The sequence below is a fragment of the Lepidochelys olivacea genome (genome assembly GCF_965140295.1).
Source record: "Lepidochelys olivacea isolate rLepOli2 genome assembly, chromosome: 5".
Classification (NCBI taxonomy): domain Eukaryota; kingdom Metazoa; phylum Chordata; order Testudines; family Cheloniidae; genus Lepidochelys; species Lepidochelys olivacea.
The window spans coordinates 19,160,675-19,449,032 of record NC_140415.1 but is presented as its reverse complement, the minus strand read 5'-3'; the positions used below and the strand labels follow the sequence as shown (position 1 = coordinate 19,449,032).

General features: G+C 42.4%; 2 protein-coding genes across 7 annotated transcripts; one reads left to right on the top strand and one right to left on the bottom strand.

Annotated features, from left to right (window-relative positions):
- Window positions 1-16,928: 16,928 nt before the first annotated feature.
- Window positions 16,929-43,230, top strand: CCDC68 (coiled-coil domain containing 68). Of its 3 annotated transcripts, none has more exons than XM_084629114.1 (11): window positions 16,929-17,032; window positions 26,464-26,606; window positions 27,333-27,365; window positions 31,052-31,195; window positions 31,819-31,944; window positions 32,603-32,731; window positions 35,204-35,277; window positions 37,081-37,186; window positions 38,444-38,527; window positions 41,601-41,677; window positions 42,679-43,230. In XM_084629114.1, exons 2-11 carry the CDS (start codon window positions 26,484-26,486, stop codon window positions 42,743-42,745), a joined length of 963 nt encoding a protein of 320 aa, XP_084485240.1. In that variant the 5' UTR covers window positions 16,929-17,032; window positions 26,464-26,483; the 3' UTR covers window positions 42,746-43,230. The 3 variants fall into 3 exon arrangements, with proteins under 3 accessions (XP_084485240.1, XP_084485242.1, XP_084485241.1); XM_084629115.1 differs by lacking the exon at window positions 16,929-17,032 and adding an exon at window positions 18,432-18,453; XM_084629116.1 differs by lacking the exon at window positions 27,333-27,365.
- Window positions 43,231-46,893: 3,663 nt separating this feature from the next.
- RAB27B (RAB27B, member RAS oncogene family) lies at window positions 46,894-285,757 on the bottom strand. 4 transcript variants are annotated; one of them, XM_084629474.1, is made up of 7 exons: window positions 99,629-99,730; window positions 65,961-66,132; window positions 64,146-64,231; window positions 62,010-62,113; window positions 59,739-59,862; window positions 55,143-55,348; window positions 46,894-50,621 (listed from the first exon to the last, which is right to left on the bottom strand). In XM_084629474.1, exons 2-6 carry the CDS (start codon window positions 66,111-66,113, stop codon window positions 55,159-55,161), a joined length of 657 nt encoding a protein of 218 aa, XP_084485600.1. In that variant the 5' UTR covers window positions 66,114-66,132; window positions 99,629-99,730; the 3' UTR covers window positions 46,894-50,621; window positions 55,143-55,158. The 4 variants fall into 4 exon arrangements, with proteins under 4 accessions (XP_084485600.1, XP_084485601.1, XP_084485599.1 ...); XM_084629475.1 differs by lacking the exons at window positions 46,894-50,621; window positions 99,629-99,730 and adding exons at window positions 285,465-285,551; window positions 285,681-285,757 and having other exon boundaries at window positions 53,880-55,348; XM_084629473.1 differs by lacking the exons at window positions 46,894-50,621; window positions 99,629-99,730 and adding an exon at window positions 285,469-285,553 and having other exon boundaries at window positions 53,880-55,348.
- Window positions 285,758-288,358: the final 2,601 nt, after the last annotated feature.

Here is a 288,358-nt window from a genome sequence, read left to right as displayed (position 1 = left end):
AAAAATCATGGAGCAGGTCCTCAAAGAATCAATCCTGAAGCACTTACATGAGAGGAAAGTGATCAGGAACAGTCAGCATGGATTCACCAAGGGAAGGTCATGCCTGACTAATCTAATCGCCTTCTATGATGAGATTACTGGTTCTGTGGATGAAGGGAAAGCAGTGGATGTATTGTTTCTTGACTTTAGCAAAGCTTTTGACACGGTCTCCCACAGTATTCTTGTCAGCAAGTTAAAGAAGTATGGGCTGGATGAATGCACTATAAGGTGGGTAGAAAGTTGGTTAGATTGTCGGGCTCAACGGGTAGTGATCAATGGCTCCATGTCTAGTTGGCAGCCGGTGTCAAGTGGAGTGCCCCAGGGGTCGGTCCTGGGGCCGGTTTTGTTCAATATCTTCATAAATGATCTGGAGGATGGTGTGGATTGCACTCTCAGCAAATTTGCGGATGATACTAAACTGGGAGGAGTGGTAGATACGCTGGAGGGCAGGGATACGATATAGAAGGACCTAGACAAATTGGAGGATTGGGCCAAAAGAAATCTGATGAGGTTCAATAAGGATAAGTGCAGGGTCCTAAACTTAGGACGGAAGAACCCAATGCACAGCTGCAGACTAGGGACCGAATGGCTAGGCAGCAGTTCTGTGGAAAAGGACCTAGGGGTGACAGTGGACGAGAAGCTGGATATGAGTCAGCAGTGTGCCCTTGTTGCCAAGAAGGCCAATGGCATTTTGGGATGTATAAGTAGGGACACAGCGAGCAGATCGAGGGACGTGATCGTCCCCCTCTATTCGACATTGGTGAGGCCTCATCTGGAGTACTGTGTCCAGTTTTGGGCCCCACACTACAAGAAGGATGTGGATAAATTGGAGAGAGTCCAGCGAAGGGCAACAAAAATGATTAGGGGTCTGGAACACATGACTTATGAGGAGAGGCTGAGGGAACTGGGATTGTTTAGTCTGCAGAAGAGAAGAATGAGGGGGGATTTGATAGCTGCTTTCAACTACCTGAGAGGTGGTTCCAGAGAGGATGGTTCTAGACTATTCTCAGTGGTAGAAGAGGACAGGACAAGGAGTAATGGTCTCAAGTTGCAGTGGGGGAGGTTTAGGTTGGATATTAGGAAAAACTTTTTCACTAGGAGGGTGGTGAAACACTGGAATGCGTTACCTAGGGAGGTGGTAGAATCTCCTTCCTTAGAAGTTTTTAAGGTCAGGCTTGACAAAGCCCTGGCTGGGATGACTTAATTGGGGATTGGTCCTGCTTTGAGCAGGGGGTTGGACTAGATGACCTCCTGAGGTCCCTTCCAACCCTAATATTCTATGATTCAGGAAGTTCAAGTTTCACTGATGTCATTACTAAATTTCAGGCAGTTCTATGCAGAGCTAGGTGATCAGGCTGATATTTCGATATGTTGTATTGAGACAGTACTAATGTAATGCAAGAACTGTGGGAAATGTTTGGTAAATGGTAAGTAGTATTATATGAATATTCTGAAATCCTGACTAGACATTTCCAAAAGTAGCATGTTGCAAATGACATTATTACACAAACTTTCTGGTTATTGAATGATAATTGAGAAGGTCAAATCTTTCCTTATATTCAGTTAAAACATTTTGAAAGAAATGAGAGGCATTTTTGTTGAAAAAAATTTTCAATGAAAAATTTCACATTTTAGGTCTAATAGTTTGGAACAGAGCTGGCTGACGACCCTGCATATACTGATGCAATTATCTTCCAAAGAATGAAGTAAACATCAGTAATGAAGTAACTAACATAGGCCATGACCCTACAAACACTTAAGCATGTCTTATTTTTATTACCATTTAATCAATGGGAATATTCATGGTAGTAAAGTTAATCACATATGTAAGTGTTTGCAGCTATGGAACCACTCAGAAAACCAACAGGGAAAAAAACGTTTAAAGAAAACAGAACCAGTTAAAGCTGTTTCTCCCCAGCTCTTCCTATTTCACATCTTTGTTTCTTAGCAAAGCCCACATTCAGTTTAAAGGAAAAATGATTTCCTTCACTAGAACTCTGGGTAGGCAGAAGAGTTTCAGAAATATTGCACTTGCGCAGACTCAAGATTTGGCATATTTATATGGAAAATGAATCCTAGCAAAAGTTGGAGACGACAAATGGTCTTGCTTAAAATGTTGGGGGAAGGAGGAACATAACACCCTTCTTGTGATTGTACCTATATCAGTGCCAGGTGGTATGGACTGACACTTCGGCCACCTGACCAGGAGTAACATTGTAAGACATCCATAACACAGTGGATTTGATGTATTGTAGGTGGGGTAAATGCACAGAAGCAAATTCACTGGAGACAGAAGTGCACATGATTCTATTAGTCTTTAATGGACTTGGCCTTGCTTATCTCATCAATGAATTTGCCCTCCTGGAGCAAAGAGTCTTCCTGGACAGTGTTCTACAGCTACTTTTCTGAGTAGCAGCCATGTTAGTCTGTATTCGCAAAAAGAAAAGGAGTACGTGTGGCACCTTAGAGACTAACCAATTTATTTGAGCATAAGCTATCATGAGCTACAGCTCACTTCATCGGATGCATTCAGTGGAAAATAGAGTGAGGAGATTTATATACACACAGAACATGAAAAAATGGGTGTTATCATACACATTGTAAGGAGAGTGATCACTTAAGATGAGCTATTACCAGCAGGAGAGCGGGGAGGGGCCGGGAAGGGCGGGAAGAAAACCTTTTGTAGTGATAATCAAGGTGGGCCATTGCCATCAGTTAACAGGAACGTCTGAGGAGTGGGGGGGGGGGGGAAGGGGAGGAAATAAACATGGTGAAATAGTATTACTTTGTGTAATGACACATCCACTCCCAGGCTCTATTCAAGCCTAAGTTAATTGTATCCAGTTTGCAAATTAATTCCAATTCAGCAGTCTCTCGTTGGAGTCTGTTTTTGAAGTCTTTTTGTTGTAATATTACAACCTTTAGGTCTGTAATGAAGTGACCAGAAAGATTGAAGAGTTCTCTGACTGGTTTATGAATGTTATAATTCTTGACATCTGATTTGTGCCCATTTATTCTTTTACGTAGGGACTGTTCAGTTTGCCCAATGTACATGGCAGAGGGGCATTGCTGGCACATGATGGAATATATCACATTGGTGGATGTGTAGGTGAACGAGCCTCTGATAGTGTGGCTGATGGTATTAGGCCCTATGATGGTGTCCCCTGAATAGATATGTGGACACAGTTGGCAACAGGCTTTGTTGTAAGGATAGGTTCCTGGGTTAGTGCTTCTGTTGTGTGGTGTGTGTGGTTGCTGGTGAGTATTTGCTTCAGGTTGGAGGGCTGTCTGTAGGCAAGGACTGGCCTGTCTCCCAAGATTTGTGAGAGTGATGGGTCGTCCTTCAGGATAGGTTGTAGATCTTTGATGATGCGTTGGAGAGGTTTTAGTTGGGGGCTGAAGGTGATGGCTAGTGGCATTCTGTTATTATCTTTGTTGGGCCTGTCCTGTAGTAGGTGACTTCTGGGTACTCTTCTGGTTCTGTCAATTTGTTTCTTTACTTCAGCAGGTTGATATTGTGGTTGTAAGAATGCTTGATAGAGATCTTGTAGGTGTTTGTCTCTGTCTGAGGGGTTGGAGCAAATGCGGTTGTATCGTAGAGCTTGGCTGTAGATGATGGATTGTGTGGTGTGATCTGGGTGAAAGCTGGAGGCATGTAGGTAGGAATAGCGGTCAGTAGGTTTCCAGTATATAGGGTGGTGTTTATGTGACCATCGCTTATTAGCACTGTAGTGTCCAGGAAGTGGATCTCTTGTGTGGACTGGTCCAGGCTGAGGTTGATGGTGGGATGGAAATTGTTGAAATCATGGTGGAATTCCTCAAGGGCTTCTTTTCCATGGGTCCAGATGATGAAGATGTCATCAATATAGCGCAAGTAGAGTAGGGGCATTAGGGGACAAGAGCTGAGGAAGCGTTGTTCTAAGTCAGCCATAAAAATGTTGGCATACTGTGGGGCCAGGTGGGTACCCATAGCAGTGCTGCTGATTTGAAGGTATACATTGTCCCCAAATGTGAAATAGTTATGGGTGAGGACAAATGTTAGGATATAGATATTCAGGCCTGTCTGTAAAGGCCTATACTCTAAGAATTTAGGTGTATTCTTATCACTTGGCTAGTGATAGAGGTATAAAAGAAAGAATCAAAATCACTGTCTGCTGGTGTAAGGGCCTTCTCTTACTGTGACAGTCTGAGGCCCTGTTCTTAGGCTAAGGCCTTTGGCTAAGCAGCAGAGGCAGCCATAAGCTGGGAAGCGAACGGTCACATCCTCCCATTCCAAACTAGTCACATTGAAAGAAGGTGCTATTGGGCTGTTAGGCACTATCAGGACAGGATTGTATTCCTATCACCTCCAGAGAAAGGGAAGTGCCTAGAAAATGTAAAAGGAAACTTAGTTTGATAGCATCCTGTCTGGCAAGAACTCACTTATCAATAGCTGGGATGTGAAATCCTCACTTCTGTATTGTTTTGTCATTATAGTTCCCACTTTGCTGTTGTTTGTCTGTATAATCTCTGTCTGGTTCTGTGATTGTTCCTGTCTGCTGTATAATTAATTTTGCTGAGTGTAAACTAATTGAGGTGGTGGGATATAATTGGTTACATAATCATGTTACAATATGTTAGGATTGGTTAGTTAAATTTCAGGAAAATGATTGGTTAAGGTATAGCTAAGCAGAACTCAAGTTTTACTATATAATCTGTAGTCAATGAGGAAGTGATGGGGGTGTGGGTGGGGGTGGGCATGTGGGTGTGTGAGATGGGAACAGGGAATGGGGGTAAGAAAATTGGAATCATGTTTTGCTAAAGGGGGAAATGGGAACAGGGAATGGGAGTAAGGAAGTTGGAATCATGCTTGGCTAAGGGCAGGAATTGGAACAGGGACATAGGTGTAAGGCTCTGTGGTGTCAGAGCTGGGAAGGAGGATACTAAGGAAGGAAACTGGAATCATGCTTGCTGGAAGTTCACCCCAATAAACATCGAATTGTTTGCACCTTTGGACTTCGGGTATTGTTGCTCTCTGTTCATGTGAGAAGGACCAGGGAAGTAAGTGGGTGAAGGAATAAGCCCCCTAACAACAAAGTCACAATGTTCAGCCACCAGGTTAGCCGTGACATTACCGGGGATACTGTTCCTGACGGCTTGTAGTCCATCTTTGTGTGGAATGTTGGTGTAGAGGGCTTCTACATCCATCTACCTTTTTTCTGTGACTCAAACATTCTATCTAATGATGTATCTCCTTGCCTTTTGTAGAAACAACACTAGGTGGCAGTATATTATCAGATTACTGGCACATTACTATCTCCAAATGCAGCTCATGCAGCTATCATTAAGGACTATCTGACTAAAAGCGAGGGCTGCACTGATTCTTACATATGGTATTTAAAGCAAGGGGGACCATATTATGCTGGAAAGCCTCTTTACATGTGAAAGGGCCCTTCCAGCTGTCCCACCAAGATAAAATACTTAGTTTTAGCTATCTGTGAGCATTCATTTCATGTTACCTTTTCATATTTGGGGCCTATTTCTCTCTAGGTAAATACCACATACCACAGCTATGCAAGGTCACTGCAGAAAGAGATCCTCGGTTTAAAAAATGGTCTGAATCACTAACATGGCTTCTCACCCCTCAAGCCACTGATTTCAATGAGCTTTTAATTAAGCCTCAAGAAACCACCCAGATTATATATCTAAATCTATTAAGTGAAATTGTAGCACCATTAAACTCAATGGCATAACTCCCATTCATGACAATGGGCCCAGGATTTCACCCAGAGAGCACTATTCTGTTCTTATTAGAAGCAGAACTGATCTTTGTTGGACCCTGGAGTGGTCACATACACGGCATGCCATTTATTTCAGTTCACTTTCCGTTACAATGAATTACATGGTGGCACATTGGGAGGTAACAACATAATTGGCTTTGACTGCCTCCCACTAAAACTACATATAAATTCAAGGTAACTGTCAGTTTTACTGGATTGAGTTCAACCTCTGGAAACAAGGACTTTAACTGAACACTGATCATCAGCTAAAAATGAAGAATCCTTTCAGAAATCATTTCAGACCACAAGCCATATAACAGTGTTTAGCAGCTGCTCTTTGTCTTACTGGAGCCTAGAGATAAATTGCATAGAGACTGAATCAGTTTTCTAAGCCAAAATTAGTTGGTCCTTTTGAGTCCTATGATCAATGATCCTATGATCGTATGATCAATTTTATATTGCCCAACTATAGTTATGGTCTTTGGAATTCTGGTACTAATATTTCTTTCTCATGCTCTGTATTTGCCTTACTATCCTAGCTTCTGATATGTTGGTGCTCAGTACTGTGTTCTGCCCTCGCTATGATCCTGCAATTGTGTCCATACTCTTCAGAAGAATAGCTGAATAGCAAAATATTGACTCTGAATAGAGTGATCTCATCTTTAATTAGAAAAACAGTTATTTTACCTGAAAATATTCATTTGGGGCAAGTATGACACTTGCCCAATGTGATTGACCGGTTCGGTTACAGTTTAAAAAAAATATTAACTTACGCTGCACATATCAATATGGAATAATGAAATCAATACAGCCACATTTTCTTCTAAATTAACATATCATTACACTGTGCCAAAAAGATGTAGGGCCTGATCCAAAGCCCTTTGAAGTTAATCAGGCCCTTAACTTTGCCAGTGATTATTCAGGGATCTAGTATTTGATTTCATAGTCTGGTTACAGAAAGGGCACAGGGCAAGGTACACAATAGGATCATGAAGTCCATGGAGAAAAGAACATACTCTCTCTGCCAATAGAGAAAATATGATTAAACTGAACCTCAGGTTATTTCGTTCAATTTTTGCGCTGACGTGTGCTATTGCACAAAAAGAAAAGCTCCACCTGTGTTATGCTAATGGTATGCATCATGCTGCCACCTCCATCTTATCCATGGGCGAATTACAACTGTGTCATGTCCCATAGGTCCTCCTTTCTAATTACACAAAGAGCCATCCTTCTACTGTGCATCTGTTTGCTGAAAATGTTGGGAAAGGAACAATTCCCCACAGTGCCATGTGCAACACTCTTATAATACTGTAACTGTGTATTTGCCATAAGAACTGGAAAATGCACATATTCTATATACTTGGAAATGCATCACATTTTATATTTTAAAAATATAAGTGGTAGCACAGCCGTTTAAAATATATTTACCAACACCTTTCAAATGAAAGAGTAGGGTTCTGTTTTTAGCACAAGTGTCATCATTCACATGAACCATTACAATTATTACACTGCTAAAAGGTGAAAAATGACCATCTATTTATGGATCAGTAACTTTATTTCTCAAAGATGATGGTGTGGTGGCCTCAGGGGTTCCCAGCCAGGAACAGTCAAAGAAGAAACTGCTCCAGGTTTCATGAGCCCAGTGATTTTGGGAGCATAGTCAGCACAGTGTATCACCACTGCTATATCAACACACCGGGTTCAATAGCATTTTCTGATACAAGGACAAAAAAGAAAAAAGCAAGAGTTACCACATTTAGATTTAAATGTTTCATTATGTGTCCAATATGCTGTATTTAACGCCAAGTGACAAGACTGTAGACCATGAGTGAAACCATCAAAAGCCAGAGGTATAAATGTCCATTACTTGGCAAAAGCGGCAAGTCTAAATGCTATAGAAACTGAGCAGAGAACTTTCACCTCCAGAATCAGACATAAGGGCTAATGGCAAACTTTTCAAAACTGATAACAATTTTAGGATGCTTTGAGTTTTGGGGCCCAACATAAGACACCTTGGACTTGATCTGCAGAGCTGCTGAGCACCCACAATTCCAAATGACTTCAAGAGGAGCTGCAGGAGCTCATCTCCTCTAAAAAGGAGGTCCAAGATACTTCAAGTTGGGCACCCAAAGATGGAGGCACTCAAAGTTAGTGACTCAAGTTAGGCACTCAAAGTTTCCCAAACTCAGCCATGGTGTGGATGCTACTCTGCTGATGCCACACTAAGACTGTTTTTTTTTTTTTTTACCCTTAGAACCTGATTCTAATTTCAATGACAGCTGTGTATTTCAAGAGTAATTGGATTGAAGTCAATGGAAATACAGTATAAAACTGATGTAACTGAGATCAGAATGGGGCCCTTAGACTCTCCAGAAGCTGATCCATGAAATTTGGAAATCTGACATCTTGCCTGGCTAGCATTTCAGTCCTAAGCAAAGTTTTGTGGTAGAGTTTTATTTTTTTTTCTGAATTGATGAACCCATCTCAAGTCATAATCCTATAGTTTTGTTCCAACTTTTACTAAGAATATTGTAAATATCAATCCGGTGGGGCCAAAATACAATGTTGTGTTAGGGCAACTCAGGGCAGAGTTCAAACAAACATGACCCTTTGGCTCAAGTGCTAAGCCAGAATTTAAGGCTACCCTGGTAGGGCAGTTTCTGTTATGAGGAGAAATTAGTTATGTGACAGATATATTCTTGGTGTAATCTTGTTTATTTACAGAAATGTACACAGGACCCCATTTATCTGAGCACAGCAGAAACAAATCATAGCAGGCGGTTTTCTTGCTCAGAAATTCCCAAGTCTGCCATTCGTGTGAGCTGCGTGGCCAAGAAGAAGCTCTGTTTCTTTGCTTCCTCTCACAGTCATGATTAAAACTCCTTCTCTAGGCTTTTCTGCTTCCAGCACACACAGGCTACAGACAAATATCCTAGCCCTTGTGTTTGCAACCAGGGAAACCTCTCAGGCCACATAGCTTATCTCAGGCTTGTCATGTGACCTAGTGCTTTGGGTGGTAGCCTCCATTGTATGCAGCTTTCTTTACTACATAGAGGGTCTTCATTGCATCTTCTGTTGAGGCTGAAGGAGGGTGCTGGGTGCAGCCATTGGCTTTATCAAGGTCTATGATTGTCTTCAGAAGCAAAACTCCACTGATGGCAGCCATTAGCACCTTTCAGAATAGCAATTATTTTAGGATTCATCCTAATGTAGATCAATCTAGGAAGTTTCTGAAAGTTCAAAAACCAAAAATCGCTTGTTATTTTTTCATGTGTTTTGTCCCTTTATTAGTACTCTTTCTCCCCCAGACCAACAGTTAAAGACCATTCTAGGAGCCTTATGCATACATGACGTGAGTAGTTCCATTGCCTTCATGGGGTCAACCCACGTAAGGGCCACCACTGTGAATAAGGGTTTGCAGAACTGGGTCCTTTAAGGCTTTCTCTAAACTGCAAGTCATTCAAATAAATGTAAATACAATAAAAAATATTCTGAGAAAATTACATATTTACAAAATGCTTCATCATGTTTTTGCACATTCTTGAGTAGTTTTATCATTTCTCATTGGACACTATTGGCAAAATATTTCCTGGCACGAGCACACATTGAAAACAATGACAAGATGTGATAGGCACATTAGATCAAAGATGGAAGCATCTGCAGAAACAAAGGATAGTCAGTCCTACACATATGTGAAAAGTGTTTCAGTGCTGGTTCAGATATGTAAATTCAACCATCCAACCAGTTGGCTACGGGTTGGTTGCAAAAATGGAAGTAAAATACCATGACTTATAGATAAAGGGACAGTAGGTGAATCAGCTGTTTCCTTCTAGCTCAAGCTCTTTCAATGGCCTCTGAGGAATAATACAAGACTTTGCTGCAGATTTATAGACACCTGAATTCCTAAAAAGGATTCTGACAATACCCTTCCCTAAATGTAGACAAGTACTTGTGAGTTTTGGAATTATCTCATATTTTCCAAACTAGTTTTAGCATATCTAACTTCATAACATTCATCTAGCCCATATAACTCTTCATAAATTTTTGGCAGCTCAGCACAGTGACTTTGGCCCCAATATAGTAAAGCACTTATGGTCATGCTTACCTTTAAGCATGTGAGTAATCCTAGAGAAATAAGTGAAACTACTCATATGCTTAAAGCTAAGCATGAGGTTTGCTGGACTGATGCCTTTCTTGCTTAGAAAATCAGGGTTGGAAGGGACTTCAGGAGGTCATCTAGTCCAACCCTCTGCTCTAAGCAGGACCTATCTCCAAGTTTTGCCCCAGATCCCTAAATGGCCCCCTCAAGGATTGAACTCACAACCCTGCGTTTAGCAGGCCAACATTCAAACCACTGAGCTATCCCTCCCCCTCCTTTATTCAGCCATAAGGAAGACATTTAAACAACAACAACAATGAAAAGAACAAAAGGCAGATTTAAGAAGAGTATAAAATCAGTAAAAAAAAGAGTATAAAATGCTGCAGGGTTTGATGCAAGCTAATTCATAGATTATTTCTGTATTTGTCTATTCCAAAATGTTCTAGAAGCTGAAGAAATATAAAGTCTAAGAACCACCTAACCAGACAATACAGGAAACAAACTTTACTTGGTAGCAGGTGAGGAGAATGTGTTCAAAACGGTTGTTAGCTTACCAGGTCTTCTCCTTGGCCAAAAAGGATTTGTTTTGGACATTCTTCTTCAGCATTAGGCCCTGAGAATTATTTTAATTTCCAAAATAAGAACTGCATTTGGTATGAAGAAATTCAGCAACTATTATGACTGAAATTTTCAAAAGTGCCGTGATTTTGGGTGTCTCCATTTTTGGGTGTCTAATTTGAGACACCATAAAGGGGCCTGATTTTAGAACAGTACCCTTTAAGGCGCCTTAAATTTGGCATCCAAAAACAGAGGGCACCCAAAAACACTAGTCAATTGTGAATATTATTTAAGCCCTTATATTTTCCTACATAGTTTGTTGATTGAGTGCTTTCAACAAGGTGCATATGGGGAATAGCTGCCATATTCTTCACTATGCATGCACATCAGCCCTGGGGTGACTCATATTTGTCACTTCTTTGGTTTTGCACCATGATCTGCTACAAATTAATGTGTACTTGAAATCCCCTTAAGTTTTTCTTTTCCCTCACAGTACTGTGAATTCTCTTTGTTTCATTATATTTACAGCTGTTTTATATAAATAGTTTAAATTATATTATGAGACAATTACATAATTGTTTTGATTAGATAAGTTGTTGCAAACATTTTTCATTGAGTTCTAACATTCAGTACTTAACACGTCTGATACTCCATCACATTTAGATAGCTCTTTTTAAAGGGCAAATGAGTGGGAGAAGTGGTCTCTAAAAGGTAATGTCCAATGCCAGGAGCCAATCCTGCATGAGGGAGCATGTTGCTTCAGCTATTCTCCACTGGTGAATGGGCCATAACTGGTGGGTATATTTTAGAGAGCCCCTAGATTACTTTGAAGTACCTCAGGCCTGGCATGGGAAGGGTTCCAGAATCAGAGAGCTGCAGCATCTACTTCCCATTGCCCAGCAGATATAGGGCACAGCAGAAAACCTGGCCCTATGACTCTTAGAAGGCCAGGCATGCTAGGGAGGAAAGGAAGTCCACGTCTTCATCCAAAATCAAAGGTTACACTCATATTGGCAAAAACAGATGGGAAAATGTCCACCTGGCCCTGACTGCCACTCCACATCTAGCACCAGTGTTGGGTCTGTACACTGAGATTACGATACAATGGACATAAGCCATCAACTGAGGGTGCCTGATTTTGATCGAGCTTCACCCAGCTAGCTCTCATGCAAATCCCTATGTCCTGTAGGTGATTGGTCATCCCCATGAAAGACAATTGGAAAGGACAGGAGCCCTAATCAATAGGGTAATGTGTCTTAGATGTTAACTCTTTGGATTGCATTTGCCTAGACAAGGAAGCAGATAGACAATTTCAATATTTCAAAGAGCCATCGGTGTAATAGGAAGGGAATATTTAAAAAAAAAGTAAATTTTTGTGGGATTGTCTGTTTAATAACAATGGGCTAAATTCATCCCTGTTGTAATCCTCTGACTTAATCTCAGTTTAATTAACTGAAGTTATCAGTCACTTAGACAAAGCACAAATATTTGCCCCATTTACCAATAAGAAACATCCAGAGAGGTGCCCACTTAGTCAGGAGTAAGCAGACTTTTTCTAACAATGGTTAATGGTTTTTTTAATTGGGATGCCTTTTATACAGTATAGGAAGAATCAGGACTTCATTCTTCTGTTAGCATTATGTTTTCTGTGTGGGCAGGATCAGAAGAACTCAGCAGCCTTTTCAGTCTCACCCAAGTTACCCCTGCAACAAAATTCTTATCTTAAAAAAGACATTGACAGGAACAGTACTGTATAATTAAAGCAAAACATTAATTACCAGGCTTCCCTGATGACTATTAAACACTTGAAGCAAAATTGCTGTCTCTTACTCCTTGTTGAAGAATTGTTACTATTTAGTTTCAACACCCGGCTTTAACAATTTAGGTTACTTCCTTTGGGGCAAATGGGCAGTCACAAAACAATATTTATGTGTGTGTAAGAGCAATTGCCACAATACATTTTCCTTCCAGTAGCTCTGACACCATTTGACACACACTAACATTTGAGTGTCTGGATGTTTTTTGGAGGCTGGCAAAATCCCACAGAGGTGGACACATTCATCAGCTATAGATGTAGCAGAATGGCTGAATTGTGCCTTTAAACTGTAACTTGGTATAATGCTGAACTGGGAACTTCAGGCACAATCCGAGGTGAGTCAGCTAGAATCCTTCATGGCATGCACGATGAAGCCGGGAATCTCCACCCTTAGGAAGAGGGCAACAGGTGATCCTCTTTACACCCAGCCTGCTGTATCATGGCTCCTTTTGGGAGGCTAGCACTGAAACTATCAAGGAGGATGCCAGAATCTGGCCCTTAATGCATGATTCTGTTCCGCTTGGGAGCAGTCCTGCACAGAGGTAACTCCTGCCAGGAGCATGAATAAACTCAATGGTGTGTGTGTGTTCTGCATGCAGCTCTGAGTACTATTTATTAAATTATTTTTTTACCACAGTGGAATTTATTCTGTAGTGCTCCTTACTCCTCTTTTTCCTGAAGGATTTAATTAGGTGGAAGAGTGGTTATACAGGGGGCCACGGCCATACAATATATTTGCTCTCTCTCATGCCTTTTCTTGCCCTTTGGATTGAGGTCCAGTGAACTATTTCATGTGAGGGCAGTCCATGTACGGTTTCTGTTAAACCAGTCTGATGCCAAAATGTCGGCTGCCTGTTATCGAAGTCATTCTAACATGAATCCTTTAGCTAAAGAACATTTTTCTGTGGATGTGTGGGTAAATAAAAACAGCTATTTAACTGCTGTGCAGAGAACTCTGCTGGAAGGAACTGCCCTTTTAAGGGTCTTCAGAAAGATTGGCTTCAGCTCTGTTATTTGGAGTATAGTTATGGTTAAATGATGCCATTATCTGTGATATTTGAAGGATAAAACAAGTAGTAGGTATGCATTCGATGGGATCCATTAAGAAGTGGGCATTCCAGAATAATACAGACTGATATTCATGTTATGTACTAGGACCGGAAGAAACATGAGTCAGCCAAAACTGGTTTTCAAAAAGGAATGTATTTTGTTTTAACAGCTGTACTTCTCACCAAAGAAATTACTACCTTGGTCTGACCTACAAAGTGATGTAATACCAAATGCTAATTAAGATTTAAATCTGAACTTCAAAAACCAATAGATTATACCTAGAGGGCCTCCAGTTAAACCCAGAAGACAGATGCACATGGTCATGTGATCAGATTTAGCTAACAGGCAGAAACAGATAGCTTTTGACTATGCAAGGAAAGGAAATGTTTGTGTATCATAGATATTTCAATATTCTTCTGAAATTTACACTCAATGCCAAGGCTATAGTCTTCACCCCTTCTTCTCCAAAACATGCCTCTGTATTTGTCATAATCCTTTACCCCAGAAGTTTTGACTAAAAGAACATTTTGTCCACCTCCATTTATGTTCCTCTGGTGATTAATCCGTATAATCCTATCATAAAAGAACTTTCCTCCTCTATTTCAAAGGGCTTTCCTGTGCAATAAATAAGTTCACCTGTAGTTCACTTGCATTTCAATAAATTGTTCTTGTAACTTGTATAAGAATGATTTTTTTAAAGAGGATAGTTCCTAATTGTGACAGATATGGTAATTTCCTTGAAAAATCTTACTGAATGAAGTTGAAGTATCTCTGGAGTCCATTATACTAAATGCAAAATGTTTGGATTATTATGGGCCAGAATTGTATGCAACCTCTCTGGGAGGGAGATATGATGTACGACCTGGGCAATCAAAGGACAATGTGACAGACAAGAATGGACTTTTAGGACAATCTGTGTGAAGTGGATTTCCTGGAAAATACCTTAAGGGGAGGTTAATGCAAATTCTCCACCTATGCAAAAACTTAGCCTTTTGAAGCTATGTCTGCTGATCACGTGTTATATGAAATCAAGCTCAAAGGCCCAAGTTGTATAAAGGAAAGACTGAAGCAGAACAGTTTTGAACTTGAAACCATTGGAAAAACCCAGCTGTAGGTTTTGAAGGATTGACAGCTACCAGAGCCCAGAGTTGGAATTGGTGAGCTTATTAGCATGTGTGTAAGTTCTTTTATTGTTCTTATGTTTTTGCTGTAATGCTTTCACCTTAAAAATAAATGTGCTTGCTTATAACGATCTCTGTGGTAACTTGTGACTGCTGGCAATTATAGCTGTTCATAGCCTTCAGAAAGAAAGCAAAATGCAGACACTGGCTTGCTGGGGATATCACAGTGTAGTCAGCGAAGTGTGCAGCCTGAAAAAAACCCAGTCAGGAGGGAGAGAGACGTGAGTCTTTATCCAAAAGAGGTGATGTTTGAGGAGTCAGTGCCTTGGCAGACCATCAAGGGGTATACAGGTTCATTTCCCCTGCATTTTGACACTAATATGTGTGTGGGGGGTTTTCTAATATTTTAAACTCTTTCCTAGTGATTTTCCATTTGACACACTCCTGCAAATTTAGAGCTAAATCAGCTAAATCAGATTTTACACAGAGTGTGCTCTATATTATACATTCCGTGGTCTCAGTCCAGTTCTTAATGATTTGTGGAGTTGACTCTGACATTTTATAGCTTACTTAGATGGAAATGGAGCCTTTGGACAGCAAGATTTAGAACTAAATCCATTGAAAAGCAATACAAGGGTTGAAACCTTAGAGGTTTAGAAAACGAGCCTTATAGTGACAGACTCAAGGATCTCAATCTATTTACCTTAACAAACAGAAAGTTAAGGGGTGACTTGATTTCAGTCTATAAGTATCTACCTGGGGAAGAAATATTTAATAATGGGTTTTCCAATCTAAAAGAGAAAAGTATAACACAATCCAATGGATGGAAGTTGAAGCTAGACAAATTGAGGCTAGAATTTGGAATTTCATATATTTTTAATGGTTAGAGTAATTAGCCATTGGAACGATTTACCAAGGGTCATGGTGGATTCTACATCACTGACCATTTTTAAATCAAGATTGGATGTTTTTTCTAAAAGATCTGCTCTACAAATTATTTTGGGGAAGTTCTATGGCCTGTGTTATACAGGAGATCAGACTAGATGAGCACAATGATCCCTTCTGGCCTTGGAATCTATGAATCTGACTTTTTATACATAAGCTTATATCACTGTATATCTTAGAAAACCAGCTTCACTGTAGCTGATTCAATCCAGTATGTGATGAAAAAGACTAATGAACCCAGCACTAAGCTTGAGCCCTTAACCTTACTTAGGGTATTTCACAGCCCTCCTGTGCCTCTTGTTTGTTATGAGGGCTCTACAGTTATTATAAGAACCCATTCCGGTCTCTGCTGAAATACCTGTTCCTGTGTAACTGCACATTGGGCACTCAAGATTGCTTATTTTGCTGGAAAGAGGCATTTGGATTCTGGATATTTTTGTGTTTAAAGGAGCTGTCTTTTAAGAAGAGTCATGTTCAAAAACTGTGTGGGAGTCAGTAAGTCTTAAAAATGTTGATTCTTTAGATGATTCTACAGCAGTCCTCCAATTCTAGTCTGATCCACTTACACCTAAGATAGGTATCCTCACAGACTATTTCAAGTACTACTATGTTAGGGCCTCATTGCTGTTTGGTCAGATGGCCCATTCTTAGTTAAATGGAGTGTGGAAAGATGACTGAAGCCATCTGACTGGCTGATGTGCAGGGCATTAAATCCTACAATTTCAAGAGAAGTGTACATATTCATGTACACTTTGGGCTTCAGGACAGCTCTTTGAAAGCTAAAACCTCAAATCCTAATGCTGCAATGAGACCTGTGTGGGTAGAGTCTTATGCTGGATGGAACACATTGCAGGTTTGGGGCCCAGGTAATAGAAAATCCCTGTACAGATCAATTGAAACCGCCCCTCCCTTTAAAAGAGATTCATACTCCTTCCCCTGTCCCAGAGCTCAGCAACAACAAGATACATAACACTAATCTCAAATCCCTGCCGAGTGTTCCTTGCCATGGAATGCAACTGAGCCCTCAGATAGTCTTAAATGCAACTTCAAAGGGCTGTGGGATTGCATTTTGCCCCAACTCCCTGACACATTAGGCAGCCATGAAGTAGTTAGTGACGACTGGAGTTAATGATTTTGGCTTTCGCACACCTGGAGCTGTGGCTTTCATCCAAGATGGTTCTTAACCCTCTGGAAATGCACTGCACCGTCATCATTGGTGTGTAGTGATTTATATATGCTTGACAAAGCCACGTTAACAAAATAAGACTATTTGTCACTCCAGAGCTGTAGGGAGGCTGTTAGTGAAAAAGAAATGGCCCTGCCTCGCAGTACCTTTGCCAAGAGAGATTGTTAATCTTACAAAGGGGCAGCGTTGAATATTTTTAAAAACCAATGGCTTCACTTGCTGCTCTGACACTCTCACCTGGTTAACTCATTGGCAATAGACTTTGAAAGTGCCCTGCCTTTCCTGTGTTTACAAATCAACCACAGAGGGAAACTGGGCCGAGTTCCTCTCTCCCATGGGCTGCAGCCTCTGCTGCTAGGAGGAGAGAGGGGTGGGGCGGGGCCAGGTCCGGACTGCACCGTCCCCGGACGTGAGTGCCCGGGAGAGGAGCAAGGGAGTGGAGAGAGCTGAGGAGAGCAGGTAAGGAGGCCAGCGAGCTGGGGAGGAGAAAGGGGCATTTCAGGGCCCCTACAGAGCGCCCAGGGGCTGGCCGCCCCTCCTTCCCCGGGTCCGTGAGAACAAGGGAAAGGGCTGCCCGCCACTTCCCGTCCCTAGAGATTCAGGGGCTTGATCATTTGAGGCTGGAAATGCGCAGGTGTGGAAGCTGGGTAGAGAGGACTCAGCTGATTTTTATCACTCATGATCTGCTTTTTATGCCAGCTCTCTAGGTTGGGGGCTGGATGGAAAACACTGGGCACGGCTTGGATGCCACTGCATAACACAAGACTTAGCAATAGGGTTTCCTCTCTGTCAGGTTTCAGAGTAGCCGCCCTGTTAGTCTGTATTCGCAAAAAAGAAAAGGAGGACTTGTGGCACCTTGGAGACTAACCAATTTATTTGAGCGTGAGCTACAGCTCACTTGAAACCCTTTGGGGTTTTGCACGCTCTCCCTGGGCAGGAATGCTGTGGCTGTCTAAATGTGTGACATGCAGGAGATTAGAAATGTGACCAAAGTGAGGGTGGTGGTGTGTGTTAAATTTAGCAGAGCTTGTTGGTGGAGAATGAGAGTGCTTGACTATCATTTAGGGACCCATCCTCCCAACCCTTTACTTGTTCAGACCCTCCTGTGAGTAACACTAATACTAGTAACTAACGTGAGAAAGGGACAGGGTGAGTGAGGATATATCTTCTTATTGCATGCCAGCTTCTGTTGAGGGGAGAGACACGCTTTCGAGCTACACAGCGCTCTTCTAGCTTTAAGCTTGTCTCTCACTCCAGCAGAAATTGGTTCAATAAAAGATATGACCTTATTCACCTTGACTTTCTAATATCTGAGGCCCAACATGGTGACAGCAACACTGTCTACGTGAGAAAGGGATCGGCATTGCAGACCCCTTAATGTTTGCTGTGTGTCTCTGGTAATGGAAAAGTAAATATTTGCATGGTTTTTTTTTTAAGTTGAAAAATCCAGGCGTGTCTTGTCCCCCGTGCCCCTGCCCACTCACACCCCCGTGCACATGTGCTTTTAGTAAAGAGTAAAATAAATAGCTGATTATATTTTCATGGGGAAAATACTCTAGTATGATAGTTGCCTGAACTATTTATTGTAAATAAATTATCCAGTGAATCTAGCTCATTTAGCAGTACACATATTCTTCATAAACTTATCCTGAGTTCTATAAATATATTTGCCAAACAACTCAGATGAACAATTTTTCAGTTTATGGGTTGTTTGCGAATTGTTCCCTTTGACTATTTGCAGTTATATTTGTGCTGTATGATTGACAACCAGCATCATCTGATACTGTTTCTGTACTGTGATTGGATGAGAGAACCCTTTTATATTGGAGAATAATGAACAGTAAACATTCCTCCCTGAGCACAAATAGCCACGTTCACATGTAAGTACAGGTATTCATACAAACTATTGCTCAAACGTTCATGAGAACAAAATACCTCAAGAAACTTTCCAAAGATATTCATGAATAGCAAATTAAAAGGTGAATACATTTTTACTGAATATTGTTGAATCAAATAGCTACTCATCATTGAAATTAATGTATGCAAACACTGCATTGCAGTCATCCAATTCTAACTTGTAGCATTCAAATCTATTCTGTACTGAGAAGAGTTTACAACCAAGTGGAAAATATGTGTCTGCTTCATGCTGGTTGTCTGAAGATTAACTTTGAATAATCCAATTTGGATACTCAAATTCATTGCTGCCCTTTAAAATAACTACGAACCAGCCAACCCATAGACCAGGGGTGGGCCAACTTTTTGGCCTGAGGGCCACATCAGGGTTCTGAAACATTATGGAGGGCCAGGTAGGGAAGGCTGTGCCCCCCAAAACATCCTGGCCCCTGCCCCTGATCTGCCCCTTCCCGCTCCCTGACTGCCCCCCTCGGAACCTCTGACCCATCCACCACCTCCCCACTCCTTGTCCCCTGACCGCCCCCTCCCGGTACCCCCTGCCCTTAACCACTCCCCCAGGACCCCACCCCATTTCCAACCCCCCCTGCTCCCTGTCCCCTGACTGCTCCGACCCCTATCCATACCCCTGCCCCCTGACAGGCCCCCTTGAGACTCCCATGCCTATCCAACCCCCGTTTCCCGTCTCCTGACTGCCCCCCCCCACAGAACTTCCACCCCATCCAACTGCCCCCTGACGGCTGCCCGGGATCCCTTGCCCCTTATCCAACCCCCTGCCCCCTTACCATGCCGCTCAGAGCACCAGGGCAGGCTGGCGGCTCTCACAGCCTCACTGTCCAGCAGGAGTTTGCAGCCCCGCTGCCCAGAGTGCTGGTGGTACGGAGAGCTGAGGCTGCGGGGGAGGGGCTGGGGGCTAGCCTCCCCGGCCGGGAGCTCAAGAGCCGGGCAGGAGGGTCCTGCGGGCCGGATGTGGCCCATGAGCCGCAGTTTGCCCACCTCTGCCCTAGACCCTAAAGCTAATCATGTAAAAGAGATTTTCATAGCAGGTAATAGCAGAGTGTGAAAAGAAGAATCAAACTATGACACAGAATAGATATTTCTACTTTTATAGGACCTATTCTGAAAAGATGTTTATAGTAAAGGAGCTAGTTGTCACGCTTCTATGGCGAACAGTGCTTTGGACCCTTTTAGTCCTTCTCAAGTGGACCTTTAAGTGACAGGCTGGGCTTGCTGCCCCTCCAACTGGGCGGAACTGCGTGGTTCATCCATTCTGGGACTGCCTCTCTGCGTGTCAGCTCCCTATTTTACCAACTGTGTTAACTCAACAGGCCCAGCTGCGTTTGGCTCTTGTAAACCCTTTCACTTCAGGGACATGTGATGGTTTAGTGTCCCATTGAGCTCTCTTCTCAGTTGTGGCAAAACAGATCTGTCGCCAGGATTGGGGCTGTGGAGTTGCCTCATCATGCTGTAATTAAACCTGGCTGTTGAGTCTGAGTGTTGGGATGCTCCTTATCTGGGCCATTTTATTGCCTTTCTGTTTGGTTCCCATAGCAAGCTCTTTGGATCTAATTCATAGCAAGTAACCCATCATAAACACAGAAAGCATGCACCTTATTCACAAACTATAATACAGATGTTTCCTCGCTTGTTACACCTGGCAGCTGCAAAGCTGACAGAGAAAATGTAACTTACTTCACAAGTGGCAATTTTAGAATATTGCAGTAGAACACCCATGTCAGACACAAGTTGGCATCTACCCAGTGTGCCAAAGGATTTCTTCACGAATGTCATGCCCTTTAGACTCTGCTTTCTGAGTGTAAGACAAGTGAATTTCTTTCTACTCCCAAGCTCTGAGCTGCATAAAGTGTGTGTGGGGGGGGGAGAAATCAAGTTCCCTGTATCATTTAATTCTGTTAACATGCTTTAAAACGTAATAGAATGTCACTTCAAAAATGATATTTAACAAACTAGTGGTGCCATGTTAATTGTTGGCATTACAAGGTCAGTACAGTTCTATTAAGGATCTTATGCTGTGTCCTTTACCGTGGTATCGGAATGACCGTACAGAAATTCTTGTGTAGTGTGAAGATTTCTTAGATGTGTAAAGAACCTATGACCTGCTTTTCAGAGGTGCAGCTCTGTGTATCTAGATGATTTAGCTCTCCTCCTGGACTCTGTCAAACTGAATACCTTCCATGGTGTGACATACCAGGGTACAATCCAGACCAATGAGTAGCTGTGTCACCCCTCCCTGTAACCTGGTGTGCTTTTTACAATGCCTTGCTGCTGCAGCCTCCAACGTGGACTGCTCACAAACGGCCTCCAACATGTAAGTCGCCCCCAGCTATGTCTTTGTGTGTTTTGCAGCCAGCAAGCCACACCCTGGCTCTTATCAGCCTTAAAGATTACCACAGGGTGACCCAAGCACACCCCTAGTCTGAGATTTCCCCTCAGAAATTTATGTCCTGTACTGCCCAGCCCTCTCCTAGACAGTACAAATATATTAAGTCTGTTTATTCCTTTAAGGGAATAATCTGTTACCCCCAAATGGAGTTATGCAGATACTTCAACTAGAACACACTGTATTAGATAAAACAGTAAAATTAGTTTATGAACTACAGAAGAGACCTAAGTGAATATAAGCAATGAGGCATAAATGTCAGAAATCGTTAGAAGAAAAATAAAGATAAAATGCCTGCAAAGTTTTCTCACCACATGCTTCCAGCAGTCTTACTGACCAAACTCTTAGGTCAGGACTCCTCCTCCAGAGTCCAATGGCTGCTTCCTTTATTTTTGAAGGTGCAGAGAATGTGATGGGCAGAGAGAAGGGGTGTCTTGGGGTATTTGCCCCTGCTTTTTATAATTTCAGTCCCCCTCTTGAAAAATATTTCCAGCTGGGAGCAAGGTGGCAGACAGTCTGTGTGGAAGGACATTCCATTCTGTTTGTTTGCTAAGATGTAGATTTTTTTTTTTTTTTGTTCCTACCCCATTTCCTACCAAAGAACGGTCACTTAGCAGGTAATGGTCCATCAGGCTTTTTTACACCTGGCAGAGGCGTCATCTTGCTCTTTGTCTCTGAGGAACTAGTTTGGCCACTCCCCAGATTTATCTGGAAAACATGCTTTTGGTCAAGATCTCAGCTTTTTTTTATAACTTCACATATAACACTGCTATGTGCATTTTCCATGATATTATTGATCAGCAAATTGTGAGGTGTCATTCAAAAACTCATAAGGTGCACCTTGGACAAACACTATTACAATCGAACACATCACCGGCCACCGACAGTACCAGGAGGTGTGAGCCGGTACGACATTGTGCATCCACTATGGGAAAGAGACCGAGAGGCTTTTTCCATTGGACCATATGAACTGGAACCATAAACTCACTGAACATTAAATCCCACCAAATGAGGGTAGATCCATCCACATCATCATATCCACTCATTATACTCCATACCTGAACATAGCCATTATGTGGACAACATACCCCCATATCTCAATGTCTGTACTTTGACCGGTTAAACTTTTACCCCAATCGGGGAGATTGCAGATTATGTATTCCTTATGCCACCCGTTCCTAAAGCAAATTTCACACCCCTTGATAATCTGTACCTTATTCCCTGATAACCAGAAAGGTGGGGGGAGCAATAGCTCAGTGGCTTGAGCATTGGCCTGCTAAACCCAGGATTGTGAGTTCAATCCTTGAGGGGGCCATTTAGGGATCTGGGGCAACTATGGGGATTGGTCCTGCTTTGAGCAGGGGGTTGGACTAGATGACCTCCTGAGGTCCCTTCCAACCCTGATATTTTATGATTCTAATAGCATGTAGGGTGTGAACATAGGTATATATTCTCAAAAAGAAAAGGAGTACTTGTGGCACCTTAGAGACTAACCAATTTATTTGAGCATGAGCTTTCGTGAGCTACAGCTCACTTCATCAGATGCATGCCGTGGAAACTGCAGCAGACTTTATATATACACAGAGAATATGAAAAAATACCTCCTCCCACCCCATTGTCCAGCTGGTAATAGCTTATCTAAAGTGATCATCAGGATTACCAGCTGGACAATGGGGTGGGAGGAGGTATTTTTTCATATTCTCTGTGTATATATAAAGTCTGCTGCAGTTTCCACGGCATGCATCTGATGAAGTGAGCTGTAGCTCACGAAAGCTCATGCTCAAATAAATTGGTTAGTCTCTAAGGTGCCACAAGTACTCCTTTTCTTTTTGCGAATACAGACTAACACGGCTGTTACTCTGAAACTAGGTATATATTCTGTCACATATTTAATGACTTGGAGACCAGGCTGGTTGCATTGGTAGATGGTCTCCTGCTTGCTATGTATGAAGTGGCAGTGTCCAAGCTGGCATTATTTAATCTATCAGCGCCTTGAGTACTGTTGATTGCAAGGTGGTGTTGAACACACCTCTGGACCACAGTAGGAATGGAGGAAGCTATTTTTTGGGGTTGCTCCATTCATGATGATCATTCACAATTAATTTTTGAGGACAAGTTTTCCTCCTCTCTGATGGTGTTCGTATAAGGGGTTCCATAAGGTTCTGTCTTGTGTTCCCTGTGGAATGTGTACATGGGACCCTTAGAAGGGTTAGTAAGGAGACATGAGTCTTCAGTATATTGGTGATATGCAGATGTCTCTCACCATTCTGTCCAACCCAGGCAAGCTGTGCTTTCCCAGTATTTTGTTAAGATTGGGGTATACATGAGGGCTAACCTGGGAAGACTCAATCTGGATAAAACTAAGGTAATGTTGACTGGGGAAGCAGCTACAAGACATGGCTGGGATTATTTTAGTCTCTTAGACTGTGGTATGTGTCTGTCCTCCTCTTGTTTGTGTTCACAAAAATCTAGGGATATGGTTAGATTTCCAGCTACTCTTAGGTGGCAGTAGTGGTCAGGATGATACTCATCTTCATGTGATTCTAGCCAGAAGGTTGTGAATTTTGTTGCTGGATGCAAGCCTCAGTGCTACTGGTCATTGTTTTGTCACCTTGAGGTTAGACATCGGCTGTGAGATCCACATGAGGCTATGCCTGTTCAAGACCATTGTGAACTAAAGCAGGTATTGAATTTGGCAGTCCACTGATTGTGTTTTCTCTTGCCATGATCTTCACTGACTGCTTGGTAGTCTCCTGGAGAAGTTTAAGATCTTGTTCTATGGGTCAAAAACAATCAAGTGTTTATAACCCATCTGTTTGAGTAAACATCTTTCACCATCAGTACTGGTGCAGCTGTGATCAGCGGAGCTTCCTTGGTTTATAAGAAAGGGGCTGCTGGTGAGTCTTTTTCAACTTTGGACCCCTCATGTTTGGGACTCACTCCCAGACTCCTGTCTAAAATAGTCCAAATCCCTTGACATTCAGGACACTCTGAAATGTCTGTCTATGATCCCAACTTTTGGGTGAGTGGGGAAAAATTGTGAGGTGGTAATGGTGAGTTCTTTGTTCACTTTCCTTGATTGTTGGCAAGGGAGTGACTTGAAATTGCTGGATTTGTAATTTTGTAAACTTTACAAAAATTTAAGACTCCAGTTTTTAAAAAGAGCACCCAAAGCTCATATGTTAAAGAAATTACAGTTTCTCTATTTTTGTTTTCTGCCTGAGATGTGTACTTGAAGTATATGAAAGTTAAAACTTCTGTAGCCTGGATTAGTTGCCGATGATTCTTTTAGCAAAATGTGCAAGCCAGGTCCATGTGCTCATGGTGGTGGTGACATTCCTAATTTATTACAGCGTTAAGAGTTTCAAATGGCCTAATTGGGTTTTATGAGAAAATGCCTTAATTAATTAAATGTGCTGACTTGATGGTACTTCCTGTTAGTAAGGCAATAATTTTAGTCTGGGATGAATAAACAAGGGCTGATGCTGTAGGCCAAAGCCTCGTGTAGCACAGGAATCAGATTGTTGTTGCTGAGTTAAATGGAAGCAACCATAAGTTCTTATTAAATTGACATTTTGTGTTTTTAAAATCTCATTTAAAATGTGATTATTTAAAGTACAAAACCCAAAAATAAGCTGTAAACTTTGGAAAAACCTCACTCTGTCTACTGCTTCCTCTTCCTCCGCTAATGTTTTAAACCTTAATAAAACATTGCACAGATCAATTGGATTTTATTGTTGCAGGAACAATTGTTAATTAATTTCAGATACTCCAAACATAGACATTTGACAACCTGACTTTTAAAAAAATATATACATTAATCTGATTCTATATATGGCAAATGGAGTGCAATATATGCATATCGTCTGAGATATGCTGTTTATATACATGTTCACTTGAGATTAATCCAACTGACACTGGATGTCACCATTGTACCACAGAAACATAACTGCAAGCAGGTTGGGACCTCATTCTTGGTGTGTAAATCCAGTTTTCCCGTGCTTAAGAAAAAAGCGTTTTGATTTGTGACTCTCCCACTGCCATGAAAAAACTCATATTGTGGAATGCTACAACGCTGAGTCCAGTCTTGCCACTTACTCAAAGTGAGCCTGTCAAGGTTCCTCCCCGACTCTGAACTCTAGGGTACAGATGTGGGGACCTGCATGAAAAACCTCCTAAGCTTATCTTTACCAGCTTAGGTCAAAACTTCCCCAAGGTACAAAATATTCCACCCATTGTCCTTGGACTGGCTGCTACCACCACCAAACTAATACTGGTTACGGGGAAGAGCTGTTTGGACGCGTCCTTCCCCCCAAAATACTTCCCAAAACCTTGCACCCCACTTCCTGGACAAGGTTTGGTAAAAAGCCTCACCAATTTGCCTAGGTGACTACAGACCCAGACCCTTGGATCTTAAGAACAATGAACAATCCTCCCAACACTTGCACCCCCCCTTTCCTGGGAAATGTTGGATAAAAAGCCTCACCAATTTGCATAGGTGACCACAGACCCAAACCCTGAACAATGAAAAAGCATTCAGTTTTCTTACAAGAAGACTTTTAATAGAAATAGAAGTAAATAGAAGTAAAGAAATCCCCCCTGTAAAATCAGGATGGTAGATACCTTAGAGGGTAATTAGATTCAAAACATAGAGAACCCCTCTAGGCAAAACCTTAAGTTACAAAAAAAGATACACAGAAAGAAATAGTTATTCTATTCAGCACAGTTCTTTTCTCAGCCATTTAAAGAAATCATAATCTAACACGTACCTAGCTAGATTACTTACTAAAAGTTCTAAGACTCCATTCCTGGTCTATCCCCGGCAAAGACAGACTATAGACAGACACACAGACCCTTTGTTTCTCTCCCTCCTCCCAGCTTTTGAAAGTATCTTGTCTCCTCATTGGTCATTTTGGTCAGGTGCCAGCGAGGTTACCTTTAGCTTCTTAACCCTTTACAGGTGAGAGGAGCTTTCCCCTGGCCAGGAGGGAGTTCAAAGGGGTTTACCCTTCAGTGTGAGTAGTCCCATGGATTTCTGTGGAACTGACTCTGCCACTCTTACATTGCATAGTCTTGGTGAAATCAATGCAACTACTTGTGGAGTACAGCGTTACTCAGTCTGAGTAAGATGGCAGAGACAGGAACTCCTATAACATTGAATATGACCAGTTCTGGGGTGTGGAATGAAGTGACAGGTGAAACAATACTTTTGAATAAGCAAATACTTACACTGAAATTATTTGGATTGCCAATAAAAAAATTATTGATATCTTATATGCTGTAGCATATTTGAATGTACATTCAGATGCAACAATTGGATGGGGGACTGCTTTAAGTCAATTGGGGGGTGGGGAAGTAACACATCTTGAAGACTTGCGAGGTCCTTTAAAATACGGAAATTATGCACAAGGTCATATTTGCAGCTGTCTGAAAGGCATTTAATTGTCTAATATGAGCCTTACTGTATATGTTGTTAATGATGCAATGGACATGTAGATGCATTTACGAAATTAAGTTCATTCTCTATGGATATTTGTATAAATAAAAGACAAAATCCACTTCTCTCCCAACTATACAGAGCAGTGAAATGCACGCATAATGAGTGCCACAGTGAGGCTCACAGAACATGTAACAAGAGATGACCAAGGGATGGAAGGAAACTATGTCCTTTATGGATCTTCTTCTGTCCAAATCACTGACGAAACAGAATACATAAAAAAGGTACAATTTTTTCATTATTCTTATTGTGCTGTCTTGTCCTCTGATTCGGAGGAGAACAATGAATACAACCCATTGCAAGTAAGAAAATAAAAAATTTGAATCCTTCTACACTGTCTAAATTTTCCAAGCTAAACAAGTGTGTGTTGACTTACTGAGGAAATTCACATTTCACTGTCCCTTAAACTCTATCCGGCCTAATACCATTATAATGGAGTCTAACACAAAACCTCAAGGAACACTGATCAGTTTGAGACAAGGATTTAATTGGGGTATGCACATCTGTCTTTATAATGAGTCATATGAGGGAGCAGACCAAATGCTTGTCAGAACGCCACTATGAGAATTTTGTACCAATTACAAAATTATGATCCTAAGTCATATTCATGATGCAATGTCTGAGGAAGAAATGAATTTTTGAAACAAGTGTGAGACTTAGGCCCTCTTTTGAGTCAATGAAAAGTATGTTGATCCTGTCACTAAAATATTTAAATTCCGTGCATCCATTTCTGCATTAGAGATCTCTTGGACAATACGATTTGGCTTGTTGAGGACAGATGCTTTATTTCTAGTATCCAAGCAAAAGAGCACAATGGTGATCATGCCCAAAGGCAACTTTTCTACATTGCTGCTGTCCTAAGGAGAATGTCCTGGAATAACTAGCCTGGCAGATTAACAAGAAAAAATCATCTTTCTTTTTGTGACCTATTTCTAATCTCTTCCCTGCAGATCAGATCCACACTAGCAAAGATTCAAAATCAGGTATGCAAACCATAAAATTGCAAATGACAAATCAAATGCAAAGGCTTCCCTTCCCCTGCAGCTCCCAGTCCCAACCTCTCTGCACAATGCCTCACATCTCCCCTCTGGCTCTTAGTACCACTCCCACTTTCATCCCTAGTCACAGTTGCTCTCTTCACGCTCTGTACCCCTTCAGTCTGTCTCGAGAGCATGCTCAGGGGATGGCACATACAGAGCCTTGTCAGCGCTAGGAGCTGTGAGGGGCTGGAGCATGCTCAGTGATGATGGAATTTGGGAGATTTTAGCCAGATCTAAGATCTATACAGAGGATGAGAAAATGAAGATTATTCAAAGGCTTAGCGATTGACCAAACTTTGGTGGATATGAAGAATATCAAAAGGCACAGCACTGACACAAAGGCCACCCTCTAGTCTATGCTCCAAAGCAGGGACTTTCTCTAGCATCATTCTGAAATGGCTGAACCATTTTGGCAGAAACATTCCAAAAATACTCATCCTGAAGGAGACACCTGGCATGAAAAATGTTAGCCCAAATAAATAAAGTCTGGCAAATATAAGCAACTAAAAGAGGGTCTTATAATGGGTAGTGTCAGGCAACCTTCATAACTGGCGACACTGCTGGTCCCAATACTATAATACGCCATATGCTGCAATATTCTAAACATTAATTAACCTCATGTACGAAGTTACACTCTGGAGAACCAAAAGCAGTTATGTATTGGTAATGATGTGTTTCAAATGTAAAACCCTGGAGAGCTGCACAAATAGAACACTGTTTTATTTAATATTGAAGGTGGGGAATTAGTCAGTACCTAGAAACTGTGGTGATTGTTGCTCTGTAATTACTCTAGACCATGATCCTGCAATGAGCACCATGCAGACCTGGGTGCCTGGAGCTCATTGCAGGGTGGGGACCTGAGATAGGAAGGTAGATTCATAGATTCATAGATATTTAGGTCAGAAGGGACCATTATGATCATCTAGTCTGACCTCCTGCACAATGCAGGCCACAGAATTTCACCCACCACTCCTAAAAAAGACCTCACACCTATATCTGTGCTATTGAAGTCCTCAAATTGTAGTTTGAAGACCTCAAGGAGCAGAGAATCCTCCAGCAAGTGACCCGTGCCCCATGCTACAGAGGAAGGCGAAAAACCTCCAGGGCCTTCCAATCTGCCCTGGAGGAAAATTCCTTCCCGACCCCAAATATGGCGATCAGCTAAACCCTGAGCATATGGGCAAGATTCATCAGCCAGATACTACAGAAAATTCTTTCCCGGGTAACTTGGATCTTACCCCATCTAAAAACCCATCACAGGCCATTGGGCCTATTTACCATGAATATTTAATTACCAAAACCATGTTATCCCATCATACCATCTCCTCCATAAACTTATCGAGTTTAATCTTAAAGCAAGATAGATCTTTTGCCCCCACTACTTCCCTCGGAAGGCTATTCCAAAACTTCACTCCTCTGATGGTTAGAAACCTTCGTCTAATTTCTAATCTAAATTTCCTAGTGGCCAGTTTATATCCATTTGTTCTTGTGTCCACATTGGTATTGAGTTTAAATAATTCCTCTCCCTCTCTGGTATTTATCCCTCTGATATATTTATAGAGAGCAATCATATCTCCCCTCAACCTTCTTTTAGTTAGGCTAAACAAGCCAAGCTCCCTGAGTCTCCTTTCATAAGACAAATTTTCCATTCCTCGGATCATCCTAGTAGCCCTTCTCTGTACCTGTTCCAGTTTGAATTCATCCTTCTTAAACATGGGAGACCAGAACTGCACACAGTATTCCAGGTGAGGTCTCACCAGTGCCTTATATAACGGTACTAAAACCTCCTTATCCCTACTGGAAATACCTCTCCTGATGCATCCCAAGACGACATTAGCTTTTTTCACAGCCATATCACATTGGCAGCTCATAGTCAACCTATGATCAACCAATACTCCAAGGTCCTTTTCCTCCTCCGTTACTTCTAGTTGATGCGTCCCTAGCTTATAACTAAAATTCTTGTTATTAATCCCTAAATGCATGACCTTACACTTCTCACTATTAAATTTCATCCTATTCCTATTACTCCAGTTTACAAGGTCATCCAGATCCTCCTGTAGGGTATCCCTGTCCTTCTCTAAATTAGCAATACCTCCCAGCTTTGTATCATCTGCAAACTTTATTAGCACACTCCCACTTTTTGTGCCCAGGTCAGTAATAAAAAGATTAAATAAGATTGGTCCCAAAACTGATCCTTGAGGAACTCCACTGGTAACCTCCCTCCAACTTGACAGTTCACCTTTCAGTAGAACCCGTTGTAGTCTCCCCTTTAACCAATTCCCTATCCACCTTTCAATTTTCCTATTGATGCCCATCTTATCCAATTTAACTAATAATTCCCCATGTGGCACAGTATCAAACGCCTTACTAAAATCTAAATAAATTAGATCCACTGCGTTTCCTTTATCTAAAAAATCTGTTACTCTCTCAAAGAAGGAAATCAGGTTGGTTTGGCACGATCTACCTTTTGTAAAACCATGTTGTATTTTGTCCCATTTACCATTGACTTCAATGTCCTTAACTACCTTCTCCTTCAAAATTTTTTCCAAGACCTTGCATACTACAGATGTCAAACTAACAGGCCTATAATTACTTGGATCACTTTTTTTCCCTTTCTTAAAAATAGGAACTATGTTAGCAATTCTCCAATCATATGGTACAACCCCTGAATTTACAGATTCATTAAAAATTCTTGCTAATGGGCTTGCAATTTCTTGTGCCAATTCTTTTAATATTCTTGGATGAAGATTATCTGGGCCCCCCGATTTAGCCCCATTAAGCTGTTTGAGTTTCGCTTCTACCTCAGATATGGTGATGTCTACCTCCATATCCTCATTCCCATTTATCATGCTACCATTATCCCTAAGATCCTCTTTAGTCTTATTAAAGACTGAGGCAAAGTATTTGTTTAGATATTGGGCCATGCCTAGATTATCCTTGACCTCCACTCCATCCTCAGTTTTTAGCGGTCCCACTTCTTCTTTCTTTGTTTTCTTCCTATTTATATGACTATAGAACCTTTTACTATTGGTTTTAATTCCCTTTGCAAGGTCCAACTCTACTTGACTTTTAGCCTGTCTCACTTTATCCCTACATATTCTGACCTCAATAAGGTAGCTTTCCTTACTGATCCCTCCCTTCTTCCACTCCCTATATGCTTTCTGCTTTTTCTTAATTACCTCTCTAAGATGCTTGCTCATCCAGCTTGGTCTACAACTCCTGCCTATGAATTTTTTCCCCTTTCTTGGGATGCAGGCTTCCGATAGCTTCTGCAGCTTTAATTTAAAATAATCCCAGGCCTCCTCTACCTTTAAACCCATAAATTCTTCAGTCCAATCCACTTCCCTAACTAATTTCCTTAATTTTTGAAAGTCAGCCCTTTTGAAATCAAAAACCCTAGTTGCAGATTTATTTTTGTTAATCCTTCCATTCAGTTTGAACTGAATTAGCTCATGATCACTTGAGCCAAGATTATCCCCTACAACCATTTCCTCTATGAGATCCTCATTACTCGCCAAGACCAAATGATGAGTAGATGAGTGCAGGTAGATGAGTGCAGCTTTACCTTCATGAACTCAGTCTGCTAAAGCTGTCGTTTACAAATTATTTTCATGTTTGTTCATTTTTAGCAGCCTTTCCGGGTGCCCAGAAATGAGCTGGAGGCTGAGAAGGACATGCTTAACTCCAGCTACAATCTAACCATGGAAAAGCTGAAAGAGACTGACCAGCAGCTCTTGCTTGTGAACAGGGAGAATGAAATACTAAAGATCAAGGTGCATTCCATTTTAGCAGTCTCTAATGCATATTTCAGCTTGTCAGCCTGAAGAGAAGATCCAGTTTTGCCTGGATTAAAGTTCCATTACAGCAGTGGCAGGAAAGCAATCGTTCATTGTGGCTTTGCCCTCTCCATGAAGTGCAGTAACCCTGCAGAGTCTCATCAGATTTTCTCATTAGGATGAAATAGATTTTTAACTAGCTGATGGTGGAATTTAACTAGCTGATTGTTGGGAACTACAGCTTGTTGGGCTGTGCTCTGGGCTTGGATTTTCTTGCAGTGGTTCCTGGCATGAAGTCTGCTCAGCCAGTGGTCTAGAGCAGGTGTGCTTGTAACCAGTCAGAAATGTATCAGTCATTTTAAACCCACAACCTTCATCTCCAGTCAGGAGGGGCTGTTGTATCACATGGCAAATCTGCATCCTTTATTCAAAAATTAGAATTTAAATTTTATTTGCCATATATTTTAATGGGTTTGTGGGGGGGGGGGTTCTGCAAGAATTGGTGCTAACAGTTGTTCAAACAGGATAGCAACTGCATTATTTGTATGCTACCTGATTTCCACACCAAACTTCTAAAGTGTGACATACGCTATTAATCCTATTGCAATGGCTTTTTCCAGCTGGATGCGACAAGAGAAGCAGGTGCACAGTCTCTAAGACATGCCTCGAAAAGTCTATATGAGAATTACTACAGTCGGTCTGAAGAACTTAAGAAAAAACATGAAGATGATAAACTGCTGATGCAGGTACAGCACTCTCCTATGTGTGGAAAAGGCAAACACTGGAGCATGCAGGGATACAAGTGTTCCTTCTCTCCAGTATGCTGGCAACTCCATATGTCAACATGACAAATCAGTACCTTGGATGTATAAATAGAGACCTAACTCTTTCAAACACAACTTTGTGGGCTCAACTGATGATTCCTTAAAGGAGCCTTATTTTCAGAGGATGCTCAGCACATTCGGAAAACCAGGTCCCTTTAAGGTGGACACCCAATGTGGAGGGATCCAAAATCACGAGTCACTCTTGAAAATGTAGGTCAGGGCTTCTAATGCAGACTTCCATTGTCTTATAGGCTTAACTTTAACTACAGTACAATATAAAAAAGGAAAGCTTAATTTTTCCTGACTTCAAGTGTTCAGTCTCAGATTTGATGGGTACAGTGCTCAAAATAAGGCAGGAATAAAGGTGTAGAATTTGCCCTATTCTCTCACTGCTCACTCTTGGGGAAAGAAGCATGGATCTTTCTTGACTACAAGTGGTCAGGATTTTCACGGGGGGGCGGGGGTGTGTGTGTGGGACTGGCAACATATTGAAGAATAGCAGCAAAATGGTTTTGCTGAAAATGGAAATCATCTTCATTCATTGGTTTGGGCTTTTTTTTTCATTTTTCTCTAAACACAGGCCTCCAAACTTGAGCAAGAACAAAAACTCAAACAAAATCTAGAAAATGTCAATTGTGTAACTGAAAGACTCGAAGAAAAGTACAGCCAGATTACAGACATGGAGAAACTGGTGCAACGAATGGAAGAGGTATGCTCATAGAGCCCAGCCATGCAGTTCCTGGATAGGCAATAGGAGTCTTCTCTATGCAAGGATCATGGCCACTGTCTCTTAGGCCATTATGTGGCTTTTGTTAGTATCTGCTGCACAATACCGAGGCCTGACCTTGCAGTCTGTTAGCCATGTGACCAGTCCTTGCTCATTTGCATATTGCTCTTGATCTGGAGCAAGTGCTATGAGTAAAGATATCAAGCTCTGTGGAACTACAGTAAATCTCAGTTTCAATTGTATTGGCTCCTACCTCTTAAGTAATAGAACTACAGTGTAAAGAGTGTCCTAAGCACTCTTTATTGTCAGTCTCAGGCTGAAATCTAATTATAAAGAAGAGTTCAATTACTTTAAAAAGTTTTTGGACCAGATCCTCAACTGGTATAAAAGCCCCCTGGATTTCAATGATGCTACCTCAATTTGCATCAGCTGAGCATCAGGCCTTTTAAATGACATGAGAGGTCAGGTTTTTATTTTTCCTTTCAGTTGTTTAGACACTAGATTTTTAAATCAATTAACTTACTTAACCTAGCTGCCATACATTAATCCTAATTTATGAGACTTGAAATGTCCTGGTTGCTAAGAGGAAACACCTTCAACTCCTATTCTTGCATTGTCAAAGTACAGTATATTGCAATATGCTATTAATCTCCTCCCCTTTGTAGTGAATTTCTTTCCAAAATCCTTCCCAAGTTCTCAGCTGATGCAGAAGCAGTGAGTGTTTACAGAGAACAACTTTCCAGTTGTAGTAAATAATTGTTAGCCAGTGAAAGGTATTGTAATGACCATATCACATAAAATTTAACTTTCACCATCTGTTCTGGAGTAATTAAGAATGCAGCAAGATTACACATCACTAATACAGTTCTGTCAAAAAGTCAGATTAAAAACATTTAAATGCAATGTGCTTTCAGGCCATTTTTGTCACTTGTCGTGCCAAGGTGTGGTTTGCTCCTGCCACAACTAAGCGGCAGCCTGTGATTGGGAAGTAGAAGAGTTTGGTAGCTGTGGGAGTTCCCCCAGCAATTATGAGTGACTAGAGATAAGTGGGTGGGGGAAGCTCATTCTGAGTGGCTGCTGTGATGTCATTTAACAGGGGCACATGTGCACTCTCCCACCCCCATGCCAGATCAGCACCAGTACAGGAGCTGGAAAGTGGGCCATGTCTCCACCCTAACCCCCATTCATCACTCCATCAGTGCTGCTAGATTCTCTCCTTGTTCTCATGGTTGGTTAGTTTCAGGAGGACTGGAAATGTGGTTGGCTTATGCTCCTGCAGCCAAGTGGCGGGACAGCTCCTTGTGCCCTCTCCTCATTTTCCCTGATCCCTATCTTTTTGCACACCTGAGTAGAGTCAGTCACAATAACTCATCTTCCAATATTTTTAATACACCTTTGAACATCTTTCTCCCTGAATATACTGTCCCGTACTGTGTTCCCCTGAAGCATTTCTCAGTGGTGTTCCCAAGCCCTTCCCTCTGGTACACTCAGGGAGTCCTCATGCACATCAATAGGTTTCTTAGCCCAGGGCTTTCTTACCCCACTCCAGTTGCTTACCCCATGCACTGAAACTTGCAAAGGTGCCTACTATACCTCACATCCGACTGACCAGGCTGATAGCAGATATGGTTTAGCACTGTGTAGTTTGGCATTACAAATCTGCACACAATCTGTTGCACTGTGGAGCTGGCTGAGGAAAGGGGCTGTGGGTAGAATACACAAAGCTTCATTTTCACGGCTACATGCTAGGATCTTTTCCAGGCAGCTCCATAGATAGACAAGGTTTATATGTTGATGTGTTTGTCTCATATCTTTTGCGCCTAAAATTCTTTGCCATATTGAAGTCAGTTGTAAAACTTTTTTTGACTTCATTAGAGTCAGGGTTTCACCCTGACAGGCTAAGAAGATACATCCTGGGGTGGCTGTATGTATTAGTGTACTCTTTAAATTTACAACTAGGAATTATTGTACTTAGGTCACTAAACAGTTAGATGTGGATTACCAAAATTTGTCACTTAAAAAGAAGTTTTCTAGTTGAATCAATTTTAATCTCTTGACCCTCAAATCCATCTTTGCAATGCAAAGTACCACTGCCCTTTTAGTATAGTTCCTGGAGCAGAAAGTGTCTTTGAACACATATCAGTCAAAAAGCTAATCATCTTTACTGACAGGCTTTCCTTTTAAAAAAAAAAAAATATATATCCAATTGAAATAATTTTTTTCCTCTGTAAATCAATACACAGCTGCTCCCTGGTAACCTTGCCTTTTCTGACCCAATTCTCGTTGATGACAGATGCTTCTGATCCTCGCAAGAGGGTGAGGGTATATCTGTAAATTGACAGCTGACATATCTCTGGTGGTTTTGTATGTTTTCAGAAAGTAATTGAAAAATTAGTTAATCACTTCCATATAAGTTTTGTATGTGCACATTATTACTTCTTCATTGTTCCCTAGGAAAAGAAAACATTAATAGAAAAAAAGCAGTCATTTGAAGAGAAGCTTCTATCAAACTCTGAAGATACGAAGAGGTGAGCAAATAGTGCATGAAGAAATGCTTTTTCTGTTCAGAAGGATTATTTCAAGTGAAATACCTAACAATAACTTGGCTAAGTTCTCCCGCGTAGTGGATATATACATGGTGTTAGGCCTAATGCCTTCACTGTCTTTACTTTTTAAAGAAGAATATAAATTCTCCTGTGACATGTGCAGTAGGGTTTCTAGACCTGGGTTTATTTACACCAGAGGTAGGACAAACCTTTTGGCCTGAGGGCCACATCGGGGTTCCAAAACTGTATGGAGGGCCAGGTAGGGAAGGCTGTGTCTTCCCAAACAGCCTGGCCCCTCCCCTATCTGCCCCTCCCACTTCCACTTCCCGTCCCCTGACTGCCCCCCCAGAACCCCCAATCCATCCAATCCCCCCTGGTCCCTGTCCCCTAACCACCCCCCCGGGACCCCACCCCCTATTCAACCCGCCCTGCTCCCTATCTCCTGACTGCCCTGACCCCTATTCGCACCCCCGCCCCCTGACATGCCCCCTGGGACTCCCATGCCTATCCAACCGCTCCCTGTCCTCTGACTGCTGCCTGGGACCCCCTCCCCCTTATCCAACCCCCCCGCTCCCTGCCCCCTTACCATGCCGCTCAGAGCACCAGGACTGGCAGCCGTGTCACCTGGCTGGAGCCAGCCACGCTGCTGCGCAGTCTAGAGCACCAGGGCAGGCCGGCGGCTCTCACAGCCACACTGCCTGGCAGGAGCTCTCCGCCCAAAGCGCTGGCGGCATGGCGAGGTGAGGCTGCAGGGAAGGGGGGACAGCAATGGAGGGGCCGGGGGCTATCCTCCCAGGCGGGGAGCTCAAGGGCCGGGCAGGATGGTCCCACAGGCCACTGCAGTTTGCCCACCTCTGATTTAGAGAATAAGTAATTGTTCTCTACTACTCTGACATGTGAAGGCACAAGATCAAATCATGCTGTCCTCACTCTGGCAAAACTCTTGGTTCAATTAACAGGAATTCTGAGTAGAGGATAATTACGGATTGCAGGATTTGGCCTGCTTGAGGAAACCGTTCAACCCACCTCAACCCCCATCCTGTTAACCAGAATTAATATCTTAATGGCTTTTGGGGCCTCTTCCAAACAATACATTTTAATAATTTCTATCTTCTATTCAGTTCAACTTCCTCTAAAGCCCACCTCTCTCCCTAGGCTTCAGAGCCTGAGCTCCAGCCCAAGCCACAACCTAAAAGCACTTTCAATGTAGTTAGCACAAGCCCAAGTCTGTTAACCTGGGTTTGGAGGCTTACTGCCACAGGCTCTGTAGACGTACCCAACTTACTATGTAGTACACTATTAATTTGGCAGTGTGTGCCATGAGGAACTGTTGAAGAATTGCTCCAATATATTGTGCCGAAACTTTATTCTTCCGATATGAAGTATGACTGGTGCTGTTTTTCCTGTAATTGAATATAGTAGTTAAATATAATGTAAGAAATAAACTACAATTTTTCCTTCTTTTATATCAGACTACGCTTATTACCCATGAATTAAATTAGTTCACGTACAGCTAATATGAGTCAAGGCCAATACAGTGAGTTGGAATCCCATATGGAATGCAAATTATTGGATCTGGTCACTAAAGGAATCTTAATGCCTATATTTATAATTCATATGTAAATGTAACTTTGGCCAAACCCAAAAGTTTGGTGCTCAGATGGCTAGTTTGTATATTCTTGGTCAGAAAGCATACATCAGGTCACTCATTAGATCTTTTGTGAATAATAAATCCCCTTAATATCAACTGAAAAAGTTATTGGTAATCTGTCTTTTCCCCACCAGCTGTCGTGATCTTCAAGTGGAGATTTTCACTGTACAAGAACAGATTTCTCACTTGCAGCATGTGATCCAGACCCAGCATCAAAGCCTACGCAGTGTGATAGAAGAGGTCCGGTTAACCAAGCACGTTTAGTGTATGGGGAACAAAAATTAGAGACTTGTTTTAGTGCTTCCTTCACTTTGTGAAGTTTATTATTGATGATGTGATGATCTCCATCACAGGACATGCAAAACCAGTTAGCAATAGATGTTACATAATATTTTATATATAATTTAAAAAAAAGAAAGTGGCATCACTTTAAAAAATGGGGGTGGTTCTACCTCCCATCGTGACAGCGATTGAAATAGAATGTTGCAAGGAAGGAAGAAAGGAAGGTTTTTGTTTCCTGCAAGTGGGATGGAAGGGCTGAGATAGCTACCTAAGGAGCATAGGAGAACAGGCCCATACCATAGGGCTACATCAGGAAATACCGAGTCCCCAGCCAGTTTAAGGTAGATTGGGAATATCCCTAAAATGTGGCAGACCATGGATATTCACTCACTCACCAGGGGAAGACTTAGTGTAGCTTCTGAAATAGTGTTTGGTTAGCTACTTCTGCAGAGGAAGCAATGAATACAAGAGCTGCAAACCTCTTACGTATGTTCCACAAAATGAACTGCCTTTTTATGGGGAACATTGAGTCTCTAATGATGCTTGACTGCTGCAGTTACAGGCACTGTGTAAGACCATCAATAAAATAAACAGGTGTCTGGAAATCTATAGGCTGTTCCTCACTAGAGGCTCAAATCCTGCTTCCCTGATGCACACAAGCAGTCCTAGTGAAGTCCGTGACCAAAGCATAAAGGATTTGGTCCCAGATAAAGCTGGAACAAAACTTGAAGCCATTTTAATATTTATTACTTGACATCCCGTTTAAAGAGGGTACTAATATGAGCTACTGTCACAAAGAGTATTAATTTTTGCTCAGCTAAACTACCTATACAAAATTTAATTCACATTTTGTGAATCGTCAAAGGGTAGGAACTTCTCTCATCAGCCTTAGCTTGCTTAGGCTAAGAAAGCTGCATTTGCGGAACAAGTGTGTGGTTGGGCACAGAGGCCAAGAATTAAAAAGGCAGACATGTTACCTTTAGTGGAAGTGTGACTTATGATCTGTTTAAAAAGAAAAATAAGTCAGCCAGCCAATCATGTCATTACACTTTCTCTAGAGCATTTTTTTTATCATGTAGATTTCAGACTATATTGACTTTCTTGATCCTCATGCTCTAATAGTGTATCCCTCTACTTAAAGGATGGTTATTGAAAGTGTATCTAATATATTACAAAGTTTGAAAACTATTTCTAACTTTACTTTCTAACTCTTAGATTGAAGAACTGAACATCGGACTACAAAACCAAGATAAAAAAATTAAGACTATGAAAGAAAAGATAAATATGCTTGAAGCTCAGGTAAAGGGAAAGATTGTATCACACCAAACTCTACAATTGTGAGCCTAAAACTATTTCAACTCTGCATCTTTTTGAGTCTCTTTTTTTCTTCCCCCAAGTAGTCATCAAGAGATTTATACCATCATCTTCGGCCAACTGTATGGTACAATAAGATTCTTTAAGTATTTTTCTGAGGACAGAGAAGTGGGAGTGGTTGGTACAATTGCAGGTGGGGTTTTTAAAAGCACTCAGCAAGGGTCTAACTCTGCTCTTATTGAAAACAATGGTAAGTTTGGTCAAAGTTAGAACAAAGCAAAGTGCTTTTGGAAATCTCTCACCGTACATGTCCCTATGTCCCTCGAGCTATTTCTATTCAATATACAGTACTGGTGAGTTTGGGAGGAAGAATATCAAAATTGCTAATTTCTATTTAACAATTATTATTTGCACTATGGTAGCACCCACTACTTGCCAAGCACATATTTGGAAAGTGCCAAGACACTCTGCCTGTCCCAAAGAGCTCAACCCGAGCACACACACACACACACACAACATATGAAGACCTAAAGGTGAGGGATGAAAGAATAATTGCTTTTTTTTGTATCCACTTTCCCCAATCAGCCTTCTGCCTAATCATAATTCTTTAGTAATTTCTTGTAGGCCACAGGCTGGAAGTGGGAGTTAGGGAGGAGAGGGAGTGCTTTTTGAATTTCATAGGGACTGGAGGGAAGCAGTGTGCATTTTGGAATGGCTAGAGAGGAGGTTGTTGCAGTAATGCAGATATGAAATGAGTGTCTGGATGAGAATTTTAGCCATGACGATATAATTTAGACTCTGATCCTGCAAACACTTACCCACATGGTGAACTTTACACTACACAAATGCTTCACTTTATTTGTGGTAATATTCTCAGCTTAGGGCTTATAATATATATATATATGTTGGGCATCATTAAGAGAGAGATAATAAGACTGAAAATATCATATTGCCTCTATATAAATCCATGGTATGTCCACATTTTGAATACTGCGTGCAACTGTGATTCCCCCATCTCAAAAAAGATATATTGGGACTGGAAAAGGTTAAGAAAATGATTAGGGGTATGGAATGGCTTCAGCATGAGGAGAGATTAATAAGACTTTTCAACTTGGAAAAGAGATGACTAAGGGGGGGATATGATTGAGATCTCTAAAATCATGACTGGTGTGGACAAAGTAAATAAGGAAGTGTTATTTACACCTTCTCCTAACACAAGAACTAGGGGTCCCCAAATGAAATTAACAGGCAGCAGGTTTAAAACAGCAAAAAAAGGAAGTATTTCTTCAAGCAACACATAGTCAACCTGTGGAACTCCTTGCCAGAGGATGTTGTGAAGGCCAAGACTATAACAGGGTTCAAAAAAGAACTAGGTAAATTCATGGAGGATAGGTCCATCAACAGCTATTAGCCAGGATGGGCAGGGATGGTGTCCCTAACCTCTGTTTGCCAGAAGCTGGGAATTGAGCGACAGGGAATGGCTCACTTGAGGATTACCTGTTCTGTTCATTCCCTCTGGGGTACCTGGCATTGGCCACTGTCGGAAGACAGGATACTGGGCTAGATGGACCTTTGGTCTGACCCAGTATGGCCATTCTTGTATTCTTAAAATGTGTGTGTGTTTGGATTTTTTAATAATGGCCCTTGCTCGCTCACTTTCCGCTTCTGAGGAAATATTACATGTTAGTATTTTGGAAAGCATTAGCCTACAGTGAAGAACTGTGCATTCTGTCAAAATAATTACCCCATATTTTCAGCATTGCATAAAAACTAGCCTCTTGCAATTTTACATAATCTTCAGTAGCAATACTGTTATTGTTTTGTGTGGTTTTTGGCAACATTTTACAGTTTGTAGCAATCTTTTGTGTAATGACGCATTGCAGCAATATAGTTCTTGACATCCCGTTGTAAACACTAGTCTATAATCCTGGAATTTACATTGGTACAGACATTAAATATATTACAAATAAAATGCTTTTCTGCCATTCAGAATCTTAATTTCAGTCATAGCAGATCCACTAAATTGATTCTAATTCCAGTATGTGTGGGGGATTAAATATAATCCACATACATATCATTAACATATCATATGTATTTATTATATTTATATAACACTAATTATATAGTTCTAGACATTTTCAAAGTGACCTGTACTAGCTAATTAGTGTTACAGCATCCCATCCAGGCACGGTTTGTAAGGCCATCCCTACCCCCAAGTATCTCAGTCTAAATAAACAGGACAGATCAAAGGATAATTGTTGCCATTTTTCAGACAGACCAGAGTGGGGAGACTAATGCATCATGCAAGATGTTGTCCAGGCCATTGAGGAGAATGGGAGCATGAGGCATCGCAGCAGAATACCCAAATCAAAATATTTTGGGGGCATTGTTTTTTTGATGGAAGAATATATAAATATATACAAAAATGAGTGGAGTCAAAACCTCCTATTTCTATTGGAAAAACGAAAAGGAGTACTTGTGGCACCTTAGAGACTAACCAATTTATTTATTAACCAAATAAATTGGTTAGTCTCTAAGGTGCCACAAGTACTCCTTTTCTTTTTGTGAATACAGATTAACATGGCTGCTACTCTGAAACCTGTCATATTGGAAAAACGGATTTGATGGAAAATTTTCAACCATCAAAAATGCTTTTCAACTAACAAAAATACTCCTACACTTCAAAAGAGCTGTGCGGGATTTTCTTACCAACAGAGCAAAATCCAAACAGTGACAATAATGCTGGGCACAGGAACTTGATGTTTCTTCAGGTTTTGAGGCTCGACCAGCATGCCAAGATTTTCAAAAGTGACTGCATTGTATCCCTCAGTGCCTGTAAACTGTATTGACATTCTGGATGACCCAAAGGGCCAAATGCTAAACTGGTGTAAACTGGAATAGCTCTATCGAAGTCAACGTACTAATTGGACTTGTTTCAATTTATCTGTGTTGTTGATCTATACCAGCTGAGGATCGCACCCACGAACTGTATCTTTGACTTTCTTAAATGCTATAATATACTGGTGGAAATGCAATTAATTTAATGTCTCAATTTCAGAATAAAGAACTTAAATACAAGGTGGAATTCTGGTCTGCCCAACCCAAGATTAAAGTTTCAAAAGGTGTCTCAACAACGTAAGATTCTTTTGACGTTATTACCATGTATCTGAAATCTCTCTTCCTACGCTGTCTGCAAATGTTGTTAATCGTAAAAAATTGTGTCAAATGATTAATAAGTGCTATTTGCGTGTTAATGTCACATTTATTCCAAACTGCTTGAATTATTCTATTTTGGTCTTGTTAGAAATAGTCATAACATTTTCATGCTGTAGTTTCTTTATAAAGAAAGAAAACAAAAGCCTCAGTGTGAGAGAGAAGTTAAGTAATTGACATTCTACATAACAAGGGTCTTAATTGTGCAACTGGCAATAAGTCCATCAATGGTGCATCCTTCTGCCTGTCTCATGTTGCATTCTGACTTGCAAATGGCAGTGCCCTCAGTCTTGAAAGAGATGTGATGTCTGTCTTACTTACTGAGACACTGATGCAGTCAAAATCATACAACTACACCAACTAGTGAGCATCTGCACAAAATGTTGTCAGATCAACACTAAATTTGAAAAGTAGCTTTTAATAACTGATGAAGATGCTGAACACTGTGATTAGTATCAGACTGGGCTTAGAGGCTTACAGTTTCAACTGTAAAAACATTTTACAGTAGAGGAATGCCATCTCCATTAATGTCACTTTAACAATGTGTGAAATTACTTAGGAGAGAAAATTACACTTTCACCAAAACCAATGTCTGGAAGGAAAAAACATTAAGACCCTTTCAGAATACCCTCCGGTCTTGTGTGGGATCAACCTTAATTGCATTAGAGGAAGTGAATTGTTCACCCGAGGACCAGCACTGATGGGCTCTGGAGAGGGGCGAGAGTCATTACTACAGAAGGAAGGCAGCCATGATTCAGGACTCTGATGAGAGACTGTAAGGGGGGGAAGAATGGAGGTGGAAAAGACAGAGTGCATTTCACACCAATATCTGGGTACAGTAGAAATGTCTGGATGTCTGTACTAAGTTTGTTTCGTATTGGTGTGCTTCATTCTCTGAGTAATAGTTATCTTCTCTTTTTTAGTTCTTCCAGGATTGATGGGGTATCCCCCTATTCATTGCTAGCTAGGCTACGGAAGCAAAATGGTTAGATGAGTCCATCGGTGGTGTCTGTTCCAGCTTCCTCCATAAGGAGCTCTGTGTATCTACGTTAATGACCCTTCATTCAGTCCTTTTATATATTTTGTTATAATACAGCAACTTGACATGCTTGGCCACCAGGAATAGCACTTGTACAGAAGAAGATTCATTAAATGCATAAACAAATTAGGATTTAAGGCAAGAACTGAAGAGACATTGTGTTCTTTAACATACAGTGTAATCAAATGACAGCAGCATCCTATGGACATTGCTGATGGGGAAATATATGCCATTGTAACAGCTTCTTATGTATCAAAGAGCCCATCTTCAACAAGCATTTTATGGGCCAGAGGTACATCAAACAGTTAAGAGGATATTCAGGATTAACGAATTAAAACTTTCCTAATTGTATACAAAAAAGATTGGTGTTTATCAAGTTTTAACACAATACTGTAATGTAACTAAGAACTTTTTTAAATTTGAGAAATTAATTGTAAAGGGCTATTTAATAAATTATATTTAATCTTTTCAGTCTTTCTGTGTTAGCATCTTAAACTTGTCATTTCTAATCTATAGTGTGTGTCAATGGGTTTTTTTTTTAGCTATCAGAACATGACATACTAATAGGTTATTTTAGTTTTTATATAGGCATTGGGTAGCTTCACCTAATGGTTGCACAAGTGACAACATGTGCTATGCATGTTGATTGCAGCATTTTCAGACTTTGGAAAAAGTCTAAAATAACAGTTTTAGGCAAAGCAAAAGCTTACCCTCTATGGCACTTAACTGAATTTATTGATCTTCTGAGACAGATAATATTAAACTGTTTGTTTTGCAATAACCATATGTAGCTGAAAATGGTCATCTAACTGAAGTGGGAATGTTGTAGTCTGGCTATTTATAAGGTAAGCTTTCTTCCCAGAGCCTTCAAATAAGTCATAGAATACCAGGGTTGGAAGGGACCTCAGGTCATCTAGTCCAACCCCCTGCTCAAAGCAGGACCAATCCCCAACTAAATCATCCCAGCCAGGGCTTTGACAAGCCTGACCTTAAAAACATCCTAATGGAGGAGATTCCACCACCTCCCTAGGTAACACATTCCAGTATTTCACCACCCTCCTAGTGAAAAAGTTTTTCCTAATATCCAACCTAAACCTCCCCCACTGCAACTTGAGACCATTACTCCTCATTCTGTCATCTGCTACCACTGAGAACAGTCTAGATCCATCCTCTTTGGAACCCCCTTTCAGGTAGTTGAAAGCAGCTATCAAATCCCCCCCCCCCCATTCTTCTCTTCTGCAGACTAAATAATCCCAGTTCCCTTGGCCTCTCCTCATAAGTCATGTGTTCCAGTCCCCTAATTATTTTTGTTGCCCTTTGCTGAATGTTTTCCAATTTTTCCACATCCTTCTTGTAGGGTGGGGCCCAAAATTGGACACAATACTCCAGATGAGGCCTCACCAATGTCGAATAGAGGGGAACAATCACATCCTTCGATCTGCTGGCAATGCCCCTACTTATACATCCCCAAATGCCATTGGACTTCTTGGCAACAACGGCACACTGTTGGCTCATATCCAGCTTCTCGTCCACTGTCACCCCTAGGTCCTTTTCTGCAGAACTGCTGCCTAGCCATTCGGTCCCTAGTCTGTAGCGATGCATGGGGTTCTTCTGTCCTGAGTGCATTAACTGAGCTACTGCTACCATCTTCAAGGAGACAGAGTAATTGTTTCTGTACCTTTTCACTGCTGAGACGGTCTCCCTGGTTGCTGTTTGTGAGGAAATAAACATTCTAGGCCTTGCAGTGGAACTGAGCTACTTTCAGATTGGTTCTATTAGCTGGCCGTGATTAGAATCCAGTGCTAAATTGACTAGATTCAAACTACTGGTCTAGATTTTGTGGTGCATTGCACCTGTCTGCACCTTCACACTTAATAATTTTCTAATTGGAAGTACTGTAGTAGTGTTTGACAGCCCTGCTGGTCACTTTGTTTCCTTTTCAGAGGGAGGAAGTTGCTTATACTAGTGATGGATGCAGTATATAAACTTACAGAACATTATTACAAACCCATAAATTTAAATGAAGGGGACAGTGAAATATCACTTTACTATAATCAATGCAAGGCTTACAAAAATTATCGTGATTAACGTTTAGGTGTTTTTTTTTAAAAAAAAAACTAACATGCTGATACACTAGTTTTATGCACTGGTAGAAATGTAGACCATAGGGCCACCCTAGCAGAAAACAGCAAAGAGACTAACTTATACCCTGAAGACATTTGACCCTTGACTAAGCTGATCTCATGCTGACATGTTATGAATTCTGGCAAATTCATGTTTAGAACAAATATGACAAGTGGAGGGCTTCGTTTGAGTTATCCGATGCGTGAGCTTTAAGGGTTATTCTTTTCACCCCAAGTTTACAAGGCAGTAGCATCTCAGCAGGAAACACCTGCAGAGGAGCTGAAGGTGTGCATTACATACAGGACACAAATATAAGCCACTGATACATGGTATTCTGCTGCAGGATTGTTGGGTAGCTGACAGTCTCCACTCTCAGCTGTTAGAGGGTTGTAGTTTTAACAGAAATGAGCAAACTGAGGACTTGTCTACCCTAGAAATGTTACAGCAGCATTCTCCTACTGCCATAACAAAACCACCTCTTCGAGAGGTTGGCAGGAGCCACTCTCCTGCTGCCCTACTGCTGTCCACACCTGCTCTTAGGTCAGTGTAACTCATGGTGCTCAGGGGGGTAGCTTATTCACATCCCCAAGCAACATAAGTTATGCCAACATAACCTGTAATGCGGACAAGCCCTCAGGAACACACGGGGACTCTGCTGCAGCGTAACCTTCAATGTTTAATGCCAAGATGCAGACAAGCTCATTTCCCAGGCTAGATACATGTGAAACAGCTGTTTAATGGGAAAGGTTGTTGCAGAGCTCAAAAGATTACCCTCATTTGTAGAAGGCAGGGCTGTGCCTGTTCAGTAACACTGGCAGTTGTAGGCTATAAAACATTTTTCCTACTCTAGCTAGATGTTATACTACAGAACATGAGGTGTCCAGTACATGCTGTCCTTATTTCAGTATTTATAGTCTCCTCATGGATGTGGTGGAGGGAAAAATACACTATATGTAGCTATTTGAGTGGAATGCCTCAATCACTTTTGGAAAAACTACAACTCCATTTAGTCATGTCTTAAAATGAATCTAATTTCAACAAGTTCTTAGTCCTGCATGACTTAATGGACTTGTATTCATGCAGCTTGTCACTTCAGGCTTAGCACACTGTAAGGTGCAAATGATGTTTACCTTCCAGCTAGTCTGGCAGTTGATTCAGATGATATGCTGTGCATGATTAAGCCTTTGAACAGGCTTAGGTTAGAAAAAAATACTTGACTGTCTTGCATAATTACTAGACAATTGTAGAGTGCTAGCTTTGTAAGCCATATCACAGCAATTGCTCTGCCCAATGCATGTCAATCAGGTACAATTCAGTCTCATCAAGCCCATCTCTTTCATTTCTTCTGAAAGTGAGATTGTGATTTCCTCAGTTAAGCGTATACCTCTGCACCTGCTAAACAGATGTATTCACATAAGGCTTCAAGCAGCATCCCCTACATTTCTATCCCTATAATTACTGGGCCAAATTCTGAACGAGTTTCCATCCCAGTAGAGGACTCAGCCTTTGGCTCTCTCTGTTTAACAAGCTGCTACTCCACTCAAAAGGGAGATTTTTGCTAGAAATTTGAACTGGCCCAGAAAAGGAGTTGGCAATCAGATCACCCCTCTCTACAAATGTAGAGCATGGCATACGATTAGTAGACATACCTTCAATGGCATAATGCTCGGTTTCAAAATGGGGCAGGCTATATAGTGACTGTCATTTTCAGTGATCCTACCACTGTACTGATCTAGAGGAACTTGATCTGGTCTAACTCTTTGAGACAAATTAGGACCTGATATATGGAAACAGTCAGTTTTGGGGAGGTGGGGGAGGAGAGAGAATTGTTCCTTTCTCTCCCCCCTTGGTCAGTCAGTCATTCTAAACCTGGAATTGTTCTGCTACAAACACTAGACAGCTGGGTCATTTTGTTTATGGAGGAGCTTTATTTTTCTCCCCTCCCCACCCCATCCCACACAGCCAATACAACAGATATAAAATGCATTTTTATTTTGAAAAGAACAATGCAGAAACTGAATCACAGGATTACATTCCTTGACCATATCATACAAACCCAGACACCAGAGAATCATTGGACAATATATTTTGAAGCCACCAGTAAGTTGGTACAACAAAATAATGTTAACAGTGATATGCAGGCACCACAGTCTATCAAGGGGCATATATAATAAAAATACTATGTTCAAGAGTTTAAAATCACATTCATATCACTAGGCATAACGTTTACAGATCTGTTGCAAAGACAAACATAAAACATGCTTAAGGTGACATAACGGAACATTTAAAGGTAACAATAAACATTGTTAGCATTTGTTGGCTGGTTACCTTTAACAAAAAATCAAAAGAACAATTTAACTTCCATAAATAAGGTCCAGTAAGATACAATTGGTATCAGAGTATACAGTATGTACATTAAAAGCCCTATTGAGCAATGAGGCTTGACCCCTTTAGGGTATGCTTTCTAAAGAATATTTTCCATTTTTAAATTACCATACAAAAAAAAGCACACAATGAAGAGTTACCATCTGTATTTCCCTGAACTAGAGAATATAGACCTAAAAGAAAAAGAAAAGAAAAAAAAAATCTAAAAAACAGATCTGTCCACCAGCCAGAGGGATGGTTCTCAGCTGACTACCTTGTCTCTGGTTCAAAAATTGTCCTATCGGCAGTGATGGGAGGGGTGTAGAGCAGATGGCTTACATGTTATGAAAACAGTTTCCTGTTGAAAATACACCCCAAAAGATATTGCAAGCCTGGTCTTACTTGATTCGCATGGACATCTTTGGAGTTACACCAGTGTAAAAATGCGGTTTTGAGCAAAATCAGAATGAGGCCTGAAATCTCTATATAGTGTTTTGTACCTGTACTAGAGTAGCAGTTGCTAATTTCTGTTTCCTGTCTAATTACCAGGATCCTTCAGCCACCAATACAGGTGGCTCCATTAAAGAAAAGTAGAATTCTTTAAGTGTCCAAGACAGTTCACAGCTAGGTTTGATTACTATTGGAAGTACAGTTCTAACTGGATATTTTGGTTCTATGTCTCTAGAGGCTGGATGTTGATCAAGGGATCTATTTGTAAGCCTTACAGTATTAATTTTAGGAGATGAACTCTCCACTTTGAGTGAAACAGGTTTTGAAATATTTGCTGTCAAGCAGGTATCAAAATATCTCTATTATATCTCTTTTCTATAGTTAGTCATATGGCCCAGTTTTATCTAAAGTCTAAACAAGTGTTTGATAATTCTTTACATATTCAAAGTTTTAATGAAGATTTAGCCTTCACAAAATATTTCTAAGGCAACAGATTTTACAAAATTAGCAGTATAGCTAATGGCAGTGTCTCTCAACTACATGTTGAGAGACAAGTGATTTATTTGTGGATTTTTGGTACAGCATATCCATCATCAGTCTCATCTACATAGACGTGGAAATATGGGAGTAACAGTTGAAGAGGCACCTGTGACCCACCACAAGAAAAATGGAATATCTACATTCCTTTTCACATCTTTTAAAGAGAGACAGTCTATTTCAAGCTCCAGAAAAGTGCTTTCTTGCCTTCAATGGCTATGGTACCATACATGAGGAATTTTATATATTTATGTAGGCAAATTTTAGTTAAAGACATGTTCAGGCTATTAGCAACCCAAGTGTATCTTTGGAGACCCAATATATTTTCAGAGATAACAGTATCTTTTTAAACATAAAAGGGTATGCTCTAAAGAGCAAAACATGGGATTCATAGTCCTCAAAGGAAGATAGCATTTGGGGCTTCCATAAATTGACAGTGGCAATTGCAGTAAATTCTCCACCCTGTGCATTTTAAGGTTTTTTTTGTTTCACATTCTAATTTTGGGGGAAAAAAAAGGTCAAAATTAGAACAAGAGAATTAGCATAAAAAGTTAGACAGATGGATGTATTTTACAGAAAAAGGGGAGGCTAACACTAGGTTTCATAATGATGTAAAGTAAGTAAGTTACAAAATGCAGAAGAGCATTTTAAGTTCAAACTTCTTTTTGCTGTCACCTTGAGTAGGAGTCTAATCCTGGAACAGTTCAGCACAGGTAGTGCTGTTACCAGGCAAACAGGTGAGTGGTATACTCTTTACATTATATCAGTAGAAATCATATGCTTAAGGCTGCAAGCAATCTTTGAGGCAAGTTAATGAAAAACACTTAACATTTTCCCCAGTGCTGATTTAATAGTTTTTCAAATAACTGGATGGTAAATAAAGAAAAATCAAAACAACCCTGTTCACAAGCTTACATACTTTTTTTTAAACTAAGTCTTTTCTACACAGTTGCATTTTTAAGGATTATTTGAACTATGGTTATTCTACTCTGGCAGTTCTACTTCTCTCCATAAAGGTTCCCCCGCTCCTGATTCAGCAAAGCGCTTTGGCATATTCTTAACCACTTGGCTGAGTTGGAGACCTGGTGAACATTTTATGCCAGGTCTATAATCTAGGGGTAATCTTAGAGACAGACTCAACCCCCATGAAGATGTCACTATGGAAAACCCTGTGCACTACGTGCACCCTTCTTATGCCCTTAAACTTTGAGATTTAAGTGGTGCACTGGTCCATGTTTGTCCTCAGTACAGGAGCCCAATGTCACCCATAGAGGATGTAACATGCAGATTACATAGGTGACAATGAAGGATTTAAGAAGCTTTTGGTCATAGAAGCAGCTGAGACATCATTTTAGAGCAATGAAAACATGACCAGTGTAAACTCACTGCAGAAAAGGTTTCTATATTTGCAAAGAAGTTTTTGATTCGAGTGCCACCAGATCAATATTCCTTTGTTTTTCCACAGATGCATTGGAAGACCCTTAAAATTCAGGCTAGAGGTAGAAAATAAGACTAATTTAGAACAAATAAAGGATGGGGAGATTGAGAACCAGGATTAAATGGGTAATTTTGGCTAAGAGGATTTTCAGCTTTGGGGCATGGCTGAGAAGGAAGGCTTGTCTAAAATATTTCCTACATGAGTTTTACGGACTCTCAAAATGGCAGTTTCCATGCAGCAGAGCACCACCTATTTCAGAAGCTTAAAACAATGACTTTAAGACAAGTGTATTTACCCATCTGCACTGGTATTTTTCTAACCCATTGTTCCACCTCAACAGCTGAAACTGAAGGCTGGGGTGAAGGTTACAGGAAATAAAGATTTTTATAATGTATAATAAATACATTCTCGTTTTTTGACTATTCTACGAGAAGTCTTCATACAATGCTGTGGTTGCTTAGTGTATTAAGTAGTGTCACATTTTTACATTCATGCTTGAGATTAGGAGGACAAAATACTTGTAGATCGGGAAGAAATAATGGACTACTACCTGGAGTTAAGAAATTATTTCTGACCCTACAGTAGATCAAAAAGTTAATTGAGCATGGATGGAAATGAACAAGAAAACAGAGGAGACAAAGATCTGATGACCTCTGATTTGTACAGAGCCTGGAGGCTACCTATGAAGAGAGGCGATGACCCTAAGACATACCTGATTCAAATCAAAGAAAGAAAGAAAAAGAAATCAGCACATTGTTGCTGGGTTTAGAGTCCTTGAAAATCAGATCTACATAGGTTTGGCAGTATTGTCATCTTGGATGCTGCATGTCATTCCTTGATTAAGTAATTACCATGCTCAGGGTTGGCTCACGCATAGCACCATGTATTACTGCAAACTCAGAAATGAGCACTACCTAGAAGAGAGTGTTACAAAAAGGGTATTAAGGAGGGAGGCACACATTTCTAGGGGAGAAGACAGAGAAACCAGCAGGACACAGGGATCAATATGTGAATTAAATTTAGAAACAAAGGTTAGCAGGAGCAGAAGGCTTATACTGATATTAAGTACTTGTGTATACACATGTACAACTGCAGGAGTCGTCGTTCCAATGCCTTTGGGATAGTTAGAAGGCTTGCAGCTAGGTTGTGTTTGTACATAAAGCAGATGTTGAGCTTCTGATCCAACTGTGTACCACATAATTTATGCAATAGCAAAATTGAAATACCGAGTCTAGATTACTTGAAAATGAGAGAGTGGTTACTTCTTGATGGAAATGGTACATAAAAGTGAATTCATTTTAGAGCCATGTGGTTGTAGGGGTATTTGAAGGAAGGATTATGCTCAAGTGCAGTGCTCCAAAGAATACTGGTGTAAAAACAGGTTTTGCAGCTGCTACACTCTGTAGCAGTTCAGAATGAAAACTTGAGAGTTTGAACTGGTAAATAGGAGTGTCATGGCAAGGGACTGAGTTCTCTACTTCAGCGCCACATCTGTGTAGAAATTGAACTATGCTATTAATGTCTCAGCTGCAACGTGGAGATTGGAAACTAATTGGTGCACAAACAATGAGTCACAACCAGTCATGTGTCACTCGGTATTGTCAACTCAGTACGTTATCAGTTATGGAAAAATTACATAGTGGGATTGGTGCATAGTGACCCTCCAGATAGTGAAAAATTGAAAAGGCTTCAAAATGGCAACTGCAGCCATGTCCCCTCTTTTCTTATAGGAAGTGGTTAAGGGAGGGAGCTGGGGCAGTAGGGTAAGACTTCACTACATTAGAGTTCCACTCGATACAGGCACTTTAAGAGCTTAAGACCCATTGCTCTCAAGATAAGCATTTCAGGGTAGCTTACAGTAAAAGGACACTAACATGGAAACTTTCTCACTTCCAGTGCATGCAGCAATGGAGACATCTTCACTGACACAAAGGAGTGAGCCCAATGAGAATCTCAGCATCTCAATCACCCATTGAAGTGAATGGGGATTGCACCTGCTCAGTAGTTTGAATCAGGCCCAAAAGGCTATTACACAAATATAGCAGCCTTCTCTCCACTAGAATGTGACCCTAAAAACAGTAGTTAGGAGGAACAAGAAGGGTGTGGGGAAATGGAAGCAAGCTGGGGAGACTGTTAAGAAATAAGCAAGTTATCCAGTTTCTTGTGGAAAAAAATGAATCTGGGAGTTCTCCAATCAGCTACTAATGGCTTTGTAGTTTATTTTTAATAGTAGCTGAATGCTACTCTTCCAGTGTATCTAAGGGGTAAGGTATAGATTTACTTTTCTTCCTCTCCCTCCACACTGTGGTTTGGTGGCTACCAGCCCATCCACATTAATATTTGAAAATAATTTATGATGGCAGCAAGACTGTGATAATTAAAAATTGATAAGAGCTTTTTCAATGAGCTAGTACATTAAGGCAATAGAGACTATACCATACTCAACTGCCTACCGGTCTCAACTACAGTATGCAAGCAATGTCACTGGCTAAGGTCTGCCTGGGCCTCCTGCTGCTGCTGCTCAACATTCGAGGAAGGCAGGACAGGGCCAAGTCCAAGTTTGAGTGACTGGAATGAAATGGTGGGGGGGGGGGGGGGTGCTGGATTGGCAGGAAATGCTGTCATCCCCCCAACAAAGTGCTGCAATGACATGGCTTCCTGCCAATGAACTGACCACTCACCTGCAGTACAAACTCTAAAGCTCCTGGGGAGGGACCAGTAGGCCCTGCTGGAAGAACTGGGGCACCTGCTGCAGTTGTGTGCAGAGCATGGGGAGGAGCTGCCTGGATGGAAGCTTTGCACAGAGGCTGGGAAGTTTCTGCCCTGGCTTTGAGATCAGCCCATCCTGACCTGCCAGGTGGGGCAGGGTAATTGGAGCTGGGTCATTGGAGCTGGGTCATGGTGCATTGTGCTGTGACCTCATGGGGGGAGCTGTGGAGTGTGCCCCAAATGGGTAACAGCCATGTGAGGTCCCACAATGGGTCACCCTCCAGCGTGACCTGGGGTGAGTCAGTGGTGGAGGTGGGGGCGGGGGGTCAAGCTCCCATGGCCTAGGGAGCCCTTCAAGTTGTGATTGTTACACATTTCACCCTCAAGCAGTGGAATGTCTCAGAACACTTTCCCTTGGGAGTTGTCAGGCAATGGAGTTTAATGGGGAGGATTACAGAGTTCTCCTGTAGAGCAGTCTGCTTTGGATAACAGGAGGGCAAGTGTCATGTTTTCAAGAGGGCTAGCCGCCTCACCCTGTTTGAATGGGCAAAACCAAACGCTGTAAATTAAGTACTGATTCTACCTGGCTGAGGATTTAGGGAAAAAAAAATAAAAATAATGAGGCAGGAAATCCCAGGTTACAACCATTCCTACTGTTATCACAGACTTTGGAGGACTTAACTGAACAAAGCTCTGGTACGGTTTAGTATTTAAAGGAAGAGAAACTCCACTAACTCAATTTATTTTGTGGGACCGTACTTGAAATTTAAACAGCCTACTTCAACATTTATAGTCTTTGCCTAGGCAATAGCTACCAATTATAACAGTGTCTGTCTTGCAGCCACTGGAGTTGATGCATAACATGAGCTTTTTATGGGTTACAAAAGGGCAGCAGGTATTTCAGAACTTGCTGCATAGGGTGTGTCTTCATTTAGACACTTAGCAAACTGATTTGCTCTCTCCAATTTGTTTATAGGGGCTATTTGGTTACTCACCCTACAAAAATGGCTACCCTTATTGTCAGACCATCTGCCCTGTCTACATGCCAAATCTTTCAGTAAATATCATTGGGAGGGATGGGCAGGAAATGCGCTGCCCAGTCACCAAAGCAGCTGGTAAACCCTCAATATTTTTCAAAAAAAGGCATTGAATCAGATAGTTTGTGGACTGCCACCTGGAAAGCTTAATTGGTTCAGAATCACAGTGCTTCAAAAACAAACTGAAAACCTCACATTTGCTTTAAGTTTAAAGTGGAGGAAGTCTGCCTCCCTTCCACCATCTCCCCCAACCCAACCAATTTAGTTTTGCTCTTTGGCAGAGCTCTTCTGTGAAACATTTTTCCCTGGAGCGATTTTTAAAAATTAGTCTGGAAGTACAAATTCATGGAGTCCTTTGAATACGTTGTTAGATCCTTACCTATTTAATAGAAGCAAACCCTAAATATTTTCTTGTATTCTTTGCTTTTAAATGAGAAGCCAGTGATGAGAGACATTGTTGTAATAGAACTCTCTCATTCCTTCGCTCATCCATACTCAGAGATACTAAGACAATACAAAAAGTTACTCACATTTTACCTTCCTGCTTTACTTTTTAGTGCAACTAGCAGCCTTCTAATTACCTGCCATACCACCCCATTTCTATAGACTCTACACAATACATTTTATCTAGTGTTAGATCACATTTAATATGTTGGCATTCCAAATCTCCACTTAGAAGTATTTTACAAGGAGTGTCACTTTCTAGTTTATTTTGTATACGAGAATGTTGTGCTCATTTGAAAACAAAGCATACTGGCAACATCAGAAAATCATGGCAGGTGGTGAGTTCCCAGTCAACTGAATAACCTTTTAGAGAATCAGTAAGTGCGATACATTTTTTGCAACTCTTTTAGACAGTGACCCCATTTTCACAATTCCCCTTGCATGCCCTACGTGATGCACACAGCCTGTTTTCTGGTGTTGAACACAGAATTTTTCTGATTAGCAAAGACTGCTTTTGCTTATGGTGAAATCTGCAAGACACTCCACGAAATGCATCTTGCTGTCCTCAAACAGTAAGTGTTGCCACTTTCCCTGTAGTGCTGGAATTTGAGCATCTTCTCCCTATCCCCTCATCCTCCAAACCCTGCTTGATTATTTACTAGCAACACAAATAAATGTTGCAGGTTTCCCTGGTTTTATTTTAAAAAATAGCATCCACCCCTTTCTCCTCACACACCAACTTATCAGCCAGTCAGTCACACCATTGCTTGCCTTGTGCAAGTAATAAGGTCATTCCTAATATACCACATAAAAGTCTCTTTACTCATATCTCCACTTGAGCAAATGCCTGGTCTCTGATGTAAATACAAAGTAGTATAAAGAAGCAAGATTCATTTAAGACAGAGACCTACAAAGTACCCCCTTTTTAGTTTATCACGATATCCAATTTAATTATTTCTCCCCCACCCCATAGAAACAATAGTTTTTTCTCCTTCCAAGGAAGAAGGGAACAGCTCTCCTACATTTTCTAGCCTGATTGTGTAAGATAAAGATGAGGGCTCTTTTAGATCTTCCATGGCGCCATATCAGGAATATTTGTTCCAGCACAGAAGCCTCTCTGAAAACTTAGTTCTCTGGAGAAAAGCAAAAACCCAAACAAGACAAACTTTGTTTCTGTGCATGGCCAGGTTTGAATTTAGTGGTAAAGCAACCATTTTCAGATCAAATATTCTCATTGGTTCTCACAGTTTAGAGGTGAGGTCTAGCAGGCACACTTTTTCTCCTCTGGCTTTGTTGAATCTAGCTTCCCCGAGCTTCCTCCATTGGCTGTGTCAGACACTTGTGTCTTGTCAACACATTGTTCCATGCGCTTCATTATCAAGTCCAGGAGCATTTCCACAGCTTTATCCACGTTTTGCCCAGTAGCTGCACTTGTTTCAAAGTATGGTATGCTAATAGATAGGATATGAAAAAAATTAAAAAGCTCATTAGAAAGGGCTTAAACAGAGAGAGGCCCCAGAGCCAAACTCTTGATCCAAAACACCCCTGAACAAATTTTCTTGGTGGGGGATAGGGAATTTCGGAATTGGAATCGGGCTGTCCTTCATTGCATTAAGCGGGCTGAACAAAATCCCAGCTCTTTAAACGTAGAGGGTTAGGGGAATGGGTATTAAAATCAAGGTAAGTTTTGCATCTTGAACCAACTGCCAGTTTTAACTAACTTGGAGGTTCTGGCTTCAAACCAGAATGGCAGCATTTGCCCAGACTACAGCTGGGAGAAACAGGCCTTCATAACAGTTTACAGAGTAACAGCCGTGTTAGTCTGTATTGGCAAAAAGAACAGGAGGACTTGTGGCATCTTAGAGACTAACCAATTTATTTGAGCATGAGCTTTCGTGAGCTACAGCTCACTTCATCGGATGCATCTACAGTAGCTCACGAAAGCTCACGCTCAAATAAATTGGTGAGTCTCTAAGGTGCCACAAGTCCTCCTGTTCTTTTTGCATAACAGTTTAGTTTTTCCAAGGTTCTGTAAGGAGGAGCTGCAGTGCCTGTTCAGAGAGAGGGAACAGGAAGCAGAGATGTATTAACAATCATGGTTGTTTAGTGCATCCAGGAGCATTTCCAGTTAAATTTCTATAGTCACTCCCCCTCACTATTTGGTAACATGGACTTGCAGATACTTCAGCTTGGAAGGATTTCAGACGTTTATGCACAGGCAGTCCATTTTAGGTCGCCAGAAATTTCCCGGGTGGAAAGTAAAGACTGTCTGCATCTACAGTAACTCTCAAGGAACATGGAAAATGCCATATCGGTCTAGACCGGTGGTCTATCTTCAATAGAAGCATTTATCAGAATGCTTCAGGTAAAAGGTGCAATAACTATCTACTAGACAGTTATGGAGAAGCCTACCCATAGTGGGATAGGATTAATTTTTTCCTGTGGGGAGCAGAAGGGTTTTAAAATTTCTATTTGACGGTTTTGTTTTGGGATACTATTTAATGTAGCTGTGGACAGTATGATCTTTGCTTCTGATCTCCTGTGTCAGTGAGTTCCACAGGTTGATTCCGGCTTTACAGATTTTAAAATTGTTGCCTTTTGATTTTAATGGAAAGCATAATGAGAACAAGTAAGGAGGAGTGGTCATAAGAGTTTTTAAAATATATGTACCCTGTTATCCAATCTTTTCAGAGAGGAGTTTGGACTCTTCATAGGGAAGTTTTCCCATGTTTCTGATCATTGTTGTCATCTACTTCACAGATCCCTCTATTTCTTCTGAATTCTTTTTGAGACAAATGACCAGAATTGAACCCAGCACTCTGGGGCGGGGCCAGTGGTGAGCAGGAGCTGGTTCACTGGAACTGATTGTTAAAGTTAGAAGCCCTTTTAGAACTGGTTGTCCCGTGAGGACTTCTAACTTTAACAACCGGCCAAAAGTGGTGCCTTAGGCGCCGACTCCATGGGTGCTCTGGGGCTGGAGCACCCATGGGGAAAATTTGGTGGATGCAGAGCACCCACCGGCAGCTCCCTGCCCCTACCCATGCCCAGCCCCCGCTCACCTCCACTCCGCCTCCTCCCCTGAATCATAGAATCATAGAATATCAGGGTTGGAAGGGACCCCAGAAGGTCATCTAGTCCAACCCCCTGCTCAAAGCAGGACCAATTCCCAGTTAAATCATCCCAGCCAGGGCTTTGTCAAGCCTGACCTTAAAAACCTCTAAGGAAGGAGATTCTACCACCTCCAATGCGCCGCCCCACTCTGCTTCTCCACCCCCTGGTTTCCCCACGAATCAGCTGTTCGCAGGGGAAGCCTGGGAGGGCTGAGAAGCACGTGGCAGCTTCGCGCTCAGGCCCAGGGAGGCAGAGGTGAGCTGGGGGGGGCGAGGAGGGCCGCCCATGCCACAGCAGGTAACCGGGGGGGGGGGGGGAGAGGGGGAAGCGCACAGGGGAACTGCTCCCCACCCCAGCTCACCTCCACCTCCCTGGGCCTGACCGTGAAGCCGCTGCTTGCTTCTCAGCCCTCCCACGCGAAAGGCTGATTTGTGGGGAAACGGGGGGGGGAGGGGGGGGGAGAAGCAGAGCGGGGTGGCACGTTCAGTGGAGGAGGTGGAGGTGAGGTGGGGCCAGGCACGGGGCGAGGAGCTGCCAAGCACCCACAAAAAATTCCCTGTGGTGCTTAAGGCACCACTTTCGATGTGATCAGTGGGGGGAGCAGCCGCTCCCCCTCCCCAAGCTACTACTGCGCGCCTAGGAGCCAGAGGGATCTGCCGGATGCTTCCTGGGAACTGCCCCACCTCGCCCCCTGGCAGGTCCCTCTGGCTCTTAGGGGTGGGGTGGGCACCCACTACGGTGGCCCACGAGACCCTCCTGCCCGGTTCTGGGGCCAGTCAGGGGACAGGGGTGGATGGGGCAGGAGTCCCAGGGGGTGGGGGTGGGCCACGACCCCCTCATGGGGTGAGGAGGGAACCGGTTAAGATTTTGGCAGCTCACTGGGTGGGGCACACGACTAGTCTATGTAACAGCAGTATATTTTCAGTATTGCTTTCATTTCCCTCTCTATGCATTCTAATATTGTGCATCAGCTGTCAAACAGCAACCGCAAGCAGCAGTTCCCATTGAGCGGTCTCCCCTGATTACCGGGTCACTTTTGAGTGGAGTTGTTACATTCCATTTGGAGAGCAGCAGTATGTACGAGCAGCTCAAATGATCCCTTTCAATGTGACTGAACTTGCATTTCATCACACTGATAATTCAGTGACACCTCCCTATGATGGAATATTGAGTTACACGACTCTTCACATTTTGCTATAATTAAAGTATACTATTTACTCTTACTCCATTTTCTGTCTGAGATCCAGGATTGTCACAAGTAACAAACTGTCACTCTGACCACTTAGTTTCCTTAATAACCTTTGCGGGATTTTTTTTCAAAATACCTTTGACAAAAGTGTTAGGGCAACTGGTTCTCCATGGTTTTGTAGACAAGCATGGAATCCTTAGAGATGAGGCATAGTATAATGCAGTTTTCCTTTACCAGGCCATCCTGTTCTAGGGGTTTTACAACTCAACTGCTTTTGATTAGAATTTCAGCCAGTTTACCTGATCGTGAAGTGAGCAATACTGATCTAAAATATGAACAATGCTTTTACAAAAAAAACCCCCAAGATAGGTACAACATTTGCTACTCCCCAGTTCTTTGAATTAGTGGCTATTTTCAAAGAGATTGTCTATTTACGTGCACAGCTTAGCTTCTTCATTCTTAAATCTCAACGTGGAATTCAGAAGAATGCCCTCTAGTTCTGTTGCTTTTTCTAACAAGCAAAAAGATCAGTTTGCTCCACTGCCTCCTCTTTTGACCCCACAAATCTTTGTTAATATCTCATTGATCCCCCCAAATACTCCTATGCAAGTTGATGCAGCCCTTTCACTTCTCTGCAGTGTCCTTACTCAATTGACTAAGGACAATTCTTAGACTTTCTACTTCTGATGTATCAAAATAAGAATTTGTTGTAGTCCCTCAGCTTGCCTCATCTGTTTTTTTTTTTTTTGGCTCAAATTCTCTGTGAATAGCCACATTAAGCCCTAGTGAATCAAATCATGGAAAAAAGGATGCTTTTTGTTTTTTATTAATGAGACACACTCAGTGCTATTTTCTGAGTTTAGCAGGCAGTTCAAACAATGTAAGAGTTAGTTTTATTAAATGTTCATACTATGAATCCCCAAAATTCTAACCAAATTTTCTGTAATTAGAAGAGGGCATTTCTTGTATTAAGCATTGCTCATTTAAAAAAAAAAAGTGCAGGGCATGATCATGCAAAATATGACAGTTCAGAATTGTCCAATAGAAAAGGAGCTGAGGACATCAGTGTGTTACACTCTCCACTTGTAAGATCCTGGGGTCACTAGGTGCAATCATGACAGCTAGAGCGTATTACCAGTCTCTTTAGCCATGCAGCCCTTCTCACAGTGAGTTTTAGGGCGTATGCTTTAGACATTTTTTGTCCTAGTTCTTAGGGCTAACCAGATGAATTAGAATGTAGCTCTGTAGTAATTATATTTTGCTTAAGCATCAATATGCTGTAACACCATCTTCTACGGTGTTATCTAGCTTGTCAAACTTTGAAACATGTGGACCACTAATTTCAAAGCGTAACAGGGTGGGCAGCGCTGTAGAAGATTTTGCACATCAGACTAATTTCTATAGCATATCAACATCTGTAAATCTAACCAATCTAACTGGTTTCCCAAATTTCAAAGCTGCATGGTGGCAATTTAGGTTTTAAAAACATTACACTGATGTAGAGATCAGCTGAAGTGATTTTCCAATCACAATTTACTTACCCATATTTATCTGCAAGGTCTCTTGCTTGTCTCTCATTGACTTCCCTCTGATCTGATAAGTCAGCCTTGTTACCAAGTAATACTATATCGGGATTCTCACAATACGCATTGGCTTGCAGTTGACCTAAAAAAAAACAAACCTAGAGTAAAAAAGTATTGAAATGCCACTATGGCTCAAGATTTAAAAAAGAATTCTTGTATCATATGGATATTTTAGAATACATTGGCTCATTAAAGTAAATTTTCTACAGAGGAAAATGGAACAGATGTGATTAGGAATTTATTTCCAGTGAACTATTCATTTCACCTCCGTACAGCCTAGAAAGAGGAGAATCAAATGCAAAGATGTATTCTACATAAAGTACTTCATAAGTAAGTATTACTTTATAAGTAATAGACATCAGTACATTTTGGTTAGGTTTTCTCTAGTACAGACATTTTCCTAGTCAAAGAAACCCATTAGGAGAATCACAGAAACAAAGATCATTCCAAACGCTTTTCACAAGCAGTTATTTAGAAATTTGAGGCCAAATCTTCAGTTGGGATAAAAGTATGTAGATCCACTGGTTTCCCTGGAGCTAGATAGAGAGTGTGAGTGTGAACAAAAATATTTAAGTAATTTCCTTACACTTATCTTTTCTTACCTCAAAAATTGGGGTAAGAAAAGATGAACAGCTGCAGTATAATTGAATATGTGGAAGAAATTTAGAGGAGCAGTGTGGCAAAGGAACCACTGAAGCAGATAGAGTCCAATGCATTAATTTTTCAGTAGCCAAATAGTGGACTGAAGTGGGAGTATGGCTATTGTTATATTTGTATTCCCATATTGCCTTTCACGGTGTTCTTGTACACACAGGCCAGAATACTCCCAACTAGCACGCAGAAGTTAGTTTGCTAACAAATGGCAAATTTGAGTTATACAGAACCTGAAATTAAGTCTGGTCATCTTTTGCATGTTGTTTTTTCCTCCAGTATAATAGCTTAACCAGTACTGGACAAGAATACACACACCCCACCCCTTTTAAACATTTTTATTTTAAATAAGGATGATCCATGCTCTCTAGCAATTTTGTTTTAACCCTTGCTTCAGGTTACTTCACATATTTCTGCATCAGATATTCCTGCCTTGCAAAACAAAACAAAAACACCCCCAACAAAAATACCACACACTATAAATCCCTCAGTTTCTTCTCAACTCTTCATTTTTTTAAATACGTTGGGTCCAAATCCTGGTCCTGCTCAAGTCAGTGGGCAACAGGCACAAGAGGCAAGAAGTAACCATATTTTTCAAAATGTAGAATTATTTAAAAGTGGCATGTTTCTTGTTAAGATTCAGAGTAAGTATGGTCAGTTGTTAGGAGTTATGACTGCACTGCACTAACACTGCTTTTCAGAAGCCTTGAAGCTCAACAGTAATAAAACCTCCTAGATAGGCAGGAAAGGATTATCCTATTTTAGGGATAGGAACAATGAGGCACAAAAGTTCAGTGACATGACCATGGTCACAAGTAAATCAGTACCAGAACTAGGAGTAGAAGTGTGAACTCCTTTAGTGTCACCTCACCCAACTGTATTCTAGACAGCATACAATGCTGCCTCTTGGATGTTTCTAGAACTAGGATTTCTTAATAGGTTAAACCAAATGCAAAGCAAGAAGCTATTGAAATATACCTAAAATACACATTTCTCATTTTTGTTTGGTAGGCTGTGTTTAAAATCTGATGAAACATCTAACCAAACCTTAGGCACTGTATCGTATTAAAGACCAATAAACATCCTTTATACAAATAAAAAATACATGTAGAAAAAATCAGGACAATACCACACAGCCCAAACAGTGATAATACAAAATGTAACAGTCCATAACATCATACTAAGCACATATATGGTATGATTAATTTTATTTTACAAGTCCCAAAAACTGACCACCACAAACTCGTCTCAACCTCCAACCCATCCCAGAAAAGGCCAGAGGAACAGATATGCTTTGCAGAATGCTCTGAAGGTTAACAAGTTTGTGTAAATTTTCCAGAGCTGGGTCTTCAGACCCCACCTACTCAAGCCATAGGTTTATGGCCACTTGAAAAATACTGGACCATGCTTTGAAATTAACATCACATAAATGAAGACCTTCAATATACAGTAACCTAAAAAAAAAAAAAAAAAAAAACACACAACAACACACACACAAAAAAAAAAAAACACACCACCCCCAAACACAAAAACAAGCTGCTAGCTATCGGATGCATGCAAGCTGTTTGTTTTACTTACTCATCCAGTTTCTGACATTTAAGAAGCTCTGTTGACTGGTGAGATCAAACATTAATAAAAAGCCCATGGCATCTCTGAAAAATGCTGTGGTGAGACTTCGAAATCTGAAGGAAGGAACAAGCAAGCAGCTCTATTAACACAGACAGACCTCTAAAATCAATAGGTAATGATTTTTAGTGCAGGACTTACGGAGGGGGGTGTGTGTGAAACAAACAAAAAACCAAAAACCACCAACCAACCATCAAAAGGGGAGATACAAAAAAAGCTTTACTGAATCTCTTTTGCAACAGGCAGTTTTAAAAAAAATCCAAACCCAGAGAAGTTGCACAATCAGCCAAGTGTTCTCATAATAGTCAAAAGCCCCTGGCCTTTCTTTTGGCTACATTTATCATAGCTATCAGCAAGCGTGTAATTTACCAGAGGATGCTTAGATGTGTGAGAATGTTACATTGTCAATGACCACCCTGCTAGTTCAAATTCTCTATCCTTTGGACTAGTCTAAAAATTAACATATTGCTTGTTTAATCACAATGATACAGATGCACTGAGTTCATCCCTAATCACTGGGACACAAATCGGTTCAGCTGATGAATACAAGAAGAGTATTGTGAGGAAACTTTTCCTTGATGGATAACCACCACCTAATATGGCAGATATGGAAGAAGTATCTGGCCATTTAATCATAGTTTAGAATAAAAACAGTTTACTGGGAAGCTCATCTACAGAGGCCCTGATTTACCTGTAGTTGACAATCTGAGCTCAATGAAACTTGTTTGGTCTTTGTGCATTCAGAGATAACACATTTTGCAGATTTTCCACAAAGCCATGGACCCAGCATCCAAAATATAGCCCCAGTTTGCTGCCACAGGACCACAAGCCAGAGTCTCAAAATAAATTAGGAAACCAAACACATTAAGAAAACAGAAAATGGAATATGGTGCTCTGTCTTATGTACAGGAAGGTTTACCACATCACAAAAGCCACCACATAATCTGGTACATCTGTCAGTAGCAGATGTGGTAGATAAGATATCCCAGGGCACATATATCAAAATTAAAAAACAAACTACTGCTGCAAAAGAGCCACACACTCGTTAGGTTTCCCATGACAAGCTAGCTGCAAGAGTGCTACCATATGATCTCTTTTGTAGAAGTGATCCTGTATAAAAGCATGGCTAAATGTGGTTGTCAAACAGACAATGGAACAGATTCAAACCAGAAAAATGGGTGTGTCTTAATAGAGGCCAATTTTAATATAGCACCACAGTAAGTATGTTCGCTATCTACAAAGATTAAGATGACAAGGTCCCTACCTTAAGGAATTTATAATTTAGACAGACAACACAGACTATGGACACAGGGATAAGTGTTTTAGCTGTGACATTTAGCATGTGTCCAGTTCCTCGTTTGCCAGTCATTTACTTTGTGACCTCTCTTAGGTTCTGTACCCTAGACCTCCCCTATGTGCTTTAGGAGGACTTGAAAGAAAAACATGGAAACATGTTGGTTCAAACCAAAATTAGTCTTTCTAAGTGTAGATGCCACACAAAAAGGTGCCAAAAGGCACAAACAAACAATGTAGTTGCACTTGTTTTCCTCAGGTCTGATTTTGTTCTCCTATCCACTGAATTTTGCTGTAAGCAATTTTCCTTCAGTGCTTTCAGGTTCCCTTTAGAAGTATGATGACAGCTTGTACTCATGGTTTCCCCTTCTCCATTTAATGAGCTGTTTTAGGCTGCCCTTTCCCGCCTCAGTACTGTTTCCTGCTACCTCACTGATTTCCCCTGCCCCCTTTCCTGTCTCTAGGCACAGCCAATATTTAATCATCAAGAGTAGGCCAAGCTATATACTGTGTGCTAACAAATCACCATGAACTTTACTGCTCCTCCAGAGTAGCTAGGGGAGCTTACAAAAGAAGTGAACACAGTATTTCAGTATAATCACAGCAAAGCAGCAACAGTTTAAAATGATCCTTTGGGAACAAGTGGTGGATTTTCATTTGTTGTCAAAACCAAAATCTGAGACAGAAGACCAGTGTTTTTTCTGACTCACCTGAATAGGATACCTGTCTACATTTTAGAAAACATGCATAGGATTCTGATTAACTGGACATGAGATGCCAAACTCCGTGCATTACCTTTCCTGCCCAGCGGTGTCCCAAAGCTGTAGATGAACCTTAAAGGCTTTTCCTGGAGATCCATTTGGTCCTCTGCTATTGTATATCTGACAAACACACAGAGTAGAATCAGCTTATTCTATAGTCAATAAAGAAGTCTTTTGCTTAATTTATGAATGTCTTTCCCATTACTAAAATTTCACCCTTAGCACATAGTGCTGTACTGAAACAAAAACAAATGGAGAATAAGTTGGTTTATTAAATATAGCTTAAACTTGCTACAGAAATTCACATTCACTAATATTCCACTTCAAAAGGGCCTCTTACAAAACAATATTTCAAAACCAGAAAACCAATACTGTCTTCTGAAGATGAATGGGGTATATTCAATATGGTCATTTAGACCCTGATTCTCCTCACCTCAGGATACAAATGTGTTGAAATCACCTCCTAGATTTCTTTAATATGGCCTGCTGTGCATTAAAGACCTGCTTTTTGCAAATGCTCCATTCTCATTATGGTTAATGCTTCCAAAACACTTTGCAATGCTATGCAAGCACTTTACATACACTAGTGAATTTAGGCACTTCCCTTTGAGTTTGGCAAGTATTAACATCCAAGGTTCAAGAACTAGGAACAGAGCCCACATTTCCTAATTTCCGATCCTGCGATTTATGATGATTGCTATTGTGCTTCAAGCAAGCCAAGAGCATTCTTATCTGAAGACAGAAATTTGTGTGTGCAATAAAAAAAATACTATCCATTTTTGTCAAGGTCTGTGGATATGCACAATAGTTGTGGTCTATAAAAACAGTGGCAATGAATGTTAGTACACACGAAAGGAGTCAGGTTGACAGCACAGAAGATGGTTATCTTCCATTTAATATTAAGGAACAAATGCACCACAGTACAAGCTAGCCCACACTGTTCTACAAGTGTGGAATTGTAGCCTGAAAGGGCCACCTATAGAGGCATGAGGATAGTTCAATCTACAGCCACATTACCAAAGTGAGAGTCAAAGAAGTCAATCTTTTGTGCTATAGACACCTTGGGAGACAGTATTTAGTTTGGAGTCGGCAACCTTTGGCACGTGGCCCATCAGGAAAGTCTGCTGGTGGGTCACAAGACATTTTGTTTACGTTGACCATCTGCAGGCATGGCCCCCCGCAACTCCCAGTGGCTGCAGTTCACCACTCCCGGCCAATGGGAGCTGCAGGAACATGCTGGCCACCACTTCCCGCAGCTCCCATTGGCTGGGAATGGCGAACCGTGGCCACCAGAAACTGTGGGGGCGGAGGGGAGTCATGCCTCTGGACGGTCAACATAAACAAAAAGCGGATTTCCCTGATGGGTTGCGTGCTGAAGGTTGCTGACCTCTGATCTAGTTGACTGAGCATTGGGAAGGAGCATGAAGACATGGGTTCTACTTCCAGTTCAACCATTTACCTGGCGTGTGATCTTGGGCAAGACACTCGCTGTGCCTCTTTCTGTCATGTTATCTCTTCAGGCCGCAAACTAATTTGTGGCGGAGGCTGTCTCTGTAATGAGTCTGTACATCAGCTAGCACCATGGGCCCCGCTGGAGGCCTTTGGTGCTAATGGAATGTAAATACATAATACCCCACTAGGACACCAGGCAGCCATCTGAGGGCAACAACTTCTACCCCACCCCCTTCTATTTTTGACTGGATGCAAGTCAGAAACTAAAGTAGAAAAGGCATTCTCAACACACCTTAAACCTTTCAGTAAGAGGAACTGTATATATTTACGTAAAGCATGTTCTCAACACTATTGGAAACTGGAAGAAGTGAAGACATTGATGACTTGAGAAACTTACCACACGTTTTTCTCGAAAGTCTATTCCTACTGTTGTGATGAATTTTGGGTTGAATTTGTTGTCTGTGTATCTGTAAAGAAATGTTGTCTTCCCAACCCCAGAATCCCCCAGGGCCAGGAGTTTGATCAGATAGTCATAGTCCCCATCAGTCATAGTGCTGATTTTTATGAACCTGCGGAGAGAGGAAGAACTGGTTTTAAAACAAACGGTGATAAACATAAGAACAGCCAGACTGAGTCTGACCAATGGTCCAACTACCCCAGTATCTTATCTCTGACAGTGGCCAATGCCAGATGCTTCAGAGGGAAAAGAACAGAACAAGGCAATTTTGAGTGATCCATCCCCTTTGTCTAGTCCCAGCTTCTAACAGTCAGAAAATTAGGGACTCCCAGAACTTGGGGTTGCATCCCTGACCATCTTGGCTAATAGCCACCGATGGATCTATCCTCTATGAAGTTGTCTAATTCTCTAAAGCCAAAAGTATAACTGGGTTCAACAATGAATTCTTAGTATGCTTAATTTTAAAACAACTTTTGTTCATTTGACTGAATTAAATTGCTATTGTCTGTATTCAAGACTGTCTGCTAAAAATGTTTACATAGGAAGAGAGTAGAGGAAGGAAGGAAGGAAGCCTATAGTTTTAGATTTTAGCCCATGTAACACGAGAACTCAAATATGCTAGTTTGAAAGTTTTAGGGCATGGCCAAGCCTAGTCTAAATTTCAATCTTGTGAGTTGGTGGAGGCTCCGACAAAATTTCAATTACACTTTCAAATGCCTCAATAGAGAGTCAGAATTTAAAGGCCAAAAAGGACCACCGCATCATCTGCTCGAACCTCCTATATGTCACAGGCCACCACCCCCACACAGCACCCGCACATTAAACCCAATCAACCAAAATTATACCAGCCCACAAGAGACTAAACCAGCAGTTCTCAAACAATGCGTCGGGAACCCAAAGTGGGTTGCGACCCCATTTTAATGGGGTCACCGGGGTTGGCTTGCTGAGCAGCAAGGCTCAGGTTACAGGCCCCCTGCCTCAGGCTGAAGCCCTTGGGCTTTGGCCCCTCCCCTCCACGCCCCCCCCCACACACACACCCAGGGTGGTGGGGCTCAGGCTCTGGTCCCCCTCTGCACGCGGGGCTGTGTGGTAATTTTTGTCGTCAGAAGGGGGTCGCAGTGCAAGGAAGTCTAAGAACCACTGGACTAGATGATCATGTGCCACAGACACATGAATAGGAGGTACCTTTCTGGTACCCACAGGATAACACCAAAACTCAGGGATACAACCTTCTCGTCAATCCATTATTTTACTGTAAATTAAAAGAAAAAAGGTAATGCGGATGTAGTTGCATGTTCTTTAAATTCCTCTAATCTGATAGACAATAATAATCCTATTAATTGTTCAACGGATACACCATCTGTACTCAATTTTTACACTGAAGAAGCTACCACCCACTAAGGTTTACATGGTTTAAAAATCACCAATGCTGTAGGAAAGTCACAGATGACACAAACTATAAGTCTTCTTCACATGACTTAGAATATAATTGTTTAACAGAGGACAACAGAATTGTCTTCTCTTGATGATTTGGTATGTAATAGGCCTTCCAGGCTAAAATCAAAACATTCTGGATTGTTATATTATTCCTACAAATGGCTTTGTAAACTCCTCTGTATTGTACAAGTTGTGTGGCCTGTTCTACAGATGCTTCACGGGAGGGGGTGTGTGTGAGTGAAAATCCATCTTAAAAGTAAATTGGTTTTTAAGCTGTGTTCCAAAATGGGGGGGGGGGGGGGAAGAGTTTTGTTTTCCAACTACAAGAAATGTGTATCTTCAAGATCAAAGGAGACCGTCAATAGGGAAAAAAGACTCCATCTCAGAGCTCAACTGCTGTACGTGATCAGACGGCACTATCAGTGCTTGATTTACGTACATTAGGTAGGAGGTGGTCTATTTTGCTACTCCATGGATTTAAGTTGAAGTTTCAGTAAGCAATTGTCCAAAAGGTCACTACTAAATGTAAGAACATGTCTAAAGCCAAGTTTACTCTTTGGCATGGTTATATGGACAGAATGTGTCTGTCATGTAGATTTTAAAGTGGTGTATACTAGAAATGGGTGAAATTTTTAGGATGAAGTTTTTTTTAAACTTTAAAAAAAAAAATACAGATTTGGGTAAACCAAAGTATTTCTTGGATTTGTGTTGAATTCACCAAACAGTTTTGGCTGATTAAAAAAAAAAAGGGGGGGGGGGAGATTCCAAAATGGAATGTCATTTTGAAATGAAATATTTTTGACATTTTTGAATTTGGCCAGTATAAAAGCCAAGCAGCACCCTAAAATGACCAAATCAAAATGCAACACCTGAACAGTTTCACTTCATTCAAAATGAATTTTTTCCCCTCAAGTTTTTAAACTTGAGCAGAAAAAAAAAAAGATTTTGATTTAAAGTGAATCAAATGTTTTTAGGATATTTTTGGTTCAATCCCTGTGACCGAGTCCCAGGGAGCCTCAATGAGGCTACTCAGTTAGGGTGAACTGCGAAGAATGGGGCAGATATTCACCAGCGTTGGGGATTATTACAATACTTAGATTTGCCAAGCCAGCACACAACGGCTTCTATACCACCTTACTGGTTACCCAGAAGCCACCAACACAGTTCCGTTAAAGTATCCCAGCCTTAGGCCTCCACTCAGACACCCAAGTCAAATGAGGAGGATTACTGAAAAATCTTATTCATTAACCTGGGAGGTTAATGGGATTGGTAGAACTTTTTTATATGATGAATATTTCAGATCTTACCCAAATACACACTTACAGCCAATTCTTATGAACTAAACTAAAATGTATTAAAAAAAGGAGAGAGAGAGAGAGAGAGAGAGAGAGAGAATTGGTTAAAAGATCAATATACAGACATGAGTACAGTTCTGAGATCATATTCAAAGTAGAGATGGTGAGCTTTGTAGTTGCAAAAATTTTTCAGAATTAGTCCATAGGTTATAGTCCAATGTCCATATCCAGGGTGATCCAGTTAGGACTGGAGATCTCAGTCTTGTGACTTAAGCTTCCCCTGCATGAAACATCAAGCAGATCTGCGATAAAAAGGATCAGGACCCAAAAGGTTTTTAATACAGTTCCAGGCCTTCTCTTGACAGGTCGGAGTCCTTAGGCGAACAATAGGCAATCACGGAGACTTTGAAGTAGATCTGTTTCCGAAGCACCACTGGTAATTAGCTATATGGATTAACATAACGCAATTGCCTGTTTTTCCACCATTCACAGGTGATTTGCTATACATTTCAAAAGAGCTGAATACTCTGTTTACAGTGCATTTAAAACGTCTTTCTGATCTCTGAATTAACAGAATACAGCACAGACAGGGACTGTTTGATTACACTGTTAACCTCTAACAATATATATGTAAACACACAAAAACAAAAAAATCATCTAACAAGATGTCCCTAAGGGTTGAATCCGGGTCAATTAGCCTGCAAAGCTGCTTAACCCTTTCTGGCCATGCATCACACTTTGTGCAAGATTCACTGCAATTATATAACAGTGGTAGCAACAATGATTTGCAGGGTCATACTCTAATCAAATAACATCACTGTACCCAAACAGAAATATTTCACTCAGCTTGACTCCCTACCTTCCCTCTTCTCCCTCTATGTTCCCCTGCCAAAAAACAAAACAAAAAAATAATGATTAAACCCAGTTCAGTATCAATAAGGTTTTAGTTTAATCGTAGTTGGGAATGGGATGAGGAAGGTCATAGGTTACAATATGTTCAGGTACTTACTCGCTTAGGGTGCGTGTACATCCTGATGCCTCCACGGAGTAGTTTTTTTTTTTTAAAATATGGTAAGTTATTCGTATATTGAAGGTAAGTAAGAATTTTGCATAGACTCCAAATACGTAATATTAACACAAAACCAACTACCATTTACAACATTAAATTCTGAGCATTTAAATGGTTTCTATGTCTAAAGAGAACAATGGACCAGATCTATGGAAGCAGCAGCATCATACACCTCTGCTACAAATATTTAAATCATTAAGTTATAGAGGATAGCACAGATTCATGCAAGAGTGAGAAACACTGAACATGATCTACCAGGCCTGTTTGGCTTGTACTGAGCATATGCTCTTAGAACTAAATAGCTGCAATAGTAACACTTCTGAGAGACTTCCTTTGCCCCACACAACAGCTGTCTAATCTTATTACTTACACAGCAGGGCCTTTGCAGGTTGTCAGTTTATTTGGGGAACTTAAATACAGCTTCAGCAGAGAGGAAAGGATGGTTGCCAAGCCGCATCCATTTGTGACGAGGCATATTTTATTTCACTTCTGTCCCTTCATTATCGTCCAAACCAGGACAGGAATTACAGTATGCCAGGAATCATCATCATGAAAAGTAGTACAGTAAAGCTCTTAAGCATTATGTGTACTAGCTTTATACATCTTTAGTTATAGCATTTGAGGTCAATATCAAAAATATTGATTGAGCTGACTGATTCTCCTCTTCTTTTCATAGATTCTATGTCCAGAAGGGACCTCTGTGATTGTCTAGTCCAACTTTCTGTATAACAGGTCATAGAACTTTCCCCAAAACAATTCCTAGAACATCTCTTTCCAAAAAAGATCCAAATCTTGATTTAAGAAATTGCCATGATGGAGAATCCACCCTGATCCTTGGAAAATTGTTCCAAAGGTTAATTTCTTATCCATCAAGGGCAGAAACTGCCCTTTTGCTTTCTTTGCAGTAACTGGAGTTGCTGGCCTGGTTGACCAGAACTTGGAGGTATGTTACTTCATCATACTTCTCCCTGCCACTTTTATTTATTCAGTTACTCCCTCTCCTTATGCTGATGGCGACCTCAATACCAGGAACTCTCCCCCCAAGCAATAGGGAAAGATGCAGCACCTGGTGGCATTGGTTCCCGCCTAAACAATTCAGGTACACACTACAAGGTTGAACATCTTTCTGTACTGATGGATAACCACAGCAGGTCCTGGGCAGCAGGACACTGTGTGGTGAAAGCATGAGAGTGGTATGCAAAGATCAAGTGCCATTTATTAGTAACCACGGCTCTTACTGGTTTGGAAAAAAAGATAATCATGGTTCCTAACAGTAGTTCTAACCAACCGGGGTCCCAGCTAGCCCTCTGTTGTGGATAATTTGCAGGATGCAAGCCCAGAGAGTCCTCCAACCAGACAGGGAACTCTTAATTGGTCAATATTACTCTAGTGTATGTGCCCGACAGCTAAAAAACTGCATTTTTGCAAGATGGGGAACATGTTCACCATCTGTTTTTGCAAAGAAGCACTCATGAAATTTAGACATTGGCTATTATCCCAAATCTGAACAAAAATAATAAATAATAATACATTTAAATTAGGATCAACTTCAAATTTGAGGCACCATAGTTTAGCAGTGAAAACGGGCAAATTGAGATTCAGTGGACCTGGATTTCATTCCAAGTTCTGCTGAGGACCGGTTGCATTATCTTGGGTATTTAAAACAGGGAAGCTATCCATAACAATGTTCCTCAGCTCAAAGGTTATGACCCCCAGGGGTCCCAAAAGGCAAGCGGGGAGCAGGGATCACGAGGCACTGAAAATTCTATTACAATCTAAAGCAGAGAAAATCTTGTTCTGCATTCCCTGTGGTATGCGCCATCAACCTCTCAAACACACACATGAATTATATGGTTTTATTTTACTTTTATAGTAAATGCAATGTGGTCATGTTTTGTTTTTGTTTTTTTTTTACTTTAAATCAGGTTGGCAATCCCTTAAGAGGCTGAAACACTGATCAATAAAAAAAAAAAAAAGAGATAACAATACTTACCTACTTTTGTAAAATGCCTTGAGATCATGAGATGAATGAGACTATGTATGTGCAAGCCATTTTACACTGCCTCTCAATCTTACTACTCCTCATAAGCAAAAAAGTGTTTGCTTCCTTATGAATAGGGTCTAATGAATCCTTAGTGTAGAAGAGGTTCTATTCTATTCAAATTCTTGTATTGTGTGCATCACCAAGGCATCTGAACCGGATTCCCTGGGTCAAATTCTGCTCTCAGATACTCCTATTTGCACCAGTGTAATTCCAGTAGTTTCAATAAGAACAGAATCTATCCCCCTTGGTGCATGAATAAAGAAGTGCCAGCTTGCTTTAACTAACAAATTTTGATTAACCTGAAATTTGTTTTCATTTGTTATCTGTATCGCCGAGAGAGCTTCCCAAATACAGTTTCACCTACATACGTGCTCTTTGACAAATACGAAGCAGCCCAGCAACTGCAAGAGGCTATTTGGCATCTTCTGACTTGGGAAAGATCAAAAGAATTTAAAAAAAAAAAAAAAAGAAAGTCTAGCAGCATCAGCTTTTGTGACAGTCTATTCACAGACAGCTTGGTGTCTCCTTTGCTCTGTACACGGCACAGAGAGGACAGAAAATTCACTGGATCATTCTAGTTCAACAAGCCAATTGCATGACAAGAGATTCCACATAGAGTTTCTCTCATCCAGCATGTATGTCAAAATATGGAGCAAAATTACATGGCCTGAAGTATTGTTCTTTACAGCCATAATCTCATGTGACCCATTAGATAAAGCAAAGGAAGACAGGCATCTTGGGAGTAGCCATTATTTGTTCACAATCTCAAGCAGAGATTGCGTGTGCTCTACACCTACTGCGGTGCTTGTCCTCCGCTATTCTGAGCCTCTTATTAGAGTCTCATAAGCCCACTTTGGCCTTGGCTAACAGAGCTGAATCTTAGATCAGGCAGAATAGAGCACTGAAAACCATCTATCTATAAACTCAGCATTAGTCCCGACCTTCACGTTGCTTGAAAGCTGTGTTTTAAATTTCGCTATCAAATAAAAAGGTTTCAGTGTACAAAGTGAATGGTCAAATGTACACAGATGGAACTTACTACTCCGGGTTCGCAAAACAAACAGGAGGACTTGTGGCACCTTAGAGACTAACAAATTTATTAGAGCATGAGCTTTTGTGGGCTACAGCCCATTTCATCGGATGCATAGAATGGAACATATGGTAAGAAGATTTTATACACAAGTTGGAAGTTACCATACAAACTGTGAGAGGCTAATTAGTTAAGATGAGCTCGTTTGTCAGAATGCATTGGATCTACAGGTGTTGGACAAAAGAAAGATACTACCAGATTAGTAAAGTGGGTGTGAAAACTAAATTTATGGTCTGACATGAGTGCATATGGGAGACCACTACCAATGGCATCAGGTCATCTCCACTCGGGAAATCTACTGATAAGCACACTAGAGGTTGTGTTGATTGAGGGCACAGGTGCTATAAAAGCCAGAGGAAAAAAATCCTCAGTAGCTCTCATCCTAACAATAAGAAAACTGAGCAGCCACCATTCAGTCACATGAAGGAAAGGGACTGGCTGAGTGCAGAGTTAAATAGCCAAAGAGGCAACATGATCATTTGTCCAATATATTACTGTTTTGCTTTTTTCACATTTTAAAACAGGAGCCACTGGGCTAAATTCATCCCTGCTACAGGTAGAAATTTCCTCCTGAAGTTAATGTATCTTAAATCAGGCAGCTTGATTAGCTGTTTGATGGGGAGTTTTACACCTTCTTCTGAAGCATGGATTATCCAGTCTCCAATGACTCACAGGCTAGATTGCCCTACTTCTATCACATGTCCAAAGACTATTTTAAACACACCACCAACACTTGTATTGCTTGCCGTGCTAATTAAAATCTTATGGCATTGAAGTTCTCCATATCCCAGACCAATAGCAGTCCTTGCATTCCTTGATTAGAAGTATTCAAGATTTGTCCTGAATAATGGTGCATTTTTTAAAAGTTGCTTTAAACCTGTCAACTCAGTCCCTACACCACCAACTTTAAAGTACTTAAATGTATCCAATTTAGCCCACTATATTTTACAAATCCACTTTGGTTTGCCTCTACAATTGCACTATTACAGTGTATTTATGTTTAGTGCACTCAGAACAAGGAATGTTTTCCTTTGGTTTACCTGCATGGTTTGTGTTTTGATATTACAGAGTATAAACAACCTAATGGATTGTCTCTTATGAGAAGAGACTTCTCTAAGAGTTGCCAGCCAATAATTTTATAACTTCAACAGCAGTGCTAGACGACACCGAAGGTCACGCATATTCAACGGGTGCACTTGGATGATTATTTTTTTCCTAAACTAAAAACATCAGAAAAAGTGAGTTTTTTAAGCTGACCAGTGTTTAGAGAGAAGTGATAAATAGTAGGTCTCCACTGGTCATTCGTGAGTAACTTGGCCTTATGTCCAAATCGTGATTCCTGAATCATGTCTCCCGGACCTGTGATAAAGGAGTGCGGTACACATGGGATAGTACAACTCTATTGTATAAATGGAACTTTGTCTATTGCAGAGACCAAATACAAGAACCACAGCATTTTAACCTCACTGAGCTCATTCTAGTACCTCCAGCAGCAGTGTTCTCGTGTTAGAGCTGTGCAGCACTTAAAACCCATGGCTACGAGAGCCACGTCACGAACGCACCCATATTTCCACTTATTCCCTTGTGGATTCCCTCCTCAACCCTTCTCTCATTCATTCACACAAGAGAAGGTCAACAAGATCCACTGTAACTTCCTCCAGCTCCTTCCCGGACACTGACAGGGTTCTTGGGTGCCCTATTCCACTACTGCAGCATTTCTCAGACCAGCCTCTCTGGTTTTCCTAACATCTCTCTAATTGCTCCTTCATCATCTCCTTCCCTACTCCATTCAGTGAGACCTTGCCTGCCCTTCCTCCCTCAAAAAAACTTTAACACTTCCCTTACTTCCTGTCTAGCTATCATTTGCTCACACAGCTTCCAAGAAGCACCTAAATACAAATGACTCACAACTCCACTTTTTACTCCTCACCAGTGCAGATTTGATTTAAAAATCAAATTGATGTAAATCATTATTTAAATCACTAGTCAGGAAGACTCTATTTAATCATGGTTTTCTACATAAAAGTGCATTCTTGGTGGTTGTTATAACCTTAATACATATTCTTCACAACTCAGAGATAGATGTAGGTTTCATTTTTAGAAGGTACACACTATACATTTTTAAAGCGATTTTGAAAACTTCAGATTAGTTTTACAGCTATATCAGAAAATGAATGATTGGTTATTTCATTTACCTTTTGGTAAATGAAATAGATATTTATGAAGTCATTGGGAGGTGAACTATCTCCAGTTCAACAGGTTAATCATTAACATTTGGAGGATTTTCTTGCCATGCTGTATTAGAAAGAGAATATCACCAGACAGATGTTGTTTTAGATAAATAAAACAATGTTAAATATTCTGGATTTTTTTCTACAACAGCAAACATATAATATTTTAACAAAATAAGCATATGTCCCTTGCTTCTCACATTTATCTCCAGACTTATTTTCCTTGTCCAGATCTATTCCACCCTCAACAATCTTCATTGAACTTTTTGAAACTTTTCACTTTGAGAGAGGAGTAAGGGATTGACACCATGTACACAAATTTGCAGAGGGTCAATAGAGTTGAGGTCTGTTATTTTGCATCTCTATACATTATTTAAAAACATTTTTGCTGTTAACAAGCATGCTACCTCTGGAGACACAAACCTACAGTTTGAGAACGGCAAAACTAAGCATCTGTGATGGTATCTTCTAGACTGAGCACTGAGTCCCATTGACTAGATAGAAAGATTGACCTAAATAAACTATACCGAAGCCTGTGGAATCCCATAAGATTGAGTTTCAATAGTTCATGGATTAGGGACCCATTTACAAAGTGTTTCTTAAACATTACATGAATATATTGTCTCATACTATAGGATTAATAATCCCTATTCCATGATAAGATACATAATAGCTCAAAGATATCTAAATTAAAACTATATTTAGATACTTTTTTTTGAGAGAGAAAAAAAACTTTGATTTTAAATATCATTGATTTTTATCCACCTTGCTCCTCACCAAGCAACCTCTCCTTCTAGCCAATTCCATCTCTCAGCCTGTCACCCTGACATCTCCTCCCAGATGGCATACTGTCAATTAAAAAAATTTAACATGCCTCAAACTGACCCCCTTACCTTTCCTTCAAAGCCCTCCTGTCAACCAGGCCAATAACCAGGGAAGGGTGCATGTGTCATTTTTGACACTCTTCTTTTAATCTTCTCCCCTTCCCCTTCCCCCCCTCCACCACACTCAGACTAAGTCTAATTCAAAGTGGGGGGGGGGTGTCAGGGATATCAGATCTTTTCTTTCTGTACAGACAGCTAAGGCTCTCATCCAGCCCATCATCTTCTCCTGACTTGATTACTGATTATTTTTCTCTAATATTCTCTCACTGTAGTGTGGCAGATAATTGAAAATCTGCCATTTGTCATCAGATATTCTAGAGTATCTGCATTTGATTAGGATTACATATGGTGCATAGATGTCAATTGAATATTTTGGAGGTTGGGCTATGAAAATTGTAAGTGGGAGGGTATTTTCTCCTTTTATGGACAGATGCGTAGTAGAAGCAGAGTGCCTTTTCAGAGATCTGTTTCAATGCATGGTTAACATGCCCTGTGGTACTTTTGCCACATTGAAGAAATTGGAGTCTTGATTAATTTGTGTATGCCAGTCTGTCAAAGTGCTTTCTGATCCCAATGCTCCACAGAAAGTTTGAAACAAAGACGAATCAAACCATAGAGTTTAAGTGAAAGGAGTCTGAGTCTGCTCTAACCCCTTTCACCTAAAGGGGGGGGAAGGGGTGTCACAAGGTTATTGTAGGGGGGTTGTGGTACTACTATTCTTATTTCTGCGCTGCTGCTGGCAGAGACTCTGCCTTCAGAGCTGGGCTCCCGGCCAGCCGCTGCCACTCTCCAGCTGCCCAGCTCTGAAGGGGCACCACCAGTAAGAGTAGCAGTACCACAACCCCCCTACAATAGGGGGGCACGCTATGGTATGCCACCCAGCTCTGAAGTCAGCACAAAATGGCAACACTGTGACCCCCCAAAAATAAGCTTGTGACCCTCCCCCGCAACTCCTTTTTGGGTCAGGACCCCCAATTTGAGAAATGCTGGTCTCCCCCCATGAAATCCGTCTAGTATAGGGTAAAAGCAAACAAAAAAAGACCAGATTTCACAGTCCACGACACGTTTTTCCATGGCCGTGAATTTGGTAGGGCCCTATACATGCTCCTCATTACCTTTTCCACCCTCCTCTCCTTTTTGCATCGCTTCCATGACTTAGCCTGTATACAGCAGCAATTTTCCCCTTCCCCCAAATCCTAGAACAAACATGATCTCTGCCAACCATCACTCTTCTTGCATGTTGCATCCTTTCCTCCCACCCTTTTTCAGTCTTATCTACTCAGATTAAGCTATTCAGCTAAGGAACGGTCTTACATGCATTTGTACAGCAAGTAGCCCGAATCCTGCTGGGCACTCTAGGTACTACTGTCATGAAAATACAACATGCAATTTCAGGGCACTGAATCTGAAACACTTCCTAGAATAAAACTGCCCTGTTTAAACAACATAACTTGGTGCCATGCTGAGGTGAAAAAAACATAACAGGACAAGTACTACCAACTGTCAGCAAACTCATTAATGGTTCTAGTGTTCCTTGAAGTAACCCTATCCTTTGCCTTAACCTTAATTATAGCAAAGATTTTGTCTTAACAGGTATTTTCAGTAAAAGTCAGGGACGGTCACAGGCAACAAAAATAAATTCATGGAAGCCAGCGACCTGTCCCTGACTTTTATTAAAAATACCCCAGGATAAGCGGGGGTGGGGAAGACACTAATAGTTATGGGTTCACTCCCTGCCCCAGCCCCATCACTCGGGTGGGGGCTGAAGCCAAAGTAGTCACAGAATCTGTGACCTCCATGACAATATCATATCTTTAGCTACAACCATAAGGCTCCTCTCTCTGTAGAGAGAGAAGGCAGCCTTCAATCAACTATATTTTCTGGATGAACCAGACTGTGCCCTAGTGCACTACACAGGATTAAGGCAGGTGCCCCATATTGCTGCTTTTCTATACAAGGAGGGAATGAGGTGCGGGGAGGAAGACTTACCAGTTTGTTTTCTTCTTTAATATATATGTACAGCCTTAATTGGATTACTCCTACCCTCATCCCAGAAGCTGCCAAGAACCGAATAGTAAACAAACGCCTGGTATCTCAGAGACTTTGAAAACAAATTTTTATGTAAGAAATAAAATGTATTTATCAGATTTTCTGTTGGTTGCTTTTTCCCCGTTAACGGGGATGTGTGTGAAGACAGGATCTCTTAATGTTCAACCTCTGCAGTAATTATTTGTGATGTCACTTAGCAGAGAGTATCCGTAGAACAGCAAGAAAAAATGAGCTCTTTAAAAACAAGAGATCTTGTGTTTGTCATTAGTGGGAGATCGGGGAAGAGCCGCACAACAAGAATCTTCTGCATAAACACGATTGGCTCTTAAGAGAGCAGGATAAATTCCCACAGACATATGGGTACAGGGCACTAAGTGTGCTAGTGGGAGACTATCCCTTGTGGGGGAGTGACATTGGTAACACCGCTGGGGTTCTATCAAGGATGGCAGCCTTAAGCTCCAGCAAAGGCACCAGGGGAAACAATGCATGAAAGACTGCCCTGGAGATGCATGTCTCTATGGTTTTCCTATAGTATCCATCACTTCAGTATCCAAAGTTAGTACTTCCTGGTCATACTAAGCTGGCCTACTCTGGGAACTACACTGGCCAGCTCTACACTCTGCTGGAGTGGGGCTTGTGGAAATTTGCACTGCTGTGCCCCCATTCCCAGTGGACTTTCTTCTGCCTTGGGCCCATAGCCTGGCCTCCTCTAACACCACCAGGACTTCACCCCTGCCCCCTCTTTTTTAGAATCTCTGTAGCACGTACAATAGCAGCAGCTGAAACAAATTTGATGCACAAAGAAAACAGTGAAAATACAAGTGTTCCAGGTGCCCTGACAATTACTCCCACAAAAGCACAGTGCATGTAGCAGCATTAAGGAAGGTCAAACCAACAAATTATATCAACTCAACCATCCTGTGAGAGTCAGCCACATACCTATCCTCAACCTTTCGTTTATCTGCGCAGGCTCTTGGCGTTTTTGGGAGGGTTCCCCTTTAAAAAGACATCTCCAAAATTTTACCCTGCTCTCTTGCCTTCAGTCATCAGCTTTACCATGACCTGCATGTTTCAGAGATGAAATGTGTAGTTGCACGACATGTAGGTCTGGAAATCCCAGCCAACGGTAATTTTGGAAATTACTTGTAGCTCCACCTAGCAATTGAAATAAACAGGACCTGGGAGAGGTTAGATTTAGAAGGATTAGAGACTGTTTATGCAAACATCCTCCCTAGAGCAAGTCTCTCAGAGGACTGGTCTTGGATTCCCCTTGCCAAACAAACGGATAGAAAACAAAAGTATTATTGAGAACTCTCCTCCACTCCTCCCATTCAGAAGCAGGAGAATTAACTCCTAAAAAGAAAAAAAAAAAATCAATCATGGAAGGCTATTGCTGGAGTTGTAATTTCAGAAGCAAATACGATTATCATCAAATTATTTCTTCCTCCCCACCACAAGTTAAATTTAAAACTCTGCAAAATACAGAGAATTGGAAAATTCCATATAGCATGCCCCATAGTTATTCTTTATGCTCCACTCAATGAGACAACAAGCCAACTTTCCAGATTCTATACCAGTCTTCCTCTAAGTCAGAGATGGGCAAACTGCGGCCCGCGGGATCATCCTGCCTGGCCCTTGAGCTCCCAGCTGGGGAAGCTAGCCTCTGCCCCTCCCCTGCTGTTCCCCCTCCCCCACAGCCTCAGCTCGCTGTACTGCTCCTGCAGGGCAGCGTGATGGTGAGCTCCTGCCCCTCTGAGCAGCATGGTAAGGGGGCAGGGAGTTCCGGGGTGGGCAGTCAGGGAACAGAGGGAAGTTGGACGGGGTGGAGGTTCAGTTGGGGCGGGGGGGAAAGAGTGGGTGGTGTCAGGCTGTTCAGGTAGGCACAGCCTTCCCTACCCGGCCCCCCATACAGTTTCACAACCCCAGTGTGGCCCTGAGGCCAAAACGTTTGCCCACCCCTGCTATAAGTGAAGCTTTAGGCATGGATTTCAGTTTTCAGATACCTTGTCAAAGGGATTACCCTACCTTTCTATCACTGAAGTACATATGTACATACGTACGTACCTTACCACAAACCAGATCCTAGAAAATGAGTGTAACCAACTGCCACTAGGATTGTCCCATAAGAGACCTTTGATCATCATTCAAAAAAAGTCTTGGTGCCCAGTCTAGGACTGAGTCTCAAGATGGAGTTCTGAGTAGCATATGTAAGAACCTGGACTTTAGATGTAGCCCAAACTTCATTCTTAGTTCAGAATGAAAATACTTTTAAAAAAAAAAGAAAGAAAGAAAGAAAAAGAGCACTGACCCCCACCCCCAAGAGAGTTTTCTCTTCCTCATTTGGGGCATGTTTCCCCAAGAAAAGATAGAGGGTGAGATCACGGTTGCAAAACAGGATGAGGGTGCAGAAGCCAGATTTTAAGAGTTTGAGTTGTGCATGGATGGCCTCAGGGCTGCTTCCTGAAAAGGGGAATAAGCAATAGACGCTCAAGACAAAACCTTTTCCACCAATCATACCAAGTTCACACTGCTTCATCTGGAATTGTGTGGCAAACCCCACAAAATAAAATTGAAAACTTTTGCAATGAATCAACATCTTCATCCTTTCTGAAGGAATATCAGCCTGCTGGAACTGAACCAGCATCAAATTAGTGTGGGAATCACAATCATGGTCCCTTCTCCCACATAAAGAAAACCAAAACCACACACACACACACACACACACACACACACACACACACACTCTCCCCCCCTACACTAGGGCACTCTCAATCCAATTATGTCATTCTGGTGCCTGTCAATCTGAAAGTGAAATGAATCTCTTGTCATTTTTCAAGCTCAGAGAAGACAAAAATAAGTCCTAACAGTACCAAGCAGTAAGTTTGGTTCACTGGGCAGCACTGGGAACCTTGGAGGGCAGAAATTCAGTATATGTATGCACCACTGAAATCAAACAGGCTTCCGCACGTGAAAAGCTTTTTACAAACAAAAGTATAGACTTATCACTCCTTCTGGGTTAATAAGCCAAGATGTTATTTGTAATACAGATGTATATACAGTCAATTGAATGTATCCCTTTAACACAACATACCATCAACATTTAGAAGTTTGAATGCACTTTGACAGCTCATCAACAACAAAAAAGATAAACACTCTAAAGTATACCTTGTATTCAATTTCTTTCAACACATGCCAATATTTACAAGGGTCTGTTTATTAATTTAGAATGCATACTATAATACACAGACTTGCAAAGAAGCCAGCAGATCTTAAGATTCAAATCCTGCTCACATTACTCATGCAAGTAGCCCCACAATGAGTCTATTCATGCTAGTAAGACAAGCAGGATTTGGCTCTAAATTCAGACATTAGCAAACATAACTACAAACACCACTTTTAAATGTGGTGGTTAAACAGAAAGAAAAATGCAACAATTACCCATTCAAATTCACTTTTATTCTAAGGGTCATTCATAACATACTATAAAACACGTTCTGAGTCACCCAAGGACATCAATATTTCCTAATCACACACCTGCAGCTTCTTGGTCTCTTGCTTTTAAACAGTCTTCTTTACAACCTCAGGCCGTACTTAAATAGGGCTGAAGCAACATTGAATTCCTTCCCTAATTCCCTAAACAAAGGTTCCATGTAGCACTGGTTCCTTCATCATATGTACACACAATAAAGTCATAGTTGCACTTTTCTCATGCAAAGAGAGTCTGATTGTCTAATGCAATGCAGTTATCATTTTTCAGTACCAAACAATATGAAACATAATTGAAATAAAGAAAATAGTTGATTCTTAAAGTTATCATTTAGAAATACATTTGGCATTTTTTGTTCCATGCTTAGTGCATGGTCAGGAATTAGTTATACCACAAAGGACCATATAAATTCTTCTCTGTTTCAAAAACCTGTTCAATAAGTATCTGATTCAGATTCGCGGTTGACTAGTCTAGGGTATGCCTGACTCTAATATGCAATCCATTTGTTCATATTTGAGTGACTGAATAGCATAACTGTGATTACTGACAAAAATACACTGGACCCTCACTAGAATGCGGGATTTGGGATCCATGCCAAGTACCGCATTATAGTGGGGACCATATTAAAATGACTGTATACAGTAAAATGTCAATCCATAAAGTATAGAAAACCTTAGAAAATAAACTCCTACTTGAAGGAAACAATAAAGGAGAAAAAAAGTGTTGCTTTATTAGAGATTTAAAGTAGACATTACAATGAACTAGTCTAGTTTTTCTTTAAAAAGTCAGTGAGTTGCCTTTGCTTCATGCTGCTGTGCTGCTTCTGCTTAGCAAACTGCAAAAGACTTTGGAGCTGCATAATTTTTATAGGCTCAGCATCACACTACTTCATCTAGAATCCCGTGGCCAAAAAGGAAATCAAACCCCCCAAAATAAAGTTGAAAACCTATGCGATAAGCCAACACCTTCATCCTTTCTGAAGGAATACTCAACCAGCTGGAACTGAACCAGCATCAAATGAGTGTGGGATCACAATCATGGTCCCTTCTCCCACATAAAGAAGAAAACCAAAATCACACACTCTCTCTCTCTCTCACTCTACACTGGAGCACTCTCAGTCCAAATATGTCATTCTGGTGCCTGTCAATCTGAAAGTGAAATGGATCTCTTGTCATTTTCCAAGCTCAGAGAAGACAAAAATAAGTCCTGAAAGTACCAAGCAGTAAGTTTGGTTCCCTGGGCAGCACTGGCGACCTAGTGACTTGAGGAGTCAATCTCATCCTTTCCTTCCATCCCTGTTCACCCCAGTAGTCAATGCCGGATCACATGTGCATTCTCTAGCTCCCTGCACCTCTCCACCCCATTATAGGTTTCCTGGTTTGGTATTTAGATTTTTCCTCTCTCTTTTTTAAAGTCACCCTTTACCACCACTTCTGGGGCTGTGCAGTTTTCTGAGGCTCCATTATTTCTACTGAGACAGCATAAGCTGCTAGATGCATCCTCTGTGTCTAGCAAACCCCCACCAAGAGTACAGGAAAATGGTGGGCCAGATTTGGATACCACCAATTGACCTTGAACAGACCCATTCAATGGGGCAACTGTCTGAGTAAGGGGTATCAGAATCTGGCCCTTAGTAATCAAAGAAAGGAAGGACAGAAAAAGCACATACAATCAATAAAATGGAAAATTAGTGGGCCTGATATTTTCAGAAACTGCCGGTGGGACCCCTTGAAAGATTTATTTTACTTTATTTGTAGTCATTTTAATTTTAAGGATATTGGAGTAATTTTTGAAATGTGGATCTCAGTTAAACACATCTTAGATTTCATTCCTATATTGCTCCAGTGTGGTTCTGTTCTGGTTCTCTGTGGACAAACTTTGATAATTTTCTATGTGATGTATTTCTGTAGCTGAGTGTTTTGAAGTCCTCAAATTTTCTGCCTATACTGTAAGTAAAAGAAAAGGGCAAGTCCCACAGATTATCAACTGTTTGTTGGATCAGGGGAATAAGAAAGGGAAAGCACCTGAAAGCTAAATTCTACCTTCAGATACACACAGACATCTTCCATTGGGTTTAAAAGAGGAATTGTTTAGGAGTACCTGAGCACAGAATTTGGCCTCTGGTGACAAAGCTGCCTTGACATTTGCCAAATGCAATGTTGCGCTTCAGACTACAAAAGCCTGGCACCGCTAACCACAGCGTCTTCTTTGACAGAGGTTAAAACTAAATTCTCCTCTTGCTCCCACAGTGTTACCCTTAGAGCTGGCTGGGTCTCTGCTGGAAAATGCCAGTTCGCCAAATTTGAAATTTCTTGTGAAAGCAAGATGGATCCAATGAACTTTTACTGAATCACAGGCCGGTTTCACTTCTTTCAAATTGCAGCAGTGACACTGACAAGAATGTCAAGTTCATGCCACAGCTGGGAGCAAATTTTGTTTCAGAAACACCAAGTGTCAGTGTTTCCAAAACAAAAGTTGTTGGGGAAGGGGTGGTGGGGGTGGGGAATTCCAGGTTTGGGGGAAAAGTGTCTGAATAACAAAAGCTCCCATGATCTGGAAATCCCACATTTCAGGCACATCTGGTTACTGACTACAATGTGCTTAACCAAAGGAAATGAGGAAACATTTTGACCTCTGTTTCATATCTAGGACTACATATTGTATTCTATACACCAGAATCTGGATTTAGAATTCTGGTATAAAGAATTTAGAATCACTCCACATTAGCCTTTTAGACAAAGTCATACCACATTGCGCTATCCATCCAGTGGCCAGAAGAACAGATACATGGCCAAAAATCTATTCTTGCACATATACAGTATTTTTGCACAGTTCCCTTTGGCTTCAACAGGAATTGCTCCTATCTATAGGAGGCCCATTATATTTTTATTGGCAGATAAAAATATGTTCCTACTTTTAGGAAAAGGAAGTGAGGAATAGAACAGTCTCTGCTCACAGGATAGAGATGAAGCAGGGAAGAAAGACCTTAACTGGAAACAGGAATCTGACAGATCAAGGCCTTTCTGTGTTCCTAGGGAGGAAAACAGAATGGGGGTATCAGAGCTACGAAAAGATTGAGTAGCATTAAAATGACTGGCTTGGTAGGAAATATTCCAAGATTTAGTGAAAGAATTGGGAGTAGGGAGGCAGAACTGATTGGGAGAGAGATTTAATTAGACTAGAAATAGACAGAATTGACTGGGACTGAATGGGTTTATTTGGCGAGCACAATAGCGAGTGGGGAGTGAAGATCCAGTAATGAAAATTAAACATCCACAGATGCAGAGTTAGTGTGGCTTTGGGGGTGCTATTTTTCACCCACTTAGTAAGCTTGGATGAGAAGGTGTTGGTGAAAATTTTCCAGTCCTGTTTACCTTAATTACTGCCTAGTCCGACAAAATGGGTGGGAGAATCAGAATGCCTATTGTCATTTAGCTTTGGGAATATTAAGGATAACTGAATAATTCCTAAACACTTTTTAAAAACTTGAAGAACCCACTATACTGCTGAACCACATTTCTTAGACCTGGTTCTAATCTCACTCATACTGGTTTTGCACTGGTGTAATTCCATTGATTTTCAGGGAGTTAAATTGACACTTGCTCAAATAAATTTGCTAGTCTCTAAGGTGCCACAAGTACTGCTGTTCTTTTTGCGGATATAGACTAACACGGCTGCTACTCCGACTCCTGTAAATAAGATCAGGCCCCATTATGCATTTGCAGCAATTTATTTCCAGACACTGTGGTACACTCCAAGCTGTCACAGATACCAAGGTTTATTTGTCTGAGTGATAAAAATTGTATCTTTCCTAAAAAAAAAATCAGTCATCTCAAAAATTGTCTGACTTTCCAGCGCAGATGCAAGTGAATTCTTGGAAATACTGTTGTGTAAATAACAGAATAGGAGAGAAGCTGAGCCCTGATTAGGGGGCAGGGCTTCTCTGACTAGGGGTCATAAAAGGTAGCCAGCCAGCGGCACAGATGGCTGCAATGGCACAGGAGCCAGCAAACAGAAGAGTCTGTCTTGTGGTGCTTGTTTGGGATTTGGTTTTGCTGTGGGCAGTGGTGTTTGGGTGGGGTTTGTGTTTCCCAGATTAACAGGATTGAGGTGGGAAGGCAATGACAGATACAGAGGCAGCAGTGGGAGTGACCCATGTAGCAGAAGACACAATGAAGATGACTGGATGTGGAAGCTGAGGTATGTGCATGATCCTGGAGGGGGCACCTGGTAAGAGTTTTGTCTGCATGAAATGCTGTCTGATAGAACTGATCGGGGGGAAAAAGATCTGAGGTTTGGAGATGCAGGTGGAAAGTCTGGTTGAGTTTAGGAAGGGGTTTGAGCAGATTATGGAGCAAAGACATGAGGTATCTGAAGGGAAAAGCTCAGACTTGCAGATGGAAGCAGGGCTGGGGAATTCTGAGGGGAGACTGGGTGAGGATAGTGGTCAGTGGAAGCACGTGACTAAAAGAACCAGGCAGAGGAAAAGACAGGCTAGTGAAGGAGAAATAGAGCTCAAGAACAGGTTTGCAGAGTTGGACAATGAAGAAGGAGCTCAGCAGGTAGTCGCTGAAGGTGGAAGGGCAAGGAAGAAGAGAAGAGCAGCTAGTCCTATAGGAACAGGGGAAGAGTCAATGGAGACTATACCAAATATGAGCCCCAGGAAGATACAGGATGGGTTGAAGAGGATTACAAGGGAGAATAGGAATGGAAAGAACTTGCAGCCAGAGGGAACAGGGGATAGACTGGAGAATAGCACCGTCACCAGGAAAAGGCAGGTCTATGTGATTGGGGACTCTTTACTGAGAGGAATAGATAGGCCTGTAACCAGAGCTGATCCAGAGAATAGGAGGGTGTGCTGTCTTCCAGGTGCTAAGATATGGGATGTAGACCTGAGGTTGAAAAGGATTCTAAAGGGAACAGGAAATAATCCCCTAATTATCCTTCATGTGGGAACAAATGATACGGCTAGATTCTCGCTGGAAAGTATCAAGGGAGACTATGCTAGGCTGGGGAAGACGCTTAAGGAAATCGAGGCTCAGGTGATCTTTAGTGGGATTCTGCCTGTTCCTAGAGAAGGGCAACAAAGGTGTGACAAGATTATGACTATCAACAGATGGCTTAGGCAGTGGTGCTATAAGGAGGGCTTTGGGATGTATGGCCACTGGGAGGCATTCATGGACAGAGGACAGTTCTCTTGGGATGGACTTCATCTGAGTAGGGAAGGAAATAAAGTTCTAGGATGGAGGCTGGCACAACTGATTAAGAGAGCTTTAAACTAGGAATTTGGGGGAGATGTCCAAGTAATCTCCACACTGGATTTTAGCATTGAGAGGAAAGAAAACGAAGTAAGAGAGGATACAGCTGTGGGTAGGAGGAAGGGCAGCGTAGATACCAGTCTAATAGGTTATACTGGCTGTAGAATGACTGTGCCTAATAGGGTACAGAATGTGAGTGAGGCCAAACAGCAAAAATTAAGATGTTTGTACACCAGTGTGAGGAGTCTAGGTAACAAAATGGAGGAACTAGAGCTACTGGTGCAGGAAGTGAAACCAGATATTACAGGGATAACAGAAACATGGTGGAATAGTCGTCATGACTGGACTACAGGTATTGAAGGGTATGTGCTGTTTAGGAAAGACTGAAATAAAGGTAAAGGTGGTGGAGTAGCATTGTATATCAATGATGAGGTAGAATGTAAAGAAATAAGAAGCGATGAAATGGATAAGACTGAGTCCATCTGAGCAAAAATTAAATTGGGGAAGAAAACTATTACAGCCTCCCCTGGGATAGTGCTTGGGGTGTGCTATAGACTGCCAGAATCTAGTTTGAATATGGATAGAGCCTTTTTAATAAAGTAAATACTAGTGGAAACTGTGTGATCATGGGAGACTTTAACTTCCCAGATATAGACTGGAGGATGAGTGCTAGTAATAATAATAGGGCTCAGATTTTCCTAGATGCAATAGCTGATGGATTCCTTCATCAAGCAGTTGCTGAACCGACTAGAGGGGATGCCATTTTAGATTTGGTTTTGGTGAATAGTGAGGACCTCATAGAAGAAATGGTTGTAGGGGATAATCTCGGCTCAAGTGATCATGAGCTAATTCAGTTCAAATTGAACGGAAGGATTTACTAGGGCTTTTTATTTCAAAAGGGCTGACTTTCAAAAATTAAGGAAATTAATTAGGGAAGTGGATTGGACTGAAGAATTTATGGATCTAAAGGTAGAGGAGGCCTGGGATTATTTTAAATCAAAGCTGCAGAAGCTATCGGAAGCCTGCATCCCAAGAAAGGGGAAAAAATTCATAGGCAGGAGCTGTAGACCAAGCATCTCAGAGAGGTGATTAAGAAAAAGCAGAAAGCATATAGGGAGTGGAAGAAGGGAGGGATTAGCAAGGAAAGCTACCTTATTGAGGTCAGGGGATAAAGTGAGACAGGCTAAAAGTCAAGTAGAGTTGGACCTTGCAAAGGGAATTGAAACCAATAGTAAAAGGTTCTATAGCCATATAAAGAAAGAAAGAAGGAAGAAGTGGGACCGCTAAACACTGAGGATGGAGTGGAGGTCAAGGATAATCTAGGCATGGCCCAATATCTAAACAAATACTTTGCCTCAGTCTTTAATAAGACTAAAGAGGATCTTGGGGATAATGGTAGCATGACAAATGGGAATGAGGATATGGAGGTAGACATTACCATTTGAGGTAGAAGTGAAACTCGAACAGCTTAATGGGACTAAATCGGGGGGCCCAGATAATCTTTATCGAAGAATATTAAAGGAATTGGCACATGAAATCGCAAGCCCATTAGCAAGAATTTTTAATGAATCTGTAAACTCAGGGGTTGTACCATATATTGGAGAATTGCTAACATAGCTCCTATTTTTAAGGAAGGGGGAAAAAAAAGTGACCTGGGTAATTACAGGCCTGTTAGTTTGGCATCTGTAGTATGCAAGGTCTTGGAAAAAATTTTGAAGGAGAAAGTAGTTAAGGACATTGAAGTCAATGGTAAATGGGACAAAATACAACATGGTTTTACAAAAGGTAGATTGTGCCAAACCAACCTGATCTCCTTCTTTGAGAAGGAAACAGATTTTATAGACAAAGGAAACACAGTGGATTTACCTAGATTTCAGTAAGGCATTTGATACCGTGCCACATGGGGAATTATTAGTTAAATTGGATAAGATGGGAATCAATAGAAAAATTGAAAGGTGGACAAGGAATTTGTTAAAGGGGAGACTACAACGGGTCCTACTGAAAGGTGAACTGTCAGGCTGGAGTGGAGTTCCTCAGGGATTGATTTTGGGACCAATCTTATTTAATCTTTTTATTACTGACCTCGGCACAAAAAGTGGAAGTGTGCTAATAAAGTTTGTGGACGATACAAAGCTGAGAAGTATTGCCAATTTAGAGAAGGACAGGGATATCCTACAGGAGGATCTGGATGACCTTGTAAACTGGAGTAATAGTAATAGGATAGAATTTAATAGTGAGAAGTGTAAGGTTATGCATTTAGGGATTAACAACAAGAATTTTAGTTATAAGCTAGGGACGCATCAATTAGAAGTAACGGAGGAGGGAAAGGACCTTGGAGTATTGGTTGATCATAGGATGACTATGAGCCACCAATGTGATATGGCTGTGAAAAAAGCTAATGCAGTCTTGGGATGCATTAGGAGAGGTATTTCCAGTAGGGATAAGGAGGTTTTAGTACCGTTATACAAGGCACTGGTGAGACCTCACCTAGAATACTGTGTGCAGTTCTGGTCTCCCAGGTTTAAGAAGGATGAATTCAAACTGGAACAGGTATGGAGAAGGGCTACTAGGATGATCCGAGGAATGGAAAACTTGTCTTATGAAAGGAGATTCGAGGAGCTTGGTTTGTTTAGCCTAACTAAAAGAAGGTTGAGGGGAGATATGATTGCTTTCTATAAATATATCAGAGGGATAAATACTGGAGAGGGAGAGGAATTATTTAAGCTCAGTACCAATGTGGACACAAGAATAAATGGATATAAACTGGCCACCAGGAAATTTATACTAAAAATTAGACGAAGGTTTCTAACCATCAGAGGAGTTAAGTTTTGGAATAGCCTTCCAAGAGTAGCAGTGGGAGCAAAAGATCTATCTGGCTTTAAGATTAAACTCGATAAGTTTATGGAGGAGATGGTATGATGGGATAACATGGTTTTGGTAATTAAATATTCATGGTAAATAGGCCTAATGGCCTGTAATGGGATATTAGATGAGGTGGGATCTGAGTTACCCAGGAAAGAATTTTCTGTAGTATCTGGCTGATAAATCTTGCCCATATGCTCAGGGTTTAGCTGATCGCCATATTTGGGGTCGGGAAGGACTTTTCCTCCAGGGCAGATTGGAAGAGGCCCTGGAGGTTTTTCGCCTTCCTCTGTAGCATGGGGCACGGGTCACTTGCTGGAGGATTCTCTGCTCCTTGAAGTCTTTAAACTACGATTTGAGGACTTCAGTAGCACAGATATACGTGTGAGGTTTATTGCAGGAGTGGTGGGTGAAATTATGTGGCCTGCGTTGTGCAGGAGGTCAGACTAGATGATCATAATGGTCCCTTCTGACCTAAATATCTATGAATCTATTTCATTTTATTAAAAAGAAAAGGAGTACTAGTGGCACCTTAGAGACTAACCAATTTATTTGAGCATAAGCTTTCGTGAGCTACAGCTCACTTCATCTGATGCATACTGTGGAAAGCGTAGATCTTTTATACACACAAAGCATGAAAAAATACCTCCCCTGACCCCACTCTCCTGCTGGCAATAGCTTATCTAAAGTGACCACTCTCCTTACAATGTGTATGATAATCAAGGTGGGCCATTTCCAGTACAAATCCAGGGTTTAACAAGAATGTCGGGGGGGGGGGGGGGGGGAGGTGGAGGTTAGGAAAAAACAAGGGGAAATAGGTTACCTTGCATAATGACTTAGCCACTCCCAGTCTCTATTCAAGCCTAAGTTAATTGTATCCAACTTGCAAATGAATTCCAATTCAACAGTTTCTCGCTGGAGTCTGGATTTGAAGGTTTTTTGTTGAAGAATTGCAACTTTCATGTCTGTAATCGCGTGACCAGAGAGACTGAAGTGTTCTCCGATTATGCGAGGTAACCTATTTCCCCTTGTTTTTTCCTAACCTCCCCCCCCACCCCCGACGTTCATAGAATATCAGGGTTGGAAAGGACCCCAGAAGGTCATCTAGTCCAACCCCCTGCTTGAAGCAGGACCAATTCCCAGTTAAATCATCCCAGCCAGGGCTTTGTCAAGCCTGACCTTAAAAACCTCTAAGGAAGGAGATTCTACCACCTCCCTAGGTAACGCATTCCAGTGTTTCACCACCCTCTTAGTGAAAAAGTTTTTCCTAATATCCAATCTAAACCTCCCGTTTAGATTGGATATTAGATTGGACGTTCTTGTTAAACCCTGGATTTGTGCTGGAAATGGCCCACCTTGATTATCATACGCATTGTAAGGAGAGTGGTCACTTTAGATAAGCTATTGCCAGCAGGAGAGTGGGGTCGGGGGAGGTATTTTTTCATGCTTTGTGTGTATAAAAGATCTACGCTTTCCACAGTATGCATCCGATGAAGTGAGCTGTAGCTCACAAAAGCTTATGCTCAAATAAATTTGTTAGTCTCTAAGGTGCCACAAGTACTCCTTTTCTTTTTGCAAATACAGACTAACACGGCTGTTACTCTGAAACCTGTCATTATGCAAGGCAATGTATTTAGCCATATGGAGTGGAAATCTATCAACTGCATGAAAAAACTTGTACGGATACAGACAGGCATCATCTTCCTTTCCAAATGCAAACAGATGGACATCGTACCAAAAGGACTGAAGGTAAAAAATCCATTACAATCTACATACCACACAGACTATGCTGGCAGCTTGTGCCACACGCTCTCAAAGAAACTGCGGAATCACCTGATCAACATCCTCTACAGCAAACAGGGAAAGATTAAGAATGAGCTCTCAGAACTGGATACTCTCATAAAAACACAACCTTCCACACAAACTTCCTTGTGGCTGGACTTTACTAAAACTAGACAAGCCATTTACAACACACACTTTGCTTCTCTACAAAAGAAAAAGGAGACTAAACTTTCTAAACTACTACATGCCACAAGGGGCCACAGCAATGGTTCCCTCGTCCCACCCAGCAATATTGTTAACCTATCCAACTATACTCTCAGCCCAGCAGAAGCAGCTGTCCTATCTCGGGGCCTCTCCTTCTGCCCCTCCACCCCCATGAACATGATACAGTTCTGTGGTGACCTAGAATCCTATTTTCGATGTCTCCGACTCAAGGAATATTTCCAACATACCTCTGAACAACATACTAATCCACAGAGACCTTCCTACTAACACTACAAAAAGAAAGATTCTAGGTGGACTCCTCCTGAAGGTCGAAACAGCAGACTGGACTTCTTCATAGAGTGCTTCTGCCAACATGGACGGGCTGAAATTGTAGAAAAGCCCCATCACTTGCCTCAGCCGTGCGGAACACAATGCCATCCACAGCCTCAGAAACAACTCTGACATCATAATCAAAAAGGCTGACAAAGGAGGTCCTGTTGTCATCATGAATAGATCAGGATATGAACAAGAGGCTGCTCGGCTGCTTTCCAACACCACTTTCTACAAGCCATTACCCTCTGATCCCACTGAGAGAAACCAAAAGAAACTACAGCATTTGCTCAAGAAACTCTCTGAAAAAGCACAAGATCAAATCTGCACAGACACACCCCTGGAACTCCGACCTGGGATATTCTATCTACTATTCAAGATCCATAAACCTGGATCTCAGTCACCCTGACAGCAGGATTGTCTGGCTATGTAGACTCCCTCCTCAGGGCCTACACTACCAGCACTCCCAGCTACCTTCAAGACACCACTGACTTCCTGAGGAAACTACAACCCATCGGTGATCTTCTTGATAACACCATCCTGGCCACTATGGATGTAGAAGCCCTCTACACCAACATTCCACACAAAGACGGACTACAAGCCGTCAAGAACACTATCCCTGATAATGTCACGGCAAACCTGGTGGCTGAACTTTGTGACTTTGTCCTTACCCATAACTATTTCACATTTGGGGACAATGTATACCTTCAGATCAGCGGCACTGCTATGGGTACCCGCATGGCCCCACAATATGCCAACATTTTTATGGCTGATTTAGAACAACGCTTTCTCAGCTCTCGTCCCCTAACGCCCCTACTCTACTTGCGCTATATTGATGACATCTTCATCCTCTGGACCCATGGAAAAGAAGCCCTTGAGGAAGTCCACCATGATTTCAACAATTTCCATCCCACCATCAACCTCAGCCTGGTCCAGTCCACACAAGAGATCCACTTCCTGGACGCTACAGTGCTAATAAACAATGGTCACATAAACACCACCCTATACCGGAAATCTCCTGACCGCTATTCCTACCTACATGCCTCCAGCTTTCACCCTGACCACACCACACGATCCATCGTCTACAGCCAAGCTCTGCGATACAACTGCATTTGCTCCAACCCCTCAGACAGAGGCAAACACCTACAAGATCTCTGTCAAGCTTTCTTACAACTACAGTACCCACCTGCGGAAGTGAAGAAACAGATTGATAGAGCCAGAAGAGTTCCCAGAAGTCACCTACTACAGGACAGGCCTAACAAAGAAAATAACAGAACGCCACTAGCTGTCACCTTCAGCCCCCAACTAAAACCCCTCCAACGCATTATTAAGGATCTACAACCTATCCTAAAGAATGACCCAACACTCTCACAAATCCTGGGAGACAGGCCAGTCCTTGCCTACAGACAACCCCCAACCTGAAGCAAATACTCACCAGCAACCACATACCATATAAGAGAACCACTAACCCAGGAACCTATCCTTGCAACAAAGCTCATTGCCAACTGTGCCCACATATCTATTCAGGGGACACCATCACAGGGCCTAATCACATCAGCCACACTATCAGAGGCTCGTATACCTGCACATCCATCAATGTGATATATGCCATCATGTGCCAGCAATGCCCCTCTGCCATGTACATTGGTCAAACTGGACAGTCTCTACGTAAAAGAATAAATGGACGTAAATCAGATGTCAAGAATTTATAACATTCATAAACCAGTCAGAGAACACTTCAATCTCTCCGGTCACGCGATTACAGATATGAAAGTTGCAATTCTTCAACAAAAAAAACCTTCAAATCCAGACTCCAGCGAGAAACTGTTGAATTGGAATTCCTTTGCAAATTGGATACAATTAACTTAAGCTTGAATAGAGACTGGGAGTGGCTAAGTCATTATGCAAGGTAACCTATTTCCCCTTGTTTTTTCCTCCCCCCCCGACGTTCTTGTTAAACCCTGGATTTGTGCTGGAAATGGCCCACCTTGATCATCATACACATTGTAAGGAGAGTGGTCACTTTAGATAAGCTATTGCCAGCAGGAGAGTGGGGTCGGGGGAGGTATTTTTTCATGCTTTGTGTGTATAAAAGATCTACGCTTTCCACAGTATGCATCAGATGAAGTGAGCTGTAGCTCACGAAAGCTTATGCTCAAATAAATTGGTTAGTCTCTAAGGTGCCACTAGTACTCCTTTTCTTTTTGCGAATACAGACTAACATGGCTGTTGTTCATTTTTATTTAAACAGAACAATACAGGAAATCAGACTAATAGCGATCAAAATTGTTTGGCTTGTCAAATAATCTTCTCCCATTTAGTGTGACTCTTAAAGGACTGCACATAATGAAGGAGGTTTCTCACTGGTAGTGGCATTTTAGTCAGGAGTGAATTCTAAAGCACTGATGTCTTTTATGCCTTTAAGTCATCACTTTTGAAATAGTCAGTTATTTCTCCATTCTATGGGAGCCCCACATGAATATTCAAGCAATTTGATTATTCAGTGAAAAATTCTTAGGAGTTTATATATATATATATAAAATTTTCCATTCTGCAGACAAATGACTATACCAGAATGTTTGCTTAACTCTTTTCAGTGCTGAGAACAAAACAACAAAAAAACCCGCTTAATGCGGAATGCTTAACTCTTTACAGTGCTTCTCAGTGAGCTGCACAGAGGCAATGAAGGTAAAAATCTTTCAGCGTATCCTAGAACTAACCCCTAACGTGTTGACCATCTTTCTCCAGTGCAGAAAAGCATGGGCCCCACGCACCAACAACTGCAACCTAAACTCTGTCTCCCATCCACAGCTTCTCCTACCTGCTGCCAGCCAGATCCCGGGCCCTGTTTTCACTTATGCCAGTTTTACAACAGTGGAACCACCTTGACTTCAGTAGAGCTACTGCAGATAGATACAGGGGTCAGTGACAGGAGAACCAGGCTCTTGAAGTCTGCATCCAGTCGCTCCCTCTCTAACCTCCAGAAACATCCATTTTTTGGTCTCACCTGGCTAATTGCCCAAGCCAAGGGTGGAGATGCAGGTTCCTTGGGCAGGTAGATTTGAGATCAGTGAAAGATTGTGACTGCAGGGAGGTGAAGTGAGTCAGGACCTGCTTCAGGGAAGATTAGCAAATTTGCTCCACCTCCCTACTGCCAAATCCTTCCTGACACTAGAACCCTTGTGACAATCAACTGGCTGTGTTAGATATCTGGGAACCAAACAATTCCCTACGGTTTAAATGGAAGCCAACATCTTAGATACTCCTTTGGTACAGAAAATGTAGAGTTCACCTAAAAAACCCCTACAAGCATATAGTCCATTATCTGTTGATCCACCAAGGAATCATTTATTGCATTCTGAATGTGCTGTGGTTTAACCCACAGAAGCATTTCTATCTCCTCATTCTTTCAAGTCAGCTATTAAATCTGTCATTTAATAAAACACCATTCGCTAAAATAAAGACCCTTTGCAGATTTGTATTGTAATACAGCATAGTAAGCCACATACAAAGGGATAGCGGTAAATGAGGAGGAAAAAAAAAAAAAAAGACTCTTTTCTAACACACTTGGGGCCAAATTCATCCTTGCTATAAATCCACTGAAGCAAATGCTATTGCATTCATGGTTCCATGTACAATTGCAAAACACATACATTCATTTTAGATTGAAGAGGGAAAACAACCCAAAAGAAAAAACAAAAGTCAAGGCTCTAGGAGAAAGAGCAGAGAGTGTGTAGTCTCTACAGCAAATCTGAAAACAAAGTATAGCTGTACTGTGCTCATCGGGTGAGCTCAGAAATTTAAAGGTTCAGCACTGAAAAAACAAAACAAGACTGTAGAGAGTCTCACATCAGGACTTAATTCCACTCTATGCTATTATTATAGCTTTTAGACCGATAGAAATCATGGGTGTTGAAAGGCATAGGATATACCACATAGTGCACAACTGTAATTTTTTAGGGGCAATGTATTTTACCAGAAGTTCTTAATCATGCCGTTTGATAAATAGCAACCTCTACATCTAAATTAATGTACTCTGGCAGCAAGCACATTGAGTGTCTGCCCTCGGAATTTCTAGGTACACTAAGGGAACGTTTATGAGGACATTTTAAATGGGTTGCTACATCCTGATGCAGATTTGTCAGCAGGTGTATTTATAGTGTTGTTTCTCTGAATGCAAACATAAAGTGCAGTGCCATGAGAGCTGTTGCTTATCTCTACAGCTGTTCAAACTTTATCAACATCACAACTGAGCCGGACCTGCAAACATTCTGTATGCAGGGCTACTAACTCTGGCTTCTTTAGCCTTCACATGCAACCCCTGATTTTTGAGAGCATTGCGCCACACTGAAATTTTTTGCTCAGTTGAGTGTCTGGAGCTTGGGAAAACTATCTCCTGTTTTTAAAAAGTCTGAAGCAAGAATTAAAAATGTTTTGGGACAGATCCTCAGCTGGTCTCAATGGGCATAGCTCCAGCCCTTTCTTTTCACATGTCTGAAAGCATGTGATTTATTTTACCCTTGGGTGATTGATGTGCACAATTAGTTTAAGAGATCCTATAACAGAGTTCAGGAAGGATAGAAAATAATGAACTAGTTCTACTCCTTCCCAAACACACACAAACAGACTGCAGCCTGAGGTTATAGCTAGGAGCTCTGCTTTAGCGTTGAAAAGACTAAATATGTTTTGTTGTGGTGCATGTGCATGAAATGCTATCGGAAACTGTGCCCATTTACTCTAAACTGATATGTTGTGGCAATAATATTTCTCAATCAGTTACATTGTGAACAAAAAGCCGTGTATTTTTCTTCTAGTTAGCTGATTTTCTTGTATTGTACATGCCACGCTATATTCTAACTTTACTCATTCTCCCAGCATTGAGCAGAAGAAGTGTTAATGACAGCAGAATTTGGTATTCTGTGGGTTTGCCTACACATGGAGTTAGTCAGGAATAGCTATTCTGGAATAATTCCTTGTATGGATGGTTTTATTCTAAAATAAGAGTACCGTGTTCTGGTTTTGCAACTACGGTCTCTCTTGCCCCTAATTCGGAATGACCCTGTACCTCCGAGTGAATGTATTACAGATTTCATCTCAGCAGAACAGGAAATTGATTCTTGAAACATGCAAGCAGCCTCTTCCCACCCCACACCCCCAAGAGATCAGCTGCTTCAAAGGAATGAATTGGGCTGCTCAAAATGTAAGATGTCCCACAAATACATTAAATCTGTTTTATAGGTGGATACATCTACATCACACCTTTTAATGAAAAACAAAACAAAACACAAACACTATCAGCCTACCACAGTGTTAAAATCCCAGCTCTGAGCTGCTCAGTGCACGGTAGGGCACTGAGTGCAGGTCTACACTACAGTGGGGATTGATGTTCCGAGATCGATCCACCAGCAGTCGATTTGGTGGGTCTTTACTAGACCTGCTAAATCAACTGCAGATCACTTTCCAGTGGACCCCTGTACTCTATCCCCGACGAGAAGAGTAAGGTAAGTCGACAAGAGATTTTCTCCCATAGACCCCCACAGTAACTCGACCCAAGATACAGCGACTCCAGCTATGTTATTCACATAGCTGGAGTTGCACAGCCTAGGTCGATTTACCGCAGTAGCGTAGACATAGCCTGAGTTGCCAAACTGTATTTGCACCTCTTCTCCTGTACTCCTGGCTGTTCTGCTCCTTCTGAGCCTGTTGAGATTGAAATGGACAGGAATTCTCTAGAGATCACTTGTCAGTTTCACATATCTCCTTCCTCCAGAACAGATTTCCAGAGTAGATGACAGCTGGCATGATATTTAACTTAATTTATTTAGACATACATAAATGTGTCCACTCCTGCCTCTAAAATTTAATTAGTTATATCCATATCCATCTACATAGATACACATACACACAGACTGGTCCAACGTCTTTTACTAAAACCCCATGACACTCAATCCTGTCCAGCCCACACTAAGATTATGACCCTCCACAACAAACCCAGCACTCTAGGGTTATTCTAAGTGGATCTCTGAATTATGGTTTATTTTTTATTTGGAAAGCTAACTGAGCCAAAAAGATGGGGGAGAGGGAAATGAAACATTTTGTGCACCGTCAGCCTTGCCAGTGCCCATTGAAGTGACAACTGCCAGGAGATTAGGATAATCTAATTTCTACTGAAAGTTTGCATGGTCCCCTCGTGAGCAGTAATGGTGAAACTCAAATAGCCCTTCAGAGTAGCAGAATCAATATAACCTTTTCATTATTGTGAAGCAACTCGCTATTGATTGTGAGGAAACCTCTCTGCTCCCCAGGAAAACCTCTTAATACATTGACTGTCTCCCATTCCTGCATTCTAAAACCTTGCCCTCTCTCCATGTTGTGTCTGGAATAAATTCCTGCTGCTGAACAATGTCCATTTTGGTATGCAAGCCACAATTTGAACTGAACTGCTCACATTTTATACACAAAAACTAGCCACTCTAAACTAGAAGCAGATTTCTTCTTCCTTTTATGCCCATGTAAAACTTGCTGTAAGTCCATCAGCATCCTTCAGCTAAACTTGATGTAAATCCAGACTACCCATCAGCAGACCTTGCCCTTAACCGTCCTACATTTTAAACAACACAGAACTAGGGAGACCAGTTCTGCTCCATTTACACGTCATGCAATCCTACTGACTTCCATGAGGCATAACTGAGGACTAAATGGTTGTCTAGTGCTATAAGAGTGCTAGTACTTAACTACAATCACCATCGACAGTGAGTAAAACCAACTGCCTGCCACGACAAAAAAGTCTTATTTAAAACTGGAGGCAGAACAGAACATGAACGCTTCAGCAAACATCAGCAGTAACCTCTTATTGAAGTAAAGCAGAACCTTATCCGCCTTCAGAAAATACCGGAGTGCTGTAAGTTATAAAACCATATACAAAAGTCAAACAATAAAGTGGGGCAAATTTGCGGGGGGGATCCACAACTAAATTCATAATAAAAGTTTAAAGAATCTGGAAAACATTGTGCCTATCTCTTTTCATTTTCCTTAGAGCTCTTCAGAAAGCACACATGAAATTTCTAACAGCAAGAAAATGGAAGCATTGACACCTCCATGCTTTTTCAAGCCAGCTGTTTGATGTGAAAATATTAAGCAGAGGGCACCAAGTAACAGGGTCTGGTGACCTATTGCTGAAGATGGGTACCTGCTGGCATATAAATCCATATGCCTTAGAAAAGCGTCAACTTTGAAAAACAAAAATCAAACCAAACCAAAAAAACCCTTTACAATATAATCTGAAATGACCAAAGGGTAGAAGAAGCAAAGACATAAGAACAGCTGTTTGCCATTTTAGGCCTAACTTCCTTTTCACACAGTTCCCGAGCAGTTATAAACATGCTAGATGAGTGTGAGTCCATTCCAGCAAGCACTCTCTCTCGCCTGCTTGCCAGACTCACCAGCGTGTGAACTTGGGTGTCAGATTTCAGGGACCGATGTTTGCTTTACCTTTCCGTCCCGCACTCAACTCCTCCTAGGCAAACCCTCCCCCCATAACCCACTTTTTGTTGGAAAAGTTTAAGAGCGCAAGCCAAGAAACTTACTCCGATAGTCCCGAGCGATTAGGTAGATCCCGCTGCTGTCAGGGCAGTGAAGGAGTTGAAGTTTGTTTTAGCACCACCCCTGGGAGCGAGCCTCACAAGGCTTCTGTCTGAAAGGCTTGTATGAGAAGAAGGCGTGCCCTGAGCGCCTGTACACGGATGTTAGGAACTAACCTCGGGCAAACCTTGCTTGTGACTCAACTGCAGGCACTAACTGCTAAAATACACACTCTGCCCTTTGTTAAAGGCTCTGCCCTGTTTGATGTTCTGCACACAAGCTAACAGCTGTGTGGTAGCAGTGTCAGGCTTAATAAAATGGGATCAGCTGCCACAGGTTATCTGCAGCAATTTAAGTCCCTTTTTAGCACATGGAGGGGTTGCATTGATTAACCTAGCAGTCTAGTATCTAGATAGAGAGATACCACTTAGTATGCTTGGGTTGGTAATTTTGCACCAGTTCATTCAGGGTAACTTTCTGTGTTTGTAATACTCTGTGTTGCTTTTAACAATTGTTTCTATGTAACTATATGGTTTGTCGCATTACCACCAGACCTCTGAGCCTGCTAAAGGCCAAACATGGGGTGCAGTGGGTGATAAAGACCCAAGAGACACCAAAGATTATTCATGTAGGAAACTTAAAATGCTATGTTTCAGAGTAGCAGCCGTGTTAGACTATATTCGCAAAAAGAAAAGGAGTACTTGTGGCACCTTAGAGACTAACCAATTTATTTGAGCATGAGCTTTCGTGAGCTACAGCTCACTTCATCAGATGCACGAAAGCTTATGCTCAAATAAATTGTTTAGTCTCTAAGGTGCCACTAGTACTCCTTTTCTTTTTTTAAAATGCTATGATATCCCTTTCTTTAGTGTGAATGACTCTTCCGATAATCTCTGGTCCCTGACTCTTTATGTCTGATTTAAATTATTTTCTACAATAAAAGCAAGGGGGTACCAAATTTGTGTAAAATGTTGGCAATTTTGGGAGCAAAATTTCTCTCCAACTGTAGTAAAGTTGAGAGGTATGCATATCATCCGCTCCACAACTGGCACCATATATAGATTGTGTTCAAATGGCCACCGCTTTAGTAAAACAAAATAAAGTCAAAAAAACATTTTCCTGGACTGTTATATCCCCATTAAAAGGAAAATAGTCAAAAGATCTGTAATAGCAGAGCAAAGGGTGAATCCTTATTTCCTTGATTAGTTTCATTGGGTGACCCCCAGTTATTTTGTTATGTGAAGGGGTAAATAACACTTCCTTATTCACTTTCTCCACACTATTCATGATTATCTAGACCTCTATCATTACCCCTGTTAGTCATCTCTTTTCCAAACTGGACAGTCCTAGCCTTTCTCATCTCTATTCATATGGAAGCTTTTCATAACCTTAATCATTTTTGTTGCCCTTCTCTGTACTTTTTCAATTTCTAATATATCTTTCTTGCAGATGGGGTGACCAGAACTGCATGCAGTAATCAAGATGTGGGTGTACCAAGGATTTATATAGTGGCATTATGATATTTACTATGTTATGTATCTCTTTCCTAATGGTTCCTAACATTTTGTTAGCTTTTTTGTTTGCTTGTTTACTACCACTGAACACTGAGCAGATGTTTTCCGAAAACTATCCTCAGTGACTCCAAGATCTCTTTCTTGAGTGGTAACAGCTAATTTAGACCCCATCATTTTGTATGTGTAGTTGGGATTATGCATTACTCTGCATTTATCAACATTGAATTTCATTTGACATTTTGTTGCCCAGTCACCCAGTTTAGTGAGTTTCTTTTTGTAACTTTTAGCAGTCTGCTTTGGACTTAACTATCTTGAGTAATTTTGTATCATCTGCAAGTTATTCCACCTCACTGTTTACCCCCTTTCCCCAGATCGTTTAGACTTCTAAAAGGAGACTTTCTTAGTATTAATATAAGTCCTTGAGTTGTTCTTTGTGGTATCCCAGAAGGAAATAAGACAGAATGCAAGCAGAAAGGAACAGCTTGCAGCTCAGTCTCAGAACATAGTTAGTCTCAGCTTGTGGGAGACCCAGCTTTCATGTCTGTGTGTCCAACATTGATCTGTAATCTCTGGGGGTGGCAGCAGGATTCTGTAATACAGGTGTGTTTCTGAGAAAGAAGGGGGATTGTAGTATAATCAGAAGTAAGGGCTGAAAGATTCAGAACAAAGCATTGCCCTAAATATTCAACCCATTCATCTACTGCTTATCAGTCTCTGAAATCATTAGGGAATAACAGTCTTTTAGATTATAAGATCTTTGGGACACAGACTGTCATTTATAAAACATATATACAGCATCTAGCACAGGTCGGGGTCCTGACCTGCTTGAGGACTCTAGATGTTTCTACTATAATATAAATAATAAATATATTTCTATCTAAAGCATTGCCTAACTTTCTAACTAGTCAATATGGGAGGATAAAGCATATTCTTATGGAATACTGTCCCACTAATTATACAAAGTCACTAGTTAGGGCATGGATAAGGGGTCTATATATTGCATAGCCTCACTATATTGTAATCAATCAGCATAATAACTATTACATTCAGAACAAATTAGAGTATCATGAGGAACTCAGACTACATAATCACAATGGTCTCTTCTGGTCATAGAATCTCTGAATATAGTTTGCTTTAGGCCATGCTATAAAGTTGTTACAGTATGATGTAGCCGAAAGCAAACTATATGACAAACACTGGGAAATATGATGATAACAAATGAGAGAAGGAGAAGATCAAGGAGGCCGGTTTACACTATGAGTTAATGCACATTCACTTTTCAACTTCTGAGACCTGGGGTCAAGTCCATCTCCTAGCACAATTTAAAATGAATTTGCTGGCCTCATCTTAGTCCACTCAATGTAGTGAAATGTATTTTAGATCAGTATATTATGCAATGCTGTGGAGGGAAGTTTGGTGGTAGGATGAAGAAATGTGCATCACACTGCTATCAACTGGGACATGTGAGACCCCAAGCAAAGGTTTTCTCCATTTTAAAAAGAAAAAACGAGTAGGAGAGAGAGGCAGAGCTGTGGGAAAGGAAAACCAGTAACAGTAAATAAGAAATAAGTGTTTTGATTATCTCGCTTTCTTCCTTTTTTTATTTATTTTTCTACTTAATACATAAAAGGAAGTAATTGTATCTTGGGGCTCTCATGAAAAATCTTCAAGTAGGAGTTATAGTTTTCCTGGAACTCATTGATAAAGTTGCAGCCTTCCATATAATAGCATAATTGTGTACACAGTATTATCTTTGGTGTGAGTTCAGAGCTCAGAATTGACCGGGGCTCAGATAGCATGGTGATGAGCATGGTATAAATACCTAGATACTGTAGATTGAGGAGGACTGTGCATATAATACAACTGTATGTGGGAGATCAGAAAACTAACTGCCAAATTCACTGCTGACTTACCCATGGAAAACTCCACTGGTATCTCTTGATGTTTGCCCATTAATGCCACTGGTGAAACTGGTTTGAACTAGCATTGATGAAATGCTAGAATTTTGCCTTTTTGCCTTTTCTATTTACAATGCTGGACCTAACGGCGAGTCAGTGGTACCTATGGCACATTTTTGGTCTCCATGAAAGTCTTTTGGTGTTTAATTCTTTGGGGTCCTTCAACTCTGCCATCCTGTCATATCTCCTTGCCCTCAAAGAGCCAAAAACAGTGGGAAAGAAGAGGTGCATAGGAATTGCCACACTGTATCAGACCCTTGATCCATCTAGCCCAGTAGCCTGTCTCTGACAGCAGCCAGTACAGGATGCTTCAGAGGAAGGTACAAGAAACACTACAGTAGGTAGAAGTTGGATAATCTCTCCCCCATGAGTGTATTATCCTAATATCTAACAGAGTTTGGGTAAACTCCAGAGCATGAAGTTGTATATCCCTTTTAATGCTCCTTTTTAGGATTAACTATTATAATTCTTGTTTATCTCAGTGAGAGAGAGAATAGTGGGGCATAAACTAGGTTGGGAAGGAGTAGGGTTATAAGTCAGGGGAGAAAGGGGCAAAAAGAGAATGGGAGAAGTAGGGCAGGCAGAGAGAAGGGGAGCAAGAGAAGAGGCAGATACAGCTGGGGAGAAGTGGGCTCCAGGTGAAAGTGGGGGGAGCAGAGAAGTGAGGGAGCAGGACTGAAAGAAATGGGGGGATGGGAGAACACACACTAAGAGGGAGAAGAACAAAACAAGAAGGATATGAAAGAAAAGAGGTGAGAAACCAATACAATGGAAGACGAAGGCAGTGAAATGCTCAAAGCTGGAGGAAATGGGGCAGAGACCCACTCAGGGGGTAGCTTTCAGGTGGGAGGAGTGCTGTAGGGGACAATGTGAGGCTGAGATGGATGGAGGCAGCCACCCAAGTCCAAGCTTGCCTGACATCCCCCCTGTCTGAACTCAGGCAGCTAGCCTGAGCCGCCAATCATGCAGCAACATCCACACTGCTCTTTTTAATGCGCTCCCATGAGTAAAGTTAGCATGAGTCTGTCTACCACGCTGGGAATCCCACCTCCGTGCTGCAGTGTAGACATACCCAGAGATGCTCCACTTAATCTTCATGTCCCAGGCCTGGTAGATCTTGGCTGGGGGCCTGAATAGATTTACATGATAAACTGTGTGGAGCAGCTGCTATTGTTTTGTAGAGATGTGGGGTGTGGCTGGAGAAACAAAAGGTCTCTGATGGAAGGTGGGGCTCTCACCTGCAAAGGGGCTGAACAGATGGGGGCAGGTTGTAGCAGGGTCTCAGTGCGTTGTTCTAGAATGTCTAGAGAAAACAATGGAGAGCTCCCTGCCTTAGTAAGAAGCACAAACAACACGGTGATGGCTGATTCTAGTATGCAGCATGAACATGCAGGACCCCTGCTTTCTTTATTTGTTTGTGTTTTTTGTAATTGAGTGGGTTCAGAGATGCATGCAAAGTGGAATAGCTGCAAGCAAACTCCCATAATCCTTCTGGGCAATTGGTCAAAATGCACAGGCTATGTCCAGGACCGAGGGATAAGCAGCCCCTTACAGTTCTGTGTAAATGATATCTGGAGTTTGTTTACTGGCTGCATTTAGAATTGCACCGTCACTACCGCTAGCAGAGGGTCTCTCACCCGCAGCCCAAACAGCTTTATTCTTTTGGTTTCATTTGGGCTTCGACACATAGTGCTGTGTGTGTCCTTTTTTATGGCAGTTCCAACACCGCTCACCTGTGAAATGACACTCATTACAGACACTCAATACAGACTAACACGGCTGCTACTCTGAAACCACTCATTAACTCAGTGATCAGCAAAAGCTATTCAACTTTGGCTGCTCACTTCCGCTCATGTGGCATGCATCACTCTTCCCATAGGTCATTTCCCCTGGTACATTTTTTTCCTGTAGTCTCCACTGATCCAGTAACAAGCAGTGCTTGTGAGCAGATGAAATCAAACTCTGTTGACAAACATTTCTGTAAGACCTGCTTCAAAATAGACACTCTATGATCCCTTAAAGCATTCTCCAAATTGGCTTAAAATTCACAGTGCTTCAATTCTGCCACGTATACATTTACTGACTCTGCAGGTTACTAGTTCCATTTATATTGCTGGAAATGCTCTGCTATGACAGGAGACTTTAGAGTCAAGTACCTTCACAAAAAAGTTCTAATTTCTGGATAACTTTTCTCGTTTAGTTTGAATTGGCTGTGAGTAGATGTAACAGTCCATATGTTCTGCTTCCTTTGGGTCTCTTAAACAAAAGGAATGTCTCTCACTCCAGGACCACCTCGGTTTCCTGTCTATGCCTCTGCTAATTAAAATTAAGTATTATTTGCAAGAACAGGAAATGTGTATGGACCCTCTTCTTTCCAGATAAAGAGAAATGTCATACTGTACATAGCAGTGACTAAACAATTACTGAAAAAAAATGACTCCAGTAAATAAATAAATAGATCCCATGTATTGAATGAACCTCCTCTTAGAAGAAAGTTTTGGGTCTGAATTTATCATCCCTCTGAATAGGATATTTGCATTAATTGTTATATTACACCACACTAAAAGACAAACACATTATCTCATCTCTTCTTTGAGTACCCACATATTTGACTGAGTGTCCCCAGGCAACTGCTGACTGAACCCTAAGATATGTTTTCCTTCTCTTTAAGAGCAGTTTTCAGCCATCTCTCTCCCCTCATATATTACTCTACCACTTATCCTTTATCTGGTCCAAACCACTATCTTCTCCCCATTCAAATCCCTCTTTAATGCTTGCTCTACATTGGAAAAAAATTGCATTCAAATAATTACATTAATTTTAATTCAATCTAGTTAATCCAATGCAAACCCCCTAGTGAAGACACACACAAACAAATTTAATTCTGGCTTGAATTCGTTTAGCTTAATTTTGTAATTTCCTGATGCAAGCTAAATTGATTTATAATCAATCTAGTTAAACTGATGATTAGCAAACTCCTAAAACTGGTTTAATTCTGGTTTAAATCAGGTTAGTGTAAATTACTAAATTAAGATAAACAGATTAAGCAAGGGGTGAACTAGTTTAAGTGTATGTACATTAGGGGTTTGCACCAGTTTAGCTAGACTGATTATAAATCAATGTAATTAAATCAATGCAACTTTTCTAATGTAGACAAGATTTACTTCTTCCTCAATACCTTTAAGAAGTCAGTCAATAATTATTATTATTAAAATATCAATAATTAATTAAAAGCGGCAAAGAGTCCTGTGGCACCTTATAGACTAACAGACGTATTGGAGCATAAGCTTTCGTGGGTGAATACCCACTTCGTCAGATGCATGTAGTGGAAATTTTCAGAGGCAGGTATAAATATGCAAGCAAGAATCAGGCTAGGGATAACGAGGTTAGTTCAGTCAGGGAGGATGAAGCCCTCTTCTAGCAGTTGAGGTGTGAACACCAAGGGAGGAGAAACTGCTTTTGTAGTTGGCTAGCCATTCGCAGTCTTTGTTTAATCCTGAGCTGATGGTGTCAAATTTGCAAGATCAGCAGTTTCTCTTTGAAGTCTGGTCCTGACTTTTTTTTTTTTTGCTGCAGGATGGCTACCTTTAAATCTGCTATTGTGTGTCCAGGGAGATTGAAGTGTTCTCCTACAGGTTTTTGTATATTGCCATTCCTAATATCTGATTTGTGTCCATTTATCCTTTTACGTAGGGACTGTCCAGTTTGGCCAATGTACATAGCAGAGGGGCATTGTTGGCACTGCATAATTAATTAAACATCCAGAAATGCACATGCCTAAAAACCGAGTAATGACACAATATCACTGATGTAATTTTTATTCTCTACCCTTCTATCCCATGATTTATAGTTTCCTATCTGCCCTTGTCTCATCACCTCTCAAATTTGATTGTTAGATTCTCAAGACATAAACTGCATCTTTCTGTTTGTCCAGTAAAGCATTTAGCATGTTTCTGGGCACTGTAAAAATAAACAAACAAACAATTCCTGACTCACAATCACTATCTGAAAACCAATTCTCTGAAAACAAGATTTATTTAATTTAGAAAATATACATTAGATTGAAAATCAGGGTGAATGCATCAATTCTGGGTAACAGACTCATTAGATAGGCCACATTTTTGGAAACCAAAATTTTTTATCCAAAAGCTGATGAAACTAATAAATGGTTTGGCCACAAACTGTTTTTGTGTTTCAGAGTAACAGCCGTGTTAGTCTGTATTCGCAAAAAGAAAAGGAGTACTTGTGGCACCTTAGAGACTAACCAATTTATTTGAGCATAAGCTTTCATGAGCTACAGCTCACTTCATCAGATGCATATCGTGGAAACTGCAGCAGACTTTATATATACACAGAGAATATGAAACAATACTTCCTCCCACCCCACTGTCCTGCTGGTAATAGCTTATCTAAAGTGATCATCAGGTGGGCCATTTCCAGCACAAATCCAGGTTTTCTCACCCTCCACCCCCCCACACAAATTCACTCTCCTGCTGGTGATAGCCCATCCAAAGTGACAACTCTTTACACAATGTGCATGACAATCAAGTTGGGCTATTTCCTGCACAAATCCAGGTTTTCTCACATCCCCCCCACCCCCATACACACACAAACTCACTCTCCTGCTGGTAATAGCTCATCCAAAGTGACCACTCTTCAAGTTTAAATCCAAGTTAAACCAGAACATCGGGGGGGGGGGGGGTAGGAAAAAACAAGAGGAAACAGGCTACCTTGCATAATGACTTAGCCACTCCCAGTCTCTATTTAAGCCTAAATTAATAGTATCCAATTTGCAAATGAATTCCAATTCAGCAGTTTCTCGCTGGAGTCTGGATTTGAAGTTTTTTTGTTTTAAGATAGCGACCTTCATGTCTGTGATTGCGTGACCAGAGAGATTGAAGTGTTCTCCGACTGGTTTATGAATGTTATAATTCTTGACATCTGATTTGTGTCCATTTATTCTTTTACGTAGAGACTGTCCAGTTTGACCAATGTACATGGCAGAGGGGCATTGCTGGCACATGATGGCATATATCACATTGGTGGATGTGCAGGTGAACGAGCCTCTGATAGTGTGACTGATGTGATTAGGCCCTGTGATGGTGTCCCCTGAATAGATATGTGGGCACAATTGGCAACGGGCTTTGTTGCAAGGATAAGTTCCTGGGTTAGTGGTTCTGTTGTGTGGTATGTGGTTGTTGGTGAGTATTTGCTTCAGGTTGCAGGGCTGTCTGTAGGCAAGGACTGGCCTGTCTCCCAAGATTAAAAACCAATTTTTTTTTTTGAGGAAAGAATCCACTTCCCATGAAAATTTCCATTTAATAGAAACCCCAAATTTCCATCAGAAAAAAGTTTAAATGGAAAATTTTCAACCAGCCCTAGTAGTGCACTTCCAGAAAACGTTTTTGAATAAACATTTGGGCTACTATCTGTGAAATATTTGACATTCACAAACATTTTCATGACTAAATCAGTGACTGTCCTGATACTTGCAGATGGGGAATATGAGCCAATAAATAACAGCAGAGAAAATCTACCATATTTATTCACTGCCATATTTAGACAAGACCTCTTGTAACTTTGCCTGCAGACAGATTGAGACATGTCATAATTAGAGATGTTTTAGTGATTAAATCATTGAGTTAATTAGGACAGAGTAAAAGAGAAAGAAACTGAATAATTATCATCACTCCCTAGCAATTGTCATCAGAACTAGAGTGTGCCATGTAACATGTTATGAACTTTGCTGTAAGAAAGGCCCAGATTTGATAAATTAGGCAGAACCAAAAAGTTTCCATGCAGCTACAAGACATTCACATTACTATCAGACCCGAGAAACATTCAAAATCTGAGCAGAGTATTAGCATACCATATTTCAGATGTTACATCATTATCTACAGGCGCTTGGCACTTATGCAATTTGGCACTTATGTAACACATTTGGGTCCTGATTCACCACCAGCTTGCACCTTTTGGAGTCATTAACACTTGTGCAATGTACAGGGCAATAATTGGCCACCTTGGATGCTGTTTTTTAAATTGGTGCCTCTGCTCCTCCTCTCCCCAACCAGCTAGAAACCACACCAACAAGGTGCTGGGAGCTTAAAGGGTATCCCCATACCCACAGCAGTGGCTTGGAACAGTGCATCCCAAAGGTACTTTTGAGGTGTTGCCCCTTTAAGCACAGAGACACACACACCAGTTACAGGGCTAGTGCTGAAGGCTGCTGCACCATTGCAGCTTTGGTGTGACGGCTTCTTTTGCAGCTCTCAGGGAGAAAGAGGATGACTGCCACTTTAAATGGACCCCTGAGTCCCCTCCAAGACACACACCAGCCACTGCACAAGAGTATCTCCTGCCCGGCTGCCCCATTCCTCCAATATCTTTCTGAATTGATAGTTTACATCCATTTTTTACTGAAGTAGATGACTCCACAAGATTAGGGTTGCCAACTTTGGTTGGACAAATTCCTGGAGATTTCATCACATGACATAATCTTTAATTAAAGATTAATCTTTAATTCCTGGAGACTCCAGGACAATCCTGGAGGTTTGGCAATCCTACACAAATTGCAAAGCCATGGAAAATCAAGCCCAATACCTAAGTATCCCAAAGCACTTTACAAAGGTGGCAAATAACATTCCATTAGAGAGGAAATGAAGACACTGAGAAGTTAGGGCCAAAATTGGAAAACCTGAGTGACTAAAGTTCAGCCTCTAAATCAACATGGCCTGTTCAGAGGCTGCTGCTCCTGTTAACTTCAATGTAAGTTATGGGTGCTCAGCATGTCTGAAAATCAGGCCACTTTATTTCAGATGCTTAGCATTGTCCACTCCTGGTGGCAACTTCTGGCCTTAACCTCTCTCTGTCCCAGTTTCCGACATAAAGATAATAATACTTTGGTTGTTTTATGGTACAGTTTTAGGGAATTGATTTTTCAGTAGTGTAGATGGCTATAAACCAGCATACAGACTCACCAAACTGGGAGGGGAAAATAAAGTCTCAGTTACAGGTTTCTTCACATCGCTCTCTTCAGGGCTTGCGGTAGTTTTAAAACCCAAACTCAAAACCAGAACCAATCAGCTCAAGCTACTGGTTGATAATTACTCAAGGCCTTTCCAGCTTTGAGAAGAGAGAGGACACAGCATTACCCTGTGATCCATAGATTGTGAGGCCAGAAGGGACCATCAGATCATTCAGGCTTATCTGTAACACATAGACTACAGAATTTCATCCAATTCCTCTTATTGAACCCCAAACTTGACTAATGCATATCTTCTATAGCCCATGTCATTGATAACCTCCTTTTACCATCTTCCCTCATCCTTTTATAACTCATTCCAGGTCAGCCATGTAATAGGCACAAATCTGGTAATCTCTTATTTATCAGCCAACCTCTACACTTTGTCACAGGTGCCTGACTTTAGGCACTCAAATTTGAACATTTTGGCCAACGCTTTTACTTAAGTGGGGATACACCAGGTGGGCTGCCAGGGAGCTGGAGATCCTGGGGAACCTGGGAGTTTTTGTTTTGGTTTTCCCAATAGAAAGATCAAAACTTCTGGAAACATTGACAATTTTCATTGTCTAGTCTATACTCATTTTTATACCATTCTTGTCATCATACTATCTGAGTTCCTTCCAGTAGCATATTAAGCAATAATTTAAGCAACATATTTTGTGGAAGATGCATTTCTGATGGAATGGTTTTCCAACAGAAAATTCCTCACCAGGTCTCTTTGGCAGACCAAAGAATCTGGCCCATGTTGTAAAGATAATTCAATGTACATTAATCTTCAGAGCACCCCTATGAGAGAAGTATTACTATCTCCATCCCCATTTACAGACTGAGCCATAGAAGGGTTAACTAAGCCATAGAAGGTTAACAAATAGAGGACTCTAATTTGGCAAAGACCTAACAGGATCCGGTGCCTGGAAGCTGAAGCTAGACAAATTCAAACTGGAAACAAGGTACAAATCTTTTAACAGTGAGGGCAATTAATTGTTGGACGACTATTTCCAGTGGATGAAATAACGGATATGGTGGATTCTTCATCACTTGAAATCTTGGAATGGATGTTTTTCTAATTGATATGCTCCAGTTCAACCACAAGTTACTGAGTTTGATGCAGGGATTTCAGCATGAATAACTATACACTGTGTTATTCAGGATGTCAGTCTAGATGATTAGAATGGTTCTTTTTGGCATTAAAATCTATGAAAGTGATTTAATTTAGATCCTCCCCACCCCATGAGTCTGCAGCAGAGCCAGGAATAGAACCCAGATTTTCTGACTAACAGTTCCAACTGTAACCAGTTGACTGTGCTAATGTAGCTTTGTATGAGCTATTAGCCCCTTTATGTTAGTTCCTCATATCTGCTCCCATACACATTACCAAATTGTGACAGTCTGTACCCTATGTTCACCACTTTTACAAGACAACGATGAATTTTGTACAAAGTATGCCTTGTGAGGTATCATTTAAAAACTCATAATTCACTGATCATTATTGTCCTGGTAAAATGTGTGTATCAACATTGTATGTAAAGTTATAAGATTCTACTGTATGACATTGCTGAGACATGCTCCCAGGTTAGAAAAGCAGGCACAAACTAGTTCATCAGAGACAAAAGGCAAACTGACACCTCAGCCAGGTGTCAACAAAATCAGATGGGCTATCACCTGGGTAAGCGGCTATTTTTTGGCAGGAAGAAGGGTGTAGGTGAGAAATTTACGTGTTGGCAAATAAATAGCTGGGAGTTCCCATCCAAAACAGACTTACTGTTGCCAGAACCCCAGCTGGAGATGATTTTCAAAGAAGAGAAATGCTATAAAAAGTGAGAACAGAGGACACAAATCATCTCTCTTCCTTCATCTCTTCTCACGGCATCAACAGACAAAATTTGACAGACAAAAGAGCATAACTGAACTGGGGGAGTGGTCCTGGCTGAAAGATCTAGCCAGACTGTTGTGAGCATACAGTGAGGAAAAACTTTTTGCTTCAAATCCACTTAGGTCACGTGTACACTGCCACTTATGTTGGCAAAACGTATGTCGCTCAGGGGTGTGAAAAAAAACCCTTCCTCAGTGACATAAGTTTCACCAGCATAAGTGGTAGTGTGCACGATGCTATGTTCGTGGAAGAGCTTCTCCCGCCAACATAGCTACCACTACTTGTTGGAGGTGGTTTAATTATGTTGATGGGAGAGCTCTCTGGTTGGCATAGAGCAGCTACACTAGAGATCTTACAGTAGCGCATCGGTACAGCTGCGTCACTGTGAGGTCTTTAGTGTAGACATAGCCTAAGCTTGTTAAGTTAGGTATTAGTTAGCATTTTACCTTTTGTTTCTTTGTAACCAATTCTGACTTTTATGCCTCATTGCTTGTAATCACTTAAAATCTATCTTTCTGTAGTTAATAAACTTATTTTATTGTTTCATCTAAACCAGTGTGTGTTTGGGAACCTCCATTTGAGATAACAGGGTTTGTGCAGTCATTAATAAAATGATGGATTTTCTGTGAGTTAGTATTGTCCAGGAGGGTGCTGGGCAGAAAAAGACACACATTTCTGGGAACAAGTCAGGGACTTGGAGTTTGCTGGTATTACTCTGCAATATAATTCAGGAGTGGCTGGCTAGAAGCACTCATGTCATTCAGTTGGGAGTGATTTTGCATGCTTGAAGCTGTGCATGAACAGGCCCGACGTGGCTGCTCTCACAGCAAAGCAGTGTAAAAGGCCCCCCAAGTTGGAGAATTGAAGGGACATAGCTATTCAGCTATCCAGATTGTACCCCGGGGAATGTCACACAAATGGATCCCTTTTTAACTGTAAAAGCATCCCTTCATTGCACCTAATACTCTCATTTTTGATGGCACATGCAGTATGGGAAAAACCTAAAATGCTTTAAACTAGATTAAATCTCTAATACCTAGAAACTGAGAGCTTTTTATTTAAACTTTGCTGGTCAATGGAAAATATTATTCAGTCTATGGAGTTCTGAGCAAGAGGAACTCTTCACTCATTGTAAAGATTAATCTAACAAGATTGTCATAAAATCATGATCTTCTCAAAAAGAACCTCTAAATATATCTGTGACTAATTCTGTGAAACCACTGCAAGATAATGTTATTGTTAACAGAGTCCAAATAATCATCTGCTGTGAGCAAGGACTACAGTGTAATGTGTGACAAAATATAATGAGCAATTTGACCTACCTGTCAATACTTCTACAAAGAGACCAAACTACTCCCCAGTGTACTCATATGGCAGAGGTCCTGGATTTATGAATTGGAATTAATGAATATTGACCTCACTCTCAACAAGAAGCCTAGTGGTAAATGCTTGGACCAACTATTGATCCCTTTTCAACATTTAGGGGAATTTAGGTACATTGTAGCAGCCAGAAAAGTTCTAATGATGGAGAAAATTGTGAGCTAAGTGTGAGGAATCAGCTACAGAAAAAAAATCTGTGGAAAAGAGGTTGATGAAGAAATTAGGAGAGTTGGCGAGGGAACAGGAGTGGCAGTGCCCCTGGGAGCCTCATAAAAATTAGAGAGGAATGTGGAGCAATTTAAGTGGATAGGACAGGGATATGTTAGAGACATGGCCTTACTACAAGCTAGAGAGGCTGGAAAGGTGGCTGAGGAAGGTGCTGGAGATTGCACCTGACTATAAGCAACAGAAGCAAGAGGAGGGGATTGCTGGGTAGAAAGAAGTGATGCCCAGTTAGGAGGAAGAGACGGAAAAGGAGATTTGGCCAAAAAGGAACAGACCACAGAATCTGCAATGCAGTGGGAGAGCTGCAAACTTTTGACACACAGTAGCCTGTAGCACTTCAGATTAAAAGGTTTAACAGATAGTAGAACATGACCAAAATGACCAGGTAAGTTTCCCAGTCTTACTGCTTCATTTTGGAGACAAACTCATGGTCAAGATGTCCTGCAGTGGCTCAAGAGCATGAGTACCAACCTCAGGCCACACTGTTAAGAACCGGGGCAAAAACCCCAAATTGGTTGTGAGTACTATATTTAGATTTCACCAACCAGTTAGCAAGTGTAAACTCCTCAGGCACTAAAACAGCCCTAACGTGGAGTCACAGACAGTCCCTTGGGGTACTCTGATCTGTCTTGCCAACCACGCAAGCTTACTTTTGTGATACATGATCCCATATACCAAGTATCACAGCAACATTCAGGTTATTCCCAGTCCCAAAGGACCAATCGTTTATCCCAGGCCAATTGCACTTAAGGTCTCACATCAAAGGCAATGCTTTTAGCCAATATCTAAAGATTTACTATATAGAAAAAGGAAACAAGAGAGTTATTTAGAAGGTTAAAGCAGGTAAACATATATACCCATGAATGAGTTCCAAACTCAAGTTTCAAAAAGTAAAAGACACTTCTATAATAAGCACACTCTATATGTACTTAAGGATTAACTCAGGCTAAGTACTAGGGATCTTTTGCTTATGCCAAGAAGTCCTTGCCTCCCAGAGTCCAAGCAGCATAAAAATACAATTCTTCCTGTTAGGGGGATTTATACCCTTCCTCCTTTCTGCTTTGAATGCAAACTCAGCCAATGGAAGCAATTCATTTGCATGACCCATCTTCACTGGGGGCGAGCAGACAATGAAGTCTTTTGTCTCTGTGATGTTCCACTCTAGTCTGCCAGGTGTTGATGGCTCTTCCTTGTCCCTGACCTGCTCCACCTCTTCCCCAGAGGCCCCTCCTCCCACTTGCTCCTCTACAACCGTGCCCTCCATCTCTTGCCCTTAAGGCAGGTAATGTGTTGGGGCCATGGCCCCTGGTTCCCCCCCGTTCCAACAACCCTGCATGCAGGAACTTACAAACATTCAATAGTCTAAACACATTCTTATAATTCTAATACCTATTTTTAGCAATACTAACCCATAGGTGAGCCAGACTGATTTCACTGACGTATTTGTCAGTATTGAATTGAGGCATGGGGGACCTTGGCCTGAGCTGGCACCTGGTTGCCAATGTCACACTCACTAGCTTCTCACTGAGGTCTTATCTAACCAGTTCTTGGACATCTGCACCGATGATGTCTCTTGTCTTATCAGAAACATCTCAAGTTCTGACACTGCCATTTTCCTCTAACTGTAAATCTAGTTAAAAGATTTCCTTCTTTACTCTCAGGCTATTTCTTTCTCTTTCTTTCTTGTGACAGTGAATAATTCCTTTCTTTTCTTCAGAGCATACTCTAATCATGTCCTGCTCTAATCTTTTCTATACGTTTAGCTCCTTCAGTCTCTCTAATCATAAGCATTTTTCTGTTTAGAATAACGTGTGTAAATTTAGCTTCCTCAAATCATCCTCGAATCTCTGTGTGATATTTGTTACTCTTGTGTGTGTGTGTCTGTCCGTCCGTCCGACCTCCCCCCTTCCCCCACCCCTGCAGTTTTCCAAGTTTCTGGTTTCTATACTGTGGAACTACAACTATTTACAATTTTCCAAATGCAGTCACATCAGAGACACTGTTACAGGATCTATCAGGAAGTCTCGGCCTCCTGCTGCAGACATCAACCCCCAGGCATCCCCAGCTTAAGGAAAACCTGGGCTACCAGAAAGATTCAGTCCACCAGAGGCCTAGAAAGGAGAGGAGGTGACACAAATCCAGTTAAGAAGGATTGCCTACTTCCTCTGACAGTAGTGCTGGGTGAAACCAAGGCAAGAAGGAGCTCCTCAGTGCTAACCCAGAACCCCTGGGCCAGGTCAGGTCTCGGGCTTAAAGCATTGCAACTGTCTTTTATGTTTGTTTGTTTGTTTGTTTGTTTAAAGGCCTAGACAGAAAGATTCTGATTTGGTTATTGTTTAACCTTGTAAGGACTGTCCGCTGATCTTATGGCCTGCTCTGGACGGACTGCCAAACCTTGTAAACTGAGGCAGGATGTGCCTGCAATGCCACACCCCAATACAAGGGGTGCAACCAAAATGTGTGGAACCACTTACCTGACAAACTTCTTTTACACTGTATGAGTTGTAGTGCTTTTCACATTTAATTTTATGGTACTGGTTTAATTTTATTTTTTTACCCTGCATGAATTAGTATTATTATTCAACAGAATTTTTTTTACTATCCCTACTATTAAATCTAGGTCTTGCTACTCTCCAGAGCACTGTCTCCTAATTTGTATATGCACTATTTATTTGCTCTTCCTGAGTATAAAGCAGTAGATTAGGGCTTCTCCAACATTTGCATAGCGTCGACCATTTATTACTAGAAAATGGTCTGACCTTTCCTCCCATTATGATTCATAGATTCATAGATATTAAGGTCAGAAGGGACCATTATGATCATCTAGTCTGACCTCCTGCACAATGCAGGCCACAGAATCTCACCCACCCACTCCTGCAATAAACCTCTCACCTATGTCTGAGCTATTGCAGTCTTCAAATCATGGTTTAAAGACTTCAAGGAGCAGAGCATCCGCCAGAAAGTGACCCGTGCCCCATGCTGCAGAAGAAGGCAAAAAACCTCCAGGGCCTCTTCCAATCTGCCCTGGAGGAAAATTCCTTCCCGACCCCAAATATGGTGATCAGCTGAACTCTGAGCATATGGGCAAGATTCACCAGCCAGATACCCAGGAAAGAATTCTCTGTAGTAACTCAGATCTCAACCCATCTAACATCCCATCACAGGCCATTGGGCCTATTTACCCTGAATAGTTAAAGATTGATTAATTGCCAAAATCATGTTATCCCATCACACTATCTCCTCCATAAACTTATTGAGTTTAATCTTAAAGCCGGATAGGTCTTTTGCCCCCACTGCTTCCCTTGGAAGGCTATTCCAAAACTTCACTCCTCTGATGGTTAGAAACCTTTGTCTAATTTCAAGTCTAAACTTCCTGATGACCAGTTTATATCCATTTGTTCTTGTGTCCACATTGGTACTGAGCTTAAATAATTCCTTTCCCTCTCCAATATTTATCCCTCTGATATATTTATAGAGAACAATCATATCTCCCCTCAACCTTCTTTTGGTTAGGCTAAACAGGCCAAGCTCCTTGAGTCTCCTTTCATAAGACAAAAAGAAAAGGAGTACTTGTGGCACCTTAGAGACTAACAAATTTATTTGAGCATAAGCTTTCGTGAGCTACAGCTCACTTCATCGGATGCATTCAGTCCACTTATGCTCAAATAAATTTGTTAGTCTCTAAGGTGCCACAAGTACTCCTTTTCTTTTTGCGAATACAGACTATCATGGCTGCTACTCTGAAACCTTTCATAAGACAGGTTTTCCATTCCTCGGATCATCCTAGTAGCCCTTCTCCATACCTGTTCCAGTTTGAATTCATCCTTCTTAAACATGGGAGACCAGAACTGCACACAGTATTCCAGGTGAGGTCTCACCAGTGCCTTGTATAATGGTACTAAAAACTACTTATCTCTACTGGAAGTACCTCGCCTAATGCATCCCAAGACCGCATTAGCTTTTTTCACTGCCATATCACATTGGCGGCTCATAGTCATCCTGTGATCAACCAATACTCCAAGGTCCTTCTCCTCCTCAGTTACTTCTAATTGATGCGTCCCCAGCTTATAACTAAAATTCTTGTTATTAATCCCTAAATGCATGACCTTACACTTCTCACTATTAAATTTCATCCTATTACTATTACTCCAGCTTACAAGGTCATCCAGATCTTCCTGTATGATATCCCAGTCTCTCTCTAAATTGGCAATACCTCCCAGCTTTGTATCATCTGCAAACTTTATTGGCACACTCCCACTTTTTGTGCAGAGGTCAGTAATAAAAAGATTAAATAAGATTGGTCCCAAAACCAATCCCTGAGGAACTCCACTGGTAACCTCCCTTCAGTCTCACAGTTCACCTTTCAGTATGACCCACTGTAGTCTCCCTGTTAACCAATTCCTTATCCAACTTTCAATTTTCATATTGATCCCCATCTTTTCCAATTTAACTAATAATTCCCCATGTGGCACAGTATCAAACGCCTTATTGAAATCTAAGTAAATTAGACCCACTGTGTTTCCTTTGTCTAAAAAATCTGTTACTTTCTCAAAATTAATTATTATATGAACCATCTCTCCTCCAGTGAAGAATTCTGCTTGAAAAGTGATAGTACAATATAGTTAAGAATACGCTTTTGTCACGGAGGTCACAGATTCCGTGACTTTAAGAGAGCTCTGTGACTTCTTTGGCTCCGGCTTCAGCCCCCAGTGGCAGGGCTCCAGCTTTGGCTTCAGCCCTGCCGTGACCATACCCTGATTTTGTACATTTTTACCATGACTGCTCTGTAAATTTTGCCTAATTTTATGGTGACAAAATCATATCCATAGGTACAGTTCAATGTCGTTTAAACAAGAATTTTAAAAAACTTGGGGAAAAACTGATATCAACTGAAATCTATAAAAAATATAAAAATAAAATCCTCCAAACCAGCTTTTATCTATTCCTTCCAGTCTCTTTTTTTCTTATATAATTTTTTTCTTAATCTTTCAGCTCTTTCACCAATAGTGACTGAAGCACAAACAATATTGAGTGCTTTGCACAAAATGATCCTGTTCTCTGTAAAAAGCTAATATAGTGTACTTTCCAGAGAAGCATTCTTAAGTACTTTTATAATCTGAGTGACTAAAGGTTTGCTCCTACAAACCATTTCTTAGAGCAGTCCCTTTTGCTTCAGCTAAATTAAGGAGCAAGCCCTTAACTGATCAAACTAAAAGATCTCGGCAGTTGTGAGTCCTGAGACTAAGATGTGAAGAGGCTTTGTGATGCATTGAGACTAAAAAGAAGTGTGACAAATTGGCCAACTAACATGCATGTCCCCCAGAAAACCTGCACTTCTGATTTGACAGTCCTGCTGCTGCATGAACTTTTCTGGACATGCCAGCTTCTGTTTTTTTTACAATGTTGCTACTAGAGATAGGTTGACACAGTAATATGCTGTAGCTCACAAAAGCTTATGCTCAAATAAATTGGTTAGTCTCTAAGGTGCCACAAGTACTCCTTTTCTTTTTGCGAATACAGACTAACACGGCTGTTACTCTGAAACAGTAATATCTGGATGCAGAGGTCCCCAGAATTAGAATTTGGGGCTCAGCCGTATGGATACAGATTTTGGATCCAACATCTGAACCAAAGATGCAGAAATCTTCTTGGAAGGTTTCTGCCATTTCCCTATGAATTTTGAAAGGACTTCTGAGATTTGATATTCCAGTGAGCAGTGCTAGCATTGGGGAGCTAACTGTGTCACTCCCAGCTGTAAAGGCTGAGGGAAGCTTGTGACAGCTACCACACACTGGAAGATCCTTGTTGTACCCATGCAGAGGTACTCCCGTTTTACACTGGAGTAAGTGATTGCAGAATGAGGCCCAATAGCTGGAAGGGAGGTGTGACCTGCCCAGCTCATCTAAATGGGCAGCTGACTCTGACGTCTAATGAAGATAATTAAGATATCTATCAACATCGTTAACTCATTCACTGTTGATGATTCACATATCAGGGGATTGTGAGTGGAATTGAGTACAGTGCCAACGGTTTTTCTTCTTTCCGAACCTAGCCCCTGTGGCGTCAAAAGAACTACAGTATGTGCGTGTGATCATTGACTAGGCTCTAGTCGGTCCACTCTTTAAAAAAATGAATTCTTGCACACTGACCTTTGCTAGAAATAAAATTATATCAAGTACCATACCAGTGAGTCATGCCTTATCCTTCCTTCCTCCTCTCAGCCACACCCCACATTGATAGCGTAGGCAGAGAGTGACTAATATTTCAGACTAAAAGCTCATCTAGCCACAATGATTTCAAGTCAGATATACCCCATACCTGCTCAGCACCTAATCAAGTTTTCCTACATTCCCTTTTTACTTCCTTCCTGCTCCCCTTGAATATTTCTCTCAGGCTTGGCCATAAACCTGTTCCAAACAAGGCATAAAATCTATTATTCTCTTGCTGAAGAGCTAGCATACTCTTCTCTCTCTCTCTCCATTCCCACACTGGGAGTAAACTGTTCAGTTTTCTTTGTCTCAGAGCATCTGGATGCTTTTAATGAGCCAAGTGGAACATGCCTATATTCCTGCTCTGGGACTGGGATTCTACACTCAACATCTTGCAAGCAGCCTCATGACAATGCACCACATTGTTTTTTTTTTTTTCTATTTCAAAGCTCAGGGGCATACTCAGTTGGCTTCAATGTGCTCACATCCATCCTAGTACATCTTGAAGGAAAATAACTGCACACTAGGGCAATGGCACCATGATTATCTATGTTCCCGTGAGCAGTATAGTGCTAACAGTGTGAGCTCAGGGAAGAGAATATCAATGTGTACTGTGCATTTTGAGTCACTGTTTCCTTGTCCTCTTGGGACTTTTCTTCATACTCTGCCTTTTGGATATGCTATGGTTATTTTGCATGGGCACACTGGGATAGCCTCATGAGATACAGATCTCATTTTTGGGAAGCTGCCTGAGAGCATCAACAGTTGTACAATGTTACTCAAGCATAAATCAGTTCAACACACACAATATAATACCGGGACATTAGCAGTTGTCATTTCAGTCCATTTATACACTGACAAGACTTCTTCAAAATGATCAACGTCCCCTACAACGCAGCTTTCGAGATCCATGGGTCCTACACATGCCTATCACAACATATGGTATACATCATCCAGTGCACTAAATGTACCAATAACCACTATATGGGTTTCCGAGTAGCAGCCGCGTTAGTCTGTATTCGCAAAAAGAAAAGGAGGACTTGTGGCACCTTAGAGACTAACCAATTTATCTGAGCATGAGCTTTCGTGAGCTACAGCTCACTTCATCGGATGCATGAATGTAGCTCAGGAAAGCTTATGCTCAAATAAATTTGTTAGTCGCTAAGGTGCCACAAGTACTCCTTTTCTTTTCACTATATGGGTGAAACCGGACAATCACTATGCTTTTGAATGAACTCACCCAGGAAAATGATAAAAGACAAAAACACCATATAACCTGTGAGTGAACACTTTTCACAAAGCGATCACGCTATATCTCGCCTATCAGTCCTCATCCTCAAATGAAACCTGAAGACACGCCTGGGAGCTTAATTCATAACTTTGCTAGAAACTAAAAATCATGGTCTTAATAAAGACACTGGATTTATTGCTTATTACAACGATCTATATAACTCACTAGCCCCTCTTTTTTGTCCTGTGACTACAGGAGTGTTAATTGGCCACTTCACCTTGAATGGTCCTTACAATATGTGCTAACTACTTATGCTAAACTACTTGTTCAATCTTTTATTTAGCTGTGACACTCTTGGGGCTTGTCTACACTGCCAAGTTTTGTTGACAAAACTTAGGTCAACACCCAAAAGTCAACAAAACAAAAATCGCCAAAGGGTGTTCACACTTGCTCCCTCTGTCAACAGATCATGTCCACACTGGGGACACCATCATCAACAGGGTGAGCAATGCACCATGGGTATGTATCCCACAGTGCAGTGTTGTGGGAGGAAGAGCTGATCGCTGTGCATCTTGGGATTCTCTCCGAGTTCTCCCACAGACCCCTCTGTGAGCTCTGCACGCTGAAGAGTGGCAAAGCAGCACAGCTGTCTGTCCCCCCTCCCCCTGTAGCAGCAGTCTGCCTACTGCTGTGTTCCTAGTGCTGGGCAGAACAGGAGCAGTCCAATGATTTGCTCTTTGTTTGTTCCCCAACAGATACTTCCCGGAGCTTTGAAAGGGGAGGGGCGCATGCCTGGCGGGATACTGGTGGAAGACAGTACACGTCGACAAAACAATCAGCCGTGTCTACACTGGCTCTTTGTCGACAATAAAGGGAGGGGAAAAGACAAAAGTCTCTCATAGAGGTGGAAATTTTTTGTCGCCAAAACTGGGTGTTTTTCGCGACAAAGGTCCCATTGTAGTGTGTACGCTCTTGCTGTTTTGTCGCCAAAAGGCAGTTTTTGGGGACCAAACTTTCCAGTGTAGACAAGCCCTTAGTACCTTTCTCAGAACTGAAGAATAGCTCTGTGTAGCTCAAAAGCTTGTCTTGCTCAACAACAGAACTTGGTCCAATAAAAGATATTACCTCACCCACTTTTTCTCTCTAATATCCTTGGACCTACATGGTGACAACAACACTGCATTCTTCAAATAGAGGTATAAATGTTTCTTAATGACGGTGGCTGTTTCAGTGGAACTGTAACCAATCAGTAACTACAGCTGTTGCATCACACACACACACACACACACACACACACACACACACACACACACACACACACAGAGCCTGCCTTTCATTGCAGTGTTAATTCTAGGCACTCTAAAATGAAAAGGCTTCTCTGAGCAAAGTGCATCTCTGCATTGTGCACTGAGAAAAAGTGAATATACAGTAAATGCGAGGATGCCAAGCGATGAATAATGGGCCAAATTCACACCTGGTGTCATTCCATTGAGGTCAGCAGAGTTACACAGATATGAATTCGATTCACTATGTCTTTTCCTCTCACTGACTTGCATTTTTTGGAATTTGTGATTCTGCTTGTTCATCTCTAGCTTTTGTGTGTTTGTTTGGTTTTGTGGTCTAATGTCTTCTACATGAACAGCCAGGTACTGTGAGACTGTAAACTTCTGAATTATAAAGTACTCACAGCATACACCACGATTAGTAATACTAGTGATTACAGCTATGTAAATAATGGATTTTTAAGTTCACTGAAAATTAAAAAAAAAAAAAGTCACACACAAACAAAAAATTATTTCAGGTAAAAACAAAAGTGACATTTTTTTAAACTTCCAAAAAGTTGAAAAAATGTCATTTCAGGTCAAACAAAATATTTTGTTTGAGCTGAAACAAAATGTTACAGTTTGTTTTGAAGCATTTTAAAGGTTTTTGATTGTTTTTAAATAAAATTAAGGGAAATTTTTAAATGAAAAGCAGTTTTGAAGTGAAAAATTCACATGCTTCATTTAAAACATGTTGAAATGAAACTTTTGAAATCTTTTAGAATTTTTTTCAGGTGTTTTTTCCAAAGAAAAATATTCAGTGAAACCGACACAAATTCTCAGCATGTTTTGAGGTTACCGAATCTGCATTTTCACAAAGTTATGGTAAAAAAATGTCACCCTTCTGTACGGGTGACAATGTAGCAATACCTCACTGTACTCACTCAAGACTCATCTGCATCTTAAAAATGGAAAATAGTTTCAGTCTTACAAGGACAGAAAAGACTACAGAAAGATACACTATGTGATAGCTACATTTCACAACTTCTCCCTTGCAATTTTATTAAGTTATTGCTGAAAAAAAGTATGAGGTAAAGCAGCAGAAATAGGTATTAAATCAGCAAATTAATTCAGATATCAAACATTTTTATTGAATTTGAAATGAAAACACCCAGAAAATTACAGATATAAAACATGCAGTCAGCAGGAACAGTGATCAAACCGCACTGTATCTCCTACAAGTCTTCATGTCAAAATTTACCTTTTCCCTTGCTGTGTGTACTTTTAATATCAATGACAAATAAAACACATTCCAAGCAAATCCATTCTGAGGGGAGAAAGCTATCTGAATGACAAACCAGAGTAGCTGGGCTCCCAGTGGAATGATGGGTGGAATCCTACCACTGGCCACTCTATTGCTACAACATTCATGAATTACATTTCACAAATTATTATGTCCATATTTTAATAAAAAGTAAACTGAGGCATAGACAGACGCGTTGGCATGCTCATGGTCACACAGCATAATTCCATAGCAGAACTGGGAATAGAACTCAGCACTCTCGATGTGCAGGTCCATGCTCTAACCACTAGAGACCACTACTTCTCTGCAGGCCAGTGTGCTTCTCCCCACCCTCCAGTACCTTGTTCAACGTGCCTCATTCCTGAGCTAGACAGAACACCCCTAAAGGTGAGTGTATAGTTACATTGTCATGACTCGGGCTCTATCAAATTCACAGCCACGAAAAATGTATCCTGGACTGGGAAATCTGGTCTCCCCCGGTGAAATCTGGTCTTTTGTGTGCTTTTTATCCTATACTGTACAGATTTAAGAGGGGGAGACCAGCATTTCTCAAATTGTGGGTCCTGACCCAAAAGGGAGTTGCAGGGGGGTCACAAGGTTAGTTTGGGGGGGGTCACAGTATTGCCACCCATACTTCTGCGCTGCCTTCAAAGTTGGGTGGCTGGAGAGTGGTGGCTGTTGGCCGGGCTCCCAGCTCTGAAGGCAGCCCCCCACCAACAGTAGCACAGAAGTAAGCGTGGCAACACCATACTGTGCCACCCTTACTTTGGTGATGCTGCCTTCAGAGCTGAGTGGCTGGAGAGGGGCGGCTGGTTACTGAGGGCCCAGCTCTGCAGGTAGCAGCACAGAAGTAAGGGTTGCAATACTATACTGTGCCATCCTTATTTCTGCCCTGCTGCTGGTGGTGTCTCTGCCTTCAAAGCTGAGCTCCTGGCCAGCAGCCGCTGCTGTCCAGCTGCCCAGCTCTGAAGGCAGCAGCACGGAAGTAAGGGTAGCAATACTACAAACCCCCTTCCAATAACCTTGAGCTATGGAGTTTATGGAATACTTTTCTTGAGATTACAAGTTTGGCTGATAAAGGTCAGTGTTGATATAACATATTTAGACTTCTGTACGGTATTGGACTTGGTAATGCATGATTAAAAAAACTAGAGTGATATAAAAGCACCATCCATTGAGGATATTTCTTGCTGGATCCTGCAGGGATCAGTTCTTAGCACTATGCTATTTAACATTTTTATCAATGACCTGAGAGAAAACATAAAACCATTACTGATAAAGCTTGCAGATAAAGATTGTAGGGTCATAAATAATGAAGAGAACAGGTGTCTGCTATGGAGCAATCTGTATCACTTGGTAAGCTGGGTGCAAGCAAAAAATATGTGTTTTAAATATGGCTAAATGTAAAGTTAGACATCTAGAAACAAATAATGTAGGCCATACTTACATAATGTGGGACTATATTCTAGGAATCAATGATTCTGAAAGACTTGAGGGATAAACAGCTGAATGTGAGCTCCCAGTACAATGCTGTGGCCAGAGGGCTAATGTGATCCTTGGCTGTGTAAACAGGGGAATAGTGAGTAGGAGTAGAGGGGTTATTTTACCTCTGCATTTGGCATTAGTGGGACTACTACAGGAATACTGTGTCCAGTTCTGATGGCCACAGTTCAAGAAAGATGTTGAAAAATTGGAGAGGATTCAGAGAAGAGCCAGAAGAATGATTAAAGGATTAGAAAACACATGTTAAGAGCAAGCCTCAAGGAGCTCAGTCTATTTAGGTTATCAAAGAGAAGGTTAATAGGTGACTTGATCCCATTCTATAAATACCTACATGCAGAACAGGCATTTAATACTAGAGGACTCCTCCATCAAACGTACGAAGGTATAACAAAATCCAGTGGCTGGAAGTTGAAAAAGTTAGACTAGAAATAAGATGATAATATTTAATAGTGAGAGTAATTAACTATGGGATCGACAACAGTTATGGCAGAGGTTGATGCAGAGAAATTCTACGGCTTGTTATACAGGAGGCCAGACCTGTCACAGTCCCTTCTGGTTCTATAATCTCTGAACTGTCCCTACCAAAATTTTCCACAGGAAGGAGAATTTGGAGCAGTATTTTGTTATCTAGAAGAAAGGAAGCAAACAGGAATCAGATAATCTGTTCTTTTGAGGCAGAGGGCCATCAGGAACCTGGTTATCAGTGTAACCACACAATCTTATTTTCATTACCCTTACCCTCCTTCTTTCCTTTCATTTGTCACTTCTGCCTCAAATTATACTGTAAGCAATTCAAACCAGAGTCTGTCTCATGCCATGTGTTTGTACAGTGTCTTGTACAAACTAACAAAGTGTAAATTAGTAATCATAAATCAATTACTAAGAATTAAGTATGTGTTAATATAATATATTGCACTAAATAATTAAAATACGAAGGATTATTAATAAGTAACCAGACATAGAAGGATACTTCATTGATAAAACTGAAAAATAAATGATGTCTAGACAGACATGCTAAAATATCAATAAACTTCTATTTAAGTTTAGGAGCCAGGAACTATATCTGCTTTGTCTTTGTACAGCATCTAGCCCAATGGAGATCTGGTCCATGACTGATGTTTCTAGACACTAGCACAATAACAAACAAACAATAATCCTACTTGAAAATTGATTTAAAAAATCAGTCATATCAAAAGTCGTGCTTCAAAATAAGGACTACTATGTTTTATAATTTTTAAGACACATTCTAGTTAAAAACCAATAATTACCCTACTGTCACTAAGTGCTTTTAGCTACACTGCTGAATAGAGTGTTGCAGGAAAGAATGTATGAGGAAGTAAAGTGGGATTAGTGTTTGTACCTAAAAGATCAAATTAAGGGTTGCATAATAGGGAGTATAAATCATAATGTGTATAAGAAACTGAAATGTGATTTTTCAAACAAAGCTTTCGTCCTCCACCAATTATACCAACTACTCTGTATTCTCTTACAGTAACAGAAGATAAAAGTTGGTTTTGTTTCAGAATCTACCAGACTGCGTAATCTATGCCCAGATATGAACTGTCTTGATTATCTTTAGCACACACAAGCATGGGAACCAGCAATTTACTCTAGAGATAAAAAATGCTACTGGTATCAGACACCTACTTTTACTGCCTCTTATTAGGGACCCACTACTACTAGATCTGATAGAAATCAAGACACAAACTAACATATTTTACAGTAGTGTTAAATTTTATAGGTTTCAGAGTAGCAGCCATGTTAATCTGTATTCGCAAAAAGAAAAGGAGTACTTGTGGCACCTTAGAGACTAACAAATTTATTTGAGCATAAGCTTTCGTGAGCTATAGCTCACTTCATCAGATGCAGACTTTCTTTGGACCTTGTGGTATATGTAGGCCAATAAATTAATTTTGGTCAAGGCTAAATGATCAAATAGGTATCTCTCGCCACTCTGATATATTGCTGCAAAAGGAATGTTAATCATAAGAACAATGAGGAAAGGAGAAACATATAAACGTAGATATGTCAAATAATACAATCAAATATTCGGTTTAAAAGAAAGTTTCTTATTGTGACAGGAGCCTTTTCTCTGCTCAAAGACACTTTCTTGATATGTTATGTAGGGTCCTTTTTAATGTCATTAAGAATTTTTGGATAGCTTCTCCTTCTGGATTACATGCCAACCCACTTGTAAGGCAATAGTTTTACCATCTTCAGGAACATGCCTCTTTATCACCCATGATTTATAGTTTCTGAAAAAAAAATTTGAAAAAAAAATCCCTTAAGTAACGGCAGACTGGATTCAGCTTTTTCTGTTCTCATCGATTCCTAAATCACATTTGCACTGATTCCACATACCTCATCTTTAAAAATCTTTTAACTGGCAAGTAGAATGCTATGCAGGTGGAAAATCCAGTATCTGTACTGCATTTCTGAAGCTGCTTTCATGCATATGGTTAGGTCCATTGCTTATGCCAAAAAGTCAGCTAATTCTGCTGATTTAACCATTTCAACTAACTAAATAACAAAGTGCCTTGGTCAATGTATGATTATTACTTCCGTTTTTTCAATACAATGGTAAGTGTTCTTCCAGTGCTCTGGGCACGTACAGCACTCCAATTCTTGATTGGAACTTAAGGCATTACCTTAATACAAATAAATAATCATTATTAATAATCAACAGTTCTCTTGTTTGGGTATCTGGAGGCAGGCGATAGTTACAGAGGAAATTGCTTGGCAGATCATATGAACAAAAAACAAGAGCTAAGTGTAATTTATTGTTATCAACTGTCCAGATTCAGTGCTGATTTACCAGAGCCTCTGCTTTCACTATAGAAAGAGATGGCTGCTGATAGTAAGCACAGCGACATAGATGGTAATATTCTTCTTTATCTGATCATGGAAACTTTTGTTTCTCTGTTTTATTCAGTGAGCTAAAGAAAGGTACACAGAAAAGCTACAAAGACTTGTCCTCTCTGCACAAAGATGCACACTATAATTTCAAGGTGCTTTTTTGATTTTACTTATGCCAAGCCAAGAGGGACATGGAAGGCTTTGCTATCATTGTCCTTGGGGTATAGAAGTCATAATTACCATATGTCAAAGCATGTCACTAATATCTCGTGGATTATATGTTCCAGAAGCATGTAGCATTACTGTATTTTGACACTACTTGAAGGATCTCTTGCAATTAAAGGAATCAGGGTTTAGAGGTGGAATAAGCCTAATAAGCCAACCAGTTCCTCTCCCTGGAGCCAATGCACATTGTTCCCTAAAGTATATTTCACTGTGGTTTTTAAACCTAGTTTTAAAATGCACGTAATGAGGTTTGAAACACTTCCCATGTGAATTTTTCCACAGCACTGCCAGGAAGCTTTTCCTGATATTCAGTTGAAGTTTTCCTCATTCTTAGTTTCATCCTGTTGTACCAATAAAATAAAAACCAGCAGGATCTTATTAAAGGGAAAAAGGCAAAATACCACATTTATTGTGAATACAGAAAGAATCATAGTAAGCAGTTAGTTATAGTTATAACATTCCATTCAATCTCATATTTATTCACACATTCATTCATACAAACACACACACACACACACAGGTTCTGCAAGGTTGTTATCATAGTTACCAGCCTTAGAGTTGCTCATGCCAAGCCACTGGCCAGGTGGCCTGGACATGAGGAGGGAGCAGGGCCTTGTCAGATGCTCATCTGATGCTCCTGGAAGTTGGTTTGCAGAATCAGACCCCAAAGTTCTCACTTTTTAGAGTCTATTTTTATAGGAATTTCTTCCTATGCCAGTCTATGGGAATTGCTTCATCATGCTGTTGCTGAATCAATCAGCAGATAGCACATTCCTGACGGCTCCAAGATGTTATCTTGTTCTTTGGTTCTCCCATCCTTGAGGCTGTTGGGTGGATTCCAGTCTGCCCTCCGGGGGGTCCTCTGGTTATTTCCACTTGACGCCTTCTTCAGCCGAGGGACACTGGATTCTTAGGCTGGCACCGGCCTGATCATTCAGTTATTATCCACACCAAGCATCCATCCACATACATCATCTATCTCTATTTTAATCACAATTGTTAATACAACAAAAGGGCGGGGAGTCTCTGGGTGCTGTTTCTGTTGTTAGAGTATTGCTTTGAGTCTCTCTCTCTGTGAATTGCTTTGAGAACAGACTCTGTCTTAGAATGTACTAACGCAATTAACAGCTTGCAAGTTTCACACATAGAGGGAGAGAAACAGCACCAAAAACCAAGAGACCTCTTAATTAGTAATACCCTGGAATTTAAACTCTGGGGAATCAAACTCATTTGTGATTTTAATACAGAACTTCTTTAATATGATCCAACATAATCCCCCTTTTGACACTAAGATTTATAATCGTCAGTGTCACTTTCTATGTAGCCTATTCAAGAGAAAGTACTGTGAGGCAATTTGAGTTTGTGATTCCAATTCATGCCACATACATGATCCTAGTGATGTATCTTTACTACAAGGTTCTGGGGCAACAGGCAAGGTGAGGCACACCCACTTTTGAGGAGTCCATTCGGTAAACCTCTAGTGTCCAATAGCTTCCCTCCCTCCCCAGCCCACTGGCTCAAGGTCCAGGGTAGCCAAAAGGATCCCATGTGTAATATGGGGAGTGGGTTAACCTTCAATACCTTTGCCTCCAGGGACTGTTGGTGTGCAATTTTGACAACAATTTCTCCCATTAACAAGTCTGGTTTACAATAGTGGAAACATGTTGCATCCATTCATATTGATAAGTGTCAAACAATGATCTCTTTCTTTTTTAACAAACGCATCAAACCCTTAATAATTCCCAATATGACCCAGAACATTTTGTGTTCCAAAGTAGCTAGTGCAAGTACCTGCATTTCAGTGCATCCCATAGCTATGGCTGTGTAGTTTCCTATTTCTAATATTTTTTTTTCTTATGGATAAGCCATGTGGTAGTATTAAGCCATTACTAAAGATTCCATTGGTCTTTTAGGTTACCCAGACCAGTTTGGACCAAGTCTACATTGGCATGTACTTGTTTTTGTATCAGGCTGTCCTGTAGCTGGGACAGAAAGCTTAATTTATTTTTAAGTTCCTGCAGGTCTTCAGTATTTTTTTTTAAACACACAACAGTACTAGCAACAACACAAAACACAAGACAAAACATAGAACACAGAACACAATTTCTATTGTGACAGTAGATTCATGGTATTGGGTTGCTTTTCAGCTGGCAGCTTTTCCTGATTTTCTGAAAGACAAAAAGAACATGTTTCTACCCCTTTTGGGGTGGCAGATTATTGCTTAAAATATTTCTTTTACAAATACCCTTGCTGATTGCAGGCAAAACAGAGAAATTGCCCCCATATTTTCCTGTTTTTGTTCTATAGGCAGGCCAGGTTTCAAAGGCTTTTATCTTTTAAGGGTTATGGGGAAATTATCCCACTGTTTAGTCATTAAATCCCTGAGTTTTCCTTCTTATACAGCAGACCAAGTTTATAATGTTTTTCCTGCTGTGTTAAGCTTTAAGTTTTATTTACAGGTAATAACTGAGAAGCATCATTACCATACGACCTTAAAGGATTTTTCCAAAAATCATACACACTATACGTTGTTACAGGGATACTTATTATCATTAAATTTATTAAAATTATCTTGTTATCCCATGCCTTTTATTTAGACAATTTGTTTGCTGACCAGGTATGTCCTTTATCTGCAGCTCCTTTGTGCTGCTAGTTCTTTCCTTCCTTTATCATTTAGGTAATTTGCATTTTCACAGAAACTTCCTGCTTTTGGATTTAAAGCCATCAGCAGCTCAGAGACTCTATCTTAAAAGGGACACAATCAACTTTCACCAGAGTTTTGATTACTTTTAACTTCTGCTTCCAAAACACACAGCAATCTGAAAAAGAAAACCCAACCTATTGTGGCTCCCTTTGGAGCCCTAATAGCATTTTAATTAAGTAGCATGGTATGTTTGCATTTCTTTTGCCCCTTCTACAATATACCCTGCACATGTTCTGGGGCAAATGCACATTCCTTCCATAGTTTAACTTCTATAACATTATCCAGATCCATTTTTACATAAGGTGTCACTATTTCTTTTTTTGCTTACAGAGTTTTCATGTACCTTTATCAAAGTGACAGTCTGATTACTCAGAGCCTTTTTAAGACTCAGTATTTCTAACATTGCTTCTTTTTGTTTTGTGCACCTCACCCCTGCTGTTGCTTCAGAGAGGCACTGTCTTTTTTTAATTTTTTTTTTTACTACAACTCTCATCTGCTATTTTGTTACAAAAACAACCAACAAAAAACAAACAAAAAGAATCCAAATTTTTTTTTTTATATTCTCCTGATTTTGACTGCCCTGCTGCAGCCACAACTTAAAAACATTTTAAATTTTGTAAAGCATTGAGTTACCTTTTAAGGGTTAAATGCCAAATCCCAAAGCCAAACAACACTAATTACCTGTGTCTAGCAAAAAGGTCTGTCAGTTTTGCAACTTTGAATTAAAGAGTGAAATGGATTTTTAGTGGCATTATTTAAAACAAAAACAAAACTAACTGGTCCTTAGAACTTTACATATTTACACACACACAGACAGATACATACACATTTTCTTTTCCTTAACATCCCTTCCACACTGCTCTGTTTTTTACATCTTACATTCCCTTTATACATTTGAGGCAGTTAAGTTCCAATAGAACCCTCTTATGTTCTTTTAGCAAATTTGACTAAATTGTCCAGTCAAATTATTTTAATCAGATAGTTTATTTTTGCCTGGCTAATTTACAGACATTCCTTTGGAAAAGGGCCCATTTTTCTTTCAGAATGGCTGCAAAGAAACCAAGAATGCTCTAACACTTTTCCTTTTTAACATTTTCGGTTAAAAGTTGTTTGGGTGAAATACAAAGTTTAACTGCTTAATTCCCTCCAGCCTCTGCAGAGTTAACTTTTTTTTTTTTTTTTACTCTTCTTTTCTCTTTGTAATTATGCCTGGTGGTGCCGTACATAGGACCTTCTCCCCCTTTACCTGCCTCCCTCCAGCCTCTGCAGAGTTAACTTTTTCACTCTTTTTGTATTCCTGGAGTGCCTCTTTCACTATTTTCAGCTGGCTTTGGGTATTTGTAGCCAGCACCTTCCAATTGTCTGCTCCCTTTTCCATTTGTGCCTTTTCCTCTTTACATGAAGACAAGCGGAGGGAAGAATCCTTACATGCCTCCCACAACAACCAAATTGCTGCTGCATCTCTTTTGGCAGCACTAGAAGGTTTGTATATGAGGATATACTGAGCCAATCTATCCTCTAGGTCCGAAATAGTGCAGACATCAGCTAGGGCTTGTTTAGTCCAAGGACTGTGCCCAAATTTTTGAAGGATTTGTTTAAAAGGTGTAATTTCTTTAACAAAAGGTGAGGTTGGAGTTCCTTCTGACTCCATTCCTCCCTCTAGTACTGGCTTACCCTGTTTTCTTTTAAACATCTTAACATGGATATTTCAATCTCTTTGTCACTGCTGGTATTACTTAGCAAGTGACACAGCCTAGATTCTGAAATCATAGCTTAATCTATGCGTTTTTCCCCTGCTACCTTCCCGGAGGCCAGCAGGTCCCCTGCTACCTTCCCAGAGGCCAGCAGGTCCAGTTAACCTATTTCTCCCTGCTACCTTCTCGGAGGCCAGCAGGTCCGGTTAACCTGTTCTTCCCTGCTACCTTCTCGGAGGCCAGCAGGTCCCCTGCTACCTTCCCGGAGGCCAGCAAGTCTAGTTTAATCTGTTTTCCCTGCTACCTTCTCGGAGGCCAGCAGGTCTGGTTTAATCTGTTTTCCCTACTACCTTCTCGGAGGCCAGCAGGTCCCCTGCTACCTTCTCGGAGGCCAGCAGGTCTGGTTTAATCTGTTTTTCCTGCTACCTTCTCGGAGGCCAGCAGGTCCCCTGCTACCTTCTCGGAGGCCAGCAGGTCTGGTTTAATCTGTTTTTCCTGCTACCTTCTCGGAGGCCAGCAGGTTCCCTGCTACCTTCTCGGAGGCCAGCAGGTCTGGTTAACCTAATAGAAATGCCTAGCTCAATAGAGCTGGCGGTGTGCACACCAATATTTACAATAACTGAGGTTTTTTACCAATATTCCCCCTTTCGCAATTCTCCACCAAAATGTTGTACCAATAAAATAAAAACCAGCAGGATCTTATTAAAGGGAAAAAGGCAAAATACCACATTTATTGTGAATACAGAAAGAATCATAGTAAGCAGTTAGTTATAGTTATAACATTCCATTCAATCTCATATTTATTCACACATTCATTCATACAAACACACACACACACACACAGGTTCTGCAAGGTTGTTATCATAGTTACCAGCCTTAGAGTTGCTCATGCCAAGCCACTGGCCAGGTGGCCTGGACATGAGGAGGGAGCAGGGCCTTGTCAGATGCTCATCTGATGCTCCTGGAAGTTGGTTTGCAGAATCAGACCCCAAAGTTCTCACTTTTTAGAGTCTATTTTTATAGGAATTTCTTCCTATGCCAGTCTATGGGAATTGCTTCATCATGCTGTTGCTGAATCAATCAGCAGATAGCACATTCCTGACGGCTCCAAGATGTTATCTTGTTCTTTGGTTCTCCCATCCTTGAGGCTGTTGGGTGGATTCCAGTCTGCCCTCCGGGGGGTCCTCTGGTTATTTCCACTTGACGCCTTCTTCAGCCGATGGACACTGGATTCTTAGGCTGGCACCTCCCTGATCATTCAGTTATTATCCACACCAAGCATCCATCCACATACATCCTCTACCTCTATTTTAATCACAATTGTTAATACAACAAAAGGGCGGGGAGTCTCTGGGTGCTGTTTCTGTTGTTAGAGTATTGCTTTGAGTCTCTCTCTCTGTGAATTGCTTTGAGAACAGACTCTGTCTTAGAATGTACTAACGCAATTAACAGCTTGCAAGTTTCACACATAGAGGGAGAGAAACAGTACCAAAAACCAAGAGACCTCTTCATTAGTAATACCCTGGAATTTAAACTCTGGGGAATCAAACTCATTTGTGATTTTAATACAGAACTTCTTTAATATGATCCAACAATCCTATTACTTCATGTTATATCACTATGTCCTCTACCACACCAAATAATTCCTCTACAGCCTCAGTGTCACATATATCTGAAGATTATCATGTGCCCCTTGGTAACTGCTTAGCCAAATGACACATATTTAATGTCAAACCTTTCCTATTAGGCAGTCCATTCATCCATCTGATTATTTTGTTGCTTGTTCCTGAGCTCCTTCCATTTTATTAAAACCATTCTTGTTATGCAGTGCTCAGAAATTAAGACCCTAGTCCCTGTAGGGTGACACCAGAGCCTTATGAAAAGGGACTCCTACTTTCCTAGTCTATAGCTGGTTGACTTTGCTCATGCAGCCTTAAACTGCACTGGCTATTTCTGTAGCCATATGACACTGGAAATTAAATTTACTGTCCCATATACCACTCAGCAAGCCCACTGTGGTTTGCTAGATATGTGCACAGTGGGCAGGTCCCTCAAATGAGCAGCAGGGTGAGTGTATAGTGGGAGCTTTGATAAATGCTTCACTCACTCTACCTAGTGCACATAGCTGAGATAGAAAGTCTTGCTCATTCACTCTTCTGGACACCTGGTGGATTGAGCGGCGGAGCAGAACTCTACCCACCCACTCCGTTTCCACCCCAATAATTCAAATGTGTCCCATAAACCTAAGTAATTATGCATAACCATCATTTTCCTGGTCATATACATGGAATAGAAGAAAAAGAATCTCTAATTCTCTCCCCCTTTTGTAGCGAAGGAAATCTCCACTTCTGCCTTTCAGGATGAGAGAAAGCAAGAAAGAGGGGAGGGGTGCAGTCAGATAATCAGAGACCCGTGTCTGTATAGCTGCTCTGCTTTGCTCCTGCAAGTAAGTTCCAAATGAAAATAACTGTGCCCACAATTAACCATAGGCACAAGACTATGGGTGAATTTATTTGTGGGCATGAACATGAGCATCTACTTCAGTGGAGCTCAGCTGATTTAAATCAGTTTAGGAGCTAGTCTTATGTGTCATTCAGCCACCCATCAGCTGATTTAGAGTGTTTCATCCCTCCCAGTCTGGGGATAGTGAAGGTGACCTGGGGGATCTTTACAGAGAGATTTATTCAGCCATTTAGCCAAAACCCCCTCTACTGGGCAAGCCATAGATTTAATGGCTCCTGAAACATTCACATCCATTGTCCTGAAAGAGGGACTTATGTATATGTTGTATATGGTACTACAGGAATGATGCAGGACAGCAGGTGTTGGAGATAGGGGAAATCCATCAATGCAGGAGATGGGCCAATTACAAGGAAAGGGTTAAAGAAAGCAAGGAGGTTACACTTTCCAGGTGTAATACTTTGTTGTTACATTTAAAAGAAGAAAGGGGACATGGAGTTTACTTCTTATAGCCAAAACAAAATGCCCTAGGAAACTGTGAAAGGTTGAGGATTAAATGATTTTAGGGTGCCTTTAATCATTTGCTATTCATTTCTCTGAGAACATTCCAATATACTGGCAAAGGCAGGAATGAAAAATATTCAGAGACATTCGGGGGGTGGGGGGCAGTTGTCATTCAGGAGGGCTAGTCTTTGGGCAACCTAATGAGCGCAGATGGCTTGTAGCAGGCTGCCTGACTGGCGGAAGAGTCAGCACCGCAGACCAGCTCTTAAGACCAGCAGCAGCAGTTCGGTGGCTATTTTTCCATGGCTGAGACAGCACCTGCCTTAGCTCCAACCTTGTTTCTCTCCATGTAGTAGGCCATTCCTACTCTGACCCTCAGCTCTGATTCCTGACTCCTGCTCTGACTCTTGGCACTGGCATCTTACTCCGGCTCTGATCCTGAGCTCCTATTCCTAGCTAAAAGAAAAGGAGGACTTGTGGCACCTTAGAGACTAACCAATTTATGTGAGCATAAGCTTTTGTGAGCTACAGCACTGACTCCTGCTCCAACCACTGGGCATGACTTCTCACATCCTGATCTCTGACAGGAAATGAAAATGGAAATGTCAGCATCTGGAAGACCTTGACATGGCATGAGAAGCTCTTAAATAAATGAAGAGGTGTAACATCATGGCTAGGGCCCTACCAAATTCACGGTCCATTTTCGTCAATTTCATGGTCATAGGATTTTTAAAATTGTTAATTTCATGATTTCAGCTATTTAAATCTGAAATTTCATGGTGTTGTATTGGTAGGGGGCCTGACCCAAAAAGGCGTTGTATGGGGGAGGGGCCGCAAGGTTACTGTAGGGGGAATTGCTGTACTGCTACTCTTACTTCTGCGCTGCCTTGAGAGGTTGGCAGCTGGAGAGCAGCAGCTGCTGGCTGGGAGCCCAGCTCTGAAGGCAGCAGCGCAGAAGTAAGGGTGGCATGGTGTAGTATTGCCTCCCTTATTTCTGCACTGCTGCTGGCAGGGCGCTGCCTTTACAGCTGGGTGCCCAGCTAATAGCCGCCACTCTCTGGCTGGCCAGCTCTGAAGGCAGTGCAGGAGTAAGGGTGACAATACCATGACCCCACTACCTTGTGACACCCCCCTGCAACTCCCTGTTGAGTTATGACCCCCAATTTGAGAAATGCTGGTCTCCCTCATGAAATCTGTATAGTATAGGGTAAAAGACCAGATTTCACAGTCCATGACGCATATTTTATGGCCATGAATTTGGTAGGGCCCTAATCATGGCAACCATGGCAGGCTGCTGCTCAAGTGCAAGCAATAAAACCAACTTTTTAAATGAGAAATGAACCCATGATAAACACAGGTGTAAGTCTACGTAAATGAAGCAGAATTACTGTCATGGCAACTTCTCACATTTAATTTACTTTACTGTTATGAAGAGTGTGTGTCAAAGCCATCTGATATGCTGCACAAGCTCTAAGGGAAAATAACGCTGGGCCATCACTCAGAAATCAGCCAGTTTAAAAAAGATACATGCAAAAGAAAACAAGCAACAGGGACAAAAGTCTGTGAGGAAAAGCTGGGGAAAACCAAAATAGTCAAGAAAGAATTCTCATGAACCATGCTGACAGCCACAAAGGATATATACAGAATAAGTCATATCGATGGGATCCTCCACCAAGAATGCCCAGACTCCATTCAAACCAGCAGGACCTCAGCATAGACAGTATGATCAATCCAGTTGATCCCATTTGCCTTGGAGTGACACAGGAGAGAGGCAATCAGGTACCTCTGATCTAGCATATTAAGGACTTATCAGTGGTTTAGGCCTTGGACCTACAAGCTCCTGTGCAGTTCAGAGCTGAATGTGCTAGTTTATTGCCCTCCAATGCTAATGATGACAGTGAAGACTCTGCATGGGCCAAAATAAGGTTACGTGCTCGTTATGATCCTCCCACACTATCAACATCAATGCTACCATCACGTGACTGTAATCATCATCCCCAACAGCTGTAAATGCATACACTGCAGGGGAGATGCCATGCTCAAACACTGTGATTCTTACATTCCTGTGTTGATTTATCATAATGGGATCAGCAGGTTTAAAATCTGACCTTTTAAGATTTTAGATAATAAATTAAATAAATAAAATAAGTACCAGAATTCTCATTTAGATAGTGTCATTGATGGGCATGACAAATACAAAATGATGGGTTCTTGCCTTGGGGAATTTATAATTTCAGCCAAGTACTGAGGCTTTAAACACATGAGTAGTCCCATTGATTCAATGGAGCTCAAGTAAATATTGGTCAGTGGGACTACTCATGTGTTTGTTAGGCACATACTTAAGTAGTTGGTTGAGTCTTTGTTGAATGGATGAAAATAAACAAGGGAGTTGGGATTTTTGTCTGCAGCACCTTAGTTCAATAGGAAGGATTCCAAATTTGTAAAGAAATTATCTATCATCCCTGTGAATCCTGCCTGCACACTTCCATACTGATCAAAACTGGACTGAAAGTTGTTTTATAATACAATTTTAGAAGAATTATTTTGAAGTTATATAGAGGACTCTCTATAATGGTTTACAGAACTGATACACATGTACAAATTTGAAAGAAGTTGAAAATTTCCCCAAAGTCTGCATCTAAAGAGGGAATGTATAATCTAAGTTAATAGCATCTAATTTCAGTACTAATTATACACAAGTTTTTTTCTGAATGAGCTTTTAGTTATGAAATACATTACAGGATTCAAATGTTTGTGACAAGCATGTATTGTCCTTGATAACACTGTAAGAGGCTCCCATACTGCTCTAAGCGTTATCATCAACATGAAGGGTTACTGACAGACCACATGGCTCAACACAACGAGTCTCTAGCAAGATGTAATATATAATTACAGGGGTTATTTTCCAGCAGTGGCTCCACTGATTTGTAATAATTTGACTTTTTTTTCCAGATAATCCAGGAATTTCTATGATAAGTAAATTTTTATCTTCCCATTACAGTGTACAAAGCAGGAATTCTGATTCAAGAGCTATCCCAAGCCAGGCTAGTAGAACTAGAGCAGAAATCTAGATAGGAAGATACTACAACGCTGCTTGAAAATCCATCAGATGTGAGGGTTATAAACAGTTCTTTGTAAATAATAGCAGTGCTAAGGAATTGAGCTGATTCCTGTCATTCAGGATCCTCCTTTTGTAAAGACAGATTGTGGCACCACCTTATATAACTGTGTAAGGAAGGATTGGGATAAGACCCCACCAGACACATTCCTCTCCATGATCTCCCTGTATAACAAGTTGCACGGAGGAGGAGCTGGCTCCATCAAGCTTTTCACCATAGGGTGGGAAGAGGAAAGTGCCTGTTTGACTGTCTCTCTACCTCCAAGTACAAGCCTGCACATCTCAACTAGCATGGAGAAGTAGAAGAGATTTCTGCTGGTAAGAGACTATTACAGATTTTTCCCAAAGAGAAGGTGGGAGCAGGAGAGGAATACTGACTTCATAAATCATAACTTCTGTCCACGGCTGTTCCTTGGGGGAAGCAACTACTAGAGTTGGGTGAAATTTTTCAACTGATTTTTTTTTCAGTGAAAAATGCAGATTCAGTGACACTGAGGGCTTGTCTTCACTCCTGGGGAAATTGATGCTGCTGCAATCAATGCAGTGGGTGTTGATTTAGCGGGTCTAGTGAAGACCTGCTAAATCAATGGCAGAGTGCTCTCCAGTCGACTCCAGTGCTCCAGCTCCCTGAGAAGAGTAAGGTCAGTCAACGGGAAAGCGTCTCCTGTCAACACAGTGCAGTGAAGACACTAGGGTAAATCAACCTAAGCTACGTCGACTCCAGCTATGTTATTCACATTGCTGGAGTAGCATAACTTAGGTCGATTTACCCCGGTAGTGAAGACAAGCCCTGAGCCACTGTGTGAATTCATGTCAGTTTTGTCAAGTTGTTTCAACTGGGGAAAAAAACTCTAAAATACAATTCTGAAACAATGTAAACATTTAGTTTTTATATCTTTGAAATGAAATGTTGTATTTTTCAATTTAAAAAACCTTCATTTTGAAACTTCCTTTAATTTTAATATAATTGACAAATATTTAAAATGCTCAATCTGAATGAAGTGTTTCATTTCAGGGCAAGTTAAATATTTTGTTCAACCTGAAATTAATTTATTTGGATTTTTCAAAATTGCCAGAGAACAAAAAATAAAAATAAAAAATCAATCACCACCCAGCTATACAGGCAATATACTAGAGGTATAACCTAGCCCTTAGTAGTAAAATGATTACAATATCATTTGGCTGCACTGTTATTTGCCTTATGTACTGTATTTTAAAATGTTTCCCCAATCACAGTGACATGACCCTTCTAACATGGCACACATTAAATGAATTAAAAACTGGCTGATAAGTCTCAAAAGGTAGCTGTAAACAGGGAATCATCTGAGCTGGTCTGTTTCCAGGGGGGTTCCTCAGGGCTTGGTTCTTGGCCCTATGTTATTTAGCATCTTTATCAATGACCTGGAAGAAAACCTAAAATCATCACTGATAGTTTGCAGATGACACAAAATTGGAGGAGTGGTACGGAATGAAACAGACAGGTCATTGATTCAGAGTGATCTAGATTGATAAACTGAGTGAAAGCAAACAATATATTTTAATATGGCTAAATGTAAATGTATACGTCTGGGAACAAAGAATAGAGGCTTTATTTACAGGATTGGGGACTCCATCGTGGGAAGCAGTGACTCTGAAAAAGATCTGGAGGTGGTGGTGGATAATCGGCTGAACACAAGTTCCCAGTGTGATGTTGTGGCCAAAAGAGCTAATGTAATCCTCATATGCATAAACAGGGGAATCTCAAGCAGGAGTAGAGAGGTTATTCTACCTCTGTATTTGGCACTGGTGCAACTGCTACAGGAATACTGTGTCCAGTTCTGGTGCCTGAAGGAGAATGCGCTACATGTCTTATAGTGCTAAACTCAAAGACTTGATCTAGTTCGCTTAACAAAGAGAAGGCTAAGGAGTGACTTGATTACAGTCTGTAAGTACCTACATGGGGAACAAGTATTTAATAACGGACTTTTCAATCTAGCTGAGAAAAGTACATTGAGATCCAATGGCTGGAAGTTGAAGCTAGAAAAATTCAGACTGGAAATAAGGTGTAACTTTTTAATGGTGAGAGTAATTGATCATTGGAACAATTTATAAAGGTCTGTGGTGGATTCTCCATCACTGACAGATTTTAAATCAAGATTGGAAGTTCTTCTAAAAGATCTGCACTAGGAATTATTTGGAGGAAATTCTATGGCCTGTGTTTTATAGGAGCTGAGGCTAGATGATCACTGTGGTCCCTCCTGCCCTTAGAATCTCTGAATTTAAGAATCTATAGCAAGATGCTCTGAATTAATTTGACATTAACAATAGGCTTTTAATTTTGTGATGCCACCCATTCTTTGCTTTTCCACACATTGGATCTTCACATACCCGGATAAAACAATGCAGTCTCAATACTCTTCCATCACTTTATTTCTGAGCAGTAGTTATAAAAGTAGGGATGGCTTCATGGTCTAAGCATTAAGTTTGTAATATCTAGACTTCCTGGAATCACAGGTTCATTCCTAAGTAAACTGAATTGCAAGTCTTTACTGTGGATAGGTCCGCCAAGGTCCTCTCTGCCCTGCATGAACATTAAAGGGCCCAGGATACTTTCCTAAGACAAAGTTTGCCCTGATGCCTTTACCAACACTACATCTCTCTGCAACAATGCTTTGTACTAGTCGATGGCTGCAATTTTGTGGTGCATGATCTGTGATGTGCTGTATAAATATGAACTATTATTTAAAGGATAATACATATTAATTGCTCTGTTACAGTGGGGTTTTAATGGAAAACCATTCAAAGCAGCAGGGAAATGAAAAGTGGAATTCTATTTTCTATCACAATGTTTCCTGTGATACTGTAGGAAGGAGACAGGGGATCATTAATGAGCTGGTCAGCTTTTTCTTGCAATGGCAGCCTAGCATACAATGTGCTGGTTGAAGACAAACAAAGCCAATGTTAAGTAAAAATCCATCCTCTAGTGATGCCAAGGTCAGTGAGAATCATAGATATGCTGAATAAATGCTGGGCATAAAAGCTATCTGGAGGCACCTACAGAATAACCACCTAAGATTTTTAACTGCTTAAAGAGAATGCAAATACTATAATCGAATGTTAGAGAAGTTTTTACCCTTTCCCATGGCACATGTACCTATTGGTACCCTATGCATGATACAGATGAAAGTCTTGCACAGTGCTACATTTTTGTTTAGACTTAAGAAAAAAAGAGCCAATCGAATGCTATTATAAACTATATGATAACAAAAAGAACCAACCTCTCTAATTAAGACTGTTGAGCCAACCTCACCTCTCCACTAAAAGTCTCTCCAGCCACCCCTGCAAATCTACCGTGCTCCTCCTTCTCTGGCACCTTAAGAGCCAAAAATTTTATCTGAATTGAAGCCTTCTTATCCATGAAGCATGATGAGAAATAATGGACTCTGCTGCTGAATGGAGTCAGTGAGGATTAACCAACAATCCACTAACCCATGGGTCTCAATCCTTTTCTTTCTGAGCCCCCCTCCCCCACAATATGATATAAAAACTCCACGGCCCACCTGTGCCACAACAACTGATATTCTGCATATAAAAGCCAGCACCTGCGTTAGGGGTTAGCAAGCCTGACAATTGCCTTGAGCCCCATGCCAGAGGGGCCACCGTGAAGCAAAGTTGTTCAGGCTTTGGTTTCCACCCCAGGTGGCAGGGCTCAGGGTCCCAGGCTTCAACTCCATGCAGTGAGGCTTCAGCTTTCTGCCCTGGGCCCCAGTGAGTCTAATGCTGGTCGTGCTTGGAGGACTCCCTGAAACCTGCTCATGACTCTCAAGGGGGCCCTGAACCCCTGGTTGAGAAACACTGCACTAACTGGAACAGGAATTCACAGACACAATGGCAGAAGAAAATGATTCATGTATCACTAGCATAAGATTTAAAGTCCTCTGTATTTCTAATAATGGTCAGGAGCAGCCCTAGATTTCCAACACCAGAGTTCTAACCATCTTTCCTGTATCCCTCTGTCTCAAGATGACCTGTGGGAAAAGGGTGTTTGGGAGCTGCCATATAGATAATTGTGGGCAAAAGACAATTCTAATGTTGTATTAGACCACAGATAATGGGAAGGCTTTTCAACCTAGCAGACACAGGTATACCAAAATTGGCTGGAAGTTGAAGCTACAAAAACAGATTAGAAATAATGGACTAGTATTTAACAGTGAGGGTAACTATTGGTTCCACAGAAATCTTCCTCCCAGCTATCTGAAACCAAACTGTTCCATAAGCCTCCAAAACTGGATGAATAAAAGAGATTCTCCACCCCAATGGAAGAGTTTGTCCCCAAATCAAAATCAGCAGGTGGTAGTTCAAAGCCAGGCTAAAAAAAAAAAAAGTAATATTCAGCATAAACTAGGTCCAAATACCAGATAAGGCCTGTTGTGATAACTGGGCCAACAAATTTAGAGAACCCTAACTGTGAGCTCAACTATAAAAGTAAGTGAAAGTTCAGAAGATGTCACAATAACCTCTAATAACAAATATTGATGGGGAAAGGTTCAAAAGGAAGGCGCACAGATTAATGTAGTATAAACAAAAAGCCCTACTGATATAAATCAAGGACTGTGTTAAAATCATGCTTGGTAAACAAGAAAAGGTAGGTCTAGAAATCAGTAAACCAAAACTGGTGTGTTGGGTATTAGGCCTAATGGTGGACAACATCATGAAGGGATTGGCTATTCCACCCTTCACTCTCTTTCTGGGTCATTAAGAAAGAGATTTTCAGGGGGGAATACAGAACAGACAGAGGCTACTGGAGCAAGTGTCACCATCCTGTGTGCTACCTCCACCATTTCCTGAAACTCTGGGCCCTCGTCATTCTGATCCTGAGAGATGTCCTGACCAGATTTCAGAGTAGCAGCCGCGTTAATCTGTATTCGCAAAAAGAAAAGGAGTACTTGTGGCACCTTAGAGACTAACCAATTTAAACCCAGAAAGAGGGACCCAGATGACATCACCACCTTTTCCAGCTTAAACTGAATCCCAAACTTTAACAGCATCAACAGCAGCTCCAGTCAATCTGAGCTAACCATCTAACAGACTTTCAGTCAAGAGGTTTTTTCCTTCTAAAACTCTCTCTAGCTAGGTCGAAAAGAAACAACTGATGTTGTTAAAATGAAAGCGTTATTTAATCCTTTGTTTCAGATATTTTAACTGTTTTTCCTTCTTTTGTTTCGCTTTAATAAAAAGTTAAATGAATTTTTAATGGTGTGTACCATGGCAAAACAAACTGTATACCAAACTCCAAGCCTCCAAATACAGTTTAATGTTGGACAATGACAAGGTTTATACCCATATATGCCATCTAAATTAATACAACAGGCTTGGTATTGCTTTCATTGAAAGCAGCCTGTGTTTTTTGCATTAACTTCACTGACAACAGGTCTAGGGCCCTGAGATCCAGTTGTGAACTCAGATGTCTGGTTGTGTAGATCTACAAGTCTTTTGGATATTGCTTAAGTGCAGCAGCTGATTTTCCTGGAGGCAGTATACAATGTGCTTGTGTGTCTGATGTAAGAATCTATAGTTTTAGATATTTATTGTGGGGTTTATAGCCAGAGCCACAGTGTGAGGAGTAGAGCTGGACAAAATTTTCAGTCAAGTAGTAAATTTGCCTCCATCTTGTCAGTAAATCCAGGGTATGTCTTACGAAGTGTTGCCGATGCAAGTTGCATTGGCATAAAGCCACAGAGTCATTATAGCGCTTGTGCACATGCGTACTTGGCTCTTTGCGTCAGTGCTGTGCCTACTCACCAGGAGCGCTTGTGTCAATGGGCAATTGGGGTGCTTTTTGATTTAGCTGGGGTTGGTCCTGCTTTGAGTGGGGGGATGAACTAGCTGACCTCCTGAGGTCTCTTCCAACCCTAATCTTCTATGATTCTATGAATGCACAGTGAGGTGAACTATGGGTAGGTATCCCAGTGAGGAACCCACGACCATTCAGCACACTGTCTTGTGGGTAGCTTTGGCAATGCATGGTGAATTGCATGGGGAGGGCAGGGCTGGCAGACTCCCTACCCGGCTCCGTGCCTCCCCAGAAGCAATGACATCCCTCAGCTCCTAGATGGAGGTGCAGCCATGCAGCTCTGTGCGCTACCTCCTCCCCAGGTGGTGGCTCTGCAACTCCCATTGGCCCAAGAAACACAGTCAATGGGAGCTGTGGGGGTGGTGCCTACAGGCAGAGGCAGTGTGAAGAGCTCCCTGGCCACACCTCCGCCTAGGAGCCGAGGGATGTCATCACTTCTGGGGAGCACCCCCTCCAGGTAAGGGTCGCCCAGAACCCTCACCCCTTCCCACATCCCAAACCCCAGCCCTGAGCCCCCCATTCAAACTCCTGTTGCTGCTGGGAGGGGGCGGGGTGGTGGCTGCTGCAGAAGTCACGGACTTCACAGAAAGTCATAGACTTCAATGACCTCTATGACAAAATCTCAGGCTTAGCCATAATATACAAGAACAAATGGGTATAAACTGGCTATGAGTAAATGTAGACTGAAAATTGGACGAATGTTTCTAACTGTCAGAGGAGTAAAAAGAAAGGAGGACTTGTGGCACCTTAGAGACTAACAAATTTATTTGAGCATAAGCTTTTGTGAGCTACAGCTCACTTCATTGGATGCATTCCAACAAATTTATTTGAACATAAGCTTTCGTGAGCTACAGTTCACTTCATCGGTTGCATTCCTTTTCTTTTTGCAGATACATACTAACACGGCTGCTACTCCGAAACCTATCAGAGGAATGAGGTTGTTGAACAGCTTCCCACTAGAAGTAGTGGAGGCAAGCAACCTGACTGGTTTTAAGATAGAACTTGATAAATTTATAAATATGATTCTATCACATGGCTGCTTGCAATTGCAGAGACCAGACTCCATTGGTTTAAATCACTTTTATTAAGTGTGTGCCTTCAGCCCTGTCACCTCTTGCTATGTGTTCATTAGATCTTGCAAGCCAAATAGGATTAGGCTAAATCAGTACTTAGGGAACATTTGCACCAAGTTGTTTTGCGGGATTCATTTGTTGGCATTCTTCCTTCAGGCATCTGTTCTGAACAATTGCTAGGAGGCACTTTGCTGATAGAAGAAAAGGAGTACTTGTGGCACCTTAGAGACTAACCAATTTATTTGAGCATAAGCTTTCATGAGCTACAGCTCACTTAATCGGATGCATACTGTGGAAACTGCAGAAGACATTATATACTCAGAGACCATGAAACAATGCCTCCTCCCACCCCATTCTCCTGCTGGTAATAGCTTATCTAAAGTGATCACTCTCCTTACAATGTGTATGATAATCAAGTTGGGCCATTTCCAGCACAAATCCAGGTTTTCTCACCCTCCGCCCCCCCTCCCCCCACAAACTCACTCTCCTGCTGGTAATAGCCCATCCAAAGTGACCACTCTCTTTACAATAAGAAAAGGAGGACTTGTGGCACCTTAGAGACTAACCAATTTATTAGAGCATAAGCTTTCGTGAGCTACAGCTCACTTCCTCAGATGCATATCGTGGAAACTGCAGCAGGCTTTATATATACACAGAGAATATGAAACAATACCTATTCCCACCCCACTGTCCTGCTGGTAATAGCTTATCTAAAGTGATTTCCAGCACAAATCCAGGTTTTCTCACCCTCCACCCCCCCACACAAATTCACTCTCCTGCTGGTGATAGCCCATCCAAAGTGACAACTCTTTACACAATGTGCATGACAATCAAGCTGGGCTATTTCCTGCATAAATCCAGGTTCTCACATCCCCCCACCCCCATACACACAGAAACTCACTCTCCTGCTGGTAATAGCTCATCCAAACTGACCACTCTTCAAGTTAAAATCCAAGTTAAACCAGAACATCTGGGGGGGGGGGTAGGAAAAAACAAGAGGAAACAGGCTACCTTGCATAATGACTTAGCCACTCCAAGTCTCTATTTAAGCCTAAATTAATAGTATCCAATTTGCAAATGAATTCCAATTCAGCAGTTTCTCGCTGGAGTCTGGATTTGAAGTTTTTTTGTTTTAAGATAGCGACCTTCATGTCTGTGATCGCGTGACCAGAGAGATTGAAGTGTTCTCCGACTGGTTTATGAATGTTACAATTCTTGACATCTGATTTGTGTCCATTTATTCTTTTACGTAGAGACTGTCCAGTTTGACCAATGTACATGGCAGAGGGGCATTGCTGGCACATGATGGCATATATCACATTGGTGGATGTGCAGGTGAACGAGCCTCTGATATTACCAGCAGGACAGTGGGGTGGGAATAGGTATTGTTTCATATTCTCTGTGTATATATAAAGCCTGCTGCAGTTTCCACGATATGCATCTGAGGAAGTGAGCTGTAGCTCACGAAAGCTTATGCTCTAATAAATTGGTTAGTCTCTAAGGTGCCACAAGTCCTCCTTTTCTTTTTGCAAATACAGACTAACACGGCTGCTACTCTGAAACCTGTCATTATGCAAGGCACTGCATTTAGCCGTATGGAGTGGAAATCTATCAACTGCATGAAAAAACTTGTACAGATACAGACAGACATCATCTTCCTTTCCAAATGCAAACAGATGGACATCGTACCAAAAGGACTGAAGGTAAAAAATCCATTACAATCTACATACCACACAGACTATGCTGACAGCTTGTGCCACACGCTCTCAAAGAAACTGCGGAATCACCTGATCAACATCCTCTACAGCAAACAGGGAAAGATTAAGAATGAGCTCTCAAAAATGGATACTCTCATAAAAAACCAACCTTCCACACAAACTTCCTCGTGGCTGGATTTTACTAAAACTAGACAAGCCATTTACAACGCACATTTTGCTTCTCTACAAAAGAAAAAGGACACTAAACTTTCTAAACTACTACATGCTACAAGGGGCCACAGCAATGGTTCCCTCAACCCACCTAGCAATATTGTTAACCTATCCAACTATACTCTCAGCCCAGCAGAAGCAGCTGTTCTATCTCGGGGCCTCTCCTTCTGCCCCTCCACCCCCACGAACATGATACAGTTCTGTGGTGACCTAGAATCCTATTTTCGACGTCTCCGACTCAAGGAATATTTCCAAAATACCTCTGAACAGCATACTAATCCACAGAGGTCTCCCTACCAACACTACAGAAAGAGGGATTCTAGGTGGACTCCTCCTGAAGGTCGAAACAGCAGACTGGACTTCTACATAGAGTGCTTCCGCCGACGTGCACGGGCTGAAATTGTGGAAAAGCAGCATCACTTGCCCCATAACCTCAGCCATGCGGAACGCAATGCCATCCACAGCCTCAGAAACAACTCTGACATCATAATCAAAAAGGCTGACAAAGGAGGTGCTGTTGTCGTCATGAATAGGTCGGAATATGAACAAGAGGCTGCTCGGCAGCTCTCCAACACGAGTTTCTACAAGCCATTACCCTCTGATCCCACTGAGAGTTACCAAAAGCAACTACAGCATTTGCTCAAGAAACTTCCTGAAAAAGCACAAGATCAAATCCGCACAGACACACCCCTGGAACCCCGACCTGGGATATTCTATCTACTACCCAAGATCCATAAACCTGGAAATCCTGGGCGCCCCATCATCTCAGGCATTGGCACCCTGACAGCAGGATTGTCTGGCTATGTAGACTCCCTCCTCAGGCCCTACGCTACCAGCACTCCCAGCTACCTTCGAGACACCACTGACTTCCTGAGGAAACTACAATCCATCGGTGATCTTCCTGATAACACCATCCTGGCCACTATGGATGTAGAAGCCCTCTACACCAACATTCCACACAAAGATGGACTACAAGCCGTCAAGAACACTATCCCCGATAATGTCACGGCTAACCTGGTGGCTGAACTTTGTGACTTTGTCCTTACCCATAACTACTTCACATTTGGGGACAATGTATACCTTCAGATCAGCGGCACTGCTATGGGTACCCGCATGGCCCCACAGTATGCCAACATTTTTATGGCTGATTTAGAACAACGCTTCCTCAGCTCTCGTCCCCTAAAGCCCCTACTCTACTTGCGCTATATTGATGACATCTTCATCATCTGGACCCATGGAAAAGAAGCCCTTGAGGAATTCCACCATGATTTCAACAATTTCCATCCCACCACCAACCTCAGCCTGGTCCAGTCCACACAAGAGATCCACTTCCTGGACACTACAGTGCTAATAAACAATGGTCACATAAACACCACCCTATACCGGAAACCTACTGACCGCTATTCCTACCTGCATGCCTCCAGCTTTCACCCTGACCACACCACACGATCCATCGTCTACAGCCAAGCTCTGCGATACAACCGCATTTGCTCCAACCCCTCAGACAGAGACAAACACCTACAAGATCTCTGTCAAGCTTTCTTACAACTACAATACCCACCTGCAGAAGTAAAGAAACAGATTGATAGAGCCAGAAGAGTTCCCAGAAGTTACCTACTACAGGACAGGCCTAACAAAGAAAATAACAGAACGCCACTAGCCGTCACCTTCAGCCCCCAACTAAAACCCCTCCAACGCATTATTAAGGATCTACAACCTATCCTAAAGGATGACCCAACACTCTCACAAATCTTGGGAGACAGGCCAGTCCTTGCCTACAGACAGCCCCGCAACCTGAAGCAAATACTCACCAACAACCACATACCACACAACAGAACCACTAACCCAGGAACTTATCCTTGCAACAAAGCCCGTTGCCAACTGTGCCCACATATCTATTCAGGGGACACCATCACAGGGCCTAATAACATCAGCCACACTATCAGAGGCTCGTTCACCTGCACATCCACCAATGTGATATATGCCATCATGTGCCAGCAATGCCCCTCTGCCATGTACATTGGTCAAACTGGACAGTCTCTACGTAAAAGAATAAATGGACACAAATCAGATGTCAAGAATTGTAACATTCATAAACCAGTCGGAGAACACTTCAATCTCTCTGGTCACGCGATCACAGACATGAAGGTCGCTATCTTAAAACAAAAAAACTTCAAATCCAGACTCCAGCGAGAAACTGCTGAATTGGAATTCATTTGCAAATTGGATACTATTAATTTAGGCTTAAATAGAGACTTGGAGTGGCTAAGTCATTATGCAAGGTAGCCTGTTTCCTCTTGTTTTTTCCTACCCCCCCCCCCAGATGTTCTGGTTTAACTTGGATTTTAACTTGAAGAGTGGTCAGTTTGGATGAGCTATTACCAGCAGGAGAGTGAGTTTCTGTGTGTATGGGGGTGGGGGGATGTGAGAACCTGGATTTATGCAGGAAATAGCCCAGCTTGATTGTCATGCACATTGTGTAAAGAGTTGTCACTTTGGATGGGCTATCACCAGCAGGAGAGTGAATTTGTGTGGGGGGGTGGAGGGTGAGAAAACCTGGATTTGTGCTGGAAATCACTTTAGATAAGCTATTACCAGCAGGACAGTGGGGTGGGAATAGGTATTGTTTCATATTCTCTGTGTATATATAAAGCCTGCTGCAGTTTCCACGATATGCATCTGAGGAAGTGAGCTGTAGCTCACGAAAGCTTATGCTCTAATAAATTGGTTAGTCTCTAAGGTGCCACAAGTCCTCCTTTTCTTTTTGCAAATACAGACTAACACGGCTGCTACTCTGAAACCTCTCTTTACAATGTGTATGATATTCAAGGTGGGCCATTTCCAGCACAAGGTTTTTAGGATCAGATGTAAAAGATATTTGACCTTTAACGATCCCTGAGTCAGAGTGCTTTCAGGAAGAGCAGTGGTGTTCTCCCTGCTTCTACTGATCACATTCCCACTCAGGTAAATAAATTCTGACTACCCTAAAATTCTTCTGCGCTCCCCATCTGTAGCTGTTGCATAAGTACAGTGTTGCTATATGCTGTCACGTGTTTTCGTATCCACATCAGAGGTGATTACATGTAAATGATGGTTCAAGTGATTTTTATACATCCTTGACGTAATTTGCAGGAGCTTTATAAGGCTTAATTAGTTAATATTAGCTAAGTGCCATGAGACACTTGAATGAAAGAAGTAGAAGGAATCTGTATTATTTGTGAAATGTGACTCTACTGTGCTTGGAATATAGTATGCCCGATGCCTTGACTCCTGGGCCCATGAGGTTTTATGAAGGCATAGCTGACAGGAAAGAAATGTAGCCTGTCTAATTTCAGTAGTCTGTCTCTAGTTCATACTAGTGCCTACAGAAGATTATCTCATTCTCAAGCAGTAAAGATTACTCACAGCACAACTGGAGACCAGTTTGACAAGAACACATATTTCAGATAAAGAATGTCAGTTATAGTGAAGCTGCACTTTCAGAATGGACAGGCAACCTACTGAAGCTGCATGGATCAACAGCCATTGTCAAAGAGAAAAGGACATGACATTAAGAAAAAAAGATGTTGTATTTGGGAGGTTTCTCAGGTTGGATTTAAGAGCATTTTTCCAACCGTGTGAATGTAAGTGTTAAACCAATAATACCTACCACAAGAATGACTCAGAATGCTCCTCCTGAATTCCCCTTAGCTGTCATTGCCTTTTAAACTCACCTCTGATGCCTATGAGATACTTGCAACTGATACTGTCATGCTGGTCAGATAACTTGAGTATGATTTATTTGTTCTATTTATTTATTGCTCCCCATGTTGTTTCTTTGTTTACTTGTCTGTGAGTCACCAGAGTCACTCCTTCTTCTGTGTTTGGTAAGCGCCTACTATGCCCCATCTCAAAAAAGATAGATTGGAATTGGAAAAGGTTCAGAAAAGGGCAATAAAAATGATTAGGGGTATGGAATGGCTTCCATATGAGGAGAGAGTAATAAGACTGGGACTTTTCAGGTTGGAAAAGAGATGACTTTAAGGGGGGATATGATAGAGATCTATAAAATCATGACTGGTGTGGACAAAGTAAATAAGGAAGTGTTATTTACTCCTTCTCATAACACAAGAACTAGGAGTCACCAAATGAAATTAATAGGCATCAGGTTTAAAACAAACAAAAGGAAGTATTGTTTTACACAACACACAGTCACCCTGTGGAACTCCTTGATAGAGGATGTTGTGAAAACCAAGACTATTACAGGGTTCAAAAAAGAACTAGATAAGTTCATGGAGGATAGGTCTATCAATAGCTATTAGCCAGGATGGGCAGGGATGGTGTCCCTAGCCTCTGTTTGCCAGAAGCTTGATTCTTGTGCCACCACTGCTTTTTCTGGAATTTTCAGTTTGATATAAAAATGTTGATTAAATGCATACTTTAACCCCCTGTGGATTTATGCATTATAATTTACTGTCATTAAGTACATAAATATTCTGGGAATATAAAGGCAGTTTCCTTCTAACTAAGAATCCAAGTGTATGTAGCCAAAGAGCTATAAAATTGCTGGGCTAAATCCTGTAACAATTACTCTGTCATAACTCAGGCAGAATTCAATGAGAGTTTTATCTTGGAAAGGCAAAAAGAGTACTGTAGGATGTGGGGCGCTAAGAACATTGGAAGATATGCGTTGCTGAGCCCCTGGGTTTATTGGTGTATCATACAATTTTCAAAACTCTTCATTGACTTCGGCTGCTAAGTCCCATTGAAAGTCAATCGTACATAGGTTCTTAAGCCACTCTGGTGCTTTTGAAAATTTTACTCACTGTGGTCACAGCAGGGGATTTCAGGATTCATTGGTTCTATTCCCACACCTGTGACCTTTGGCAAATGTCTTCACCACTTACTGAATCAAACTTTAAAATGAAGATCAGGTCTTCCTCACACTGGAGATGGGCAGCTTAATCAAAGTTTGTGAAGTGCTTTGAGAACCTGGAATGACTGGCCCTACATAAATATGATCAAATCATGGGTAGAAAATAGCTTGCTCTAGTTAACCACTGATTCCAGTGGAAAGATTCAAAGAGAGGGCAGGCAGTGACATGGTCAAAACAATGGGAGAGAAATATGATTCTTGTCCATGCATTTTGGAGAGAGTGGAGAGAGGGTCACATAAGTATCTAGGAGGACAAAGTAGCCGTAGTCAATATAGATGCTGATTAGGGCATGCACAAGTGATTTTGCAATGGGAATGGAAAAGGACAGATTTAAAAATTGTGGAATAACAAGTGACAGGGTTGTCTCATTGTCCAGATGGGAGAGGAGAGAGGGAGGACTCAAAGACGACATCTAGATTATTGGCCTGGGTGGCACTGGAAGTAGTGGTGTTAATAGCAATGAAGAATGAAGGAAGCAAAGCAGGTTTGGGAGGGAAAATTATTAGCTATACTTTTCTTTCAACAAGGACTATTGTTAGATAATATTAGTGTCTAATATGAATCATATCCCTTTTCCTCTGTATTGTTTTCCATCCTTTGAGATGATGTTGCTGTAAGGCAAAAATTAGTTGCTTTTCTTGAAGTATTCAACATTTTTGCCTTATGTTACAATAATAATACTCCACACTCATCTAGCACCTATCATCTGGGGATTTCAGAGTGATCTCCAAATGTTACTGAATTCTCCCAGATTTATGAAAGAGGAGACATAGGGCTCGTACACACTAGCGTTTACTTCGGTATCACTTACGTCGCTCAGAGTTGTGAAAAAGCCACTCTGAAGCTCCCCCACCAACATAGCTACTGCCCCTCGGGAAGGTGGCGTAATTATGCCGACGGGAGAGAGGCATAATTTACTAGCAGCGCTACAGCAGCCCACCTACGTGAATACAGCTGCGTCATTGTAGGGATTCTAGCGTAGACTAGCCCTGAGACACAGAGAGGTTAAATAACTTCCCTAGAGACACAGTCTGTGGCAGGGCTGAGAACAGAATGAAGTTCTCCCAATTCTCAATCCTGTGCCTTGTCCAGAGATAAATCTTTCTTATGGGGCCAAAGTAACTTCCAGACAAGAGGAAACTTAAAAAAAAATGTTAAAAAAAAAGAAAAGAGTATAACAGGTGAGAAAGAAGCTGTCCCCAGGACTACAGTAGGGCCTTTTGCATTCCTCAAAGCCCCAGGGAGATTGCACAACAAGGTGTGCATAAAGCAGAGCCATTTGCATGCACAAATCCCCATTTTATGCATGCACATATACAACCTCTGTGGACTCAATGGCAGCACATTGATTTTTTGCTGGAGTTCTTGTAATCTTGCAAAAACAGCCTCCCCCCTCCCCCTCTTTGGGAATGTTGCAGGTAAACACTGAAAGTCATTTCCTGTAATGGCAAATAAGCATGACTGCATCCCTCTTCGGTAATGAATTTTTAAATAAGTATAACTAATCTGGCAGAGCGTCTATTTTCCAGCTTGATCTAAAAGCACAACACAGAACATAAAGGACACTGAGGGTGGGGAGGAGGAGAAGTGGTCAGGCTCAAATAAAATTAATACAAAAATCTGTAAACATTTAGCATAATGGGACCCTTTACAGACAGTGAGCTTGGTAAAATTCAGAGAAAATGGTCTATGAATTGCTCCTGTAGGGATGGTTGGCTTTATTGAAATTAGAGCATAATCTGTAAATGTTTAAAAATAGTCTGGTGATGTTTTCTAGGCAATGGGTCTGGCAAGCTGTGGATTCTGCTTTTTAAAGTAAGAACAGTGCTTGCGTAAGCTTTTAAATGAAAATCATTAAATGTTAAATCACAGGATTAGAGTGAAGGTCAAATTGAATGCAGTGGACTCTTTGCCCCAGAGGACCTAGAAAGCCTGTTGACCAGGTCTGACAACATCTTTGAAATCCAGCAATAAATTAACAGCCGGATTTAAGTGGATGGAATTTACATCAATCAATAATGACAGTGCAGATGGTAAGAAACTGAATGTTCCACAACAGAGAAAAAAGTAGTGAAGTGCCAACTGCAAGACAAACAGCATTAATGAAGAGCTTCCATTCTTTGCACTTGATCACCAAGTCAAACTTCAGATTTATTCAGGTAAGGGGGAGAGGGGGAAAGCTGCACACTTTTCATTACCCTGCCCCACAAGTCTCTATTGGCAAGAAAGCGAGAGTTCTTTTCTGAACTCACTTGCTGAAAAGTATATCTGCATTCAGTAATAGCAAACATTATGACTGTCTTTACCTGACAATCCTCTGAAGAACCTACCAGTCATACACCAAGCAAAGGTTAAAATAAAATGCCAAATGTCTCTGCTAATGGCCCTGAACCAAAACAAAGAGTCCCATGACAGCATAGACCACTTCACGACTGACACAGACCTAAATGACTTGACATATGGTAATCTAATAATACTGCCATCAGATAGAACCATTCCAAAATGACCCTAGTACCTAGAGACACTCAAATGAAATTAATAAAAATAGGATTAAGCCCCAACCAAAATCATTAATAACGTTGCTTCAGCACAATTATATTCTTCATCTATAGCTTGGGCATGAACTATGAGGGAGATTAAACTAGGCAGAAAGCTTGCAGGATAACAAATAGACCAATTTTGAGCAAAAATGACCCAAAGAAACAATAGAAAAGGGTAAAAATTTACAATTGTGACTGCTAATGTGTTATGGTTGGTTTCACATATCTGCAATGTCTAGACTCTGCCTGTGCAGGTTATGGGATATTTGATATGACATTACAAAGTAATTAAAATGTTCTGTGTAAATGAAAGAATTACTATGTTTTTATAACACTGATTGCTATATGAAAAAATTAAAACAAAAAAAAAGAGTATAGCAATTGCACACTTGTGCGACAGAGGGGAAGGCTTTCAAAACCATTGAAGTAAGTAGAAGATGTGTTCTTAATTCAGGTTAGCTAACCCACAGTAACTAACCCAGGTTCAAACAGCAGTGAAGACATAGCAAGTCAGGTTTTAACTCAGGTTATCAGCTTGAGTTCAATCCCAGGCTCCCCTATAGGCTTTAACTCAAGCTGCTGATCCATGTTAAAACCCAGGTTGTTGTGGCTTCATTGCTATTTTAACCCAAGTTAGGTAAGGTAGGTTAGCTAACCAGACTTAAGAACACACCTTCTGCTTGCAGCATAAATACTCTTAGTGACTCAGGACTCATAGAACGCATTCCACTGACTTTCAGTGGGACTTTTGCTCCTAAGTCACTTAGACTTAGCTCCTCAAAGATATTTATGCACCCAACTCCCATTGATTTCAATGAGAGTTAGGTCTTTAATCACCTCTGAGGATCTGGGACTTAGGCCTTTATGAAAATCCCACTTCAAGTTGTAGCCCAGTGGCCTAGTTTGCCTTTATTATATTCACTGCTCTGCATTATATTCTGCTTTGCATTATGTTCAGCAGTAATGCAAGAAACCTATAGGCCTGTATCCTGTTAAGACATTTGCTTCAGCAAGTTAGCATAAGGCTTGAGGCCTATGAACTTTGAACCGATAAACTTTGGACAGATAAATGGCCCAATGGAAAACCCCAAGTATTTGGGGAGCTGGAAATAGAGTTTCAGGGGAAGTTCTGACCACAGGTACATGATTCAACCACAGAAGTGTCCTGGAAATGAACTGATGTACATAACAGATACATGAGATACATCTAAGACTAGCCTGCTTCCTTGCCTATATATCTTTTCTTATAAGTTCTTATGGGTTTGATTATTTGTTTTATTATAATAGGTTATTATATAGGTTTATATTAGAAGATATTTTGTCCATAACACAGGGATGTACAGGCCACATCCTATATGTTGAGCTAAGGCAGAGTTAGCATACATATGTTTGGGACCTTTCACCTAAATAGATGGTGATGAGCTAAAGCATAAGGTCCATATATGGTTGCAACCTTTAACATAGAGAATGCGTTGAAGTAGATTGGCATAGTTCATACCTTTTTAAGCTTAACAGGTACACCACAACTTGAAACTTGAAAAGAACCAAAATAACCGGTTAGTACAGAAATAACAAATATGACACCTAAGCACAAAAGGATCATGGTAATGAATTAACATATGATAATAAGTTGAGATCCTCGATATGCTAACCTATAGAAAAAAAACACTCCAACTTTAGTAAGGTAAGAAAATACAAATAATGAAAAGGGGAAAATCCCCTACTGAATATGCATCAAACATAACGGCATCAGGGTAACATTTTAAAAGTGGCATCCCAGGCTAGGGGCAGTAGGAGAAAGAGATGTACTGCTTGGGAGGTGCCAGAATGATGACCACTGAAGATGATGGGAAAGGTGACAGTGATGAGGAAGACGATGGCTAACATTTCAGGTTGTTCTACAAGGGATGGTATGAGTATATGGATGTGCAGATGTACATTCTGTATTATCTCTATCTACCTTACTGAGTTGGGGTGTTTGTGACTGTGCTAAATTATTAATAAACTATATTTGTAAATATAAAGGAGTTCCTATAGCGTGAGTGTTGCAACTGTGCACATCGAGGTTCCCAACTATATAATAATTTGAATAATACTGGGCCTGATCTTGGGGCAAGGACCTGTCAACCCTCAAAGTGATACCTGGGAATTCTTAAGTAATCAATATAATTAATACATAATCTAAAGATCAGGCAACAGATTGGCACCCCAGATGGGACCCTAAGAGGCACACGGGGACAACCTCCCTCCTGGGATAGGAAACTCTAAGTAAATCTAAGTTGAAATCCAACTGATCTCTCAGTCAGAATTTGATACCCATCAAAAACACTGTACACCTCACCAGGGACTTCCTCTTTTTCCTCAGCTGTTTCCTTTCTGTTTCTTTGCCTCTATCACACTACTACTTTTATTAACTGATTAATTCTGCAATAGAGGGAGGAATATGTCCTCTGGGGGAAATAGTAGACATAGACTCAAAGGAGCACTCGACGTCTTGACTATCAGTAAAACTTGGCATGCTGTGTGGGTGACCACCTGTCTCCCACCAGTAGGTCTCCATGAATATTGTAAGTATGTAAGGACGCCTCATTGCACTCCGAGGACATCCTCATTGGGTATTACTGACTAATCACTGGGGTTTAGAATCTCACAAAAAGGAGATGCCTTTATACATGTGTTGGGGGGCTTTGTAAATTGAATTGTGATAACATTATAGTACCTGAAGTTCAAATGGCAGTCGCACAGAGCTCAGTGACCCACACTCCATGGTGGTGGGAGTAGCAAATTGATGTTTTAATGGACACCAAAAGACCACAGTAACTCAGAATTTGTACAGTTCTGGCTAGCATATTTCAGTCCCCTCAGCTCTCCCAGGCTGTGCCCAGATCCATTTATCGTCAACCTGCCCCCTGCTGCTTGGTAGGTCCTACCTGGGTAATATCCTCTCGATCAGCTAAAAGCACATTAGCCATTGAGGGAAGAGAGAGGGAGAAGACTCCCCCACCCTCTGCTTTTCTTGGGACTTCTTTAAGTAATTGTCGAAACTGGTTAAGGGGTTAATTATTTAAGCAGGGAAGCCTCCACATATGTATAGCGTGATGTGCTAATTAGACTAGCTAGTAGAATTTAATTGAGCTCATTTGAAGTAGAAGTTAAAGGTAAGTGGAGTACGGTTAGCCAAAATTTCTGGGAACCCAGTTGTTGTCAACCAAAATACAGCAAAAAATACATTAAAAATCACGAAGGAGGTTTCGTACGAATGCAACATCGCCAGGTTATTTTAATCTCCCTAGTTGGTGGGGTTTGATCAACCTTACTGAACTGGGGTGTTTGTGACTGTGGTAAATGTATTAATAAACTATATTTGTAAATATAAAAGAGTTCCTATAGTGTAAGTGTTGCAACTGTGCACATCAGGGTTCCCAGCTATATAATAATTTCAATAATACTGGGCTTGATTTTAGGGCAAGAACCTGTCAACCCTCAAACTAATAACTGGGAATTCTTAAGTAACCAATATAATTATTACATAATCTAAAGATCAAGCAACAAAATGAACTCAGTTTGGGATTTTCAGAAGTGCTTAGATGTGGCTTAATTCTGCTCCCATTAATTTAATGGGAGTAGATGAAGTTAGGACAACATTATGCACCTCTGAAAATGCACCCCTTAAGCTCCTAAATCAGTTGCAGAGCTAATAAGGGGCTGTCAGGAAGAGGGCCGGGGACCAACCTCCTTGGCAGCCTTTAGGTGTATGTGTGGTGCCTTTTCACATGGGGCTGCAGAGCAAGCCCACCCCACACTTAGCTGGAAGCAGCAGTTCCTGTCCTGCAGAGCGAGGCCCAGCTCCCTGCTTGGGCTTTGCAACATGGCATATAACCCTGTGCACCATGTTGCAACACCACTCATTAAGATTTCGCCTGCTGCCCCTCCATCATGTCAGGATTAATACCCAGAGTGGGGAGCTGGGCCCAGCCCCACAGGACAGAAGTCCCCACTCCAAGGTGTGGGGTGGACCTGATCTCCAGGCCCCCCTCCCCCCCGATGGTTCTCGGGGTATCCAAGACTGTGAGTCATCTCGTTACTCGTTGCCTCCAGCAAGAGGGAATCTTGCCTGCACTAGCTGGGTGTCAGTGTCCTAACATCACCATCCCTTTAGCCACTCAAGCACTTTCCTCAGAGCTATGCCAGCCTTGTCCTTACCATGCAGTTTAGCAATAGGTGCACTCCAGTCCCCAAGTCCCTTTGAATTGCTCCCGTGTGATAGCCAGCCCATGCTGGTTACTCATAGAAATCCCAAATCCCGTGCCCCAATTTACTAGTTCTACCTTAAATCACCACTCCTGTAAACCACACAGCACTTACAATAAAACAAAAGCAGGTTTACTTAAAAAAACAAACAAACAGAGATACCACTAGAAATAAGAGAGTGATGTAAACACATGACTACAGTGTGCAACAAAATCATAAAATGCAAATATGGGTATTTACCTATCAGTAAAGTAGGTTTTCTCCCCAAAGTTCAGTCTGTTACAGAGCTGGCTGCCTTCACAGAAGCCATGATCCAATTTTTCATGAGAACATCCCCACAACCCAAGATATCTCCTCAGTGAATGTATCCCAAGTGCCTTTCCTGCACTCTGTATTATACTGAAACAACTCTTTGTCTTTATTCATAGGCAGGGTGATTGTCTGCCTGTTGTAATGTTCCTCTTTTGCCTCCAAGTGGTTTTGATTGCTGGCTGTTGTCTTTCATGGTTTTCCATTGAAAATATTGGGATAGAGCAAAGCTACACAACTAAGCCTTGCAACATTATCAGCTAACCAGGGAGAGGTAACAGCTCTCTCCAGTTTGAATGGGCCATCACAGAGAGACATATTATTTCATGGTGACTAACTTTGACTCCAAATCCATAAAGTACACGTTCAATATAATGACATTTTTTAAATATTACCCCTACACATACATCTTAACAGGATTATTAACCTTGAAAGTTACTAGCTTTCTGTAGATACCTTACATGTTACTCTTTGTGGAGAAATATTCTGCAAGACGTGTGTTTGGTGTAATGAGTTTATCAGGCGTGAGACAAGAGTTGTTTGCAAAGAACAGGGGACCCTTTGGCAAGGACCCTTGGTGTCATAGCCACCCCTGCCACACACACACACACACACATGCACAGCCTCCCCTCTGTACCACATTCTGATTAGCACTGTGATGCCAGGGCAGAGGCATCTTGGTGGTCAGTGCCCCCTCAGACATCCCCCCCACCCTGTTGGAAAACCTGGCTCGGCCATTGTCCTAAATAATCATTTTAGGAACCCACAACACAAGCCAACACACTTTTCACTTTGTGAATCCTTCGTCAAAGTATGTATGGAGGGCGCATTTGTGTGAATTAATGAATGGGGAGAAGGGGGTAGAAAGCTTGTTACATGTCCAATCTTCAAGTCTTTGCACCTCCTATTCTTTCTTTGATTTCAGAGGCAGTATAGGCCTTCAAGACGGAGCCCTATATGCTATAAAGTAGTGCAGTCTAATCCCACTGGGTGTCAGTAGATTTTTCCCCTTGATTCATAACCCAATAAAGGTTGTGTAATATGCCACACAAACTACAAAATTTGGCCCCAATGCTTTTCTTAAGAAGTGAGAAGTAAATGTACTGAGGCAGAGAAATGTTTACTAGAAACTTCTGCTTTTGGATTACGGACACTGAAGACCTCAAAACTGTCTCCTTTGGCATAGAAGTATGTTAGCCTTCTTTCTGCTACTACCACCACTCTGTGCTACCTCTGCAGTGCATATATAGCAATCATGTAGGGCCCAATTTCTCACACGAGAAGGTGTCAGGCTTATGCAGACATTTAAGGCAGCAATTAGTATTATGCAGCTGCTCTTGAGTGAAAAAGCACCTCTTTGGAATAGGTAGTGGCTTCTCCAGTTGCAGAGATAGCGACTGACCTTTAACAAGGTACAAAAAATCCTAACATCAGAAATCCAGAGCACTCAAAAGCCCCGCATGCAGGAAGCAAAATTCAGTGTAATGGAAATGCCTGTGGATAAGCAGTAGGGTGCACCCGAGCAGAAATATTATCAATATCAAACTTCATAAATTATAACAGGGCAAGCAAATCATACAATGAGAAATTACTGCCTGAAGTCCCCAAGTCCTGCTCTCCAGCAATAACGGCCTGTTATACATATATATCAGGTCTTAAGGTATAGTATACATTTCAAGACACTTCAATAGTCGAGCTTCCCTCTGAAAAACCAAGAACAAGTTCTCTTTATATCATGATAATACTTAGTCCTGCCATGAGTGCAGGGGACTGGACTAGATGACCTCTCAAGGTCCCTTCCAGTCCTATGATACTATGATTATGTTTTGCATTTTCTGAATTAATGTACGGGCATACAATATTCAAATGCTTTAATTAAAATATCTGAAATCTGAGTAACCCTCTCCAAGTTTTGGGGGAGAGAATTTCACACTTTGACAGACTCTCCCAGCCCCATACTTGTTCCCACAACCAACCACAATCCAGTTCCCTCACTTTGCACTAGACGGGAGACCCTGCACTGGGCACTTGGCAGAATGCTCAGCAAAGTGTCTGTTTTGTATTTTGCCAGGATTCTCTACCCCACAGGCAGGCCTGCTGATGGTGGAAGAAGGGGAGCAAAGGGGGCAATCACGCGGGTGGGCCTCGGGGCTCCTAGGCATGCGCGACTGCTCCGGGCCCTGTGGGCCAGCACAATTGGCCAGTGTGGTCAGTCCCAGAAGTGACGGGTTCATCACTTCCACCCCAGGTCCCCCCTGGGACGACCCTGGCCCTGGGGCCCAGAATTGCTGTTGGCAGGCCTGCCACCAGGAATCTACAAATTATTGAAAACTGCTCTGTGGGAATCCAAAAGTCTTTAGCTGAGGGTGCTCAGTAATTGAGTGCTCATAACACAGGGTCTTTCCCCAATTGCTAGCCCACAAATACTTAAAGAAGAACAGCAAAAACAAACTAACCAAACACACCCACCCTGAAATAATTTACTATGTAAAAATCACAAAAAAACTCATGTATGTGCCTTATGTATACTTTTCATTCACCGGGACTGATGCTCAGCTGATGTAAATCAGTGGAGCTTCACCGAAGTCAATGCCAATCAGTGGTTCCATATGCCACAGAAAACTTTTTCCCTCTATTAGTAGTGGGAGTTCCTGTGCTTTTGGTTAGCCTACTGAGCACATGGCCATAATCAAAAAGAACCATCTACAGCTTTTCAAAAAAAACCCACAATTTTGAGAGAGTTTCAATGCACCAAGTCCTCAGAACTCCTACACAGAAATACTAATGCATATTGCTCTTGATGTTTAAGAAGGCAGGAGTCTCAATGGAGGAAGCAGATGTCACAATGTACAGCATGTATGTTATAACACTGGCAAATGTGAGGAATCATTTTTGGAGCTACTGAAGTGCGTGATTGAAGGTTTTGTTTCGTAAAATATGAAGTTCAATAGTACTTTGTAAGAAAGGACTTCTGGTAACTGAGCTCCAAGTTACATAAGGTTATGGACCATTTCAGTGATAGGCAAAGCTCTGGCTTATTCAGCACCAACAAAGATGAAGACCAGATGTAAAGAAAAGGATTTATCACTGGCACTGAAGGTCAAGCCAATGGGAGCTTTGATTCAGCCCTTGTCATGAATCAGATAAGCATGATTTCCCTCAGAGCTAAGTAATCTCCCTGTGGTTCTTTTCTACTTCCCCACCTCTTCAGAAGTCCCACATCTTGGCAACTCATCAGAAGAGAGTGGAAAATAACCTCAATACCAGTTAAAGTTGCTTGTGGGGTCAGCCAGAGAAGACACTACAAAATAATGTGAAATATTCCATCCCTGTAAGGCATGAACGTGGTGGGCTGGATTGTCATTTACACTGCTCTGGCAGTGTGAATGAGTCTTAAAGTGGGCCCAGAGCAGTGTAATAGGATCTTAGTGTGAATGAGAATCTCTGCACTTGACCTTCTTGTGAGCCTTGTAATTCTGGTCCCAAATCAAGGGTTCCCACATATGGTAGCAAGTTACATTATTATTAGACTGCCGGGTCAGCACAAGATTGAGTCTTTAAAAATATGATAGTAACACTTTATATTATTGATTTGTATAAAAATACAATAAATGGGTGTCTTCTCTCTTTACACCTTCTCCATTATCCATTCATAGAGATCCTGCTATGATCTGTATGCTGGTGATTTATAAGTTTGTCTCCCCACACACCTCTCCTGTTTCCTTCTGTCCAGTCCTGCAAATATCTGACACGTTATCCTGTATCACCTGCTGCCAGTTCAAGCTAAACTCAGCCTAAAATGAGCTCATTCTTCTTCCTAAACCCTCTCCACTCCTACCTTGCTGTCCGCTTGGACACCACCATCACTCAGACTCATAACCCCAGGGAACTCTTAAACTTCTTCAACTCTTCTGTCATGTTGTTATGAAGCTCAGTTCTTTTCCCACAGTATGTAAAAGGTACCAAATGCCTAAAACATCTGTCTACCCCTCCAACCTGGACTTGTTCAGCTTCTGACCTGGCTCTGACCCTCGGCTCCCAGTTCCGAGCCCTGACTCTGGCTTGCTGCCTGGAGTTGGTAACTTGGTACCTGGTTTAGGCTTAGGCCAGGTCACCCTGTTCCAGACATTAGACAGGGCTGCCCACAGCCTAGTCCACAACATTTTTTTAAGCTAACACCATCTCCAGCCTCCTGGTTTCTCCTGTTCTTTTTAGAGCTGTGTAAACTGAAGTTCTGTGGTCCATTTTCTTATTTGTTGAGTGCTAACAAGGAGCTTGGTACAATGCCGGACTGCCCTGAAAAGTTTACAAAGTCCTATGTAAGTCTAGAAAACTCTCAGTTTCATTTACAGTGCAATGAATGTATGAAACACTTTTTGAGAAGATAGTTTCTTAACCTAGCCTACAGTGACTCTCCAGTCCACACACAGTGAAATCTCCTATGGCATGGGGACAATGGGCACTTTGCCGCTGTATCCCTTGAGGGTTACAAGGATTTATTCTGGCCCATTTCCATTTACCTTGGTCAGAAGAAATTGTAGTTAGTAGCTTCTTACTTCTACTTATTTGTCCCCTTTTCATGTCTCAGGGTCATTTTAAGGCACGTTCTACTCTGAAAAATGACTGTAAAGATGGCTCCGTAAGAGTCCACATTTGTGTCTCAGTAGCGTATGGATATCTAGGGCCAAATTTGTTAAACTTAGAATTAACAAGATGGTTTAACTGCTAACCTTGGAAACAGCCACAGAACTGCAAGTCAAGTTGTGTTCTTCTGCACTCTGGTATCATCATCAGCAATAAAGATTATGCAAATCAAAATCTGCTCTCAGTTACACCCATCAAAGTGTTATATAACTGTTAGTTACTACGGAGCCCACTTCAGTCTGACATTGGTGTAAATGAGATTGAATCTGATCTCAATACTAGAAAGGAGGGTATGGATCAGCATTTATGTTGAACTCCCCATCAGTACCTGGCCAGGGAGGCTAATCATCCAACCAGCAGACCAAATGTGGTCATGTATTCTGGTCATGAGCCACTGGAGGCACGTTGCGTATATGCTAAAAAGAATACTAGAATGGAAAACCTAGTATTTGCCAAATCAAAAATTTGGTATTGGTAAGTAGTCACCAAGAAGCTCGGACATACTTTCAGACTATGGGTTGTTTGTGATTTGTTCTCTTTAACTATTTGCTGTTTGAAGAGTGACTGGTCACACGGTATTACTTATGTTCCCTGAGGGGATGACTTTTTTTTTTTAATATGAGAAAAATGAATGACAAACAGCAAATAAAATACTTCTGGTAGGGAATCTTGAAATTGTTGGGATTTGAAAACATCTTAATGAATCCCCACAAGTATCTATACACTTGCGAATAATGAATAGGATGACGGTATAAATAACAATGAATCAAATTCAAGTTATTTATTGGAGAATATATTTGAGAATCTCATTTTTTTCTAATGATTTGGCCAACTCGACCAAAATATTAGTGTTTTTTAATACTCAAGCAGCCGTGCTCAAATCAATATATTTTCTCTCAGCAATATTGATGGATCTGGTTAAACATGAAGAGATTAAAGAAAAGTCTTAACAGAGGGCCCAGTCCTGCACTGGCCAAACTAGGAAAGGAAATATGAACCTGAGCAGCTGCAACCTTGCTTCTTAGCCTGATCACTGAAAACTATAATGTGTGTTACAATGGCCAGAGCAATAGATGAAAGGGGCAGTTCATTACATTTCTTTAACTCAATTTGTATGTACAGCTGGTCCATTCCCCTGTGGAATGGAATTTTGAAATTAACCTATTAAATAGAATCTTACTTTTTGTATTATGGCCTCAGGCCTGCCATGACATGGAAATAAAGATGAATAAGGCTTAGTCATGTTGCCTTACATGTCATTTTGTAACTGCATGTGTTTTATCTGCTTGAAGGACTGTTCATGTAAGTATGTATTAGAATATTACTTTTTAATGAGGAAGATTTAAAAAAACAAAACTCCTACTCATGTATAATTTATGGTGCATCTCCAGCAATATAATTACTGTTTAAGCAAGAAAAGCATCCCCCAGTTACATAACACTGGTTCGAACAATGTTGAGACTGTAGACGGTAAATCAGTGATACCAACGAACAATGTGATGATTATAATTGTTACATTAGCTGGTTATTCTGAAAGAATTCCTTTTAATTAGCTCAGCACAGATTATATATGTTTGCATAAACAGCTATGCTAGAATGTCTGAGAGAGAACATGGTAACAGTTTTCAAGTACATAAAAGGTTGTTACAAGGAGGAGGGAGAAAAAATGTTCTCCTTAATCTCTGAGAATAGGAGAAGCAATGGGCTTAAATTGCAGCAAGGGAGGTTTAGGTTGGACATTAGGAAAAAATTCCTAACTGTCAGGGTGGTTAAGCATTGGAATAAATTGCCTAGGGAGGTTGTGGAGCCTCCATCATTGGAGATCTTTAAAGAGCTGGTTAGACAAACATCTGTCAGGGGTGGTCTATATAATACTTAGTCCTGCCTTGAGTGCAAGGGACTGGAGCAGATGACCTCTCGAGGTCCCTTCCAGTCCTATGATTCTATGATTAGACCAGGAAATTTGTGATTCAATTGCGGACTTAAGGGGTATGATTTGGTTCAGATAATAGCACTTTTAAAAATCCATCAATTATGTCTGCTTAGACAAAATTGACTACAGAATGTATTAACACTTTTACAGAAGGACTCAAAAGTTTCCTGAAAACATCATAGTGATGTGGATGGGATCTTATTTTCACTGGCTACAGTACAGTAGCTTCAAGATTTAAGTAAGAGTTGCAACTCAAATTTTAAAGGGAGGGCATCTCTTCTGAGCACTGATACTGAAGTTATGTTGATTACGCAAAACAAAAGCCATCAGCAATAGTTTGTGGAATTAAAACATATGGAATTTACCTACAAATCACAGAGTAAGTGAACATCCTTCATCTGCAGTGTGGTAACCAATTTCTTCCTCCTACTCAAGCTCAACTTCAGCAATTTCAGAAGTGATGCAAACGTATTACTTTATGTCTTCCTCAGAATCAGCATATAAAGTGTGGGGGAGGAAGTTATTAAATAAAGCACAAAACAAAACACAAAGGAACTCCATATGAGGATAAAAGCATATCCAGCTACAGTTTAAATTTCGTGCATATCATGGTTGTCTGACCATGTGTCATAAATATAAAGGGAAGGGTAAACACCTTTAAATCCCTCCTGGCCAGAGGAAAAACCCTTTCACCTGTAAAGGGTTAAGAAGCTAAGATAACCTCGCTGGCACCTGACCAAAATGACCAATGAGGAGATAAGATACTTTCAAAGCTGAGGTGGGGGAGGGGAACAAAGGGTCCTCTCTGTCTGTGTGATGCTTTTGCCGGGACCAGCGCAGGAATGCAGGTCAGAACTCCTGTAAAGAGTTAGTATGAAATCTAGTTAGATATGTGTTAGATTCTGTTTTGTTTAAATGGCTGATAAAATAAGTTGTGCTGAATGGGATGTGTATTCCTGCTTTTGTGTCTTTTTGTAACTTAAGGTTTAGCCTAGAGGGATTCTCTATGTTTTGAATCTGATTACCCTGTAAGGTATTTACCATCCTGATTTTACAGAGGTGATTCTTTTACTTTTTCTTTAATTAAAATTCTTCTTTTAAGAACCTGATTGTTTTTTCATTGTTCTTAAGATCCAAGGGTTTGGGTCTGTGTTCACCTACGCAAATTGGTGAGGATTTTTATCAAGCCTTTCCCAGGAAAGGGGGTGTAGGGCTTGGGGGGGATTTGGGAGGGAAAGATGTTTCCAAGTGGGCTCTTTCCCTGTTTTTTGTGTAACACTTTGGTGGTGGCAGCTGTTAACATAAGCTGGTAAGAATAAGCTTAGGGGGTCTTTCATGCAGGTCCCCACATCTGTTCCCTAGAGTTCAGAGTGGGGAAGGAACCTTGACACCGTGTTACCTCTGTCAATAATTAATACAGCTATGAATATGACCTTTGCATCTTATTCACTTGAACAGACTTTTGTTTAATGTCTCATTTTTCAGCAGCCTTTGCTAAAATGCTTATGGACTTCCACCTGCTTCTTTAGTAATCATGTGTGTGCAGGGAGGAAGGATGGTTGTGTGAGGGAGGTGGGGGAGGTTTAGGTTGGATATTAGGAAAAACTTTTTTAAGTAGGAGGGTGGTGAAACACTGGAATGCATTACCTAGGGAGGTGGTAGAATCTCCTTCCTTAGAAGTTTTTAAGGTCAGGCTTGACAAAGCCCTGGCTGGGATGATTTAATTGGGGATTGGTCCTGCTTTGAGCAGGGGGTTGGACTAGATGACCTCTTGAGGTCCCTTCCAACCCTGATATTCTATGATTCTATGATTAGGGCACAGGACGAGGAGAATGGAGACCTTTTTCATCCTCAGCTAAACGACTGGCTTCTTGTGTGCCTATAAGCAAGTCACTTAACCTCTCTCTGCCTCAGTTTCCTCAGCTGGAAAGTATTATTAAAAATGTTGACATTTGGAGGCGAGAATAGGTTCTCGAAGAGGCGCAGCACACGACACATAGAAGAAGTGGAAGCCTAAGCTTTAGGCCACACTTTCATTCACCCAGACCTAGGCTACTCAGGCACCCTCAGTACAACTTAGGCTCCCAGGTTTGCCTACTGATCACAGCTGGTTGGAAAGAGTTCCATCGGGAAATTTGCAACAGCAACTGCCATTTTGTTATAATCAAAACTTTCTGCAGGCATTTGTCAATCTGAAATTTTGTTTTTGTTTTTTAAAGACTAGAAAAATGTTATGTCATAGGTAAGACACAGGACATTATTGTCCTGCTTTACTCGCTAGGGTGAGGCCTCAACTGGAGTACTGTGTCCAGTTCTGGGTGCCACACTTTAGGAAGCACGTGGATACATTAGGAGAGCCCAGAGGACAGCAACAAACATGATAAAAGGTTTAGAAATCCTGACCTATGATGAAAGGTTAAAAAAAACTGGATGTTTAGTCTTGAAAAAAGACAATTGAGGGGGGAACTGGTAAGTCTTCGATTATGTTAAGGGCTGTTATTAAGAGGATGGAGATTAAATGTTCTCCATGTCTACTGAAGGCAGAACAAGATGTAATTGACTTAATCTGCAGCAAGGGTGATTTAGGTTCATAGAATCATAGAATCATAGAATATCAGGGTTGGAAGGGACCTCAGGAGGTCATCTAGTCCAACCCCCTGCTCAAAAGCAGGACCCATCCCCAATTAAATCATCCCAGCCAGGGCTTTGTCAATATTAGGAAAAACTATAACTATAAGGGAAGTTAAACTCTGGTATAGGCGTCCAAGGGAGGTTGTGGAATCCCCTTTGAGGTTTTAAGAATAGGTTGGACAAACACCTATCAGGGATTGTCTAGGTTTACTTGGTTCTGCCTCAGCACAGGGAGCTAGACTCGATGACTTCCAGCCCTACAATTCTATGGTTATCAGAATGGAACATTTCAATTTTTTGTTTCAAAATGACTTTTCATTTTTAAAAGTATTTCATATGATAATGTGTATTATCAATTACACTATAAAAGATCAATCAGAATAAAACATTTTGGTTTAATTGAAACAGAATATTTCAATTGACCCCAAATAAAATCATTTTGAAAGTTTGCTTTGCAGGGAATTCCCAAATTTGTTTTTTGTTCCAAATCAAAACAAAATCAGATTTTGAAATGTTGGAATTTCCCATGGGGTGGAAATTGACTTTTGACCAGCTCTAATTAATGACAAAACACCTTTTAAAATAACAAATGTTACACACATTAATGTATTGATCTACAATAAAAGGACAGTACAACTTCTTTTAAACTCTGTGTCTGCCAATCCTTCATTCTAGAAATGCAATTGATTTGCATACTGTTGGACATCCGTTCCCCTGGTTTACCTGTGTCTTTCGAAGTGACATCAGTCCCCAGACTACAGAGAGAACTAGTAAAAATGGACAATGTCAGTATGTATTTTAGAAAGCAATGTTCTATTTGCTAGAATTGATTTTTCTTACATTTTCTCTCATCTTTTCCCAACAAATGTGAACATCACTTTATGCTTCAGTATAGCTAGCTTCCAAACTGTTGTATGGGGAGATTTCAGCAAACCAGTAACGTGCCTGAAACCATTATTGCTTATTATTAAAAGAAGCCAAGTCAGCAGGCCATAAATTGGCCATGCAGCAGCCACAGCTTAACCAAGTAGGAGGGGAGGGGGTTTTGGGTGCCACAGAAAGGGCAGCTTGACCCTGCATCCTTTCCAATAAGAATTGTGTTGAAGTTGCTGATAATATGCATTTTAGAAGAGCAGGATATGCCCCCAGGAATGTCTATTAGGACCTCAAGGCTGCAAACTCTGGGGAAAATCCACACCTGGTTAATCAATAATCAGAAGGAAACCTCTTGCTTGACCATTGAAACTGCTTGCTTCACAAGTTTTCTTTGAGGGACATGTCATTGTGTTACAAATGTATAAATAAGGTGGGAAAGTTTGAGATAGTTGGACTCTTCAGGACTGGACTCTCCCTCTGGATACATCTTGTGGTCCCCACCGGCAGACGGAAGATTTGGCCACCGGAATGCTGCCGCTGTGCCACTCAAGAGCCACACTCAGCGTTGGTAATTATCGAGGTTGCGGGTGTTTTACTAACCTGTTGTGGATGTGTCTAAGTGCTTGAGACTAAGTAAAGTTTCGCTTTAAGTGAAAGGACTCTTGTGTTGTCCTGTGTCTATCAGTCGGACTGCCGTGTCTCCCCGATTTATTTCCTGACACCACCTCACACAGTGTAAAAGTTACCAAGAGCTTTGGGTTAAAAGAACCCCGGGTAACACTGACACCATTACTGATAATATTGGGAAAACAGAACAATCCTAATCCAGAACCTCTTCTGAGAAGTTGTTCTGATGTTCAATTATTCCCCTTGCACACTTCCTTTTTTACACACATGCCTTGTACCTCTCCTTCCCCTATCCCCACATTTGCATTAGTATAAGATAGTCTTTGGGTGAGACTTCTAATTGTTACTCCAGTGGCAAGTCCTAGAGGTGGAGGGAAGCGGGTTTGTTATCTCTCTGTCTTTGGTAGCAATAGGTGTGTGGCAGGATGCAACAGTCTCCTGATTGAGCAGTACAGTCTTGGCATGCTGGTGCTGTGTTCTCCAAGTAGACTGTGCATTTCTGAATTCCCAACGTCCTCAGAAGCACGTGAGATGAGCATCAAACAGGCTCTAGAATCCTGAAAGAGAACTGCTGTAGTGGAGTGAATCACAAAGACTACTGGCTCCCAACAAGGTTCAACTTAGGGATGGGGAAACCGGACATTTTGCAACTCCTAAAAAGAAGGAATGAGGAAGCATATGTTCCTAGTAGAGCACCTAGGTGAGCTGAGGCAACAGGCCATATGAGCAGTGGATCTTCAATAAATAAAAGTTACTTTCTTGGGAAGGGTGTTACATTAGAAGGGTCAAAGTGAGAGAAGGATGGAACCGTTTTCCATCAGAAAATGCTGATTCAACGGAATCAAAATATTCCACAGCAACCTCTCAATTCCATCTAAATTTTCTATGCAAAAAAGAAAAATTACCTGGATTCCTGCCAGACTCCCAATCTCCATGAGATCTCCAGTTCCTCTGCAACCTGCTGCCAGGCAGAATAATATCCCCAGAGTATTACGGAATTTCACTACTGTGAAAAATTTAGTATTTGGCTCTTCACCTTGATTTGGGATGAAAATTTTCCCCCCAAAACTTCATTTTGCACAGAATGGAAATTCTGTTTCCCAGCCAGCTCACCTATTTAATTCACTTTTGGATCTTCTGGTCTTACACAACATGTTTTTTTTTCGAGAAGTCCAATATAATCCATCCCAAATGCAAAACCAAAACACCCCAAATCTCTCATTCTTTATAGTACCAATAATGTTCTAGGTCAGAGGTGGGCAAACTATGGCCCGCGGCCCACATCCGGCCCACGGGACCTTCCTGCCTGGCCCCCGAGCTCCTGGCCCGGGAGGCTAGCCCCCGGCTGCTCCCCTGCTGTTCCTCCTCCCCCACAGCCTCAGCGCACCATGCTGCCGGTGTAGTGTATTAAACTACTCTGCGTGGGAGTGTGCTACTGATAGCCATTATGGAGAGCAATTTACTACACTACACCAGCGCAACACTCTGGGCAGCACGGCTGTAGTGCTGCCAGCCACCCGTGCTGATGTGCTGCGCAGTAAGGGGGCAGGGAGCAGGGGGGTTTGGATAGAGGGCAGGGGAGTTTGGGTGGTGGTCAGGGGGCAGGGGTATGGATGGGGTTAGGGGTGGTCAGAGGGCAGGGAATGGGGGGGGTTGAATGGGGGCAGGGGTCCCGGGGGGGCAGTCTGGAAGGAGGGGGGATTGGATGGAGCAGTGGGGGGCAGTCAGGGGCAGGGGTTCCGGGGTGGTCAGAGGACAGGGAGCGGGGGAGGGGGGTGTGTGGATCGGGCAGGGGTTCTGGGGGGGGGCCGTCAGGGAACAGGGGTGTGTGGATGGGGCAGGAATCCCGGGGGGGGGGCGTCAGGGGGCGAGAAGCAAGGGGGGGCGGATAGAGAGCAGGGGCACAGCCTGGCACAGCCTCCCCTAACCGGCCCTCCATACAATTTCCAAAACCCGATGTGGCCCTCAGGCCGAAAAGTTTGCCTGCCCCTGTTCTAGGTGCTTTAGAGGCATGTTTTTATCGGTGAAATATTTCATGCACACATCGTGCTACACTCTGAGTGAAAAATTTTTCAGTGCCCCTAAAACATCATAGGTTTCAGAGTAACAGTGGTGTTAGTCTGTATTCGCAAAAAGAAAAGGAGGACTTGTGGCACTTTAGAGACTAACCAATTTATTTGAGCATAAGCTTTCGTGAGCTACAGCTCACTTCATCGGATGCATACTGTGGAAACTGCAGAAGACATTATGTACACAGAGACCATGAAACAATACCTCCTCCCACCCCACTTTCCTGCTGGTAATAGCTTATCTAAAGTGATCACTCTCCTTACAATATGTATGATAATCAAGTTGGGCCATTTCCAGCACAAATCCAGGTTTTCTCACCCTCCGCCCCCCCACCCCCCTCAAACTCACTCTCCTGCTGGTAATAGCCCATCCAAAGTGACCACTCTCTTTACAATGTGTATGATAATCAAGGTGGGCCATTTCCAGCACAAATCCAGGTTTTCTCACTCCCCCCCCTTTCCAAAAACCACACACAAAAACTCACTCTCCTGCTCGTAATAGCTTATCCAAAGTGACCACTCTCCTTACAATGTGTATGAAAATCAAGGTGGGCCATTTCCACCACAAATCCAGGTTTTCTCACCCCCCCCCCCTTTCCAAAAACCACACACACAAACTCGCTCTCCTGCTGGTAATAGCTTATCCAAAGTGACCACTCTCCCTACAATGTGCATGATAATCAAGGTGGGCCATTTCCAGCACAAATCCAGGTTTTCTCACCTCGCCACCCCCATACACACACAAACTCACTCTCCTGCTGGTAATAGTTCATCCAAAGTGACCACTCTCCCTACAATGTGCATGATAATCTGTTTCTTCACTTCCGCAGGTGGGTATTGTAGTTGTAAGAATGCTTGATAGAGATCTTGTAGGTGTCTGTCTCTGTCTGAGGGGTTGGAGCAAATGCGGTTGTATCGCAGAGCTTGGCTGTAGACGATGTATCGTGTGATGTGGTCAGGGTGAAAGCTGGAGGCATGTAGGTAGGAATAGCGATCAGTAGGTTTCCGGTATAGAGTGGTGTTTATGTGACCATTGTTTATTAGCACTGTAGTGTCCAGGAAGTTGATCTCTTGTGTGGACTGGACCAGGCTGAGGCTGATGGTGGGATGGAAATTGTTGAAATCATGGTGGACTTCCTCAAGGGCTTCTTTTCCATGGGTCCAGATGATGAAGATGTCATCAATATAGTGCAAGTAGTGTAGGGGCATTAGGGGACGAGAGTTGAGGAAGCGTTGTTCTAAATCAGCCATAAAAATGTTGGCATACTGTGGAGCCATGCGGGTACCCATAGCAGTGCCGCTGATCTGAAGGTATACATTGTCCCCAAATGTAAAATACTTATGGGTAAGGACAAAGTCACAAAGTTCAGCCACCAGGATAGCCGTGACATTATCAGAGATAGTGTTCTTGACGGCTTGTAGTCCATCTTTGTGTGGAATGTTGGTGTAGAGGGCTTCTACATCCATAGTGGCCAGGATGGTGTTATCAGGAAGATCACCGATGGATTGTAGTTTCCTCAAGAAGTCAGTGGTGTCTCGAAGGTAGCTGGGAGTGCTGGTAGAGTAGGGCCTGAGGAGGGAGTCTACATAGCCAGACAATCCTGCTGTCAGGGTGCCAATGCCTGAGACAATGGGGCGCCCAGGATTTCCAGGTTTATGGATCTTGGGTAGTAGATAGAATATCCCAGGTCGGGGTTCCAGAGGTGTGTCTGTGCGGATTTGATCTTGTGCTTTTTCAGGAAGTTTCTTGAGCAAACGCTGTAGTTGCTTTTGGTAACTCTCAGTGGGATCATAGGGTAATGGCTTGTAGAAAGTGGTGTTGGAGAGCTGCCGAGCAGCCTCTTGTTCATATTCCGACCTATTCATGATGACAACAGCACCTCCTTTGTCAGCCTTTTTGATTATGATGTCAGAGTTGTTTCTGAGGCTGTGGATGGCATTGTGTTCTGCACGGCTGAGGTTATGGGGCAAGTGATGCTGCTTTTCACCTACTACAGGACAGGCCTAACAAAGAAAATAACAACGCCACTAGCAGTCACCTTCAGCCCCCAACTAAAACCCTTCCAACGCATTATTAAGGATCTACAACCTATCCTGAAGGATGACCCAACACTCTCACAAATCTTGGGGGACAGGCCAGTCCTTGCCTACAGGCAGCCCCCCAACCTGAAGCAAATATTCACCAACAACCACATACCACACAACAGAACCACTAACCCAGGAACCTATCCTTGCAACAAAGCCCGTTGCCAACTGTGCCCACATATCTATTCAGGGGACACCATCGCAGGGCCTAATCACATCAGCCACACTATCAGAGGCTCGTTCACCTGTACATCCACCAATGTGATATATGCCATCATGTGCCAGCAATGCCCCTCTGCCATGTACATTGGTCAAACTGGACAGTCTCTATGCAAAAGAATAAATGGGCACAAATCAGATGTCAAGAATTATAACATTCATAAACCAGTCAGAGAACTCGCTATCTTACAACAAAAAAACTTCAAATCCAGACTCCAGCGAGAAACTGCTGAATTGGAATTCATTTGCAAATTGGATACTATTAATTTAGGCTTAAATAGAGACTGGGAGTGGCTAAGTCATTATGCAAGGTAGCCTATTTCCCCTTGTTTTTTACTACCCCACCCCGAGACGTTCTGGTTAAACTTGGATTTGTGCTGGAAATGGCCCACCTTGATTATCATGCACATTGTAGGGAGAGTGGTCACTTTGGATGAACTATTACCAGCAGGAGAGTGAGTTTGTGTGTGTATGGGGGTGGCGAGGTGAGAAAACCTGGATTTGTGCTGGAAATGGCCCACCTTGATTATCATGCACATTGTAGGGAGAGTGGCCACTTTGGATAAGCTATTACCAGCAGGAGAGTGAGTTTGTGTGTGTGGTTTTTGGAGGGGGGGGTGAGAAAACCTGGATTTGTGCTGGAATGGCCCACCTTGATTATCATACACATTGTAAAGAGAGTGATCACTTTAGATAAGCTATTACCAGTAGGAGAGTGGGGTGGGAGGAGGTATTGTTTCATGGTCTCTGTGTATATAATGTCTTCTGCAGTTTCCACAGTATGCATCCGATGAAGTGAGCTGTAGCTCACGAAAGCTTATGCTCAAATAAATTGGTTAGTCTCTAAAGTGCCACAAGTACTCATTTTCTTAAAACATCATAATAGCACAAGAGGATTGTAATTAAAGCATTCATTTTTAAAATACCATTGTTCACAGCCTGGTACAGCAAACTGTCTAATGAGCAGGTCACCAGCAGGTTCTTCCAACACTGGTCTAGTCACACACCAGACCAAATTTGTAAATTAACCTCATTATCAGAGTGGCAATAAAAAGCAGAATGAAGTATCCCAGGATTAGGGGGGAAATGTTGCCCTAGCAACTAATTACCACTGTTCCTGCCATGAAGGAAGTCACTAATGTTTACATATGGGTCAATACTTCAGTGCTGCTTTGAAGAATGATTTACAGTAAAAAAAAAAAAAAAAAAAAAAAGACACATGGTAAAGCATATTTAAAATGAATGTTAATGATAGTTAAAGTGAGTATTCCTGATACAACTAACAGCATGCTTATGCTAAATATTTCAGAAGCTTAATACGAGTAATAGTGTAACACTGTTGCACAAAAAGCAAACATCATTCTGGGATATATTAGCCAGAGTGTTGTAAGCAAGGCATGAGAAGTAATTCTTCCACTCTACTCTGCACTGACTAGGCCTCAATTGGAGTCTTGTGTCCAGTTCTGGGTGCACATTTCAGGAAAGATGTGGACAAATTGGAGAAAGTCCAGAGAAGAGTAACTGAAATGATTAAAGGTCTAGAAAACATGACCTATGAGGGAAGATTGAAAAAATTGGGTTTGTTTAGTCTGGAGAAGAGAAGACTGAGAGGGGACATGATTACAGTTTTCAAGTACATAAAAGGTTGTTACAAGGAGGAGGGAGAGAAATTGTTCTCCGAAGCAATGGGCTTAAACTGCAGCAAGGGTGGTTTAGGTTGGATATTAGGAAAAGCTTCCTAACTGTCAGGGTAGTTAAGCACTGGAATAAATTGCCTAGGGAGGTTGTGGAATCTCCGTCATTGGAGATTTTTAAGAGCAGGTTAGACAAACACCTGTCTAGATAAAACTTAGATACTAACACTAATATTTAGATACTAATACTAACATTAGATAATACTTAGTTCTGCCTTGAGTGCAGGGTACTAGACTAGATGACCTCTTGATGTCCCTTCCAGTCGTATGATTCTGTACATGTAGTTTATTTTAGGGTGTTTCATTTACAAGGTGCATATACAACTTCAGTAGCCACTGACTTCTAGTACCTTTCTCATTATGATTTTAGGTCCAGCATACTATGTAAGCACAGTTTTACCACTGAACAAAATATCACCTTTTAAACTGCACCTGTTCAGTTAAAAAACATAGAAAATATGATCTGATAGGTCTTCTTCTAGCTAACAGTCCATCTCTCTGCCAAAAAGGGTTGTTCCCTGCAGTGCACTTTCTAGTGTTTTCTGCAGTCTAATTTTAAGAGTGCCAAGTGATGGGAGGTGGGATGGAAAGTGAATCCAAGAACCGTAGTATGCACTTGATCCAAATATGGGGTTCCTCCAGAACAGGACTGAAGCACACAGGTGGGCCATGGATGTTTGCAGTGTTACTGCTAATGTTATTCTATGGATAAATACTGTACGAGTCTTCTTTCTTAGGGGTTGTCAATCTGACATTGTTTGTGAGGGCTACATTCATGATTTTTTAAAATGCAGGAGAGGAAAAAAACCCCACTAATTGGCTTCCAGTGAATAGAATGAGGTCACGTCCCAGCCACGGCATGCTGAAACATATTTAAGCCTCCTTCTGTGTACTTTTATTGGAAAGTATTTTTATCTAAATACTTAGTTAGATCCTTACTAATCTGATTTGCATGCACATAATAGTTTATTTAAGCTATTGTATGAAATATGCTATTGGGAATAATTTTGTAAGTGAAAATAACACAGGAATTCTTTAAAAACCAGACAGGCTTTCAGAACAGAGATGGATAATGGGATCAAAATTCATAACTGAAACATGCTTATCTGGGATAGTAAGGAGATTTAATTTTGCACCCATTACTTGCAGGCTTCCCATATCTTACATTAAAACAAAAGCCAAGGAGCATTATTTCCAGTGGAGATCATGACTCTTGGCAGCATTAGCTCATGTTAACATTAAAAATAATGTGAGTCACCAATATATTCAAGACTACATAAAATATTAACTCAGACATTTTCAAAGAGCTACACTGATTGTAGCATCCTGGGGAGTCATGGGACTAAATCCTTACCTACTGTGCTGAAAAATATAGTTTCAAATTCTCGTTTCATTATTATTTTGTATTCTGCATAAAATCATTTATATTCAAATATTTCAACCAGTAAACATTTCACTGAAGTTCTTCCTTTCAACATGCACTGAAAACATTGACCCAAAACTTCCTGGGTGCTCACACAGGCATAACTTTTTGACTGCGTTGAGTAAGAATTGCACTCATGTGAGTTAGGACAGAAATAAGCCCAATGATTAATGCAGGGCAAAATTTTTCAGCTGAACTTTTTTCAGAGAAGAACGCACATTTGGCAACACAAACATTTTGTGAATTTGTATTGGGTTTGCTGAATTGTTTGTTTAAAAAAAATCTGAAAAATTCAAAACATTTCATTATGACATTTTCAAAGGGAAACATTTTGATTTTTGGTTCAAAATGACTTTGCTTTGAAATTTCGTTTCATTTAAATAAAAACCCTTTAAAATGGCTATAATTGTACTGAAACAAACTAACCTTCAACTTTTCAATTCACCAAAAATTTTGAAATTTTGTTTTTCAGTCAACCCAAAATATTCTTTGTTTCAGAATCGCCAGCAAACCAAAAAAGTCTGTTATTCCTGCAGCTCTAGGAATGATTTCATTTTACTACAGTAAATTGGATACATTTTAGGCTGCATCCAGGAATGCACTTAGACCTAATTCAGCAATATACTGAAGAAACATGCCTAACTTTAAGCACATGAGGAGTCCCACTGATTTCGTTGACAAACATATGTGTTTTACAGGATCTGGGCCTTAGTGTTTTTTATATTTAGGAAAACCAGTAAAGCAACTGAATACATTAAGGCTAATGCAGGTTGTTTATAAATTTTTATATAAAGTCATTAAAGAGTCTCTTCTAATTACCATGTGTGAGGGACAATCAGAGAATTTGACCAATCAAATTCTTGGTCCTCTTTTTGACCACTCTTTCAATCCTAATAAAGTCAGTGGGGCTTCTCCATAAAATGAATAGGATTTGACCCCAGATAGTGACTAACTTGCTATAATCACATATAATGCTGCACACTATGTCTGAAAGTTCCGCTGAAGGTGGAGCTGGTAGAATAGTATTTGGTAAATAATTTCCTTAACAAACTTTACATATTTGTTTGCCCATTTTTCTCCATTAAGTCAACTTTATAGTTGTTCATACATACTGCTGAATGACAGTTATTGAACAAACAATGACATTCAAGTATCAGAGGGGTAGCCGTGACAGTCTGGATCTGTAAAAGTGGCAAAGAGTCCTGTGACACCTTATAGACTAACAGAAGTATTGGAGCATAAGCTTTCATGGGTGAATACCCACTTCGTCAGATGCACGAGGTGGGTATTCACCCACGAAAGCTTATGCTACAATATGTCTGTTAGTCTGTAAGGTACCACAGGACTCTTTGCCGCAATGACATTCAAGTAATGTATTCTCTGTGTATTTTTTTCCCTATTCAACCAGCTCCGATGGCAGGTTATGAAATTGAAACTAAAAATATGGAACCAAGAACTAGGGAAGTTGTGAACTCTTTACTTACACTAGTGAGGACTTACTTGCCTAAGCAATAACTTCAATAGGAATACTGAAGCGAGTAAATCCTCACTCCCATTGAGTGAGCATGGGACTCACAATCTAGTGCCTTGAAATCCTTTTTCAGTTTTTATTCAGTCAGCCAAAGTCAAAGGACATTTTGCGACAGCATGAACTGAGTACTAAGTATGAACTTCATGTCTGTGGAAAATAGTTCTATCAGAGCATATATCAGGCAGTAGTGGCCACGGTAGGAGGTCACTTAGGGCATGTCTATACTGCGAATTAAAGTGTGACTGTCATACAGGCAAGCATAGTGAAGATAATAATAGTAAAGATACGGCAGCATGGACTTCAGCATGGGCTAGTCACTCCAGTACAAGCCCTCTGGGGACACTGGGAATGGACTTGAGTTGTTGGATCATATCTGGGTCCATTCCATTGCATCTTCATTGCTACCCATTCAATCAAAAGAGGTAATTCATGGCCAGAATTTTGAAGTCCTTTATTAAACAGCATTGCAGTTCCTGTTTTAAGTTAAAAATCTCTACAGAAATTAAAACAACCAACCAAACAAACAAAAAAACAAGCCGAAGCTTGCAGAGGAAGCGGAGAAAGGAACTAAATAGGCAATAAGTTACCAATAATTGGCCAATTCTTAGAGCCATATTCTATCTGCAATCCTTGCAAAAATAAGAAATCCTTAGATCCTTTCCATTGACATCAAGAGAATTCTCTGAACATGTAGGGCAGTACAACTTCCTTTGAATATAAACATGAAAGTCTAATGAGAAGGATGAGTGGAAGGAATAATCAAGCTGGGGAAAGGCACATCAAAATAAATGAAAGATAATAGACTGTTTCAGCTGCAGAATTAGGTGATACTACCTTCATGGTAGTAAAAAAGGCGGTAGATAGAATACGTGTGAATCTCCTCTAAAGCATGGCCACTGTCAGGATGAAGACAATGGACTAGATGGACCTCAGGTCTGATCCAGTGTGGCTGTTTCTCTGTTCCTACGACTGTACAAGGTGGTAAACAAGGAACTGTGGCTATTTTGAGTCAGTACGAACGATATAGCTGAGGCAGTAGATGTTCACATGGCATGTTTCTCCACGGGCTGACATTAACCATTCTTTAGGATCATATTTGAGGCTTAACCTTTAAGTTTAATGTAATTAAAAAGAATTGTTGAACCATCTCTGATCTGTTTGCCCATTTGCCAAACTATAATTATGAAGAATCTTATCTGCTACATAGTCCAAGAGTTATACTTTTCCCCACAGTTTCTACCAGGTTATTTTCTTTCTTTATTAGTTTCCCACTCCACAGCTCTTAGATGCTAGCAAGTAGTCTGCTTCAATGCTTGCAGATGTGAGGAACTATATGATATAATAATTAAAAACAAAAAGAAGAAAATACATTTGCAACTTAGGCTATTGCTAGATTTAAAAAGAGCAAAAATAATAATAAGCATCACGAATGCTTTTCTTGAGGTACAGCTTAATGGTTACAAGCAAAACAAAAGCATTTGGGGGTTAGCATAGAAGAGTCCACAAGCCTTACAGAAATAAAAGAGATAAACCTAATCGCGTCTTCCTAGACATTCCCTGATCTACTTACATATCTCGTGTTTTAGATAAGTAATTCCTAGGTATGATTTGATGATTTTTCATACCTGTTTTAAAGCTTCTTACAGCATTGCAGCTCTGTGTCTTCTCTCTCCAGAGAACAACAACAGACAGACAAAGGGAAAGTTTTTTCCCAATTTTAAAAAGTTCTAGCCCTCCCATTGGCTCTTTTGGTCAGGTGCCCACTCCCTTCCTTTTACCTATGGGCTTTTTTAACCCTTTACAGGTAAAGCAAGTAGATAACAGCTACTTTTGGGATAACAGCTACTAAAAGGGATTTTGTAGCTAACTGGCTGGCTGGGTGACAATAAAAGGGAACTACCCCCCCACCCCCCACCCCCCGCTTCATTTATCACAAAAATGCTGATTAGTTAGAACCCAGCTACCAAACTAAGCAGACCTCCACCAGACTCCCTGGCTCAGACCGACTACTGAACTCCACATCAAGCAGCTCCTCTGCTCCACACATGCTTCAGGATCCAGACCTTCCTAGATTTATTGACATGCTATTTCTCCAAGTCAGTCAAATTCCTTTGCTGCTTGCTTAGCACTGTCCAACAAGGTGTTGTCACAGCATTTCATTTAACTGTATTCTACCACTTACCTCTCTCTAAAAGGGGGAAATGCTCATTTGTTTTTCTTAGTCAAAGGAAAAATTGATGCCTGTCTGTTTCTTTAAATTTAGCCCAGCCCATCCTCATATGAGGTTCAATAACCCAAAATGGGAGTTCAGTAGAGGAGAACTTGACCTCCATGTGCTGTGCAAAAAAACATCCTGTGAAATAAGAAACCTCTCATTCCTCAAAGAACTTTTGAGTAAGAGCTGGACAGCATTCGCGCTTGTCTTCACTACCAGGGAGATCAATGCTGCTGCAACTAATGCACCAGGTGTCAATTTAGTGGGTCTAGTGAAGACCTGCTAAATCGTTGGCAGAGCACTCTGGTGGACTCTGGTACTCCAGCTCCCTGAGAAGAGTAAGGTAAGTCAACCAGAGAGCATCTCCCATCGACGCAGTGCAGTGAAGACACCGGGGTAAGTCGACCTAAGCTATGTCGACTCCGGCACGATATTCACATAGCTGGAGTAGTGTAACTTAGGTCAACTACCCCAGTAGTGAAGACAAGCTCTTTGAGGTTAAGTATGAAACAAAATGAATTGTAGGACAACATACAGCAACACAGGTGCAGACAAAGCTGATTCATAAGCAGTATTGAGAATGTGAGTCAAATTTTCCTTCTTCCAGAATGACAAAATGGGCTCCAATTCTCAGCCTTAATTCACAGACTTTTAATATTGGTATTACCATAGAGCCTAGGAGCCCTAGTCATGGACCAGAACCCCACTACACCAGCCGCTGTGCAAACACAAACACAGTCCATGCCACAAAGACCTTACCCTGTGCCATCTTGTTAACATCCATGGGTATATGAAATAAGGATTGAAATGAATGTGTCTAATAAAACTTGCATAATCCCCCTACTTACTTTCCAATTAAAGATTTAGCATATTAGGCTATATATGGAATTCATGGTGCCAAATACTACTTAGAGATCGAAAACTTTTTTCCAATGCTGTTTGACAATACTGAGATTATCAGAGGCAAATCATCACTGAGGCAAAAGTGATGGTCACCAGCGTCAGCAGCAATAAAATGTACTGGGCTGAGAAAAGAAGGTCCTGCAGCCATCCACCATTGCGTCTGTATAGGCGGTAGAGCAGAGAGGTCCTTTTGTAAATTACTTTCTTTCCAGATAGGTGGAAGGGAGGCAACTGTGTTATAAAAAGAAAAGGAGTACTTGTGGCACCTTAGAGACTAACCAATTTATTTGAGCATAAGTTTTCGTGAGCTACAGCTCATTTCATCGGATGCATACTGTGGAAACTGCAGAAGACATTATATACAATGTCTTCTGCAGTCTACCATATAATTGATTCTGACTCCCTTTCTAAGCAGATGAACTCCAGTCCAGCTTTGAAGACCCCCATAAGCCTCTATATTTTCCTCTTTAAATTATTCCCTTTCCCTGACAAAGGACACATCAGTCCTCCAAGAAGAACCTCCTCAATCCCTCTCACAAATAGGATCAAATGTGACTTCCTATAGCTGCCACACAGGGAGGATGGAAGCCGAGCTCCCTTTCTAACTTGTATCTCAGTTACATTTTCCTTTGAGAGCACAGGAGGGATGGTGTGAAACAAACCTCTCCCCTTCCTCAAACCTGGAACCAGATAGGCCAAGAATTAAAGACCTGACTTCTGATTCTTCAGCAAGTTAGTACTTTCTGATGCTATTACCATGAAGCCAGCACATGTGGATGGACACGTACGTATATTTAGTCCTCTGAGGACCTCTCTACACTGCCCTGCAGTTCAGATGACAGGGGTGGGAATAGTGGCACGCACCGACGTGCTGCACTATAACTTCCAGGTGTGACATTGTGGGTGTAAGCTAAAAGATTCCTAGTTCACATTAATGTAATACTCTTCAAGTAGGATTATGTTAATGTGAACTAGGAACCTTTTGGTTTGTGCCCACAGTGTCCACACAGGGAATCTACTTTGCTATTCACACCTCCGCAGTCCGAAAATCAGGGTAGTGCAGACATAGTCTTAGTCTGATCTGCTCTTGATTTTTGCATAAAATAGCTACTCATTTTCTATGGGGTTGTGGCTTTATTGACTAAAAGGTGTCGCCATTTGACTACACTTCCACTTCATCCTTAAAACTGTTCAAGAGACCTGTCATAAATATAAAGGGAAGGGTAAACCCCTTTGAAATCCCTCCTGGCCAGGGGAAAGCTCCTCTCACCTGTAAAGGGTTAAGAAGCTAAAGGTAACCTCGCTGGCACCTGACCAAAATGACCAATGAGGAGACAAGATACTTTCAAAAGCTGGGAGGAGGGAGAGAAACAAAGGGTCTGTGTCTGTCTGTAGTCGTCTTGGCCGGGGACAGAACAGGAATGGAGTCTTAGAACTTTTAGTAAGTAATCTAGCTAGGTATGTGTTAGATTATGATTTCTTTAAATGGCTGAGAAAAGAATTGTGCTGAATAGAATAACTATTTCTGTCTGTGTATCTTTTTTGTAACTTAAGGTTTTGCCTAGAGGGGTTCTCTATGTTTTTGAATCTAATTACCCTGTAAGATATCTACCATCCTGATTTTACAGGGGGGATTTCTTTATTTCTATTTACTTCTATTTTTTATTAAAAGTCTTCTTGTAAAACACTGAATGCTTTTTTTCATTGTTCTCAGATCCAAGGGTTTGGGTTTGTGGTCACCTATGCAAATTGGTGAGGCTTTTTATCCAACATTTCCCAGGAAAGGGGGGGTGCAAGTGTTGGGAGGATTGTTCATTGTTCTTAAGATCCAAGGGTCTGGGTCTGTAGTCACCTAGGCAAATTGGTGAGGCTTTTTACCAAACCTTGTCCAGGAAGTGGGGTGCAAGGTTTTGGGAAGTATTTGGGGGGGAAGGACGCGTCCAAACAGCTCTTCCCCAGTAACCAGTATTAGTTTGGTGGTGGTAGCGGCCTGTCCAAGGGGTAATATTTTGTACCTTGGGGAAGTTTTGACCTAAGCTGGTAAAGATAAGCTTAGGAGGTTTTTCATGCAGGTCCCCACATCTGTACCCTAGAGTTCAGAGTGGGGGAGGAACCTTGACAAGACCAAATAACCAAATGTAGCCAGATTTGTTGTTGAAAGACAAAGCAATACAATACGAAAAAGATGATACATTGCCTGCTTCTGCAAAGCAAATTCTCACAAACTATTCCCCTTATGTGGAAGGTATGCTTCAAAGATACACATTTATAGTATGATTTTAAAAGTTACAAAAGTCTTTACATGTCACTGAAATCCAGCCCACCAGTTCATAACATTTCCTGAACTTGTTGTTTTGTTCTTTTCTTTTGTACTTTTCTTAGTCCTGTTTTGGATGCTACATTCCAAACCAGTTGGATGTAGAGGTACATCCCAACCTGTGCTAGAAAACTCCATTCATGTACCTTGGTTTTTATAGGCTTCCTATATTATAATAGGAAAGCTGACAGCTTTGCAAAGTGTTATGGGATACTTGACATGGGTGAACAGAATTGTGGGGAGAGCATAATACAGTATATTCAATTAACATAGCTTCCCAACACTTATATAAAATGAATATTATAGTAATACACTGCATATAATACCCATTAATGTGGTGTATACTACACCTCACATATATGTATTGGCTAACAGCCCTAAGTGCCTAATTCCCTTTTGAAGATGAGATGTAGGTGTTGCAACATAGGACCTTTAAAAATAAATAGAAATAAAAAAGCTTTAAAAAGCTAGCCTATGGATGAAGTTTGTGGTGCAGGGATTAGCTGCATATTAATGCATACTGTCATGACATAGGGAATCACAGTCCATCTTAAATGGGAGGCATTTATTAAAGTGAACAGTCACAACTGCAGACACAAACAGACATGTTTCCACACCACTAGAGTTCCAGCCTTGTCACCCTGGTCTACATCCTTGAAATTTTCCACTCTTCATTGAAGTTCATGCAACATTTTTTGCCAATACTTTTTTATCAAAATCCTGTTTGAATCATTATTAAACATTTTCATTCACCAACACCCGGTTTTGGTTAACACGTTTGATAACAATTTTGAAAGAAAATGTTGGTGAGTGAAATGCTTATTAAAATTTCACGTATATATATTAATACAAATGTCAATTTTGTTGAAGTCAGTGGGAATTTTAGATGTTCAGCATTTCTGAAAACCAGGCTAGTTATTTATCTTCATTTATATTGACTTGGGTGCCAAAAGTTGGGGACCTAAGTTTGGAAGGTATGGCCTACAGGTCCAGGTATGCCCAAAGTGACAGACAAAGTTAGTGTGTGTAGGATTAGAGTTCAATAGTTCCCACCTCCCAGTCCTGTTCTTAGACCAATGCACCCCTCCACCAGTAATAGATATGTATCTTGGGTATTGAGCAAAGTTGGGTGTTACCATATTTGGATTTCTTTGTCTGAGTTTCAGGTGATGACGGTGCTTGATTTCCTAGCACAACCTAAAGACAATTTACAAAGCAGTGGGGTTTACAATAGGTAGAGAGCTAGTGCAGTTATGTTCCTTGAATGACATCATGACATACTGCTGCCTCTGGAATGTAATTGTGGCTATTGTGCCATTTGCAGTTAGGTGTGCCCCTAACAGTGCAGAAGAAATGAGATTAAAGCATCAGAGAAATTGCAGAGTGGAGCTGCTGAGAGAAGACCAGACAGCATTTAGAAACAAGAGAGAGAGAGTGGGTATGATTTGATTTAGCCTACAGCTAACCTCATAATCAGATTGTTGATTATACAGTAGCAGCTATACTTACACGCATAAAAAAGCTTTGAAAGGAAAGTGTTAAATATGATAAAATGCTGCCAAGCACCTTAGAAGATAAAGCATTTCTAAGCCTTAGGGCTTGGCTACACTTGCAAGTTACAGTGCAATAAAGCAGCCCCGGGCGCACTCGCTCACTACCCGTCCACACTGGCAAGGCACGTAGAGCGCTCTGACTCCGCGGCTACAGCACTGCTGGTCTCCACCTCGGCGAGCGGAATAACGTTTGCTGCGCCCCCGCTGGAGTGCCGCGGTGCCATTGTGGACACCCTGGTCTGTTATTGCGCTGTGATCGGCCTCCAGAAGTATCCCACAATGCCTGTTCTAGCCACTCTGGTCATCACTTTCAACTCTACTGCCCTGCCCTCAGGTGACCAACCCTCAGACCCGCCCTTTAAATTCTCTGGGAATTTTGAAAAATCCCTTCCTGTTTGCTCAGCCAGGCGTGGAGTGCTCTCAGCGAATCTTTCCAGGTGACCATGTCTCCACGCGCCAGGCAAGCCCCAGTATGGACCAATGGCGAGGTGCTGGACCTCATCAGTGTTTGGGGGGAGGAAGCGGTTCAGTCCCAGCTGCGCTCCAGCCGTAGGAATTACAGTACCTTCGGGCAGATATCAGGGGACATGATGGAAAGGGGCCGTGACCGGGATGAACTGCAGCGCAGGATTAAAGTGAAGGAGCTGAGGAATACCTACCACAAAGCCCGCGAGGCAAACCACCGCTCCGGTGCTGCCCCCATGACCTGCCGTTTTTACAAAGAGCTGGATGCGATACTTGGGGGCGACACCACTTCCATGGCGACTACCACCATGGACACCTCAGAGGCCAGTGCAACAAGGCAGGAGGAGAAAGAGGAGCAGCAGGAGTGAGGGTGCTCCGGCCGAGGAAAACACCCCAGAATCCCTAGATGCATGCAGCCAGGAGCTGTTCTCAAGCCAGGAGGAAGGTAGCCAGTTGCAGCGACCAGTGCTTGGGGAAGGACAAACACCAGAGGAGGTTCCCGGTAAGTAGCATTTATTTCGGGAAAGAGGTTCTTCAGTCCAGGCTCTTGGGGCAAGGAGGGTTAGGGCTGCATGCATGCCTAGATGCGGAATAATGCATTGATGTGCTCTCTCACATCACGGTAATCGGCCTCAGGGATCTCTTCAAAGGTCTCAGCCAGAACCTGGGCAATGCGCTTGCGCAGGTTTTTTGGGAGAGCCACTGTGGTCATCGTCCCAGTAAGGCTAGCTAACTTGTCCACGCCACTGTGTCATGAGGGGCGGGGGGACCATGGCTGCACACAGGCAAGCTGCATATGGGCCAGGGCGGAAGCCGCATTGCAGTAGAAGACCCTCCCTTGCTTCCCTGGTCACCCTCAGCAGCGAGATATCTTCCAGGACGAACTCCTGTAGAGAATGTGGGGATAGTGTTCAGTATAGGGGCTCCCTGCCACTGTTGGCTCTCCCCAAGGCATAGAAACTCAGAGGACAGTACAGCCGTGAAACAATCAGTCACGCTTGACCCTGTGCTTACTCACCATTTTGGGGCTCCCGTGGGTTATGTGCGCTTGCTTTGGGACAGGCAAATTATGCTATTGTGTATGCCGGGGTCGGCAACCTATGGCACGCATGCCAAACACGACATGCCAAATACGACATGCTGACGGGGACAGCAGCGTGCAATTAAAAATCCTGCCCGGCCCACTCTTCGCCGCCCCCGCCCACCGCTCTCTCCTTGGAGGGCAGGCAAGCTTCCCGCTTCCCCCCGCCTCTTCCCCCAGCGTGCTGGGTTCCTGCCCCTCCTCCTCTCCCTCCCTGCGGCCGATCAGCTGACGGCCCTTGCTACGGAGGGGAGAGGGAAAAGTGGAGCCGCAGCACTCTCTGCTCCAGGGACGTTGGGGAAGGGGGTGGAATTGGTTTATCCTCTCCACCCCCCTGCCATGAGCTGCTCAGGGCAGGGGGCTGGGAGCACCCCCACGACCCAATCCTGCACCCCCAGCCCTCTGCCCTGATCCCTGCACCTCCCTCACACACCCAGCCCTCTGCCCTCACCCCTGCACCCCCCACACACCCGAGCCCTGTGCCCTGACCCCTGCACCCCCCCGCAACCCCAGCCCTGATTCCAGCACCCCACACACATACCCAGCCCCTCCCCCCAGCCCCCTGCCCTGACTACTGCACCCCCCACACATACCCAGCCCCCCACACCCTATGCCTTGACTCCTGCACCCCCCACATCCCCACCCTGAGCACCAAATGGGAGCTCCTGCACACACACACCCCCAGCCCTCTGCCCGACCCCTGCACCCCCCCCACACACACCCAGCCCTCTGCCCTCACCCCTGCCCCCAACACACCCCAGCCCCGTGCCCTGACTCCTGCACCCCCCCCCACATACCCATTCCCCCCACACCCCGTGCCCTGACTCTTGCACCCCCACATCCACATCCCCACCCCCACCCTGAGCACCGAATGGGAGCTCCTGCATACACACACCCACATTGCCACCTGCACCCCTCGCACAAAATGGGAGCTGCCCAGGTAAGCGCTCTACACCCAGACCTCCTGCCCCAACCCTGAGCCCCCTCCCTTATTTTAGTTCCTGGCCAGACCCTGCACCCCAACCTGCTCCTTCACCCCCAGCCCTGTTCTCAGTGCACTCCCACCCTCAGCTCAGTGCAGAGAGAGGAAGAGAATGGACCAGAACCAGGGAGAAAGTAGGTACCTACTCTATGTGGACAGGGCCGGGACCCCAGACTGGCAGCGGGCTGAGCAGGGCCGGCAGCCGGGACCCTGGCTGGCAGGAGCCGGCGGACGGAACCCCAGACCGGCAGCGGGCTGAGCCGCTCAGCCCACTGCTGGTCTGGGGTCCCGGCCGCTGGCCCCGCTCAGCCCACTGCCGGTCTGGGGTTCTGGCTGCCGGCCCCTTGCCAGCCGGGGTCCCGGCCACAGGCCCCGCTCAGCCCACTGCTGGCCTAGGTGAAGAGAACCCCAGACCAGCAGCGGGCTGAGCGGGCCGGCGGTGTAAGATCAACATTTTAATTTAATTTTAAATGAAGCTTCTTAAACATTTTGAAACATTTACATACAACAATAGTTTAGTTATATAATATATAAAAGACTTATAGAGAGAGACCTTCTAAAAAACATTAAAATGTAGTATTGGCACGCGAAACCTTAAATTAAAGTGACTAAATGAAGACTTGGCAGGCCACTTCTAAAAGGTTGCTGACCCCTGGTGTATATTGTGCTTGCCCTTGAGTACGGGGGAATCATTGCTCTGTGTGGTGTGAACAATGCTGCCTCTGTTAAGTGTTGCATTTACAGATGCAACCTCGAGATCTCAGCCGTCCGTGTTATCAACAGCCGAGAGGCTGCAAAGAATCAGGAAGAGGCCACATAGAAGCAAAGAAGACATGCTGCATGAAGTCATGCAGCATTCAACTAATGAAAATAAAGAAGTGCAGGAGTGGCAGGAGAGTGAAAGGAGGGTCCGCCAGCAGAATGTGGATCGCTGGCACCAAAGCACAGAGCAGCTGATAAACATCATGGAGCACCAAGTGGACTCAATCCAGGTGCTTGTAGCCATGCAGGCGGAGCACTACTGCACCCCCCGCCCCCACCGCCTGCAGCCCTTTTCCCAAAACTCTTTCCCTTGTGCCACCATGTCACCTCCAAACCACTTTCCCCAACATCCGGGTTCTTACCACCACCCGCTCCCTCCAACACCTGTAGCTTCACCACCCAGCCCTGAAAACCACGACCCTGACCTATTGCACTCAACCCCCATCACCATGCAATATAGCCATCCTGAAGTGCAGCACGCATTGCACAGCACTCCAGACAGGACATACGCAAATCTGTGATTGTACCATTCCCCACCCCACTCCACCCCTTTGCCCTTTGTGTTTCCCAAGCAGTTGTGTTGTGTTTCTTTTCAATAAATAGATTTTTTTGGCTTTGAAAACATTTTTTATTATTGCATAACGTAAAAGAAAGAAACCTTAGCCCAGGAAAGCAACAGGCACTGCAAGTCAGTGTATCATACATAGCAAACACAGATTCCTACTGCACTTCATTCCCATGCAGGGCACCACACCAGACATTACTGTTGGCTTTCAGCCTCAAATTGCTCCCTCAAGGCATCCCTAATCCTTGCAGCCCCGCGTTGGGCCCCTCTAATAGCCCTGCTCTCTGGCTGTTCAAATTCAGCCTCCAGGTGTTGAACCTCCAAGTTCCATGCCTGAGTGAATCTTTCACCCTTCCCTTCACAAATGTTATGGAGGGTACAGCATGCGGATATAACCGTGGGGATGCTGTTATCGGCCAGGTCCAGCTTCCCAAGCAGAGAGCACCAGCGACCCTTTAAACGGCCAAAAGCACACTCCACAGTCATTCTGCACCAGCTCAGCCTGTTGTTGAACCGCTCCTTGCTGCTGTCAAGGCTCGCTGTGTAGGGTTTCATGAGCCACGGCATCAAAGGATAAGCGGGTTCTCCAAGGATCACAATGGGCATTCAACTTCCCCTATGGTGATCTTCTAGTCTGGAAAAAAAGTCCCGGCTTGGAGCTTCCTGAACAGGCCAGGGTTCCGAAAGATGCGTGCGTCAAGCACCTTTCCAGGCCAGCCTGCGTTAATGTCAATGAAACGCCCACGGTGATCCACAAGTGCCTGGAGAACCATAGAGAAATAGCCCTTCCGATTAACGTACTTCGAGGCTAGGTGGGCTGATGCCAGAATTGGAATATACATCCCATCTATCGCCCCTCCACAGTTAGGGAAACCCATTTGTGCAAAGCCAGCCACAATGTCATGCACGTTACCCAGAGTCATGGTTCTTCTGAGCAGGATGCGATTAATGGCCCTGCAAACTTGCATCAACACGATTCCAACTGTCGACTTTCCCACTCCAAACTGGTTAGCGACCGATCGGTAGCCGTTTGGAGTTGCCAGCTTCCAGATTGTAATAGCCACCCGCTTCTCCACCGTCAGGGCAGTGTCCTTGCACTGCAGGGTGAGGGCGAGCTCCTTACACAGTCCCATGAAAGTGGCTTTTCTCATCCAAAAGTTCTGCAGCCACTGCTCGTCAACCCAGACTTGCATGACGATGTGATCCCACCACTCAGTGCGTGTTTCCCGAGCCCAAAAGTGGCTTTCCATGGTGGACAGCATGTCCGTGAATGCCACAAACAAACTCATGTTCTTTGCGTTACTTGAGTCCTCAGAGTCCTCACTGTCATTTTGGATCTTAAGGAATAACTCGACTGCCAAACGTGACGCGCTGGCGAGACTCGTCAGCATATTCCTCAGCAGTTCGGGCTCCATTCCCGCAGACCGAAAGGGAAGACAGAGCGCGCAGTACAAAAAAAGTTAAAAGATGGCGCCAAATGTGGACGGAAGCAAAGGGAATGCTGGGATGCGAACCGATGCATCATGGGGCGTTGGGACAGGACTCAGAATGCCCCGCACCCCCTGCCCCCTTCCCACAGGCCACAACGCCAGAATGGGAAGAGGTGCTCTGTGGGATAGCTGCCCACAATGCACCGCTCTCAATGCCGTTGCAAGTACCGCAAATGTGGCCACGCCACTGCGCTGTCAGCTGTCAGTGTGGACAGATTGCAGCACTTTCCCTACTGCGTTGTACGAAGGCTGGTTTAACCCAAAGCGCTCCACAACTGGAAGTGTAGCCATACCCTTACCTACACACAAAAGTTGTCCAGCTTTAAAGCTTATCAGCAGAGTGAAAGGTGTCCCTAGTGTGGACACAGTTAAACCACTATAGCTTATTCCCCTTTCCATATAGGAATAAATTATACCATTATAAGGCACCTTCATATCAATATAATTGTGTCAGTGGTATGGGCTGTACCACTATGTCAATTTAAAACATCACTCCCCTAACTGACCAAGTTATACCAGTACAAAAACTGTGTAGACCATCCTTAGTTACATTATTCCCTGCCATTGTATCCAGAGGTGGATTACAGTGTTGTGGGGCCCTGGGCCAGAGCAAGTGGGGGCCCCTCCCCGCACCTTCTGCCTGCAGTTTCCCACCTCCCCCGCCTCATTGCTCCTGCCGGGGAAATGGGGTCGGGGCACAGGGGCTTCCCCCACCCGCCTAGCACTACTGCCGGGGAGAAGGGTCAAGGAATGGGGGCTTGCCCCGCTCCGCCTGCCTGGCACTCCTACCAGGGAGCGGGGTCGGGGCACAGAGGTGTCCGTTTTCCAGAGCCCCCCAGTTGGTCAGGGCCCCTGGGCACAGCCCCATTGGCTCAGTGGTTAATCCACCACTGTTGTGTCAATATGCTCAGCCTCCTTTCACATCAGCTGCTACCTACCTGTATCAGAGTAGCAGCCATGTTAGTCTGCATTCACAAAAAGAAAAGGAGGACTTGTGGCACCTTAGAGACTAATGCATTTATTTGAGCATAAGCTGAAGTGAGCTGTAGCTCACGAAAGCTTATGCTCAAATAAATTGGTTAGTCTCTAAGGTGCCACAAGTACTCCTTTTCTTTTTACCTACCTGAAGTTCTCTCAAAATACTGTACATGGGCTCCTCAAAATTTACTTTCTTGGGGATTCTAACCCCCAGCTATTCCCACTCCTTCCTTGAATGGATAAAGACTAGGGATGACTGTGCATTTCTGAACTTTACCCAGCATACTCTGACAAGCGCATTGGGTTGTGGGACCACCTAAAAAATAAATATTGTATATTTTAAAATTAGTCAATATTTAAACTCCAGCTATATAGTCTGCTCAGCTCATGAGTCAAGTGGGGTTAATAAAACAAAGGGCAGGAGCGAGTCTGCTTGGGATAGATTGAAGATACATTCTTACAGGAAACTGGAAGGCAAAGAGGATTGTGTGTTTTTTCTCCCTTATGGCAGTAAATCAAGCTTATTGAAAATGATGAAAACGGGGGGCTGAGTGGATTTGTGGTGGTGCAGTGAAAGGCATTATAATAATAAATCAAACAAAGACAAGCATAAAAAAATATTACCCTCACAATGGCTGGCACAAAAAAAATTAACATCTAAAAATAGTGTAATGTTCTGGGCCTCTTCCCTCTGGGAAAGCTCTAAAGGCAGCAAGATGAATACAGTTAATTCCACCTAAGATGGGGATGGGTTGTCTGAACCAGCAGACAAACTGTTCTAAAGACATATTTCTGTATGGTTTGGAAAAATCACTTAAGCAATGCAGACAATCTATTTAGGCATCTCCTTTTGCCACAGTCACTTTTGCCACCTCTTCAAGGCTACTGTGTGTGTGAATAAGGCCCCCACACCCAGGGCCATCCTTACCCATACTCAAAGTACACAGCTGCGTAGGTCACCAAGAAATTTGGGGCCAAATTTCCTGGTGCCCTGCGCAGCTGCATGCTGCTCCAGCCCCTGCCCCTGCCCCGCTTCTTCCCCAGGGCCCCCGCCCCTGCTCTGCCCCAGCCCCACCTCTTTCCCGCCCCAGCCCCACCCCCACCTCCACTTCCCTGAGCTCTGCAGCAGGGCACGGCCTGCACTTACCGGCAGCGGGAGTGCAGCGACCAGGACCCGGCCACGCTGCTGGTGAGTGCTGGGGGGTGGTTCCCCCCGTCCCCCAAGCCAGCCCCCCCCGGAGGCCTGGGGCCAGCCCCCTCCCCCCCGCTCCCACCCCACAGAGGCCTGGGGCCCCACCATAGGGCCCCAGAATAGCTAGGGATGGCCCTGCCTACATCCACATGTACCTGCATAAAACCTACCTGGTTTACAGCCCCAGGCACAGGGGGAAGACCATGGAATGTGTACCCTATACTTCACCCCAAGAGTAAGTGGGCAGAGAGGGTCTGGGAATAGACATAGCTATGGCTGCATTACTCCTATGCCCCATCCAGAAAAGAGTCTGGAGGCAAATGAGGCAAGTATACAGCATCTTGTAAAGGACTGACATGGCATGCTCCCCCCATTAATGGAAAAGACAAACTCCGGATGAGTTGTTCCTCAGCAGAGTATCTCTATGCCCATATCCACACTGCACAATAGCATGAGTACAGGGCTGTGCTACAGAGCTGAGGTGTGTATTTACCCGTGACAACCTTAGTCACCCCGTACTCAACTTCACACACATTCTGCCTGGATTTAGATGTGGACAATAGGGGGGTTATTGCACAACCACATGCATGGACATGTGTACAGTCACTAATGTAGATGTACCCTGTAGTACGTGTCCTCACATAGTGAAGCTATGCACTGCCCCCTATTCGTAGCTCTGCCTGACGACTCAATCTACCCATTGATTTCTTTCCATCCCCTAGTAGTTCCTGCCCTGTCCTGCCTCTCTCTATGGTTTCCACGTCCTTCACTAATGGCACCCCCTAGTGCCCATCCTTACTTTGCCTTGTAAGACTGTCAACTGGCCAACACTGCCCACAATCAAATACACCCTAGGGCAACACACAACTGCCAAAGAGCAAACTGTAATGCCTGGTGGCTCAGGCAGGCTAGGGGGAAGTCCAGAGCAGTAGTCAAGTGTTGGGAAGTCAATCAGGATCACAGGCAGTCCAGGGTAATTGTCAGAGTTTTCACAGGGGTTAGTGGCCAGAAGATCCATTCCAAAGGGCCATGTCAGCAGGTTAGGGCGGCAAGCTTGGGCGAGGTGGCAGGATCAGTCTAGGCAGCAACCAGCAGACAAGGGTAAGTTACTCAGATAGCTTCTGTGTCCTGTTGGGGTTTTTATATAGTCCAGATACCCAATCAGAGTGCTGCTTCTCCATCCAATCAGGAGCTTGGGGTATGGCTGCTGTGGGTCTACAGGCATTTAGCACTAAGGCTGTTGGTCAGGGGCAGCAGCTCAGTCCACCACCATGGTGCAGTAGCTAAAGATGCTACCTGATGATCTGGTGGGCTTGAATTCAACACCAGGCTCCTGACACTCATACACTGACCTGCAGATGGCAGCCTGTAAATTGAGCTGGTTTAAAATATGAGAAAACCATTTTCAATTATTTTATTAAACTGTTTTTCCAGCTTTTGTTGAAAAGTCTTTCAATGGAATCTTTCAAACCAGCTCGACATGTAACGTTGACATTAATGCAATTTTTGTAATCGGCTACCGAATGCATTTATTTATGGAAACGTTCTTGGCTGAAATCCGATAAATAGAACTGGTGTCCTGAAATGACCTTATTTTCACCAAATTAATACACTTTTATCCAACATGATCACTAACAGAAGATTTTTAAATAGTTTTGTCAATGTAAATTATTTTTATGGGTAACATTAACAAGGACAAAAAATGACTCATGTAAGGGCACTTGAATGGATGAAATCTTGTAAAAATGACACGACCTTTTGCTGATTTCTGATGGAAATGTCAGGTTTCACTTTGGGATTCTTTTCTCCTCCCAGAGGCCCATTAATTAATTAATTAATTGAGTGTACCAAATTTTAAGATTCTTGTGTCAATCACTTAGTTATCTAAAGGCAGTAGTAGCTTTAGATAACTACAAAAGTCTCCTCAGAATCTGCAATATACCTTTTGGTAAGTGAAAGGAAGTATTGGGAATATTACAGATACTGAGATAACCCTGTGTATTTGCCAAGTATTTGAAGTCAGTTATTGCAACTGATTATGTATGCAGACCACAGTATAATAAAATACAGTGACTGCCCATATATAACAATATGTAAGATACACTGAATGCCAGTGGTTACTAATTTTGTCTTATATTTGTGTATAAAAATTCTTGTTCTAAGGTCTTAGGAATGAATTCTGCTACCATTTAATCATGTTGAGAGGTGTATTTGTGCCACAGGTAGTCCTACTAAAATCAGTAGGACTATTTATGAAGAGGCAATTCTGAAGGAGTAGGATGGGGAATGTGGCCCTTACAGTCTTAGGGCATTTTTAATGAGCATTCACTCTCTCACTCACACACACACAAATAAAATCCTGATTTTGAAGTCCTAGTATTTCAATGGCAACTGACACCTGCATTTGAAGGTGCAGTCATGGTAACAACTATATATGTATATTTTCCATTCACCCTGGTCTTCTCAAGATTTGAAAAGCAGACCTTCAATATCATTCTTGAAAACAGGAATCAGGCATCATATTTAAGAGGAAATTTTCTTAGCTCCAGTTAAAAGGTTAAAAAAATATTGCAGGTTAAAAAATAATTCCCATGGTTATGACTGACCTGAAGAACAAGTCTGAAGAGAATATGGTTAATCTGAATAACAAACACCAAGTTAAACCTTTCGGAAAGAACAGCCATGAGAAAAGGCTTTCTTGCCCCTACATTTTCTGGCATACTGTGCCATAGTGTAGGAGAATGTGTCATATAAACCCACGGCAAGATTGAGAGGCATTCAAGGTTTGAATTGTTCATTGGTCCTAAGGGGAGCTGAGCATTCACAAGTTCCACATGATTAATAGCTAATTTGTGTTGACTGTAGTTCATTAAACCCCCAGACTTATATAGTTGTTACTTTCCTCAGGTTTCCCTTTGGTGAGACTGTACAGTCTAGAGAATGTAGATATTTAGGTTGAAAGAGACCCTGTAAAAATGAAGAAAAATATAATTAAAATAATCTTTGCACTGTTTAAGGATTTAACACTGTGGCAGTACATTGTCGTTACATTTAATAGTTAGTGTTAGATGCTTGACTGCCAGCAGCACTATTCTTCAAGAGTATTCTCTGTTGACATCAGTGCTGGGCAGTGAAAATATTGTCATCATCTTCAGCCCCCTCCTTCCATAAGTTAGGTCTGGCTTTTTAAGATTATGTAAAATTTGTAATGTTTTCATAGTCAACACGTAATTGCTACTGTAATGACATCATGGTTACGACATCCAGCACTTTCAAAGCACTTCGGGCCTGATCCAAAGCCCATTGATGTCTTTTCATTTACTTCTGTGAATTTAATGTTGGAAAAGACTCTGAATCGGGCACTTATGATTCAACCCCTCCCCACATTGTTCTTATCTTCAGAAAGAAGCCAGTAAGGTGAGTAATCCACTATCGCAAGGAATACAAGGTTTAGCAACTGAAGAGAGGTTTACAATTTATAGTATTCATGAAATAGCACAGTTACTTAATGAAACAAACTAAAATTAACCAATAGAGTTAATACACAAGAAAGGAATCAGTATATGGGGAAGGAAATCATTTGTTCTGAATTGTTAGAAACCATCACTAGCCCTTCACAATTTTTCGAACTGGGGAAGGTTCCAGGTTTTTTTAAGCATGAGCAACTTTAAATTGGTATTGTCCAAAATGTATTGAGAGACATGCAAAAGAGAGAGCTAAATGTTTAACAAAAATGTCAAAAACTATAGAATCATAGACGATTAGGGTTAGAAGAGACCAGAGGAAGTTATCTAGTCCAATCCCCTGCTCAAAGTAGGACCAACACCAACTAAATCATCCCAGCCAGAGCTTTGTCAAGCTGGGCCTTAAAAACCTCTAAGGATGGAGATTCCACCACCTCCCTAGGTAACCCATTCCAGTGCTTCATCACCTTCCTAGTGAAATAGTGTTTCCTAATATCCATAATATATATGTTGCAGTTAGCGATTTGGGATCTTTGATTGCGCATCCTAACTATGACTCATGTTATTTAATTATTTTTGGCAACTTATTAAATTCCTGGGGTGTCTTATTCACAGTGTCCTTATTCATATTCGATCCAAATAAGGATGTGTTTAATCAGCTGGAAGCTCCCCATTCAGTAGGTCACCTGTAAGATAACATCTATTGAGAGCGACTGATGGTACCTCTACTAGTGGTCGATTATTAAGAAACACAAATGTAGAAAGCCCTGCAGATTGCCTGTTGCTCCAAAAAAAGGCATCAGTCCATCTGTAGGTGTAATGTGTTTGAGGTAACAATACCACAATAACACACAGAAGAAAATGAATAGCAATCTCAGCTGAAAGCCACACCACCAGTGGCTTGCCCAGTGCAATTAACTAAGTGGAAATCTCCTATAGAGATGACCTATAACGGAAATGGACAGTGTTGTATGGTGATTCCAGACCAATGGGGGCTGCAGGAAGCGGCACGGGCCGAGGGATGTGCTGGCCGCCGCTTCCTGCGGCCCCCATTGCCCTGGAATGGCGAACCGCGGCCAGTGGGAGCTGCGAGTGGCCGAACCTGCGGACGCTGCAGGTAAACAAACTGTCCCGGCCCACCAGCAGATTTCCCTGAGGGGCTGCGTTCCATAGGTTGCCGATCCCTGGTCTATGTGTATATAGAATCACAAAAGTGGAGGACTAGAAGGGACCTCAAGAGGTCACCTAATCCAATCCCTTGCACTCAAGGCTGGACTATGTAATAACTAGACTATTCCTAACTGGTATTTGTCTAACCTGTTCTTCAAAACCGCCAATGACAGAGATTCCACAACCTCTCTAGGCAATTTAATTCCAGTGCTTAACCACCCTGACAGTTAGGAAGTTTTTCCTAATGTCCAACCTAAACCGCCCTTGCTGCAATTTAAGCCCATTGCTTCTTCTCCTACCCTCAAGGGTTAACAAGAACAATTTTTTGTCCTCCTTGTTGTAACAAATTTTTATGTACTTGAAAACTGATATCATGTCCCCTCTCAGTCTTCTCTTCTTTAGACTAAACAAACCCAATTTTTTCAATCTTTCCTCATAGGTCATGTTTTCTAGATCTTTCATTATTTGTGTTGTTCTCCTCTGGACTTTCTCCAATTTGTCCACATTGTTCCTGAGATTTGATGCCCAAGACTGGACACAATACTCCAATTGAGGCCTTATGAGCATGGAGTTGAGCAGAATTATTTCTTATGTCTTGCTTACAACATAAGACATAATTATTTCTTATGTCTTGCTTACTCCTGCTAATACATTCTGGAATTATGTTCACGTTTTTTGCAACAGTGTTATACTGTTGACTCATATTTAACTTGTGGTCCACTATAATCCCCAGATCCTTTTCTGCAGTACTCCTTCCTAGGCAGTCCTTTCCCATTTTGTAAGTGTGCAATTGATTGTTCCTTCCTAAGTAAAGTGCTTTGAATTTCTCCGTATAGAATTTCATCCCATTTTCTTCAGACAATTTCTACAGTTTGTCCAGATCATTTTGCATTTTAATCGTATCCTCCAGAGCACTTGCAACTCCTCCCAGCTTGGTATCATCAGCAAACTTTATAAGTGTACTCTCCACAGGCATCATCTTTCTCTGGGCCCCAGGGAGTGCTCAACTCCCGCTCCGCACTGGGCCCCGCCCCCACCCTATCTCTTCCCCCATGCCTCCATCCCTGCCCCACCTCTTCCCGCCCCTGCTCCACCCCTGCCCTGCCTCTTCCCACCTAGTTGCGCCTCTTACCCTGAGCGTGCCCCCTCCCCACCAGCGTCTCCTGCATCAAGGAATGCCTCCTCCGCTGGTGCCAACCACCCACTAATTTTTTTCCATGGGTGCTCCAGCCCCGAAGCACCCATGGAGTCGGCGCCTATGGTACTCTCTATGCCATCATCAAACTCATTGATGAAGATATTGATCAGAACCAGACCAAGGGTCTCCTGCGGGACTCCATTCGATATGGCCTGCCAGCTTGACTCTGAATGCTATATTCTGACATAAGGTCTGTAGTCAGCATTGCCAATACGAAGCTTTCTAATTATCATGAGGAGGGCTCTCTTAACATCGTCATTACATTGGCTCAAAAATCATGAGATTTAAAAAAAATAATAATTGTGGGATTCTTTTTATTGCCTTGTTTTTTGAGCCTTTAGAGTTTACATTTTCAAAATTGTCTCTGCAGCCATGAGGGCTAGAAACTTAAAAAAGAAAAAGAAATCACATGACTGAAGGAGCTGGGGCTTTAAGAAAAAACACAAAATATCATGGAGATTTGTGATAAATATAATGAGATTTGGCAATATACAGTATCTCTTTCTCTATTACAGGAGTAAAACAAACTATTTCAAAAAAACTACTGTATTATTATGGATATGCCCTCTGTTATTCTACTCTCACTGTCTGTAATGTACCTAACGTTAAAAAACTAAATTCATGCCTGCTTTTTCACTTATTTACACTTTTATTGCATTCCTTTGTTACTATCTCTCCTGTTTCTTTGAGCTGAAGGAGCTTACCCCCAAGAGTTCCTGCTGAGGAGACATGGAGATGCAGAGTGCCATTTCCAGGGCAGGCTTCCTCCTCTCCCTTCCCATGGAGCCCCTTCACGAGTCAGAAGTGGAGCTAATGAAGTCTACACCAGATCTCCATCCCAAAACCAACAGGACGAAACAGCATGAGATACTGCAATATATGTTACTTCCCGCTTTGTGCTCTGGAAACAACTCCTGAGTGCATTTACAGAGGGAACCAAGCAGGTGGGGAAGGAGGAGCGGCAATGCAGGGGAGGGGCTCTCAGGGAATCTGTGCTCTTGAAGGTAGAACTCTGAGCTGCTTCTACAGTGATGGAAGGCACAACCTACTCTCCTCCCTTACCCTAGGCACAAGAAGAGAAATGCCACACCCTTACAAGAGTTATTTCCACTTTTGGGGAGAACAGGGATCCTAGATTACAGGATAGATTTTGAAAACAAAATCTAATGTTTCATCTGCAAATAGCTGTGCCCGTAATGGTCTTAATGCAATCACCTGTGTGTACGGTTTAGTTGTAGCCATGTCAGTCCCAGGATATTAGAGACACAAGGTGGGTGAGGTAACATCTCTTATTCAACCAACTTCTGCTGGTGAAAGACACAAGCTTGAAGTTGGTCCCGTACAGAAGTTGGTCCAGTGAAAGATATTACCTTACTCACCTTGTTTCTCTAATCACCTGTGTGTGTCATAGAAATGGGACATTTATCCATCTGAGGAAATTAAACATCTGAATTTTATTATATGCACCTAAAAAGATTAGTATTTGCAAAACTACAGGTGCAAATAACAGTATGTATATTACATGTTCACAAAATTATGGGTGCAGTTTCAGAGGGCTGAGGCCCATCTATTTAAAATATGTGGCCCTCATTATCACTAGTTAGTATTTATTTTGCCATTGCACCTACAGGCCTCCACCAGGAGCTGTACAAACACATATGAAGATACAGTCCCTGCTCAAGAGCTTACATTTAAAGAAGATGTTAATTAAAAAATTATTTGAAAAACCTTCATTCCTGGTAGCATAACTCAATAGAATACTATCTCAGCTAAGCAAATCTACCATGGGATGCTGATAAGAATGAACTTTACCGTCTCTTAGGGATGCACCAACCCGCATTAACAGGTTTCTCCATTTTGTAAGCCTGTTTTGTTTGGCTGAAAGTCATCTGAGAGCCAAAATTTTTTCTTGACCTGTTTGGGTGGGAGGAACCCAAGGACATACAAAGGAGGACGGGCTTTATTTTATGACCTTTCTTGGTTTTGCACAAATTTCCAGCCAGTTACACACAAATAGTCAAGAAGGCCCCACAGTAGCAATAGAATGTATATTTAATATGCACATTAATCTAGCTCTAAAATAGCTCAGCGACAGCATTTTTTTGTTAATCTCATGTTCAAAATCCACTCCTTGCAGGGAAGCCTGCCCTAAACACTGCTGTTACTGCACAGCATAGTTCTCCAGCTACTTAGATGTTACACTTAGCATTGTGCCTGCTCATACTGGGCCCTATCTGAATAACTGGAATTTATTCAAGCCAAACAATTGGCTGATTGCTTGAACAAGGTATATCTTAGTTTTCGATACTAACCAATGAGAATGAATTTCCTTTAAGTAATTAAATACACACATGCACAAACCATTTTCGTACAATACTTCCAAATCTGGAAACCAAGTTGTATAAAGACCTGACCAGAGCTACTGCAGCCAATGGGAATCTTTCCACTGACTTCGATGGATTCTGGATCAGATTCTATATACCGAAGGATAAAAAAGTGCAAAAGCAGCCAGCAAAGTGATAAAGAAATCAGCCAATTTCACCGATGTAAAATTAAAGTGTAAAATACTAGTAGCACTGTTATTATGTTATCATTGATAAAGAAAACAGTCATTAATTTGAAGTTGAAGTTGCCTTTGCCAACACAATGTAATACAATAAATGTAATGTATGTGAAAGTTATACATCATATAAAGTCTGAGTTTCCTCAGACCTGCAACTCCAAAGCTTGATCACTCCACTACTGTTATACTGGGGAAAGGGGGGCGGGGGGATGGTGAGCAATCACATCATCTCATTGAAGCTGTTGGATGTGATAGTCCGATCAGGCTAAATGAGGGAACAATTCAATGACCCTTTGTTTAGTGATAGCTGAAACAATGGAAAACCACCACCCAAGGACTAGACTGCATGCAAGTCTTTGCCATGCTGTGCAAGGGGTTTTCCAGCGGTTTTCTGGTAACAAACATGGGGGCAGGGGATTGATTTGATGGCAGTTGTGTTTCTGTGAAAGAAAAAAACAGCAGACATACCACGGAAGTACACAGAGAAGGCATCAAGGAAGCCCAACAGACTGCCAGAGAAGCACTTGTAGCATAAAACTGAGAACAAACAAAGAAGGAGCTTTGTGTAGAGTGCTGACTGAAAAAGAGGCTTGGAACTGTGAGCAAAAGAACTGTCTCTTGCTGTTTGATTCCTATTGTGTTCAGGGAAACAGGACTTTGTGTACACTCTTTAAATAAAGAGGATTGCATGACTCCATCATCAGTTTATCCTCCTAGCAGAAACAACATGCATGTCCCGAACACTGGATAACTGCTCGAGTCAAAAGCGGTAACAATAAATAAAAGGAGTAACAATAAATTTATTTAGAACATTACGATATGTACCTGCAAAAGAGGAGGCCAGCTTGAGGCCTTTTAAAAAGGTAGCCCGGAGCCCACATGCAAAGGAGCAAGGCATTTGTTTAGGCTTGTTATATTATCCTTCTTACTAGGGGGCCTGATCCAAAGCCTATTGAAGTCCGTCTTTCCACTGGCTTCAGTGAGCTAGAATTAGGGACCACATTTATTTATTTATAATAACTTTACTCAATATAGTTAATGAATAGGTCATATCTTTTAATATATTATTTAGAAACATCTAGCAAATAATATATGCACAGAAAAAACTTACATGGAGACATATGCAAATTAATGCAAAACAGTCATAGATGCTAAAGTATAATAAACATGCTTATTCAAATTTAATATTTCATAGCCTCTCATGTCTTATTCTATTTAGCATGCAGAGCAGTGACCCACATGGAAGCCGAGCAGCTTCCTAGTTCCCCAGTTTCTGGCTCTATCCTCTAATCTGACACTGCTTCTTCATGCCCCCTTCCTGTTAAAGCAAGAGCATCAAATCATCCATGCATAGAATATCTAGCTAGTAGAGCATAGAAGATGACATTGCCAACATTACATTTTTGTGGTATGTAATAAACACTGCTACTGTGGTGTCATTTCTTCTGAGTCATTGAATATCAGAAGGGTGCAGTAAATAGCAGGTTACTTCTTCAGAGTTCTAGGACTGCAAAAAGAGTTAAATGTTAAAAAGCAACTTGTCAGTCTTAATGTACCTTTTTTCTGGTTATTTATTTTCCTCAGATAGGAGATTTGATATTAATCAGAATAAGTAATCAGTTAGTATTAAAACATGCCATTATGAAGCAAACAGATTCTGACGTGCCAGAAATCAAACCAAAAGTGTAATTTTTCTATTTTCTTGTGCTATGTCCAACTTCTAAGCAATAATTTATGGTTGCTGCATAAAATATTCAAGGCTGTGCATGTAGCATTGCCCTATTTTCTAAGGACTCTCTTCTGCTGTTTCCAAAATGCTATAAAGCTCCTATTTATTAATAATTTCTAATGATAGAAAATTAATAGTAAAAGTTTTTTTATTAAGCTTCTCATCTTCAGTATTTCTGTGGTATGCCATATGCCGTGGGGCTTCTATACAGTTTAGATTGGAAAAGAGCAAAATGTACTCCCCATTTATTCTACGAAAAGCTGGCATACGGTCACCTGGAGTTTTTGGAGGTGCATTGAAATGCATGCATAATATGCAAAATGGCCATATCCAAAGGCTGTTAGGTGATTTCTACTTTCATATTCTTTTCATATTGTAGGGTCTACCTCCAGCTTTACATGCAGTCATCCATTACCATAGTATAGCTGGGCTTATTTCAACAATTCAGTGGCTAGAGGACCGTTTTTTTTTTTTTTTTTTTTTTTTTTTTTTTTTTTGGAATGGAAAATTGAAAGTTCTGTACCTCCGAGCCCTGTTTCACACATGTAGTGAGTGAAGTCATTACTGTTTTGTTTACATATGCATGCAACCATAGACCCTCAGATCCTGGAAATGGCTCATCTCCATTTTTTATTTCTATTAAAAAAGGACAGCATGCAGCTCTGGACAATGCTCTCCCCAGCAAGGAATTATGCAGTTTTCAGGGGCTTGTCTAAAGATCTATTATGATACTTTAGTGTCAATACATCAGAAGCTCCTGCTGATTTCCTATTTCAAGGGGCTAATTGCTATACCTCCTCCTAAGAGAGAGAAAAGCTAAACAGTCTCAACTCTGGTACCGGTTATATCCTTCCTTGTGAAGAAATATTGAAACCTGCTGTGAATTTCTGCTAGGAGGATTTTCTAAACATTGCATGAGACACACAGGGACAAAACCTATTATTTGTTTATCCAGTTGTGTGTATACACATGCAATGCTCCATATTTATAATAGGCCCCTTGCAACAGACAGAAGAAAAGAGGAAAAAACTTTCTCTTTTAAGACTTCAGAAAGTTAAAATAAGGTTATGTGGTGTCTTAGTTTCTGTTTCATGGATGCCTACTACGTGCAATTCTAAAAACCTGTTTCCATATAGCAATATTTTGAAATAAACTTGGTGAGGACTAGAGGTGTGTTTTGGGCATTGCTTATAAAAAATATAACCGTATATGTGTACAGTTAATGTTGAAAATGCCTTCTACAGACACATGAGAATTTGAAATATTGTTCATAAATTTCTTGGCCAATAAAATTACAGTTGTGCATTGCAAACAGTGCATTGTGCACAGCCCTTAGCAGTATGGCCATTTACTGAAATAGCTTTTTTATGCCTCCCATGTAAGCTTTCTGAAGCAGAGAGATGAATAACCAATGTCTCCACATTTTCCTATGTGGTAATCAAGGCAACTCTTTCCCCCTTAACCTGTATAACTGGCCTTTCTATCTTTCCACTTCCTGTTTAGGCTGATGAACTAAAAGGTAGCACTAAAATATACTCAATATGGGGAAGTATTTCTTTGTTCTTAATAACATTTGCAATGTCACTCAGTCTCATCACTAAAGGCAAAGCTAGCTTTCATTTGAAAAACAAACAAAAAACAAACCAAGAATTGCTGGGATCTATGGGGTCAACAAACTCTCCTCCCTTCCCCAAGAACTAATGGAATCAGTAGGAAGCTTACCTCCTCTGTAGGCCAGTCACTAAATGGTGAGAGATTTCAACATTTCAGCAGTAGAGGGGCCACCAGGTAGAATACAGTAGTAAGCACATTAGCCAGTGAATGACCTTGTCTCCAGAGATTCAGTAGGTCCACCCGCTTTCGAACCTCTGGGTACGCCCACGCAGCTGCTGGGAACGAATCTGGCAGCCCAGGTAGACTGACTTGTGTTAGCGGGGCTTGTGCTAGTGTGCTAAAAATAGCAATGTGGATGTTCTGGCTCAGGCTGCAACTTGGGTCCTCAAGCTTAGCAGGGCCGGCCTTAGAGAAAATGGGTGAACTTGCATTTTGGTGCCCCTGGCCCCTGTGGGTGTGGCACCCCCCAGTGCCCCTGGCCCCCATGGGCTCCCCAGGCTCCCCAACCTCCCTTCCCCCCTAACCCCTGCACTGTGCCCCCTTTGCCCCTAACCCTTGCATCCCCCTCCTGCACCCACGTGGGGAAACTGACCTGGATGCACAAAGCAGCTGGTATTGCTGCTCGCTCCTGCACTGGACTGCGGCTCCTCCGCCCCGGGCAGCCCTAGGGGGCTGTGAGGGGGAGGCAAGGAGCAATGTCAGGGCTTCCTGCATCTAGGTCACTTTCCCTGCAGGCTGTGTATAGGGAGGGCAGGACAGCAGCAGCTCCTGATGCCACAGCACAGCCCAGGTGGGGAAGTGACCTGGATGCAGGGAGCCCTGGAGTGTGTGTTGGGGGCACTGTGTGAAGGCGTGTGTGTGTGTGCGTTGAGGGGAGTGTGTGTGTGCCCGAGTGAGTGAGTACACTGTCTCTTTAAGAAAGCACTCAGGGTCAGGAGCTGGAACTGGGCTTGTTTAGACACAAGCAGCTGCCAGCAGCTCCAGACCCAGAGAGGCAGGAGCACACACAGATTCCCCCTGTCCCATCACCCCAGCTCAGTGGAAATCAGGGGCACAGGTGAGGGGGCGGGGCACACCCCGCCATCAGCTTCCTGCCCAACAGAGCAGACAGGAGGACGCTCCCGATCCGGAGTGGCCAAGGGCGACTCCAGGGACGAACAGCCGGGGCAGGGGACAGGAACAACAGCAGCTGCACATCTGGAGCAGGGCAGAGGAGGGGTCCCCCTGCTCCAGAGGAGTCACCTGGCTCCCATGCCTGGTCATCCAACTGCCCCCTGCAGCTCGGGTCTCTCCCCCGCCCCCACGCTGCTGCTTGCCTTCCTGCCCTGCCGCCTCCGCGAGCAGCACGTCAGGTGGGAATCCGAACCCTGCGTGCAGCCCACCCTCCAAAGGCCAGCCCTGAAGCCTAGGGAGGGGAAAGGGCTTCAGAGCCTGAGCTCCCGCCCAAGCATGACTCTCAAAGCTATTTTTAGTGCACTAGCCCAGGCCCTGCTAGTGCGAGCGAGTCTGCCTGGGCTGTGAGACCCACTCCAGCAGCTGTGTAGACATACCCAGTGTGGCAACATATTAGGATTACAGTGACTACTGCACGGCCTTAGGGAAAGGTTTCCTTCTCTAATTGCTCTGCCGAGAATGCCGCTGCTGAGTAAGAATGCTCAGGTTCAGCACTAGGAACTAGGTTTTCCTCCATAAACCAGAAATGAAGAGCACTATTTGCTGATGAAAAGCGCCTTCTACCTGGGACAAACTGGCAAAACCACACAAAGAAAATGATTCCCTCCCTCTCTTCCCCTGCCTTTCCATGAACCCCTTGTAACTGGCCTTTGAGAGTACCACTTGAATGAGAAGCTTTTCACACAGCTCCATTAAAGGGAACAAAAAGATACACTCTTCTATTTCTTCTCATCAGAGTGACTACATACGTAGCGGGCAGTGGGATAGTTTAAAGATAATTTTAACTACAAGCAAAATGTCAACATGTTGAGCAGATGGAAAGGTTCTCAATTCCAGTTATAATTAAATATACTGTGACAGCATCTTTCCTTTAATTGATGGGAATTTACTCAAAAATAACATTTTCATTCTTTCCTTTTGAAAAGGGATGTCGCTGAGTTAAATACAGCCTAAAATAACCTCTCTGTATTTGTCAGATGAAAGGATTGAAAAGTAGTTTTTAAAAAATTCCAAACCCAAAAGGTATTTTAAAGTAAGTTATAGGGTGTGGGGAACTCAGTGAGACCTTTCTAGTGTACTTTGCTAATTAAAATTACATGATAATGTAATCTGATTTGATGCCAAGTGCTACACTGATTTTTAAGTGAAATAACGTACTCTTGTACTATATAGGAATAAAAATTAAGCAGTCTCCTTTTATTTTATTGGCAAATATGTTTACTTTGGACCAGCTTCTCCATGGCCTTACACCTCATCTAGTCATTTACACCAGTTCAAAATGAGCTTCCAAGGCTACCTAATCAGAATGATAGTATCTAACATTTATTTTGAATCCATTTGCATAGGTGTAAATGGTTAAATTTATAGTCTCACATATATTAAGGCCAGAAGGGGCCACTAGTAAATCATCTAGTCTGATTTGGCTTAACAGTGAAATCCTTGCTGCTCTTAAATACAAAAAAGAAGCTTACAAGAAGTGGAAGATTGTACAAATGACCAGGGATGAGTATAAAAATATTGCTCAGGCTTGCAGGAGTGAAATCAGGAAGGCCAAATCACACCTGGAGTTGCAGCTAGCAAGAGATGTTAAGAGTAACAAGAAGGGTTTCTTTAGGTATGTTAGCAACAAGCAGAAAGTTAAGGGAAGTGTGGGCCACTTACTGAATGAGGGAGGCAACCCCATGACAGAGGATGTGGAAAAAGCTAATGTACTCAAATGCTTTTTTTGCCTCTGTCTTCACGAACAAGGTCAGCTCCCAGACTACTGCATTGGGCAGCACAGCATGGGGAGGAGGTGACCAGCCCTCTGTGGAGAAAGAAGTGGTTCGGGACTATTTAGAAAAGCTGGACGAGCACAAGTCCATGGGGCTGGATGCGTTGCATCCGAGAGTGCTAAAGGAGTTGGCGGATGTGATTGCAGAGCCATTGGCCATTATCTTTGAAAACTCATGGCGATTGGGGGAGGTCCCAGATGACTGGAAAAAGGCTAATGTAGTGCCCATCTTTAAAAAAGAGAAGAAGGAGGATCCTGGGAACTATAGGCCAGTCAGCCTCACCTCAGTCCCTGGAAAAATCACGGAGCCGGTCCTCAAGGAATCAATTCTGAAGCACTTAGAGGAGAGGAAAGTGATCAGGAACAGACAGCATAGATTCACCAAGGGCAAGTCATGCCTGACTAATCTAATTGCCCTCTATGACGAGATAACTGGCTCTGTGGATTAAAGAAAGCAGTGGACGTGTTGTTCCTTGACTTTAGCAAAGCTTTTGACACGGTCTCCCACAGTATTCTTGCCAGCAAGTTAAAGAAGTATGGGCTGGATGAATGGACTATAAGGTGGATAGAAAGCTGGCTAGATTGTCGGGCTCAACGGGTAGTGATCAATGGCTCCATGTCTAGTTGGCAGCTGGTATCAAGTGGAGTCCCCAAGGGTTGGTCCTGGGGCCGGTTTTGTTCAATATCTTCATAAATGATCTGGAGGATGGGGTGGATTGCACCCTCAGCAAGTTTGCAGATTACACTAAACTGGGAGGAGTGGTAGATACGCTGGAGGGGAGGGATAGGATACAGAGGGACCTAGACAAATTGGAGGATTGGGCCAAAAGAAATCTGATGAGGTTCAACAAGCATAAGCGCAGGGTCCTGCACTTAGGACGGAAGAACCCAATGCACAGCTACAGACTTGGGACCGAATGGCTAGTCAGCAGTTCTGCAGAAAAGGACCTAGGGGTGACAGTGGATGAGAAGCTGGATATGAGTCAACAGTGTGCCCTTGTTGCCAAGAAGGCCAATGGCATTTTGGGATGTATAAGTAGGGGCATTGCCAGCAGATCGAGGGACGTGATCATTCCCCTCTATTCGACATTGGTGAGGCCTCATCTGGAGTACTGTGTTCAGTTTTGGGCCCCACACTACAAGAAGGATGTGGAAAAATTGGAAAGAGTCCAGCGGAGGGCAACAAAAATGATTAGGGGACTGGGAACACATGACTTATGAGGAGAGGCTGAGGGAACTGAGGATGTTTAATCTTCTCTTCTGAAGAATGAGGGGGGATTTGATAGCTGCTTTCAACTACCTGAAAGGGGGTTCCAAAGAGGATGGCTCTAGACTGTTCTCAGTGGTAGCAGATGACAGAACAAGGAGTAATGGTGTCAAGTTGCAGTGGGGGAGATTTAGGTTGGATATTAGGAAAAACTTTTTCACTACGAGGGTGGTGAAACACTGGAATGCGTTACCTAGGGAGGTGGTGTAATCTCCTTCCCTAGAAGTTTTTTAAGGTCAGGCTTGACAAAGCTCTGGCTGGGATGATTTAGTCGGGGATTGGCCCTGCTTTGAGCAGGGGGTTGGACTAGATGACCTCCTGAGGTCCCTTCCAATCCTGAATTCTATGATTCTATGACTTCCCATATAACACAGGCCATAGAATTTCATCTAGTTTCCCCATTACTGAGCCCAATAACTTCTGTTACCTGGAGCTGGTAGGTAAGATCCCATGATCTAAGTCTAAAGGGGAAAACTGTTCAAGAGAGTTGGCAGTTTTTCAAAGAGACATTATTAAGGGCACAAGAGCAAACTATCTCACTATGTAGGAAAGATAGGAAGTATGGCAAGAGACCACCCTGGCTTAGCCAGGAGATCTTAAATGATCTGAAACTCAAAAAGGAATCCTACAAAAAGTGGAAACTAGGTCAAATTACAAAGGATGAATATAAACAAATAATCCAAGTATGTAGGGAGAAAATTAGAAAGGCCACGGCACAAAACAAGATTAAATTAGCTGGAGACATAAAGGGTAAAAGAAAAAATTCTACAAATACAAGAGGAAGACGAAGCACAGGCCCATTACTCAGTGGGGCGGGGAGGGGGGAAACAATAACAGAAAATGTGGAAATGGCAGAAGTGCTATATGACTTTTTTGTTTTAGTTTTCACCAAAAAAGTTAGTAGTGATTGGACGTCTAACACAGTGAATGTCAGTGAAAATGAGGTAGGATCAGAGGCTAAAATAGGGAAAGAACAAGTTAAAAATTTCTTAGTCAAGATAGATGTCTTCAAGTCACCAGGGCATGATGAAATACATCCTAGAATACTCAAGGAGTTGACTGAGGAGAAATCTGAGCCATTAGTGAGTATCTTTGAAAAGTCATGGAAGACAAGAGAGATTCCATGGGACTGGAAAAGGGAAAATATAGCGCCAATCTAGAAGAGGGGGAATAAGGACACCCTGGGAATTACAGACCAGTCATCTTAACTTCAGTACCCAGAAAGAGATAATGGAGCAAATAATTAAGCAATCAATTTGCAAACCCCTAGAAGATAATAAGGTGATAAGTTTCAGAGTAGCAGCCGCGTTAGTCTGTATCCGCAAAAAGAACAGGAGTACTTGTGGCACCTTAGAGACTTACAAATTCATGAGAGCATAAGCTTTCGTGAGCTACAGCTCACTTCATCGGATGCATAGAATGGAACATATAGTAAGATATATATAGACATATACATACAGATAAGTTGGAAGTTACCATACAATTAGCCTCTCACAGTTTGTATGGTAACTTCCAACTTATCTGTGTGTGTATATATCTATATCTATATTTTACTACATGTTCCATTCTATGCATCTGATGAAGTGAGCTGTAGAGCATGAAAGCTTATGCTCTAATAAATTTGTTAGTCTCTAAGGTGCCACAAGTAATCCTGTTCTTTTTAATAAGGTGATAAGTAACAGTCATCATGGATTTGTCAAGAACAAATTGTGTCAAATCAACCTAATAGCTTTCTTTGACAGGGTAACAATCCTTGTGGCTGGGGGAAAGCAGTAGATGTGGTATATCTTGACTTTAGTGAGGCTTTTGATACTGTCTGGCATGACCTGCTCATAAACAAACTAGGGAAATGCAACCTAGATGGAGCTTCTATAAGGTGCGTGCGTAACTGGTTGGAAAACCCTTCTCAGAGAGGAGTTATCAGTGGTTCACAGTCAAACTGGAAGGGCACATCGAGTGCGCTCCCACAGGGATTAGTTCTGTGTCCGGTTCGGTTCCATATCTTCATCAATGATAATAGATAATGGCATAGAGAGTACTCATATCAAGTTTGCAGACAATACCAAGCTGGGAGGGATTGCAAGTGCTTTAGAAGATAGGTGTGACGCATGGCTAGAAAGGGTTAAACATCCTGCAAAATAAATAACGCTCAAAAGACATGTGGGGAGATAACGTTTGTGTTTATGTATTTACATATGTATGAATAGGATCAGCAATGTAATCAAACAGTCCCTGTCTATGCTGTATTCTGATAATTCAGAGGTCAAAAGAACATGCTATCATTTAAATAAATTGTAAACATGAGATATCTCTGTATTCATCTCTCTTTGAAATGTATAGCAAATAACCTGTGAATGGTGAAGGAACAAGCAAATTGCCTTATGCTGATTCTATAGCTAAGTACTGGTGATGGACCTCCTTCAAAGTCATGCTAATTACCTTTTGAACTCCCAACTTGTCAAAAGACATGAAATTATATAAAAGATCCTTGTGTTCTGATTCTGTTATCTCTGATCTGCTTAGGCTTCATCAGGGGAAGTTTCAGTCGCAAGACTGAGGTCCCACTTATGCTGGTACGCCCTGAATATGATATTTGGACATTGGACTATGAACTATTTCTAAAAGAACTCCTTATAACTACAAAGCTCACTATCTCTGCTATGAATCTGCACCTAAATTAATTGAACTCATGTTGATATGTATACTGAACTTTTAACCATACTCTCGCTCTCTTTTATTTTTTAATAAAATTTAGTTTAGCTATTAAGAATTGGAGGTAGCATGTTGTCAAGGTTCCTCCCCCACTCTGAACTCTAGGGTACAGATGTGGGGACCTGCATGAAAAACCTCCTAAGCTTATCTTTACCAGCTTAGGTCAAAAAACTTCCCCAAGGTACAAAATATTACACCCGTTATCCTTGGACTGGCCGCTACCACCACCAAACTAATACTGGTTACTTGGGAAGAGCTGTTTGGACGCGTCCTTCCCCCCAAAATACTTCCCAAAACCTTGCACCCCACTTCCTGGACAAGGTTTGGTAAAAAGCCTCACCAATTTGCCTAGGTGACTACAGACCCAGACCCTTGGATCTTAAGAACAATGAACAATCCTCCCAACACTTGCACCCCCCCTTTCCTGGGAAATGTTGGATAAAAAGCCTCACCAATTTGCATAGGTGACCACAGACCCAAACCCTTGGATCTGAGAACAATGAAAAAGCATTCAGTTTTTTACAAGAAGACTTTTAATAAAAAATAGAAGTAAATAGAAATAAAGAAATCCCCCCTGTAAAATCAGGATGGTAGATATCTTACAGGGTAATTAGATTCAAAAACATAGAGAACCCCTCTAGGCAAAACCTTAAGTTACAAAAAAGATACACAGACAGAAATAGTTATTCTATTCAGCACAATTCTTTTCTCAGCCATTTAAAGAAATCATAATCTAACACATACCTAGCTAGATTACTTACTAAAAGTTCTAAGACTCCATTCCTGTTCTGTCCCTGGCAAAGACGACTACAGACAGACACAGACCCTTTGTTCCTCTCCCTCCTCCCAGCTTTTGAAAGTATCTTGTCTCCTCATTGGTCATTTTGGTCAGGTGCCAGCGAGGTTACCTTTAGCTTCTTAACCCTTTACAGGTGAGAGGAGCTTTCCCCTGGCCAGGAGGGATTTCAAAGGGGTTTACCCTTCCCTTTATATTTATGACACATGTATTTGAGTAAGATTTGGAATATTCAATAACCTGGGAGGTAATTTGTCTGATCCTTTGGGATGGGTAGATCCTTTTCTTTTATATGATGAAATAAGATTTACAGAAATTTTCACCATATTTGACATAGGTACCTGGATGGAGGCCTGAGGTTGGATCACTTTAAGGGAACTGTATTGTTTGGACTTCTGAGTAACCTGTAAGGTAATAAAGCAGCTGTTTTATGCTGGCTTGGTAAATCTAAATAGTGGAATATCCACCAGCTTTATGGGGATTGTCTGCCCCATTCTTTGCAGTTCACCCTAATTGAGTGACATCCCTGACCCCCATTGGGACCCCAGTCACAATAAGATTAAAATTCAAAATGATCTGGACAAACTGGAGAAATGGTCTGAAGTAAACAGGATGAAATTCAATAAGGAGAAATGCAAAGTATTCCAATTAGGAAGGAACAATCAGTTGCACACAATACAAAATGGGAAATGACTGCCTAGGAAGGAGTACTGCAGAAAGGGATCTGGGGGTCATAGTGGATCATGTATCAGAGAGAGGTCCTTGAGTAAGGGCATAGTGCTTAACAAATGTGTGTTCAGAAGACCAAGTGGCCGCTTTACAGATGTCAGCCAGGGGAACTTTGTGTAGAAAAGCCACGGAGGTAGCCAGAGATCTAGTGGAGTGAGTTATGATGCCGGTTGGAGGTGTCACTTTCTTTATCTGATAGCACAGTTGGATACACTGAGAAATCCAGTTTGAAAGTCTCTGGGTAGAAATAGGTGATCCTTTGGAACGCTCCATGATGGAGACAAAGAGTCTAGAAGAGTTTCTAAAGGGCTTGGTTCTATCCAAATGGAAGGACAAAGCCCTGCGTATGTCTAACGTATGCATGTGGATTCAAAAGAGTTTGCATGTGGTTTAGGAAAGAAAGTTGATAGGTGTATTGGCTCATTGATGTGGAATGACAAATGCACTTTTGGAAGGAATTTGGGGTGTAATTGGAGGGTAACCTTGTCCTTAAAAAATAGTGTATGCGATGCGTCTGCCATGAGAGCTGCTATTTCTCCTGCCTGTCTGGCGGAGGTGACTGCCACCAGGAATGCTGTTTTCATAGAGAGGTGTAAGAGGGAGCAAGTTGCTAGGGGCTCGAATGACTGTTGAGTGAAGCAGGATATAACTAAGTGAAGGTCCCACGGAGGGGTAGGAGGCTTAATGTCTGGGTATAGGGATTGGAGTCCTTTGAGAAAACACTTGGTGATTGGATGAGCAAAAACAGAGGTATCATAGAATATCAGGGTTGGAAGGGACCTCAGGAGGTCATCTAGTCCAACCCCCTACTCAAAGCAGGACCAATCCCCAATTTTTGCTCCAGATCCCTAAATGGCCCACTCAGGGATTGAACTCAGGCTTCATCAGGCATAACAACTGTGTCTGCTGGGTTTGAGGCAGGTCGTGACCGATCCTGCAGTTGTGACGGTGCTGCCTGGTGCCTTACGTCAGTGGCAGTTCATCAGCTGGTGGTGCCGGACAGGTCTCGCGCCTGGTTGAGGTGGTATAGTGAGTGTGGTCTCAAAGATAAGATGCCCATGGGGCCCAATATTGCCACTGTGGAGGGAAGGGCATGGGTGGTGCTATCCAGGAGTTTACACACCACTGGGCAGGATCCTGTGAGTAATTTTTCTATGGTCTCTATTGATCGGGGTCTGAGGATGGGAGATTTTATATGGGGAAAATTCCCCCTGCAGTCCAGCTTCCTCATCACTGGAGGAAGACTGTCCAGACCCTGACTGAGCATTTGGAGAGAAGTAGGGGTGACTACAGGATAGGTGATACCAGCATGTCGCTTGACTCTGTAAATTGCAGTGCTGGAACTCCTGTGAGGTGAGGGCTGTGCAAGAGGAATCTGCTGTGAAGAAAAATTTCTCTTCACCGGTGTCCCAAGCATTGTTTCACTGCCGGCCAGCTCAGCGGGTGTCGGTGCTGGTGCTGGGAAAGCAACAACAGCCTGCGGGGGTGTCAAGCATGTCAGCATGTGTCGGCACTGCTTCCGTCGTGGTGCCGAACAGTGCCATATGAGAGGCAGGCAACTGGAAGCCTGAGGCCTTGGCACCGGAGCTTCACAGTCCTGCCGCAGCCGCAGGCAGGTTTTGCGCAGCACTGGAGGAGCCTGGCGTGTCAAAAGTGCTCAGCTGGGGAAACACCGGGAGGGAGGCTGTCGATCTGCCTGAGGAAGTCTTCTCCCGCGAAGTTCCCTTTGCGGGTGAGAGAAGGTGCCAATTTTTTGTAGTTTTTTTGTCCCTCGAGGCAGGGGGCTGTGGCATGCAGCGGAGCCGGAGTCGGCGCCCGGATCTGAAGCTGACCCTAATGATTTTTGAAGGAGAAGCAGTTTTAGCCTCAGTTCCCTGTCCTTCCGTGCCCTAGATTTAAGTTTGCTGCAGTGGGCACATTTTGGGGGGATGTGGGACTTCCCCAAACATTTTATGCACTTTGAATGGCCATCTGACAGAGGGATGGCATCCTTACAGGTAGAGCAGCTCTTAAAGCCTGGGGAGCCAGGCATGTTGGAAGCAGCTGCTGCTGACAGGAATGAAGAAAAAGTATTTGTTTGTTTTAGGAGAGAAAAAAAAGATAGAAAATGGTAACTAGGTACTGCTGGTAACAAACTAACTAACTAGAAAGGTAATTGTAACAAAAGGAGAGACAGTCTCCAATGAGTCTGCTGAGCTCCGTCTCAGGCGGGGGATGGTAGAGAAGGAACTGAGGAGACCAGTTGCGCATGCGTACTATTAAGGTACACTCAGAGTGGAGAGGCAGACTCTGCGCGTGCATGGCCAGTACGAGTACTGCTGTAAAAATCTCCAAGTGAAGGTGCAGGGATGCACCAACACCTGGATGGAGCACCCACAGGGACATCTCTTGAAGAAGAACCATAGGTTTCTTAGAACAGGTTAGACAATCATCTGTCAGGGATGATCTAGGTATACTTGGTGTGAGGTTGCACTCCATATGCTTTATGGAAATATGCTTATGAATATGACATAACTGGAATATGCTTTACACTAAATACCCCTTGTATGGTGTCATTAGAAAGTTTGTAATCTACTAAGTGTGTTCATCCTATTTGTTTGCATGTATTATTTCTTTATCTGGAGTTAGGAGAATAAGATATAAACTTGTATCACTGATGTAAACATATTAAGTGGAGGCCATTAAGGGTGCTCCAGAAACAATCAGTTGTAAATGGCCTTAGTTACTTGAAAACCTTCCTGTGTATGTGTGGTTCAGCCCATGGGGAATGGAGACTAGGGGTCTTATAATGACATGTGACCATGTCATCAGATAATGAAATCCATCTTAAATCTGGTACTTTTCCATTTAGAAGGAGGGTTGGGGACCCAGAGAGACAAAAGATTCCTGCCTTGTTCCAAAACTATAAAAGGGGTGGAGCAGGACAAAAGGGGCAGCCAATCATGAGAAAACCCCTGCTTACCACCTGAGATGTCTGCTGGATCTAACAAAGACTGAGTCAGAGGAAAGGATTGGGCCCAGAGTAGGAAGGAGTCTAGTCTGTAAAAGAAGCTTATTGGACAATCTCTGAGGGTGAGATTTTACCTGTAATCAGTTTCTTAATGTATTAGGCTTAGACTTGCGTGTTTTTCTTTATTTTGCTTGGTGACTTACTTTGTTCTGGCTGTTATTACTTGAAACCACTTAAATCCTACTTTTTATACTTAATGAAATCACTTTTGTTTATTAATAAACCCAGAGTAAATGATTAATACCTGGGGGAGCAGACAGCGGTGCATCTCTCTCTATCAGTGATATAGAGGGCAAACAATTTACGAATTTACACTGTATAATCTTTATAGGATTTATTTGGGGTTTGGATCCCATTGGGAACTGGGTATCTGGGTGCTGGAGACAGGTAACCTGCTGAGTTTTTTTAGTTAAAGTCTGCAGCTTTGGGGGGCATGGCCCAGACCCTGGGTCTGTGTTGCAGCAGTATGGCTCAACAAGGCATGATTCTGGAGTCCCAAGCTGGCAGGGAAAACAGGCTCAGAGACAAAAGATTCCCGCCTTGTGCCAAAGCTATGTAAGGGAGTGGAACAAAACAAAGAGGGTTGCAGTCATGAGAAATCCCCTAGCTACCTCCTGATCTGGAACAAGGACTGTACCAGGAAAGGACTGGGCCCAGACTAGAAAGGATTCTAGTCTGTGAAAGAAGCTTATTGAAACATCTCTGAGGGTGAGATTTATCTGTAATCAGTTTCTTAATGTATTACACATAGACTTGCGTGTTTTATTTTATTTTGCTTGGTAACTTCCTTTTTCTGTTTGTTATTACTTGGAACCACTTAAATCCTACTTTTTATATTCAATAAAATCACTTTTGCTTATTAATTAACACAGAGTAAGTAATTAACACCTGGGGGGAGCAAACAGCTGTGCATATCTCTCCATCCGTGTTATAGAGGGGAGACAATTTATGAGTTTACGCTGTATAAGCTTTTTACAGAGTAAAATGGATTTATTTGGGGTTTGGATCCCATTGGGAACTGGGTATCTGGGTGCTAGAGACAGGAGCACTTCTTAAGCTGTTTTCAGTTAAGTCTGCAGCTTCTGGGGAATGTGGTTCAGACCTGGGTCTGTGTTTACAGCAGACTAGCGTGTCTGGCTCAACAAGACAGGGTACTGAAGTCCCAAGCTGGCAGGGAAAACGGGCTCAGAGGTAGTCTCAGCACATCAGGTGGCAGTCCCAAGGGGGTCCCTATGACCGAACCCATCACAACCTGGTCCACAAGAAAGCAGATATAATATGACATTACTTGGGGATTTTCTGACATTTCTTCAGGATTAGTAGCAACTTAATTATTTAAAACCTGCTGTTTAGTTTATGTCCTACATCTTCTGATTCAATTAAAAAGCACAGAAATGTTGATGAGGCATTTAAACTGTGATGGCAAGCTTCATAGTTTAAGCTAATCAAAGAAAGGCTTTCTAAGCAAAACAAAAATAAAAAACTACATGGTTATACAAGGCTATATGAGGTGTCCAATGTAAAGCACATATAGAATAGCATAAAACCCCGCACCCTGTACAACAGTGGTGGGCAACCTGTGGCCCACAGGCCACACGTGGCCCATCGGGGTAATCCTCTGGCAGTCTGCGAGACAGTTTGTTTATATTGACCGTCCGCGGGCACGGCTGCCTGCAGCTCCCAGTGGCTACGGTTCACCGTTCCTGGCCAATGGGAGCTGCAGGAAGCGGCGGCCAGTGGTTGATTTAGCAGGTATAGTGAAGACAGCAGATCGCTCTCTCATCGACTCCTGTACTCCACTGGAACAAGGAGAGTGAGGGGAGTCAACAGGAGAGTGTGTCCCGTTGACTTAGTGTAGTATGGAGCCCACAGAAAGTAGATCTAAGCTACATCAACTCGAGTTGCACAATTAACGTAACTGAAATTGCGTAGCTTAACTTTCGTTAACTTTTTGCGTAACTTTCACGCGTAGTGCAGACAAAGCCTAACAATGAAGGAAGGGAAGCAATCTCTGCAGAGCCGCTGCATCCTCACCAGCATGCACTGGTGTGTGGGAAAGGGAGGGGAAAGGCAGTGTAGTTGAGCCAGTGAAATCTACAGAAGTATGCTGTGCCAGGTATAGAGCTGGCATAGTTTAATCCCTCTCTCCCCAGGGCAGAAGGGAGACTGGCAGGGAAATTGTAACTCTCTGAGCACCACTAACCCACCCTTTGGGCACCACGAAAGTGCTGTCCCATGTTAAATTATGATCTAGTATTAAGGAAGCACAATATATTAGCCAGATACTTTCTGTAAAATATGATTTAACCAGAATGGCACAGATTCTGCTCTTACTTGTGGCCAGATCCAAAGCCCATTGAATCAATGTGACAACCATCCCTTGAATCCTGTGAAAATTCACTTCCTTCCCTGAACTCCCATGGGTGTAACAGTGAGCAACTTAGACCCAGTAATTATTAGAATTGTGCAGAAACTGGAATTTTAACTGCCCACGAAATTCCACAGTTTTGACATTTGTTTTTATTCGAGATCAGAACAAAACCAAAGAATTTCTAAGGGGTTGGGGGGAATCTTTTTAAAAAAATTGGGTCCAGAACAGAATGAAGTGAATATTGCAAATATTTTTATGAATATTCATTCAATTTTTAAAATAATTCACTTTGACTTTGGCAAGTATTCAAGTAGATTTTGCAAAATAGTCATGGGAAAAAATAATTCTTAATTTGTAAGCATGCATATTTACACAAGAAGCCTCATAAGAGGTACTCTAATTCAATCAGGGAACAAAAAACATTCCATGTAACCTATGTGTCCTATTATTTATTATTATTTGTATGACAATAGTGTCTAGGAACCCCAATCACAGATCAAGACCCCATTTTCTAGGTGCTGGACATATGATTTGGTGTAGGTGTCAGACAGGACTCAACAGGAAGACAAGACAGTGGGAGGATCAGGTCACAAAATGATCACAGTTTAGCAGAAAAACTGAATATCAGCTCACCACTTGACCATTTTACTTGAATTTAAAATATCAAATACTTGTAACAAGCATCTCATGAACAAGAATTATTTTCAGACATTATTCACCAAATTATTCTTAATTAGGAAAACATTCAAGAAAATCAAAACCTGTTTTTAGCTGTTTTCATTTTTTGGGAGGGGGGCAAGTGGGTGCTGGGAGATACCCTAAATACTGCGGTATCCTCAACTATTTAAGGCAAAAATGGCAAACGTTTCAGGACAACCACACATGGGACTATCTGTCTAGGCATTTAAAATGTGCCCATCACTGCAGTACATGATTGCAAGAGGAGTTATTGATACAACTAAGGATGGAATTTGACTTCCAGAGAGCATACAAAAGAGGAAAACAGCTATAAAGCAATTATTTCCCTGAAGAATCCTTATTTTGTGTTGTTTCACTGTAAAAATCACAACCTAGAATATGTATAGAGCTAATATATAGAGAAAATTTACTTATATTACAGCTGCTGCAGAAGCATAACAGTTAAAAAGTAGATTAGTCAAGCACTAGAAAAATATACCATATATATAATATACCAAATATACCACAGGGTATAATCCTGTACTCGTAGAGGGATAGATTAGAAGACCTGATATTGTGGATCCTTTTCATCTCTAACGTTTGATTTTAGGATTAAGACAAGAAGTTCTGACAGGAAAAATCTACTCAGTTGAAAATTCCACAAGAAAGGTCTTTTCATATATAACTCTCCTTTTACCATCATTGTTGTCTCTCCTTTTTATGTCCCTTCTGGATGTTAATTACGTTTCCATATATCTAATTATTCCTAACTTTCCCTAGTCCATGACTTCAGTCACTCCCAGTATGGCATTCAGAATCAAAGAGTTTTCATTTTTCCTTTCTTGGTACCTTAAATGTAGCTGTGATCTTATCTACTCTAATGTCTTTAGGTACCTCTCTGGTTTTCAGCAACTGGTTCTTTTTTTTTTTTTTTATCTGCCCCAATCCTGTACTCCTCCATTGACTTGAAGGGGAACCCCACCTGAGTAAGGAGTGCAGACCCTTTTGGGTGCAATCCCTTTAAGGATTCTGAGATTCGGCTTTCTAGTCTTAAAGGTTTCTGAGCTTTCATTTGTACCAATTAATTGTCACCTATTTAAGAATCTTCTATGTCTGTATTTTATTTTTTTTCATTTTCTGCACTCCTGAACATTTATCTCCATTTCCAGCATTTTTTTCCTTGGTCTCTCTGGTGAGCTCTGAGGAAAAGCAACAATTCTCTTTCACAGCAATATCTTCCTTATATGTAGTAGTACCAAATATACTTCATATTCCCATAAGAGTTCAGGTCTTTATAGCTTCTCTCATTTAACTTTTCCTCCATATACATATTTATAACAGGTTTTATTTGTCTTCTCAGCTAGTGTAGTGTTTATTAGTAACATTAGCTTTCTTGATCTTTATTCACATTCTTTCTCTGTGTGCTTGTATGCCTCCCTGTGTGCAACTGGCTGTTAATTTATATTTCTTGTACAACCCTCTCTTATTGTTTTCCACAGCACTGATTATTTTCCATTTCTAGCATGTTTACTCTTCAATAGTTTACATAATTGCTAACCCCTTGCTAGTCTTGTTTCAACTCACCTCAAATGCTTAGTCAATGGGATTAACTGTATTTGCCTTTGGGGTGTGGCTGAGTCCAGTTATTAGATATGATGAAAAAAAGAACATGCAGTCACACATGCTAGCACCTAGGGAAGATCTACCTAATCAAATCTGTCCAGGTTTTTATATTAAGGTTATCACTAGGCATTTCTGAGCCCTAAGCCACCTTTTAATCTTCCCAGCCAAAATATTATCGATTCCCAAACCTAGTGTACTAGATCAGGGAGAAGCAATATAAACTTGCTGTGGGGGCTTAATGTCACTACCATTGCTGGGAGCAACAACATTAGATTTTCAAAATAGATTTCTAAAGTAAGGCTCCTAAGGCAGAAATAAATAACCTGATTTTCAAAACTACTGAGCACTCACCCACTTCCATTTACTTCCTGTAGTCTCCTCTCTCATTAATAAAAAGAAAAGGAGTACTAGTGGCACCTTAGAGACTAACTAACTTATTTGAGCATAAGCTTTTGTGAGCTACAGCTCACTTCATCGCATGCATCTGATGAAGTGAGCTGTAGCTCACGAAAGCTTATGCTCAAATAAATTGGTTAGTCTCGAAGGTGCCACTAGTACTCCTTTTCTTTTTGCGAATACAGACTAACACGGCTGCTACTCTGAAATCTCGCTTTAATGATACACCTCCCAACCTCTTCAGCAAATGAGGCAGGGGTCCTCCAGACCACACCTTCAATCACTACACAACCCTGATTCATTCCCTGAGTGCCCTTCATCCAGGGCAATGAATGAGGTAGAGGTCCTGAGGAAAAGATAGTAAGTGATCATGTATTTCACGATGGTATCATAAATTATTAATTCAACCCCTTGTGTATTTAAAGAAATAGATGGCAGGACTGTGGAGAGACAGCAGAACACAGGAAGGGATCAAAAGGACAGAAACTTGCACGCAGAGACCAAATGGAAGAAAGGGAATACATGAAAGAACAAGAAAAAGGAAAATGAAGCAGGGAGAGTAGTGAGTGGGCAGTAAAAGATGGTGTGAATGTGAAAGATAAAGAATCAGAGGAAAAGAGAGGTTTCAAATAGAAGAGAAGAGAAAGGAGATATTAAAAGAAAATACAATGGGGGGAAATGGTAAGGAGGTGGATAGAATAGGCTGGAGAGAAAAAGAGGAAGAAAAATGAAGAATGGAACAATCAAGACAAAACAGCTATCCCTTTCCTGTACGCATGTGACCCCCCCACTCTAGGCCTCAAATACCACTCTGGCAGCATATTGTGGACATTAGTGAACTACAACGGACAGCATGTGGGGAACAGGCCAAACATCCACCCCTACGCACAGGGCTGGCCCTAGACCAAATGGCACCCCGAACGAGGAACATGTTCGGCACCCCCTGCCCCATTTGTCAAACTTTTGAATACTCTAATTTTTTTGCATTTGTAGCCCATTTCACAACTTTGATGCACGATTTGCATGCATGATTTATCTCTGTCATATAAGATGATAAATTTGCATGCTAGTGTAAGCAGTGTCAGGATGAGCTCCACCCTGACATCTGGTGGTGAGGTGTGGCAAGTTGTGGAAAAGAACTTCAGGGGCCGATCTCATTTGCATAGGCACACCCACCACGCCTAGAATGAGACCATAGCTGCCCAAATGGTCACTTTGGCTGCTGTGGGATCCCCAGTGTCTCTGTTATTGGGGCAGGAAGAATAAATTGTTATTACCCTGATTATGGGAACTGTGCTTGGAACTGTACGTGGCCTTTTGTTACGATGGAGGGATTCACCATCATCTAAGTAGCACTCGCTAGGCAAGGGTCATGGGTTCCAAAACTGTGTGAAGGGAGAGAGGCTGGGGACAAGTATTAATACTTGGTGGCATGGGCCCCTTGGTGAGGGCCTTACATGCTAATTGCACTTCCTCCTCTCTCCACTGTGGAATATCAGAGCTAATTTTGATTTCATTAGAAGTCTAGTTATAGGCTGCTGAGCTCACTTTGGGCTGACAGTGCACCAGCACTGGGGCTCCCCTATTATAAGCTGAATTCACCTAAGCGCTGAAATCACTGAGTGTTGTGTTAAGTAGTGGGGGAGCCTGAAGATATATTGTGGAGCAGTTTGCGGGACGGCTGGCGAAGCAGTTCGACACGGAGCAGTGTGTGGATGGCAGGAGTTGCTTGTGGGCCGTGGAGCTGAGCGAAGGAGTTCGTGGGGCGGCTGGCGGAGCGGAGCGCAGCTGAGCGAAGGAGTTCGTGGGGCGGCTGGCGGAGCGGAGCGCAGCTGAGCGAAGGAGTTCGTGGGGTGGCTGGTGGAGCGGAGTGCAGCTGCGCGAAGGAGTTTTGTGGGGCGGCTGGCGGAGCGGAGCGCCGCTATGGAGCTATGGGGCGGTCAGCTTCAGATCACGTAAGGTGCCTCTTACCCCCGTCCCATTTCCACCCAGGTTGGGAGGTAAAGCTCCGCCGATAAACTTTCGAACTCTGGGGCTGCCCTGACCAGGGACAGAGACTTTTGGGGCATTGGACTTTTGGGGTTGCTGGACTCAAGAACCAAAGGGAAAAGGGCATGCCCCAATTTGCCTGGGGTGGGGTTGTTTTTGCTCATGGGTTGTGTTATGAATCCGGTTGGTGGTGTTTCTCCAACATAATGCCACATTGTTTCTCTCTGTTATTAAAAGACTTTTGCTACACTCAGACTATGTGCTTGCGAGAGGGGAAGTATTGCCTCTTGGAGGCGCCCAGCGGGGGTGGTATATATTTGTCCCAGGTCACTGGGTGGGGGCTCGAGCCGGTTTGCATTGTGTTATTGGAATGGAACCCCTAGATATTGAACCCGGCCCTTGTTGCTGCCAACTCTGACGGGCAGAAGGGTTACATTTTTGGGGGCTCGTCCGGGATCGCCTGGGTCAGTACCCCTCGCAAGCACCTGTTGAGTGATCCACTACATTGGGAAACAATTTATATATTTTTTTTTGTGCTTATATTTTGAGGAAATTACTGTTTGTATAATGGCTAATATGTCAGGTTTGTTGGGCCCTGGCTCAGCAGCTTCTAGCTCGGAGGCTGCAGCCTCGGCTGATGATTGGACAAAAGCTCTGGGGCAAATATTGGAAAAGGTTGTGCTGCCCCATGCTGAGTCAGACTCTTGTCGTAAGTTAAGATTATTTGCTGGGGAGGAGGAGTTTGAACCCTGGTTAGAGCATACCACTGAAATGCTGCAAGAGTGGGCCGTACCAGATGCAGAAAAGCGAAGATGCCTTATAGAGAGCCTTGGCGGCCCAGCATTAGATGTGATTCGCACCCTGAAGCTCATTGACCCTGGGGTCAGTGTGAAGGACTGCCTAGAGGCCCTTGAACACAACTTTGGGAGCGTAGAGGGCCCTGAAGACAGCTACTGTAAGTTCCTTAATTCCCGACAACAAAAGGGCGAGAAGGCTTCAGCCTACATACAGAGACTGGAGAGACTGCTTCAGAGAGCTGTCATGAGGGGAGCAGTGACTGCTGAGCAGATGGATCAGACCAGACTGGCTCAAATTGTAAGAGGAACTCAGTATCAGAACCCAATTCTACTTCATCTCCGGCTAAGAGAACGACGGGAACATCCCCCAAGTTACTCCCAGCTGATAAAAGAGGTCCGAGAGGAGGAAGAAAGGCAGGCTGCCAGTGAGTTTTGGGAAGCCCAAACATCGGAGCCAGCCAGCACAACACCACTGCAAATGGCCAGTGTACTGATGGTGAGCACCAGAGAGGAACTTGCCCAACAAATGCAGGTCCTGACGGAACGGATAGCTGAGCTGCAAAGTACCGTTGACCGAGTTAAGACTTCTAGGAATAAGAAGCCTCAAACTGTGGCGATTGAGAAGCCCGCACTTAGAGCCACCATCCCCCCCAGGCGAAGGGGGAAAGGTCAATTCTTCTGCTACCGATGTGGTCAGGATGGACACAGTGCTGCCAAGTGCCGTAATGAAGAAAACCCCTCCTTAGTGTATGGAAAGCTGAGGATCAGTTGGGAAAGATCCGGTAGCTGCCAGAGGGTCTGGGGACGGGGACCCCCCAGGTCTGCAGGATTTGAAGATTCCCCCAGAAAAGACTGTCCAGCTGGGATCCCTGCAGGACTGATAGGGCCTCGAGCAGAGGTCATGGTGAGGATCGAAGGGGTGGAGTGTAAAGCAGTGCTTGACACTGGATCTCAAGTGACTATTATATTTCAGTCATTCTACCAACAGATGCTTAGGCACCTGCCTATACAGCCACTGACTGGCCTTGGCCTATGTGGCCTCAGCATGGATGAATACCCCTATCAAGGGTATGTCATAGTGCACCTGGAATTCCCAGAGGAGGTTGCTGGGGTGAGAGAAGAGGTAGACACAGCTGCCTTAATATGCCCTGACCCTAAAGGGACTTCTGATGTGTCTGTGCTAATAGGGACCAACTCCAGTCTCTTCAAGGTACTCGCGGATTACTGCAGAAGGCGGGCTGGGGACCAGTACCTGAATACCCTGATGATCCATACGCTTTGTGCTGAAGCCTATAGGAAAATTGAGAGCGCTAAAAGGGACACATCTGAGCTACCGCTTGGGGCACTGAAGTACGCGGGCACAACCCCCTTAGTAGTGCCTGCAAGGACGGAGCAAGAAGTGCTTGTCATGAGTACCTGTCTGAAAGGCAGTAAAGGGACGTTAGCAATGATAGAGCAGCCGATGGGAGGAGAGCTCCCTGAAGGAGTGCTGGTCCCCAGTGGAGTCATAACCCTACCTGCTGAAGCCCAGGAAAGGGTGACTATACTGATTGCTAATGAAACGAGTCGTGATATTTTTGTGAAGCAAGGACAAAAGATAGCAGACCTCTTTGAGCCTGAGTCGATTGTAAAACCCCAGTATGAAACTCCAGTTCCGGCAATAGACCCAGCAAAGTTTGACTTTGGAGATTCACCAGTGTCCGAGGACTGGAAAGATCGCCTGAGGAAGAAACTTTGTGAAAGATCCAAGGTGTTCTCACTGCATGAGTGGGATGTGGGATGTGCAAAAGGAGTAGAGCACAATATCAGACTACATGACTCTCGACCTTTCAGGGAGAGATCTAGGAAGATTGCTCTCTCTGAGATGGAAGATGTGCGACATCATCTTCAGGAGCTGGCTGCGAATGGCATCATTACAGAGTCCCGCAGCCCATACGCCTCACCCATTGTGGTAGTCCGCAAAAAGAATGGGAAAATCCGGATGTGTATTGACTACCGCACCCTAAACAGCCGTACAGTGGTCGACCAGTACACTATGCCTCGAGTGCAAGACGCCTTAGACTGTTTGCTGGGAAGCCAGTGGTTCTCTGTGTTGGATCTTCGAAGTGGATACTACCAGATCCCTCTGGGAGAAGAAGATAAGGAGAAGACAGCCTTCATCTGCCCATTAGGGTTTTATCAGTTCGAACGCATGCCCCAAGGGATTTCTGGAGCACCTGCCACCTTTCAACGTCTCATGGAGAAAGTTGTGGGAGACATGAATTTACTGCAAGTGTTAGTTTATTTGGATGACCTGATTGTGTTTGGAAGAACCTTAGAGGAGCATGAAGAAAGACTTCTTAAAGTGCTTGATAAGTTGGAGGATTATGGTCTGAAGCTTTCAATTGACAAATGCCAGTTCTGCAGAACCTCAGTGAAGTATGTGGGTCACACTGTGTCCCAAGAAGGTGTGAGTACTGATCCTGATAAAATAGAAGCACTCACTACATGGCCACGTCCAAGTAACTACAGAGAACTCAAGACCTTCCTTGGATTTAGTGGCTACTACCGCAGATTTGTGAAAAACTATGCTACGATTGTAAAGCCTCTGAATGATCTTACCAGGGGACATCAGTCCAGCAAGAACAAATCTAAGTCCAAGAATAAGGGGAGGTCCCCAAAGCCTCCTGTGCAGAGACACAATGGCCCCTTTGCACCATTTGGGCCACGGTGGGATGAGAGATGTGAAAGGGCTTTTCAAGAAATCATTACTTGCCTAACTCATGCTCCAGTCCTAGTTTTTGCTGACCCAAGCAAACCATTTATCCTGCATACTGATGCCAGTTTGGAGGGTCTGGGAGCAGTCCTGTACCAGGAAGTGGAAGGCAAATGTAAACCTGTAGCCTTTGCAAGCCGAGGATTGTCTGATAGTGAAACTCGCTATCCCACCCACAAGCTGGAGTTTTTGGCCTTGAAATGGGCCATCACTGAGAAATTTCGAGACTACTTGTATGGTGCTCAGTTCCAGGTGTGGACAGACAACAATCCACTGACTTATGTGTTAACAAGTGCTAAGCTGGATGCTACAGGGCAGAGATGGGTGGCCGCCTTGGCTAGCTATGAGTTCAGCATTCAGTACCGATCAGGGAGAAGCAATGTAGATGCAGATGCATTGTCCAGGCGTCCGCAGGCTCCAGAAGTTGCTGTGATACCCACAGATGGAGTGAGAGCTATTTGCAGTGTGAGTCGCCGAGAGCCAGAGGCCCGTGAAGACTTTCAGGGATGTGTTGCAGAAGCTTTGGGCCTGCCCCCTGAATGCATGCCTTCTGCTTCGGTGAACTATATTGCATTAGACCAATCTCCTTTGCCCATGCTCAATGCGGCTGACTGGCAAGAAGCCCAGCGGCAAGATATTGACATTCGTGATACACTACTTGCAAAAAAGGGAGGGGCGAAGCCCAACTGTGGTTGTCCCACCTAACCCGGAGGGTAAACTACTATTGAGAGAATGGACCAAACTAAAACTGATTCAGGGAGTGCTACACCGAATGACCACTGACCCTTTACAAAAACAACGAGCACAACTAGTACTGCCAAAAAAGTACAGAGCCCTGGCCATGAGGGCCCTGCATGATGACTTTGGGCATTTAGGGATGGAGAGGACCCTGGAACTTATTCGTAGTAGGTTCTATTGGCCCCGAATGGCTGAAGATGTTCGCAGGAAATGTGAGACTTGCGCTCGATGTGTTCAAAGGAAAACTCTGCCCACGAGGGCTGCATATCTCAAGAACATCACCAGCAACAAACCTTTGGAGTTGGTATGCATTGATTTCTTGTCTGTAGAGGTAGACAAGAGGAATGTTGGAAACATTCTAGTAGTGACTGACCATTTTACACGGTATGCACAAGCATATCCCACACGTGATCAGAGGGCCACCACCGTTGCTCGAGTATTGTGGGACAAATATTTCTCAGTCTATGGATTCCCGGCTCGGATACACTCTGATCAGGGGCGGGATTTTGAGAGTCACCTTCTGAAGGAGGTGCTGAGGATAGCAGGAATTAAAAAGTCTAGGACAACGCCTTATCACCCCCAAGGTGATCCTCAGCCAGAGAGGTTCAATCGAACCCTATTAGATATGTTGGGAACTTTGCGACCAGAGCAGAAGGCAACCTGGAGCCAGCATGTCGCATTTCTGGTGCATGCCTACAATGCCACAAAGAACGATGCTACGGGAGTCACCCCATATCTCTTGATGTTTGGGCGAGAACCAAGATTACCCATAGACTTGTGCTTTGGTGTATCAGAGGATGGAGATAGCTATGAAACTCATCAGCAATATGTATCCCGACTAAGAGAAAAGCTGCGGGATGCTTATCGCTTAGCTACCGCTGCGGCTCGGAAGAACGCAGACCGCAACAAACATCGATATGATGCTAGAGTGCGTTCGCAGGAGCTCCAGCCGGGGGACAGAGTCCTGCTGCGAAATTTGGGTATTGCTGGCAAACACAAGATAGCTGACAGATGGAAGGCAATACCTTACCTGGTGATGGAAAAGCTGGGAGATCTGCCGGTCTACAAGATCAAACCTGAAGACGGTCCAGGGCAAATAAAGACGGTGCATAGAAACCTTTTGCTCCCTGTGGGGGAATTGGTAAGCACCCCTTGTGAGATGGGCCACGGCAGGGCCGCCGGGCAGAACAGAGGTGCTAGACCAAAGCCGCCATCCAACACAGACAGTGGGCCCCCTGCAGCTAACTTACCCCTATTCTGCACATCTGAGAGTGAGTCTGAGGAGGAAGACACAACCCTGGTGTATCCTGGGATGGAGACAAGATTTCAGTCTCGATCAGCTGAACCAAACGAGAGTTTTCCCTCTTCCGCCCTAAACCCAATGGCGGAACTATTTAGGCCCCTTTCTGATACCCCGGTGCTGCTGATGAGACCCCCCTGTGACGACACACACAGGTTATTGGACAATGGGGACAGACAGGTAGAGGATGTCCTGGGCACCTTGGACCCTCCAGCGTTAGAACTAGGAGTGCAGGGGCCTACACCAGTAGCCGAGGGACCCTCCAGGGAAGCCTCTCCATCCGTCACTCAAGAGGATGTTCCCCTTACTTCGGCAACAGAGATTCTCAATAGACGAGACAGGGTGATAAGACCAGTGAAACGGTTAACTTATGATGCACCTGGGGTGACTAGTGAGGAGCCAATACATTTAGCACACAGGCTTGTGGAAGCTAAAGTGGGCTTCCTGAGGCCCTTTGGAGGAAACCAATGAGTTGGTATAAAGGGAGTGTGATTTGTCGGGACGACAAAGTCTCGGCTGCGGGGAGGATGTAAGCAGTGTCAGGATGAGCTCCACCCTGACATCTGGTGGTGAGGTGTGGCAAGTTGTGGAAAAGAACTTCAGGGGCCGATCTCATTTGCATAGGCACACCCACCACGCCTAGAATGAGACCATAGCTGCCCAAATGGTCACTTTGGCTGCTGTGGGATCCCCAGTGTCTCTGTTATTGGGGCAGGAAGAATAAATTGTTATTACCCTGATTATGGGAACTGTGCTTGGAACTGTACGTGGCCTTTTGTTACGATGGAGGGATTCACCATCATCTAAGTAGCACTCGCTAGGCAAGGGTCATGGGTTCCAAAACTGTGTGAAGGGAGAGAGGCTGGGGACAAGTATTAATACTTGGTGGCATGGGCCCCTTGGTGAGGGCCTTACATGCTAATTGCACTTCCTCCTCTCTCCACTGTGGAATATCAGAGCTAATTTTGATTTCATTAGAAGTCTAGTTATAGGCTGCTGAGCTCACTTTGGGCTGACAGTGCACCAGCACTGGGGCTCCCCTATTATAAGCTGAATTCACCTAAGCGCTGAAATCACTTGAGTGTTGTGTTAAGTAGTGGGGGAGCCTGAAGATATATTGTGGAGCAGTTTGCGGGACGGCTGGCGAAGCAGTTCGACACGGAGCAGTGTGTGGATGGCAGGAGTTGCTTGTGGGCCGTGGAGCTGAGCGAAGGAGTTTGTGGGGCGGCTGGCGGAGCGGAGCGCAGCTGAGCGAAGGAGTTCGTGGGGCGGCTGGCGGAGCGGAGCGCAGCTGAGCGAAGGAGTTCGTGGGGCGGCTGGCGGAGCGGAGTGCAGCTGCGCGAAGGAGTTTTGTGGGGCGGCTGGCGGAGCGGAGCGGAGCGCCGCTATGGAGCTATGGGGCGGTCAGCTTCAGATCACGTAAGGTGCCTCTTACCCCCGTCCCATTTCCACCCAGGTTGGGAGGTAAAGCTCCGCCGATAAACTTTCGAACTCTGGGGCTGCCCTGACCAGGGACAGAGACTTTTGGGGCATTGGACTTTTGGGGTTGCTGGACTCAAGAACCAAAGGGAAAAGGGCATGCCCCAATTTGCCTGGGGTGGGGTTGTTTTTGCTCATGGGTTGTGTTATGAATCCGGTTGGTGGTGTTTCTCCAACATAATGCCACATTGTTTCTCTCTGTTATTAAAAGACTTTTGCTACACTCAGACTATGTGCTTGCGAGAGGGGAAGTATTGCCTCTTGGAGGCGCCCAGCGGGGGTGGTATATATTTGTCCCAGGTCACTGGGTGGGGGCTCGAGCCGGTTTGCATTGTGTTATTGGAATGGAACCCCTAGATATTGAACCCGGCCCTTGTTGCTGCCAACTCTGACGGGCAGAAGGGTTACACTAGGATCTGTAAATCTGTATTTATTCATGCCACATATAAACAAATAAAAAAATGCATTTCCGCTAAGCTTATAGAAACTTTATAATTTTAAATGTACTAACATCAAGAATTGAATTGTGCCCCAACACTGGGTGGACCACTTTTAAATAGTGTTGTAGTAGGTAACGACTGTGACCGACACTGTAAGCAAAATCCTCAAAGCTATCCACACATTGGGAAAAGTGTCCTTGAGCTGTGCATCATGAACGAATTGGAGCCTTAGAATGTTAACCCTGGCCTAGTCTGTTAGTTCAAAAGATCACTTTTCTCGCCTTTGCCTTTGTGAACTGAAGCACAGCGTCAGAGAGATCCAAAGACTGGCCAATGGCATTTTCAAGCAATAAAATAGCAAACGATGTCAGTCAGTTGTTGGCCATTGTCAATCAAAGGTATGTTTTAATGAGCCTGAGCTTTGAAAAGCTGCTCTCACCTCGCGACTTTGACTGACGGAGTAAGCAAAATCCTCAAAGCTAGCTACACATTAGGAAAAGTGTCCTTGAGCTCTGCATCATGAATGAATTGGGGAACTTGGAATGGAGAATGCTTCCCATGTGGCAAAATGTGACAGATGTCCAATTCAACATAGAGGTCTTTATCACTGATGTCTGGACATTCTTTCAGCATCCGGTAAAGGTCCATACAATTGTTCAAGAGTGTTTTCCTGTCTGCTGGCAGCTTATTAAGGTCATTAAAAAAACAGGTCTTTTCATGGTGCTTCATTTGTCCTAACCTTTCTTCGATGGACACTTGAGCAGTGTCAATGACTGAGCAAAAAACTTCCTCTTGAATCCCTGCCCCTAAATCCGGCCCTGCCTACACAGATCTTTCTGTCTTCCTTCCCATGTGGGAGGCTGCATACAAGCAGTTCTCTCCGTGGAACCCCTTGTACATCTGCTCAGCTCCCCACTTGGCTATTGTGAAGAGAGGCACTCTCTCATGTAGGCAGGCCCCAAACCAACTACATCCAAAACAGTCTCTTTACAGAGCCTAATGCAAGATAGCATGAAGAGATGGTGATGACAGTGAACATGAGGTCACAAATCAGAAGGCCCTAGTCCCATTAATATGTTAGTGATAGCGCCTACAATAAAGCAATCATCATAAACATCATTCTAGCTAACGTACCCTCAGTGTTTAAAGGGCAATCATTTAATAGGCAAAATAAAATTCTATCTTTTAGAATTCCACTCAAATCCAGTTATTCACTTAGTGCCCAAACCTGCAAGTTGTTGAGAACTTCCTGAGTGATGCTCTGTTCTCATGACTTGGCCACTTGCATGACCAGACTCGACACAATCAGGACTGGACTGAGGGGCAGGTGACCCAGGCAAATGCCTGGGATGCTGGGTTTGGGGGGCGCCACGCCCAGGGTGCAGTTTCTGTTGTTTGTGACAAAAGGGAAAATAGAATGTTTGAAGTAAAATGTTTCACGTATTCTGTATGTGGATTCATTTTTCACTAACCTCCTAGAATGTTCTGGACCTCTGTAGAATCTCATGGAACCTTCCAGACTTTCTGATATCTATATTTTCCACAAACCTCCTAGAATGCTGTCAGCCATATCCTCATGGGTATATAAGGCCAGGGGTATCACCAGTCAGTCAGTGATATATAAGAACAAACGGAAGTGAAGTGAAAGCCCAGCTGCAATATTGTGAACCTTGATTTATTGTATAATTGTGAAAGTGTACTTGTGTTTTTTAAGATTTGAAGAGTGGATGTAGCAACTAGTAAAGGGCATATTTAATGAGATGCCAGAGATATCTATTGAACCCCTATCTACACAACAACATAAAAGAAATACTGTTACTTCTTTTGCCATGCTTAATGTTTAATGACTTTCTAAAACCGCAGAACAGATTTTTGCACCCCCTAATACTGTCTGTTTTCCCCCATAGAAAATAAAAGATGCCCCCAAAGAAGCCTTCAGGAACTCAGTATAGGAAGTGAAAAGCTCAACTGCAATCTAGTTTTCAGCTAGGGGCAAACTTGATGGGAAAATATCTGAAACAGAACAACATAGACCAGGCTTCAGGCAATAGCAATCATCCCAGTGCAGAAGAAATTGAGGAATGAAGTGTAAATGATGGAAGTCCTATTAATAAGGAATTAGCAGATTTACCTGAAGATAAGGAATGGAAATGTGAAGAAAGTGATGGATAATCATCAAGTTTTCCTGGTGGCATAAAGGAGAGTGAAGATAAAGAAGAATGTGGCTCACATAAAAAGGAGAATAATGACAAAGAAAAATCTGGCTTACCTGAAAAAGAGAAAAACAATAAAGAAGAATCAGCCTCGCATGATGACAGAAACAGCAGTGAGAAAAATTGCACACCACAAATCAATATATCAGATCCTGCTTTATGGCTGGCGATCCTAAACTCTGCCAATATTGATTGTACAATTTTGAATGGGCTGGGCAAAATCGAGGATATGATGTTTCCAGTAATCGAGCAGAAGCAACACTTCCCAAAGCCACACTGCAAAAGAGTGCTCGAGAATGAGGAGAAACTGAATCAGCATTGGCTAGTTTACTTGAAATCAACTGACAGCGTTCTCAAAAAAAGAAAAGGAGTACTTGTGGCACCTTAGAGACTAACCAATTTATTTGAGCATAAGCTTTTGTGAGCTACAGCTCACTTCATCGGATGCTGTAGCTCACAAAAGCTTATGCTCATATAAATTTGTTAGTCTCTAAGGTGCCACAAGTACTCCTTTTCTTTTTGCGAATACAGATTAACATGGCTGCTACTCTGAAACCTGACAGTGTTCTGTTTTTGTTGCAAAATATTTGACAAGAATGCCAAGTCATTGCTTGTGCTTTCCATGTACAATTACTGGCATAATTTAGCTGATGCTCTGAAGCAACATAAAAAGTCATCCAGCCATTTTATGGCCTACTCCAAATGTGTGGAGGTTGAGTTCAGGCTCATGCTGAATAAATGCACAGACTCAGAAAATCAGTGCATTATTAATGTAGAATCCCATCACGGAAGGAACATGCTCAAGCATCTGATCTCAATTACCCTCTTCCTTGAAAAGAATAATTTGGCTTTCCAGGGCTCGTTGGACAAATTGTTCACTGAAAATAATGGTTATTTCCTCGGTTTGGTAGAGCTCCTTGGGAAATATGATGATGTCATGCACGAGCACCTATGTCAAGTAGTTCATAAAGAAGCTATGGACCATTACTGCAGCAAAACAATTCAAAACTGATTGATAGACCTTATAGCAAGGAAGGTGCTTGAGAACATATTGATGTGGCTCAGCAAAGCGAAGTACTATGCCTTAATAATGGAATGCACTCCTGACATTAGTCACAGTGAAAAGATGTCATTTACAATAAGATTTGTTGATGAAAAGGATGGCAGTATCCAAGTAAAGGAACACTTTATCTGTTTCCGGTTTGTGGAAGACTCTACTGGAAAAGGCCTAACACAATTTTTTATGAACTTTGAATGAGAGTAAAATAAAGCTTCAGGACTGCCCTGGCCAAGGCTACGACAACGTGTGAACATGAAGGGAAGAAACAGTGGCGTCCAGGCTAGGATCCTTGTGATGAATCCAAGAGCTTTCTTCATGCCTTATGGCTTCCATTCCATCAACCTGGCTGTGTCAGATGCAGCAGCATCTTCTTTAGATTCAGTATCTCTCTTCAGAATACTGGATATACATCCTGTTGTCAGCTTCAAGTATCAGGTGAAAGATACTCACAGATAATGTTACAAATCTGACCATGAGACCGCTAAGTGACACTCACTAGGAGAGCTGTATTGACAGCGCAAGGCCAGTGAGGTACCAAGAGACTAAGATTTACAGCGCCCTGATGGAACTGATGCAGTAAAGCTGAGGCCAGAATCTGACACGAGGCATAAAGCCTGGCAAACCAGATCACTGACTTCAAATTTCTGGTCTCAGTTGTGGTTTGGCAAGATATCCTGTTCCAAGTAAGCAAGGCGTTACAAACTCAGTCAATGGACTTCGCAACCACTACTATTTTGATAAGACGCCACCTTGATTTCATTGTGGCCTATGGAGACAATGGATTTGAAGATGCCATCACTGCTACCAAAGAAATGGTGGAACACTTAGGCGTTAAGCCTGTCTTCAAGGAAAATTGTATTCATCACAAGAAGAGAGAGTTTAATTATGAGGGCAAAGATGAGGTGATGGGAAGCTCAGAAGTAAAATTCAAGAGGGAGTTTTTTTGGTTGCTCATTGACACTGCTCGAGTGTCCATCAAAGAAAGGTTCAGACAAATGAAGCACCACAAAAAGACTGGGGGGAAAAGGGGGGGTTATGACCCTTAATAAGCTGCAGACGGACAGGAAAACACACTTGAACAAGGGAACCACTCTCCACCTCAAGTTCTCCAATTCATTCATGATGCAGAGCTCAAAGACACTTTTCCTAATGTGTGGATGGTTTTGAGGATTGTGCTCATGCTGTCGGTCACAGACGCAAATGGTGAGTGCAGCTTTTCAAAGCTCAGGCTCATTAAAACATATCTTCAACGGACAATGGCCAACAAGAGACATACATCACTCGCTATTTTATTGCTTGAAAATGCCATTGGCCAGTCTTCGGGTCTCTGACATTGTGCTTCAGTTTATGAGGGCAAAGGCGAGAAAAGCGACCTCTTGAACTAAAGGACTAGGGTTAACATTCTAAGGCTGTCACCTACTGTAACACTCTGTAATACTGGTCCACCCAATGTTGGTGCACAGTTCCATTTCCTGATGTTAGTATATTTCAGTTATTCTTAAAATTAAAAAGTTTATAGAAGCTTAGAGAAATGAATTTTTTTTATTTGCTTATATATGGCATGAATACATACAGATTTACAGATCCTAGCCTGGAAATTTATCATTTTATATGACAGGGATAAATCATGCATGCAAATCATACATCAAAGTCATGAAATGGGCTAGAAATGTAATAAAAATAAGGTATTCAAATGTTTAACAAATAGGTTGGGGGGGGGGGGAGTAGGGCTAGGGCTAGCTTTGGACACAGTGAATGCCAGACAGAAATAAAATAAATAAAATATAGCTACTGGTGCAGCAATTCTGACTATTCTGCAAAAACACTGGATTCATTATAACTGGTATAGGGATTCCTATCAACACATATACCATTTCAGTGCGTGGGATGGCCACAAAAACTATATTTGCATTTTTAGGCACAAGAACTTGTCCAATGGTGCCATTTCTCTAACTGAAGAGGAAGTTTGCTCAGTAAGAGAGTTCCATAATAACTACCTCTAAAGCTTTACAGTTTTTTTTTTAATAACACAGCATACAGTAAGGAAGAGTCTAAATGCCTTTATGAAATCAGTGGGTGTGGTGAAGTGGTATGAGCATAGCACTGAAAAGCAGGAACCAATTAAACCCAATTCTTACAACTCACTCCCTTTGTGGCTTTAGGCGAGTCACTTCACTTCTCTGCCTCAGGTTCCCAATATGTGAAATGAAGATAGCCATGCTTATTTCCATACCTCACCAAGTATTGTGAAGATTAGTTAGGTATTCCCAAGTGCAGTACAGAGAATGTTTTTAGCTTTCCTTTGCCAATCCTTGTGTGTGTAAGGGCATGAAATAATAATTAGGAGACCATTATCTATCAGACTCCTTATTGTGCTGTGCCTTTCCCACAGTTCTTAAATCCACCCTGCACAGATCCTTAAAAGGGAATATCTACAAATATTGGATTGGACAGTGTGGTGGGGCCTATGTTTTAGTTTGATACAGTGAACTACAATAAGAATTTAAGGAGCAATTCATTGCCATTGAACTGAACTGGGAAACACTTTAAATGCAAAGAGCCTTGAAAAATCTTTAGACTGCTTTTGTATTAATCTAAGTGTCACACATCAGCATGACTCATTGCTATGGAATTGTTGTCTCTGTAGTTACTAGTCTGGCTGGTTTTTGAAAAGGAGGGCATAGGAATGCTAAACTCCTCATTTTCAAATGGCTGGTGGTATGTTTTCACCTGCTGCGCATTCAGATCCAATGCTGCACTTATGCACATAAATCAGACACGCCCAGTTACCATGTTTCATAGACTGTGCCTGTTTGCATAGAAATAGTGGATATATCTGTAAGTTCTTCAGGTGTGTGTGAGATGCCTCCATTTGAAAACTTGGCTGAGAACATTTCTGCTACAGTTCTCTTAGCCCCATCTGAACTAACACTCTAGGCTACTGTTGATAGATGTCGTGAGATGTTTGGCTGCGTGTGTGTTCTCTCTGTGTGCTGTCCCAGCTCTGTGCAGATAGCTGGCACAGCAGACCTCGATTGCACTGCCCAATAACCACAGACCCCTTTGTGGCGAAGGAACTCAGTCAATGTTTATTGTCAACAAAGCCCGGTCCTAATGCCCTGGCTTAATGGTTACAGGTACACTAACACATGTTGCCCGTTGCAATTTAATAGCTCAGTTAATGGCAGGACTTTTCATTATCCCCTAGGCCAGCCAAAGACACTCCTTCTGAGACTCCATTTTATACACCAAAACAAACAAGTTATGTGTTTTGATTTCCAGCCACTGGTTCTTGTTATGCCTTTCTCTGCTAGATTAGTGAGCCTGCTGGTAGCCAGTATTTTCTTCCCGTGCAGGTATTTACACACCCTCTTGATCTTCTTTTTGACAAGCTAAACAGATTGATCTCTTTAATTTTCTCACTATAGGACATTTTCTCCAGCCCTCAAATCATTTTAATGGATCTCTTCTGCATCCTCTCCACTTTTTCAACATCCTTTTAAAACCACTGTCACTAGAACTGGTTGTAGTATTCCAGGATTGTTCTTATCAATGCAGTATACAGATTAAAAATCATTTCCTTACTCCTGTTCACTACTCCCCTATTTAACCATGAAAGGATGCAATTAACTAATTATTGGACATTCATAACATGACGTATGAAGTAGCTTCATGCTAATAACCAACAGTAACATGCAGTAGAAACACGTAGTACAGTATCTGTTCAGCACTATATATGATTAAGTTACATGTGTTGAATTATCTGCAAAATATTTTGATCTAGTATCTGAGCACTTAGAATTTTAAAGGGAACTAATAGTATTTACTGGTCAGTAAATAACTGAAATTAAGTATTTTATTTTTAAAGAGAGGAAAAGGCTTGGTGTACCCAAAAAAGAACCCACTCTTGTGTAGATTTTTTTTTTAAACCATCTCAGACCAAAAGCCCCTGCAACTATTTGAGATTACACCTCTCAGTGAGCAATTCCATTAGACACATTTGATTAGAAAGGAAGTAATTGAGGCTCTGATAGAGGAAAACATCCCTATTCAGACCGCATTTAAGCACACCCTCCAGTTTAAGCCCATTCTCGTTGAAGGCAATGGGACTTACATGTGTGCTTATAGTTAAGCATACACTCAAGCGCTGTCCTCGGTAGGAATGGACATAGGCGCTTGTTTAACTATTTTCCTAGACCAGGATATGAAAGAGGAGCCTCCCTGTAGGGACTATTGCCCAGTCATGCTGAAGAAAGACAGCAGGCAATGGATGTGGTTTAAATAGGTTGCAACTTTACTAAAATATCTGGGAATATGTAGCAATAAATTTTGCAGTGCAGGTCATCATCATTTCCTTAAGCATTTCCACAAAATCCCCAGCCAGACACCCTGTTCCTGGGACCCTGCCATCCTCCCCTTGTATGTGGATTAAGGGGGCTTAAAAAAAAGAGGTGGGTTAGCTCTCCATTGCACCTGATGTAGGAGCACCGAATCCCACTTCCTCAGATCCCTTAAGGGATGCTTCACTTTAAATCCTTTTCCCTGCACCTTATCCCAGAATTGTTGAACTGCCTGAGGACTACCAGGAGCTTCACTAAACCAGTTCTGCAGGAGGCATACAATCTAGTGTGCATAAGGCCCAGGGACAAAGGGAAGAACTGTAAACCAGGAAGCAATGCAGACTTCCTGCCTCCAGCCCTGATTCTGGCTACCGACATTTGTTTGTCCCCGACTCTATTATTTGCCTATTGGCTGTAACCTGGTGCCTGGCCCTGACTCCCTGGTATCCTGATCTGGCTTGTCCCCAACCCTGCTACTTGTCTCCTGACTACAACTTAGTAACTGATCAATGCACATAGGCTGCCCACAGCCTGGCCCTGACAGTGCCTCTCCATCCATGCTGACTCAGAGCTCCCTCACTGCTAAAGGCCAGTAGTGAACCTGTGGGCCAAAGGCACAATATTATTCCCACACATTCAGCTCCTGTGTCTATTCATGTGATCCTGAAGAAAGGAATAAACACAGAGAATTTAGCACATAGGCCACTAAATTATCTTCCTTAACAGGGGGCTCCAACCTTGTATGCATTTGGATGCTATCACTGATAGGCTTAAATTGCTGGCCTGCCATTCCAAGCTCTACTGTGGATGTAACCCATGCAATCATGAAGCAATTTGCCAGAGGCACCTCAACAATATGCATTCTTAGAAATTTCTGTTCATGGAAATGTCATTCTCCAAGGTAACTCCTTTCCCTGTGAAGAGAAAATGGCACCTACACTAAGCAAGTCTGTGCTGCTTTGACTTGACAAATCCTAGCCTCTCCCATGCTATGGTAGTAATATGACTTTCCTTGCTATCTCAGTTGTTTTATTGACATCCTGAGAAACAGAGTGTCTGGTCCCTTTCCCCACTGAAAATCCCTCAAATCCATATCTAAATCCTTCTTTGCCAAACTCCTTATTAACCTGATAGCAAAGTGGAGGAAATTCTCACCCAATTCAAATATACACTTGAATGTTCAAAGTGCTAGTTATTTTGCATTAAGACAAAATTGGTGAATAAAGAACCAGGCTTTCTGAGGTCTCACTTCACCTGAATGGGCTCCTCACTGGTTCCCTGCACAGACTCTCAAATCCCAGGACTGCATTGGCTATAAGTAAGCCCCCTTTCCATTCAGCTGGAAGGACAGTTCCATCCCTCCCCAGACCTGGATCAACTGCTTCCTGATGCTCCCTACTCCAGGTAAATTTTCCCCTTCCCCTTCCTCTTCCTCTGCTACCAGTCACAGAAGGGGCCCTTAAAAGGGCAACGACTCCTTTTCTTCTAGGCAGCAGGACTAGTACACCCCACCTACAACTGCAGTGAGCACATCTGATCAGTCCAGCACCTAGTGTAGCCAAAGAAAGTTTTGCCATTGTATTCAGTAGGGTCAGCATCTGACTCTACAGATAAGGAGCAAACTTCCATATCACTATGTTTTCACATGACTATTTCATAACAGTCACCATGTTCAGTCTTGTCCCTTAATTAAGTGAAATAGTTGTCTGAAAGCAAGTGTGCAAAAGTTTTCCAGTGCAGCCTGTGGGGTTTTTCCCCAATGTTTAACGGTCTCCTAAGTGATGTGCTCAGTTGGCTGCAGCCTGATAGTGAGTGGTGCGGATAAAGTTTGCCTCACTACCTGGGGAAATGTGTTTGCTGGGCAGAATCATTTGTAAATCACTTCAGCTAACGAAACGGGGGGGGGGGGGGGGGAGAGGAGGCAATAGTCTAACAATATTTGATCCTGGCATAATTCATGGCAACATAAAGAGAAAATCATGCTATGAAAATTATGGGCCAAATTTTAACTTGACAAGTGACTTCTATTGAAGTAAGTCTGAGCCTCACATGCTTCACAAAATTTGGCTCAGTAAAAAGCAGCCAAAAGAAAAAGCATATCACTTTATAAAAATATCTATAATACAGAGAGAGAAAAAGATAGGGAGGGACGGTCATATATACAATATAAACCATCTGAAGTACACAGGATATATAACTTAATTCTTATGTTTCTTTTTATTAGTTAGAGGGGATCATGTCACACCACATACATGCCCGTGTGTCACTTATGTTATAACATCATCCACTAGCTTATCAATATCTAACCCAGCACTATTGTATGTCTTGTTTAGAGCTTGCCCACACTTGAAATTCTATAGCAGCACAGCTTCACCACTGTAGCACTTCAGTGTAGACATTACCTATGCCAATGGGAAGGGGTTCTCCCATCACTGTAGTTAATCCACCTCTCCAGGAGACGGTAGCTAGCTAGATGGAAAAATTCCTCTGTCGACCTAGCGGTGTCTACACTGGAGGTTGGGTTGGGTTGGCTTAACTACACCACTCAGGGTATGTCTACACTACGAAATTAGGTCGAATTTATAGAAGTCGGTTTTTTTGAAATTGGTTTTATATATTCGAGTGTGTGTGTCCTCACAGAAAATGCTCTAAGTGCATTAAGTGCATTAACTCGGCGGAGCGCTTCCACAGTACCGAGGCAAGCGTCGACTTCCGGAGCGTTGCACTGTGGGTAGCTATCCCACAGTTCCCGCAGTCTCCGCTGCCCATTGGAATTCTGGGTTGATATCCCAATGCCTGATGGGGCTAAAACATTGTCGCGGGTGGTTCTGGGTACATATCGTCAGGACCCCGTTCCCACCCTCCCTCCCGCCGTGAAAGCAAGGGCAGACAATCATTTCGCGCCTTTTTTGTCTGCTGCCAGCCAAAGATGTAAAGGATAGATGGAGTGGGTCAGAACAAGAAATAGACCAGATTTGTTTTGTACTCATTTTCCTCCTCCCCTGTCTAGATCACACTGCAGTCAGTCACAGAGAAGGCGCAGCGAGGTTAATCTAGCCATGTATCAATCAGAGGCCAGGCTAACCTCCTTGTTCCAATAACAACGATAACTTTGGTGCACCATTTCTTATTGGAACCCTCCGTGCAGTCCTGCCTGAAATACTCCTTGATGTACAGGCACACCCTTTGTTGATTTTAGCTCCCTGAAGCCAACCCTGTAAGCCGTGTCGTCAGTCGCCCCTCCCTCCGTCAGAGCAACGGCAGACAATCGTTCCGCGCCTTTTTTCTGTGCGGACGCCATACCAAGGCAAGCATGGAGGCCGCTGAGCTCATTTTGGCAATTAGGAGCACATCAACCACCACACGCATTATCCAGCAGTATATGCAGCACCAGAACATGGCAACGCGATACCGGGCGAGGAGGCGACGTCAGCGCGGTCCCGTGAGCGATCAGGACATGGACACAGATTTCTCTGAAAGCATGGGCCCTGCCAATGCATGCATCATGGTGCTAATGGGGCAGGTTCATGCTGTGGAACGCCGATTCTGGGCTCGGGAAACAAGCACAGACTGGTGGGACCGCATAGTGTTGCAGGTCTGGGACGATTCCCAGTGGCTGCAAAACTTTCGCATGCGTAAGGGCACTTTCATGGAACTTTGTGACTTGCTTTCCCCTGCCCTGAAGCGCATGAATACCAGGATGAGAGCAGCCCTCACAGTTGAGAAGCGAGTGGCGATAGCCCTGTGGAAGCTTGCAACGCCAGACAGCTACCGGTCAGTTGGGAATCAATTTGGAGTGGGCAAATCTACTGTGGGGGCTGCTGTGATGCAAGTAGCTCACGCAATCAAAGATCTGCTGATATCAAGGGTAGTGACCCTGGGAAATGTGCAGGTCATAGTGGATGGCTTTGCTGCAATGGGATTCCCTAACTGTGGTGGGGCTATAGACGGAACCCATATCCCTATCTTGGCACCGGAGCACCAAGCCGGCGAGTACATAAACCGCAAGGGGTACTTTTCGATAGTGCTGCAAGCTCTGGTGGATCACAAGGGACGTTTCACCAACATCAACCTGGGATGGCCGGGAAAGGTGCATGACGCTCGCATCTTCAGGAACTCTGGTCTGTTTCAAAAGCTGCAGGAAGGGACTTTCTTCCCAGACCAGAAAATAACTGTTGGGGGATGTTGAAATGCCTATATGTATCCTTGGGGACCCAGCCTACCCCTTAATGCCATGGCTCATGAAGCCGTACACAGGCAGCCTGGACAGTGGTCAGGAGCTGTTCAACTACAGGCTGAGCAAGTGCAGAATGGTGGTAGAATGTGCATTTGGACGTTTAAAGGCACGCTGGCGCAGTTTACTGACTCGCTTAGACCTCAGCGAAACCAATATTCCCACTGTTATTACTGCTTGCTGTGTGCTCCACAATATCTGTGAGAGTAAGGGGGAGACGTTTATGGCGGGGTGGGAGGTTGAGGCAAATCGCCTAGCTGCTGGTTTCGCGCAGCCAGACACCAGGGCGGTTAGAAGAGCTCAGGAGGGCGCGGTACGCATCAGAGAAGCTTTGAAAACCAGTTTCATGACTGGCCACGCTACAGTGTGAAAGTTCTGTTTGTTTCTCCTTGATGAAACCCCACGCCCCTTGGTTCACTCTACTTCCCTGTAAGCTAACCACCCTCCCCTCCTCCCTTTAATCACCGCTTGCAGAGGCAATAAAGTCATTGCTGCTTCACAGTCATGCATTCGTTATTCATTCATCACACAAATAGGGAGATGACTACCAAGGTATCCCAGGAGGGGTGGTGGAGGAGGGAAGGAAAATGCCACACAGCACTTTAAGCACAGCACTTTAAAAGTTTACAACTTTAAAATTTATTGAATGACAGCCTTCTTTTTTTTGGGCAATCCTCTGTTGTGGAGTGGCTGGTTGGCTGGAGGCCCCCCCACCGCGTTCTTGGGCGTCTGGGTGTGGAGGCTATGGAACTTGGGGAGGAGGGCGGTTGGTTACAGGGGGCAGCAGTGGCAGTCTGTGCTCCAGCTGCCTTTGCTGCAGCTCAACCATACACTGGAGCATTCTGGTTTGGTCCTGCAGCAGCCTCAGCATTGAATCCTGCCTCCTCTCATCACGCTGCCGCCACATTTGAGCTTCAGCCCTGTCTTCAGCCCGCCACTTACTCTCTTCAGCCCTCCACCTCTCCTCCCGGTCATTTTGTGCTTTCCTGCACTCTGACATTATTTGCCTCCACGCATTCCTCTGTGCTCTGTCAGTGTGGGAGGACAGCATGAGCTCGGAGAACATTTCATTGCGAGTGCGTTTTTTTTTCTTTCTAAGCTTCACTAGCCTCTGGGAAGGAGAAGATCCTGTGATCATTGAAACACATGCAGCTGGCGGAGAAAAAAAAAGGGACAGCGGTATTTAAAAAGACACATTTTATAAAACAGTCGCTACACTCTTTCAGGGTAAACCTTGCTGTTAACATTACATACATAGCACATGTGCTTTCGTTACAAGGTCGCATTTTGCCTCCTCCCACCGCGTGACTACCCCCTCAACCTTCCCCCTCCCTGTGGCTAACAGCGGCGAACATTTCTGTTCAGCCACAGGCAAACAGCCCAGCAGGAATGGGCTATACTGAGTGTCCCTGAAGAAAAGCACCCTATTTCAACCAGGTGACCATGAATTATATCTCACTCTCCTGAGGATAACACAGAGAGAGAAAGAACGGATTTTGGTTGAATGCCAGCAAACATACACTGCAATGCTTTGTTCTACAGTGATTCCCGAGTATGTGTTACTGGCTTGGAGTGATAAAGTGTCCTACCATGAAGGACGAAATAAGGCTGCCCTCCCCAGAAACCTTTTGCAAAGGCTTTAGGACTACATCTAGGAGAACCGCAAATGCCAGGGCAAAGTAATCCTTTCACATGCTTGCTTTTAAACCATGTATAGCATTTTAAAAGGTACACTCACCAGAGGTCCCTTCTCCGCCTGCTGGGTCCAGGAGGCAGCCTTGGGTGGGTTCGGGGGGTACTGGCTCCAGGTCTAGGGTGAGAAACAGTTCCTGGCTGTCGGGAAAACCGGTTTCTCCGTTTGCTTGCTGTGAGCTATCTACAACCTCCTCCTCCTCCTCATCTTCTTCGTCCCCAAAACCTGCTTCCGTATTGCCTCCATCTCCATTGAAGGAGTCAAACAACACGGCTGGGGTAGTGGTGGCTGAACCCCCTAAAATGGCATGCAGCTCATCATAGAAGCGGCATGTTTGGGGCTCTGACCCAGAGCGGCTGTTCGCCTCTCTGGTTTTCTGGTAGGCTTGCCTCAGCTCCTTCAGTTTCACGCGGCACTGCTTCGGGTCCCTGTTATGGCCTCTGTCCTTCATGCCCTGGGAGATTTTCACAAAGGTTTTGGCATTTCGAAAACTGGAACGGAGTTCTGATAGCACGGATTCCTCTCCCCAAACAGCGATCAGATCCCGTACCTCCCATTTGGTCCATGCTGGAGCTCTTTTGCGATTCTGGGACTCCATCATGGTCACCTGCAGCTTGCCACGCTGGCCAAACAGGAAATGAGATTCAAAAGTTCACGGTTCTTTTCCTGTCTACCTGGCCAGTGCATCTGAGTTGAGAGTGCTGTCCAGAGCGGTCAGAATGGAGCACTCTGGGATAGCTCCCGGAGGCCAATACCATCAAATTGTGTCCACAGTACCCCAAATTCGAGCTGGGAACGTCGATTTAAGCGCTAATCCACTTGTGAGGGGTGGAGTAAGGAAATCGATTTTAAGAGCCCTTTAAGTCGAAATAAAGGGCTTCACTGTGTGGACGGGTGCAGGTTTAAATCGATTTAACGTTGCTAAATTCGACCTAAAGTCCTAGTGTAGACCAGGGCTCAGGGGTGTTGATATTTCACATCACTGAGCGACGTAGTTAAGCCAACTTAATTTTCTAGTGTAGACCAGGCCTTATTCAACAAAGGAACTAAAAATGTAAAGAGGAATGTTGGGAAATGGAGCATATGGGCCCATGTTTTCAAAGACGGGTGAAATGAGCACACCCCGAAAAGCACGTGTGTCTGTTATGACAGAAGTAACATGTCATACATGCACACCACATAGCTAGCTAAGCACATAGTTATCGGACTTGCATGAGTAGATGCCCAGTTGCTGATGCAGATATGGACTTCTTGGAATGTATATTCATGCCCACATTTAAAAATTTGGCCCAGAAAGCAGAGAAATAAAATTACTAATAATGCACAGAGTTCCGACAGATCTTAGTAAAGAACATCATGAATTGCACCCTTTAAAAGTAATGCACTCATGTCTAAAAGGAAGGTGTTTTAGCTGGGGGTGGCCAAGAATTTAACTCAGTCATTTGCACAGAATCAAAAGTGCTGTGATAGTTTTGCACTACAGACCATATCATCAAAAACTATTGTCTTTTAAAGAGTTGAGATGAACAGTATTGAACAACCATCTGCTCCCAACCACAAAACTGCCCTCACATAAAACAAACATATTCTGCTCCAAAACAGAAATGTGTGCACTACTACAGTTTCCGGAATAAAAAGTTTCAGTATGATTCTTCATACACTTACAGAAAAAACTCAGCTATGGATATAGGTTGGTCAAGAACCAAGAGGACGAATGCATCCCACAGTGAATAAAACACCATTCTCAAGCTGCTAGAAATAGTACTAGCTCTTATTTCATTTCTGATCCCCACCTATTACAATAGCCCAGCCAGCTACCAAATCACATCACTGCTTCAAAGACTCTAAATGATATAAAGTCTCAGGCTGAGAGGAAATAGATTTCTGTCTCCAGTCTTCTCCCCTCACAGATTCCAGTACAACACAAAATGAACAATGGAGAGGAGAGGAAAGTTCCATAGAAGTTGCAGCCAGCAGCTGAGCTGGGAAGAGAGAGATAACTCCTAAAGTTAAATGAACACAAAGTTTTAGGTTTTAACCCTGGTCTATTGCTAAATGTATCAAGCAGGTATATCAATGTAGAGAGAACCTGCTCTGATCTTGAAAGTTCCAAGCATCCATGTTCAGGAATAACGTGTCTGCTGGGCATGTAAATGTGCCCTCTGGACTGCTGAATGTACCAGGCATGTTCCCATGTATGTTCAGTAGAGTGCACCTGCTGTGCTATGGAATGGACCAAACAAAACACCCACAATTCTAGCCCGAGTGGACTATCCTTTTCTTTCCTATCTTTTTATTCATACAAAATAGTGCATAATCTGAGAAAATAGAACACAGTCATATTTTTGAACAGTCTGAGTACATTCTGTAACGGCTCCACGTCACAGCGGAAACCATAAGGCAAACATCCACTTACTTTGTTCCTCTATGTTACAAACCAAACTGCTAATGAAGGTTAATAGCATTTAGGGGCATTTTCCAGATTTAAAAAGCACACACTGATTCATGGAAAAACTAGTGCACTCTGTCAATTTAATTAAAACTAGCAACTGGCAGTTTCCCAAAGGAAGTGCACCAACAGGGCCGGCTCTAGGTTTTTTGCCACCCCAAGCAAAAAATTTGCCGCCCCACATGCTTGCTTTGCTGGTGCCGAGAGCCGGTCCTGAACACCAAGCCGATATACAGTGTAACGGTGCAGAATCTGTCGTTTTCTTTAAATAAGCTGGCGTGGCTCATTCAGAAAAAACTCAGTTTTAGTTCAATGAAATTTTGCTGTGAATCACTGACTTATATCTTTTACACCAACCATATTTCATCGTAGTTAAAAGTGAGCCAAACTGCAATGTAGATCCATTGACTCAGCTATAATTTAATACATATGGGTACTAAGATAAAAGACGACAATATAACTGGGAAGAGGCATTGGTTTGAAAATGAAAGGTCACAACACCACAGTTTTAAGCAAGACACGAAACTCAGTGGCCAGGAATCTATACTGACTATACAAGCTGCCCTAAACTATATATTTTAATCTGTGAATCCAATAAAATTATGAGAATTTCAGACACCCATCCACCACTATCATCATGAAGAATTTATTTACAGGAGAATTTACTTGAAGTAACAGTTTCCTCTTTAATAATAATCTGGCTGTGCCAATGAAACCTAAACTAGGTGGCAGCTAGAGATGGGCAAAATATTTTAGCTTAAATCTTTTAATTGAAAATAGCAGATTCAGCAACACCAAAACATTTCACAAATTTATCTTAATTTCACCAAACTGTATTGGTCGGGGGGAAAAAACTAAAAATATTCCAAAAAAACCAAAACATTAAAATTCCAAATGTCCTTTAATATTTTTCAAAAGTTAAAAAAGTAATTCAAATTGAAATTAAATGTTCATTTCCAATCAAAAAATTTATTTCAGGTTTGACCTAAAAACTTTTTTTTCCCAGAATCACCAATGAAATGAGAAAAATCCATCATTCACCCAGCTTTAGTTATTGGAGTTAACTAAATAATGCATTCAGGTGCAAAGTTAAAAAAAAATTGCATGCAAATTCCATTTGATAATTGTTTACTGTCTAATGCTCCTTTTCTTCCAACAAAGGCTTTTAAAGTTTTTCTGAAATAAAAATGCAACTAGCTAACTTTTCCCCTACCAAACGGATTATCCCAAATGTGGCATCTCTTACCACTCAAATATATTTCTCATAGCAGACTGGCTTTTAAAGGCCAGGGAAATTACTCGCCTAACTCCTCCCCCCCAACCCAAATGCTTACTCTGTGAAAGCAGAATGCTGCCAACCCAATTAGGTCCCATCATTTGTTCTTTTATTTTTAACTGATTGTAGTACAGTCAGAGGTAACAGCCTGAAGAATGGTTTCAGAGTAGCAGCCGTGTTAAAATTTATTTGAGCATAAGCTTTTGTGAGCTACAGCATCCACTGAATGCATCCGATGAAGTGAGATGTAGCTCACGAAAGCTTATGCTCAAATAAATTTGTTAGTCTCTAAGGTGCCACAAGTCCTCCTTTTCTTTTAGTCTGAAGAATGAGGCCTTCCGTCTTCAGGCTCCCTGCTGAGACTGCCGAGGGTGCAAATTACTGGCCATTGCCCACAACAATGGTAATTTTGTAAGGTAAACATCTTTCCTCTACGACCTTGGCTGACACCACACCACCAATTCATTTCACGCAGGCTCCCCGGTCACTGAGCTAACTGGGGAGCAGGAGAGGCCATTCCCTCCTCCCTGGCAGCCTTTAGGCATATGTGCGTAGGTCACTCTAGGCATAGGCAAGTTAGGCAACGCCTGGGGCAGCATAGCTATCTAGGTGGCAGTTTCATAGCAAGCTAGGGTGTGATGTAGCACAGAGTACTTGTCTGTGTGTATCCTGAGGTGCATGAAAAGTTCCTTAACGTGCTTTGATCTAGTCCTTCTTGAAATGAGGCAAGAGCAAAGCACATTAAGGAATTGTTAATGTGTGTCAGCAGGATGTGCCTGGTGTACACCCTGAGTATATTAACACATGCACACAAACCTCAGCATGGTCCATGCGGCTGGAAGGCTTGGCCTGGCAGTGGCAGCCCAGGGGGAAGCCTGTAGCCTGGCCCAGCTCCCAGTGGCCTGGGGTTGACAACTTTCTAATGGCGCAAAACTGAACACCCTTGCCCTGCCCCATGCCCCACCCATTCACCTAGGCCCAGCCTCTGCCCTGCCCCTTCTCTGGGGACCCACCCCTCACTCACTACATCCCCCCTCCCTCTATTGCTCGCTCTCCCCCACTCTCACTCAGTTGTTCATTTTCACTGAGTGTGGGCAGGGATTGGGGTGCAGGAGGGGGTGAGGACTCTGGCTGGGGGTGCAAGCTCTGGGGTGGGGCCAGAAATGAGGGGTTCAGAGTGCGGAAGGGGGCTCTGTGCCAGGGGGTTGCGGTGCAGGCTCTGGGGTGGGCCAGGGATGAGAGGTTTGAGGTGCAGGATGGGGCTCTGGATGGGCAGTGGAGCTGAGGGGTTCAGAGTGTGAGAGGTGGCTCCAGGCTGAGGTAGGGATTTGGGCTGTAGGAGGGGGTATAGGCTCTGGACTGGGACCAGAAATGAGGGGTTCAAGGTGCAGGAGGGGATTAGCTCCAGACTGGGATTGGGGTGTGGGCTCCAAGAGGGAATTTGGATGTGGGAGGGGGCTCAGGGCTGGGATAAGGAGTTGGGATGCAGGAGGGGGTGCAGGATCTGGGATGGAGTTTGGGAGCAGGAGGGGGCATGGGGTGCAGGCTCTGGGAGGGAGCTTGGTTGTGGGAGGGGGCTCAGGCCTGGGGCAGAGGTTTGGGTGCAGGCTCCAGGTGGCACTTACCTCGGGGGGGCTCCCTGGAAGCTGCGACATGTGCTTGAGCTCCTAGGCATAGGGCCGGCCATGTGGCGCTGCACGGTGCATGCTACCTCCACCCCCGCAGCTCCCATTGGCCTCAGTTCCCAGCCAATGGGAGCTGCAGAGCTAGCGCTGGGGGCAGAAGCAGTCACGAAGCCCCCCAGCCGTACCTCCACCTAGGAGCCGAGGGACATGTCACTACTTCTGGGGAGCTGCACAGAGCCAAGCAGGGAGCCTGCAAGCCCTGCACCAACTGGACTTTAATGGCGGTGCTGAACAGAGCCACCAAGGTCACTTTTCAACTAGGCATTCCAGTTGAAAATTGGACACCTGGGCACCCTACAGTGGCCACTTCCTGGATAAGCTCAAGGATGAGAGGTTGCCCCAGGGTAGGTGGCACCACATACGATGCATCCCCATCTGCCTTGTACCCCCTCACTCTCCTGCTCCCCATGTCCTATCCCCACCTGATCTGCCCCATCCCCCCAGGGTCCTGCCCCCCATTTTCCCTTATGTCCTAACCTTCCTACTATCGCTCCTCTCTTCCCCCAATTTCAGAACCTGGCTCTGCCAATGTATACAGCCAACATCTAGGAAGAGCTTTCATTTCAACCAACACAGCTGTATTTGAGTGGGGGTCCGAAAGACTGTGTTCCACTTCCATATCCCTGAACAATCCATTCCCCAATGTCTGCCCCGGCAAGTGTATAAAATATAGTGGGAACAGTCCCCTAGATTGTACATTCAAAAGTTTGTGAAGGAACTTCAGATCATCTGCTCAGTTTCATACCATGTTTGCAACCTAATATCTTACCATCATCCCTTTTTAAAAAAATTTATATAGAATTTAGAAAGCAGCATAAGGCTTTTTTGCCAACGTATCATTTCAATAATAAAATACATAACTGGCAGATAATGGTATTTTAAAAATTCTTCTAACAGTCTTTCTGCCACTTCGTATCACTATAGCAAGGAGTCAGAGAAACATGAAATACACTTCATTATACAGATATGAGTGAGTTTTATTGCACCAGATTGTCTGACCTTTGTAGACCACCTGTAGAGAGAATAGATTTTTGCTAAATTCATGGGCATCTAAAGACAATGCTTCTTCATAGTGAAAAATCCAGTGGTCTTATTAAGAGATAATAGTAACATCCCATCTCAGGGGTATCTGAGATACCACAGTTTTCCCTTTACCTATAATAGAAGCTTATTGTGGTATCTGGGATACCATAATGTGGTGTGGTAAATGTTACTTATTCCATGTCAACAACTGTGAAACAGATTTCAATTAATTACTCAGTCAGAAGGAACTAAATGTCATTCATTAGTCCTTCTAGGACTTTGTAATGTCAGTGAGAATTTATTAAGCTTTAATTTATTTATAATTTACAATTGTTAACGAGTATAATGTCCTGTAGTATCTCCTTCAGACTTTTTATAAAGTTGGTCAGATTTTACAGTACCAACAAAGTTTGAGTTTGCAATAGACCTAACAAAGGTAAACCAGGAAAAAGAATCTCTACTATTTTTTTCAATAAGACAACTGCCAAAACTCCACTAAGGATTTTACGCACCCTAGACAGCCAAGACTGGAATAGACTATACAATTGTAACCCTGCACACACTCCAGCATTAGTTTTGCAAAGAGCTCTGAAATCTCTCCACATCCCAGAAAGGAATGTTAAACTCTGTACAGGTCGGACAGATTTTATAAAGTTTGTGAAGAAGCTGATGCAGGAGGTTATATTAATTTGTAATTGTCCAATCCACTAAAATATTTGATACATTCTGATGGACTTTGCAACAGACCCTATAATTCTAAATTAGCACAAATTATTTGTATAATCTCCTTCAAGAACTTTGAGTAGTCTCCACAAGAGATATCAGCAAGTCTTTCTTGCTGTATACCATTTATACACATGGGCTTGTAGCCACATAATGTTCTGTACATACATATATACTACTAGTTAATTGAGATTTAACATTAATAAAAGATTTCATAACACATTATAGTGTGTGTGTGTATATACTCTCTCTCTCACACACACACACACACACACACACACCCCTATATCATAGAAATGTATGACTGGAAGGGACCTTGACAGGTCATCTAGTCCAGTCCCCTACACTGAGGCAGAACTAAGTATTATCTAGACCATCCCTCACAGGTGTTTGTTTAACCTGTTCTTAAACAATGATAGAGATTCTATAATCTCCCTAGGTAATTTATTCCAGTGCTTAACTACCCCACCAGAAAATTTTTCTGAATATTTAATCTAAATCTCTCTTGCTGCAATTTAAGTCCATTATTTCTTGTCTTCTCAGTTGATAAAGAGAACTATTTTTCACCCTCCTCCTTGTAAAAACCTTGTGAGTACTTGAAGCCTGTTATCATGTCCCCTCGGTCTTCTCTTCTCCGGACTAAACAAACGCAATTTTTCAGTCTTTCCTCATAGTTCATGTTTTCTAGACATTTAAGCATTTTTTTGTTGCTCTCCTCTGGACTTTCTCCAATTTGTCCACACATTTCCTGAAGTGTGGTGCCCAGAACTGGACACAGTATGCCAGTTGAGGCCTTATCAGTGCTGAGTAGAGTGGAGGAATTATTTCTTGTCTCTTGCTTACAACACTCCTTCTATTACTTCCCAGAATTATGTTCTCTCTCTCTCTTTTTTTTTTTATAATATTACATTGTTGACTCATGTTTAGTTTGTGATCCACTAAATTCCCCAGATCCTTTTCTGTAGTACTCTTTCCTAGGCAGTTGTTTTTCATTTTGTACTTGTGCAACTGATTATTCCTTCCTAATTATAGCACTTTGCATTTGTCCTTATTGAATTTCATCCTGTTTATTTCAGACCATTTCTCAAGTTTGTCAAGATCATTTTGAACTCTAATCCTGTCTTCCAAAGGGCTTGCAGCCCTTCCCAGCTTCTGGGAGGGAAAAGGGAGGGCAGGGAAGAGAGAGAGACACACTGGTGGTTGACTCTTGAGTCCAATACATGGAAGAACATACTAGGAGTACTAGTATGCATTCCAACATGGCACTGTGAAGTATAGCTTCCTGGATCCAGAGAGGGGAAGTGTGTTCAAATATTAATCAAAACCCAGAATATATTAAATATAGGACTTCACCAGCAGTCAGCTTACTAATTCTTGCAGGAGATAATGGGTGTGCATTTTATTGAGTATTAAAATAGACATTGACGATACTGTAACTATCCACCTAATGTTTAATTATATTTTATGCACAGGAGAGAGAACTAATAGATGCACAGGTGAAATCCCTGCTATCATTCAGACAAGATCCTTTATGAATTAAAACATTGTTGCTTTTATTATAATTCACAAAAAGGGAACGTTTTGGCATTCAGACAGCCATACATCAGTCACTTGTCTTCATTGATCTACATCTCTTACCTTAGAAATGACACTCATGGTCAACAGAAGAAATGTCCTGTGCTTTAACAACATCCAAAGTCAATTATTTCCATGCAATATAGAAGAATAACTAAATTGTTATAACTCTGAAGAGGCTCTTTTCAGAACACATCCCCATGTTGGGGGAACTGGAACCACACAGCCCCATAGGGAACTTACAGAGGCAGACTCCACAGTTCATATGGGGAATACATATTGCTACACCCCTCAAGGAGTGCACCTAACCTTCCCTGAGTGCCCAGACACCTCCTCTGGCTGATGAGTAGGGGGATCATCTCCCACACCGCCTTTTGGAGTACTTTAATTGCAGAGAGGAAGCAGGGACTGCAGCTGTGTCTCACAAGGAGAGAGTTTAAAAACAGTGATGCTGAAAAAGACCTGAGGTGATATGGTAAAATTCACTCCCGTCCAAAAGGCTCACAGAGAGTGCATTTGTAACCCTTGTTACACTACACAAGTCCTTGTTACAGGAGTTCTCTAGGCCTGTACATATTTACTGGCACTTAAACTATTTACATGGTGCTTAAGAACACGTAGTAGCTGCTGGATTTTATAAGACCAATAAAACTTGATGTTGTGCCCTGCAAACAGGACTGTTATGAGTTGTACACAGGAAGCTATTAAATAGGACTTAAGTGGTATATGGGCCTCATGTGGGCTCTCTGCATAGGAGAGAGCTGTATGCCTAGTGAATAGAATTCTGGATATTAGCTTTTAAATGTGATCTGGTAAAAAACAATGAAGAAAAAAGCCAGTATGGCTTTTGATGGCCTATACCAGGGGTGGGCAAACTTTTTGGCCCGAGGGCCACATCGGGGTTGCAAAATTGTATTAAGCGCCAGGTGGGGAAGCCTGTGCCTCCCCAAACAGCCTGGCCCCTGCCCCCTGTCAGTCCCCTCCAACATCCTGCCCACTGACTGCCCCCCTCAGAACTCCAGACCCATCCACGCCCCCGCTTCTTGTCCCCTGAATGCCCCCTCCCATGACCCCCCGCCCCTAACCACCCCCCCCAGAACCTCACCCCCTATCCAACCCCCCCACCCCCGTTCCCTGACTGCCCTGACCCCTATCCACATCCCTGCCCCCTGACAGGCCCCCCAGAACTCCCATGCCTATTCAAACCCCCTGTTTCAGAACTAAAGAGTCCGAATGCCAGAGCCCACAGTTGAGATAGAATCAGAACCAGGGCAGATGGCCAGAGCCAGATTGCATGGCATCAGGGAAGGCAGGGACAAGGCTGCATGCAAGGTAGGGTCTAGCCTGGAGTGAGGTAAGGACAGGGAAATGGAGAATCCACAGACATGAGCATTGAGCAGCCACTGATCTTCTGCAGCTGCTGGGCTTACGAGCAAGCCACCTATGACCATAATCAATCGGGAGGTTCTGCTGTGACCGAGCTGCACTTATTGACTGCCTGATGACTAGACAGGTGCAGCTGCAGGCCCCATGAGGAGAGTGATAGAACATGGTAATCATGTACAAGTACCAATATTGGAATTCTACTACACCCAGGAAAGGAACTGAAGAGGGATAGGACTCTAAGGAGAGAGATGAACCTGGGTGAAGGCAAGAGCAAAAGAACAGAAACAATGAAAGCCTCATTGCCTGGGTCATGTAAAAAACAGACCAAATGAAATAGTGGCAAACATACTGTAGAGAACAGTTGAGCACCAGCAGGGAGGGAAGGGGATTTACAATACTATTCAATAGGTTTTTATCCATCTCGCCGATTCTAAGACAGAGTGAAATAAAACTGGTAGAGAATAGAAATTGTATTTTAAAGCTTCTGAGGGTAAACAAAGAATAGAGGGTTTTTTAAAAATTTAAAGACAGACTGCAAGGTACTTAAGTTCAAACTTGAAACTGAAACGTAAACTGAAATGTTTCAGAGTAACAGCCGTGTTAGTCTGTATTCGCAAAAAAAAAAAGGGGTACTTGTGGCACCTTAGAGACTAACCAATTTATTTGAGCATGAGCTTTCGTGAGCTACAGCTCACTTTCCACGGCATGCATCCGATGAAGTGAGCTGTAGCTCACGAAAGCTCATGCTCAAATAAATTGGTTAGTCTCTAAGGTGCCACAAGTACCCCTTTTCTTTTTGTAAACTGAAATGGTTAACAACTAAATTAAAATTAAAAACAGGTTCTTTTTTTTTTATTTTAGTTCGGCTTGATCCCTGCAGGATTTGAAACGCACACTATAGAGCATTGTGTCTGTGCATGACAACCAGGAAGTGTGACTGCCTAGAATCTGATAAAGAACACAAGAGACAGTCTCCCTTTTGTTCTTACTCATATGGCATGCATAGTGCTTTACAATACATAAAGTACATACTGGTCAGATCCCATATACATACAGCTAAAATGGTGGAGAATTGATAGACATTGTGGTAGCTGCTTAGTGGTAGAAGATTAGGCAAAAGGAATGACTTTTAGGTAGAAATTTGAGAACCCAATTCAAGCAGCCTTGTTCAGGAGAGCACTTAAGCATGTGTTTGAGTCTCATGGAAGTCAGTGAGTTCTTCAGCATATGCTGAAGTGCTGTTCTGATTAGGGATGGATTTAACTAACTGCAGGTTTAAGTGCTTTCCTGAATCATTATTTTGATCAAGATGTGTGCTGCATGATTGAATATGACCATTTATATGACTGATATTACCACTGTTACACAATTGTAACAAATCTTGTACAAAGTATATACAAAGGTGTCAATGGAAAAGTTATAAATCTATCAAATGATTATCCTGATTAAATCCATGTATTATCTTTGTATCTAAAGTTATGAATATTGGCTATGGACCTGTATCTTACACATGTGTTGCATTCCTGGGTAACACCTACCAGATAAGATTTACATTAAGGGTAGACAGCTACATGTTGCTGGCCCATTAACGACACTTCTCTCTAACAACGGGCCATAGAAGGGAAACTCATCTCACCCAGTACATCTTCATGTGGATGCCTCAAAAAGAATATGGGTAGTGGCTGCCCTGTGAGTCATCAAAGCATGTAAGGACATGTGATATGCTCATGTGACCCTGGACTCCATCTTGGGCCAGTAACTTTCCAGGCACATGGCAACCAATATAAAAGACCCCTAAGATACCTGCATTTTGCCTCTTTCCTGCCCTGATTCTCTGGACTTACAACTAAAAGGAGCATTTTGAACTATGGACTGAGGACCTTCCAATATTTTGAAAGTTACCAGAGACTTTACAAGCCATCAGTCTATTCCATCACTGAAATTATTTGTATGTATATGATCTATTAACCCCCTTCTTCTATAATTAAACCTTTAGTTACCTAATAATCATGATGCCAATCCTTTAGTAATATATGAATTACATATTGACCTGGTTAAGTGGCTTATCTCTTGGGATTAGAAGGATCCTATATTTGATTAAATTGATTTTCAGTAACCACTCATCGTAGAGTCCAGTGTCTGGGTGGTGAGCCAAAGGCTGGAATGTCTATGGAGACTACATTTTTGGCTTCTTGTTAACCAGTGTGGTGAGACAGAAGTTTACTGGCATGGTATAAACTAATGATAGAATAACCACCAGTTTAGGGTGAGTCTGCCCTATTTCTCAGCAGTTTGTCCTGAATTTGGCATCCTCAGCTGTGACCCACTGAGAAATGGTGATATGAGGGAAAGGTTATTAGTTTTCACCTGAAAAGAGGGAGGTTATTTCAACCATAGAAACAGCATGGAAAAAGGCACTGAAAATTGTTGGTACTCAGTGAAATAAACAAGATAAATGATGAAGAGTAAATTAGATGCATTTTTTAAAAATCTAAACTAAAGGAAATGGTTAAGCTGAATATTCAGAATATATTCCTAAAAGGGAATATTAATAATCTAATTCCTAATCAGAAAAGGAAAGATGCATTTTTAAATATGATTTTTAACCAAGGGCTATTCCTTTAAGAGAAATTACTTGGGCCAGGGGACTTTCATGCAGTGTTTTTATATATAATTTTCAAGCTGTAAAATATACAACTATCTAAGCTCTTGCACAGGTGAGTTCCAAGAAGACTTTGTTTAAACTGGAACAGAGGAGTAGCTCAGAACAGTAAAAAGTGTGCTAACGACAAATAGGAATAACAGCATATTCTCAATTATTCCAGTATCCATCATAATCCACAAATTTCCATCTTTTGTTTCTCAAAAATGATAAACTTGGGTTTCAATCTAAGAGCTGCAATTTAAACGCCAGCCATGATAAAAAAACACAGGTGTTACTGTGGCATTTAAGCTTGTTTGGTCACATTTTAAATACTACTATACTCTTTCAAGAAGTTTAGGGAAGCTGTAAACCAACATTTAGAGAAACAAGAAGGTTCAACAAGTTAATTTATGCCTGCATGTCTCCAGGTGCAATCCCAATACAAATTCTTAAGAACTCATTTGGACTTCAGTAGGATTTGCTTAAGTAAAGAATTCAAAACTGAGCATAAAACTGACCATAAGTGGCACAATCTTGATGCTTGTTAGAAAAGTGCTATAGAATTGGTTCAAAATCCTATTTTTTTTTTTTTTTGCGCAAAAGTGTTACTGTTACATTTGGAACATTGCTATAGAACAGGGGTGGCCAACTTGAGCCTGAGAAGGAGCCAAAATTTACATTGCCAAAGAGCCACAGTAATACATCAGCAGTCCCTCGTCAGCTCCCGCCCACTGGCAACCACACCAATCAGCACCTCCCACTCCCTCCCTGCACCTCCCGATCAGGTGTTTTGTGGCATGCAGGAGGCTCAAAGGGGGAGGAGCGAGGGCATAGCAGGGGAGGGGGAGGGAAGGGGTGGAGTGGGGGCGGAGCCTGTGGCAGAGCCAGGGGTTGAGCCGTGAGCACCCACCCGCACATTGGAAAGTTGGTGCCTGTAGCTTCAGCCCTGGAGTTGGTGCCTATACAAGGAGCCGCAGATTAACTTCTGACGAGCCGCATGTGGCTCTGGAGCCACAGGTTGGCCACCCCTGCTCTAGAACATTGGCTGTAGTATCTTTTTAGCAAGGGGAAAGTATTGGGCGGGGGAGGGGGGAGACAAATCAGGAGTAACCAATGTTTTATTCAGATTTGAATCAACTGCCTGTCTTTCCCTTTCCTCATGCTGATTCTGTTTAAACCCAAATCCAGAAGCATTAAGGATGGATGATGGGCCTTATAAAAAATAAACAGATTCAGTTTAGCCACAAGATCTACCTTTAGAAAAAAGACAGACTTAAGATGTATGGAAGCTGCAGAGTTATGGACTTTTTAACAACAAACTCTTTGCCTCAATGTGATCATTCTCTATGGATGTACTTCAATAGCCTCAGTGGTTATGATCAAAGCAGTGCCACGGTTCTGCTGTGGTTTCAATTCCACTTAATAGCCATCACTACCTCAGTAGGTAGAATATGTAACATCATCATCATCATCATCTCCTCCTTTTAAGAGCCCCTCAGACATCACAGGACTTACAACATCTCAGCAAACTTCAGGAAGCTGAGATGTTCTTTTTGTTGACAAAAATGAATATACACTGCCCACTTGCATTCAGGAGAAAGCAGGGTTGTATTGCTGCCGTACGATGTGAGACATCAGTAAAATATGTTCAGATGAAATCCATAAGACAAGGTGCAAGGCTCATATAGACCTTCTTAACTTTCTGTGATCCTCCTTAAGTGCTCAGATAACTGATAGATTTTTATCTCATGCAGTGTATTGTAGGATTCATTCAGGGTTCATGCGCTTGGCAACATTCAGGGCACACCCTGAGTGTTGTGTAGGAGCAGTGCACACACGGCTCCTCTCAGGGGCATGAACCTTGGAAACTCACCCAGATGACATGAACCGTGGGAAGCCTCCCAGGACTGGGCTCAAGGCCCGAGAGCAAGGAATGCGGTAGATAGAAATTGGTAAGTAAGAATATTAAACAAAGCCAGTGTATTCCTTTTATCTGCTGGAGTATGTAATGCGCAGGAGGAGGGAGAGAAATAAAAGAGGGTGGAAAGCTGACAGGCAGACCAGCCTGTTGGCAGACCAGCCTGCTTGCTTGCTTAAAGCCTTGTTCTGTCTTGTATTTGAACCGCAACAACTGGCACCCAACGTGGAGCCCTCAGCACTCACCTCGCCCGGCAAGGGTTTCAGACGCGTCACTCATCCGCTTTGCGGATCCCGGTGAGTATTTTTCGTCGTGGTAAGTATGGAAAGCTCCCTCTCTGCTTTGCAAGTGCAACACCGCAATGAGCTACAATATTTGCTGCGTAAGGCTCAGCATGATTACCCCACTCGAGAACTCACTCTCCTGCTACAGGAGGTGAGTGCCCAAAGCCCGTGGTACCCTGAAGCCGGAACCCTTAAGCTAGCGGACTGGGAGCGGTTGGGCCAGACATTGCACAAAGAGCCTCGGGCGCCCGTGCAGGCTTTACATGCCTGGCACCTCTGCCGCGACGCGACACAGCGTGTCGCCTCGGAAAGGCCCTCCCTCGCACCAATAGAGAGGCTGGTGATCTCGCCACTCCATCCGCTCCTGCAGCCATCCCCCCTCTTGGTGATGCGACACAGCGTGTCGCCTCGGAAAGACCCTCTCCCGCGCCAATAGAGGGGCTGCCGATCTCGCCACCCCCATCCGCTCCTGCAGCCATCCCTCCCCCTGCTTCGCCCCCAGTGCCTCAATTACTGCTGCCTCCTTTGTCTTCCCCTCTGGAGCCGGTGAGTGGTCACCATCCCCCCGTGGGGCCCATGGGGATGACCCGGGGGGTCATCCGCGTCTGCTCAGGGGCTTTCGCTGGTGCAACAAATGGTTCACGCAGCGAAGACTCGCCCAGATCTTACAACAGAGGAATTAGCTGATCTGGTCTCAGTTTGCCCGGTGACCTGGCAGGATGATGGCCAGGGCAACCAGCTTGCAAACTGGGTCAGTTTGCCTTACTCGGTGATCAGAGAGGTAAAGAAAGCGATTCGCGAGTTCGGCCTCACTAGCACTTATGTACGTGGTCTCCTTGAAGGGCTAGGTACTGGGTACACCCTGGTCCCTGAAGATTGGAAGGCGCTGTTGCGCATGATGCTGACGCCCAGTCAGTATGTTATTTGGCTTAGTGCATATCGGCAGATGGCGGAACGCCAAGCCCAGGTATATATAGTGCATGGTGTCACTTATGAGCAGTTAGCAGGGGAGGGCCCGTTTGCTACCATTCAGATGCAGTCTCAACTCCAGCAGGCCGTCTTCCCCATTATTTCTGCCTGCGCCCAGAATGCTTTCCGGAAGGTCCCGGATTCAGGCAAGCCTACCAAAAGCTTTGCCAGTATCCGTCAGGGTGCAGAGTCCTTTATGGATTTTACCAATAGATTGCAGGAGGCTATCCTCCGACAGGTGGATAACCCTGTGGCAGCTCAGGAGATTCTGTTAAAAATGGCGGTTGAAAATGCGAACGAGGATTGCCGCCGTGCTCTCCAGGCGGCACAAGCCGCTGGCGTTCTAGAGCTGTCGGACATGCTGCGGGCATGCCAAAACATCGGCACACAAGCACATAAAGCTGGGGTTCTGGCCACCACCCTGCGGAAAAGCAGGAAGGAGGGGAAGCGTTGTTATCGCTGTGGTAAGGAGGGTCACTTTCAGCGGGAGTGCCGCTCATCGACGGCGCCCGCCCGCCCCTCAAAGAAGTGCCCCAAGTGTCGGAAGGGCTATCACTGGGCTAATCAGTGTCGTAGCGGGTCGGGAAACTGCACGATAGGTCCCCCCCGAACCCAGGGCCAAACGGGGGTGTTCCCCACTCAGACAACTGTTCCTCTGCCTTAAAATCCATAGACTCTATGAGGGCAGCGACTGCCAGGAGTGCAGGGCTTGATTTGATTATGCAGGAGGATGCTGATTTTCAGTTGCCGGGGGAGGTTTGCGCCATACCTACACAGGTGACGGGACCTCTCCCTGCCGGATTTGTGGGTCTGGTTCTCCTTCACTCACACGCTGGGAAACAGGGTTTTTTTGGTCATCCCAGGGGTCATTGACGCCGATTACACCGGCGTTATTAAGGTTCAGGTGTGGACCCATCTTCCGCAGTCGCTCCCACGTGGATGCTCAATTGCACAATTGATTTTAGTCCCCTATCAGGTGCCAGCTGCAGAGGATCGAGCCTGGGGCGGAGGCGGCTTTGGATCGACGCTGTCTCAGTCACAGTCTCACGACACGTCCTCTCCACTTGTTGCTCTAACAATGTCGCTCTGCCCCTCGAAACCTCAGTTAACACTTCTTTTAAATAATTTTCCTTTTACAGGGCTGGTGGACACTGGAGCTGATGTTACGGTGATTCGTGATCAGGACTGGCCGGTCAGTTGGCCAACAGTTCCTTCTAAAGAGTTGTGGGGGATCGGGGGTAGCAAACCCGGGTGCCAAAGTTTGTCTTGGGCACGGTCTCTAAACCAGGAGGCCTAGAAAAGCTGGAAGCGCTTCATTCGCTTGTGCGACAACATTTGCATGCACAGCGCTTGGAGAGCTCCACTAGTCCTTGGAACACCCCAGTGTTCGCTATTAAGAAAAGAATCTGGTGCATGGCGGCTGTTACACGATTTAAGGGAAATAAATAAACGCATCCAACCCATGGGCCCCTTGCAGTTTGGGTTGCCAAACCCGAATTTAATTCCTCAAACCGATCAGCTTTGTGTGTTAGATTTAAAAGGTTGTTTTTTTCACAATCCCCCTTTGCCCACAAGATCGCGAAAAATTCTCATTTACGGTACCAGAATATAATAATCAGCGACCCTCTCAAAGGTATCAGTGGAAGGTCTTGCCCCAGGGAATGCAAAATAGTCCAACCTTGTGTCAATTTTTTGTGGATCGGGCCCTCGCCCCTTTTTGTGCCTGATACCCCATCTACCATTATATGGATGATATTTTGCTTAGTGGTCCCCAGGTCACGGCACAACAGCTTGAATATTTGTCTCAGATTCTTGGCCAAAATGGCCTGTTAGTGGCACCAGAAAAAATTCAACACTCTTATCCCTACCAATATCTCGGGCATAAGGTTTTACAAACCTATACTGCCCCTGTTCACCCGGAAGTGGTCCTACCCCAACCCTCGTTAAATTACAACAAATTTTGGGTCATTTAAATTGGATTCGACCGTACTTCCGTCTCCCCACATTGATGCTGCAGCCGTTGTTCGAACTCCTACGTGGAGCTTGGGCACCGGGCGCAGTTATTGCCATCACTGAGGAGCACATTGCCTGCATTCGACAGATCAATGCAGCGTTGAGTCAGCAGTTTGTGGATAGACTCACTGAGGTTCATCCCCTGCGGTTGGTTCTCCTTGCCACCCCTCATACGCCTACTGCGGCTCTGTTTGTACCTCATACAGACACAGCCGTCTCTATTATAGAGTGGATATATTTGTCTTCCACTCCTCCTCTGAACATTTATCCTTATTTAGACGCCCTCTCCGACCTTGTTCGTAAAGCCCGCCACCGTGCAGTGCAACTCATGGGCACTGATTTAGTTGCCATTGTTTTCCCCTTATCACGTAGTGAATTTGATTCCTTGTACCACACCTCCTTGGCCTGGCAGGTTGCTCTTTGTGATTATGTGGGAGAGATTTCTTATAATCCCCCAAAAGATCCTCGGTTGGTGATCACACAAAAGGTGCCACTAATCGTACATCGTCTTAGCCGCTCTCGACCTATTGTTTCAGCTATCACTCTTTTTACTGATGGCTCTCCACATCGTGGTGTTGTCACCTATCAATTAGGTGACCCCCCTCGTTGGCATTCTTGTTTTACGCTGCCTCAGCGTTCCGCGCAGCCTCAGAACTGGCTGCTGTTATTTTGGCCTTTCAACTTTTTGCTGATTGTCCCTTTAATTTAATTGTGGACACCCATTATGTTTATTAGGTAATTGATCATTTACCCCTTGCCCTCATTACCCCTCAGGTCGATGCAGATCTTCTTCGCCTGTTTTTGTCCTTACAGTATCTCATCACCACTAGTAATTTCCCTTATTTTGTTGCTCATATTCTCAGTCATACCCCTCTGCCCGGGATACTCACTGAGGGCAATGCACGCGCCGATTGCGCATTACGTGGTCAGGTAAATTCCCTTTTTTCTGACCCCATCGAAAGCCATTCCTTTTTTCATCAGTCTGCCTCTGTTCTGGCCCAACAGTTTCACATTCCTGCTGATCATGCACGTTCTATTGTTCGCTCCTGCCCCCACTGTGCCGCTGCTGCCCCTACCTTTTCTTATGCTGTTAACCCCAGAGGTACCGCAGCGAATCAGCTGTGGCAAATGGATGTCACTCACGTGCCACAATTCCGCCCCTATTCGTTTTTACATGTTTCCATTGATACCTACTCGGGATTCCTCTGGGCGACCCCACAGCATGGGGAAGCCACTCCCAAAGTTATTCACCACTTGCTAGCCTGTTTTGCTGTTATGGGTCGCCCGAGCCAGATAAAAACGGATAATGCCCCAGCCTATTGCTCCACAGCCCTATCCACCTTTTGTGCCCAATGGGACGTCCGTCTCACACACGGGATCCCTTATAACTCCACGGGCCAAGCTATTGTTGAACGTGCAAATCGCACGCTAAAAACCTTGCTTGACAAACAATTAAAACAAGGGGAGCTGCGTCTCCGAACCTTAGGAGACATTCAGCAACAATTGCATGTCCTTTTGTTTACTTTAAATAATTTAACACCGAATACAGATCAGCAGACCCCCACGGATTGGCATTTTCATAAGTCCGAGGTACTTGAAAGACCGCGTGTCTATTACCGTCAGCTGCCCAATCCACAATGGCTGGGCCCAGTACCTTTAATTACTTGGGGTCGGGGATATGCTGCTGTGTCTCTCCCTGCAGGACCGTTGTGGGTTCCGGCCTGGTGTGTGCGACCGGCACTGAAACAGCCTGGCGTGGCACCAGGGGCTGTCGAACCCCATACCGGAGTTTCAGCTGACCTTGGAGGAGAACGTGGTGCCTCCCGGGTCGACAATGGCAGGACGGAGACGGAGGAGATGTAGCGTCCCAAGCCAGTCCGTGACATGGGGAGCAGCAAAAGCATTGGTCGCCGCAGCTCAACGAAGACTGGCAGCAAACCAACAGCCAGAGACTCCTGAGACTCTGTTTGTGGCCATTCTCACCCAAATCACTGCCAATTCTGTATTGATTGTGTGCCTTATGTGCCTGCTATTTCCTGTAGGGGTTGACTCGGGAGCGCCTCCTCCGTTATGGGCCCGAATGACATATAACCTATGAGAAAGATTGGCTTTAATAGTAAATGTTACCCACTTTTGTTTATCTGATTTTGTAGCAGCTGAAGAATTGTTAGGTACGTGCCTTATTCCAGTATGTCATCACCCTGAGGAAATAGGGAATGAGACGATGCTCGCTGCTTACGCGAACCTCTCTTCCCAGTACTCTAGCATGGCTAATTGGGGCCCGGCCAACTACACTTTACCTTCTTGGGCTTATTTCTTGCTGTTGCTGTGTGCAATGTATTTCCTTTTTGTTAAGGCTTTGTCGAGAACCGCCCTGGCAGGCTCCACGAGTTATGACCTTGTCTGTCCGGGAGTTAATGGCTTGCAAAAGCAAATTGATGGCTACCATGAGATGGCCGAGCACAAATAAACAAAAAAGGAGAGGATGTAGGATTCATTCAGGGTTCATGCGCTTGGCAACATTCAGGGCACACCCTGAGTATTGTGTAGGAGCAGCGCACACACGGCTCCTCTCAGGGGCATGAACCTTGGAAACTCGCCCAGATGACATGAACTGTGGGAAGCCTCCCAGGACTGGGCTCAAGGCCCGAGAGCAAGGAATGCGGTAGATAGAAATTGGTAAGTAAGAATATTAAACAAAGCCAGTGTATTCCTTTTATCTGCTGGAGTATGTAATGCGCAGGAGGAGGGAGAGAAATAAAAGAGGGTGGAAAGCTGACAGGCAGACCAGCCCGTCAGCAGACCAGCCTGCTTGCTTGCTTAAAGCCTTGTTTTGTCTTGTATTTGAACCACAACAGTGTATAGTGGGCCAGATTCTCAGATAGTGTAAATCAATGTATTCCCACTGACTTAAATGAGGCAACTTTAAAGTTATGTCCATTTGCACTGCCTAAGAATCAGCCTCAGCATGAGTTGCACACTGATAAATAGACTACTAAATTTTTGGGGCCAGATAGGGCACTATCTACATGTGCTCATGGAAGTTAGGGGGAAGGCACAAACAGATTTTTCCTCCAATGTTTTGGCAACAAGGAATGTTTTTGTTTGCTTTTCTGGGTAAATCCTATAAGCATCAGCCCTGCACTTAAGCACTGATTTGTCAGAGAAACAAATTCAGCTCCCATTGAAGTTAATACCAAAACTCACTCTGATTTCAGTGAAACTGGATTTGGCTCCAAGATGGGGCACAGACTTTACTGTATGCACAAAAAATTACACCACCACCAACAAAAAGCATTTCTCCAAGATCTAACAGCCTCTACAGTCAGCTAAGCAGAACTTCTACAACCATGCATAACATCACTCTTCTTGCTTAAGCTCCTTTTATATTCCCCTTCCCCTGTGCACCGCACACAAGGGCCTGAGAGGATTACAGTCACAGGGGTTAGCAATCAGCAGGTCTTTGGGAGGGTGACCACGAGAGGCTAGGGAAGGACTGAAGGTTTGTGCAGGGAACTACAGTGTGGGTTATTGGGGAGCTGGAGTGGCCTTAAAAAGGAAGCAAGCTGGGCAGGAGACCAAGTTGCTAAAATCTGTATCATTGGTTGTCAAGGAAGGGGGTGAAAGGAGCTGTAGTAAGAGTGATATTGGCATCATAACAGAAGGAATCAGCATAGAGCAAGTGTTCCAGTGGGTTCTGCTGTGTAGAAGAAAGGAGTTTTGGTAAAGAACTTCTTACCCCTTTACAAGTAACCAATGTCAGTGCTCTGTGTAGAGTTGACTTTGAGCTCACCAATCATATTACTTGGTTTCCTAGCATTGCTTTTCTGCTCTTTAGTTAAAAATCTGTACAAGTTACAGGATGTAACAATGTTAAGCTGTCCACAAAAATTCCCTCTGCTAAGTAATAGGAAAATAATAATTTGGGCTTCATTGACAGAACTATATATAAAATAAATGTCTGTGCTGCAGAATAAAATGCTGACAGTTTGAAGGCATTGCCTTAACTGTCAGGGGCTTCCTCCCTGCTCTGAGTATAAATTTTAATTTAAATCCTTAAGGAACCTGGAGCCTTAAAATTCCACCTCTCTTGTAGAGGATTTTCTTGCCTGCCAGGTGCAAACCATTGGTAACTCAGTGGCAAAAGTCCTTTCGGGCAGGATAGATGAGATCTTTGGGATACAGGACTGCACAGAGCATCTAGGATAATGCAGCCCTTGCATTCCAGCTCACAGTCCACCAAGAGAAAATTGGTTCTCATGACCACAATAGCTTGGACAATTGCCAACAAACAATTCAATCACACATTAAATTTTGCTAGGATGCTTCATGGTTGGTCAACTTCTTTTGTTACTTTGCAATTCTTATTATTCCTGATTTTAATAGACAGCAGGACTTTCATTTTAAGCCCCTATTGACCCAATTTCCGTTAGAATTGGAGAACTGGATTACTCATCTTCTCTCTCTCTTTCATGCTGGCAGAATCAACTTAATAAAAATGATAATTTTATATAAGTGTTCAGACCTCTTTCAGGACATTATTCCTCGTGTCGCTGATGAACTCCGAGACAGCCTCGTTGAAATTCCCAGAGTTCCTCTGGGATGAGAGAAGAATGCACTAAACAGTTGTATATCATGCAAGTAGGCCTTCTGATTTTGATATGCTGTATACTAGAGATGAGCTCCAACTGCACATTTCACCCCTGAGACAAGGTCTAGATCTGAATTTTGAACACCCCAAAGTGGAGTTGGACAGAACAGGGCTTTCAGTTCAGTTCATTATAAAGATAAAAGCCATTTGCAAAATCTGGATCCGGATCCATGTTTGAATTTTGATGAGCTGCAAAGCTCTAACATTTTGATTTGGGCCCCCCTGTCATATAATTTGGCCTTCTGCTTTTTAGAGCACACAGATGGTGACTTCCTGTTGGAGAAATGCACTAAGCCAAAGACCAAATATTAAAAGGTATATGAACATGTTGAAGTTCTGAATGGAAAATGGATGCTGAGGGGGAAGACTTTTAGGAACTACCTAATTTTTGAGTAAAGGAAACAATCATAATAAAAATAATTAAACCCATATTCACCAGTCGAATCAAATTTCTAGCTTAAGTGCAAGGTGAGCAACATTAACCTGTGGAACTTACTATCACAAGATATCCCAGAAGCAAACAGCTCCCCAGATTTCATAAAGTATTAAACTTATACATGAATAATAAGTACATACACAATTGCATTAAAATAACAAATAAGGGATCCTTAGGCTTCAGGGTATAATCTAATTACCAAGGATTGTAGCTCAGTGGGCCAGTTTACCTCTATTATATTCATGGCTTTGCATTATATTCTGCTTGCTTATATTCAGCTGCAATGCAAGGAACCTACAGGCTTGTATCCTGTAAGACACTGGCTTCAGCAGTTAGCATGAGGCTTGAGGCCTATGAACTTTGGCATAGATAAAGTTAGATAACCCATATGTTTTGGGGAACTGGAAGTAGAGTGTAGGGGGGGAATTTTGTCCACAGTGACTTCAGCCAACCACAAAAACTTGAACACACACCAGCTTCTGGAAGGTTTTGGATGGAACACCCAATCGCAAGAGTGCCGTAGCAATGAATTGACGTATATGATGAGTTAAAATCATAATTATACTAACCTACAGATGGACACCTTAACATTAGTAAGGGGAGGAAATACAAATAAGGAAGAGGGGAGAAACCCCTACTGAATATGCATAAGACATGGTAACATCCACGTAACAGATTATAAAAGTGGCATCCCAGCCTGTGAGCAGGAGGAGAGGGAGATGTAGCCCTTGAGAGGGGCTAGAATGACGGCCATTGGTGAAGATGAGAAAGATGACAGTGATGAGGAAGATAATGCTAACATTTCAGGTTATTCTGCAAGGGATGGTGTAACTATGGGGGTTCAGATTTGCTTTCTGTATTATCTCTATCTTACTGAGTTAGAGTATGTGATTTTGCTAAATGTATTAATAAATTATTTATTTGTAAATATAAAGGAGTTCCTATAGTGAGAGTGTTGCACCTGTGCACATCGGGGTTCCCAACTATATAATAATTTTAATACTAGGCCTGATCTTGGGACAAGAACCTGTCAACCCTCAAAGTGATAACTGGAAATTCTTATTCATAATCTATAGATCAGGATACAGAATTAGGAAGACATTTCTACTATGGACAGATTTTTGCCAACCTATACAGTATTGGGTTTCTTTGAAGCATCTGATACTTCTCGTTGTCAGATGACCTTGATGGACCAATGGTCTGACCCTATATAACAATGCTTATGTTCGTACGAACCTTTAGGAATACCGAAATCACATTTTCAGCTACATTATTTCTTCACCTTGTTCAACCTTTTACTAACCCCATGTTTGTAATACATAAATATTTCTATTTTCCTTTATATTTCCTCCACTGGGTCCAACACATGGTGCTTGGTACTCTATAGTCCAATTTAAACTTGCTCAGCTGATTTCTGCAAGTCAGTGCAGGCAGTACAATTAGATTCACTCACAGCAAACTGCAAGAGCAAGCAGATACTTTTGTAATTTGCAGCAGTTCTCAACCTTTTTCCTTCTGAGCCCCCCCCCCCCCCCCAAACACACACAATATAAAAACTTCAGGGCACAGCGTGGGGGGGGGAGGGGATGGCTCGGGGCTCATGGCTTCAGCCACTGTGTGTGGTGGGGGCCTTGGTGCTTTAGCCCTGTGGGCTTGGGGCGGGGGAAGGGAATGGCAGCTCCAGACTTCAGCCACCAGGTGGAAGGGAAGGGGAAAGGGACTGGGGCTTCAGCCCTGTGGCGGGGGGGGGAGATAAGCCACACTCATGTGCTCTCCCAGAGACCAAGAGGATTCAAGCTGAGCCAGTCAGAACTCCTCCTTCTGATTATAAGACAGACCAAAGAGAAGGTTGTGGCCCCAAAGAGTTTACAATCTATGTCAGTTCTCCTCAGGCTCCTACCGCAAAGTAGCTCAGCAAGTGCTTATAGCCCCACACAGAGGCTTGACAGATATGGTAGAGAGACAATGGCAACACTGTTGTTAAGATGCATTCATTAGTACAGTTAAAAATCAAGGGTGAAAGACGTGGCATCTTAGTGATCAGAGCCATCATAAACCACTTATAGCACCTACAGTATGCTAGCCACCTTGCAGACCGTATGGGACAGACACCCTCCCTGTCCTGCAGACCACGCAATCTAATGGGAGCACCAGAGGTTAAAGTAAATTGAAACAGAAGGAGGGTGGACATAGGGAAACAGCACTCACCCCACCAGGGAGAGAAGGGGGAGCTTTCTTTCCCTCTACTTTTACTGGAGGAGGGAGTGTTGTGCTTTTTCTCTCCCCACGCTAGCCCCAGCCCATCCTCCCTTAACCTGCAGTAGCTATGACAGAACACAGACGAGCGGAGGAACAGAACAGGCTGCAAAAATAAACTCACATGCTAACTCGGTTGTTATGCACACACTCTAAAATATGCGCAAAATTTGTTATCGTTGTAGTTTCATGCCCAGCCCACCAAAACCCCCTTTCCAGGGCAAAGTGCCCTTTACCCAGACTCCTCCATCATCCCTCACCATCCCACCTCTCTGCCGACCTCCCTCACCATCCTCACTCTACCAGGCAACTGAACAACCTCAGAGACTAATGGTGAATTTTAACTTCATAATCCTTCTTTGTGGGTGACTTCAGAGATTTTGTTAGCATGGATATAAACAAGCCTACAGTGGAAGATTTGACAGATGGAGGGTGCTAGCCGCAGCAGGGAGAGATATTCCAGAGGATAGAAGACGAGAGACTGAGGAGAATGACATGGAGACTTACTGCTCCAGGCATGCCCCTGAAACAATTTACAGCTTGTCCACAACAATGAAGTGCCAGTAATGTGGGTGAATGGCAAAGACCTACTTGTTATACTGGTGAGATTACAGTTTTACAAAATAGCCATTTCTGAATTAAAACAAAGCAGAATGATTGGGTTTTCTTAATGTAATGATTACAGTACTTGTAAGAGTTTAATATGACCCATATTTCTTAAACACTATGAATGGCAATTTATTCACTTAAATATACAGAAATCTATTATTGAGCATTTCACATAAAGGACTCCTCAAAATTAGCCGCACTGCAATAAAACTGGGGAATATGTAGCCCTTGGTTCCATTTTGAAGAACCCTTTTATCTGGGACGACTGCTTATTTTGTACAAATGAGAGTACCTGAGAATCCCAATTATGTGGTTTTTAAATTACAGAACCATATGGACCAGCTTCACCAGTACATTCTGGCTGATTATGCTGCTCCAGTAATGCAAAGCAGCCATAAACCCACATTAACTGCCCTATTAAGACAGATTTATTGTTACTGTGCATCACTGGAACTGGGTAAAGCAGTTGGAGCATCCCAGTGAAAATGGACGATCAGTGACCCAAACAAACCTAAGAACTAAGCAGTGTTCTTGAAAACGTTAATGTCTTTTTAACTACATAACCCATGTCTGAATTTTGCCTCCCTTTCAGAAGGGCAAACCCAAAGATGTAGACTGTGCAAGTGCCTTTAATAAAGGCTTCCAAATCAAGCCAGATGTTCCAAGCCTGTTGTGTTCTCTAATAAATAACCTTCTCGAAGGAAGTTATGGCTTTGATGTCTGCGAGTCACTCCCACTTGCCTACAGCCAGCAAGAAAAGAGCACAGAATCCAATTTGATGAAAGTCGGCAATGACACCGTCAAGAAAGTGCACTGCGGTATATCACCCTTAAGTGAGTGAAGGAATTTAAAATTGTACATGTTCAGGAGCTGCAATTCTGAGTTTACATGTGGTGACCAGGACAGATCCTTTTCAGCTGACCCATCACCTCCAACCCCACCTTAAAATGAGATCCAAAGTATTAGCAGCAAGCAAGATTGTAGCTTCACTGCATTAGTGACTGAACAAACCCTTAGCAAGACAGTACGCCTATTTACCTGTACTGAGACAGAAACAACCTAGTCTTGTCCCATAATTAACATTCCTGCTGTGACAGCATTCATTCACCATACCACTCATATTTAAGTTCTTCTGACTGATCTGAACCGCTTGGGCTTCTGTGATCTCAGAAGGGCTGGGAAAAGGAAAGAAACAGCAGAACAGCAAACACTCTCAGCCAGGAAGAATTCGTACCTCCCGGATGCTACTGTGTGCACACAGATGAGATGCAGCAGAGTCGCATTCTGAAAGCAATTTGTAGCCCCTTTCGTTGTGATTGACAAGCCAATTAATGACACAAATTGTCTTTACAAAGTAGCTCCATCAACTCTGAGCACCGCATTCAAGTGAGAGCGCACTCATTAAGTTAAATCTGTCCAGCTAAATTACAAATTCTATATCCTGTCAAAGGGTATCCACATCCTGTCAAAAGTGGTTTCAACTATGTGTATGCATAAACACATGCACATTAGAGTTTGCAAACAGTTTGGGAATCTAAGTCCATATGCAATGGCCATCATAGGCTCTGAACCAACATCAAAGTTTTACAAGATAGTTTGGCAGGGACTTTGTGACCACTGCAATGCAATGGTCAAAGTGGAGTTACTCCGGATTTACCCAATGTAACTGAGATCAGAATCTGGCCCTTACCATCTAATACTAGGTACACACTGGATATGATAAAAGAAAAAGGAGGAGTACTAGTGGCACCTTAGAGACTAACCAATTTATTTGAGCATAAGCTTTCGTGAGCTACAGCTCACTTCATCGGATGCAAGTGATGAAGTGAGCTGTAGCTCACGAAAGCTTATGCTCAAATAAATTGGTTAGTCTCTAAGGTGCCACTAGTACTCCTTTTTCTTTTTGCGAATACAGACTAACACGGCTGCTACTCTGAAAACTGGATATGTTGTTAGCTATCCCTGTCTAGTCAAGTGTCATAGCAGGAAACAAACAAATCTGGATAATCAAAGCAGATGTGGAGTACTTGTGGCACCTTAGAGACTAACCAATTTATTTGAGCATGAGCTTTCGTGAGCTACAGCTCACTTCATCGGATGCATGCCGTGGAAACTGCAGCAGACTTTATTTATACACAGAGAATATGAAAAAATACCTCCTCCCACCCCACTGTCCTTCTGGTAATAGCTTATCTAAAGTGATCATCAGGTGGGCCATTTCCAGCACAAATCCAGGTTTTCTCACCCTCCACCCCCCCACACAAATTCACTCTCCTGCTGGTGATAGCCCATCCAAAGTGACAACTCTTTACACAATGTGCATGATAATCAAGTTGGGCCATTTCCTGAACAAATCCAGGTTCTCTCACCCCCTCACCCCCCTCCCAAAAACCACACACACAAACTCACTATCCTGCTGGTAATAGCTCATCCAAAGTGACCACTCTCCCTACAATGTGCATAATTAAGGTGGGCCATTTCCAGCACAAATCCAGGTTCTCTCACATCCCCCCCACCCCCATACACACACAAACTCACTCTCCTGCTGGTAATAGCTCATCCAAACTGACCACTCTCCAAGTTTAAATCCAAGTTAAACCAGAACATCTGGGGGGGGGGGGGGTTAGGAAAAAACAAGAGGAAATAGGCTACCTTGCATAATGACTTAGCCACTCCCAGTCTCTATTTAAGCCTAAATTAATAGTATCCAATTTGCAAATGAATTCCAATTCAGCAGTTTCTCGCTGGAGTCTGGATTTGAAGTTTTTTTGTTTTAAGATAGCGACCTTCATGTCTGTGATTGCGTGACCAGAGAGATTGAAGTGTTCTCCAACTGGTTTATGAATGTTATAATTCTTGACATCTGATTTGTGTCCATTTATTCTTTTACGTAGAGACTGTCCAGTTTGACCAATGTACATGGCAGAGGGGCATTGCAGATGTGTGTCTCCAGGGAAAATTATTTCTGGTGTTAGATGACATAAAAATCACCTCAGGTGTAAATTCTTATATTTTGGGGAAAGGGAGAATAAATTCAAATTAACGTCAACTGAGTTATTGAACTGTGGGTCTCTATGCATGAACACTAATTTTATTCTGTGACACTGATGTGAGAATGCAGACTTGGGGGGGAATAGTCCTAACTCAATTCACAAGCCTATTATCATGTAGTTCCCCTGAAACTAAATGAGATTTATGTAACTGAAGTCCCATCACGTGCATGTTCTTTTGTGCAGGAGATAGATTGTAAAGTATGATTTTTTGTTCTCATGTGCTTTTAGCTTTGATATATAAACTTTAATAAGGAAGTTGCCTTCCTGCAAACTCTACTTAATGACAAAAATTACCATTAAGGACAACCATCACTTCAGCTGAAGATGAGATATCATCCATAAAACCCACAAAAGAACTGTTATTTCAAAAGAGCAGTTGCATGGCTTCCCACGTATAGTTATGACTCTTGTTTTGCAGAGGGGAGAAAGGCAGTACTTTTCTTTTGTATGTCTTGTGAACAGTTCTTTAACATGTTTAACTTGCTTAGAATAAGTTTCCTTTCAAAACAATAGTGGTGGCTTATTATTAGAGCTTATAATGGAAACGTTCATAGATGAAGTTCAAGTAGAGTCCTCTTGCTCAGAAGACTATGGGTAAAATCCTGGCCCCCTTGAAGTCAAAGGCAAAAATCCCATTGACTTCAATGGGAACAAGATTTTCACCCTCTGCCTACGTAGGTCCCTAAAGTCCATAATCACAGTATCAGAGCACCTTGTCAATATAAGGACAATCACTCTCTTCTTCCCTGAAGGGCTATAAGTGGATTTTCATGTTGGTTTTTTGTTTTAATACTGCTCCCACTTGTGCTTTGACACTAACATCTGGTGCTTATCCTGACTAATTTCCCAAACACAGCATCAGTAGCTACATTCTCCCTAGAGCCCTGGATTATGTAGCAAGGTTCTCCAGTTTCATACAAATTGACAGTTTGATTTGAAATTTTCACCCAGAGCCAAGAGGAAGTCTCCCTATTAAGGACAGCATTTAAGCATGTGCTTAATTTTAAGCAACTGCATTAGTCACCGGAGACTTAAGTACATGACAAATGTTAAGCACATGATTAAGTGTTTTCCTGAGTTGGCACCCAGTTTCTGATCTTAGGTACAATGAAAATGTACAATGTGGTTGTTGCCATCAGTGGAAAAAAAAAAGACTAGAAACAAATGGCAGGTGAAAACTACATGACTGTACTAGAAGGGTTAATCTGTACACTTACTACTTATAATCACTTAAAATCTATCTTTCTGTAGTTAATAAATCTGTTTTATATTTTTTACCTAAAACAGTGTGTTGTTTGAAGTGCAAGGGAAATCTGCTCAGGAACAAGGGCTGGTGCAGGTCCTCTCCACATTGAGGAAGGGGCAGACTGGGTAATAAATTTACACTGGTCAGGCTTCTGACAAGGGCAAGATGGTACAGCTCTGGGGTCCTAGGCTGGGGAGCTGTGGGGAATTGGCTGGAGCCTCTCTATTGTTGGTTCATGAGTGGCTGGCGAAAGCATTCATGTAACGAATATGGGTATGGCCCAGTCTGTGGATGGCTGTGTGAGTGCAGGACCTGGAGGGGTTTGCAGCTTGTCACAACAACATCACAGTGTGAGAGGGATCCCAGGTTGGTAAGACAAAGAGCTCAGCAGTACCCCAGCTCCAGGTTGTACTCCTGGGAACCCATGACACTAATTCAAAGGCCAATGGGAAAATACCAATTGACTTCAACCACCTCTGGGTCAGGCCCTAGGAAAGCAGACAAGGGAGAGCCTGGCACAAAACCTGACACAATAAATTAACAATTTACTTTTAAGAAATAGTTTATGCTTTAAAAATATACTATTTCCCAAGCACCACCAGTAATAATACATTTGTGAAATGCTGAAAAATGCAGATTCGATATTTATGAGAAACTGTGTACTTGTGTTTCATCATTATTTAGCCCCAGTTAACGAGCACTGAAAATAAAGTATAATCTGCTAAAGTCTGGGTGACACAATATAAATAATGATACTTTCATTTAAAATGCAGAGCCAGAGATTTTTAAATGGAGAGTTGCTAGGTCAAATTAATCTCTGGTGTAATACCACTGATATCACTAGTGTTCTATCAGGGATTAATTTGGCCCATGATTGAGATGCAAAAAGATGAAATAGTAATAGGAACTGAGCAGTGCTACCAAAAATTACACTTCTTTGAAAAGTTTTGGGTCAAGCTTGGTAAGACAGTGAAATCCACTGATTACCCACTCAACTAGATAGAAAATATTTACAATACTATTGTTCCACAGACAAGTATTTCTTAATTGCACCATCTCATTCTCTAATGGATGGCTTTTGACCCAGCGACTGAATGCTTCAAAGTGTGACTACCACATTGCTAAAAACGATGTATTATGAATCCTTTAAAGGAGCATGCTTTACAAGTCAGCAAATGGACCAGATAGAGGACTTACATATATACACCATAAGGAGAAAGCCACACACCACAAAAATTGAATAGTGCTCCAGCTTTTAAATCAGCAGACATGCTATTATATACTGGATAAAATAGGTCTTAGCTATAATTCAAAGGACAATCATATTGAAGAGGATTTCTTCTTAGAAAAGGCTTTAAAAAAAATCACAGAAACATTGGGTCAGAACAATCCAATGGAGTTACTCAGGGAGAAAAAGTGCCCAGTAAAAGTATTATAGATTGCCTTCAGAGTATGTCTTTCACAATTTGTCAACTATATTTACTTCCACTTAAAAGGTCTGGCTACATGTTGAGATATGGCACCTTCACATTCAGAATCAGCACAGGACAGTCCTACTAGATCACTGGTACTCACTGAATGGGCAACGGCTGGGCTGCCGTGACAATAATGCAATTAGAGTGGGATAATGGGAGTCAGAATCACCAGACCCCCATTATATCACAGCCTGTAACTTTCACTCATGTAGATTTCCCCAGTGGGACAAATTCTGTTCTCACACTGTTTAAAACTGGAGTGACTTCATTGAATCAATGAAGTTACTCCTGATTTAAACAAGTAAAACACAATTTGGCCAATAGCCTTCAGTGCAAGTACCTGCATGACTATAGACTACTCAGGTGAGAAAGGGTTGCCAGATAGGACCCTGTGTCCTACTCCATTTGGCAAATATTTATTCCCCCCTACACACACTGTGTTTTCAAAGCAGCTGAAATCCATCAGTCTGTTTGTGTTTAACAAATGCAGTGTCAAAAGACCCACTAATATATGCATAGTTCTGGGAATAACTGCTGCCTTCAGACCACCAGAGGGCATCTTAAACATTGTTTTGTATACCAACATCAGTAATGCTGACCCAATTTGGTTTTTATTTTTTTTTTACAATTAAATAGTAGAATTAAAAGAAAAAATAAGACCGAGAGAGAATTCAGAACCTCTCCCTCCACCTTACAGTAGATTTTTTTTTTTTTTAAGATTGTAAACATCTAGCGGGCAGGGTCATGTCTCCTCTGTGTTCCATCGTATGTCATAAATAAAAATGATCAGTTGCAGAGCATAAAATCTTTGAAAAGGGCATAAATATGTTCCATTATTGAGCTACAAATGCTTTGCCCATGGATACAGCTATTTAGCAATGGACAGTGTGCTGTTGCAGGTGCTTTCAGACAATTTGAGATAGTAATACAGGCTAACAGGCTAGTGCATTAGTCTCTTTGGCATTCCAAATGAAAAGTTATGTTTATGGCTATTTGATAGATTTAAAATTATTTTATATGTATATAATTTAGTAAAATACAAACACAGTGTGGCATGTTCTACTCTCAGTGGCACCCAGGAAATCCAGCTGACTTCAGTGCTATCGCATGGATATAACAAAGCTCTTAATCCTTGCTCCCTGAGCTCTCCCGGCTACCTCCTTTCTCAGTTACTGTGGACACCACCACCATCCTGCCTCTCACTCAGGCCCATAACCTGGTGTCATCTTTGACTTGGACTTCTCTCTAGGTTCTCACATCGAAGCTCAGTCTAAATCTTGCCAAGTCTTTCTGCAAAACCTCTCTCAGATATGGCCTTTCCCAGCCATCTGCACAGCTAAAACTCTATTCCTGACTCTTGTCATCTTGCATGTCGGTGACTGCAACATGCTTCCGTCTGGCCCTGAAATGCAATCTTGCCCCACTTGTATCCATTCAGAATGCTGCCGCAAAGATCATTTACCTAGACTGTCACTTTGACTATCACCTTTGCATCCCTCCATTGGGTTTTTCTTCCATATTGCATCAAACATAAACGGTTTCTATTAACTTCCAAGGCCCTTTATGGCCTAACCCCATCCTAGCTATCATATCTCATTTGCTACTGAGATGTCAACTCTCCCCTCTGACCAGCCCAGGATGCCACACTCCATTGCTCAGCTCTTAAATTTTCAAAGTAGCACCTTTGCGCTTTCTTCCAGGCTGCCCCTCACTCTTGGGAAGAGCTTCTGATAAACCTAACTCATTATCCTCCTTCCAAACCCTTCCTAAAGCTCTCCTTTGCTGTGATGCCTACAAAAACTGTGACCATTAGGTTGCTAGTGCATTCATACCACTGCCTTTCATGCTGACCAATATTGTCTCATTGTTTCCTTGTAACTCCCCCATCTGCATGCGTCCATTGTCTCTTGCCTTATACTTAGATTGTGAACTCTTTGGGGCAGGCACCATCTTTTTGTTCTGTGTTAGTACAGCACCTAGCACAATGGGGTCCTGGTCCATGACTAGGGCTCCTAGGCACTATGATAATACAAATAATAAAATAATAACTGTAGACATATGTCAAGGTTCCTTCCCCACTCTGAACGCTAGGGTACAGATGTGGGGACCTGCATGAAGAACCTCCTAAGCTTATCTTTACCAGCTTAGGTCAAAACTTCCCCAAGGTACAAAATATTCCACCCTTTGTCCTTGGATTGGCCGCTACCACCACCAAACAAATACTGGTTACTGGGGAAGAGCTGTTTGGAAACGTCTTTCCCCCCAAAATACTTCCCAAACCCTTGCACCCCACTTCCTGGACAAGGTTTGGTAAAAAGCCTCAATTTGCCTAGGTGACTACAGACCCAGACCCTTGGATCTTAAGAACAATGAACAATCCTCCCAACACTTGCACCCCCCCCTTTCCTGGGAAATGTTGGATAAAAAGCCTCACCAATTTGCATAGGTGACCACAGACCCAAACCCTTGGATCTGAGAACAATAAAAAAAGCATTCAGTTTTCTTACAAGAAGACTTTTAATAGAAATAGAAGTAAATAGAAGTAAAGAAATCACCTCTGTAAAATCAGGATGGTAGATACCTTACAGGGTAATTAGATTCAAAACATAGAGAACCCCTCTAGGCAAAACCTTAAGTTACAAAAAAGATACACAGACAGAAATAGTTATTCTATTCAGCACAATTCTTTTCTCAGCCATTTAAAGAAATCATAATCTAACACATACCTAACTAGATTACTTACTAAAAGTTCTAAGACTCCATTCCTGGTCTATCCCCTGCAGAAACAGCATATAGACAGACACACAGACCCTTTGTTTCTCTCCCTCCTCCCAGCTTTTGAAAGTATCTTGTCTCCTCATTGGTCATTTTGGTCAGGTGCCAGCGAGGTTACCTTTAGCTTCTTAACCCTTTACAGGTGAGAGGAGCTTTCCCCTGGCCAGCGGAATTTCAAAGGGGTTTACCCTTCCCTTTATATTTATGAAAACATAGTTGTGGAGAATGCATCATGCAAGAGATGGATAAGATACATAATCTTTCACATCATAATTGCCAGGTTGCCAGAATGAATTCAGCCTAAGTGAAAGTTGTTATATCACAACAGCCAATGTGAAATGCATTAATTGGTGACTTCAGACTCATTCATAGTGCACATGCGATATCATCATAAAAATCACCACCACACTCGGCAGTCTAGTAATCAATCTCTACAAAGAGGCCAAAGAGGGAATGAGTATGGAGATGGGACTACCTTTTAATCCCTAAAGGAGAAAGGGTGGAGTACACAGTCAGAACAGTTGCAGTGAGGCATCATCTGCTCTTTGGGAGTGTTAATCCAGCATATTTCAGACTAATAATGTTAAAAAAAGGACAAAGAATCCCCCAAATGATTCAAGTGAGTGGCTCACAAACATTCATTTATTTTCACAGCACTCCTGTGAGATGGGTTGGGGAAGGGTATTATCCCATTTTATAAATGGGAAACTGAGGCAAAGAGATCACGGTCAAAAGTATCCACTAACGTGGGGCGCCTAAATTGAGATGTTAGGACCTGAATTTTCAGAATACTTTTATAGCACTTTATATATCCAAAGCACAGCTTGAGCCTATTAAGTCTAGTTGCAGCAGCGAGTGCTTAGCAGATGCCAGGGTCTCAAGCTGGGTACCCAGAAAATAAGAAACACACAATTAGTGACCATCTGTGAAAATTTGGCTTAAGTGACTTGCCCAGCATCGCACAAGAACTCCATGGCAGAGGCAGGGTTAGAATCCAGTTCCCCAAGCCAGCATTCAACAGCCATAAGACCATCCTTTCTCTTCCTGCAGTCCCCTGCCTTAATCATTACTCACCTTCCAACTTCTGTAGTAAATGAAGCAGGGGTACTACAGACAAAAGTCTCTTTCACTGCACAACCCTGACTCACCCCCCAGAGCAGCTCCATCCTGTGTTTTGGATGAGGCAATGTATAATAAAAGACTGTATCATAATGCATATGCACAAAGGGCTGACTTAAAGTTGCACAGGCAGGTGTTAACTTCTGAGTGCTTGATAGTGCACCCTTAATAATGTTCTTTTGAATAAATATACACAAAAACTAATTGTAAGTATAGGACAGTTACACATAGGCTCAAGTGAAAGCCCCAGGCCTTGACAACTCACACAGCTGGGCAAGTGGATTAGAATTTGGACCCAGATCTAAATTTCACATCATGGGTGTTAGCTCTATAACAAGATAGAGCCAAACCTTGGGATTCATACACCCCTGAATTTTTGGAGGACTAGAGCTGAAATGGAGATCTAGATCCAGATCCAAAACTACATAGTTCTAATCAATGTCTAACCTAAGGGTAGAGCTGGGCAACATTTTTTGGCCAAAATATTTTTCCCCAGTGACAAATGAAGATTCAGTGACACCAAAACATTTAGCAAATTTGTATCATTTTCACCAAATTGTTTGGCTCAAAACAAAATCCTTCAAAAAGAACCCCTCAGAATGTTTTGACATTTTCAAAAGACTTTAATTTAGAAAAATTAAAATAAAAATAAAAAATGTTTTAAAATTATCAAAATCGAAGTCAAATATTTTGCTTTTGTTCAAAAAACCTTTTGTTTGACCTGAAACAAATTTATTTACTTTTCAATTCATTGAAATTTCCAAACAAAAAAAACCCAAAAATCCTCTTTTCAGCTTGATCCACAATTGTTTTTCTTTTGTATTTTTCAGAATTGCCAGTGAACCAAAAAATTCATTATTTGCACAGTTCTAATTCTGAGCTACCGCCACTTTCTAAGTGGGAGTGAAATAATAGTGCAGAAGCCAAAATAGCCTTGATTTTGTGAGTCAGTGCCAGGTGTTTTCTGCTGCTTCAGTATGTGTTTGTATATAGTGTTTACATGTAAAGAAGAGGAATTATAGAATACAGTTACTCAAGTGAATATACTCGAAAAGATAAAAATGCACAGACTATGTATATTCAACAAGTATTAGACATGAACGGTTGAAGAGGTTATTTAGTTTATTTCATCCCCACAGTATGACACTGGAGGATTCATTCTGATTTTACTGTATCCTGTCTGCAGAAAATATTGGATCATGGACTTTTATTACCAAAAAGAAAAGGAGTACTAGTGGCACCTCAGAGACTAACCAATTTATTTGAGCATAAGCTTTCGTGGGCTACAGCTCACTTCATCGGATGCATTCAGTGGAAAATACAGTCAGGAGATTTATATACACACAGAACATGAAAAAATGGGCGTTTTCATACACACTGTAAGGAGAGTGATCACTTAAGATGAGCTATTACCAGAAGGAGAGCAGGGGTGGGAGGGGGAAGAAAACCTTTTGTAGTGATAATCAAGGTGGGCCATTTCCAGCAGTTAACAGGAATGTCTGAGGAACAGTGGAGGGTGGGGGTGGGAAATAAACATGGGGAAATAGTTTTACTTTGTGTAATGACCCATCCACTCCCAGTCTCTATTCAAGCCTAAGTCAGTTGTATCAGACACACCCCTGGAACCCCGACCTGGGGTATTCTATCTGCTACCCAAGATCCATAAACCTGGAAATCCTGGACGCCTCATCATCTCAGGCATTGGCACCTGACAGCAGGATTGTCTGGCTACGTAGACTCCCTCCTCAGGCCCTACGCTACCAGCACTCCCAGCTATCTTCGAGACACCACTGTCTTCCTGAGGAAACTACAATCCATCGGTGATCTTCCTGAAAACACCATCCTGGCCACTATGGATGTAGAAGCCCTCTACACCAACATTCCACACAAAGATGGACTACAAGCCGTCAGCAACACTATTCCCGATAATGTCACGGCAAACCTGGTGGCTGAACTTTGTGACTTTGTCCTCACCCATAACTATTTCACATTTGGGGACAATGTGTACCTTCAAATCAGCGGCACTGCTATGGGTACCCGCATGGCCCCACAATATGCCAAACATTTTTATGGCCGACTTAGAACAACGCTTCCTCAGCTCTCATCCCCTAACGCCCCTACTCTACTTGCGCTATATTGATGACATCTTCATCATCTGGACCCATGGAAAAGAAGCCCTTCAGGAATTCCACCATGATTTCAACAATTTCCATCCCACCATCAACCTCAGCCTGGTCCAGTCCACACAAGAGATCCACCTCCTGGACACTACAGTGCTAATAAGCAATGGTCACATAAACACCACCCTATACCGGAAACCTACTGACCGCTATTCCTACCTACATGCCTCCAGCTTTCACCCAGACCACACCACATGATCCATTGTCTACAGCCAAGCTCTACGATACAACTGCATTTGCTTCAACCCCTCAGACAGAGATCTTGTAGGTGTTTGTCTCTATCAAGCATTCTTACAACCACAATACCCACCTGCTGAAGTGAAGAAACAGATTGATAGAGCCAGAAGAGTACCCAGAAGTCACCTACTACAGGACAGGCCCAACAAAGAAAACAACAGAATGCCACTAGCCATCACCTTCAGCCCCCAACTAAAACCTCTCCAACGCATTATCAAGGATCTACAACCTATCCTGAAGGACAACCCATCACTCACAAATCTTGGGAGACAGGCCAGTCCTTGCCTACAGACAGCCCCTCAACCTGAAGCAAATACTCACCAGCAACCGCACCCCACACAACAGAACCACTAACCCAGGAACCTATCCTTGCAACAAAGTCTGTTGCCAACTGTGCCCATATATCTATTCAAGGGACCCCATCACAGGGCCTAATCACATCAGCCACACTATCAGAGGCTCGTTCACCTGCACATCCACCAATGTGATATATGCCATCATGTGCCAGCAATGCCCCTCTGCCATGTACATTGGGCAAACTGGACAGTCTCTACGTAAAAGAATAAATGGACACAAATCAGATGTCAAGAATTATAACATTCATAAACCAGTCGGAGAACATTTCAATCTCTCTGGTCACTCGATTACAGGCCTATAGGTCACAATATTACAACAAGAAAAGGAGTACTGGTGGCACCTTAGAGACTAACCAATTTATTTGAGCATAAGCTTTCGTGAGCTACAGCTCACTTCATCAGATGCATAAAGTGGAAAGTACAGTGAGGAGATTTAGATACACACAGACCATGAAATGTTTATCTAAATCTCCTCTCTGTACTTTCCACTTTATGCATCCGATGAAGTGAGCTGTAGCTCACGAAAGCTTATGCTCAAATAAATTGGTTAGTCTCCAAGGTGCCACAAGTACTCCTTTTCTTTTTGCGGATACAGACTAACACGGCTGCTACTCTGAAACCTTTTATTACCAAGTAATACAATCTGAATTGTATCTAGCTATTAAATTAAATCATGTGGAAACTACTCACTGTATTTAAAATGGCTCTAAGGGACACTACAAAAAAAACCTCTTAAATCCTCAGGTCTCATTGTGCCACCTTACTTTTAACTCTATGGGAATTTTGCATCTAAGTTGTGCTCTAACTCTCTTAAAAAGAGAAATGAACATGGGATACAACATCCCACCCCTTTCCCCAGAGAAGGCTTTAATTTATCCCTCTCTGCAAAAATATATTTTGGATTGTTTAAATTTTGGCTCAAATTTAGCAGTCATGCACATGTTGTTATAAATTACAGCCCTTTTACTACCTTAGACTCACCTATGAGTTTGGCCCATTGCCAGTTGAATTTTGGTCATTAGTTAAAAACACTCACTTTTTAAATCAATCCATTTAAAATTATAAAGCCTGAGTCTTCTTTAGTGTACACTTGCCATTTATAAGTCATATTGGTTGTTTGCATTTCTCTAAAATCCAAATAAATTATTTTACTCTTCGTAAAGTAAATGCTTCTAGCATAGATTGGGATTGGGCCAAATCCTTGTCTCCTTAATTACACACATAGTCCATTGACAAGCAGTAGTCACATCCACTTAAGTTCAAACTGCAATCAAAACTTCTTTCATTAAACTTTTTTTCCAACTGGCATCCAGTGCTCTATATGCCCTTGAGCAATCTGTATGTCAGTTCTGTGGTAGCTATGACTGTACATGCAGAGTAGTTAAAGGGAAATTGCAATCATATCTAAAAGATTATCACAAACCTTTTAATGGCTAACAAAATTGCATATCTAGACCAAATACAACTTGCTTCAATGAATGGGAAAAAACTGTCTATGATCTGTTTCCAAGATTACATCTGACTATTGTTAGCATTGAATGTGAACCTTATAAGTAGGAAGCAATCCATTGGCTTCAGTTAAGATTCATGAATATCTCTGTACTCTTCTAGCAATGAATGAATGACATATCTGATGGGACTATCTTGAAATTGGAAAACTAGAGATATGTTCAGAAAATATGCTGCATCGGACAAGTGATTACAAAGAAAACAAACAGTTCTTCAACCCTGCGAATGGAGCACACATAAACCAGTTGTGAGCTTTGCTCACAGAATCCAGCAAAATCTATTTTCCATCCCAGGCAAGGAAGAAAAAGTCACAATGGGAAAAAAAAATCTGCTATCCTCATCAAAATCCACCATCTCACAAGCTGGAAGAAAACACACGTCTCCCTAGTACTTAGGATTTTTCAGGCATTTGCTAGACATTTTCCACAACGGGTGAACAGAAGATCCAGGTTTCTCTTCCTAGATCAGCCCATCAACGTTTCCTTCCCCTCTCTGAAGGGGGAATACAATGCAAACCAAAGGAACAAGCAGTGATAAACAGCATAATAAAGATAAAACACGTACTTACACTTTTGGTGTACAATACTCCCAGGTCTCACTAACTGGAAATAACTAGCCCATTTCTTTATGGCACTGTTGCTCCCATCTGATCTACAGAAATATAAAAACATAACAATAATATAAACAACTGAGATGCTGGAAATAAATAAGGATGAAATAAGCAGCTCCAAGGCTTTATAACCTAAGAACCCTAAAGATAAATGGTAGATAGCTAAATACCTTGCAGGTTTCAGGAGGAAAATGCGCTCCAAATGCTGCTCCTTGTCTTGTGTAACAGCTGAGGAAGCTCTGTGCCACTGACATGCTGCCAAGCAGCATTTCATATAGGCATTCGTGGGGTCCTAGTGCCGACCCAAGATATTCCTATTCCCTTTTATATTCAAATAGGTTCACATTTCACTGACCTGGTGCCAGTGACAGAATCCTTACTGAGCTTCCAGTTTCTGATGCTGATGTGCTGTTTCTCTTTTGTATGTATTAGTAGGGGCAGAGAGAGAGGTTCTCCTCTGTAGCGTTTTGGGATTCTCCATCTTTGCAGTAAGTTTCTTCTACCTTTACAGCTGCACAGAAAGTTTGCAAAAGAACAGCAACATGACTTGTTCCTGGCTCTGTTGCAAACTCAGCTCACATTGAGTAAGCCTTTGATTTATGGCTTCTTGGGTCAACTAGGTGAAATTTGCAGCTTTGCACAGTCAGGCTATGAAAGCAGGTAGAATTTCACATTTTGGACTTAGTTTTGCTTTCAGTTTTGGGGTCCATTCGGTCCTGAAGCACAAAGCAAAACACAATGGGTGCAAACAATCATTGGTCAAAACTAAAGACTAGATCTGGACAAACCTCTGTAAATCAAAATCACAGTTACACATAGCACAGCCTCATGCATAATTTCCCCTCTTAGACCAAGTAAATACACTAGCAGGGAGCAATGGAAGGAAGTGGGGACATTCGAGCAAATCAGAGGCTCCCTGTGAAACCACTCATTTGAGGTCTCCCACCTGCTGCATGGCTCAAATTTCACTGTGTCACTTTCTTCCCTACATCAGCCTGCCCCAAACTATTCTGCCATGTAAGCTGTGAAGGAGTGGGAAAGATCCGGGATAGTACAAGGGAATGTGCCCAGTACTACTAAATGTGTTTGTGAGTGTACAAAGGAAATACTGGATTCAGGGTTCTTGTTAAACAGGAGAACAGAAGTACCCATCATGTTCCCCGGGCTCAAAGATATGAAAGATGTCCTGATTCCCCAGGGACTGCTACTCACCACCTTGGAACCCTCGCTCCATGGGTAGTAGCTCACACTTCTATCCACATGGCACTGGAGCAGGAGCATTAAATGTTCCACCAACTTTTAACCTGGCCCTGATGCGATGGAGCCTTCATGACTTGGATCTGAATTGACCCTGCAAACAAAAACACTTCCTTATAACCCTAAACAAGAAGGGAGACACCACCACTTACAGTGAGTGCACTGACATCACTTACATTAAGAGCACTTTGCTGGAATTTGTTCCTGAAAAGTGTACTGAATAGATTGATAAAAACAGCACAGTGTTTAGCTTGTGTTATGGGAAAATGGTAATTCCCCTGCAGGGAAAACGTTTTAAAATACCTGACACTTGATGTAAGCTGGTGCAGTCCAAAGATCTTCAGAAGTACTTTTATGAGTCTCAAAGATAAATCATTTCTGCCGAGGACGATCTAAAGAGGTGGTGAACTCTGAGTGTTATTTAGAACAAACCAATGGTAAACAATTGCAAATGGATCAGAAGCCTGGGCATAGTTTATTTTTTAGAATGGGGATCAAGGATAACAAATATCTACACAGGGATTCAAGCCAAACTGTATGTTACTGTTTTCCTCCTCGACAGCTATATGGACTATTATCTAAAGTCTATGGAATTTCATAAAAGTTCCATGGTAAGTTTAATTGCTTTTGTATTTTACTTTACGCATCCACTATTGTAATGCTTGAATTCACTATCACAAATAAGGTGGAATTACTCCAAGAAAACATGTTAAACTGAATAGTAAGTCACATTTTTAAACAAACAGGGGCAATAGAAATCTCTGTAGATTCTTCCTCAAATGTAGACATGAATGAGGCTATTGTTAGTAAAGAAATAAGAATAAAAATTAATAAGTATCACTAGTATGTCCAGCAGTGTACAAACACATGGCTCCCATCTACAGCTAAATGACCAAATATTTCTTCCCTCTTGGCCCCCATGAAAAATTTTGAGGAAAGAAATATTTTTCATTTTTATCAAAAAATAATTGAAATTTCTCGTTTTCATCAAAGCTATTTTCCATTAAAAAACATTTCAACAAACATTTTGACCACCTATACTCCTCTCCCAATCTTATAATCTATGACAGACACAGATCATACAGCTCACTACATAAAATACACAGGAAATCATTCAGAATATTAAATTTAAAACACAAAAGTAGTTGAATGTTAAAAAGCTCCCACACTCTTGTTAGTTTTGTTATTTATAATTTGTATTCCTGACAAATATACTATTTATATACTATTTTTTCTTCCTTTCACCCCTTATAACTGGAGATGTGTTAACTGACTGCTTCACCAGTGGTCCCTTGAAATAAGTGTTAACTACTTATGCTAAAAAAATCTGTGTCACCTTGTGTTTAACCGTGGCACTCTAAGTACATGTCCCAGACTTGAAGAAGAGCTTTGTGTAAGCTCAAAAGCTTGTGTCCCTCACTAACATAAGTTGGTCCAATAAAAAAGATTTTACCTCACCCACCTGGTCTCTAAATTATAAAGAGAGAGAGAGACAGAGACACCACCGTATCAGAACAGTCTGAGGATAACGGAAAGTAGGCATTAGTATCTCTAGCTTTTAGACCACATCCCAGAACACTTTTGAGCTAGG

What these genes read in the sequence shown, in the direction of transcription:
- RAB27B (XM_084629475.1), bottom strand. Translation starts at nt 66,113, where the DNA reads ATGACTGATGGGGACTATGACTATCTGATCAAACTCCTGGCCCTGGGG. An exon ending in GACACCGCTGGGCAGGAAAG is followed by an intron (nt 62,114 to 64,145) that starts GTAATGCACGGA and finishes TCCTTCCTTCAG; the next exon opens with ATTTCGAAGTCTCACCACAG. An exon ending in GACCTTGCAGATAAATATGG is followed by an intron (nt 55,349 to 59,738) that starts GTAAGTAAATTG and finishes CCTATCTATTAG; the next exon opens with CATACCATACTTTGAAACAA.
- CCDC68 (XM_084629114.1), top strand. Translation starts at nt 26,484, where the DNA reads ATGAGTGCCACAGTGAGGCTCACAGAACATGTAACAAGAGATGACCAA. An exon ending in ATGATAAACTGCTGATGCAG is followed by an intron (nt 31,945 to 32,602) that starts GTACAGCACTCT and finishes CTCTAAACACAG; the next exon opens with GCCTCCAAACTTGAGCAAGA. An exon ending in AACTCTGAAGATACGAAGAG is followed by an intron (nt 35,278 to 37,080) that starts GTGAGCAAATAG and finishes TTTCCCCACCAG; the next exon opens with CTGTCGTGATCTTCAAGTGG.